Source organism: Daucus carota, chromosome 7 (assembly GCF_001625215.2).
Source record: "Daucus carota subsp. sativus chromosome 7, DH1 v3.0, whole genome shotgun sequence".
NCBI classification, from domain to species: domain Eukaryota; kingdom Viridiplantae; phylum Streptophyta; class Magnoliopsida; order Apiales; family Apiaceae; genus Daucus; species Daucus carota.
The window spans coordinates 40210845-40454637 of record NC_030387.2 but is presented as its reverse complement, the minus strand read 5'-3'; the positions used below and the strand labels follow the sequence as shown (position 1 = coordinate 40454637).

General features: G+C 34.4%; 26 protein-coding genes, 6 long non-coding RNA genes, 1 other non-coding gene and 1 pseudogene across 45 annotated transcripts; 20 read left to right on the top strand and 14 right to left on the bottom strand.

Annotated features, from left to right (window-relative positions):
• Window positions 1-740: 740 nt before the first annotated feature.
• LOC108193129 (uncharacterized) lies at window positions 741-3354 on the top strand. Its single transcript, XM_017359646.2, has 2 exons — window positions 741-1876; window positions 3240-3354. The coding sequence occupies exons 1-2, from the start codon at window positions 876-878 to the stop codon at window positions 3286-3288; spliced, it is 1050 nt and encodes a 349-aa protein (XP_017215135.1). The 5' UTR covers window positions 741-875; the 3' UTR covers window positions 3289-3354.
• Window positions 3355-3372: 18 nt separating this feature from the next.
• On the top strand, window positions 3373-6438 carry LOC108193128 (uncharacterized). Its single transcript, XM_017359645.2, has one exon. The coding sequence runs from the start codon at window positions 3373-3375 to the stop codon at window positions 6298-6300; it is 2928 nt and encodes a 975-aa protein (XP_017215134.1). The 3' UTR covers window positions 6301-6438.
• A 1399-nt stretch (window positions 6439-7837) lies between these two features.
• On the top strand, window positions 7838-11387 carry LOC108196519 (probable galacturonosyltransferase 9). Of its 2 annotated transcripts, none has more exons than XM_017363839.2 (3): window positions 7838-8269; window positions 9408-10634; window positions 10784-11387. In XM_017363839.2, the coding sequence occupies exons 1-3, from the start codon at window positions 8099-8101 to the stop codon at window positions 11057-11059; spliced, it is 1674 nt and encodes a 557-aa protein (XP_017219328.1). In that variant the 5' UTR covers window positions 7838-8098; the 3' UTR covers window positions 11060-11387. The 2 variants fall into 2 exon arrangements, with proteins under 2 accessions (XP_017219328.1, XP_017219327.1); XM_017363838.2 differs by having other exon boundaries at window positions 7841-8269; window positions 9399-10634.
• Window positions 11388-14276: 2889 nt separating this feature from the next.
• LOC108193559 (zinc finger protein CONSTANS-LIKE 2) lies at window positions 14277-16519 on the bottom strand. The gene is made up of 2 exons (XM_017360268.2): window positions 15753-16519; window positions 14277-14801 (listed from the first exon to the last, which is right to left on the bottom strand). The coding sequence occupies exons 1-2, from the start codon at window positions 16431-16433 to the stop codon at window positions 14442-14444; spliced, it is 1041 nt and encodes a 346-aa protein (XP_017215757.1). The 5' UTR covers window positions 16434-16519; the 3' UTR covers window positions 14277-14441.
• A 2224-nt stretch (window positions 16520-18743) lies between these two features.
• On the bottom strand, window positions 18744-22226 carry LOC108196883 (protein NSP-INTERACTING KINASE 1). Of its 2 annotated transcripts, none has more exons than XM_017364362.2 (11): window positions 21892-22226; window positions 21576-21708; window positions 21407-21478; window positions 21176-21319; window positions 21018-21089; window positions 20867-20926; window positions 20666-20763; window positions 20417-20566; window positions 19988-20329; window positions 19501-19880; window positions 18744-19295 (listed from the first exon to the last, which is right to left on the bottom strand). In XM_017364362.2, the coding sequence occupies exons 1-11, from the start codon at window positions 21989-21991 to the stop codon at window positions 18975-18977; spliced, it is 1872 nt and encodes a 623-aa protein (XP_017219851.1). In that variant the 5' UTR covers window positions 21992-22226; the 3' UTR covers window positions 18744-18974. The 2 variants fall into 2 exon arrangements, with proteins under 2 accessions (XP_017219851.1, XP_017219852.1); XM_017364363.2 differs by having other exon boundaries at window positions 20417-20560; window positions 21892-22203.
• A 2995-nt stretch (window positions 22227-25221) lies between these two features.
• On the bottom strand, window positions 25222-26083 carry LOC108195718 (uncharacterized). Its single transcript, XR_001801575.2, has 3 exons — window positions 25954-26083; window positions 25654-25716; window positions 25222-25503 (listed from the first exon to the last, which is right to left on the bottom strand). It is a non-coding gene; the product is annotated as an uncharacterized LOC108195718 (long non-coding RNA).
• A 912-nt stretch (window positions 26084-26995) lies between these two features.
• On the top strand, window positions 26996-32131 carry LOC108196027 (uncharacterized). 3 transcript variants are annotated; one of them, XM_017363084.2, is made up of 9 exons: window positions 26996-27141; window positions 27960-28179; window positions 28471-28666; window positions 29989-30159; window positions 30236-30352; window positions 30899-31096; window positions 31225-31284; window positions 31396-31494; window positions 31578-32131. In XM_017363084.2, exons 2-9 carry the CDS (start codon window positions 28043-28045, stop codon window positions 31653-31655), a joined length of 1056 nt encoding a protein of 351 aa, XP_017218573.1. In that variant the 5' UTR covers window positions 26996-27141; window positions 27960-28042; the 3' UTR covers window positions 31656-32131. The 3 variants fall into 3 exon arrangements, with proteins under 3 accessions (XP_017218573.1, XP_017218576.1, XP_017218574.1); XM_017363085.2 differs by lacking the exon at window positions 26996-27141 and adding an exon at window positions 27576-27882; XM_017363087.2 differs by lacking the exon at window positions 30899-31096.
• A 1708-nt stretch (window positions 32132-33839) lies between these two features.
• LOC108196026 (S-adenosylmethionine decarboxylase proenzyme) lies at window positions 33840-35280 on the top strand. The gene has a single exon (XM_017363083.2). The coding sequence runs from the start codon at window positions 33974-33976 to the stop codon at window positions 35048-35050; it is 1077 nt and encodes a 358-aa protein (XP_017218572.1). The 5' UTR covers window positions 33840-33973; the 3' UTR covers window positions 35051-35280.
• A 563-nt stretch (window positions 35281-35843) lies between these two features.
• LOC108193467 (uncharacterized) lies at window positions 35844-39935 on the bottom strand. Of its 2 annotated transcripts, XM_017360132.2 has the most exons (7): window positions 39776-39935; window positions 39492-39593; window positions 38568-38813; window positions 37703-37843; window positions 37530-37627; window positions 36536-36743; window positions 35844-36104 (listed from the first exon to the last, which is right to left on the bottom strand). In XM_017360132.2, exons 1-7 carry the CDS (start codon window positions 39870-39872, stop codon window positions 36019-36021), a joined length of 978 nt encoding a protein of 325 aa, XP_017215621.1. In that variant the 5' UTR covers window positions 39873-39935; the 3' UTR covers window positions 35844-36018. The 2 variants fall into 2 exon arrangements, with proteins under 2 accessions (XP_017215621.1, XP_063938242.1); XM_064082172.1 differs by lacking the exon at window positions 38568-38813.
• A 745-nt stretch (window positions 39936-40680) lies between these two features.
• LOC108195069 (zinc finger protein CONSTANS-LIKE 2-like) lies at window positions 40681-42120 on the top strand. Its single transcript, XM_017362002.1, has 2 exons — window positions 40681-40875; window positions 41803-42120. The coding sequence occupies exons 1-2, from the start codon at window positions 40681-40683 to the stop codon at window positions 42118-42120; spliced, it is 513 nt and encodes a 170-aa protein (XP_017217491.1).
• A 1468-nt stretch (window positions 42121-43588) lies between these two features.
• LOC108195473 (sugar transport protein 1) lies at window positions 43589-45945 on the bottom strand. The gene is made up of 4 exons (XM_017362436.1): window positions 45779-45945; window positions 45244-45566; window positions 44498-45121; window positions 43589-44343 (listed from the first exon to the last, which is right to left on the bottom strand). The coding sequence occupies exons 1-4, from the start codon at window positions 45909-45911 to the stop codon at window positions 43735-43737; spliced, it is 1689 nt and encodes a 562-aa protein (XP_017217925.1). The 5' UTR covers window positions 45912-45945; the 3' UTR covers window positions 43589-43734.
• Window positions 45946-47431: 1486 nt separating this feature from the next.
• Window positions 47432-52954, top strand: LOC108196670 (probable inactive ATP-dependent zinc metalloprotease FTSHI 3, chloroplastic). Its single transcript, XM_017364068.2, has 5 exons — window positions 47432-47541; window positions 47621-48718; window positions 49622-49945; window positions 50837-51137; window positions 52489-52954. Exons 2-5 carry the CDS (start codon window positions 47681-47683, stop codon window positions 52686-52688), a joined length of 1863 nt encoding a protein of 620 aa, XP_017219557.1. The 5' UTR covers window positions 47432-47541; window positions 47621-47680; the 3' UTR covers window positions 52689-52954.
• Window positions 52955-53452: 498 nt separating this feature from the next.
• LOC108195774 (uncharacterized) lies at window positions 53453-54311 on the bottom strand. The gene is made up of 3 exons (XR_010285954.1): window positions 54095-54311; window positions 53787-53941; window positions 53453-53632 (listed from the first exon to the last, which is right to left on the bottom strand). It is a non-coding gene; the product is annotated as an uncharacterized LOC108195774 (long non-coding RNA).
• Window positions 54312-55270: 959 nt separating this feature from the next.
• LOC108195586 (uncharacterized) lies at window positions 55271-57032 on the bottom strand. The gene is made up of 3 exons (XM_017362564.2): window positions 56877-57032; window positions 56167-56324; window positions 55271-56016 (listed from the first exon to the last, which is right to left on the bottom strand). The coding sequence occupies exons 1-3, from the start codon at window positions 56949-56951 to the stop codon at window positions 55926-55928; spliced, it is 324 nt and encodes a 107-aa protein (XP_017218053.1). The 5' UTR covers window positions 56952-57032; the 3' UTR covers window positions 55271-55925.
• Window positions 57033-64932: 7900 nt separating this feature from the next.
• Window positions 64933-65567, top strand: LOC108195609 (uncharacterized). The gene is made up of 2 exons (XR_010285516.1): window positions 64933-65164; window positions 65261-65567. It is a non-coding gene; the product is annotated as an uncharacterized LOC108195609 (long non-coding RNA).
• A 2150-nt stretch (window positions 65568-67717) lies between these two features.
• On the bottom strand, window positions 67718-69160 carry LOC108195569 (bidirectional sugar transporter N3-like; annotated as a pseudogene).
• A 2514-nt stretch (window positions 69161-71674) lies between these two features.
• LOC108195068 (bidirectional sugar transporter SWEET14) lies at window positions 71675-74301 on the bottom strand. The gene is made up of 7 exons (XM_017362001.1): window positions 74256-74301; window positions 74036-74072; window positions 73706-73916; window positions 73237-73401; window positions 73038-73157; window positions 72637-72833; window positions 71675-71741 (listed from the first exon to the last, which is right to left on the bottom strand). The coding sequence occupies exons 1-7, from the start codon at window positions 74299-74301 to the stop codon at window positions 71675-71677; spliced, it is 843 nt and encodes a 280-aa protein (XP_017217490.1).
• Window positions 74302-88027: 13726 nt separating this feature from the next.
• Window positions 88028-88727, bottom strand: LOC108196901 (uncharacterized). Its single transcript, XR_001801870.1, has 2 exons — window positions 88485-88727; window positions 88028-88328 (listed from the first exon to the last, which is right to left on the bottom strand). It is a non-coding gene; the product is annotated as an uncharacterized LOC108196901 (long non-coding RNA).
• A 521-nt stretch (window positions 88728-89248) lies between these two features.
• On the top strand, window positions 89249-91631 carry LOC108196900 (uncharacterized). The gene is made up of 2 exons (XR_001801868.2): window positions 89249-91157; window positions 91302-91631. It is a non-coding gene; the product is annotated as an uncharacterized LOC108196900 (long non-coding RNA).
• Window positions 91632-103522: 11891 nt separating this feature from the next.
• On the top strand, window positions 103523-107015 carry LOC108193303 (protein trichome birefringence-like 19). The gene is made up of 2 exons (XM_017359906.2): window positions 103523-104153; window positions 105965-107015. Exons 1-2 carry the CDS (start codon window positions 103665-103667, stop codon window positions 106799-106801), a joined length of 1326 nt encoding a protein of 441 aa, XP_017215395.1. The 5' UTR covers window positions 103523-103664; the 3' UTR covers window positions 106802-107015.
• Window positions 107016-108092: 1077 nt separating this feature from the next.
• On the top strand, window positions 108093-108173 carry TRNAL-AAG (transfer RNA leucine (anticodon AAG)). Its single transcript has one exon. It is a non-coding gene; the product is annotated as a tRNA-Leu (tRNA).
• Window positions 108174-109070: 897 nt separating this feature from the next.
• On the top strand, window positions 109071-111423 carry LOC108194013 (glucan endo-1,3-beta-D-glucosidase ARB_01444). The gene has a single exon (XM_017360901.2). The coding sequence runs from the start codon at window positions 109207-109209 to the stop codon at window positions 111250-111252; it is 2046 nt and encodes a 681-aa protein (XP_017216390.1). The 5' UTR covers window positions 109071-109206; the 3' UTR covers window positions 111253-111423.
• A 2167-nt stretch (window positions 111424-113590) lies between these two features.
• Window positions 113591-121481, top strand: LOC108196615 (proline-rich receptor-like protein kinase PERK8). The gene is made up of 9 exons (XM_017363974.2): window positions 113591-113870; window positions 114530-115541; window positions 116308-116715; window positions 117061-117147; window positions 117468-117538; window positions 117658-117734; window positions 119159-119306; window positions 120660-120821; window positions 120922-121481. The coding sequence occupies exons 2-9, from the start codon at window positions 114602-114604 to the stop codon at window positions 121108-121110; spliced, it is 2082 nt and encodes a 693-aa protein (XP_017219463.1). The 5' UTR covers window positions 113591-113870; window positions 114530-114601; the 3' UTR covers window positions 121111-121481.
• A 2088-nt stretch (window positions 121482-123569) lies between these two features.
• Window positions 123570-126207, top strand: LOC108193279 (high mobility group B protein 3-like). 6 transcript variants are annotated; one of them, XM_017359873.2, is made up of 8 exons: window positions 123570-123760; window positions 123846-123914; window positions 124855-124944; window positions 125063-125126; window positions 125200-125244; window positions 125470-125550; window positions 125634-125702; window positions 125798-126207. In XM_017359873.2, the coding sequence occupies exons 2-8, from the start codon at window positions 123868-123870 to the stop codon at window positions 125813-125815; spliced, it is 414 nt and encodes a 137-aa protein (XP_017215362.1). In that variant the 5' UTR covers window positions 123570-123760; window positions 123846-123867; the 3' UTR covers window positions 125816-126207. The 6 variants fall into 6 exon arrangements, with proteins under 6 accessions (XP_017215362.1, XP_017215361.1, XP_017215360.1 ...); XM_017359872.2 differs by having other exon boundaries at window positions 123571-123760; window positions 123849-123914; XM_017359871.2 differs by having other exon boundaries at window positions 123572-123760; window positions 124849-124944.
• Window positions 126208-127736: 1529 nt separating this feature from the next.
• Window positions 127737-131789, top strand: LOC108193278 (26S proteasome non-ATPase regulatory subunit 8 homolog A). Its single transcript, XM_017359868.2, has 6 exons — window positions 127737-127931; window positions 128735-128813; window positions 129843-129945; window positions 130226-130489; window positions 130700-130811; window positions 131388-131789. The coding sequence occupies exons 1-6, from the start codon at window positions 127827-127829 to the stop codon at window positions 131526-131528; spliced, it is 804 nt and encodes a 267-aa protein (XP_017215357.1). The 5' UTR covers window positions 127737-127826; the 3' UTR covers window positions 131529-131789.
• A 430-nt stretch (window positions 131790-132219) lies between these two features.
• Window positions 132220-135276, top strand: LOC108194234 (uncharacterized). 2 transcript variants are annotated; one of them, XR_010285239.1, is made up of 4 exons: window positions 132220-132350; window positions 132453-132593; window positions 134286-134338; window positions 135015-135276. It is a non-coding gene; the product is annotated as an uncharacterized LOC108194234 (long non-coding RNA). The 2 variants fall into 2 exon arrangements; XR_001801362.2 differs by having other exon boundaries at window positions 134286-134458.
• A 37980-nt stretch (window positions 135277-173256) lies between these two features.
• On the top strand, window positions 173257-181856 carry LOC108196025 (uncharacterized). The gene is made up of 9 exons (XM_064081411.1): window positions 173257-173399; window positions 174365-174814; window positions 174994-175072; window positions 175219-175294; window positions 176417-176497; window positions 177934-178070; window positions 179062-179311; window positions 179818-179881; window positions 180897-181856. The coding sequence occupies exons 2-9, from the start codon at window positions 174421-174423 to the stop codon at window positions 181565-181567; spliced, it is 1752 nt and encodes a 583-aa protein (XP_063937481.1). The 5' UTR covers window positions 173257-173399; window positions 174365-174420; the 3' UTR covers window positions 181568-181856.
• Window positions 181857-182628: 772 nt separating this feature from the next.
• LOC108196024 (protein decapping 5) lies at window positions 182629-191027 on the top strand. The gene is made up of 8 exons (XM_017363081.2): window positions 182629-182972; window positions 183704-183804; window positions 186459-186530; window positions 186837-187739; window positions 188628-188693; window positions 189869-190036; window positions 190196-190303; window positions 190574-191027. Exons 1-8 carry the CDS (start codon window positions 182825-182827, stop codon window positions 190814-190816), a joined length of 1809 nt encoding a protein of 602 aa, XP_017218570.1. The 5' UTR covers window positions 182629-182824; the 3' UTR covers window positions 190817-191027.
• Window positions 191028-191845: 818 nt separating this feature from the next.
• LOC108193624 (cyclin-B1-2-like) lies at window positions 191846-194499 on the bottom strand. Its single transcript, XM_017360361.2, has 4 exons — window positions 194309-194499; window positions 194097-194197; window positions 192272-192369; window positions 191846-192117 (listed from the first exon to the last, which is right to left on the bottom strand). The coding sequence occupies exons 1-4, from the start codon at window positions 194432-194434 to the stop codon at window positions 192020-192022; spliced, it is 423 nt and encodes a 140-aa protein (XP_017215850.1). The 5' UTR covers window positions 194435-194499; the 3' UTR covers window positions 191846-192019.
• Window positions 194500-209296: 14797 nt separating this feature from the next.
• On the bottom strand, window positions 209297-210643 carry LOC108195469 (transcription factor CYCLOIDEA). The gene is made up of 2 exons (XM_017362430.2): window positions 209569-210643; window positions 209297-209474 (listed from the first exon to the last, which is right to left on the bottom strand). The coding sequence occupies exons 1-2, from the start codon at window positions 210533-210535 to the stop codon at window positions 209449-209451; spliced, it is 993 nt and encodes a 330-aa protein (XP_017217919.1). The 5' UTR covers window positions 210536-210643; the 3' UTR covers window positions 209297-209448.
• An 11970-nt stretch (window positions 210644-222613) lies between these two features.
• LOC108193847 (UPF0496 protein 1) lies at window positions 222614-224874 on the top strand. Of its 2 annotated transcripts, none has more exons than XM_017360679.2 (2): window positions 222614-223908; window positions 224459-224874. In XM_017360679.2, the coding sequence occupies exon 1, from the start codon at window positions 222774-222776 to the stop codon at window positions 223893-223895; it is 1122 nt and encodes a 373-aa protein (XP_017216168.1). In that variant the 5' UTR covers window positions 222614-222773; the 3' UTR covers window positions 223896-223908; window positions 224459-224874. The 2 variants fall into 2 exon arrangements, with proteins under 2 accessions (XP_017216168.1, XP_017216169.1); XM_017360680.2 differs by lacking the exon at window positions 224459-224874 and adding an exon at window positions 224365-224382.
• Window positions 224875-225425: 551 nt separating this feature from the next.
• LOC108193503 (pentatricopeptide repeat-containing protein At2g01390) lies at window positions 225426-228239 on the top strand. Its single transcript, XM_017360187.2, has 2 exons — window positions 225426-226475; window positions 226846-228239. Exons 1-2 carry the CDS (start codon window positions 225710-225712, stop codon window positions 227841-227843), a joined length of 1764 nt encoding a protein of 587 aa, XP_017215676.1. The 5' UTR covers window positions 225426-225709; the 3' UTR covers window positions 227844-228239.
• Window positions 228240-232591: 4352 nt separating this feature from the next.
• On the bottom strand, window positions 232592-233790 carry LOC108194006 (fatty acid elongase 3-like). Its single transcript, XM_017360887.2, has one exon. It carries the CDS (start codon window positions 233646-233648, stop codon window positions 232764-232766), a length of 885 nt encoding a protein of 294 aa, XP_017216376.1. The 5' UTR covers window positions 233649-233790; the 3' UTR covers window positions 232592-232763.
• Window positions 233791-239120: 5330 nt separating this feature from the next.
• On the bottom strand, window positions 239121-242453 carry LOC108193951 (probable vacuolar amino acid transporter YPQ1). The gene is made up of 12 exons (XM_017360812.2): window positions 242105-242453; window positions 241859-241901; window positions 241690-241716; window positions 241308-241406; window positions 241105-241211; window positions 240773-240950; window positions 240404-240505; window positions 240198-240296; window positions 240052-240072; window positions 239868-239926; window positions 239682-239772; window positions 239121-239405 (listed from the first exon to the last, which is right to left on the bottom strand). The coding sequence occupies exons 1-12, from the start codon at window positions 242374-242376 to the stop codon at window positions 239316-239318; spliced, it is 1188 nt and encodes a 395-aa protein (XP_017216301.1). The 5' UTR covers window positions 242377-242453; the 3' UTR covers window positions 239121-239315.
• Window positions 242454-243793: the final 1340 nt, after the last annotated feature.

The window sequence follows — 243793 nt, the reverse complement described above, 5'->3', positions numbered from 1 at the left end:
ACACCACTTAAACTTAATATATAAAATCTAACATCCAAATTCATCCACGTTATGCTATAAAATAATATAGAATCCAGAACAGAATCCAAAATAGAATCCAGAATAGAATCATGTGTATATGTTTTTTGCACGATTAATTTTACCTAGAATCAAGTTATTTTTAACCCAAATTTATTGTTAAACATGACGAATTCTATTATTATTCATAATAAATAGTTAATCAACTTAAAATTTGAAATTAATTTAAGCTTTAGATGAGATTTTATATTTGATTCTAAAGTGTTCTGTGTCGTTTTTCTTTTAAGAGTGTTCTTTTTTGAGTAATGCCATATATATATATATATATATATATATATATATATATATATATATATATATATATATATACAACTATTCATTTAGTTCAATTTTATAATAAATTGTTAATATTTATCTATAAAATAAATGACATATATATATATATATAATAAAATTATAATAATTAAATATAAATATTAACAAGCTAATAATATTAATGATGATACTAGTTATTTATCGACTTTCGAGATTAAAACTATTCGATTTTAAAATAAATAATATATTTTTATAGTGATAGTTAATTTTAGATGACATGTAACAAATTTTTCAAAACAAAAACATTTATTTTTAATCAATTTTAGACGGAAAAAGATATTTTAAATCTATCCAACAGGTTGGTGGTACAATTTTCATTCATAAACTTCCACTCATACTCCATTGGGACCATTTTGCCAAAAGAAAAGAAAAGAAAAACTCCGTGGGACCATGACAACAAAATCTTGATGAATCAGTCCCTAGAAACAAAATATCAAAACTGATCAATCTCTTTCTTTCTGCGACATTTCATCGAACACATCATGTCATACAGCTCTGGCCCTCTTCAAATTGCACAAGAACCGGATGATCAATACACAATCTCTCTCGATTACAACTACAATCTCCCCAATTATAACGATTCAGATGATGATTCTGATAATTTATCATCAGATATGAATTTTGTCACGAATTTGTTTGAAAATCGGTTGGATTCTGTCCAGAATGAGGCTGAATTTGATCAAGATCCAATTTTTATGGGTGGGGATGAGAATCTTGATTTTAGGGTTTACGGGTCGGGTCCGGATGAGGAGGATGAGCTCGGGATTGAATTGGGGAGGTTGGGGGATGGTTTGAGTGGGCTCAGGGTTGTTGATATTGATTCGGAGTCGGATGTCGAGGAGGTGGAGGAAGTTGAGGGGTTTGATGGTGGGGTCTGTTTGTCAGGTGATCAGGATGGTATTAGGTTTGATGATGATGGTGAGATTGGGTGGGATGAAATGGGTGGTGATAGACAAGGGTTTAGTTCAGAGGTTCGAGTCAATTCGGATGGTTCTTGGGAGGAAGATGATTCGGTTGAAATTGAGGATGAGAATTTTAGGGATTTGGAGTGGGAGATTCTTCTGGCTGCTAATAATTTCAGTGGAGAATTTGAGGTTGGGAATGAGGATGGTGTTTTGTATGTGACGGTTCAAGACGAGTATTTATATGCGCAGACCGAGAGTGCTGTGAAGGGTAGTCCTCCTGCTGCAAAGTCTGTTGTAGAGAATCTTGTGTCGGTTGTTTTGACGAGGGATTATGTGAAGGAGAACAATGTTGTTTGTGCTGTTTGTAAGGATGAGATTGGTGTTGAGGAGAGAGCGACAAGACTTCCTTGTAGTCATCATTACCATGGAGACTGTATTGTTCCTTGGTTGAATTTGCGTAATACATGTCCTGTTTGTCGCTCTGAGTTGCCTACGGATGATGCCGATTATGAGCGGAGAAAGGAAAGAAGGGATGATCTAGGCTGGTTAGATAATTTGAATGATGATTTGAATGTTAGGTATGATCTGTGAACTTATAATTAAATCTCAAATTGCTAAATGTAAATAATGTTTGCATAAACAGAATTTATGGATTTATTGTGATCATTGTTTTTGTCTTGCTGTCTGAGTTCATTACTTGATGAGTGATTTCATGTTCTATTGAATTTACCCATGCTACTTCTTGTCAGAGGGGTAATTTAGATGGAAATAAATCCTACGTCACGCTTTATGAGCAAAAATGCCTTATTGTCACGGTAAATCAAACCAAACAATGCCTGGTGTATCCCGCTTTCAGAGAAGGGTCCAGAGGGGGGAAGATGTGTGCCATATATCTCTACCCCTGTCGAGAGTAGAGAGGCTATGTTTCCATATTTTACAAGTAACAATCATAATAATAATATAGTCATAGAAGAGATTAAGAAAGTGCTAATGCCCAACCAAATACCGAGTATTATCAAATGAAAAACCTAGGACAACTTTACATATCTAATTTGTCATGTACAAAATTCTGGCTCTAGAATCACAGTCATTTCTAGAATTACACAAAGATAGTCAGTTCCGGGCGGATGTAAATGTTCCGCTCGTCATCATCAAGAGTAGGATAAGCAGCCACAGTTGCATCTTGAGCGTTGATGTAGAGTGAGTTGTAGAGCTTCCAAGATAGTAGTTAAGTAGCGCCTAATGCAACCGTCAGGCCTTGAATGGCTTCCATCACAGAGTTTACGATATAGTTCGTCAAGTGAACCAAAGCATCCTCACATCCCAGACCAGAATAAAGTTCTCCTGAAACTTCTCATGCCGATTTTTCAAAATTGGGGTGAACCGTGGAAGCAAATCTTTGATTGGAGGAGTCATTTAGACATACCAATAGCATTCACAACTGCTTCTAGTGCTCCCAGTATTGATCCCAAGACTTAGCTGAAAATAAGAATTTTTGTTGATCTATTTTTTTTATTCATACTAATTATTTGTTATCCTTTAATAATTATTATATTTCTTTTATGTCTTTTGTGAGAGTTTATCATCGAGTTTGGCGTGTTTTTTGTGTATTTTGATGTGGTCCAATGTGCAGGTCTAGATCTATTGGATTTTCAAGGATTTGACTTCCAAAAATGTTAATAAGTTCAATGATCCAGTTTAAAGTTATTTAGAATACATTATTTTAAGAGACTATATTAATTGATAAATATGTACGTAATAATTTTAAGTAATAATAATTATTACTAATGTGTCTACGCGCACATAATAAACACTAAATTTGATGAGATCCATTGATCAAGGAGGAATCGTCCACATGTTATGACAAAAGTAGTTATTTGACATAAAAATAATATTAAAAAGACATTACAGTACTAATTTTACAACGAATCCGAAATCTAGGAGGAAAAGAAGTAAAGGCCTGGGTTATGCAGCACCCACACAAACATAATTACAACATTGAGTATAAGACCTCGGCAGATTAAAAGTCGCAAATTCGCGTAGTTACTACAAGTGTTTGTGTGCTACAACAATCATGAAGGAGGGTTTGAAGAGAATGAACAGGTGGGAGGAGACTCCTACCCCAAAACGACAGAGATCAAGGTGGGACGAGACGCCCGTAGGAGGACTCGAACTCGCGACCCCGGCTCCCGGAGCTATGATTAACTTGCAGAGTCCTGAACAGAGTAACTTGTTTGGGTGGGAGAGAGAGATTCAAGACAGGAATCGCCTGTTGAGTGATGAAGAACTTGACTCAATGTTGCCGAAGAAAGGATACAGGGTGTTAGATGTTCCGGGTTGTTATGTGCCTATCAGGACGCCTGTAAGTAAACTACTTGCTACTCCAACTCCGATGGGAAATCCGTTCTATGCAATCCCGGAAGAGAATAGGGGCCAGCAGTTTGATGTTCCGAAAGAATTGCCGGGTGGTTTGCCATGCATGAAGCCTGAGGATTACCAGTACTTTGGGGCTTTGATGAATGAGGAAGAACGAGAAGATGAGTTGTCTTGTGACGAGAAGAAAGAGCGGAAGATTATGAAATTGTTGCTTAAGGTGAAGAATGGAACACCGGCTCAGCGTAAATCGGGTTTGAGGCAGCTTACTGATGGGGCTCGGGAGTTTGGTGCGGGTCAATTTTTTAGTCAGATACTCCCGCTTCTGATGCAGGCTACGTTGGAAGATCAGGAGAGGCATCTGTTGGTGAAGGTGATTGACAGAGTGTTGTATAAGTTGGATGATTTGGTACGGCCTTATGTGCACCAAATTCTTGTGGTGATTGAGCCTTTGTTAATTGATGAAGACTATTATGCACGTGTTGAGGGGAGAGAAATCATATCTAATCTCAGCAAAGCAGCTGGCCTGGCCACAATGATAGCTGCAATGCGCCCTGATCTTGATAACGTCGATGAGTATGTGAGGAACACGACGGCAAGAGCTTTCAGTGTTGTTGCTTCTGCACTAGGGATACCTGCAATTTTGCCATTCTTGAAAGCTGTGTGTCAGAGTAAGAAGTCATGGCAAGCTCGTCACACGGGTATTAAGATTGTTCAGCAGATTGCTATACTGATAGGCTGTGCTGTTCTGTCTCACCTGAGGTCTCTCGTAGAAATTATCCAACATGGTCTGGATGATGAGGATCGGAAGGTCAGGACTATCACGGCTCTGGCATTAGCAGCTCTCGCGGAGGCTTCTGCTCCGTATGGTATTGAGAGCTTTGACTGTGTTGTGAAGCCGTTATGGAAGGGTATTAGGTCACACCGGGGGAAGGTCTTGACTGCTTTCTTCAAGGCAATTGGTTTCATTATACCACTAATGGATGCGGTGTATGCAAGTTACTATACAAAAGAAGTCATGATTATCTTGATACGTGAGTTTCAGTCACCCGATGAAGAGATGAAGAAGATTGTGTTGAAAGTGGTCAAGCAGTGTGTGAGCACTCAAGGTGTGGAGGCTGATTATATTCGAAGTGAACTATTGCCTGGATTTTTCCACAATTTCTGGGTTCGAAGGATGGCTTTGGAACGTAGAAACTATAAACAGCTCGTGGAGACTACTGTTGAACTAGGAAACAAAGTTGGAGTTGCTGACATTGTTGGAAGAATAATGGAAGGCCTTAAGGATGAGAGTGAACCGTATAGGAGAATGGTTATGGAGACGATCGAGAAGCTCGTAGCTGATTTGGGTGCTTCTGATATTGATGCTCGCTTGGAAGAGCTTCTGATTGATGCTATACTTTATGCATTCCAAAAGCAGACCAGCGATGATGCTAATGTGATGCTTAATGGGTTCGGTGCAGTTGTAAATTCTTTAGGGAAGAGGGTGAAGCCTTACCTTCCCAAGATATGTGGTACAATTAAGTGGTGTCTGAACAACGAGAGTGCACAGGTTAGACAGCAGGCAGCAGATCTCATTACCCGAGTTGCGGTGGTCATGAAACAATGCCAGGCAGAGCAACTGATGGGACATCTTGGGGTTGTTCTGTATGAAAATTTGGGAGAAGAATATCCTCAAGTCTTGGGATCAATAGTAGGAGCACTAAAAGCAGTTGTGAATGCTATTGGTATGTCTAAAATGACTCCTCCAATCAAAGATTTGCTTTCGCGGTTGACCCCAATTCTGAAGAATCGGCATGAGAAGGTTCAGGAGAACTGTATTGATCTTGTTGGTCGAATTGCTGATCGTGGAGCTGAGTTTATTCCTGCAAGGGAGTGGATGAGGATATGCTTTGAGCTGCTTGAGCTGCTTAAAGCCCACAAAAAGGGAATTCGCCGCGCTACAGTCAACACCTTTGGGTACATCGCAAAAGCTATCGGACCACAAGACGTTCTGGCAACCTTGTTGAACAATCTCAAGGTTCAGGAGCGCCAGAATCGCGTGTGCACAACTGTGGCAATTGCTATAGTTGCAGAAACTTGTTCTCCTTTTACGGTTTTACCTGCCTTGATGAATGAGTATCGTGTTCCTGAGCAAAACGTGCAGAATGGTGTTCTGAAATCCCTTTCCTTTCTTTTTGAGTATATCGGTGAAATGGGTAAAGATTACATATATGCTGTCACTCCATTACTCGTAGATGCTCTGATAGACAGAGATCTGGTCCACAGGCAGACCGCGGCATCAGCCATCAAGCACATAGCTTTAGGCGTGGCTGGTCTGGGATGTGAGGATGCTTTGATTCACTTGATGAACTATGTCTGGCCCAACATATTTGAGACTTCACCACACGTCGTAAATGCTGTGATGGAAGCCATTCAAGGCCTGACGGTTGCATTAGGTGCACATATTGTACTTAACTACTATCTTCAGGGGTTGTTTCATCCGTCAAGAAAGGTTAGACAAGTATACTGGAAGCTCTACAACTCACTCTACATTGGCGCTCAAGATGCAATTGTGGCTGCTTATCCTCCTCTTGATGATGAACCGAGGAACATTTACAGCCGCCCGGAATTGACAATGTTTGTGTAATGCCAGATATGACTGTGATTCTAGTTGTTTTTGTCTTTGGAAACTTCTTTTTCTTGTTGCCAAGGAATTTTTTCACGTCATTGAACTTATGTACTAATTGATGGATGGTTTTACTTAATGATTTTAAAGGAAAATTATTGTCTAGCTGTATTAGGACAGATCTATTGCTAATACATTGCACCAAGTATATTTCAGTATGCTCATTTTCTTGAAGAGCTTTTTCATTGTGCTAAATTGGTTGATAGAATTAGAATGCTTATCTGACTTTGTGACAGTCACAACTTTTTATTTTATATTATTTATGAATTATGATCATTATATTATTTATGAATTATGATCATTATAATTAGCATTGGCATAAGGCGTTCTGCTGGTATATTGTGCAAACTTTAGCTATACTATATCATAAGAAAAAGACAAGAAAATATAATGAAAGTAGTGACAAACAGATGAGTAATAAATGGGTAGCCTGTAACCAGATTCTACAAGATTTTAGGCGAAAGCTGTTTGGTAACGGAATTTTGACATCAAATTGCCTTGTAATAGAATTTAACGTATCATCGTAATTTATAAAAATATTTGATTACTTTTATTTTGAAATTTCAACATAAATTATGTTTGATTACTACAACATTTTTTAACATTTAGTAACAAGACAAAAACCAAAAAAGAAATCGCTCACTGATTAATATTTTTGAGAATTTTTATTCAGAAATTTTGATAATAAAGATATTGTTACCTCTAACTAAATAATAATTTGAGTTAAAAATCAAATCGTGTTAGGGTTGGAAATGAACCCGAGTGATCCGATTTCGAGCTCGTTAAAAATAAATATATTTATTTATAAAATGAGCGAATTCAGCTCTAATTTCATAATTTGAATGAATACCGAGTCGGATTTTAGCACTATGATAATCGATCATATTTGTTTAAAATAATCTGACTAATTTAAAATACTCAAATATGTTTGTGGGTGTATATATATACACACATATAAAAGATACTCGAATAAAATTTGTAAATTATCTATATTATTGTGTATAATATACATCATATAAAAAAAATATCTATTTTAATATGATACATCACAGATGACTTCATTTTAGTTATAATAATGAATTATTTAAGTATTTATAATTTTTTTATATATTTTCTATGAGTTCAAATATAAGTATATAGAGCCTAATCGTATACGAAAATTGATATTTAAACTCGAATCAAATCAAAAAAAATTTACATAATTTTAATTCAAATCCGAAATGAATCGCAACAGATAATTAATAATCAGAACCAAATTTATCATATTGTTTTTCGTCCACTCATTTTCATCCCTAAATCGTGCATATATCATCCCATTTTTTTTTACGATATCAACAAAATTACCGCAACTACAATAACAGAAGAACCGGAACGCGTTTGAGCCTTTGACATAAATAAATTACTCACAATAATTGAGGGAAGTCAAGTAACAGTGGGCAAGAAAAAACAAAAAAAAAAAAACAATAAAAAACTATATAAATAAATAAATAAAGAACCCACCGACGCGGGACGGAGCAGAGCAGGCACTCATCTTCTTCTTCCACTCACACTGAGTCGCACACATCTCTGAGATCCATTTTTATTATTTACTATTAATTAATATTTTTATTTTCATTTTTATTGATTTCTCTCTTATAACACACACAATGATATAAGGCAGCTTCCAAGTTTGTGCTGTTTAAATCTGTAAGACTGTAACTAATAGTTATACATACATAATTACATATACACACGGGATCTGTTGAGATCGGTCACCGGAATGGCGGTGGCAGTGCGTGGCGGTCGCGGCGGCGGATCGGCACTCTCCGTTGGGATTAGGAACTTCTTCTCCTACCGGATCTTTGTGTCGGCGATGTTCACGCTTCTCTTTCTCGCTACTCTCTCTGTTTTGTTCTCTTCGCATCCTCCTCCTCTCCCCGCTCACTCCTCCGTACGTCTCTCTCCTCTCTCTTGAACGAATTGTAGTGATTGTGGTTCAATTTCATGTGAATGTCTAGTTTCAATGTGATCATGCTAGTTTTAGTTGTTGGATATTCTCTCTCTCCCTCATCTCTCCCTCCTCTCTCTCTCTCTCTCTCTCTCTCTCTCTCTATATCTCTACTAGAGTGATTGTGCTTAAATTAGATGTAATTTGCTACTATAAGTGTGATCACGGTGATTCTAGTTAGATTCTCTTTGTGTTTTGCATCTACTTTAATGCTGCCTGTAATTATTACTAAATATATGTATGTAATTGATTTTAGTCAGCTTAGAAATGGTAACTTGCAATTTATGAGAAATAAATGCCCCTTTTAATTATTTTCATAATTTTATTGCTTTTTATGATCTTAATCTCACTATAGTTTAGGAAATAACTCAGTTCTACTAGTACAGTAGTACTACGATCTGATTGTGAATGTGAATTATCTGCTGAAACACCCTTACGATGACACTTAATATTCTACTCTTGATTCCTTAACTACCTGTTATCTACTTTATTTTGGGGCTTCTTTGATTAATTTTTGTTTTGGGGTGGGTAACCGGTAATAATGACAGATCAAACAATTGTAAATTCATAATTATAGTTTCATGGGTAGATATAGGGTGTAATATCTCATGCCTATAAGAACTCTTTGTTTCTTTTACTAAAATCTAAAAGAAGGTATTGGCCTCTTTTAGGTAGTAACGCCTATACAAAATAGAACTTTTCGGAGGTTTCCTCGTTGGACTTCAATGTACTTATGCTATTTCGTCTTGGTATATATATGCTTCTGGATCTAAGATGACTAATAACAAAAACTTCTATTATAGTACCCCTAGAAATTATGTGCTGCATGATACCTGATTATAAGAACATGTCAATGACGATAATATGCTTCTTTTATTCTCGAAGACAGAGGTTGAAATGTTACTTAAATGAACTGAAGAAATTCCATTCTTGTTTATAGTTTTCTTTTTCGTTTCTAAAATACCTCTGAGATTGAGATTATTTGTCGATTTAGTTTTCTTTACGAGGTTTAGTATCTGATGCTTTGAATTTGAGTTATATTTGTTGGATGGTTTAATTAACTTCAAAACAGGTTATACAGAGTACTGGAAATGCTTACATGCATAGGACCTTTCTAGCATTGAAGTCTGATCCGTTGAAGACTAGGTTAGATTTAATTCATAGGCAGGCAAATGATCACATGGCACTTGTCAATGCATATGCAGCTTATGCGAGGAAGCTGAAACTTGACATTTCTCGGCAATTAAAATTATTTGATGACCTAGCACAAAATATATCGGATGTGGCTCTAAAGCCAAAATATCGCACGGCGTTGATTGAGTCTGATGCCCCAGTGGATGAGGATTTGTTGAGACAATTTGAAAAGGAAGTAAAGGATAAAGTTAAGATTGCGCGGTTAATGGTTGGGGATGCAAAGGAGTCATATGATAATCAGCTAAAGATTCAGAAATTAAAAGACACAATATTTGCAGTAAATGAGTTGCTTATTAAGGCCAAGAAAAGTGGTGCTTTTGCTAGTTTGATTGCAGCGAAATCAACTCCAAAGAGTCTACATTGTCTTGCAATGCGGCTCATGGGGGAACAGATTGCAAATCCTGAGAAGTTTAGAGATGATGCGCCTAAACCAGAGTTTGAAGACCCCACTTTATACCATTATGCATTATTTTCGGATAATGTGATTGCTGTGTCTGTTGTGGTGAATTCGACAGTAATGAATGCAGTTGAGAAAAGCAAACATGTTTTCCATGTTGTTACTGATAAAATGAATGTTGCGGCAATGAAGGTATGGTTTAAGATGCAGCCGGTGGAAGGTGCACATGTGGAGGTTAAAGCAGTGGAGGAGTATACATTCTTGAATTCTTCTTATGTCCCAGTACTTAAGCAATTGGAGTCTGCAAAGCTGCAGAAGTTCTATTTTGAGAACAGGGCTGAAAACGCGACTAAAGATGTAAACAATTTGAAATTTAAAAATCCCAAGTACTTGTCAATGTTGAATCACCTTCGATTTTACTTGCCCGAGATGTATCCAAAGCTACACCGCATACTGTTTCTCGATGATGATGTTGTGGTTCAGAAAGACTTGACCCCATTGTGGAGAATTGACATGGAAGGAAAGGTGAACGGTGCTGTTGAGACCTGCTTTGGATCATTTCACCGCTACGCTCAGTATTTAAATTTCTCTCACCCGCTCATAAGGGATAAATTCAGTCCCAAGGCCTGTGCATGGGCTTTTGGCATGAATATGTTTGATCTTGATGCTTGGAGGCGTGAAAAATTGACCGAAGAGTACCATTACTGGCAGAATCTGGTAAGATAATCTTTGCTTTGTTGCAACCCCCCCTCCCCCTCTCTTTCGTTTCAGTTACTCTGGTGTTTATACATTTTTTCTAATCTAGGGTGGGCAAAAGGAAGTTTAATATTTGTTAACTAATATAGAACTTCTAACTTTGTCATCAGAATGAGGACAGAACTTTATGGAAATCAGGGACCCTTCCACCTGGTCTGATGACATTTTATTCAACTACAAAGTCATTGGACAAATCATGGCATGTGCTTGGGCTTGGTTATAATCCAAGTATTAGCATGGATGAGATCAATGGTGCTGCTGTGATCCATTTCAACGGAAACATGAAGCCTTGGCTTGACATTGCCATGAACCAATTTAAGAGTCTCTGGTCAAAATATGTTGATAATACTATGGAGTTTGTGCAAATGTGCAATTTTGGCCTCTAGATGAGTAGCTTCAAAGGTGTCATCTACTTCGAGGCTGAAAAGGCATCTAGTAAGAGGTACTATTGTCCACTTGAGTTACTTGGTAGTTTTCAGCACTTGTATCTCGCTATACTGGTATCTTAGAGCGAAGCTCTGTTTGTCATACTTATAATGGTATGCCACGTTTTTGTTGTTCTGTTAGTTGAATGAACCAAGATGGTTGGGTTTTGTACACACTGACATGATTCATTTGTACGAGACATAATGTAACAATGATTTAGCCTGTAAAGAACAAGGATTTACCAATTGGTTCTCCGCTATGTCTGCAGAAATATATTATTTTATACAATGACTTTTGATCTCATTATCGCAACATTGATATATTTTTATATTCTATAACAAATTGGTATCATGGGTAGATTAGATCAATTGTCTTTTTGCAATCAAGTTTGGAAGAGTTTGTGTGTTTTTAAAAGCTCAAGCTGCTGACTACAGTAATGGCAAGTGAAAATTAAACAGCGCTACTGCATTCTTCTCTGGCGCTAATTGCTGCTACTGCATTTTCACTTGCCTTTTTATCCAATATTAGTATTTACATATTCTAAGCTACCTGAAGCCACCAACAGCAATCCACATCTTTTGGCCTTTATAACGGGCCATTCTTAGCTTAGATCCACAATATAATTGTTATAGAACTCTGTTGGGTTGCAAGGACTCACAAACTGGCCAAGGTTCCAACTTGTGTAGGGAAAGCTTTTTTAAGTTTCCCCATTGGTTTTGACCTAGAATCCAGATGCTTCATCTTCCTTTAGGGGGTTTCATTTTTGCCTTAAGTTGCTAAAATGTTATACAGTACTTATACACTCATATATACTTGTACACTTATTTTTAGGTGTGACTTATAATACCATTGCACGAAAATCTTTCAGTCTTCAAACTACTCCCACTATTAGTTATGGCATGTCATTTTCTCTTGAAGTTTAGCTAGTGGAAGACTTGTTAATCAGCTTAGGTGTCGTCTATTTATGACCTTGTTTACTACCTGCTTCTGTTTTTTAGATTCACAGTGCTACTGCTAAATACATGTAGACATACCAACAGTGGCGGAATTATGGGGGAGAAGGGTAGGCTAGATTTGATAGCATTAACAGTAAAAATGGTTTCTATGAAAAACCGAGTAGGACTCCATCTACCTTTCCCAGTAAGTTAGACGTTTGTTGGTTTCTTGGTCGCGACCAGATTAAATAGATAGCAATTGACCACGGTTGAAGTTCCTGTATGGAACATCGGGATATATGAGAAGGATGTGGTAGAGGAACACACACAAGGCGAGTTACCAGTCATTCCTTTGAGGACTGACGGACTTAGTATAGATCTTCGTAGAAAGCTTACATCTAACACTAGTGAGTTAAAACTTTCAATCTTTACAACTCTGCAAATTACATATTCCGGCCAGCACCGAGCCTAGAAAACTATAGTATAACTAAGGAGTAAGGACTACTCTGGGCAGCAAAATTAGAATTAACGCAAAGTATTTCTACCACACTGACAGAGAAGCTAAGACTTCTGGAGTAGGAAAGTCGGAATTTCATCACCCGCCATAATAACAACAATCCTCGGCTCCATTTCCAGCTCCATAACATATCCAGCCGGCTTCGCTAAATTTTCTTCCTCAACATTTTGGGATTGACTATCTGTCATGGCTTTCTTAAATGAACAAGCTAGGATGACGAGAGCCAGCGCGATAAGTGTCAACATAAGAGCTAATCCGCCAAAGAGGTAAGGTAACGGAGAATTCCATTGGTGAACTCCAGCTGCAACTGCAGTGGTTCCGGCAGAAGTAGTGTGCATGGTAGCTCCAAAGTTTGGCCTCATGATGTTTATGTTGTGTATATCGCCTTTGTAGTGTCTTTCTCTTGGTCTGTTAAGTGCCATGATTCAATAAATCTTTGTATTTATAGGGGTTTATAAATTGTTAGAAGTGTTTATTGTGTAGGGCTATGTTATCATACTCTTCATCTTGTCTCGAGTGTCTGGAGGGTATAGATACCCAGACACTTATTCTGGATAGAAACATCTAAAACTTTAAAATATTATCAACTTCGACATGTATTCATATCGAACATTTTTAACCGAGTATGGATAACACAGAGTCGAGACGGTCAGATTACGTGCTTAAAGATCCCAAAATTTTTAAGTTTTTCATATATAAATGCCAAATATGCACAATATATATCAACTAGGACTTCGAAACTGATTTTGACTAGAACCCTCGAATTTCAGCATCGTCCCTTACTGTGCAGGTGTGTCATTAAGTGATTGAATCTGTACTTAAAACAGGATTAGAATGGATTAGCGTAGAGAATAAGATAATTACATGCAAAGCAGGTGTGAGTGGAAGGAGGGGTCATCAATATTAGAAAACAAGGCATTTTAGTTAAATCTTCATCACCAACTCTGGGCCCTTGCTGCAATAATCCACATCTTTTTCGACTAATCTCCGTTATTATATTTTCATATCTTTCACTAAGTGCATCTTTAACATAAAGTATGCTTTGTGGGATTATTATATAGCTAATGTAATTACAGAATATATGCTAATTTGTTGGATTCCTTGTGGGATTTTGTGGATTTGCATCGTACAAATCGTGTTATGTAGATGTTGGAATTTAGTACACATTTGAAAAAAATTAAGATAATTATAATTCGCCTGAATTAATTTATTTATTAGTTCTACCGGCACTTAAAGTACTTTCAATGTATTTAATTCATACCACTGTCATTTTTTATGAATATATTGCATTTTTTTTCTTGTGTTTACATTGTAATGTTGTTAATTATTCTGTGTAGCTTCTCTTATACATTCTGAAAATTCCCTTTGCAATTTTCTCGAAACTTTAAAATTTTCACAAATTTTAAATTTGTGGCCCACGTGGATAGACCGAAGGCGGAAGCCCAATTTCACAAAACTGAATAATAAGAAGAGAGCAGGCCTTAGTTCTAAATACTAAGCCCACCAACTTGATCGATTACTCAGCCCAGACTCCACCAAGATAGATAAATTTTAAAATAAAATAATTTTTCACCCGATGATATTGTATCAAAAATTTAAGATAAAGCTTTTAAACGACTTTTATTTTTTCACTGAAAATATGTTACTAAAATTTTTATGCAGGCACCGGACCCTTCTTTTAATACTTTTTCGACAATATTTGAATTTTCTAGGGACACTGCGGTATATAAAATTAAAAATATAAACATTAAAGCTATAGGGTGCATTTAAACGACATTACAAGCATATAATCACTTGTTAAGAGCAAACTAGTTAGACTGAAGAAGTAGATACTAATTACTAGAACAATTTCAGTGCTCAGAGATTCATCTGCAGAGGCTCCATTCGGATTTAGTAAGACGGAACAATGCCGTATCCAGTTGCAGCTATGAAATTCGAGGAGAACATCTGATCCACCTCAACTTCAGTATCTGTTCTCTTCGCAAACCGGCCTTTGATCCTTGGCCTGGTTTCTGCATAAGCTTTTCTTGATGCATACCTTATGGTCTTGACAAATTTCCGGTTCTTTTTCTTTTCTTTGTATCTGAGGACTCTGGCCTCTCTGTCCATTGGAGACAGTTGAGTTGGCGTCTGAATTGGCGGGGTAGAATATATGTCATTTGTACCTGCAGAGAGTCTTGAATGTGGGATTGAGACGTCGAGCATTGTGGATTCTGGCACAACTCCAACATCCATCGAGGATACAGAAACCTGATATCCAGAAAGTGTTTGGTTATTTTTAGAATAAAATTATCTAGAAGAACAATATTTTAGTTTTAGACTTTTAGTAGACTAATTTTTACGTCGTTGGGAATCAGGGCCATGCAGAGAAATTCAGACTTCACAGGAAATTCCAATTACTGGTCTTTCTGATCCGGACTTTATGCAAGAAATATGTTGATGCTGTAATTTATAATACGCGGTCTAAAGTTTTAAGAAGTCGGTGATTACTGTGTAAATTAGAATCTCTGGCTCGTATAGTGTTTCTATATTTAGTATTTCTCAGGGAGCTTCTGCTAGGCTCAGTAGGTAATTGTGTTTGGACTAGTTTAACAGAAGTTTTTGGTTACTGGCAATCAAAATTGACGCAGGTATATGCAGATAAAGCGAGGAAGAGGATAATGTTCTTAAAATCTAGAGGGAGCAAGTGAAGCTTGTCTATCAAAAAGAAAGAAAACAAATTCAACTATCCAGGATCTAACTTTTGAGTATAAAGACGTGATATAAAGTGATATTTGGTATGTGCTTCCAGTCCCATCATGTCGTTTTCTTATCTCTGCAGAGAGATGAATAGGGCAACTAAACAGATATGTAGATTACTATAGCAAGGTAGAATCAGTGTTTTACTCGAGGTAGTACTAATAAGTCATCCTGCTGCAGGATGCTTATAGTAATTAAAATAAGGCCTATTTCTTATCATTCTAGAGGTTATTTATGTGAAAGGGAAGAAGAAACGCGGAACTTAACATATGACTGATATTTATGCTTAATTACTGGAGTACAGGTTGTTTGAGCGCCTTAAGTGCCTTATATAGCAGTTCTGCCTGGGATTAGGAAGGGTTTATTTAGAGCCAAACTACTTTAGAATTTGAAATTAAGAGCCAAACTACCATGACAAATACGCAAAAGAATGTCATAATGATATGGTAAAGAGAAGCTTACGCTGTGGCTAAGTGAAGGGGGGTAGCCGTAGCCTGTGTTTGATGTTTCGTACTCCAAATCCAGCTGGAAAGTCTGGTTCTGCTTTGGCTGAGGCTGAAACTGGTGAATTTTCACCTGTCCATTCTGAACTGGCACAACGCTATCGCCTGCATAACTCTTCCGCGGAACAAAATAGTTCTGCTGATCATTGTACTGCTCTGACTGGTCTCCATAGCTCTTCTGAGGAACATCATATTGCTGTCCACCAGTGTACTGATTGTCATTGTCCTGACAAGAACTGAAATCGACGAAGTCCAAGTACTCATCAACCGCCTCTCCACCAAAAAACAAGCCATTTGTAAGCTGTTCAGAGTTGTTCTTGCCAGGATTGATCAGCCAAGAAACAGCCTCACTCTCCTCATCATCTGTGTCATCGCCTCCAAGCCCGAGGACTGAGCCTTTAGCAGCCTGGGGACCGTAAACAGAACAAGGTATTGGCGCCACAGGGACACGCTGATGGCGGCTGGCTAATGGATTAGCAGAGTGGATTTCTGCATCACAATTAGCACAGAGCGACGCAGCGTCTGCCTTGCAGATGAAGGCAGCAGGGGCGCGCTCACACGCCTCACAGATCCAGACACGATCATTCTGCAAGGCTGCCTCATTGGCTGCATGGATGCTAATTTGCTCCTCCTTAAACATTTTCGAATTTTTTTGTGTCTGGAATCTGTGGCTGTGGGGAATTGTGGCAAGGGGAGGCCTGGTAGCTGTAGGCAAATGTCAGTGGGGCTAGGAAAATCGATAGGCCGCCACGTGGCGATCGATAGCGGGCGCAGAAAGTAGTTTCCAAGAACTTGTGGTTGGCTAATGTTTAGGACCCATACACAGAGATTTCCAAGTTGGCCTTGCAGCATTCCCTGACGCCGAAGAAACTATTTATTGCAAGCAAGTTGATTATTCAATCGCTAGAGTTCACAATAACTTTCAATTGTGTTGGAAAATGCAGGCAGAAATCCCGTACTAAGAAGTCGTTTTGAGATAATATTAGGCCTTACATGCGGAAAATATGTGCAGAAATCCCATACTAAGAAGTCGTTTTGTCTTTATATTAGACCTTATACGCGGACATGGATTAAGCAGAAATTTGATCAACTTTATCATTTTTTGTTTTCGTTTATTAAATCGTTTTTGCTACAATACAATGATAAGAGTGATTTGTTTTGTTAATTATCTGTTAATCACCTAACCTTAGGTACTGTAACTGATATTATGGGAGTTAATTGTAGGTATTATGGAACTGGATTTCTTAAGCTTACTAATTGGCTTTCTGGGCTGTTGCAGATTACCAGAAGCTTTTGTAAGCATTAACATGAATCACATGAAATGGGTGAGACCACCAGATAAAGTATAGATAACATGAAAATCACAATCAGGTTTATGCTGACAAGCTACACAAGTTAATGAAATTGCATCCGTTCATTATACATGGCTGAGAGTCTGAGACCACCGAGTAACATGACAGAATCGACCCCGAATATAACTCCGAATTTTATGAAATAAGTATATCTCTTTTTGAAGTAAGTTTGTAAAAATATAAGTTATACTTATAAGTCAGTTATACTGTTTTAGTATCTGTAAGCTGAATATCCGTTTGAGTTTCCAATTACTAAAATTTGAACATTTCAATGTTATATTAAAATTGATTCAGTTCATCTTCAATTTCATTATTTCCGGTTGTAATTTGTAAAAGTCGAGAATCTAAACTAATAGTTAACCGAAACCAAAATATTCGGTTTGGAACAGTATGGATCGGCTGATTTGGACCGATTTCGGATAATTATGCTCATGCATAAATTTTAGATTCAAATATTATACTTAAAAAATGCAAATACCAAAAAAAAATACCAGACAACTATAAGATTTTTTCACCAGTATTTTCTTTGACTTCACAACAATTTTTAACAGTACTCCCAAATAAACTCTAATTAAAAATTTACTGAAAATTTATCAGATTTTTTTTGATATATCAAAATTTTTTAATCAAAATATAATTGACAAAAAGAAACTTTAAAAATTAATTAAAGATCTTAAATGAATCCAGATTTTTTAAAACACTTTTTAAGAAAAAAAAAACATGAAATATAGCTGCTTAGCACTGACGTGGCAACCTTGATATCACTCAATTCCAATTGGGCCGGTAGGGCCCAACATATCAGGCGCAGCAAATGAGAATACGACATGTACTCAGGGTAGTAGATCAGGATCCACAGGAACCACAAATTTGGGTTGACTAAGATCCAAGTTCACATGGGCTCGTATATGGCCCAGCTAGAAATGGGGATATGCTTTGCTTTGATGTGCGCCCTGCGGAAATTAATATTGGTCACTGTTTTGTCACTATCACTTTTTGTCATGCTCCCATGCGGCGCCGTCTTGATTGACATTTTACGTCGATGTAATACGAATCAATTCGTATACTTAACTGCTGAGACCGAAAATTATAGGCCATGAAAGTTAAAAATTTGAAGCAAAATTAGAGATTTGAGATATTTTAGAGTTTTGACCATTAAAACAAGCTAATATTAGTGTTCGGTAGTTAGCGGATTGAAATAGAGGTTTGGATCTAAAAAAACTAATTTTAAAAAAGCTATCTTCATGAGTTTTTGGATTAGCGGTTTTGTTTTGTGTCAGAAAAAGCTAATCAATCAGTTATTTATCGAACAATTTTACGAGAAACAACTAATTCAATCCGCTAGTCAAAACATTTAATTCAATCAGCTAGTCAAAACAACTAATTCAATCTGCTAACAGTTAACCGCTAATTCCTAAACAGGACCATAATTTTTTGTAAATGTCGATTATATTTAAATTTCACAAAATATTTATGGCACAAAATCGTTCTTGTTCCTACACTGACAATCAAGATTTTAATTGTTTTTTTGATGAAAATAAAAAAAGTAATTAATCTCGTGACAACGACAAAAAAAATATTAAATGAACCAAACATACTCAAGAAAAAAAACAGCCCGGGTTTAAGAGTTGGGCCGGGACCTATTTTTTATATATGAAGGCCGACTACGGTTGGGTCGAAGCCAGAGTCCAGTTGAAGTTGGGCCTGTACAGATAAAAATATAATTGGCATTTTGGGCTTTTCCCGCCACTTATAACTATTCAACTTTTAACTATAACTTCCTTTCAAAATTCTACACTCTTAACAAACTTGACAAAAACAATAACATGATTTCATCTAGGACCAGACAGTTCAATGGCCTGTACAATCACTAAAGAATCGTTGGTGAGGTCCGAAAATCGCTCCGATGAGGACAATTCTTGAGTTCTGCATTTGGTGGAGTCTATGTTATGGGAGGTTTCCCATTTTTCTACTAGTCCATCACCTTCAAGCATTCTTACCACTTCTGACATTTTTGGCCTGAGGCCTGGCAAGTACTGAGTGCACAAGAATGCCACTTTAACGAGCTCCTCGAGCTCAACGGTGTCATAATTGTTCTTTAAGTCCTTGTCAACTAGAACGTCTAGTTTCTTTTCTTGGTAAATCTTTTTTACCTGCATTGTTTAATAATGTCATATTAAATCAATATTTCTGATTGAAATATGTTCTAAGATATCACCAGGGTGAGCCAGGGTCGAACCCAGGACCTGGGACGACAGAGGATAAACTCCTAACCACTTGAGCTATCCGACCGTGCTCAACATATTTGATTTTTTAGTTGGTAGTGTAGACTATAATTAGAGGATGCTTAGTGCTTACCCAGTCTAATATGGCTCCTTTTTGATTAGCCGCCTTGCCAAATTCTAAAGCTCCATGTCCTGTGATCAGCTCAAGGAGGAGAATCCCGAAACCAAAAACATCTGTCTTCTCTGAGGACTGGCCAGTTGAGAGATATTCAGGTGCTATATGCCCCACAGTTCCCCTTACCGCAGTTGTGACATGGGAATCTTGATGATTCATAAGCTTTGCTAATCCGAAATCTCCTACAACTGCCTCATAGTAGTCATCAAGCAGTATATTGGCTGCTTTAACATCTCTATGAATGATCTTCGGGTCACATTGCTCGTGGAGGTACAATAGTCCCCTTGCAGCTCCTAATGCGATCCTTTTCCTTACATCCCAATTAAGAACTGGTTTTGCTGTCAATTGAACATGAAAATTCACAAAATCAGTACCTAAATTCTGCCTCTTAAAGTATGCTGATTTGAATACTAGACAGACGACATTTTAACAAAGCTACTAGTACCTTTAAGACGTGATGCAACACTTCCATTTGACATGAATGGATATACAAGGAGTTTTTCAGTGGAAGTCATACAAAATCCGTATAGTCCAAGGAGGTTTCTGTGCACAGCTAAACTGATCATCTCAACTTCTGTCTGGAACTGTCTTTCTCCCCCGGCTGTACTGCCATCGTTTAGCCTCTTCACGGCTACAAGAGTACCATCTTGCAGACAGCCTTTGTAAACATGCCCAAAACCCCCTTTTCCCAATATGTTTTTACTACTGAAGTTGTTCGTAGCAATCTGAAGTTCCCTGAAAGAAAACTTCTTGAGATTTCCAAGGCAAGCTTCCTCATGATGCCTCTCTGAAATTTATAAAAGATGCTTCACTTTTAATATTAAGGACTGAATAATCATAGTTAACTAGTAAAAGATTATCAAATTTTACGAACCTTTTTCATCAGAGAAAGTTCTCTGGTTATGCCTTTGTCTCCACCACAGAAGCAGTCCAACTGCAAAGATGAACACCAAGATGCACCCAACACTTGAGCCAATGGCAATGGAAAGTTTGTGGCTTTTGGATCTGTTCGAATATGCTGCAGCTTCGAGGCATCAGAAGGTAAGTGACAGTCACAAGTATTCACAATGGTATGTAAATGGATTTCTTTAGAACATGATACTCTAATAACTTTATTACGTACTTCGTGTCTTATTTAAAGGCATAGACATGGGCATCAGTGTTGTTCCATAGCATTCAGGCTCAGTTCCAGTTGGACATATAAGAGGGTTCCCAAGAATGCTGCAATGCAAACACAAAATTTTGTGTTCATTGATCAAAAACATCTTAAGAGCCTTAAACGCAAAGTTAACAAACTTGCAAAAATGAGATGTATGGCGCTTACTTGAACTTTTTAGACGGAAATCTGGGTACAGGGGCACTCAAGTTGTTGAACGACAAATCTCTGAATCATAAAACCTCAAGTTAGTGACAAAATCAATATCCATTTTGGGTATCAAAAGATATGAAGGACTATCTTAAGTATGAGACTGTACACAACAGTAAGCCGCGTCATATTGGCCAATGATCCTGGAATCTCTCCAGACAGTGTGTTATTGTTGAGCCTCCTAAAGCAATTAAAAAACCAATTACAATCTTCTCAATAAAATAAAAACAATTCTGACTATATTAACAATACCAAATCTGTAATTACATGTATTGCAGACTTTTCAAGTGGCTTAAAGAATAGGGAATTTCTCCACTGAAGTGATTATCAGAAAGATCAAGAGTGTGCAGCTTTCGAAGCCTTCCCAGATCTACTGGAATTACTCCAGATATGTTGTTGTTTTGTAAGAGTCTGCAACAAATTACGCACCAAGATCAATAACATAATTTGAGCATTACTACATATACGAAACACGATCACATTACAGAAATTACTCACATAATCTGGAGATTTGTTAAATTGCCAATGCTCGGGGAAAGAATGCCTGATAATTTTTGGCTAGGAGTTCCACTGAGAGGAAAATACACATTACAGATACTATGAATATCATCAATTTACTACTATGTCTGATAAAACTCGAAAATCGGAGTCCATATGAAGGACTTACAGGCCAATGACCAAGCTTTCAGCAGAACAAGTAACCATAGTCCAGCTACAAGGATCAACAGCATCACCATCCCAATTATCAAGAACACCATGAGGATCCACCAAGAAAGCCTTTATGCCCATCAAAGCTTGCACTGTAGAACTCTTTGTATCAAACACAAATAAAAAAAACAAGAAAAGCAAAAACCCAAATGCAAACTCCATTCTTGAACAACCTTTGTTTTAATAATTAAACACACTCGCACACCCATTTTGTCATTTGACAAGATTCGAACTCTCAAACTCGGAACTTTAGTAAAGAAAGTTCAAATTTTTACCTTCAAAGTTGACACCTTTGGGGGAAAGCAAGCCATTTGAAGCACAACAAAGCCAAAAAAATGTGAGAAACCAGAACACAGCCTCTATCTTCCTCTTCATCTTATTCAGAGAAATGAGTTCTAGCCTATAATCTATAGACACACAGAATCTAAAAGCCTTAAAGCTATAGATACACAGAATCTAAGAGGCCAAAACCTTCTTATCTAGAGTGGTGAGCATGTTTAAAATGAACAGAACTCAAATGATTAACATCATCACAAGCCACTTTTAGCTCATCATAGCAAAAATCCATTTCACTGCAGTCTTTGCCTAGAAAAAGCACTCAACTCAGTCTGTGTAGTAGAAAAAGAAGCAGCATGCACTGTCACTGGGGTCAGTTTTGCGGTTTTGCCAATAAAAATTACTTTCTTGTTAATAAATAAATATAAAATTCTTATAAAAAATGTATTCAAGAAAATTTATTACACGAAACGGTATGTAATTGTTCTAAAAATCAGGTGATTAATCTCCGAACACGTTGAATGATATAATCTTTGATTATTAATCAATTAATCATTCAATTACTCACAAATCAGTCTAATTAATTTTTGACCAATCTTTGTTCCACATGTTCATCGATGAAGTCCAATTCCTACATTTCTGCTATATGCAAAAACTATGCTTATTCGGCATTTTAATATTCATGAGTATTGGTTAGAAAACTGTGCTTTATTTGTTGCTGTCCTGCTGGATCTATTGGGCTATTCAAACTTAGAGAATGGTAATGATGTTTTTATGTTTATGGTTTGTATTAAAGCGACATACATATGGGGTTGGTTTTACCGGGGGCACTAAAGAATCTTAACATTCCCTGAGTTTAGCCATCCATTACAGTCCCAAATTGTGGCTTATAGAGTTATACATGGTTACCTTCTCCTATGACCATATTTGGTGCATGAATTCAAGAATGTTACTAAACAATAGCAAGTCTCTAGATTTTTAATGTTTTATAGTTATCATACATCTTTTTTTTTTCTTTACAAATACGTATATGTTCTAACAAATTATCGGGATGAGCCAGTGCCGAATCCATGACGGGAGTCGGGACGACAGAGAATAAACTCTTAAGCCGAGTCAAAAAATTTACAAATTTCGATATTTTCATTCGTGATTTATTCTTCAAATTCATTACATTCTTTTAATTTTAGTCCCGACTAATCTCGAAAAATTAGAGAAAAATAATTGTTTCAGATTTCATCCGAGTCATAATAAATAGTAATTCCACCGCTGAAAACAAGAGCTGTCTGTCCAAACAAGCAAAAACCAGCTTAGCCATCAGCCATGTGAAGGGGATAATTTGAGCAGATCATATGTATCTATAAAGGCCAAACACACCAGGACCAAATAAGAGGAAAAATTGACACAACATAAGAAAAGATCAAGCTTCTTTAATAGTACAAAATGAACATCATTTTACCTGTGTTAAACTAGAAACAGCTGGTCATACTTGTCGCATAGCATTTTTTTTACCATTAAATCCCAAAACTGAGAAAATGGAATCTGAACTTAGATTCTGTAGTGTGTTACTACTTCTTAGGCTGCGTTCTCTGACCAAGAGCATTCGAGTGACTAATGACGATTTCTTCCTTGTCGACTCATTATTTCTGTACCGTGAGTCTGAACTCTGATACCATGTTAAGTGACCAATTCTCCTAAAACCTCAAACTGTTGAGAGGAAGACATACCAGGATCATATTAATTGTAACAAACGGCATGGCAGAATCAGAATTCTGAAATAAATTAACGTTCCTAGGTAAAACTCAATGCAATCTCGAGCCTCGGATAACAAATGGCCGACCAGGTCCCGAAGGAAAACAACTAGTACAGGTGACACATGTTATGGGGTTCGTCGAAGAGCAGGACAATGCACATCATCCAAAAATAGCTTGGGCCGCATTATTGTCGATTTTTAGATTATGTGATAAAGTATACACACTAGATTTACAGAATGATACCGCTAAATTTGGTCTTCTGGTAAGTAATTATGTGTTATAGGCTTAGCTCGTGTTACATATAATTACGTGTTATGCTTATGCATCCCGGGAAAGGAGCAAGGGAGATATCATTAGACCAGGTGACGAGTTAAGTGCTATATTGCTTTTCATTATCTGCACATATATCTTTTCGATATCAGAATCATCTTTATCCGACTCGTTTACAGATGGGGCTCCATCAGTCCATCTCATGATTCACAGGGTGAGAATCTACTGAGTAACAATGTTGCGAACATGTCCGTGGAATAAGATTATTTGTCATGAGTTGATAAAGCGTCTTTAGGCCAAGTGCTTTAGGTAAAAACTTTATTGCATCTTTTTAAAAACTTATCTCGCAATTAAGTGAAGATAATCCCACTATGTTATCAACTAGGAATCTGACATGATTGGTTACACTTTAATCATTCTCGTCGCCTTGGCGCTCATCTGCAACTTTGATACTGAATGTCGTGACCAGAGACATCAAGACAAACTCCGACTTATCTTATTTTTCAGAAATAGGCTAATCTCCGGAGCTTCAAAAGCCCGAGTTAGTAACTAAACCCGTCATACACAGTGAAAATTACGCGGATCAAACAGTTACCTCTTTCGGTCCCCCTCTGCAGCTTGCTATTTTTTGACAAAAAGAACAAATTTAGAAAACCGAATAGCCCCCGAGGTAATAGCAACTTATCATCATCACAAATTAATTGGCATTTGTCATATTCGAGCACGCCCATCACTTGTTTAACTGTATTGAAGGCTCCTGGTAAAATAATTTCAATTTCATCTTGATATAAATTTATAAAAAAAAATACAAAATAATTAATGCGAGAGAAGACGACAGAGGCCTTAATCTGCGGGCTGGTTCAGTCGCGATCACCGCGTTTTGTTTATTGAAATGTCTCATTCGGTCCATTGAAAGTTAAAACACACCAGAATGCACCAAACCTGCCACCTTCTTCACAAAAGATGCTGCACAAAATTTGGAATTGATACATGGTCCGCACTGCTTAATGGATAGATTGAACAGTGATACTGATGTGTCGTTTTCGATACAGAAAGTGAGGACCCTGATAATTGATCAAGGGGAAAAACATGACACCAGAGGTAAATAATCATCAGTGGCATTAACGGCCATGTGTTTAGGACAGACAGTGCATTTACCGAACAAACTGGAAACAGATTTGAACTGAAGTACGGTCTACAAGTATGTCTCACTCGGAAGTTGAGTGTATTAATGGCGAGATGTACAAAGACTTCGCCAGCAATTAAATTAAAATTTTACTTTTTAAAAATGTTAAGTCAGAAATTCGAAATATATATCTAGACAGCAGATCAAAATTAAAATCAATGGAACAAAATTTTGATTGATATTACAGGAGCAATACTTCGTCACGGTTCAATCTTGTACTTTGTACACATGACTAATCAGAGAGTCGAGTAACCTAGCACGACGAAATAAAATTGCTGTATGGATGTCAGAACGCGGAAGAGTGCATGTAGGCTGTAGATATCTTGCTTTCATTTGTTCGTCTCAGTTGCGCTCTTAGCAGCTTCTGTTGTGCCGTCTGCAGAAGCCTTGGCTTGCTCCACAGCCTGCATATGTGATTTAAGTTCATGTTTTGCAAAATCCGTCAACTACATAAATTTAAATACCAATGCACACACAAGTTCCCAATCCAAAAAACTAGTAGTACATGGTTTCTTAAAAATCAGATGTCGAGGAATACAAAATTGGAAGCGGACCTCAGAGGCTGATTTCTGGGCATGCTGCGACAGAGCTTTGTCCGTCAACTGGTCCCTTTCTTGCTGCAAAATAAACACAAGATCATTTTATTCTGTTTTTTTTCAAAAATACCCGAGTTGCAAATTTTATTTTTAAAAATGCGATGCAATCATATATGCAACCTCAATTGCTTTCAACCAGTATTGCAATCACATATGCAACTTTAATCGTATTTTTAGAAAATAAGTTTAAAAATATGGTAATTTTACAAATTTCGCTAACTAGGCAAATGGTGAGCATTTGACATCAAAACATCATACCATAGCCTGCACCTTGGTCTCTGTCTCCTGCTGGCTCATACTCTGCTGTGCTGAGTTCGAACTCATGATCTTGAAAATCGATTTTTTGAAGAAAATAAAGATTGTTTCAGGTTCTTTTTTTTAGTTGAAATGATCAATGTGAAATATATAGGAGTCCTGTGAACAAAGGATTGACATGACAGATGTCAGCTGTTTCACAAACTGAGGGTTGGTCTAGACCATCATACTAGGAACTAGGAAGTTGTTGAGAATTACAGGGATCAATTCAAAGGTGATTAATACTGTAAAAAGATCTTACTAAACTTAACTTATATTTTAAATTCAACCTCTGAATAATTTGGCATGTTATTTCTAGCCATTATGATGCACCAGTGATAGGTATTGATGAACATGAAGCTGTTTGTCCATAAATATTAGCTATTTGGCGTTAATTTATATTCTTATATGAGTTCTAATATATAGTAATATATAACGTTCAAAAATAGAAAATTATATGATATATAATACTGTTTTTGATGTAATGTATTATATTTATGATATATAATGATATCGATGTGATTAATTGTGTAAAACTAATTTCAAAAAAGAAAATGGAAGCCGCTGAAAATTATCTATCAAGCAGAAATTTTGATCCTAAAATGATATTTAATAACATATGATGATAATTATTAATTATTTTTTCATTTCTGAATTATAACCAATTTTCATAATATTTAGATATAAAGATTCACTAAAAGTTCTGTACATCCATGATCTTGATCCTCTAGTCCATTACAATTTACACGCATGTTATTTTGATTTATTAGACAATAATTTGTGAACATGAAATATTATTTTCAATTATTAATTTGATATTTTTTTATAAAAATATTAATCATAAATTTTTATTTATAAAATATTTAAAAATAAATTTCTAAAGAAGATATACTATATTATATCCACGCATGATAAGACAAAAAAGTAATCGATAATTCGGTGAAATTTTTACAAAATTAATTGAAAACTAAACAGAACTTTTTATAAGACCGGAAAATTTAATAATAACTTTAATAAAAAAAAACGTAAAACCATCAGCCGATAGTAAAAGAGCAGAGTTCCGTTCCGAAATCGATCAGTGACTTGTAAAAAGATCGATGAGATTCAAAACATTTCAACATCTCCATCCACATTTCTCTGAATCAATTCTATGTATGTATATCTCTACTCATTCACTCGTCTCTGAAATTAGGGCTAATTTTATTTAATCAACTCAAGTCTTGTTCATATGATGATGCTGCTAATTCAATGTCTCTAATCACCAAATCATTTAATTTTTTTTAATTACTCTCATTTTGTGTTAATTTGCTTAACTATTGTTTGATTCAATCTGTTGGAGCATAGCGCTTGTCTTATAGCATCTTGCAATCGTTAATCAGCATCGAGCTTTTCGCCCGATTTTTCGTGTTTTGTTCGTTGCGTTGTACTTTCGCTGTCATTGATTCGATTAGATTGCGTGTAACTGCTGTATAACAATTTTATATTGATTTTTTGATGAGTATTTTAATTTGTTAGAGCTGTTTACTATGTGTTTTTAGCTTGGAGGTTCGAGAAAATCGTGTTAGTTAAGGTTTGTGATCGCGTTGTGTGCAGAAATTTGGAGTTTAGTAGCGTGTGTGTATCTAGAAAGTGGTGATTATAATTCGGTTATTTATTTTGGAGATTGTGAGTTTGAGTATAAGTGTTGGCGAATATGCTGCTATGTTTAGAAAATAGAAAGTTGTCGTGTTTTTATTCTTTTGGAGGAGTTGCTGTCATTGATTCGATTTAGATTGCTATTTAACAATGCTATATAGATGGATTTGTGAGTATTATTTTTTGTTAGAGCTGTTAACTATGTGTGTTTAGCTTTTAGGTTGGAGAAAATCGCTTCAGTTCGGTTATGTAATCGTGGTGTGTACAGAAATTTGGATTTTAGTACTTTATGCGTATCTAGCAAGTGGTAATTATGCTTTTGTTGTTTATTTCAGAGATTGTGGTTTAGCTACTATGTTTAGGAAGTTGTTGTGTTTTTATTCTTTTGGAGGAGTTGGATTACGTAAGAAGTAGTGGTATGGAAAAGAAGTTCGTGGATGACGAAGAGTTGACACCAATGCCGCTAGTGAAAGTAGATAGGTTTGGATTTGTGAAGCCGGAAGTTAAGTCTGCTGATGTTATAGGTAAAAGCAGGTCAGCCTTTGAGAATGACAGGTGAGCGTGATTCGGTAATTGACTGAGTGTTATGGTGTGAAATTGTATCCATTTTGATAAATTTGTTATGCAAGCTGATAACGTATATCCTGCTTACGTAGAGTGTTAGATTTTTTTAATATCCAGGTTATAGTCTGAAGTATCCGGCTCTAGTTAACCTACACCCCTCTTTACAAGCTTTCAATGCATATACACGTGCGTGTGCACACCCACCCACCCCAATTGGTTAAGATTTTTAGTAGTGACGTACTTGTGGCTTCTCGGCTCACTAAACCAGAAAGGCATTTTCAGGGAGGAAAGGAGAATTAGAAAATGGCGGAAAATGATTGGAGTGGGAGGCAGTGATTGGAAGCACTATGTAAAAAGAAAACCACATGTTGTCAGACGGCGGATTAGAAAAGGAGTCCCTGATTGTCTGAGAGGACTTGTTTGGCAGTTGATCTCAGGAAGTAGGGACCTTCTGTTAATGAATCCTGGGGTTTATGAGGTGATCATCCCTTTCACATTTGAATTATACTTTTGCTAACGATTATGTTTACTTTATTGTTTAGTTCTTATAGAATGAAAGTAAAAAAAATTAAAATGTTGTGTAGTAAGTTTAAGCAGTGACCGCAGTGTGCTGTCTTTATATATCTAGCATTAGCTTAATGCCTGATATTGTCTTTGAACTGTTAAAAGTTGATGAAACAACTTGCCAAAGATTTGTCATCCTATACTATTTAGACAATTTGTATCCTATCCAGACAGTTGCTACCCTCCATCTTTATAGTGAACAACATTTCGTTCTTCCCACTCATATTGAATGTTTCATGCTCATTCTTATTTCAGCTAATGTTATATTTTTACCTTGTTTTTACATATTTACCAGACTTTTCCTGATAATCATTACTGTAAAGCTAATTTTAATATTCTGCTGTTTATATTAGTTGGAGTTTTTTCATTAATAGGTAACTTCCATAAAGTGAAACTAATGTGTTCAATTTTCATAGATGCCAAACAGACACGAATTTTTGGGCACTTTTTAATTAATGGTAATAACTTTTGAATGGCTTCTTTTTCACACATTTTGGAATTTTGCAGTACAAACTATAAAATTTGGCTTTCAACTATTCTTGACTTTTCTCAGAAAATTCAATTTCGGTTTTCGGAGTATCTACTCCTAGTCTACATAGATTGTATTTCCATATTAACAGTTAAAGGGTTTGTACTTGTTCACATTAAGTCGTGTTTGCCTGTTTAGACAATTACTCAGTATTAAAAGAATAAAAAAAATGCTCTTAAGTAAGCAGGGGGTGAGAGTATTGACCAATAAGTTGTTTACATGTTTAATTTTGTATCTTGATATGCTCGGCCACTTGTGTTTCATTGACTCCTAAAACTTGGACTAGTAGTAGCACAAGAATTGTCAATCCTCTAGCTCTGACATTTAATTTGAATTGATATTTTACTTTTATCATATCACGCATGATAGATACATTTCAGGTCCCTTTACCTTTGAACTTGTGTTTTTGATGGAATCCATATATTTTCTGGCTGTTTGGTTGGTTAAATTAATTAGAGTTGGGTGGACACTTATATATGGTGCTGATAACATTTATCTTTTTTTACATTGCCCTTTGTGCTCACCCGATATCTGCTGGATGCCTAGATACTAAGGTTTTTGATAGTTTTAATGCTTTTTCTGTTTAGAGTTATTTGCTTTATCCTTATTCTTCGTTTTCTATTTACTCCAAGGCGCCCCCCCCCCCCCCCCCCCCCCTCTCTTAGTTTTCCTCTTATACCTCTTTTGTCTCATGTGGTTGGCTGCAGCAACTTGTTCTCTATGAGACTTCAGCTTCAGAATTAGATATAATTCGCGATATTTCTCGCACGTTCCCCTCGCATATTTTTTTCCAACAAAGACATGGTCCTGGGCAGAGGTCCCTTTACAACGTGTTAAAGGCATACTCAGTCTATGACAGAGATGTTGGATATGTGCAGGTTATTTCTTAGATGAGATTTTGTTTTTCTTTTGTAAAAACGTCGGTGTGTACCATCTAAATTCTATTTGTTTTAGGGAATGGGTTTTTTAGCTGGTCTGCTGCTTCTTTATATGTGCGAAGAAGATGCATTTTGGCTAATAGTTGCATTGCTAAAAGGAGCTGTTCATGCCCCTATGGAAGGGTTATATTTGGTAATTCTTTCAGCTCCAGAACACATTGATTTGATGTCACTATATTTTGTAATTTGATCCACAAGTGTGGTAGCTGGTCTCATTTTCTAATAGTTTCGAATCTTTTTATAAAAAAAATGTTCCTTGACTTTGTCCATCAGGTGCAAATTTCAGACTTAAAGTTCACTGATGATATTGAAAATTCATATGCTGCAATATCAATTTGCTTAGCTGCAGTATCTTCTTTAGTATGGATGTTAACCTATGGAGTTTAATTATTTTGCAAGCGAGGGAATGTTACATATATGCTTTGCTTATTAGATAAATGTTCATACAATAATGTGATAGTGATAAGTGATGTTAGGAAGCTATGATGGCAATGCTTATAATTATCTTGAAAAACTCGTAAGAGATGATATTTATATGTTATGGTTGCTTAGTTTTTCCCTCTTCTTTAATAAATATCTTTTCTACAACAAGTCTACTATATATTATTTAATTACAACTGTATTTTCCATTTACATTTCTAAAATACTTTTGTTTTCTGGTTTTCTGGTTTTGGGGTAGCCGGGGTTGCCTCTCGTGCAACAATACCTTTCTCAGTTTGAACAACTAGTACGGGAGCACATGCCAAAGTTAGGAGAACATTTTACTCAAGAAATGATAAACCCTAGTATGTACGCAAGCCAGTGGTTTATCACTGTATTCTCGTATTCTTTCCCATTCCCTTTGGCTCTTCGAATTTGGGATGTTTTTCTTTATGAGGTGAGTAATCTTGTACTTGCTATGCAATCCCACTTCACTGTATACACAATTGTTTAATTAACAGAAAGTGTGAACAAAGATAGATTCCCTAATGGTGGTCAGAAGTCTAACACAGCTTCACTGATCAGGGTGTGCAAATTGTTTTTAAAGTTGGTCTGGCCCTTCTGAAATATTGCCATGATGACCTGGTGAGTATTTAAGATTCTCATTTGCTTCAAAAAAAAAAAGATTCTCGTTTACCTTTAAAGTTAGATAATTTGTAAGGATGTTTTCTGTAATCATTTTATGTCTTTCATCAGTTGAAATTGCCCTTTGAGAAACTCATACATGCTCTGCGCAACTTTCCTGAGGATGTGATGAACCCAGATACTCTACTACCATTGGCCTATTCAATCAAGGTACTATGTTGCGAAAAACAAATATACGGAAGTATAATAGATGGTAATTGTAAATGTTTTAATCTAAAGTTGTTCAAATTTAGGTATCCAAGCGGCTGGAGGAACTGAATCAGGACTATCAAAAGAGAAATGGGAAGCTCGCTGAATCCCATGTGAATTAGGAGGAGCCACTGTGACCACCAGAGCCCCTCATCTTGTGAATATAATATCAAGTGGATGCAAAGCCCGCTGTGAATATACAAACAATGAAAGTTTGGGTGAAGGCGTTGTTGACGCCTGAGGAAAATCTCCACGTAAATCATTCAGTGCCAGTTTCCATTGTGTTTCTACCTTATTGTAATTTTGTATCACCCTGTCAAGTATTAGTTACCACGACCTAGTTCAGCTGTTTGAGCTGTAAAGGTAAGAGATCAAAGATTCAAAGTGGTGATTTTGGTATCTATATAGTCTGTTGGAGATCTTTCCGAGTCTACGAAGCAAGAGTAAGGTCTGCGTATATTCTATCCTTAAAAACGTTCAGTGTTTTACGAGTGATGCATATTTGGTATATGTTGAGTGTGACATTAACGGTGAATGTGCATGAATTTGTGAGTGGAGAATTTCAAATTGTAGTGAGTCTTTCCTTTTGAGTACCAAACTTCTCTTCCTAGATAATCTCACTTGCATTTGGGTTGATAACTTTTTCATATATGTTTGAGATGGTGACGCATATATTTAGTGATGAATTGTTTCGTAGCATCTTCAGTATAGCTTACAAGTTACAAAAATTAAAGTTAATACAAGAATCAGATACTGCCATACAGCTAACTTGATACGGACATATCGACGAAAAAAGTCCTTGGATAAGATAATCTTTTCCTGAATAATTTTGTGGCAATCTTGTATATTAAAAAGTCAGGATACATTATTATCTGTTAAATAATATTGCAACATTCCTGTATATCAAAATCTGAATTACATTTTTTCGCTGAATGGATATTAAATGTCCCGTTTATCTATTAAATGATTGGTATTCACTTCTTCTGTAAACCACACTACCAAGATGACCACAATTAAATTTATAATGTTTTTTAAAGGGAGTAAAATTTCCACGTACTTTCATTTTTCTTTTTCTTTTTGAGCAAAAAATTTTCATTTACTTACAAAATTGCATAAAAATTTAATACTCGCTCACGATATCGAGCATAATACGCTAATTTTTACTAGTACTCTCAAACAGAGCCCAAACAGACCGGACAGTTTGACCCGACAGTTGGACACGGACACGCAAGAAAACACGCGGCGAAACTACAACGAGTTGCAATTCCCAATGCTGTGTATATAATACGCCACCCATCCGTGCATATCTTCCCGTGCTCGCAAACAAAACAACCTTACACACTTGAGAACATCCTCTGCTTTATCACTACTTTTTTAAATAATTAATCCATCTTCTTGGTATGCAGTTTCTTTATCAATCTTTTCTTTTTCCCAATTAATTCTGTTTTTTTTGTTGTTATTAATGTATTTGTGTAATTTGCAGGGTTTGATCTTGTACTAGTTCTTTTTGGAGGAGATTTAGCTTTTTTGTGACAGCCCTTTTGTTGTAAGTTTTCTGTTTCTTTGCATTTAATTTGAGAATGAGTTATGAGCCCTTTTGTTTGTCTAATTTTTATATGTTAATGATAATTAGCTCTTTTTAATGATATTTAAACATGATTTAACATGATCTGAGGTCTAATTCTTACATGGTCAAGCAAATTATTACATATAAGATGCTACTAGGGTTTCAAATTACTAGGGATCATCTTGTTCTAGAGGTTCACAATAAATCTGTTGAAGTTTTGTGGTTGGGAATCTTCTGATTAATCTGAAATTTGTTAAATTGTTTCTCCCGTGGGAATTGAATTCTGTTCATCAGAGTAGTTGGTCAAGTTTTTCATTTTTGTTGCAGAAATTTTGTTTTTTCGGGTACTTTTCGAGTTTACCAGTAGAATCCCCTCCCCATTTCCATATTGGTTGTGACTGTACGAATTAAACGGTTGTGAATTTCGTGTTATCGATCTCTTTGTAGCTACATGAATACATGTTCTAATTTGCTCCCTTGTTTTTAGCAGTTTGTGTTTGAATGATCTAATGGAGTCTAAAGGTGGAAAGAAGAAGTCCAGTAGTACAGTTTTTTACGAAGGTCCCCTAGGTTACAGCATTGAAGACGTTCGACCACACGGAGGAATCAAGAAATTCAAATCAGCTGCATACTCCAACGTGAGCTTCAATTTTGGTTTCCTTTCATTTTTATTAGATATTTTGTAGTTACCTTTCCTAACAAGTTGTACTACTATGTTCAAACATCTTTGCAGTTTGCACGAAAGCCATCCTGAGATTCTCCAAGATCTTCGTAAGACACCATAGGTGGTTCATAACTAGTGGTTCGGTTTTCAGTATTTAACTCGTCTTGGTTTTTCTTGTTCTTTGTATCCTAAGCCTGTAAGAAGGCAAAATGGCCTCCCCACTCTCCGCAATTGGGTTTGAAGGCTATGAAAAGCGGCTTGAAATAGTTTTTTCCGACCCTGGCATCTTTGCCGACCCTCTAGGCAAGGGTCTACGTTCTTTATCGAGAAACCAATTGGATGAAATCCTCGCACCAGCTGAGTGCACTATTGTTGGCTCGTTGTCGAATGAGCTTGTTGATTCCTATGTGCTATCAGAATCCAGTCTCTTTGTGTACCCTTACAAGATTATCATTAAAACCTGCGGGACTACAAAATTGCTTCTTTCTATTCCTCCTATACTGGAGTTGGCAAATGCAATTTCCCTTTCTGTGAGGTCCGTGAAGTACACTCGTGGTAACTTCATATTTCCTGGCGCGCAGACATTTCCACATCGTAGTTTTTTTGAAGAGGTTTCTGTGCTTGACAGCTACTTTTGCAAGCTTGGTTTAGCCAGCAAGGCATACCTAATGGGTAGAGCTGAAACAAAGAAATGGCATGTTTACACAGCTTCCGCTGAACCAGCAAAACACTCCGACACACTCTACACTCTTGAGATGTGCATGACTGGTTTAGACAGAACAAGGGCATCAGTATTCTACAGCACTCAATCAAGCTCTGCAGTTGAAATGACCGAAGAATCTGGTATTAGGAGAATCCTTCCAGATTCCAAGATATGTGATTTTCAGTTCGACCCTTGTGGTTACTCAATGAATGCTATCGAAGGTGATGCAGTTTCTACAATTCATGTTACGCCTGAAGATGGCTTCAGCTATGCTAGCTTCGAAGCCATGGGCTACAACTTCAAAGTTCTGAAACTGAACCACCTGCTCGAGAGGGTGCTGACTTGCTTTGAGCCAACTGAGTTTTCTGTTGCTCTGCGTACTGATGGAGAGGGGCACGACATTGGTATCCACATTACTCCAGATGTTCAGGGATATAGCTGTGAAGAGAAGTCATACCAAGTGCTTGGTAAGAATGAATCAATCATATACCTTAGCTTTACGCAGGTTTCGGGCTGTGCATCTCCGACATCGACTCTACATTGCTGCTGGAGTGAGATCGATAAGGAGGAAGCTGTGAAATAGTCGATTAACTCTACAATGCCGCCGGAGTGAGATTGTTAAGGAGGAAGTTGTGAAATAGGTCTGAATGATGATGCTGGTTTTAAATACTCTGTGTGTGTATAGAAATAAAGGTCTTGCTTATCTTGCTTCAGGCAAGAGTAATGTAAGCTTATGTTTTGTTGTTCTTTGAGTGATTTCTCATGTATGTTATACTGCTGTGTTTTACTATAAATAAATATGTTATGCTGGTACATTATGTGATTCATTGATACTTAATTTTCCATGGTTTGATGAGATATGTTACCACACTCGTTTATCGGGGTTTCAAATTTTGCAAGATGTTATTGAGGGATTTAATTTTGACAAATATTGTTCTATTTTAGTTGTCACATTCCTAATTTTGTTGGTTAAATCGACTAATTTTTTATCAAAGATTATAAGACACTCTTTTATTATTTTAAAAAATCGAAAATTACATCTTAAAGTAGAACAAAAAAAATTTCCAGTGATATATTTTCTAAAAAAAATTCAATTAATACAATATTAATAAATTTCAGTCAATATTTGATCAATTTGACCGGCACAAAACCAAATGTAACAACTAAAATGGGAACAAAACCAAATGTGACAACTAAAATGGGACGGAGGGAGTACAAGACAACGATATCGGAGTGGTTCAAATTTTGAGAAATACAAGATGAATTTGTAGAGGTGGGTGGTTGAAATTTTGAGAAATACAAAATGAATTTGACAAACACAAGATGGGTGTTTGAGTCGACATGGATGGTTGAAATTTGGAGAATCACTAACAAAATGATAAACATTTTTAGATTGTAAATTATAATAGCTTCAAAAGTACAAAAAATTACAGCCAATTGGAGCAATACTAGAGACAAAAAAGGGGTGGAATTGGCAACAAGTTACCGTACCACACCTAAAGAGAACATCATAAACTTGCCCTAAATAACAAAATGTCAGCCTTAGCCAACTTAGTATGGTTTAAACTTCCGTGCCGCTCTCATTTGCTGGATCCGTTTTTTATCCTGCTCGAATTTGCTCTGCAGCATCATAATTTCTGCAAGGGATCCATGTTTCAGCAAAAATTAGCATTTGCAGATCCAGAAAGCCGAAAAAGATCACAGTTTATCATACAATTGAATATGCAATCTATCTTTACATGACTATGCTGGAACTAAAATTGTTTGACAAGGATCCGTAGTTCTAGTGATAGTATATATGAAGCATATCCAATCCAATATGATCAACGTTAACAATATAAGTGACTGTAGTTCAATTCTAATCCTCTTAAATTTGTGAGATAAATATGGAAGAATGCTGCATCCTCAGACTCGAAAGTCTTCATGAACAGTGGGGGACTAAAAATGGCACTGAACATAAAACATAAACATATTCCTCTAACAAAATTTAGCCAAAACATGCTAAATATACAGCAAGCTAGCCTTGTGTACTATGATTGCAAAATATTGATAACAATTATCAACATACCACTTTTTTGAGCCTCCCTTTTCTGGAACCTGTAGAAATCTAGCCCAACTTCTTTATTTTTCTTTTTGGCAATCCTGTCTGTTACTGTAGCATGTGCAGCACCGACCGCAGTGCCACTCTCAGACTCTGTAGTCTTTTTTCTACCTTTTTGATGCACAACAACGGTCCATCCACCTTCTGCTGCAAGAGCTTCTCTTTCTTTTCTTTCCTGTGTATTCAGTAAGAAAAAGTATTTACACAGAAGTTGGCAACAGAATACATGTAATGATTTTCGCACTTGAAAACGAATCAAATTTCCTTGATTAGAGAAGTAATATTTATGATGCAGTCTACTGGAACCGTTGAATTCATTAAATACTGAACTCTCGGTGGGTTTTGTCCCCACTAACTAATTACGACCACTGAACAAACTTGGTTGACGAACATGGTTTATGCGCCGCTAATGTAGCGGCTTGTCGAGCATTTGACAAACTCACACCATCCATTTCCCTGATGGTGGCTGCCTAGAGACAACTAATTGCACAATTGAAAGAAAGACTTGCTTGTAGGAAAATGAACGGTTTTAAACCAAGTAAAGAAGTATAAAGTATACATGTTGAATATGATTGAAAAATCATCACCAATGCTGTCCCTCAATGCTTGAAATTCCCTTGATGCTGTCCTTTTCAATTTGTATATGCAATTGCCTCAATGTTGTCCTCAGATAATAAGTATCTAAAATTCAGATGTTATGCCAGCTTTGGGGAAGTAATAATTGGGTTTCAAAAAGTGAATCCATGCAAGCTCAATGATACGTTTTTAGAAACATTTTACCATTTGAAAATTAATTGACCACGCAAAGCCTAGATCTTTGAAGTATATTCTACTAATCATGTTTCAAAAAGTGAATCCACGCAGCTTAAATGAACACTCAGAGCCTTGAAGTACATTTTAAGTAACTCAGATGGTGGTACTAAAAATCCAACTCATACAGGTAGGAGCAAAAGAAGATTACCTGTTCTAGCTTTGCCTCGTGGGATACTATAAAGTCATCAATCTTGTCTTGCAGTATCTTCACACCTGGTCTACTCTGATGATATTCCATAATCCACTCTGTACCCAAAAGAAAATAGCATCAGATCAACTTCAAAATAAACTAAGTTCTGTCATACTAACTGGAGTTCATACTTTTCATTCCTTGTGAGGAGTCCTCATCCCCTGAAGATATCTCATAAACCTCATCTTGCTTGACTTCATTATCTTCTAGCACATCCTCATCTTGTGATAACAAGCGGACCTTTTTTGCTTTACGTACTTTTTTTGACTTGCCTACAAATCAAAAATTAGTAATATTTCTTAGGAATAATAGAAGTACAAAAGCGTCTATATGGAAAAAATATTGTTTTACAGTAAGAGAAGTTTGTTCCAATATCTGCCTCGTTTGTATCAGTTCTATCAATCTGCCATTGAATTTAGTACTAAGAGCCTCCTTCTTATTTAAACAGGAAGGTGCACACTGAGCAAGAGTTCATGACTGGATACAAAAATATATTACCAACTTAACAACTTGTGTCGGACTATGAACACTAACATCTTCTAACAAAGTAAAATAACATGTGGAGTTCAATTTTAAGGTCGCGTGTGTTTACTCCTTCAAATTCACTTCTTAGAACCATAAAACTTGAGTCCAAAATCTATATGCAGTACAAGTTCAGATTTCATTCATAATATGTGAAAGCTTCATACTGATTAGTGCTATTTAAAAATATGAATACGCTTATTCTCATTCATGAGGCTATGGTGGTAACATGTTCAACTAATTGAGTGAGCATCTGTTCACATAATAATTTAGATCCGCCTAATTTATAAATGTCAATCACCATGTTCAATTGATTGAAAGAGGTCATGGTGTTCAACAATTTAATCAACTTGCCGAAGCTCATAAGTTAATATACTGAACTATCTTAATAAAGCCATATATCTACACACACACATACTCACTCACTCACAAAAAAATGTTGGTGAATGACGTGTCTGGTTATCTAGTAAATACCCTTTTGTAAATTGGAGCCTTCAACTTCATGATCAGATTCATTAACTTTTTCAATCTCAGACTTCTTTGTCTTCTTGCCTTTTCTCTTTAACTTCCTTAATTTGCTCCTTTGCTTTTCTTCGGCTTCAATATCTCCATCAGAGCTATCTTTTATTTCGCTAGAGATAATCTCAGCTTTGTCACTATCTTTAGCCTTTGCCACTTTCCTCTTTTTCTTCCTACGACTTGCTTCATCAATTCTGTTTTCTGAAACCCGTAACCTTACAAAACTCAACACACACACAAACATATACATATATAGAAAGAGAGAAAGAGAGTGTCTTCTAAAACATGTTGCAAAAACTTGTATAGTGTTTTTTATTTAAATTGATACTTAAAATTTCCAAGATGGATTGTGAATTTTTTTTACTCCCATCCAACTTCTATATTTATAATGATAAAAATATTGTTATACAACTCACAATACTTCATTAACACCTGGAATAACAAATTTTCTTCTCTGACTCACAATTACAGAACACTACACATACCTCAATGAGTGAGCTTGATATTACAAAGTAAAAACAGGAACTCCCAAACTCTTGTAAGAATAAGCAAATTAGCATTAGACTACAACTAAGATATTTAATGAACATGGCATGCACAAGCACCATTACATATACACAAAGTGAGAAGAAGGAATGTGAAAATTTGTTTTACTTTCAGCCAACTTTCACGATGATAAATATGATATTGTACAGCTCAAATTACTTCATTAATCCCTAAACTCCTAAAGTAACTATTTTTCTTTTCCTAGTCACAGTTACAAATTACTATATATTGATATTACAAAACCAAAACCTCAACTCCCAAACTCTTTTAAAAACAGCAAACTAGCATAAGATGACAACAATTATAGTACATGAAAAATTGAGATTAATCTACCTTCATCGATGTTACCAGCTTGCTTGACCTCATCATGCTTCCTAATCTTCTTTACAGATTTAACCTTTTCTTCACCATTCTTGACTTCACTACACTTCTTCTCTAAGACCAACAAAGATTCAAACTTCATCAAAAACCCAGATCAAGAAACACACCCGGAAGCAATATCATCACTTAACAACACTAATCCACACGATGAATGAATCACCATTATCAAATTAAGCTATACACAGACATATACAAATATTAGTTGATAATGTATAAAGTTGATTTAGAAAAATTACCAATAGGATTGCGATTCTTGCTCTTTTTCTTGGAATCCGAAGAATTTGATTTGATTTTTTTCAATTTTTTGCTCAGCAGCTCCTTGTTTTCTCCCATTTTTTCAAAGAAAATTAGGGCACGAAATTGTTCGGGTATTAGAAAGCTTTTTATTGGGCCTTATAAAGGCTGGTCCATGATTTAGTGACTGAAGGCCCCAAACCGATATTTATTAAATCAGCACGTTTGGTTTTTCTTTTTTTTTTTTAAGAAAAGAAAATAATTCAATAAATAATAGCCATATGGCATCTACAAGAATAATCGAGTTCAAAAAACATAGAAAAAATTAACATGTTTGTTTTCATGAGACAAATAAACGATGTTGAAATTGACGATGGTTTTTATACTAAGCACTCATCATTTATAAAATATTTTTAACATTATTTATTTTAACTTATATTTTAATAAAATGATTTATAATATAGTTTTTTATTGATTTATTTTAACTTTTTTACTAATAATATCCATAATATCTATTTCGGCCAATCATACAAGTGTATACTTTAATTCAAGTCGAATTAAAATAAAGAGCTTTAAGAGCATACACATTGAAAAAGCACTGCAGAACAGATAAAACTATATCAGCTCTGCAAGGGTTTATATTAAGAGTAAAGTACACATCGTTGGTGGGACTTTATCCATTTTTTCATTTTGATCGTCGGAATTTCAAATTTACAAGGCATGTATTGTGCTTTTGTAATCACCCTTGCACAAAAATAGTATACAAGGCCAAGTTAATTGTTGATCCATTGAAATCAACCCAAGTCTACACTGTAGTCCCTTGTCACTTGTTCTAGGGATCTGAAGAACTTGAATGCTGAAATGCGGATTGGATTTTCCTTGCCATCAACAAAAGGATTTAAGATGAATGCTGATAGGCCAGGGCCAACAATTTTCCTGCAAACAAAGGATTTGCAGCAAGCCAAATCCATTAGCCAACCGCCATCAGCCTGTCCCTGTGGCGCCAATCCCTTGTTGTGTTTACGGTCCCCAGGCTGCTAAAGGCTCAGTCCTCGGGCTTGGAGGCGATGACACAGATGATGATGATGATGATGAGAGTGAGGCTCTTAATAAATCCTTCAAAATCCCAGGCAGAACTGCAATATAAGGCACTTAGGCCGCTCAAACAACCTGTACTCCAGTAATTAAAATTATCAGTCATATGTTAAGTTCCGCGATTCTTTTTCCCTTTCACATAAACAACTAATGATAAGAAATAGGCCTTATTTCATTTACTATAAGCATCCTGCAGGAGGATGACTTATTATTATTATTACATCGAGTAAAATGTTGATTCTACCTTGCTATAGTAATCTACATATCAGTGTAGTGGCCATATTCATCTCTCTGCAGAGATAAGAAAATGACATGATAGGACTGGAAGCACATACCAAATTTCACTTTATATCGCGTCTTTATACTCAAAGTTAGATCCTGGATAGTTGAATTTGTTGTCTCTTCTTTTTGATAGACAAGCTTCACTTTGCTCCCTTTAGCTTTGAAGAACATTATCCTCTTCCTCGCTTTATCTGCATTTAACTGTGTCAATTCCGATTGCTGGTAAAGAAAAGCTTTCATTAAACATTTAAACTTGTCCAAACACAATTACCTGCTTAGTCTAGCAGAAGCTCACTGAAGAATACTTAACATGAAAACACTATACGAGCCAGAGATTCTAATTTACACAGTAATCACGGACTTCTTAAAACTTTAGACCGCGTGTTATCAATTACAGCATTAACAAATTTCTTGCATAAAGTCCGGATTAGAAAGAAGCATAACTGGAATTTCATAGCTTTTAAAGTCTGAATATATCTGCATAAAGTCCGGATTAGAAAGAAGCATAATTGGAATTTCATAGCTCTGAAGTCTGAATTTATCTGCATGGCCCTGATTTCCAACGACATAAAAATCAGTCTACTAAAATTAAAATATTGTTCATCCAGATAATTCTATTCCAAAAATAACTAACACACTTTCTGGATATCAGGTTTCTGTATCCTCGATGGATGTTGGACTTGTGCCAGAATCCACAATGCTCGACGTCTCAATCCCACATTCAAGACTCTCTGCAGGTACAAATGACATATATTCTACCCCGCCAATTCAGACGCCAACTCAACTGTCTCCAATGGACAGAGAGGCCAGAGTCCTCAGATACAAAGAAAAGAAAAAGAAGCGGAAATTTGTCAAGACAATAAGGTATGCATCAAGAAAAGCTTATGCAGAAATCAGGCCGAGGATCAAAGGCCGGTTTGCAAAGAGAACAGATGCTGAAGTTGAAGTGTATCAGATGTTCTCCCTTTAGATTTGACGAACATTATCCTCTTCCTCACTTTATCTGCATATACCTGTGTCAATTCCGATTGCCAGTAAAAAAACTTTTGTTAAAATAGTCTAAAACACAATTACCTGCTTAGTCTAGCAGAAGCTCACTGAGAAATACTAAATATAGAAACACTATACGAGCAAGAGATTCTAATTTACACAGTAATCACAGACTGCTTAAAACTTTAGACCACGTATTATAAGTTACAGCATTAACAGATTTCTTGCATAAAGTCCGGATCAGAAAGAAGCATAACTGGAATTTCATAGCTCTGAAGTCTGAATTTATCTGCATGACCCTGATTCCCAATGAGGTAAAAATTAGTCTACTAAAAGTAAAATATTGCTCATCTAGCCTATGTATGTACCTTACGTCGAATATTGTAGTGTCTGCAGTATTGATAATTACATCCACTTCTCCTGCTGTTAGATTGGCTACATCTTCCTCGACACCTATATTTCTTTCACACACATATTTCCAGCCACATGAACCAACTTGCTAGATATAAATCTTTCAAACACTGTTCACTACAAGAAAACAGTCAGATTTTGTCCCTATGGGCAGGATATTCAAAATATAAATTATAATATGGAGTGAAGGCATTGATCTGAACATAAGTACTTGAGGACTGTCTCCTTCATAACATGCTTACTTAACTCCTTTCTTTCTTCTTCAGACAAGAACTCCAATAGTTTCTCAACTTTGTTACTATCAAACCTGCAATTGAATGGGTGGTGAAATTAAAATATATAATTTTGGTACTGAGAGTTTGTAGGAGGTTGAACAGACAGTTACCTTTCATCGAAGAAGGTTTATGGTTGGTACAGATTAGCCATGTACTTAAAATGTTCCATGGATTTCCTTCGAATAAGTTCCTGTCTGGGAGAAATCTCATCATTGCTGTTAGTGCTCTTCATGTACGACAACAGATCTTCCATAGAGGTGAAAACCTGAATGCTGATATTTTTGGATTGGATTTCCCTCACTATCAAAGCAGGGACTTACACTGAAATGCTGATAGGCCAGGTCCAGCAAATCCCGCATAATCAAAGGACTCACAACAGATGAAGTAATTTGGTACACATGATCATTAGAATTGCTGTCTTCTAGTTTACTTTCTTTGCCACCATGTTTTGCTATGGCAGCTAACGTTGAATTTAGAACGATGGCAGCTAACGTTGAATTTAGAACGATGTCAGCCGATACCTGTACATCAGGGGAAAATGAAGAGACCAGAGGCACTGATGGCCATTTATTCAAAACAGACTTCAGGACAGGAGCTTTCTACAACGGACATGACAATATCATATCCATACTTAAGAGAGCAGACATGAATAAGATGCTCCATAGAATTATCATCATAAACAAGATGCCTTGCTTTCAAAATTTAAGTTGATTACTTAAGAGAGAAGAACAAGATTCAACATTAATCTGATATTAATCTGGGAAGCAATAAGTTTCGATCAAGATACAAATACTAATATCCTTCCGAACCAAAATCCTAACAACATACTATAAAAAGAAAATCCACAAGTTCATCACCAAAACTAAAACTTAAGTACTACAGATATTATTCTAAACCAGGAAGACTAATCAACACAGATCTTTCTCATCTAATTTTTTCACCTTCCTTGTCTCCAACTCGCACTCTCGCTCCTTGGGAGACTCACCACCGTTTAGAGAATCAATTCCATCAATAGAGACCTTGGGAGAATCCTTGCCATTCGTCACTCTTTTCCCATTGCCAGAACCTTTAGCTCTACCACACTCACAATCATGTTTAGTAGACGTTACAAATTTTTTCCAATACGGATGTTTCTTCCAAATCCCAGCCATCTCTTCAATTGGTATCCCCTTTGTCTCAGGAAAAAGCTTGTATATGAAAATGCTCATGACCACAACACAGAAGGCAAACAAGATGAACAGCCCGAACTTCAGATGGCAGAGGGCGTACATAAAGATTTGAGCAATGACAAAAGTGAAGATCATGTTCACAGAGACGTTGATGCTCTGTGCAGCTGAGCGGATTTCAAGTGGGAAGATCTCACTAGGGACTAACCAGCATAGAGGTCCCCATGACCACGCGTAGCCTGCAACATATACACATATCGCGGAAACAAGAAGGATTGCATACCATCTTGGGAGTTCTCCCGGATTTCCACTTATACCAAATCTAACTCCAATGGCTACAGAAACAATAATCTGCAATTCACAAATTAAGATATAAAAAACAAATCATTAGAAATGCATGAAGCTCTTAGTTGTATAAAGAGTAATTAGCACTTTATGTAGCACTTTATGTTTGAGATCAATTTAAAAATATGCACCAAGGAGTGAGAATGTACTCGAGTAGTACCTGACAAATAATCATCTGAATGCCACCCTCGAGGAACCAAAACCTCCGTCCAAATTTATCAACCGAAGCAATGGAAACCACAGTCGCTGCAGCATTAACCCCGCCAGTAATCAACGCAGACATCAGAGAAGCACTCATCCCGAACCCGATTGTTCTAAACAAAACCGGAGCATAAAACATATAAACATTCATCCCAGTCATTTGTTGAAACGCCGGAAGTAAAACTGCAAACGTCAATTGAGGCCGATACTTTCTCCTGAATATATTAGACCACGGATTCTTGATTTTTTTCGCCTCTTCACAAGCCGCTACAAGATCATTAAACTCCTCCTCAATGTTAACATTTCCGCGAAACTTTTGCAGCCTGTTCCTAGCTTCATCATGATTTCCTCGCTCAATAAGGGAATTCGGGGTATCTGGGAGAGACCACGAGCCGATTATGAAAATCAATGCCGGAACACCAGCGCAGCCTAAGCTTAAACGCCAGCCCCATACCAATTTCGCAAAATAATAGTTGGCAATATCAGCAACAAGAATTCCAATAGTAATTGCCATCTGGAAGATCATATTCAGAGCCCCACGGTATTTATATGGAGCCGTTTCTGACAGATAGATCGGTGTAGACTGCACACATCAAAAAAATCCCGAGACAACAGAGAATAAACCATCAGTACAGTAAAATCCCGAGACAACAGAGAATAAACCATCAGTACAGTAAAGTAAAAGCTGGCTTATAAAAATTAAACCTGATTAGCAAACCCAATGCCAAATCCGAGAAGAACACGACCAATTATGAGCATCAATACGTTCTGAGCCGCGGCATTGACAACTGCACCAGCAAGAAAAAGAAAGCCTCCCATAAGCATGGACCTCTTGCGCCCCCATTTTCTGGTGGTCCATGAAGCAACCAAGCAAGCCACAAGTGCAGCAAGGTACAACGACGACGTAAACAATGTCAGAATCTGGCTGTTGAATTTGCAGTACTGATTCGTCGATGTTATGCCCTCTTCTTTCCGGTACACAGATGGAAAAAATTTCTCTAAAAATATCGGCATTGATGTCACTCCACCTGTATAATAAAATAAATCACACGTTAAACACTACAAAGAACTCGCGTAAAATTTCTGTCGAAAATAACTAAAATCAACTGTTATATAATTAAAAACTACAAAAATCAAATTTTTTACATCATACGTAAAACACTACAAAGAACTCACGTAAAACTTATGTCGAAATCAGCTAAAATCAACTATTATATAATTAAAAACTACTAAAACCGACCTGAAATGCCAAGATCATATCCGAAAATTAATCCTCCAGTTCCGGCAATTATACAAGTCCAGAAGACGTTACACGTCATGCCTCCGGGATACTGCTTGCCCGTACCGGGAGCAATGCCACCACCTCCGGCCATTTCAGCTGCTACAATGTTTTTATTCCTTGTGTTTTGTTATATGAAAACTGAGAGATGAACGAAAAGAAAGCTATCAAGTGAGAGAGTGATAAATAGAGTGAGTAGGGCTAATGGATAAGTACTGTATCCAAAAAGATTGTTAAGTCTGTTAAAAAATAAAACATATCTTAGTTAGATTAGCAAGGGAATAGATGATAAGCTTGGAGTTTAGTTATCGGTTTGTTTGGAGAGTTCAGTTCTTTCTAGGGTGGTTAATTAAAAATACTATTTTTTTTTTGAAACTAATTAAAAATACTATTTTATTATACTCCTTATTAATTTATAACTTCTTGTTATTCGTATATAGTCCATGCATGCAACGCATTTTTCACAGTTTAATGTTTCTAAGTACTACTTTAACCTAATGGACACCAGTCTAGAGCGAAAATATTGGTTTCATCTGTTTTTATTAATTCTTTATTTTTTTGACAAAATCTGTTTTTACTACTTGCTTGCAAAATTCATTAAAATCTGTATAAGTTAGGAAGAAAAAAACTATAGAACTGTACAAGACCCACATCAAAAATAAAACACACGGTTCCTAAACTGATTAAATTTTGACCAATAATTCCACACACTATTTAATTAAGAAGAAAATATTATTAAAGTCCATTAAAAAATATTTTTAATAATTAAAATATTTAATTCTATATATCTATATCCAAATATGTTACTTATATGTGAAAATTAAATTCTGTATTTAACTCAAAAAATTTAGAAATTTATTATCTATCATGAGTTATAAATTGTTAATCGGTCATCGGACATATATTTTTACTAATTAAAAGAATAAAAATTACAGAAGTTTTAACAAATTGATATTATTTTATCATTAAAATTAAAACACATACAATTTTGGTCTATTATTATTAAAATCGCAGCATTTAAAATTTTGATGATCATCTAAAATTTGACAAGTTTTATATGTCTTTTCATTTGGTATCTATTTTAACGGATTATTTTAGTAAAATTAAAATATATTTAAACATCCTGTTTTTTTCGAAAAATATATATTTAAACTTTGTAATACAATCTCACACACCTATTTATTTATAAATTTGGGTGTTTATGGATCTCTCTATATCATACTATCATATTTGAACATATATGATTTAGTCTATTTCTTTACAAATATTCGATGAATTTAATAATTTAAAATATCAAAAAAAATATGATTAACCCAAACACTTAATTAAATTATTCAAAAAATCATTAATTTTATTTAACATACATAAATTATTCTAGAATAAATGTGTTTTTATGTATCACGGATACTTGTGATGTACCTATGAGACAAACACTCAACTAACTTCTCAATCAGATTTCACATGGCCATTTTCTCCAACCTAAAAATTTGTAGTATTTTCTAGTTTTCTGTCAGAAAAAATTTTAGGTTGGGCTTGGATAGCAAGATACATTTCGGACGGGCTTAAAACACAAGTAATCATCTTTTGAACATTATACTGGGCCGCGGCCCATAATGTAATTTCAAATCCGCAAACAAACCCACACTGGATTTCTGCAAAAACACTCATGAGGTCTTCTTATCTTTCCCTTCGGACATTACAGCTATCATCTGATTAAACACCAGGTAATAACTTCTGTATATCTACACTAGTTCAATCTATACTTACATACATGTTGTACTAAGTTCTTGTTCTTTGTACTAGGTTCTTGTTATTTTTCAAGTTATCTCAAGTTTCACATGTTAGTTTATGAAAAAGTAAAGAATGGCATGTCTACCCATTGTTTCAAATGATGGGTTCTTGATTTCTCAGCGAAATATTAGGGCTAGCAGTGTAAAAATTGAATCTTGGGGTGGATACAGAGGTGTTTCTTGCTCATTTGCTAATTCTTGTTGTTATTCTGGCTGTTTCCCTATATTGGGATTGTACAATTGCTCGAAAACTAGGCAGAGATTGGTGTTGGATAGTAAGATTAGGTCGGTGTCGAATGAGAAGGAGAATACGAAACCCCATTTGGGAAATAGAGTTAATGGTGGCTTAAAGAAGAAATTTTTGATAAGATTGAGGCCAAGATTGAGGTTGTTGTCGAGGAGATTGAGAATGGGCTCGGTCAAGTGTTTGTTGGATAGAGTGAGTACGTATGTGCGTAAGAATTTGAAAAGAGTGACGATTTCTGCCGCGGTTACTGTTGTGTTAGGGTTGTGCTTTTTGTTTCTTAAGCTGACTGCGGTTCCTTCCCCGAAATTTGTTCCGTATTCGGACTTGGTTATGAGCTTGCAGAGTGGGTCGGTGACGAGAGTTCTGTTTGAGGAGGGATCGCGGAGGATATACTACAATACTGACGTGCAAAGTGGTGAAAATGCTGAACAAGTTGAAGGTGAGTCGGTGTTGAGGACTGCCGAGGATGGTAAATCTGAAAACGGGGTTGAGGGAATTGAGGCGTCAAGGAATAGTATGAGTAAACAGTCAAGTATGTTGAAAAAGTTGGCGAAGGGAAAACCGTCGGCACCACTGTGGCAGTACTCCACTAGAAAGATAGATCATGATGAGAGCTATCTTCTTAGTTTGATGAGAGAAAGTGGAACTTCGTATGCATCAGCTCCTCAATCAGCTCTTGCATCAGTACGGAGTATCATACTCACCATTTTAACTCTTTGGATTCCACTGACACCTTTAATGTGGATCCTTTATCGTCAGCTTTCTGCTAGTAATAGCCCAGCAAAGAAAAAACGACCTAGCAATCAAGTAGTCAGCTTTGAGGACGTCGAGGGAGTTGATGCTGCAAAAGTAGAGCTCATGGAGGTAAGAAGTTACTCATTTAAACTACTCTAAGTCTAAGAGGCATCATCATGCATCCTTTCTTATACTTAATACTTTCTAATGCCCTAAAAAAGCCCAAAATGAACAACACAGAACAAGCATATATGTAATTATATCCGTAGATCCCTGGCCCACCTAACCCCACAGTCGGACGATCATATACTGCGACTTTATATTGGCAAGAAAAAACACGAAATAGCATGCAGATGCCATTTGAATTTGTATTTATTCAAGTACTTTAGTATTTATGAAATTTTGAGTACGAATAATTTCTGAAGAAAAATTACAACTTGTGACACTATTAGTGCGTGAAAAGCATTACCTTTTATGGGAATTAGAAACACAAATATGTCGACAAACTTCAAGTATTTGTGGTATCTAATTAGGCTCAATCTTATTGAATAAGAACTTATTTCACTATTATTTAGTTTAGACACTTCCATTCTATTGCTATTGCAAGTATGAATGTATAGAAATATATCTTACTAAACAAATGTAAGTTCATTATTTTTTCCATCTAAATCTAGTAGTTTTAATAAATTAAAATATAGTATCGCGCACTAACTCCCTATATGCTTGAGGCCTATCAAACATTCTTAATGGCTGATTTTCATGGTTAGTTTATATTGAAATTCCAATTATGTAGGGATGCTTTTTTTTTAAAATTTTAGAGGGAATGCGGTAAGAAATGAGTGATGAATATCATGGTTGGTGAACTGATTGATTGTACTTTTAATATCAAAAGATTATCGGGGCCATCTTTAGTTTAGCCCAATAGATTATATTTTAATGATTTTTGTGCCCGTGTAATTTTTTTGCTTCTTGCAAGCTATGTATGTGCTCTGCAATCTCCCTTGAAAAGGCCCTCATGCATTTTTTTTGTAGATAGTTTTGTGTTTGCAAGGTTCTATTGACTACACCAGACTAGGAGCAAAATTACCTAGAGGAGTGCTTCTAGTGGGTCCTCCGGGAACTGGGAAAACTTTACTAGCCCGTGCTGTGGCAGGAGAAGCTGGAGTGCCATTTTTTACTGTGTCTGCCAGTGAATTCGTCGAAATGTTTGTTGGAAGAGGAGCAGCTCGTATCAGAGACCTTTTTAGTGTTGCAAGGAAGAGTTCACCGTCGATCATTTTCATCGATGAGCTTGATGCTGTTGGGGGCAGGCGTGGAAGAAGTTTCAATGATGAAAGGGACCAAACATTGAACCAGGTAACTGCACATCACAATTACTGTATAAATCTCAAAAGAAATTTTGCTCGATTGTTTCTGTGGTATCATTATATATTAATCGCAAACTATACATATTCTATATCAAACCTGTGAAACTAAACATGTGTGAAGGCATGGGGCTTGCAGGCCCTGCACTGCACCCTCTAAACATGCATGTGACCCATATTAGCTTCAGTTCTTTTTCTTCTTTTTTTGTAAATCTGTTCCAACTTCCAACCTTTTATCATGTTTGACCATCACTTCTCTTCCATATTATAAATTAATGATGGGCGACCTTTTGACACGACCATTAAACCAACAATTGCCTCCGTCAGCTTCCGGACTCCATTGTTTCTAATTGCAGGTGGCAGTACTGTTATGGTCATCATCGGCACTATATCTTCCACAACAACCACCTGTGGAGATATCTCTGTCATCATTCTTCTTCTTTCCCAATTTTTTTCTAGCCCCCCTCCCCATCTCCACTGTAATCTCTGTGGTTCATAGAGCTGCCAATAGTTAATGAAGGTGAAAATGACAGTGTCGGGGAAGATGATATATTGATATGTATATATATGTTGCTGTGTTATAATATATGTCACTGATACACCTGTTGTAAATATTTGTTAAAAGCGAATCATATTACAGTTTGTCAACTCTTCCTCTCAAGTAATATAAACCCTTACTTTCCACTAAAATTGTTCCCCTTCAGAAGGCAAATAGAACAAAACTTTAAAACAACATTATTGTCCTTCTTGCAGGAATGTGCAGAATGACAATTGTATAGCTGATGTTATGATTTTTTTTACGAATTACTCAAAAAACAACCTGTTAATTATATAGTTATTTTGCTGTATTTTCAACCGAATTCTAATCTTTTTTCCTCTATAGCTGCTGACCGAAATGGATGGCTTTGATTCAGAAGTAAATGTGATTGTCATAGCAGCAACTAATAGGCCAGAAGCATTAGATCCCGCTCTTTGCCGTCCTGGACGTTTCTCAAGGAAAGTTTTGGTAGGAGAACCAGATGAAGATGGAAGGCGCAAGATTTTGGCTGTGCATCTAAGAGGAATTCCTCTTGAGGAAGATACTGGCCTTATCTGTGATCTAGTAGCATCAGTTACCCAGGGATTTGTAGGTGCTGATCTAGCAAACATCGTCAATGAAGCTGCTCTTCTAGCTGCTCGCCGAGGTAAGATTAATACACGCGTGTAGTGTATGCATTGAAAGCTGTACACACTTGTGGAAATAGCAATCATGTTTATAGAGATAACAATAATATTCATCACCTTTTTGAAGTATTTGCTATAATAGTGGATTCTCTTTTTAAGAGCCAGTCCAATGCTAGATGCAATACGATCATAGTCATTACTAGGGGAGAGCGGGTGCGGTTTTTGGATAAAACCGCAACTGGAACCGCAGAGCCTCGGTTTTAAGAATCAAAAACCTCAACCGCAACTCATTACTATGATATGGCACCAAAAAGTGTTTTTTGGTGCTAAAATATTGCCCTCAAATGCTAGCTGCATTTTGCAAACAAATAATTCCAAATTAAATAACTTTTTGTACAACCCTCCCTAACTTGTATTTAAAGTGCATTAACCATACTTGTTAGGCGTAAAGGCGATGCTAAATGCTAGTGCACCGCCTAATCGCTTAGGTGGATAATACGTAAAACTATATATATTGGTATTTTTTTTTTATAAATACATTTATATGTTAAACTAAACAGAAAAAGTGTACTTATACTACTTGAATATTGTATACAAATTAGAGAACATGTTTATACTATATGTATATATACGTGGGTGTGTTTGGAAAGTTTAAAAGGAGAAAAGAAGAATAATAGAATAACCTAATAGCATATCTTTGGAATGAGTTCTTTCAGGGAGATGATTCTTTTCCCCTATAGATTGTTGTAGACTGTTTTACTTGTAATCGTGATGTTTACAATGGATCAATATTCCTTATAAGTAATTTACGGCTGGCTATTTTCTGTCGAACGGAAGTAGGTGTAAATTAGGAGAACTAGGCGGACCAAGGCCGTTGCCTTGAAAACTGAGGCGGGTTGGACGCCTGGCCATTTTATGTCTCGTAGGCTATGCCTTTACAACTATGACATCAACTGACATTTCATTTGTGGCATATATGCAACAATTGTTGCAAACTGGGAACCCATTATGCATTTTTATGCATATTTGCATGAATTGCATCAAATAATGCAACTCCTGTGGAGTTGTGTTTTTCTGCATTCGGTTCCAAATTATCGCAATGCAACCAAGTTTGGCATTGCATTGGACTGGCTTTAAGTAGTGTACTCTCTTTTTAAACTTCGACTGATTACTTTTGTCGTTTCACAAAATGGACCCACCAGGAACACCGAACACTTCTTGTTACTTTGCTGCTATCTTGCCTAATTATCAGAAATATGTTTTAACTTTCAAGTATAGGTGTGTAATTAATATCACTTGGTTGAATCATCAAGATTTTTTTTCTAATAGTCAAATATTTTCTTGGTGTTCATCATCTTCTTAAATCCGCAGGTAGTGAATGTGTGGCAAGGGAAGATATAATGGCAGCAATCGAAAGAGCCAAGTTTGGGATAAATGATAAGCAACTGACTCGTAATACAATAAGCAAGGAAATAGGAAAGCTCTTTCCTTGGATGCCATCTTTTATAGGCAAGAATGACACGCAGCGGAATGGAACACAAGGACCCTTGGGTTATCAAACACTGAGCTGAACTGAGGGGTATACTCTTTTGTCTTGGTGATGCTTTTAGACGGACACTAGATGTCGTGATTATGTAATTTTGTAGTAATATATAGATTCCCAGAATTTTGGTTAATTTTTGGCATTCCAGAATCCAGACAATGGTTGGGTGAAATTTAAGAATTAGAATGGAATCACCAAACTTTAAGTATAGGCTGAAACTTTCCAAAGATGATGGTCCAGTTGCAAGTGCTATTCCAGCACCAATACTATTCTAAAAAATTCGTTACTTTACCATGTCTATATTTATAGTAGCTGCTGTAGTTCCATGGATATCAGGATCACTATCGTCGTAACAATATTACATGAACGCTGGCATTCCTGCTGACATAATTGGGCTCTCCGTGTTTATTTAATTTCAGTAGTTCTTTTGGTAAGCAAGTAATTGAGAATCCACTTAAATTCGCCAAATCACCCAGGAAAGTTGTTTCTCCACAGTATGTTCCACATTGACAGGAAAGTTATGTGTTGATCTTTGAATCATGGATCTAGGCATTCCTTGTAATATATTATGATCATTAACATTGCATACTTTTTCACCTCATTGTCGGCTGGGAATGCAGATGACTTAAAAATCATCTTATTGCTGCTAAGTCTTTACAGAAAGTAGAACATTGAGCTGTCTCACTCCATCTCTTAATATTTTTCTCGTTTGCTTTTATCAAGTTTGCCAACACACATTTTTGATCGTTTATATATTTAATTTCGTATTATTATTAAATATAAAATCTTCACTGCATTAAAGTGCTCATGGATACGAGTTCAAATTCAACCATGTTCAATAATATATTAGTTGGCCTGATTCAAACAAATTAGATATATCAAGAAAAGTATTGATTCTTCTTAAATTCTTTCTCGCCTCTTGACACCGACTCGCCACCAACAGTATCGTTTTCCAAGACGCTTGCCCAAAATCTAAAATAAGAAACCGAGAAAACGATTAGAAAATAGATTTTAAACAAAAATCATATAACACACAAAAACACATATGAATGGGACACTAAAACATGCAAACACATATTTACCAACATATTGAAGTGGATAAACTTAGATAGAAGAAGAAAATTACTCGTCTTCATGTGCAATTTTATTTCTGCGTGGGATTATAACTTCTGCGATCAGTAATGTGGAAGCTAAAACAATCCACGAGGCTGCGAGCAATCTCATAGAAAGACTTGTTGATGAAACATGAACGACTCGGACATGGGGATGCGTTCTCAGAACCTAAAATTAAACAAAAAAAACAGTTGCGTAAATTGAAACATTAACACAAATTCCACATACAAAACAACACAAAATAAAAATGATCGAACAAGATTCACAAACACAAATTCCAGCGTATATATCCAAAAAAACACAGATTTGAATTGTAATTACCTCGTAGGCACGACGAATAGCGGGCTCGTGCACATACAAAGATGCTTTACACCACCAGGAACTAATAATTTTTCTCAACATCTATCTCTCTCTATGTTTGTGAATAGATCGTTGATATGTGCAGAATCTCTCTCTATCTTCGACTTTTTATAAGGGTTTGAAAAGGGGATGCGTCTTTTTATTAGGGTTTGAAAAGGATTTATCTTTGAATTTGTGTAATTTTCTGGCTCATTCTTTCGTATTTTGATGTTTGACACGTATATAGGGACGTAAAAAAATATTATCTATATTTAATAAAAAAAATATAATTTTTATATCAAACAAAAGTTTAGATTATAAATTTTTATTTATAACGTTATCAAGTTTGTAACTTTCTTCTTGTAACTTTATCAAGTTTGTCAACACACATTTTTTTGATCGTTTATATATTTAATTTTGTATTATTATTAAATATAAAATCTTCACTGCATTAAAGTGCTCATAGATCCGAGTTCAAATTCAACCATGTACAATAATATTTTAATTGGCCTGATTCTAACAAAAACGTTTAATTCTTTGATGGCAATGCAATATTTTATCCTAATAGAAACGTTAACTTCCAGAATTAAAGTTTTCGTGTAATTTGTGACATCAAACAAATTAGATATCAAGAAAACTATATATTGATTCTTCTTAAATTCTTAATTTGTGAAATTTAGTTCCACATTATACAAATGAGACCAACTTTAGCATTGCATTAGAATTTAGACTTGCTCAAGCCTTTCTTTTCTAACTAGCTAACACCACATATAATCAATACGAGTAACTTTTTTACAATCTGTGACCTACAGTAAAATATTGGCACATCAAGCAAACATGTAGGATGCCCAAAATTTATGTAATCAGATAACTTAATATTTGTAATCACCTCAAAACGAAATTAGCAAACAATCAGCAAGTCCCAGCTCACATGCCTTGAAACAATGTAAATTCTATGTCTCAATGTACACCAGAATGAGTACTTGGACTCACCTCAGCCTGAGTCCGATTTCTAGTCATAGGGTTGCTAATTCAAGTGATCAATGATTAGTTCTTGGAATTCTGAACTTATATATACCTGGAATCCCTCTATGTTACCCATGCGAAAATAAGAACATATTGGAATTTCGCTGCTAATGGATATCCACTGCCAATAAATAAACTCAATTTAAAGACTCGAGGTAACAGTGTTATATGTACCTTATTTGCTCTAGCATCCCGCAGAAAACTTTTTGAACACAGTGATAAATGAACCAAATCCAACAATAAAAATACACCACAAAAGCATAACAATATGCAATTATTGAAACTTTAAAGTTATATAATGAAGAATTTAAAGCAGAGCAAAAAAGAATAATGAATAAAGTAAGTGATAAGAAACTATAAGCCATAACCGAGAACCAAAGTATCTTGCAACCGAGGTTCATACCTTCAGGCTTCATAGTAGCTTTGACTGTATCATCCCCTGCCTCATTATTACATTAACAATGGTAGCTTCAGTTTTGGGGAATTCAACTGCTTATATTCCAAGACACTTTTGATAACTAATTATCTTGTGGTTCATGTCTGCACTTGTTACCTAACCAATTTTCTTGAGGATTTCAACCATGTACAATGTTATTTTAATTGGCCTGATTCTAACAAAAACGTTAAATTCTTTGATGGTACTGCAATATTTCATTTTAACGAAAACATTAACTTCCAAAACTAAAAAATTCATGTACAATTTGTGGCATCAAACAAATTAGATACACACACCCTTATCATAAATTTCTAAACAATGAACAGCGAGCTGCTGAGATAAATTGACAAACTATTGATTCTTCTTAAATTCTTTCTCGCCTCTTGACACCGACTCGCCACCAACAGTATGGTTTTCCAAGGAGCTTAAGCGTTCCCAAAATCTAAAATAAGAAACCAAGAAAATGATTAGAAAATAGATTTTAAACAAGAATCATATAACACACAAAAACACATATGAATGGGACACTAAAACATGCAAACACATATTTACAAACATATGGAAGTGGATAAACTTAGAAGAAGAAAATTACTCGTCGTCTTTATCAACAATATTATTTCCGCATTGGAGTATAGTTGTTGTGACCAGTAATGTGGGGATAGAAACAATCCACCAGACTACTAGCAATCTCCGAGAAATACTTGCTGATGAAACAATCACGGTTCGGGCTTCAGGATAACGTTTAAGAACCTAAAATTAAACAAAAAAAAACAGTTACGTAAATGGAAAAAATTAACCATCAACACCACTATAAAATATTACACATACAAAACAAAACAAACAAGAATGATCGAACAAGATTCACAAACACAAATTCCAATACATACAATCCAATCATACTTGGCAATTTCCAGATTTCAAACAGTAAATCATTATCATAACAAGGAATAGCAAGGAAAATAGTGATAGTAAATCACACAAGACAATGATACTGATACAATCATCATAATCAACCAGGCAAACATGCTAGCGAGTTTGGTAATTTAAAAAGTAGAGATCTTAGGGTTTAAACAATACAGGCTTGTTACAACAAAGCTTAATCATTGAAGATGGATATTATCATACCACGTACACAACCTAGGCCTTATGGACAAATTAAATCCCTCGCTCTTGACACAAACAGCGTATATACAGATATTACACACAACAATAACAAATTGATTAGATCTCAATACACATGTTTATACATATGACAAGATGCATGGATATGTCCACAGAAACACAGATTTGAATTGTAATTACCTCGTGGGCATGACGAAGAGCGGGATTGTACCCAACAAAAGAAGATTTCCAGGAAATAATAATTTCTCTCAACATCTCTCTTTTTATGTTTGTGAACAGATCTATGTTCTCTTTTATGTTTGCGAAGATATGTGCTTATCTCCTTTTATTAGAGCACACAAGTCCAACGGGGAGTTAAAGTGGTTGCTATTGTCATAATATAGCATCCAAGTAAAAAATACAACTTCAATGGGATGCTATATTTTGATGCAAAATAGCAAAATGCTATATTTTGTGCTAAATATAGAACTAAGTATAGATGTTGTTATTGCTATAATATACCACCCAAGGATAAAATGCAACTCCAATTGGATGCTATCGCTATACAGTAGAAACTCTTTGAATTAATACTCGGTAAATTAATAAACTCCCTAAAATAATAAATTTGTCCGGTCCCGACTTGGGCTCAGGTAAAAAATTGAAAAACTCGATAAAATAATAAGATAATAATTTTTCGAGAGATCCCTTTATAAATTTCGGTCCCAAAAAAATCATAAATTAATAATTCATAGAAATTGAAAAAAATATATTACACTCGATTGAAATATATTACATTTACTGTACAATACTTCAAAAGTCATTATTGATTTCCAATATATATGAACACAGTAATTACTAATTTACGTTGTCGTTATTGATTTCCAATATATATGAACACAGTAGTTACTAATTTACATTGATTCCCAGGGTTCGTTGCAATGTCATTTCTAAGAGAAATAGACTAATTTGTCTTTTTGTTTGGTATGCACAATATAATTGGTTAAAAACTCTTTAAATTAATAATTATTAATTTATGGATAAATTAATAATTATTAATTTATGGATAAATTAATAACTCTCTAAATTAATAAATTTCTCCAGTCCCGACATTATTAATTTATAGAGTTTTTACTGTAATATAACACCCAAGTTGAAGGTTAGTTAAATATACATCTAACTGGTTCTATTTTAAATCTACCCATTGGACTATGAATTCTATTTTAATTCCAAAAACCATTTTTTGATTTCAAATTATAATAATAGCTATACACATTTTAGTATCACCGTTAGGACTTCTCTTAGGGCTGTGAGAAGGGAATGCTTGGACTGGATACTCTTTTTACCCGGACCGCACAGTACAGAGGCCCAAAATCTGATCCGATTATTTCAAGCTGTTACTAGTTTACCACTTTACCGGCAATTTTGTTGCACACGGTGATGTTATTTTGTTTAACTATATTTTACTTTGTTTGTTAAATTTTTCAGTTAATTTATTGCAAGAGTAGTTTTTGAATTTTTTTAATTTCCCTTTCTTGTTTATACTCTATTTGAGGATAGGAACAAATGGGCAGTCGTCTTGAATGATGACAAGAGAGTTATTATGGGGCCGTTTGGCTGAGTTTAAAATAAGTGCTTCTTCTTTAAAATAAATAAGTGGAGTAGAAGTTAGAAGCCAGACAAGACTTATAAGTGATTAAAGTGTTTGGCAAATAAGCAGAAGTCCTGAAACAAAAGCCAGCATTCCTAGCTTTTTATAAGTGCTTCTTGACTTATTACACAAACAGTACGAAATAAGTGCTTCTAACTTATAAGCTCAGAAGTCGGCTTAAAAGCCGTAGCCAAACACCACCTATATAAACTAGTATTTAAGCCCGCCCTGCTGGCCTTTGCATGTTCTATTATATTTACTGATAGAATTTTTCTTTTTTTTTTGAAATTCAAAGCACAGTATACTGTCATCTTGTTCACTTATTTTTTTGAGTTCAAAGCACAGCGCAACGTGGTGCCTGTTTGGCTGCCGAATATAAGTACTTCTTTTTTCGAAAAGTCGGCTTCTGTTTTTCTTGACCCGTTTGTGTAAAAAGTTCAGAAGCGTTTAAAAGAAGTTGAGAATGCTAGCTTTTGTTTCAAGAATTCTACTTATTTCCCAAACACTTTAATCACTTATAAGTCTTAACTTCCTTCTAATTTTTACTTTACTTTTTTTTACTTTAAGCAAGAAGCATTTATTCTAATCTCACCCAAACGACCCCGTAGTCTTGTTCACTTAAAATACAAAAATATTATGAAGATGATATGTGGTTAATGAAAGTGTTAAATAAAAGGAATTCATATCCTGTAATCACAACAAAATTACAGAATGTGAACACAGTAGTTTAAGAGAATGGCAAAACACAGTAATGCAATAGTGCTTTGATTTTTCAATTAGAGGTTAAGTCGAACAATGTGGTTACATGTGACAAACAAAATTACGTTTTATATTAATAATAATAACCAATATTTATATATAGTTTTTACGAATTTTATTCATTTAAAATTTTAAATTTATTTTTGTAAAATAAACTATGATATTGAATATTATTAAATATTGAAATTTATAACCTATCAATATTTTGTTTTTAAATTAAATATTCTTTTTTAATTACAGATATAAAATACTTTTCAGAAATAAAAAACTATTCGATATAAAACTACCCAAATATTAATGTTACTGTGAGCAGAGTTTTTATGTATCGTTTGTGTAAAAAATTTATAAGTCAAGTCCGATTTACTTGTTTAATGGCTTTATAATATTAAAAGAAATTTAATGTTTTGTGCGGGCGCTCATGTACAAAAGATCATAACAATATTGATTCTTAAAAATATTCTTAAATTGTTACTTCAGTGAAATCACCAAAAAATAAGTCCTTACAAAGAAGATACAACATCAACATCTTCCCACATTGTATATTTTATTTATAGTCAAACCAAAACAATTATACAGCTAACTGACGTTTCATATTTTGATCAAATAATTTATGTTTTAAAATTTTATAATCAATAATAATTTATATACATTTCATAGTTATTAGATTCTTGAATAAAAGATAATACAGTAATTGAGAAGGCTGCACAGCAAGCCACATAGAAAGGTACGAGTAATTTGAAAATAAACTTCTCATGTAAGCTGCTGCAGTGGGAGTATCTTGTGTGCACGTGTGGTAGGGCCCATAGAACTCGCGCTGGCATCTGTTTAAACCATGAACGTAGACAGTGGCAATTTTGTTAATACAAAGGTAATCAGGGTCAAATAGTTAGGCATGTGTTATACTCCCTCCGTCCCCCTGAGTTGTATACATTGGGGGACGGGGACGCGGCACGGACTTTAATGCTCCTGTAAAGTGTAGTTGTGTAATTTATTTTTAAAATTTTCTTTTTCTGAATTAAAGTTTGGATGTTATATTTTTATTCAGAAAAAAAAAATCTCAAAAATAAGTTATGGAACTATATTTTATAAGAGCATTGAAATGCGTGTCGAGCAGTTGAAAAGAAACGTATACAATTAAATGGGACAGAGGGAGTAACTGTTAGCTAAAAGTGTAAATATAGATGATTATGTAAAAATTTGCTGAACCTGTAAGCTTTTTGCTCCAGTGGTGTTAGTCATAATGGTTAGCTATATTTTAAAATTTGATTATTTTGTTATTTTCAGATTCTAATAATTATATTTTAAAATAATAATTAATTATTGTGAATAAGTTTCATAAATAACTTTCTTATAAATTCAATTTAATAATAATTTTATTTCTTATAATTATTGTCTAAATTTAATCAAATCAAGTTTTTATATAACAGCTACGTATGGTTGGAGTTGAGTTTTTCAAGCGGTTGGCTAAATTTTTTTATTTTTAGCATGTCAACTCATCTTTTAACTAATGATTTTCAATGGTTGGAGCATCTCCAACGGCGTTGACTATAATCGTTGGCTAAATGAGACCTGTAAGACATTATGTAAAATTTGCTGAACCTGTAAGACATTTTTGCTTCAATGGTCTTGGCTATATTGGTTGGCTATAATTTAAAAATAGTATGTTATTAATATTTTAAATTATTAAAATAGAATATATCAGTTCAATATGGTAATAAATGATGTTCAATCGTCGTCCGATTTAACAGACTTCACAAAGAACCCCGAAACGAGGTTACTAACCCCGATTCGAGAATAGTTGACACTAAGCTTGACATCCCAATGATGCCTACTTATATGCATCAACCCGAACACCATATGTCATAGTTCTTCAAGTGAGCTGCTCAATTTCACATACATTATTTCTTTCGAATCTAAGATGTAGAGAACATCGTTATCTTGTTCTAGAGATTGTTACTACTTAAAACAAGATCCAACAAAGTAACACAAACTCGATAGATCCACCACTGATCGTAGCCAGGAGTCGAACTTAGAACTTTAAAGAGACATCAAGAAATTTTCCGCTTGTCTTCGTTAACTTTATAATTCTCAATTGATAACAAGAAAAACGGATAAATTTGATCGATCATAATAAATTCCGCTGTTTTATTATTAATCGATAGAAATCAACTCAGAGTTACGGTTTATTTGTTAGTGATCGAGTTTGATCCACAATTCAAATTATTTCAAAAATAATTATTTTATTTAAATTTGAATCTTGTACGGTGAAACTAGTTAGTGGTAGAGCCATAGCTATATATGCAATAAATTAAATGCTTACAAAATACATGCACAATAATGTGATCCAATTATTTTCGGAGGTTGAGACAACTTTAGCTGTTTGCCTTTTCTTTTTGTATTATCGATCGCAAGCAAGCGCAGTAGACTCAGCTTTTTATCCCCTCTGCGATATATACTCCCTCCGTCTCAATTTATAGGTCCAGTTTGAAAAAAAAATTTGTCCCAAAATACTTGTCCCTCTCTCCTTTCAATACAAATTTATCTACATATTAATTATGATTTTTTTGAAACTCAACATTATTCTCATTTCTCAATGCACTAAATCCCTATATTTATTGTGATTTTTTTGAAACTCAACAATATTCTCACTTATCAATGCACTAATTAATGATATATGAGATAAGATTCCATCCAACCAACTTTTTTCTTAATATGTGTATTTATTTCAAAATGGACCTATAAATTGAGACGGAGGGAGTATCTCATTCCAAATTTCCAATCACTAAAAGTGTAGCTTAGCTTTTCTCGAATAATTATATCAACAAAAACAATTGCTGCTTCTTGTTTCTTCTGATGCACTATACTAATTATATATTATAGTTTGCGTGCGCATATTTAAATGAATAGTGGCATACCCATTACAAACTAGGTTGTTAATGGATAATTATATACAATATAATATTATATTATATAACAAACAATTTACCGATAACATGAAAGCTAAATACTAACTAAAAATCATATATGCTATAATTAATGCGTTATAATGTTGATATTTTAAATGCACTATGTTCTGATCATTTCCTTATACTTTTCTTCTTTAACATCTCATCTAATTGTTTACATTTCAAAACAAGTATACTAAAATTTTACAATATATAAATCAACTTATTCATTATTTTTTTCATTATATTTATGTATATTTAATATCAGTCGATCCTATCACTATTTTCACATTACTTACTTTTTAACTTTTATTTCACATTCAGGCAAGTCAGAATAAATTATTTAACAAAATTATAACCCGATTCTTGATGTCTTAAAATTTTTGAAACATCGAATAATTAATGACATAATAGTGTGGGAGTATTTGGGTCGGACCCAATGCAGATACTATGATCCACTTGTCAGATTAATGTTTCCAAGAATATAATTAGTTTATTACTTATAATGTTTTCGAAAGTGAACGGGGAAATCACCTCATTTAGGATAATGAATTGAATCGGACAAACTTCTATTCACCAGAAAGAACTCTGGCCTTTTACTGTTGCTTTAGCTTTAATTAATTCGTCAACTGGGATAATGGAAAGAGCAGCCTAAATGGTCATTAAACTTCATACTTATTTCCAATATGGTCATTTTACTTAAAAATATTTTACTGTGGTAATTATACTATAAGTAAGTTTCACTCAGCATTATTACGTCAATTGGCTGTCTATAACTAACGGAGAAGAGTCAGTGTGTATGTTAATGTATTAATTATTATACTTAAAACATTTTATATTTCTACATAACTCTTTATATTTATATTCATCTCTGCTGAGATAAGAGAATACAAACCATCACCAAAAACCTCAAAACACAGCTAGGGTTCTTCTTTTTCGTTGGCGAAACGATGGAGAATGGAAGAGAAGCGCATATGGGTATGTATTCTTTCCAAAACTTATTACTATTAACATGTAAGAATGCTATGAATAATGATCAAGTTAACTAAGTTTGATTTGGGGTTATGTGAAAAGCAAGTGTTTCTGTTATTTTTTAGTCTTTGTTCTTATTGTTCCAGAACTTCATTAGATTCATTATGCAAGAACATGTATTCATGTGCCTTGTAACAGAGTTGGGTTGTCTTTTAATTCACAGGGATCACTAATTTTATGATGATTTTATTATGTAATTGGCTAATTGTGCATGTTTTCTGTGATTGTGCCATGTAGCTCATGTTATTTCACATCTGGGCAAGTAATTGTGAAGATATATAATCGAACTTATGACAGTTGAAAGTGTGACATTTTTACAGATGAAGGTCTAAACTCCACTAGTAATTATTAACAGGGATCCAAAATAATTGATGGGTATTTTACTAATTCTTATCATGCACACCCCTCTAGTTCTCTTAAAGCAAGTTAGTTATGTATATGTTTGATTCTAGAATTATAAGAGAGAAGCAAATGCAAAAGAACACTATTATGTACGACGACAATGTGACAGAAAACGCATGATTCATGCACATTGACATTGACAGAAAATTCTGGTATCTCACCATTTCTGTATTGATTAAATTGATGTTGGCTTTGAGCTTCAGACACATGTTCCGAGTTTGAACCAGTTTTTGTGTAAGTTAAAGGGGACATTTTCTTCAGCTTGGATGTCTTCTTGAGATGATAACTGGCTATGTCCTCTTATTAGCTTGAGAAGTTTACCAAAAACATGTTTCTTGCTTGACGAGTAGGATTTGCTGGCAATCATACGACCATGAGGACTGTCATCAGAATCTGTAAGAACAGAAGCTTGACAAGGTGTTGATTGTTCCATATATAAATCTGTATCAGGTGTTCCTCTTCCGGAAAGGTCTTCTTTATTTGCATATTTCAGTATTAGTTGCTTAGCTTTCTCTTCAGATTTCGGGCCTAAAGATTTACTCAGGTCTCTGGCAGCTGTTTTCACCTATGCCAGGCTGATAGTTCCTGAGTTCATGTCTTAAGCAAGCATTTATCCATCGCAGATAAACTAGTTCTTCAACATCATTGCATTGATTTTCGTGGATTTGTTCTATTTCCTTGGTTAAATCTTCGTTGTGTTTCTTTAGTTTGTTATTTTCCTCCCTTAGTGCTTCTGGCTACACAAATAAATATAAGCAGGCTCTAAATTAATTAATATCTTAAGTGGTAATTTGGGTTTAAGTATGGTCTCTGAGGGAAGCAGGAAGAAAGTGAGAGAGTGACTAGTCTAGGAACACAATTGCCAACTGATAATAAACAGAAAGCGAGGTAACGGTGTGACTAACAGTGTGACTAACAGAATGACCAAAGATCATATAAGTATTTAGTTAAGTGACTATTGAAAAAAAAATTACAGTAAAATGACCATATTGGAAATAAGTATGAAGTTTAATGACCATTTAGGCTGCTCTCTCGGGATAATGATTAATCACTAGTATCATCACTTAATTATGGTACTTAATTTATTAGGTAGAGCTTTGATTAATTCATCGAACACAACCTCCTCGCACATAGGGTTAAAAATGGGGCGGGGACTTCATTTTCCATCCCCGCCCCATATATCTTTTTCCTGCTCCATCCCCGCCCCATTCCCCGCTAGGCCTGGCAATTTGACACGTGACACGCTAACACGAAACGAAACGACACGAAATAAATGGTTACGGGTTTTGATTTTCGGTACACGAAACACGAAAGTACACGAACACGAAATTACACGATAAATTTCGTGTCGGATATGGGTTTTCACTTTGGGTACACGAAAATACACGAAAGTACACGAAATATTTTATATATAATTTTTATTTTTTATATATAATATAATATATTATATATACTTAATGTATACATATATCAGTAATTCAGTATTAGTAATTTAGTATATATAGTGTCACGTGGTATGCACATGGTGACTAAGAGTAAGACTAGGGTTTTTGACTTAATCACAATCCACAGCCGCTTCTCTTTACTTTCCACAAACTCTTTCCGCCTCTTTCCTTACGAATCAAAAGCGCCTCTCCCCCGCCTCTCAAAACCTAATTCCCTTCATCGGCTTGCTTAAAATGACTGATAATATCACAGATAAGGTAATTTCAGCCTCTTATTATTACGTTTGCTTTGTTATTTACAAATCTCTGTATCAGATTAGTCATGTTGGATTCGTTATTTGTGTTGATTTGTAGGACTATGAATCACTCGGTGATGATGAAGCAGATATATTAGAGAATGCTACTCCTGAACATCCGGCTACAGAACTACCAACTGAAGGTTCTTCGAAGAAGATCTTAATAGCACCTGGTACAAAGAGAAAGAGATCAAAGGTGTGGAAAACATTTAATCTTGTAATCGGAGCTGATAAGGTATCCAGGGCAGTATGCACGAAGTGTGGTTACATATGTATCTATGATTCAAAGAATGGAACTGGAAATTTGTTGAAGCATCAAAAGGCATGTATATTTCGTGTCTATGGGTATAATTATTTCGGGTCAATTCGTATAACAGGTAATACACGAAAGTACACGAAATTAATTTCGTGTACATTTCGTTTCGTTTCGTGTTTACACGAATTATTTCGTTTCGTGTTCGGTTCGGGTAAATAGGTACACGGAATGATTTCGGGTCGTTTTCGGTTTTAACTAGGAGTACACGAAAACACGAAAGTACACGAAACGAAAGTACACGGAACGACACGATTGCCAGGCCTATTCCCCGCGCGGGGATTTATTTTTAATCCCCATCCCCGTTTCACCGGGGATTTAATATAATTTCGTCCCGCCCCGCCCCGCTGCTATAATATTACACTTTAAATAATTACTTTAAAATTTAGTAATTTTTTATTCATAATTTGATAAAAATATACGAGAGACGTATATTAAAAGCAAAAAACTAAATATAATAGAAATCAAAGAGACATATTATACATTATAAAACTATAGTTATGTGTATTATAAAATAATAATATTAAATATAATAAATATATTATATTAAATATAATAAATATATTATATTAAATATAATAAATATATTATATTAAATATAATTATTTATTTATATTAAATATATGCGGGGCGAGGCGGATAATCCCTGCGGGGATTCAACAAATACCATACTTGCCCCATATTTTGGCGGGACAGAAAATCATTCCCCGTCACTACCCCATTCCCCATATTAGCGGGGCGGATCTGCCTCCATTCGGGGCGGGTTGGGACGGGTTCCCATTTTCCCCGCCCCATTTTTAGCCTAATCGCACCTACAACAGACTGTGTGAGAGTAGGTTTAAGCCCGTAATTTAATAATCTCGAACAAAGGCTCCGCAGTTAACCGAAGAAGAGATTTGGATGAAGCCATGTAGAATTAGATTTGTCCATTACAGTATCTCCTTGACGAGATCACTAATCCACAACATCTTTCTATTAATGGTACACTCACGTCTTTTAATATAAATTAAAAAAAATTATAAGTAATAATTTATATAATTTTATATAATTGTAGGGCAATTTAGTGAATAATCATAGTTTTTTAATGCATGTGGTACTACGCATTCGTCTCTCACCTTTTTATTAGGATCATCATGGTTATGTCACCTTTATAATGCAGAATCTTCTTATCACGTAAAAAAAGATTGATGATGGTTAAGTAAAAACCTAAATAATTAAGTACTTCTTTTCTTTTTTGCGTACGTTTATTTAATTTAGAAAATTGAATATTATACAAATACATGATATTGAAATAACGCACCAAAATACTCAGCGTGATGGGATATCCATATTCATCGTAATCTATGTTCTAAATATCCTGATTTATTAAAAAATACCCAATTGATCTTCAGAATATATTTTATCAACTTAACGGTTGCATTCTATTTTGACTAAAAATCCCCGATAAAGCCTGAAGCGGTAGATCAACCGATTAATTATATACAATTCTCGATTTCTACTTATAAACTTAGTTTATAAATTTATCTATTTTCTTTATACCTAAAAGTTATCTGATCAATATGATTATTAATTATATTTAAGTATTTAACCTATATCATTGCCACTAGTATTACAAATATTGAAGCACAAAATTTTAGCTTCGAATTCGACTCTTGCTACTCCCTCTGTCCCATTTAATTCTATACGTCTTTTTCACTGCTCGACACGCACTTCAATGTTCTTATAAAATATAATTCTATAATTTATTTTTAAAATTTTCTTTTTCTGAATAAAAGTATAATATTCAAACTTTTATTCAGAAAAAAAAAATCTTAAAAATATGTTACGAAACTATACTTTACAGGAGCATTAAAGTCCGTGCCGCGTCCCCGTCCCCCAATGTATATAACTCACGGGGACGGAGGGAGTATATAGAAAAATTATTATCTGCACATACACTCATTTTTAAGTGTGCAAGTTTGCTTAATACACCAAAAATTAACTCCACAAGATTATTAGTGTCAAAAGTATTGAAGCTCGAGATTTAGCAACTGATGAAGTGAATTTCTACGAAGAATTCGAGTACTAAAAGCCAAAAGGCCATAGTTCATAATAATTAATTCAAATTAAGTACAAGATATGGAGGTGATAGATGAGAAACTACAGAGCCATACACACGAGATTAGATATAAATTAACCTACAGATAATCATCACTTAATTAATTAAGCGACTATCGGAGTGGCTTGTTTTTTAGGCACCACGACCTGAATTTCGATCATATCGAGCTCATTCGGGTTCGAGTTCCTATCAACCGGCTTCATCTCCGAACAAACCATCGCGCTCAGCCTCATCACATCATCTGTCTTCGCTTTCAGCTCCGGAGGTTTCTGATCATCGATTATGATCACCGAATCATCCTCGAATAATTCGGGAATTTTCTTCGCTTCGATCGAGTCTTTTTTCGTGTTTCGGTAAACCATGTACAATATCATCTGTAGAATCCCGAATGTAAATCCCAGCACGTTCGGAACCTGTAAAGAAACAACAACAAAAAAAGATTAATTAGAACTAATTAGTCTCTTAATTATACAATTAAGCATTCGATGTGTAAATATATTGTTTCGGGTAAAATTATTTAAATAGCTGCGGAGAATTTAATTTACCACGACGCAGAGGGGGGCGACAAAGACGCATAGAGAAAAGATGAGGCAAATCCAGCCGACAATCACTACACGGTTTGCAGCTCCTTTCGCAACAAACTGAGTTAAGATAACGATGAGGCCGAATCCTACTACGTTCATCGAGACGAGGAGTTTCAAGGTCTGCATCTGCATGATGGTTTTGATTAGTAATTGACAAGACTGGTTATTATTGAACTTACTCTGGCTTTTCGAGGGGCGTAAATGAGGAATATGCAGATGTAGATGGTCTGAAAGACGCAGCCAACTGAGTTGATGGTGATGAGAAGGAGAGTGTTGGATTTGAGCAATGCGTAGTAGATCCGGAGCATGGCGCTGAATAGTGCAACCACATAGGGGACTGACTTGAAGCCTTCAGTTGATTTCTTCTTGTAAACTTTGTAGAATGTTGGTCTGCATGGAGAGAGGATTATAGTAAGGTGATTGAGAATGATTAGTTTCATTAAAGAAGAAAAGGTGATGAGTAAATACTTAAAGTTTGGCACTTACATTGGTGCAAGAAACACTCCAAAGGAGACGACGTTACCTAAAGCAGAAAGTTCACAAAATTATTCAGACAAATCAACATAACATATACGTGCATGTATGTGACAGAGAGAGAGAGAGAGAGAGAGAGAAGGGGAGGGAGAGAGAGAGAGGGAGAGGGGGGGAGAGACAGAGAGAGAGAAAGGGATAGAGAGAGGGAGGGAGAGAGAGAGTATGTGACCGACAGGGAGGGGAGAGGGAGAGGGGGGAGGGGGAGAGAGAGAGAGAGAGGGAGAGAGGAGAGGGGGGAGGGAGGGGGAGCTAGAGAGTGGCATGCAGTTGCCATGCAGTGTATGAATCTATCTAGGGTTGGGAGCAAGTATACCTAGAAGACCAAACACAAGAGTCCAATGAGCAGATAAAAGAGCCATCTTCTCAGCAAACAACCTTACTACTATCTCTCAGATTACAGAGTATTAAAAGTGGTAGCTAATTCCTTCTGATCAGTATCTTAGACTAAACTTGTACATGTATCAGAGGCTTCAGTGAAGGGTTTATATAGGGAAGAATCTGAGCTAAAAGAGTGGAACATATTAAAATAAAAATTATTTACAATATTAAAGGATAAAGATTAATGAGTGTAGTGGAGGATTCATGATCCAGGATATTTCCAACAATTATTCTTTACAGTTGTAGGAAACTATGCACTAGCTAGCTTCATAGCTACTCAGCTATAACTTGAGATATTTCACCACAATCTCAAACCTTTCGATATTAATTATTTTTTCTAGATACTTTCTCGCCCCATTTAATTTTATACGTTTTTTTTATTCTTCAACATGTATTTCAATACTTTTATATATAAATTATATTTCTGTGACTCATTTTTAATATATCTTTTTTTGAATAAAAATTTTTATTCAAAAAAAAAAATCTTAAAAATAAATTACACAAATATACTTTAAAGGAGTATTAAAATGGTGACGCGTCCCGTCATCCAATATATACTCTGTAGTGGGACGGGGGAGTAATTATCTTCTTTTCTAAAACATTTGTCTTGATTTGACAATATCTCTATAATATAAATGTATATGATTACTTATTATTATTAGTTATTAATTGTAAAATTACAGTTATTATTGTTATTACATCAAGAAATTAATTATGAGTAATAAATAAATGTTAGTAGGGGGTATAATTCCTGGGAATGTAGGCTTTGCTTCCGCATGCTCTCCATGCAGCCCAGTTTAGAAAGTTTACTACTCAATGAAGCACAACTACAGCTGGTCAAGCCCATCTTTTTTCTATTTCGGGTTCCACCGAAACCATGATGGACCCACAAGCTCTTTCTGATGTGTCACCCACCGATCCAATTGGCTTAACGTTTACAGCTCGACATTTTCATTTTCAGTTTATAATGAAAGATTCACCTGTATACCAGTTCCGTGATCATCTAAAAGAGCATGACAATAACAGTTATATGAGGGAACAAGATACTATTTTATTGCTCCTTCAAGTCTTGAATACAAAACTCTGAAAATAACGAAATAGACAACTAGCATTATATAGGGGTGGAGAGACTGTTACTACTACTACTACCCTGTCCAGACTCTAACAAACTAATAAGAGAGATATTGCACTACTCTTGTTGATCATGGAGACAGTACTGAGAGAGCTGATGGAGAGGACCACTGAGAGGAGGTGGAGAGACTGTTACTGATGCAGGTGGTCCCAAGAGATGAGTAAGGACAGACAGAGGTACGATTTATTGAACAGAAATAACATACAGGTGGCTCATTGGACAAATGCAACAAATGCAAGGTGGCAATGAGCTTAATGGTAGACATGTGCCTCAATATCTATCTATACATGAAAATATACGTTGCCCAATTATGTACGACATAAAAATTTGTTGATTCACTCTCTCTGGGGTAATGATTCATAAGTTCAAGTTTTTGTGACGGTGCAACTTCGTGTGATGTATTTTCATATTTATGTATTGTCTGGATTCGAAATCAATATCATTTCTAATTATATATTTTTTTATTGAACGATTTCATATTTATCGTCACATACAGTGTTCTAAAAGTCGGCGATTAATCGGGATTAATCGCCGATTAATCGCTGTTCGGTCGGCCACCGTCTCGATTAAGCGTTAATCGGTGAAAAAATCATTTTTTTAGGAAATCGGCCAAAATCGGGATTAATCGGTCAAAAGTCGGGATTAATCGGAAAAAGTCGGTCAAAAATCGGTGAATATAAAAAAATTAAAATAAAAAGAATTTTTTTTTAAAACTTTAAATTTAATTACGATTAATGATCCGATTAATCACTCCGATTAATCTCCGATTATCCGATTAATCGCTGGACGGTGCCTTCACCGACTAAGTCCGATTCCCGCTTTTTACAACACTGGTCACATATGATTGTGGATATGTAGAGCGTATTTGTTTTGATTTTAATCCCAAATTAATTATAATTGTTTCTTATTTTAAACTGAAAAATATCTGGTTATATAATAAGTCTAAAACCGATTTAAAATCAGAAATAAGTCAGCAACCGACTTAAATTCATAAATTAGTTCAAGTTATTTTTTAAATTACTCGTAAATTACTTTTATTTTTATTATCACATCTGTCCAATTTTATATGACCTCATTTCCTTTTTAGGACATTCCAAAAAGAATGAACCTATCATACTTACGATTTTTGAACATTACTTTTCACTATTACACCACTACTTCTCTATTTTATACTTTTTTTTTATTAAACAAGCACTATTATACCCACTATTTTCCTGCACTATCACAAATCTATTATTAAAATAATGTGCTTATTTACAGACGGCTGCACTGCAATACGGAAATGGGATTAGAAATAAAAAACTGGTAATTAGTTACAATTGGAGGAAGGGAAGCAAAGTAATTTGGTCAAAGCGTGGAATGGGAGACCTAATTATTCGTGATTAACTTTGTAGTACAGGCAATTAAGAAATAATCTGACGGTGGATATTTACTCAAGGCCTGGTGCACAGGATTTTTGTTGATTTACATACGTTCGTTTTGTCAACAGTTAAAGTCACCCTCTGATATCAACGGTGGCTGAGCAACCAAATAAAATAGTTGCATGCAACCAAAGTTAAATTGACTAAATTTTGATCAAAGATTATAAATCACTCACTTATTATTTAAAAAAAATGAAAATTACATCTTAAAGTAGATTAAAAGTAATTTCACATATTTTTTTTATTTTGTCAATTGATAAAATATTAATAAATTTCAGTCAAACTTTAGTCAAATTGACCAGTATAAAACCAAATTTAACAACTAAAATGGGACGGAGGGAGTAGTATTATACTCTCTTGGTATTTTTTTAATTGTCACATCTTTATTTTTGTTGGTCAAATTGACTAATTTTTGACTAAAGATTATAAGTCACGCTTTCATTATTTTGAAAAACTGAAAAATACATCTTAAAGTAGATTAAAAGTTATTTCCGGTGATATTTTTATTTTTTTATTTTTTCACTTAATAAAATATTAATAAATTTCAGTCAAATTTTGGTCAATTTGACCGATACAAACCCAAAAGTGATAACTAATGGAACGTAGGGAGTAATAGAGTAGTCTACAATGATTTCCCCTGTATCTTTGGAAAACAACCTGTTTGTCCTGGTCTGGATCCCGAATTTTAAATCATTTTTAATTTTAAGATGAAAAATATATATTTGTATAATAAATAAAAATGGATCTAAAATTGAAAATAAATCAGAATACAAATAGTGAAGATACAAGATAGTGAAGATACACTACGCAATACAGATCCATAAGTAGGTACGATTAAACTACGTACGATCCACCAAATTTTTCAAACATTCATCACTTGATCAAGCAAGAGGAATGAGTTGTTTTTTAGGCACCACGACTTGAATTTCAATCACATCAAGCTCATTCTCGTTCGAATTCATCTCCGAACAAACATTGCGCTCAGCCTCATCACATCATCAATCTTTGCTTTCAACTCTGGAAGATTCTTGTCATCGATTATAATCACCGGATCATCTTGAGCTAACTCGGGAAGGTTTTCGGGTTCGATTGCATTTTTCTTGGTGTTTTTGTAGACCATGTACAACACCATTTGAAGAATCCCGAATGTAAATCCCAGCACGTTTGGAAGCTAATAGTAACACAATAAGAAAGTAGATTAATCAGTAATTAGTCTCAATTTAATGCAATTAATCTTTAGAATTTAATATGATCATGTTAAGCCTTTTTTCCAACATCTTGATTTTGAAAGAATCGGTCACTTAACGTTATGGTATTAGAGCTTAGGCTCGCGGGAGACTCGAACATTAGTTTCGATGCGGTATCATGTACTTACAGCAATGTTGTAGTCTTTGAGTAGGAGGCCATAAAAGAACCACATAACAGCACTTAAAGTGAGAAACAAGGATAAAAGGAATGGCATGTACTCCACGCTTTTTGTTCTCATAACTTGTCTCTGTACATTTCATGCGTAAATGAATTAGTTTGGCTACATTCATCAAAGAAAATAGCTTGAGAATTAATGGATTATTTACCACAATGCAGAGGGGGGCAACGAATACGCATACAGAAAAGATGAGGCAAATCCAACCGACGATTGCTACACGGTCTGCTGCTCCTTTCGCAGCAAACTGAGCTAAGATAACGATGAGGCCGAATCCGACTACGTTCGTTGAAACTAGAAGTTCAAGGGTCTGGATCTGCATGAGCATTTTAAAGTGATACGTTACATTCAAATTTTAATCAGGTTCTAAACTTTCCGATGAATCCTTTACAAGTTGTGTGCCTGATTCGAATTTTTTAAATTCGATTAATCACTATAAATTCTTCTTAAATGAAATATAGTATAGTATATTAAACTAATATATTAAATATCATTATAATATAATATATCCGATTTTTGATCCGATTAAACACTGATCATCCGATTAATCTGAATCAGCAACTCCACGCAATATTAATACTGATTCCGATTTTTACAACCATCCTTTTAATTGAACTAACCCTGGCTTTTGGAGGAGCGTAAATGAGAAAGATAGAGATGTAGATAGTCTGAAGGACACAGCCAGCTGAGTTGATGGTGATGAGAAGGAGAGTGTTGGATTTGAGCAATGCGTAGTAGATCCATAGCATGGCACTGAATAGTGCAACCACATAGGGAACTGACTGGAACCCTTCAGTTGCTTTCTTCTTGTCAACTTTATGGAATGTTGGTCTGCATGCAGTAGAATTTTAATAAGGTAGTGACTATTAAGAACTCCATATAAAATAAATTAATTTTCGCTGAAAGAAAAAAAAGACATGAATTGATATATATAATTAAAGATGACTTACATTGGTGCAAGAAACACCGCAAAGGAGACGACGTTACCTAATGCAACAGTTAAAAAAATGAGAACAACCATATCATATATATGACACAGTGCATGCAGAGATGAGGGGGAGGGAGAGGGAGGGAGGGAGGGAGAGAGAGAGAGAGAGAGAGAGAGAGAGAGAGAGAGAGAGAGTTGCATGCATCAAATGTACATGGAAGTAGGGTTCAGAGAAAGTATACCTAGAACACCAAATACAAGAGTCCAATGAGCGGATAAAAGAGCCATCTTTCTCTGCAAACAATCTCACTAGCTATCTCTGTGAGTACAAAGAATTGAAAGTGCTAGCTATATCGTTTGCTGTATCTCTTAGTGAACTAGCACATATATTGGAGGGTTGAGTGAAGGGTTTATATAGAGGAGGAATCGGAGCTCTCTCTCTGATTGCAAAGAATCGAAAGTGCTAGCTAGCATATTTTATCATATGATATCAAGAGTCAGCTGGTTAAACCCTTCTCATATTCTATCATAATAATATAGACTCAGGTGAATTCATTCTGGATAATGAGTATCCGACAAATCAACGTTTTTTTCTTTTGACCGAAAATGATGACATCGTATGACAATATATTTGTTTCATGACTGGGAACAACAACAACATACAAAGATCGTTTCTCGACTAGAAATGATGATAACTTATTAACATCGAATTAGAGCAAGTCCAACAGCTGCCTCAAATGATGTCCTAAGTCATTATTTAAGGCATTTGATCAAAAATATTGCTCCAACAGTGTCCTAGTGATACCTTATATCACTAGGACAAGCTCTTCAAGCCCTATTAATAGGGCACCTCTCTCCTTGCCCTATCCAATATTTTAATATAAAATCTTCTACCCACTCTCTTTCTCTCTCTACTTTATATTGTGTTTAGTGATGAAAGAGAATCTTTAATAATAAAATATTAAACATATATTAAAAATAAGGCACATTGTTGGAGTTGAACTTAGATAAACATGTCCTAAATCACTAAAACATCATATTTTATATTACATTTGAGGCTCCAACAAGGACACTGTTGGACTTGCTCTTACTCTTGATACTTGCGGTGACGAGTCGCGTCACCGTCATCGTCCCCAATGTATACTATTAACTGGGACGGAGAGAATACAAACTAATACAATCAATTAAAATAATAAAGGTTCAAGTGTCGTTGAGATTGGTCTAGATGGAGCTTTGACAAGACCTTATATGCTCAGGATGGAGCTTATGAGATTATGGCTTCTTAGGATTTTCTGGAGCATGTCAGGACACCAAACTCTGGTGAACCCATGATGGATTAAATGGGGGCGGGGTGAGCCTAGATGGGTAATGTTATACAGGAACGAGTGATGTATCCTCTATTGTATATTATTTAATGGGTTAATTATCTACTTGGTCACTGAAGTGGCCTTAATGTATCAAATTGGTCACTGAACTCAAAACGGTATCAAGATAGTCACTGAAGTGGCCAGAAATATCAAACAAGTACCTTAAAATATAAGTTCAAGCAGTAAAAATATTATTTATAAAGTTTTACACATTATTTTTGAATGTTACCAAAACCAGGTAAAAGGTTATGACTTCTAATATTTATGATAATATATTTAGATTTTATTAAGTTTATTTATTATTTATTTTTAATTAAAACAAAGAAAACAACTATATAATAAAATATAAATAATAAATAAACTTGATAAAATATAAAGATATTAATTTAAATACTAGAAGTCATAACCTTTTAGTTGGTTGTGGTAACATTTAAAAATAATGTGTAAAACTTTATGAATAATATTTTTACTACTTGAACTCATATTTGAAGGTACTTGTTTGATAATTCTGGCCACTTCAGTGACCATCTTGATACCGTTTTGAGTTCAGTGACCAACTTGATACATTAAGCCCACTTCAGTGACCAACTTGATAATTAACCCATTATTTAATTGCATAGATTTTACAATCACATCATTAAAAATATTTGGAAAAATTATAAACATAACTATAAAATTATATATGTTTTTCTGAGTCACAAGAGATTTATATTCAATGTATCTCTATTGTATATTATTTAAGTGCATAGATTATCTGGGGGGCATGTAATATTTATGTTGATTTGCCGTGTCATTAGCTATCTTTGTTTGTTTGACGATGTCGTTGATGTCTAAATTATGGTACGTAAGTTGCATGGATGAATAAATTATGGAACGTAAGTTGCATGATGGGGAATAAATTATGGGTACTTTAGTTACATCAGGTACTTCAGCAGCCAAAGTTCTCTCAAAGTTCAAAGCTTCGCAACTACCTGAAAAATTTGCAACACGTAGCACACCGCATCAATTGTGATGTCATTATGTACACATTTTTTATACACAATTTTGTACGCTTAGTCCTACTTTTTTTTTTTTTTTTATATTTTGTAAAATTAAGCATGCGCATTAAACTATTGAAATGAATTATAATTCACTTATGTGCCACCATCTCTAAATTTAACTTAATGTGCAAAATTACCGTCCAATCTTGTATCATACTATCAGGTTACCATCGAAAATCTCAGACTCGGTAAATCACTTTAATTTTTGGATCTCTATACTTTGAACCATGGCCTCTTGACTTTTGCAGAATAAAATTTAAGGTGGCTAAACCAGAAAAAGTATCTTTCGTTGTTTGTTGAAGAAGCGGTTAGTTTATTTTAATTTGTGACTGCTTGAAAAACTGTTAACTTATTAAATATTTTTTTTGACATAAACTAATTTTCATAGAAAATTGTTTGTTGAACTTACAAGAGCGTTCTTTGTGGTGAAGGATAAGCATATATTAACCGGAAATTGTATCAGATAGTTGAAATATTTTTGGTTTAGTTACTTGAATTATATATTTTGCTTCAATGCTAGAAGTAGATATTTAAAATTTTAATATTATAATAATCTGGTTTTCCTTAGTATTATAATAATTTGGTGTTATCCAAAAACTTGGACTCAGGTAAATTATTTTTTTCCTGGGTCTTTTATATAAAAAGCCATGGCTTCTTGACTTTTTGACTTTTTCAGTAATGAATTTAAGGTGGCTAAACGAAAAACAATTACTTGATTGTTTGTTTAAGAAGCACCTTGTGTGGTAATTAAAGCTTGAGGGTAAATTGTGTCTTTGATTCAGTTAATTAAATCATATATCTAATTCAACTTCTTAAAGAAATTTCTTATGTTTGTTAACTGAATAAATATATTAATATTTTAAATTAAATATTTTCCCTCGGTCTCAATTATTTAGTTTAGAATCAATTTAATTAAATATTACGTGGATTGATTAAATCTTGGAAATGTCCCCATTCCAGGCCTAGATGTTAGCAGTATTAATAGCAATTTGGTTAAAAGGCTATATTGTGTGCAACATCAACTTGTAAAAAGAACAGAAGGTGGTGCAGAATCTGTGTATAGCTACAGGTGCACATGTACATAAAATTTGTACATAATGATGTGGCAAGTGATGTGGTGAGTTTTAATTGGGGTGGTTGGTGTAAATGCAGGAGGGTCATCCAATTAAAACCCGCCACATATCATTATGTACATGTTTTTTTACATAATTATGTGCACCAAGTATTTTCCATTCTAGAATATTCTGATATGTATGGAGCTAGACTAGGAGTATATATATATTAGGTGTGAGATTATGTAAATACTCCCTCCGTTTCTTTTTTCTTTTCTTGTTTGTGATGTCGGTACTGTTCATAACATGAGACAAATTACTAATTTACATCTAATCTATAAAACTAAATATAGTCATGAGTGATCTTGTTAGATTCGTATTCACGAGCACTTTAATACGGTGAAATTTTAATATTTAATGCTACTACGAAATGAAAGATATTAATGATTAAAAATGTGTGTTGGCAAACGTGAAAAGTACAAACAGGAAAAGTATTTAGAGACGGAGGGAGTACAACTTTCATTTTCTGTAACAAACTGAGCCATGGCCCATGAGCATTTTAGTGCTATCTTTCTATACAGTACAAGTTTCTTTCTCTCTCTAGACAGTTAGTAATATTTTGACACTAGACCCCAGTCATCTGACAGTCTTCTGTGATACCTATATATACCCCTCCCTCTCTCCCTCCCCCTCTCACTCTCCTTCTCTCTCTCTCCCTCTCCCCCTCCCCCTCTCTCTCTCTCTCTCCCTCTCCCTCCCTCCCTCTCTGACTCTGCCTCCCCCTCCCTCCTCTCTCCCTCCCTCTCTCTCTAAAATTCAAAGAAAAGAAAATGTTCAAGAGTTTTACGCTTCATTTCATACTCAAAGCAGAGCGCTGTGTAGGTCGCACACCGGCGCACCCAGTGTGGTGGCCGGTGGCTGCGCGATTCAAGTCGCCGCGTTTCTTTGCCGGAAAACCGGTTGCCGGAAAACCGGCGGGCCCCCGCGTCTCTGCCGAACACATTCAACGCCCGCCCTTTACCACGACGATTTACGTAAAGCAGGTTGAAATCGTTTCTTTTTTAACAAGAACGTCAGTTCTTGATAACTTTTTTCTTACAACATTATTTCTTGCGCTTGCAGTCTAAGCCGGTTGCTGCATTGGCAGTGGGTGGATCAATCGCGAGCCTGGTATGTATGTTTTACGAACATAAAAAGAAGGTGGAGGCCGAAGAACAAGCAGCGGCAGAAAGATACTACGACAAAAGACATCAATATAGAGTCGAAAAGGGTTTGCACAGATTGGAAGAAGAGCTGAAATCATTGAAGAGAGACTTTGAGGATCTGGCCAACAAGGTAAATAAGAAGAAATAGTTGGTTGTTAATTAGAATAAAGAGACATTTGCATAGTAGCAGCTGGTAGGGAGTTTGTGCACATGAGGTTGATTTGTTACTTAGTTTTTTGGTGTTAATCTGTTCTTTTAAGCTTGCAACAAATTCAAGATTCTTGGCCTACATTTAGATAAATCATATGTTCTTGAAACGGTACAAGCCAGGTGGCATGCATTAGGACTATGTGGTGGATGAAGCTTGATTTGTTTTTTTGTTTTTTTGGTCTGCGGCTCTGCTTTTTTACGACATACAACTGATAACTTTCACTGTCTCGATCAGACTCGTATATTTCTCATTTTTTTTGCGGGATATTAAGGCTTCGATATATTCACAGTTTCAAATGCTCAATGTCATGGCTATTTGTAACTTTTGCTTCTGTTGGAGCCAAGATTCTGCCGGATGCCGAAGCCTGAGAGTGACCTGAAATAGAGAAGAATGCGAGGGATTATCCCCCCGATTCACCTCCGGCGTGAGAATAAGTTAGTGGCTCTAGGAAGGGGTTTTGTAGAACTGCAAGCGAGTATGTAAAAGTGTATAAAGTTGTGAATGAATTACTCTTGCTTTACCAGTCCTTTATATAGTAGTAGGAGGAGCGCTGCTATGTAACGTCCCCGCCCGATGCGGGAGGGAAATGATGGTGAGTAATGGAGGCGGGATTCTCTCGCTCGACCGTTGCAGTCGTAACGTTGGAGTTCAAATGGTGGGCTGGACCTGCTTTGGGCCGTAGTGAATTGGGCCGAAAGGCTTATACCCCAACATGTCCCCAGGCTTCGGTCGGGTTTCAGACGTGGCCGGAGCCTAAGCTTGTTTTGACCGACCGATCGAATCGAGGTGTTAGGCTGGGAGATCGACATATGCTTCGGTATGATTTCAAACGTTTAATCTTGTAGACGTGTGGTGCCGCTTGAGCGTTTCTTGGGCTGGATGACGCCTCCTCGAGATGTGCGTTGAATCTGGGCCGTGCATTCCAAAGGGTGCATTAAATGAGGCGCGCCTTTTCATAATTTGCTTATAAATACAAATCATTACTCGGTTTCTTTTCATATTTCCAACATCTCCTCATTTTCTTTGCAACTCCCGCTCTCTCTACTCTCCAGCAACCGGCGACGGTCCCAGTTCCGGCTTATTTCCACCGTTTTCTTCCCGTTCTTTCTCCAACGAGTAAGTTCTTCTTCCGTTCTCGTCGATTTCTCTTATTGTCTTTGTAGAATGTCGTTAAATATCATGGTTTCTTTGTATTGTATTTTCCGGCGAGTAGTTTTCTTTTGCTGTTTGTCTACATTGTGCTGGTTGTCGTAGATTAGAACTGTATTTGCCGGCGGTTCCCAGTTTTTCAACTTAGGTCTTGCCGCCGCTTCCCCCTCCGTTTTGTTGCTCTTATTTGTACTTTAACTTCTGTCGAGTCTTGAATGTTGGTTGATTCGTTGCTTGGGTTGGCTCTCTAGGGTTAGGTTTAGTTAAGTCACGTTGGCCCGACCCGATTCGGCCCTCTGTACTCGGGCTTACTTCTTTTTCTTCTTTTTCTTTCTTTCCGAGTACAAGGCTTATGTTTGCCTTCTCTCGTTTGCAGGCAAATGGATCGGTCGGGCGACATAGTCGGGACATCGTACTCGGCCGCGGATCACTTTAGCGATGTGCTGAAGTTTCCTATGGCCAACTTTCCTTCCTTACTGACCGAAGCGGATCTGAAGTCATTTCGGATAAAGTACCAGATACATCGGTCATGGGACATTTACCCGGCCGTAGAGAGCGATTGCATCTACCAAACGCCTGAGTCGGAAGATGGACACAGGTGTGTAGGCATCTCCGAAAACGCCTTCAAGTGCGGCTTTCGGCTCCCGATGCTTCCCCTGCTGAAGAAACTTCTGAAGCAGACGGGGATCGCCTTAGGCCAATTGGACCCGAACGGATTTACGTACATAAATGTATTCCAGCATCGGTGTCTGATGGCTGGCGTGTCTCCTCGGCCAGCTCTCTTCTGGAATCATCATGATTTCAAGAAAAACGCCAAGAGCAATGGCTTTTATACCATCGGCCGTAAGACCGGCAGACCGAATTGGTGCGAAACCAACTCGAGCAACAAGGGTACCCATGAACGGTGGTTCTACTTGGGGGGTCACTCGATCCACAAGTTCTCTGTGTGGAGGGAAGTAGATCCTTCTATCATCACCACTCCCCCTTTGTCCGGTAAGGACCTGGAGGACTTTGAGAAATTGAACAAAGTCCAGGACCCGAACCGTATTCTGCTGTCGACCAGTCGGGAGAAGGAGTGGCTCTTTACTCTTTGGGGTAGTGACGGTAGTCCTTCTATTTCTTCTATGCTTTTCCCTTGATAGTTGATTACTTGATTTATACCTGTTTATTGTTTTAATAATGTCTTTCTTGTGCAGTGTCTTCCCGAACCGAAGCCCTGAAGAGGAAGACGGCGAAGGCCATGGCGGCCAAGAAAGAGGCCGAGGCAAAGGCCCGGGGCGAAACAACAGTTGGTGCCATAGTCCAGGCGGATGTGGCTAAGGAGAAGTCTCCAGAGGTTGGTCGGGCGGATGGGACGACCGAGAAATCCTCCGAGGTCGTGGAGGTTCCGGCCCCCGAGGCTCCCAGGATGAGAAATAGGCCGGACGGTTCGTCTGAGGTTCGGCCTTATGTTCCTGAATGGTCGGTCTTGTCGACCGATTCGATAGCGATCCTGGCTCCCGACCGGATCAAGGACGTTTCTGGAGATTTCTGCAGGTCCCAAATTCTTCCGGCCGATAGGGGAACTTACGAGTCGGCCACGGCGCTGCAAGCTTGTGAGCAGCTCATGTGCTTCCTTTCGTTGGTAAGTATATTGTTATTCTCTGCCCCTTTATTTTATAGGCTTCGGACGTGATTTTAACTTGTCTAGTTTTGTGCAGGCTTCTCCCTGGGCGGCGGCGGTGACTGACAAAGTCCAGGACATGCAGAAGCAGATGGCCGGGGTCAACGCCCTCACTATCAGGGCCAATCTTGCTGAAGACACCCTGGCGGCTTTAAAGACCGAGCTGGACGCCGCCCACCAGGACGTAAAAGACCTTCGGGAATCGGAAGGTCGACTGAAGGGTCAGGTCGATACTCTGACAAGAAGGGTCCAGCGTCGGAACTTGGCCCTGAAGGCTGCTCGTCGAAGGGAGAAGAAGACGAAGAAGATTCTGGAGAAGACCGAGGATCGGTTCCTCGAGATCGGGTACGACGAGGCGGTTCGTCGGGCTCATAAGGAAGGCCTGGATCATAAGCTTCTTCTGGATGAAGGTGCTTCGGATCCGGTCGGCCGTGATGATCCGGACGAGCCTCTGGTCGTTTCTTCTGATCCCGAGACTGATTACTCGGAGTAGTTTTCGGTAGTTTGCTTGCCTTCGGGCTTTCATTTGTAAAAACGTTCTGCCTTCGGGCTTGTACAAATATTTCGCCTTCAGGCTTTTAATTAATTTTGCCTTCGGGCCTGCTTTCAATGCTTGGTTTATCTCCATACATGTATCTTTTTCCGATGTATGTCTTCGATAATGTTTAGATAATGCCGATGTATGTCTTTGACTTAAATCGTCTCCATACATGTTTTTATGTACGTCTCTGACCGAAGAGTCTCGATACATGTTTATTTTAAATGTTATGTATGTCTTCGACCGAAGAGTCTCGATACATGTTCGATATATTTTTTTTTATATGTATGTCTTTGACCGTTCAGTCTCAATACAATTCTAGCAATTTTACGTCTGACCGATAAATTTCGATACGCGCTAATTTAATTCAGCACTATGCCTCGATCCCCCAATATTTGGAGATTGTTATTATCTTTAAGTTACGTATTCAATCGGCCCCATTGTAGATAAAAACAATCGTGCAAATATTAAGTAAAATGTAGGCCAACTCCTTCGGTCCCGTAACTTTGATCAGGTTGCCCCGAGTTACGGGATCGGTCGGAGTGCCAAACAAGTTGAAATTAATCAACAAAAAAAAAATTTGAAGTAGGAGTTTTTATTCATTGCAAGGGAAACAATTACATAATTGTAAGGAAGTACTGAAAGTAAAATGTTCGGGCGGGAAGCCTTACTGATAATATTTCCGGAGCTGGGAAGCATGCCAAGTGTTCTTAATGGGGCTTCCATCCGGAGTGGCAAGTTTGTAAGTTCCCGGCCGAACTATCTCAACAACCGTGTATGGGCCTTCCCAGTTTGGCATAAGTTTTCCTTGCTTCGTCGGCATGGAAGTAGCCAAGTCTCGGAGAACCATGTCCCCAATTCTGAAAGAACGCTTCCGGATACCCGAATCATAGTATTGAGATGCTTGCTGTAGGTATCGAGCATTCCTCTGATGGGCAGCCTCTCTCTCTTCTTCCAGGAGATCCAAGTTGCCTCGGAGGCCAAAGTCATTGGTGTCGGGGTTGAAGACCTGAATTCGGTAAGACTCGAGGCCAACCTCGACCGGAACAAGCGAATCGGTCCCATAGGCTAGCCGGAACGGAGTTTCTCCTGTCGAAGAGCGAGGAGTGGTTCGGTATGCCCACAGGACCCAAGGGAGCTCTTCGGCCCATAATCCCTTGGCTTCTCCAAGGCGCTTCTTGATTCCGTGAAAGATGATCTTGTTAGCTGCCTCGATCGCCCCGTTTCCTTGGGGATGACCGACCGAGCTGAACCTCTGTTGAATGCCGAAGCTGGCCAGGAATTCCTTGAACTTCTTCCCCACGAACTGGGTGCCGTTGTCCGATACACACACCATCGGTATTCCAAACCTCACAATTATCTGCTCCAGGAAGAATTTCTTGGCAGCCTGTGCGGTGATAGCTGAAAGCGGTCGGGCTTCGACCCACTTTGTCATGTAGTCGATGGCTACGATACAGTATTTGGCTTGTCGAGTGCTGGTCGGCAGAATTCCTACTATGTCGATGGCCCACATGGAGAACGGTATCGGGCTGAGGACCGAAGTCATTTCTTCGGGGGGTTGTTTCGGAACATTGCTGTGAACTTGACCTGTTTTTCCACAGTATAAGGGGATTTACCGAGCAACAAGGGCAAGTGGATCGTACCTTCGATCGGGACCGGCTGGTTGCCGAACCCATAGAGGGGTGCCTCATGGCAGGTATCGATCTGCTTGCCTTCGAGGTTCATCTTCTGGTAGGTGTTGTAGTAGAGGACGTTAACAGAACTTCCCCCATCAACCAGGACCTTCCAGATCTTATTTTGACCGATCACGGGATTAATGACTAACGGATCCTCGTGCGGCAGCATAACATCCTCATAATCTTCTTGTGAGAACATTATAGGATACGACTGTTTGGTGGAGTTGATGCTGTAGAGGTTGTAGACCTGTCGGGCGTACTTCTTCTTAGCTGTCTTGCTACTTCGGTCCAGAATTGTTCCCCCGAAAATCGTTCGGACCTCCCCTCTGTACCTCTCACCTTCTTCGGGCGCCTTCCCTTTATCTTCTTTGGGACCCAATCGATCCCTCAGATCCTTGACATACTGGTTCAAATCACCAGCCTTGACCATCCTTTCTATCAGCTTCTTCAAGTGGTAGCATTCATCGGTATTATGCCCATTGTCCCGATGATAGTCGCAATACTTATCTGAGTTTTTCTTGTAATCTGGGATCTTCATCTTTGGTGGCCGAACGAATCCCGGTTTCCCCTTAATCTCGTTCAGAATCTTGGAGACCGATGTATTCAAAGGAGTGAACACAGTGCTGTCTCTATCTCTCCTTCGTTCGGCCCCCCTATCCATCTTTTCGTCCCTTTCATCTCTTCGGCCTCGGTAGCTATCATTTCTTTTTCCCTTGCCGTCCGAGCGGGAACTATACCGATCATCTTTCCGGTCGTTCTTGTGTCCCCCAATGGACTCCATCTTCCTTCTGATGCTTTCTCCCCGTAAATAGATGTCATTCAGTGACTTGGGGGGTATATCGTACAAAGATGATCGGAGTTTCTTTCCCTTCACCGGGTCCAGTCCAGCCGTCAGGAATCCTGCAGCCTTCACCTTATCCAGATTAGTGACCATTCCGGCCTCTTCCTTGAACCTGGCCAAGTAGTCGCCCAACTCCTCATTAGGTCTCTGTCGGCAATGGATAAGGGCTTCGGTATCCTTCTCTCTTCGGCACAAGTGGGAGTAGTGCCTCAAGAACTTGCGTTTCAACTGGTCATAAGAACTGACCGACCTTGGTCGTAGGGATCGGTACCACATCGTAGCAGATCCCTTCAGGTAGGTCTTGAACATCTTGCATAGCATGATGTCGCAATGCCCCATTCCAGTCATCAGGGACTCGTACTTGTCACAGTGATCGATCGGGTCGCCCTTCCCGTTGAATTCATTCATTTTCGGGAACTGTCTCCCCGGGGGCGGCCGATATTGCTCGATCTCCTCGACTATCACTGGCTCATGGGTCAACGTCTTGTCCCCAAACATGGCCTTCTCCATTCGGCGGAGTCGGTCCCTGACGTGGGGGCCTTCCTCCCCTTCGGTATCCGAAGGTGTGACATGCCTGTGACGAGGCCCTCGGGAGTGTGACTCGGAGTCCGAAGACCCGTCTTGGTCCTCCCGATTCCTCTTCTTATTTCCTTCGCCTTCTGGCGCTCGACCTCCTTCGGCCTCTAAGGCCTCTCGGAGGGCTCTCTCCTGGAGCTCGATTTCTTCCCTTTGTAGCTGGAGGGCCTTCAGCCGGAGTTCATCGGCTTCCCTCTTCTTGGCTAGCCGGGCAGCTTCTTGTTCTTTGGTCTTGGAAGATTGGGCTTTGGCAGCCTGTTCTTCTCGCCATTTCAACAGCATCTGCTGTTGTTCCTCGGGGGTGGGCAGCAGCCCTTCGGGACTGCTGCCAAAGTCAAAACCGGGGTTTGGGTTGGAAGTGTTTCCAGTGGTTTGTTCGGTTGTGTTTGTCATGGTGTTGATTTGTGAGAAATTCTACTTGCAGTTCCCACAGACGGCGCCAATGTTGGAGCCAAGATTCTGCCGGATGCCGAAGCCTGAGAGTGACCTGAAATAGAGAAGAATGCGAGGGATTATCCCCCCGATTCACCTCCGGCGTGAGAATAAGTTAGTGGCTCTAGGAAGGGGTTTTGTAGAACTGCAAGCGAGTATGTAAAAGTGTATAAAGTTGTGAATGAATTACTCTTGCTTTACCAGTCCTTTATATAGTAGTAGGAGGAGCGCTGCTATGTAACGTCCCCGCCCGATGCGGGAGGGAAATGATGGTGAGTAATGGAGGCGGGATTCTCTCGCTCGACCGTTGCAGTCGTAACGTTGGAGTTCAAATGGTGGGCTGGACCTGCTTTGGGCCGTAGTGAATTGGGCCGAAAGGCTTATACCCCAACAGCTTCTTTCTTGTTCATGCTATTTAATGAGAAAGAATATCTATTTTATATTATTAGTATTTTGGTCTGTAATAATCTGTTTTTGACTCTCTGAGACGCTCTGGTATTATGTTTAGTACTGTAGGGACATCTGTGATCTTTTGCATAAGGTTGTTACTTTGGCAGGCCACCAGCAGTACTTCTGTGTTAAAATAGATGTATGGAGGATGATAATCATAACAGATATTGAATCTTAAATCTTTCTCATTACTATTTGTAACTGTTCCGATTTTTATTTCGATATATTCAAACAAGACCGAATTGGCATGGTTTGATTGTTAGGAATGTAGGCTTTGCCTTCGCATGCTTAGTAAAGCCCAAGTACAGCTGGTGAAACAACGTGGGTATTATAGTGGAAAATTATAGTGGACTAGCGTTTTAACTGTATAAAATTTATCAAAAGAAAACAAGACGGGGTACACAAACACGGGCCAGCGAAAGGTGGTGTTTTTGTAAGTGGGTGATTGTTGCTTGCTCGGCCCAGCTAAATTCGGTATATTTTTTCTTTCCTTAAGTTGAGGCGATGAATGGAGAAAGTAGAATAGAAGATAAAAAGTACCGAATGCGATTCTCTATTTGCACGTGTTTTGAAATTTCTATAAAATATAATTAAATAATATTTTTTTTAATTTTTGATAAAATTTAAACATCTTATTTTTATTTAGAAAACAATTTAAAAAAATTATGAAATTATATTTATATAAATCTTAAAAACCGTACCAAAAAATAAATACAGGATTAAACGGGACGGAGAAAGTAGTTGTTAAGAAATTAATTTTCAATTTTTAAATAAATCACTTTTAAGTTTTTATCATTAATAAACAAGATTTAGCCATGGCCCTGTACAGTTAATGGGCCCCTGATACCCAGTCTGCCGAAATTAGTGGATTCTATTTTAACCCTTCATCCATTATAATCCAACGGCTGATACTGTTCAATTTATAAACTGAAAATTCTTTTCCATTATTTTGTATCTTTAAATTGGCAGTTACACACGACACATGAAGTTAATCTGTCAGTTCATCTCTATGTTTATCCATTCATCTTTATGTCTATCATCTTTATTTAATCAATTTTTTGTGATTTAATTTTGTATTGCTGCCTTTTTCAATTATCTTGCACGGCTTCTTTTTTCTTTTTTTTTTTGGTTCATCAACCGTATAACTTCTATATATGATTAATTGAGAAGAAGAGTAAGATGAATAGTAAATATTATTCGTCATATCACACATTTACAGAACATTAGTGAAAATAACATGATTGATAAATATTAAATTGATGTGTAAATTCAGAAGAAACAGACTAATCATATGATTACAAAACATCGTTCATCTCATGTGGAAGGTAAAAAAATTGACCAATAAGAAAGAATGGACATATAACGAGACACATGAAGGGGACAGAGGATCCGTACTCGTATAAAATATACTTAGAAAGATCCTACTCCCTCTTTATTTTAATATTTTTCTCATTTGTCTTTGTCACGTTTATTAACACACATTTTTTATCGTTTATATATTTAATTATTAAAGTACTCATGAATACTAGTTCAAATTCAACCATGTACAATGATACTCCCTCCGTCCCATTTTAGTTGTCACATTTCTTTTTTTGTTGGTCAAATTGACTAATTTTTGACCAAAGATTACAAGTCACTCTTTCATTATTTTTAAAAAAATAAAAATTACATCTTAAAGTAGATTAAAAATAATTTCTGGTAACACATTTTCTTTATTTTTTCAATTGATAAAATATTAATAAATTTCAGTCAAACTTTGGTCAATTTGACCGGCACAAAACCAAATGTGACAACTAAAATGGGAAGGGAGGGAGTATTTTAATCAGGCTGTTCCATCAAAAACATTAAATTCCTTGATGGTACTGCAATATTTCATTCTAACGAAAACATTAACTTCCAAAACTAAAAAATTATGTACAATTTGTGGCATCAAACAAATTATGGCATCAAACAAATTAGATACACACACCCTTATCATAAATTTCTAAACAATGAACAGCGAGCTGCTGAGATAAATTGACAAACTATTGATTCTTCTTAAATTCTTTCTCGCCTCCTGACACCGACTCCCCACCAATAGTATCGTTATCGTTTTCCAAGACGCTTGCCCAAAATCTAAAATAAGAAACCGAGAAAACGATTAGAAAAGAGATTTTAAACAAGAATCATATAACACACAAAAACACATATGAATGGGACACTATAAATGTAGATGCTGCAATAAAGGAGGGACAAGACTCGTATGCAGTAGGTATGGTTCTCAGAGACAACCTCGGACAATTTCTAGAGGAAGGGTAATGAAGTTTGCTGGCACTGTACATGTAATGGAAGCAGAAATGGTCGGGATTACAGAGGCTCTATCGTGGTTAAAGCACCTCCCTGTGACTGAAGTGATAATAGAAAGTGACTCGAAGCTTTGTGTTAATGCTTTGAGCAGCGACAACATCAATCTGCTTGAACTTGGCAACCTGGTATATCAGTGCAAGTCTATGATTAGTAATAGAGGTGGGGTATTGGTAAAGTTTGTTAGGAAGCAAGCAAACAGGGTGGCACATATCACTACGCCATATATGGCCTACCGCAATGGTGTGAACACGAGTGTTGCAAAATTATGTTGCTTTAGTGGCACTAACCTATAACTACCGCAACGATAACCATTCATGTCCATTTGATGTTGCAATAGCCAAATATATGTGTTGCGTAGAATTATTAGTAAAATAATTATTTGTAATATGATAATAAAATTTATATAAAATAACTTTCAAAACTTAATATAATTTTAATTATTAAATAATAAAATGTATATATTAAACAGGAAAAGACTAAATTTTGGAATACAATAATATTTTTATATCATCTCTTAAGATGATTAACTACAATACAAATAATAAATTTGAAACTAACTAATTATGAATACAATAATTTTACTGTAACTGATTATATCTTTAAAATTTTAATAATCATATCATTAATAAAATATTTTGATAAAAATAAAAAGTATTGTTTGAAATTTTTTGTAGAAGCGGTAATATTAGCCGCTCAATATTTTTGGAGACCTTGACTCCAAGTTTGATTGACACAGCTTTCTCCATTTCATTCTCTCTTCCTCTCTCTTTCGCTATATCTCTCTCCGTTATCTCTCTCTGTCTATCTAAATAGGATAGGATTTCAGTAGATGTTAGCTAGATTTTCGGATCGATCTGATGGAGAGCTTCAACACTCGATTGAGGATTCAATCGAAATTAGGGTTTTTGAGTTTGAATTAGGGATTTTTTATTTCTTAGTAGGTGTCTCACTTAGAGTAGTTTTATGTCTCTATTTCAGGGTTAATTTGGGTGCTTCTTGGTCTCTCCCCCCTTTCTCATTTGTTAACTTAAGAACATGTGTGGATGTGTTATATGTGTACTTGTCTGTGTATTTTCAGGAGCCTGTGTTAAATCAAAGTCATAAAAGGCTTGGATCTCTGTTCTGAGGTAACGAGCTTGTGTTATAGAATTTGAGCTATTTAATTTATAATTTCCATATTCAGTTTTGTAATGCTATGTGTTTTTTAGATTTAAATGGTTTACTGTTGAACTTCTCATTGTTGATAATTACTGTTAAAAGTATATTGTATATTATATAATGGATTCAAGTAGTAGCTATCCTGACTCCGGCCGGGAAATTAAGTAGTAGCTATCCTGATTCAAGCACTTGCCCTTTTATAAAGAATTTTATTTTCACACTTTTACATGCCAGGATGCTGTGATTTTATGTTTCTTGTTAGAATCTTGGAGATTTTACTACGATTTGGCCTTTCTTCTTTGGTTACTGGATGTTTTTTAAAACATGTGGAAACAAGACCAAGTCTCCTGGTCTTGATGCTCAGTCTGCACTTTGTGCACTTTCTCGTTCAAGAATGAAAATAGGTCGCACAAGTAATTTCTTCTTTGATCCTAAAAATGGTCACAGTAGACAAGAATTTGGTGCTAGAGAATTTTATAAATATTTATTGTTGTATATGCCATTAGGTGATGCTATGAAATGGTTGTAGCTCTGTTACCTGTTAGTTTTAGTTCACATTTCTAATTTGGTTATTGTTACATTCTGTATCTTTTCCGCAAACCAGTAGACTTTGTTTATTAATTTTTTTGGTTCTCATAGGCAAGAGCTTAAAATCTTTGCTACTAAAAGGTATAAGGCTAACTTCTACTGCTATTTTCTTTAAGATTAATTATAATTCAAAGATACATTCTTTTTGAACATATAAAACATATAGAACAATTAATAATTAATACTATTTTCTTGTCATGTTGTTGGTATAATTCTGATGGATGATTTTGAAATGAATGTGAGCATTCTACACTAAAGAATATCTAGTTTGCATTGTGTTAGCTTTCTTTACTACATCAGTTTGCTGCAAGTCTAGTTTGCTGCAGTTTAGTTATGCTAGTATCCGTCAATGTGCCGGAGAAAGTCCAGCTTCATGTGGCCATGTTGGCCTTGCAGTTTAGTTATGCTGGTATCCATGTCCTCTTCTTACACTCTCGTTTGTTACCCAGTTCTTTCTCCTGGCTGTCGTCGGGTAATAAGACTACATAACCCTCCACACACATGTAAATATACAAGTAATTATCTTTCTGATAATTGAATGAATTGATGAGCATTAGTTACTAACTGAATTATGTGACAGAATAACCGCAAATGAACAGATTTGATATGGTTCAGGAACTTGTTTACCAACGATGGCTTGATTTGAGAATCAGGAATCTCTGACTCGGGTAAAACAGAATCGTAACAAGTTAAGCTTTGAATCTTACGAAGCATAAGCATTTTTTCAGTTGAAAGTGATGAAATGACTGATACAACTGGTACAAGTTACTCCAGCAGCCAGACAAGTACTTGGAAAATGTATAATATAGCTCAGAAATTAAAGAACTGGGGCCGTATAAAAAAACTATCCAGGTAAGTTATTTATATATCTGTGTTGCTTACATTTAATTGATATGCCAAGACCAAAGTACCTGGGCTTTTTAAAATATTTGTTCTAAGTATATTGATTGTGATATTAATTAAGTATTTACCTATTGCTTTTGTTTCTCCATCCAGCAAGATATACAAATTTTGTTTGATGTTGTGGTCCATCCTGTTAATGAAGATTATGTGCAAATGGCTCAAGAATTTCACCAGGCTTGAGTTTCTTGCTAGAGGAACAGATGACTCCTATTGTCACAGCCTTGGAATCACATATCATGCACTTCATTTATGTATGGAGAAGGGTGTATTTTAGAGAAAAGCTAGAGGGCACAGGCTAATTGTTGTTACGTTTAGTTGGTTTTGAATTGTTAGGTAATTTGATTTGGTTGGATTTGTTATGAAATTTGTAAGAAAGAATAGTTTATTGGGATGTTTAATTTATAAAGAGTATATTTTCAATTCCTTTTAGAATAATGTTGCAAACATGGGACTAGCAAACAGGTGTCCAAACATGGGACTAACACGTGGGATCCATGTGGACCTAAAAAGTGGGACCCACAAATGGGTCCCGCTTTTTTTTTGAAATAAGGAGGTCTAATGTAACATAAAATATTTGTTGCTATAAGGTAGTCAGATGTTGCAATAGCGGTTTATTGTGACAGAAAAGCTCGTGTTGTAGTAGGTAACCATAATGCTGCAATAGAAGCCTAGGGCAACATCGAAAAAAGCAACTTAAATTTTATGTTGCAATAGCCCATTTTCGGGCTATGGCAACATATTTTGGGGTTATTGCATCATTTTTTTGATGTTGTTGAAAGCCATATATGGCGTAGTGTATGTTGGCCAAAATTCCTTGTACGCTTAATAGCTTCTTGGATTTCACGTCTCCTCCATCATCTTTGTTGGAGACACTAATGTCAGATTTATTGATGAATTAATGAAGAACTTCTTTTACTCAAAAAAAAAAACATGCAAACACATATTTACAAACATATTGAAGTGGATAAACTTAGATAGAAGAAGAAAATTACTCGTCTTCGTGTGCAATATTATTTCTGCGTGGGATTATAACTTCTGCAATCAGTAATGTGGAACTAAAAACAATCTACGAGGCTGCGCGCAATCTCTGAAAAAGACTTGTTGATGAAACATTAACGACTCGGGCTTGGGGATGCGTTCTAACTTCTAAGAACCTAAAATTAAACAAAAAAACAGTTACGTAAATTGAAAAACTTTGAAAAAGAAAAAATTAATAAAATATTACACATACAAAACAACACAAAATAAGAATGATCGAACAAGATTCACAAACACAAATTCCAGCGTATATATAGATATTAAAGGAATGCGTCTTTTTATTAGGGTTTGAAAAGGATTTGTCCTGAATTTGTGTAATTTTATGGCTCCTTTCTTTCTTATTTTAATAGATGTTTGAATTTTTGACACGTATATGGAGATGTAAAAAAAAATATTATCTGCACTTAATAAAAAAATACAATTCTTATATCAAATAAAAATATAGATTATAAATTGTTATTTGATATAAATTTTGTTAAGAATAATTAAGTTTAAATCTGATTTTTTTAACACTTTAAAATACGTGTAATAAAATTAAAAGCAATTAAAATGAGACAAAGGGAGTATTTCTTGTGCATACTTACTGTGCTTTTGGTATTGTTCAACAAAGCAGCTCTTTCTTCTTGTAACTTTAAAAATATATAATAAAAATATTATAGCCAAAATTTTTATTTAAAATATTAATTCAATTGTATTCAACATGTGCTCATATCCGACTCGAAAATATGATACATGTCTCATTTATCTCAACATCTAATTCAATTCGCTAATCCCAAACAGAGCCACCCGACTATAAATTATCATCTATCTCAGAATTTGTAATTAATTAAGAAAAAAAAAGGAGGTAACATGTGGTACAACTTCTGTGAATTATTGCTACTAATCTATCTGACATTCATCTATTTATGACATACCAGAACATATGATCATCAAGCACTCAATTGCAGGAATATCGAAATCTATCTACAATCTTCCGAAAAATCGAAAAACTCCACCTCTGTCTCAGACCAGTGAAGAACACATACAGAGACTGATTTCAGGTACTGCACGGGGGAGAATCAGCAACTTTGAGAGTGTTCTGAATGAGTTTTCGAGCTTTTCTGCTCTGAATTTCGACGCGCATGCTGTCACTCTTTTCGATCTTGTCATAATCCGAGACCCCTGTCTTCTTCTTGAGACCCTTGAGCACTTTCTTCTTCAGGCTCCCAATAAGATTTTCCAGTCCCATTAGTATGCAACCTGTTGGTTTTTGGTGAACAACAACTATGACCTCGAAAGCTAACAAGTAAATAATGGAATCATTAAATAGAAAGAATTGAGCAATGACCTCGTAGCAGAGGGGTGTGAAAAGGCCGTGATTTATTAATATTTTAATCATCTCACGTCTTTATCTTCAAAAATAAGAAGTTATTGTTGAAATATAAGTATAATATCCATAAAAAACCTCCTCTAACAGTTTAAAGTTTTAGAGATAATAGTTCTCTTGAAATATAAGTATAAAATCCATAAAAAATCTCTTCTAAAACCTTAAGAGGAGCCCTTTATAAATTTTATACTTATATTTCAACAGTTACCCGGAAAATATACGTTAACAATTGTTTATTAGAAATGAGTAGTCTTATTCAATTTAGTTACTATGCGATCCATATCAGCTGAAGTCATTAATGTAAGTTAAAATGTACATCGATTACGTTGACAAACAAAAATCCATCATTGACTTTTTTTTCCCGTTTTAAAGTACTGTAGCATCACGTATTCATGGTTGACAAACACCGATTTTTGTTTAACCATTACTTAGATGTGCTTTGTTTAGTCAACTTGGCCTATTTATATTTTTTTTACAAATTATACTAATTATGTTTTAATATTTTTCAGAATGAATCAGAGTCTGTATATTCGAATACTACAGAAATAAACCCGTCACTTAGGCTATGTAATTGCACTTAATCAACTTGCCTAGTTTTAATCACATGTATTACCAATAAACTTTGAATATATTTTGCATATAAATCATTAACGAGTCAAAAATAATTTTTTTATTATTGATAATTCATTTATGACAAATGTCTGACAGGATTTTCATCCGTGTATATTATTATTAATTTGTTGTTGGAATTGTAAAATTTTCGGTTGAATGCATTGGTCGAATTCTTAAACACAGGTTAAACACGCCGGATCAAGGAAGAAATCGACTTGAATTCAAATATGTATCGAAATAATAATTTTATTTGTCGACTTAAACATAAACATGTCAAAGGCGAAATTAATTCCTCCAGAGGAAAACTCACGCCTTTATCAGGTCAAAGGTTAATTTTTGTATAGATCAGTTTGCATAGTGTTGTGTGCCATCTTAAAGATTATCAGCTCCTCGAGAAAACATCCATGGAATTTGTGAACTTTTAAAGGATTGCTGCAACAAGGATTTGTCGTACACAGGATCCACTGTTATTAAGAAACAACAATCAATCAAAATGAGTTAAACTTGTGGAATTTAGGGCTTAACATGTATTTATAAGTACACACTAGAAAAATCGATGCGTGAATATGACTGACAACATCTCTGCTCTCTCTATCAAACTCGAATTATCATTAACAATGATTTCCATTCTCTCGACGAAACTCGTATATTTCTAGCTCGTTACAAAATTCACCAGAAGAAAATAAGACGGGTGTCCGTAAACATGGGCCTGCGAAAGGTGGTGTTTTTAAAGTGGGTGCTTGTTGCTTGCCCGGCCCAACTAAATTCGGAATATATTTTTCTCTTATGAGGGCTAGGGATGAGCGTGGTTCGGTTTGGTGCGGTTTGAGGTTCAAACCGCACCGTAACCATATTAATTCGGTTTCTAAAATCAAAAACCAAAACCAAACCAAATAATATTGGTGCGGTTCGGTTTTCTTAATTCGGTTTCGGTTTGAAATGGTGCGGTTTCGGTTTTAAAACCAAATAATAAAAGATGTTGGCAAATTAATATTTTTGTTGGAAAAAATCTTTTTTTACATCCCAAAAGAAACCTGTCCCAGACTATGACACTGTGTCCTATGCTAGCAAATTAATCTACCAGAAGTTCAGAAGTATATACCATGTGGCCAGTACAATCCATTTGCGGCTGTTATTCCTACTCAAGGAATTCTGGTAATCTTCTGCAGCCTGTAATAGAAGATACATCAGACCAAACTCAGATCTTTTAGTTAAACAAGGTGGCAAGCAAAAAACATATTACAGTAGTAAAGGAAAAGAAGCAAAGAACATTCTAACCAAAAAAAATAAATCTAACCTTCACTGTACAATCCAGAATTCCTCATTCCCTCACAATGATCTCTATAAATGCTGGAATTATTTGGAAAATGAGATTATAAAATATAGAATTCATGGCTAATGTATGATTACGTACATTCTACATACCTCTCCTGTCCAGATCAAAATTTACAGGTCTGAAGGCTTGGAGATGCGGTAGAATTCCTGGTAGCATTTGCTGGAATTCAAGATTCTATCCAGAACCTGCAGAATACAAGGAAGGCCAACCTATAAACTAAAAATAAAAAAAGCATCAGAATAGTCCCCAGCCTGTTAAATAGAATCTTGAATATAAGCCAAGACAGGACAGTCAAGCACAATGGCACCTTCCACCCTTTTTTTCTTCTTTTTCTTGTTATTGTTAGTATCACCCTCGACCTCATCTTTATTATTTTTAAAGAAAGCTTCATAGTTGTAGTCCTCAATATACATTCTTTCAAAAGCACTTTCATAGATAGTGGCAACCTCTAACATCATATAAGTGGAATTCCATCTAGTGTCAACATCAAGACACACCATTTTTTCACACTTAATTTTCTCCTTTTCAACACAAACAAGAAACTTTACTAGCCTTGCCGGGGAGGATCTAACATATCTTACCGCATTCCTAATTCTACGGGTTAATTATCAAGTTGGTCACTGAAGTGGGCTTAATGTATCAAGTTGGTCACTGAACTCAAAACGGTATCAAGATGGTCACTGAAGTGGCCAGAATTATCAAACAAGTACCTTCAAATATGAGTTCAAGTAGTAAAAATATTATTCATAAAGTTTTACACATTATTTTTAAATGTTACCACAACCAACTAAAAGGTTATGACTTCTAGTATTTAAATTAATATCTTTATATTTTATCAAGTTTATTTATTATTTATATTTTATTATATAGTTGTTTTCTTTGTTTTAATTAAAAATAAATAATAAATAAACTTAATAAAATCTAAATATATTATCATAAATATTAGAAGTCATAACCTTTTACCTGGTTTTGGTAACATTCAAAAATAATGTGTAAAACTTTATAAATAATATTTTTACTGCTTGAACTTATATTTTAAGGTACTTGTTTGATATTTCTGGCCACTTCAGTGACTATCTTGATACCGTTTTGAGTTCAGTGACCAATTTGATACATTAAGGCCACTTCAGTGACCAAGTAGATAATTAACCCCTAATTCTACTAATTGAATCATCTTGTTCTTTTAGTCCATCCTTGACAATCAAATTTAAGATGTGTGCACAACACCTCATATGCATGTATTTATTGTCTAAGATTGCATCACGCCCTCGAAGAAACTTTTTTAAGTGATTGAGAGCTAGGTCATTAGAAGTGGCATTATCAACGGTAATTGTGAAAACACACGATATTTCCCATTTCTTCAACAATGCTTCCACTAATTTTCCTATTGCAACCCCTTTATGACTTCCGATTGGACAAAAATTAATTATTCTTTTACAAAGTTTCCAATCATCATTAATCCAATGTGCCGTGAGACACATAAAATTAATATTTTGAACGGATGTCCAAGTATCCGTGGTGAAAGACAACCTTTGAGATCTCATACACTCTTTTAGTTTCAAAGCCTCTTCTTTATAGATATTAATGCAATCTCTAGCAACCGTCCATCTAGATGGCATTTTAAACAATGGTTGTGCTTCATTCATTAATTCAATAAACCCCTCATGTTGCACAATACTAAAGGACATGTTATCTTTAATGCACATCAATGAAACTTTCTTTCTCAATCTTTCTTGATTAAAAGTGTGAGCTTCGATTTTATGACTCATACCAACCTTCTCCCTCTCCTCCTTAGATAATTTTGAAAAGTTCAAAATTCTTTGATTTTTATCTAAACCAACACGTAAAGGAGATCGAGGACAACTATGCTTTAAATGACCCATCATGGAAGACGTACCATTTGCTTGTGCGTTACAAGAGACTATAGTTTTGCAATACTTGCATTTTGCCTTCTCCCCACCCGCTACCTTAGTGGGCATTTCATCAAAGTGCTCCCATGCTTGTGAAGTTCTTTTTTTCCGCTTTCTTCCATCTTTATCATCCTCTTTATCATCCTCTAGGTTCAGTGGATTCTGAAAATTATCAATATTCAACAATTGAATCTCAACATAACACAAGAAAAGAAATATAAATACATAAATGATACAACTATATAAGATTGTAAGTATATACCTCTTTTGTAGCTTCTAAGCTTTCTTCGTTTCTGACTTTTAAAGTGTCTCCAGCGTGCTCCATTGTATAGGTTTAGTTTGCACAGAAAGAGCAGCACCAGCTCGAGCAGTCGAGAGAGAATAGAATACCTAATTGGCTAATTAAGTAGAAAGCAGTAGTCGACTAGTATATGTTTTAGACTCTGCGAGTGCGTATGTAATACTGCAATAGACCGACTCCAAGTCTCAAAGCCCAAAGACAGTGGACTGCTGACAAGTTAATGGGCTGGGTTACAAATAAACTTTGGCCATGTAGAAAAAATTTATAATACAATTTATAAATTAAATTAAGATATTATTATTATATATATAATTTAATATATAAATATATAATTAATTTTATTCGGTTCGGTTCGGTTTCTATTCGGTTTTAAAAAATTGAAAACCAAACCATAACCATATTATTGGTTCGGTTTTTATTCGGTTTGGTTATTAAATGGTTCGGTTTTTTATGGTGCGGTTTTGTTCGGTTTTTTATGGTTTCGGTTTCGGTTTTTGGTTCGGTTTTGCTCATCCCTAATGAGGGCAAATGGAGAAACTAGAAGATAAGCTAATTGGATCGTTAACCTTTTTGAGGGTGGTTTCGGGATTTCGGCATGTATTTAAATATTTTTATAGTATAACTTCATTATTTGTTTTAAATTTTTATTCATATGAAAAAAATTTAAAATATAAACTTTTATAGAAAAAAATCAAAAATAAGATATAAATCTTAATTCTATGTATGTCATACAAGGTGTGTCAAGCAATGTGAAAAAGTATACACAAAAGAAAATAACGAAATTAATTATTAAAAAGGTTCCTAACACATGCTTTTAGAGCCGTCGGATCTATATTTTAGGGGTTTAGATTAAAACTTCATTTTCTTAAGTATCCTCTATAATTTTCAGCGGATGGGGAAAGTCCATATCCGCGGAAAAAGAAAGTTTCTGTCCGCGGAAAATTATAACGAATACTTAAAAAAAAAGTTTTCCAACTCTTGAAATACATATCTAATGGTAATGGAGTTATGTGTTACATAAGACAACAATCGGTTGTCGTGGATCAAAACCCTATTAAAAATAAATTACTTTTAAACCTTTTTATTGATACACAAGATTTAGCCATGGCCCTGTAAAGTTAATGGGCCCCCATTTCCCAGCCTGCCGAAATGCGGTACCAGTGGACTCGTTCGATCTGATCCGAAACTGAATTATACAAGACGCAAATTATAATGGATTTTGCATGTGATTAAGCATGTGCCTCGTCTTATTTTCTGAGATTTATCGCTATTTTATTACAAAAATATGTGTATTTTTTATTATAATTAGGAAACAACGGGGATTAAATATAATCAGGATTTGTTTGTTGTCGGTGAGAGTAGGACTCATGTCCATTTTTAATAATTTATAATTAAGATTCTTGAACCACTTTCCTCCTTACATTATTATCCATTAATCAATCAATATACTTATATAAAGGAGAAGCGTGGGGCGTGTAGGTGGCGCATCTCAGATCGCTCCGTTCTATTTTTCTAATTTTCTGGAATTTTCGGATGAAAAATATCAAAAATTAGAACTACCTTTTTTAGTTTTGGGTATATTAGAAGCAAGTTTCAGAATCTGATTTTGTTTTAGATTATTTATGGAATATAATAGCTTGAAAGTTTTAATCTGATTTTGTTTCAGATTATTTAATTATGGGAAAGACAAATTATTTATGGAATATAGTAGCTTGAAAATTTTAATCTGATTAATCTGATTTTGTTTTAGATTATTTATGGAATATAATAGCTTGAAAGTTTTAATCTGATTTTTTTCAGATTATTTAATTATGGGAAAGACAAATTATTTATGGAATATAGTAGCTTTTTTTTTTTTGAGAAATGGAATATAGTAGCTTGAAAATTTTAATCTGATTTTGTTCAGATTATTTAATTATGGGAAAGAGTAGCAAACAAATCTCTCTGCACCTATAAATACCCGTATAGAACGTAGGATTTTGGATCATCTAAACACAACCTCCTCTCACAATACCACAAGTTCTCTTACTCGAATTTTAAAAGAGAAGCGATAGGCGTGCAGGTGGCGCCTCTCATATTGCTCCGTTCTATTTTTCGAATTTTAAAAGAGAAGCGATAGGCGTGCGGGTGGCGCCTCTCACAACGCTCCGTTCTATTTTTCTAATTTTCTGAAATTTTTGGATGAAAAATATCAAAAATTAGAACTCTCTTTCTCTTGCTCGATTTATAACTCGGAGGTACAGTTCTTCTGCAACGATAACTGAAGGTTGTTTATACAATATTAAAAAAACAAAGGTTGTTGCAAGCAAAGGTAGTTATAGATCGTTATATTGGAGTCGACAAATCCAAACATGAGAAAAGAATATAGTCTTGACATGATATTGATGGTTGATATCAACAAGATAAACTATTAGTGATGTATGTTTGTTGGTTATTCTTTTATAATATTTGTTTTGTTCATTAGACATGTTTGTTGTTGTTAATTTTTATATGATTTACTTTGCATACAGGAAAAAATTATTCGTGCATTATCTGTTTGCTCCGTTCAAATAACTTTTAAGAGGGTAGTTATAGACGACTATCTCAAAGATTTAAGTTAGATGTTTTTGTGCACAATCAATCCAAAAAAATTGGAGGAAGGTGACAATGCAAGAACATGATTACTTTTTTTAAAAAATAAATAAATTAAGATTCGTCATGCTTTAAATTGTTAATTAATTGTATAAATTTATTTTCATTTTTTCACCTTGAATTATAATCCAATTTTGCAATTTTATATATTAGTATTGGTATTACAACTAGATTTTTATAATATAAATATATTTCATCCTACAAATATTAACTTTGAAATATTAATATACTTTTTATAGACAACCACACAATTATTTTATTCTACAAATATTAATATTAAATTATTAATATAATTTTTATAGACCGCCGCAACGCGCGGTTTCTCAACTAGTTCGAATAAAGTAAGGATATCACTAATCAGTGATTTAAGCATCATTACAGGTTGCCGGTAATCTACTAAGATTTCGATGCTACACCAACCCCCCACGTATAAAGAAAATAATCTATACATGGTATTGAAACGGAAACATAATTTGTAACATATTTGTATAAAATCTCTTTTTTCTAATAAATAAGAATATGTATATCATTTCAAATTTTGAATTGTCTCCCGAGACAAAATAGAATAAACCCATTACTTGACTAACCAATCGTGTTCAAATTTTGAATCTCAAATGATATAATATATGAAATTATTTCATATTCTTGATTTCATACTGGTATTTGAATGTTTGAGTTCAAACGAAATTTAAATCCAAATTTCTTTATATCCAAATATACTATTTTAAATTGAATCTATGTCCAATATATTATTACGATAGTCCTCCGACAAGTTTAGATACAACGCAATGTCCTACCAACCAGAGCTACTTTGCTTTGCTTTTTCCGAAGGCTTTTCGTTGCTTTGTAAAATAGTCGATAATCGAATCGAACTTTTGAAGGAGCAAATATTCCCAGTAGTTCGTTGTCCGGACGACCCGTGGGTTACAAAAAACAAATTATTGTGCATATAGTAATGTCAAATGTGCGCTTGGACTTGTCTTCTATAAATAAAATCTTAGAGCATCCCCAACGCACGTCGCCTGTTAGTTTTAAAATCTATGTGTCAGCACATAAACCTAATATGTAAAAAAAACATCAGAGGCCCGTTAGCAATATTTTTAGATGCCGAGAATTAAGCACGCTACATTTGCTGAACCAAAGTTTGTCATCTATATCATATCCACGTCATTTTCTTTTAAAATTTAACTCAAAAAAAATTTAAACTTGCTCCAACCTATATGTCTATATTATATTATATTAGGGAATTATGCCCGCGCTTCGCGAGCTCCCTTTAAAATAATTAATAATTCATAAAATTGTTGTATTATGGATTTATTTTGTAAAACTGGAAGCATATGGGAATTTATACTAATACTGAAAATAATTACATCAACAAATGACGACCACGATAAAACATCAGTAGAGTCCATGGGTAAGACGGAGTATAAGGCAATATATTTGCTTGATACTAAATTGCTTTTTGACAAAAATATTCTCTTACGTGAACACAGCAGAGCAATACATATCAAATAGCCTCTCTGATAATTTTCTTGACAAACACAAAGACGTGGCTCCAGTTCTTAACAGCTATGATCAAACAATTATTTTAAACGTCTTTACTATTTTTTCTTGTAAAACTTCTCAATCAAATCTGCTGCATCTTGAACTGTGGCAATGGTCTGAGCACTTTCTTCTTCCACGCTGATCCCAAACTATTTTAAGTGCTGAAAATTTATATATGTATTATAATATTATAATTCTATTATATATATTTGTATAACTTTTTAATTTTATAATTTAATCTAATGTATTGTTAAGTGTAAAAATATTTATAACAGATAAATAATATAATAAAAATAATATAATAAAACTAATATAATAACTTATATAGTTATTTAACGTTAATTATGAATTTTTAACAAAGAAAATTAGTAAATGTTTTACATGATACAAGTAATTTTTGTTAATTAGTTTTTTTAAGTTTTTATTATTATAATAGTATCAGTATATATGTTTTTATTAGTTATATTTTTTATTTTCATCTGTATTAAATAAAAAATTAATTAACTTCTTATTTTAATTCTTTCAAACCCGTTTTATCAAAAGATAATTAGCTTAAAATCTTTAGCACTAACTTTTATTCTTACCCTTCTAAATTTTATTTTATTTTTATTTAAAGCATATAACATTCTACCTAAATCATTTTTATAATATTTAAATTGAAATATTTAAGGTATTATTATTATTATTGCAAGTATAGATGTATTATTTATTTTTTTTACAAATAATATTGTTATGTGAAAATGTTACTTTATTTTCAATCAAATTTTTTAAAATTATAATATAATAATATAAAAATGTTAAATATTATAATTGATCATTATCTATTAAAGATATTATTATTTTTTCAATAACATAGAATAAAAACTAAATAAATTATTTTATTGTATATTTATAATTAATATTTAAAATAATATTTTGAATATAACTAATGGTTTTAGCTAATACCCATTGGAGCAAAATTCTTTACAAGCTCAAATTTTTTTTAGCTGATGATGTTTTTAGCTATCTTTAGCGTTGGAGATGCTTTTACGAATCTCATTATTCGCAGGAGTAGTTAAATTTTCTAAACACACCCCTCGAATGACACGATAAAATGGTCATCTATAATTTATTTGACTGAATATAGATAAAGAAGGTTTCGTAGACGAAAAAACTTAACCGTAAAATATCAAATGATACTAAAAACCATAACAGTCTTATAATACCGTGCTAAATAAAAGATGAAGCGAATAAAAACTGCATCACCACTTAAAATATTTTGGGATACCAACGGTTAAGATAAAATTGAAGTTCTGAATATTCACCATGTGAATTGATTAAATTTAATATAAAAAATATATCTGAACAAGATAGCGTGACAGATGATTAATTTTAGTTGGATGGTTAATACGCATATATGAAATTTCACCGTATTAAAATGAGTCGAATAGAAACATTTTAACCACTAGTGCGCGAGTCCACAAATTATAATAATTATTTGTAATTTTCGAAATACTTCGAAAACAACTTATCTAGAAAATAAGATTCGGGGACAGTGAAGTGTGATACACGAACAAGAAAAATAGACTCTGTGCACCGCAACATAACACAACCTAACGTGCGACGTCTCTTTCCAGTTACACAAATCTCTCCAATATATAAATCTCTCTCGCTCCCCATCTCTCCCAATCTCTCCCACTCCAAAATGTCTAGTACCTCCCCCAGCTAAGAACCCACAATGAAGTCCCATGCAATTCACACAAATCACTACAACAAAATCCCCAAAATCATCCCCTTCCTCGGCATAGCCCTCCTCCTCTTCACCATAATCCCGTTCTACTACCCTTTCCAGAAGCCCTCCGTCGTGAAATCCACGTCGCCTGAAACGCCAACCCTTGTCACCGTAATTGACCATTCCGACGTGAACTTGGTCGAGATAAATGAGCACGAAGATTGTGATTTGTTTAGCGGAGAATGGGTGCGAGACCCGGATGCGCCGTACTACACGAATAAGACGTGTTGGGCCATTCATGAGCATCAGAATTGCGTGAAATATGGCAGGCCTGATTTGGATTTCATGAAGTGGAGGTGGAAGCCTGATGGGTGCGAGCTTCCGGGTTTTAATCCGTATCAGTTTCTTGAGCTTGTGAGAGATAAGTCATTGGCGTTTGTGGGTGATTCTATTGGGAGGAATCAGATGCAATCCATGATCTGCATGTTGTCTCGGGTATGTTTTCGTTATACAAACACGTTTTAGCGTCAGAACACTGTCAAAACACATCACAAAGCGTTTTTTGTTAAACAAACATGTTTTAGCGTCAGAACACGTACCTTTTCTAGTTAAAGTGCAGTGTTTATACTATTCACTAGTCTAGTTTGCAATTTGTTTGATTTCAGAAAGGGGACAATAGGGGTGCATGAATATTTAAATTTAAGTAATTTTACAAAATCGTTATGGGTTGAGAAAGTGGGCATGAAATTGAAGACTTAAGGGGGGAATTAGGTAGTTTTTGATAATGACCTTGGTTGCGATTTTCCATGTTAATTATTAAGAATGTGGGAAATCGAAGTACACATATTTCAGTGCTAATTTGCGAACAATTGCACGTGAATTCTGGATGCGTGAATAGTTGGCTAATCTTGAAAATGAGGCTCTCTCTAAAATATTCGTGGTATGATGTAGTAGTAGCAATCTGACAGTCACAGTTCTGAGCCTTTTAGATCTAAGCCACTTCACAGCACAAAATCTGAGCAAAGAGTGAGAGTCCCATTGAGCTGCAGAAACTGAAATATAGCTTGATTAATTTTTCTACGGAAAACTTTTTAAAACTAAACCCCGGGTGCAAATCTCCATATTAAACCCGAAATCAGGTTGATCGAGTCCTTGCACACTGATAGGTCGGCCAGAGAAATGTTTGGCTCCATTATTATTTGACAATATGTGATAAACATGAAATGGTGAGGTGTTTGGGACTTATATGTACACATCTGAGTGGGTTGGAACTTGGAACTTGGGTCATATAATTGTAAAATTGATGTGAGGTCCTTCATTATTTTAGTGACTTTTGTCTTCTTACTTCTGGTATTTTATTTATTTCTTTTTCAACCCCTTCTGCTGAAAGCAATTGCCAGTTGTTAGCTTTTATGCTTTACAATTAGGCTAATAGTGGGGCTTAGTTCTTTGGTACCCGGATTCAGTTGGAGCTCAAAGTGTTCGACATGGGTCCGTGTCCAAGCGTTGTCTCGGCAATTTTTTTAAAACTTAACATGTATTAATTTGGCCTAAAAGAAATGCCCAAGTTTGAATTCATGTTACTTTAACGGGTAATGAGAATTCTGATATTTTTAGATAACAATTTTTCATAGTTGGCATATCCAGATTGGGCCAATTGAGTTTATATATTTTCTGAATAAAAATTTACTCTTTTTTTTCTATTAAGAAAAAAGAAGGAAAGAGGCCCCTTGAAAACATTCAGGTACAGGATGCAATAGCTCTGGAAAGATGTATTTCTGTAATATATATACTTTTGTATTAACTTGATGACAAAGGACAGGGAATCCAAGCCCTGGCAAATCTGGCTCCTTACTCTATGCCAAAAAAACAACTGTCTCTTCTTACAATTTTGTTGTTAACAGAGTACTAGTGAGACCATACATGTCTTTGTCATTTTTGGGTAAATATGTGACTGATGGATCATGTCCCTGGACAACAAATTGTAGTCATTTTTGAATATATTTGCAGCATAAAATTGCCTAGGTTTTTTGTTATCTGCTTGAGCATGCATTTAGGTTACTCAGACTCCGGGAGAATTTGTCCAGTATGGATACATGGTTAAGTACCAGACTTGTCAACATTTTGAAACATAGACATGTTTTTGGTTTAAAATAAGTATCCATGTCTGAGTGTCAGAGGAAAAATGAAGAGTCCGAGTAACATGTCATTTACTTAAAAAGGATTGACGTTACTAGATGAATCTTCATAGATTAATTTCTGTGAAATTAACACACCAAGACTCTTACTTCCTTTTCGTTTATCAGGTGGAATTTCCAGTGGAAAATTCATACACGTCAGATCAAAATTTTATACGATGGAAATATATGAGCTACAATTTTACATTATCTATGTACTGGACGCCTTTTTTGGTCAGAGCAGAAGAAGCAGACCCTAATGGCCCAACTAAGACAGGCCTCTTCAACCTTTACCTTGATGAATTTGATTTGAAATGGACGTCCCAGATTGAGGATTTCGACTACGTGATCATCAATGCAGGCCACTGGTTTAGTCGTCCTGGTTTTTACTACGAAAAGGGTCAGATAGTTGGTTGCAGATTCTGTCAGGTGGAGAATATTACCGATTATCCGATGACATTCGGATACAGAAAAGCATTCAGAACTGCTTTTAGAGCTATTAATAGTTTAAAGAATTTTAAGGGTGTGGCATATTTGAAGACATATTCACCAATGCATTTTGAAAATGGTAATTGGAACGATGGTGGAGATTGTGTACGAACAAAGCCGTTGAAAAGCAATGAGGCGAAGCTGGAAGGGATAAATTTAGAATTGTACATGACACAAATAGAGGAATTCAAGATCGCTGAACAAGAAGCAAGGAGAAGAGGCAAGCGATTCAGATTAATGGACTTGACGCCAGCAATGTTGTTAAGACCAGATGGTCATCCGAGTAGATACGGTCACTGGCCAAATGAAAACGTGACACTGTATAATGACTGTGTACATTGGTGTTTACCAGGACCTATCGATACTTGGAGCGATTTCCTGCTTCAGATGATTAAGACAGAAGGTCGTAGATCATACGAGCAGAGATTACAGTTGAAACACAAGAAAGCTGGATCAAGTAAATTCATGTTCCATTGATGATTCTATTTACAGGTAGAATGTAGGCCGAAAGAAAAAGAACGATTATTCCACTGTTTTTGATCACGATTCTTTCTTCTTGTCATTCATTGATTTGTAGAGCCTTTTAAATCAAATTTTATTTGTGATGAATGTATCATTATTTCCTGTAAGGTCTGCAGTTGTTCTGAGCATTGTATATATTCATTATATATCAAGTAACTATGTTATTCTACATTGGATTTGTTAGGACTTGTATCTTCTATGTCAGGCTGGCTTATATCAGGACGATCGTTATGACGGAATTGAGCAGGCTAACCTTAATCACAACTATGATTTGACCTTGAGAAAAATTGGCTTGAGAAAAATTGGCGTTGATCTGACCTTGAGAAATATTGGCGTTGATCCTTTTTGTAAGACCTCACTTAACTTTTTTAGTTTCAACTTTTTCGAAATTCTAATTCTGTCGTCACATCCCGACCAGAAAAATTGTGTACGTGAGAGCTTTTTGTGGTTATTATAACAATATTTCCTTTATAACAAGTTAGTATAAAGTGAAAAAGAATAAAGTTACTCTCTTCGTCCCACAACACATGTCATTTTGATTTTTTTTTTTCACGTAATTTGAGATGCAAATAAAACATATGTCTATATATTATTTTTCAAATTTTCTTTTATGAATAAAAATATGGATGCTATACTTTTATTCAGAAAAAAAATTAAAAAATAATGTATAGAAGTATGTTTTATTTTTTGATAAAAAAAAGTATATTTTATTTGCACATCAAATTACGTGCAAAAGTCAAAGCGACATGTATTTTGGGACGGAGGGAGCACTAAACATTTTCCCCTTGGCTTCATCCTTGTACTATTGTAGGCTCACCAACATTTTCCTCTTAGCTTCATCCTTGCACAATTATAGGTTCTTGTTTTGTACAGGGCTGGGTGAAAAGTTGATGGTCCTGCACTTTACTTTTACTCTTGTTAACTTTATTGTATAATGCTGGCCCGGGTTCAATAGAAACGTGATTATAATCGAGGGAAAATATCAAGTAAATCGCTCTTTTCATCTAAATATATCAAATTGATCATTATTTTCTAAATTAACTCAAATCAATCATTTTTTTTGTTATTTTGTACATATTGTTAGAGTCAATTTTCTTTTTTAGTTAATTATTACATTAAATGTTAAAAAGAGTGTCTAGTACTATGTAGTCTTTGGTATATGTAGATCCCACCATCAAATTTTCAAAAGTATTTCACGAGGTTGATCTCCAGTTCAGTAATATAAAAATGAGAAATTTGCCACCAAGTCGAGATGGCCGAGTTGGTCTAAGGCGCCAGATTAAGGTTCTGGTCCGAAAGGGCGTGGGTTCAAATCCCACTCTCGACATCCTTATTTTTTTTGGAATTCAATTTGAACAGCTGGTCTTTGCATATTTTCATCAACAAATCAAACAAGCACAGCTTCTATTTAGTGAACTATTTTATTGATCGAATGATAATTTTCTTGCTTCTTTTACCGATATCGAGGATTCAACGCCAAAAAAACAAATGTGAATATATATCATCTAAAAAATATAAAACATCGTAATTTAACAGGTTAAAATAATAACGTAACCATTTTCATCACTACTTGCTTGCTCAGAACTCTTGTACAAATGTAATCGAGTCGCATTCGAGAATTAGATGGCATCGAGTATGAGTTGACTTTTGACCAAATTCAATTGTGCATAGTGTTTTTCGAATTTCTTTCGCTGTCACAGCATGCTCCTCTCCGATATGTCAACTTTTAAATTGTCAATGCTTTGCCTCCACACGAAACCACCTGCTCAGGCCTCAGCAGCCCCGAACTGAAAGAATTCTGTTTTCTCATGCAATGTTCAACCCCTTTTCTTTCATGCTCTCCTCATCAACTTTTTCCTATCCACCGTTTATCAAAAGTATCGGACCGACAAGACGTTTGTTACGACATATCAAACAACAGTAACCGATTAACACCTCATCGGTTTAATATGATTCGACATAAAAACGCTATTCACATTAACAATTTATTAATTGTTATTTTTATGTAATGTTCTAAAGATTTCCCGGTTAATCTCTTATTAAATTTTTAAAAATATTTTATCAATTACACACCCAGTTCGATAAAAAAAATTAATCTATTAAAAAATATTCAAATTGTAAACTGATTAGTTCCGAATTCTTATTTCTAACTATGTTCCTACTAAACAAAGATCATCTGACCAAAGTTCATATGTTTACACGTTTACCCTATAGCCATCAACAAACCAACCAAGAAAACAGATCAAGATTAGTAAAAAAAGTCAACTTTAACACCTCACTTAACAAACCAGTAAGAACCTCAACTCCACTATAAAACCCCCACACTGACCAAACCCTCCTCTCCACCACCACAAACCACCATGTCTCTGCCGCTAAACCACCACATTGCACCACCATTTGTCTTCCCCAGTGTCAACTCCACAGTCCTCCCTGAGCCCTCAACTTTTTTCTCACATCACCTCACTAAAAGCCCATTACCCACAAACTCATTTTTTCAAAACTTTGTGCTAAAAAATGGTGACCAACATGAATACATTCACCCATACATAATCAAATCTTCACTTTCTTCACTTTCTATTTGCTACCCTTCTTTGTTTTTGAGCACATCTTTCTTTTACCAAGTTTTCATCTTGGACCTCACATTTTCAATTTTGAACAATTCGAACCCAAATTCAACTCATGTGGTGTCTTCTTACGATGATTTGAGTGTTACTTTGGATCTTCCTTCAAGTAAGCTGAGATTCTATCTTGTTAGAGGTAGCCCTTTTGTTACTTGTGAAGTTCTTGATAAAGTTGAGATTTTGATTAGTACTATTCATGCAATTCTTGATTTTTATGCTAATAGTGAGAAAACTAAGTATACTATTAAGCTTAATAATAATCAGACTTGGGTTTTGTATGCTTCGTCGTCGATTAAGTTAAGGCATGATGGTTCTAGGATTACTTCTAGTGCATTTTCGGGTATTATTCGTGTTGCTGTTGTGACTAATACTGAGAATGAGGTGGTTCTTGATCGGTTTAGTTCTTGTTATCCGGTGTCTGGTAGGAGCTCGTTTAAGAAGCCTTTTTCGATGAGGTATAAATGGGAGAAAAGAGGGTGGGGGGATTTGTTAATGCTGGCTCATCCTCTCCATATTAAGCTTCTTAAGAAGAGTAGGAAGGTTACTGTTTTGGAGAATTTTAAGTATAAAAGTATTGATGGGGATCTTGTTGGAGTTGTTGGTGATTTCTGGGTGTTGAAGACGGAGCCAGTGTCTGTGACTTGGCATTCAATTAAAGGTGTTAAAGAGGATTCGTATTGTGAAATACGTAATGCACTTAAAAAAGATGTTGAAGTCCTTGATACGAAAACAATGGGAACAAATTCTTCGTACTTTTATGGAAAATTGGTGGCGAGGGCAGCAAGATTTGCTTTGATAGCTGAAGAGGTGTGTTATCCGGATGTAATTCCAGCAATTAAGAAATTCTTGAAGGATGCAATTGAACCATGGTTAGATGGGACTTTTGGGGGCAATGGTTTCTTATATGATGAGAAATGGGGTGGAATTGTGACTAAACAAGGATCAACTGATACTGGTGGGGATTTTGGGTTTGGAATATATAATGATCACCATTTTCATCTCGGGTACTATCTTTATGGAATTGCAGTGCTTGCAAAAATTGATCCTGCTTGGGGAAGGAAATATAAGCCACAGGCTTATACGCTAATGGAGGACTTTATGAATTTCAGGAAGAAAAAGAATTCGAAGTATACTCGTCTGAGATGTTTTGACTTGTGGAAGTTGCATTCTTGGGCTTCAGGATTGACTGAATTTGCAGATGGAAGAAATCAGGAGAGCACGAGTGAGGCAGTGAATGCTTACTATGCAGCTGCTTTAATGGGGTTGGCATATGGAGATGCCCATCTTGTCGCTACTGGCTCAACAATTTTAGCAATGGAGATTCAGGCAGCACAAACTTGGTGGCATGTGAGGCAGGGAGATGAGTTGTATCCTGAAGAGTATACAAAGGAGAACAGGATACTCGGTATTTTATGGGCTAACAAGAGGGACAGCGGGCTGTGGTTTGCTCCACCTGAATGGAAAGAGTGCAGGCTGGGAATTCAACTCCTACCATTACTACCTGTTAGTGAGGTGTTATTTTCTGATGTCAAGTTTGCGAAGGAACTTGTAGAATGGACATTACCAGCTTTAGCTAGAGAAGATGTTGGAGAGGGGTGGAAGGGGTTTTTGTATGCTTTGGAAGGGATATATGACAAACATGGTGCCTTAAAAAATATTAAGAAGTTGACTGGCTATGACGATGGTAACTCCCTTACGAACCTCTTGTGGTGGATTTACAGTAGAGGTGATGGAGAAGAGGGGTCTCATGGAAGTTTTTGCTCGTATAATCACATTTGTCACTAACCAAATTATTGATCATCTTGGTGATACTAAGCAGACTTAGTAAGATGATCGACGCCTTTCATTCTATTTGTATCATGATTGCTATTTTTTTCGGTTTAATGTTTTTTTTGTATGTTTTGGGCAATTTATTACATGATTTAAACATATTAATGTTTTTTTTTGTTTTTATCATTCTTACTAGCATGTTGGTCTGGTATATTTATTTGCTTAGTCTCCTAGACAACATATGCGTATTGAATTTAAATTACACTAGGGAAGATGAACTGGAAAGGCCAATGCACTAAATGTTCAAGCTTAGTTTATTTATATGCCACAGCACCTGAACACATGAGAGCATCTCCAAGAGCCTCCTTGTTGGCTCCTAAATATAATATAAAAAATGTGGCTCTTAGCATTTTAGGACAAAGTTAAGAGTGTAAACTCCAACAATACTCTCTACATCTCTTCTCTATTTCATATTTTATTCATATATTGGGCTCCACTATAACAAAAGAGATGGAAAGATGGAAATGAATTGGAAGGAATGATTTTTTTATTGTGAAAAAATAAGTTAGGAGCAATGTAGTAGCTCTTAACTTTGAGGAGAGAGGAGAGAGAAACAAGAGGCTCTTAGTGATTTAAGAGCCACTTAAGAGTCTCTTGGAGCAACATTTTTCCTCTCCCTCCTCAAATCTCAAGTTAGGAGCCTAAATGAAGAGGCTCTTGGAGATGCTCTGAGTGGTGAAACGTGCACGAAAGAATTAATTCTTATCAATATTGCTTGAAAATACTGAATTCTGATGCATATTGCTCAAATGGTTGGTTTTGGATCTTCCAGATATCAGTTTGTTAATCACCTGCTTCTTTTTGCCGTTTAGTATATGGAAAAGTTAGCGTTGGGAAAATTTCTATAAGTTCCATGTGTCGTCTTGTGATGATCAAATATTTCTAGCTTGCGTACGTACTTTACTGCAGCATCCCTGATATTGTTATTGATTCTTATATGCTCTGATCAGTGCAACAGAGCAAGAAACCCGGGACAATATATCACTACTATCTGTGGATGCTTCGATTTTTATGTATATGCAGGATAGAATGCTTGTCGCCTTTCATCTTCGATCTGTTTTTGCACACAGAGTTGGTTAGAGTGAAGGTTTCAGAGGGAAGTCTTGGCAAGCAAATGATGTTTCTTCATTGGTTCAGCTAACTCAAAACAGCATTGAGAAACCAAGTTTGTTGAGTTAGCTGAGAAAGCAGAAATGTTCTCTTTGCACCTTAATTATCAAACAAGTTAACAAGGACCGTCTAAAAAGAAATAAGCCTTAGGCTTATGCACCATACAAATTGGCATCAATTCCGAGAATTGATCTTCTATGACCCACTAAATGGGATATTGGATGTGTGTCTAAAAATTTTCGATTTATTAAATTTTTTTAATTAACTCTTAAAAATAGTTTGCCGATTTACGGATTACATTTCGTTTTGACATAAAAATTTCTCATTTGTCAAAAAAATCTCCGATAAGTTCTGAATCGACAACTCAATCACGCAGTTACGATTTCCTATTTATACATTTATGTGTAGGGGAAAAAAATGTGAACTTAGTACAGTATAAACAACTCAAGCATGTGGGTCTAACTAAAATTAACAACTTAATCTTTCACTAATCATCATATAATTAATCATCTATCTCACTAAGCTCACACATGCTGAACACACACATGCTCATTGCCCAATAATGCCAGATTTTGTGGTAGTTACATGCAATGTTTCAAATCTTAAATTGAGCGGTACAATAAAATGGTGGTTAAATAATTAATATATTGAAAGAGATCTGTGAAATTAATTAAAAAGTACAGTACTAAAATCGTTTGAAGAACTGGGCCAGAGCATATACTCTGGAAAACTACATGGCCTTCATGATCGTATGCTTTTAATGCTCTGACTTTTTTCTCACAACGTTCACATTGTATTTCTTCTTAAAAAATCTTTAATCATTAGTTCATCACCGTTGCATCATCCCATTTATTTATTCTATTTAATATTTTTAAATAAAAAACGAACTTAAAAAAAGATTTTTACTAGAAATTGCTTTATATTTATGTGTTTGATATTTTTTATATATTATAATTTATTATATATACAAATTACTCAAATAATAATTAATATTATAAATTATTTTTTAAATTAACTCTTAAAATTATTCATATATTTTTCTCAAAAATATTTAGTAAAAAAACACATAACTTTTTGATAATTTCAATATTACATTTGTGTCACTTATGACATTTACATCATTTATCAAAGTAATTAAACAAATTTATTGATACAAAAACAAATTGCCTTCTCCTTTGTCAAGGCCACACTCTTCCCTCTCAGCTTTAGCTTTGACTTTGTTTCCTTCTTTGCTTCAATTCTCTCTCTCTCTCTCTCTCTCTCTCTCTCTCACACACACACACACAGTCAAGTCCAAGTAAAATACCTTCCCAAGTTGAGCCCACGTTTCTTTGCACATTCTCAGGGCAAAACTTTACCATTATACTTCTCACAACCACCTGCCACAGACACAACATTCTCCACTTTTAAAGATTCTTCACATAAAGAGAGGCTTACTCTATAGACACAACTCTCATCTGCAGGTAAAAGCTAATCTTTCCTTTTTCTTTATCAAGAACTTGATTTGTTTGTATATGTATTAAAAACTCTACTTTTACTACAATTTTTAATTGCAAAGACCTTGACTTTATCTGTTTTCTTGATGATTCTTGAATTTAGTGATCTGGGTTTTGCTTAATTAGGCTTTTTCTGTGGTGGGGTCTGCTTGATTAGGCTTTAAAGAGTTGTTACCGTTGGGGGCTTTTTATGCGATTCTTCGATAATTTGGTCTAGACATATTTGTGTACATTTTTGCTGAATATTGATGTGAATGTTGGACAGTAAAGTTTGACTATAGATGATGCATATAAAATGGAATTTTAGTCTAGGGAGTCGATGCGGAACATAAAATTTTGAATGTAGGTCAAGAAAGATTAATTTATAGGTGTTTTACGGTACAGATGATGCAACTGTAATGGAGTTCTAGTTGAAGGAGTAGGTGCAAAACATAAAATTCTGCTTAATTAGACTTTTCCTTTGATGAGGTCTGCTTAATTAGGCTTTAAAGACTTATAGAAGTTGGGGGCTTTTTTATGGGATTTTCTCAATAATCTGGTCTAGCCACACTTGTGTACATTTCTGCTGAGAATCTTGATGTGAATGTAGGTCAAAAAGATTGATTTATAAGTGTTTAATTGTATAGATGATGCGACTATAGTGGAGTTCGAGTCTAGGGAGTAGATGCACAAAATTAAGTTCTGAAAAGAGGAAAGTGATGGCATCGGCATCACCTTCCCCAGATTCTACTCCTGCTGCAATTCCTCCAGCTGTTTCTCCCCCTTCCAATGCTTCGGTGACCTCACCTCCTCCCTCCTTCACTCAGACCGAACAAACATCTGATACTCCAGCTCCGACTGGCTCTTTAACTCAACCAAACTCTACCAGCCCACCACCTCAATCTACTCCTGCCCCTCCAGTTTCCACTTCCCCTCCTCCGTCAAATCCCATAGCCACACCACCTCCCTCTTCACCTCCACCATTGCCCCCAACGTCTTCCCCACCACCCAAGCCGGCTTCACCTCCACCTCTCCTTCCTGCAGCCCCTCCTGCTTCTACAGTTACCCCCACTCCTCCGAGTTCTTCCCCACCACCACCATCGGGCACTCCTCCACCCCAAGAATCCCCAGCCCCACCTGCATCAAATCCACCACCTCCTTTACCTGTTACTCCTGCACCACCTCCAGCAGAAATCAAATCGCCGCCTTCTGCGGATCCTCCACCCGCACCACTTACAGAACCTCCAGCAAACTCTCCTCCACCACCTTCACCAGTCACACCATCTAATTCTCCGCCAGCTCCTACCACCCCTTCAGAATCATCTCCTCCACCTGTACCCTTGTCATTGCCGCCTCCTGGTCCCCCAAGCAATTCATCCATAAATGGAAGTTCCCCTTCTTCCCCATTACCCACATTCCCTACCGAGAAACCAACTGCAAGATCTGGGAATCCAGGTTCAGATACGACAGCAACTTCGGGATCCGGAGATGGAGGGATGAAGACCGGAGGGGCTGTGGCAATTGGAATCATTGTTGGTTTTGTGGCACTAAGTTTACTTGTGATGGCAGTCTGGTTCACACGAAGAAAAAAGAGAAGGATATCAGATTCAATCGGTGGGTATGTAATGCCATCACCATTTGCTTCATCTCAAAACTCAGGTGATTCTTTGACTGAATTTCGTGGATGATTTACTTTTTATTTTTAGTTTCATGTTGATGCAACATGTCTCCTTAATCACGCGCAACATGTTATGTATCAAATTCAAATGTTATGCTTTACATGTTTAAAAAGCTGTCCTCCACATAAATCTTTCATCTTGTGAGATCTGTTTTGAGAAAGAATCATAGAAAATATATTCCTCTTTGATTAAAAATGATTTAAAGATCTCACTTGGCGTGTTGTTTAAAATTTTAATATTGGAAGGTCGTATTACAGATTAGCATGCAACCATTAGAATTATGAGTGTGGTTGAGCGTTACTGCCGAAGGTTATCTAGACACAATAATTTTATAGTTCATGTCTTCTTCAAGTATCAACATTCAATCTTATGTCCGTCCACATCATTTCTTCAGGTCCTAATTTTCATAAATCATACTAACAAAATATATATTTATTTGTGTTGTATAATTTTGTGTTTTTGAAAGTTTGAGGTCAGGAATTTTAGTCTGGGGTAGCTAATGTTGTATATTGGCTCTGGCAGTTGGCTTTTGATGTGAACTTATTTTGTTTCAAGCTCAAATGATATTCAAAGTCGTGTTCATTTTTGCGAAAAATTCGAGTCAGATAAAGGACTGATAGTTCATTTGAAACCTACTGCTTATAATCTGATATGTGTGTGTGTGTTAAGCTAATCAATCAAATGATTTCATCCTGTAACCTGTTATATATTATACAAAAGTGATTTAATATGTATATACTCTTCAGATACATCCTTCTTAAGGCCCCAACAGTCGATTCACCGAGCTGGAAGTGCTTCAGGGAACAATTTCATGTATTCACCTGATCAGGGTGGTGTTGGCAATTCAAGGCAATATTTCACGTATGAAGAATTATCTGATGCTACATATGGTTTCTCAAATAGCAATTTATTGGGTGAAGGTGGCTTTGGTTGTGTTTATAAGGGATGCCTGCCAGATGGAAGAGTGGTTGCTGTCAAGCAGTTGAAGATTGGTGGTGGACAAGGGGAACGGGAGTTCAGAGCTGAAGTTGAGATTATCGGCAGGGTGCATCATCGTCATTTGGTCTCGCTTGTAGGTTATTGTATATCGGAGCATCAAAGACTGCTTGTCTATGACTATGTGGCCAATAACACCCTTCATTACCATCTCCATGGTAAGACATTCAAGTATTTTATGAGATTTTGGATCCGGTACTTTGACTGTATAACACAATGTTCCTTCTAATCATGTGGCTTGATTACTGCTATTGTTCTTGGTAGAATCGTGTCATTAGGTCATTAACACATAAGTTTAAACAAATCTTAAATAACGATAATATCAAATTGTGGTGCACTCCATGGAGAGATTAACAAATTTTGGGTTCTCTATTATGTAAATAACATCCGTAGGCGATTAGTTGAGAAACTACAGAGTTCTTGCACACTAAATTGACATGTAAGTTAGAAGTGTGACTACCAACAGAGACGGGGAACCAACCTGAAATTTCTTGATTTTGCAGATGAAGGTAGACAGGTCATGGATTGGGCGACCAGAGTTAAGGTCGCTGCTGGTGCAGCTCGTGGACTTGCTTACCTTCATGAAGATTGTGAGTTTCTTTTTCTATTGCACTTTTCACTTCCCTAAGAATCTTTTTCAGTCCAATTTCATCATAGTTTCCGGATTGAATAGCGATTGTTTTTGTGCCCTCTGGAATGGAATTTCCGGATTGAATAGCGATTGTTTTTGTGCCCTCTGGAATGGAATGTTATAAACATGTAAAGTACAAGTTCAAGAATTCTGTAAGCCGGAAATGGGAATATCTGTGCTAAAATTATTTGGTGGTTTGAGGCCTCGATAACAATTGATATTCTTAAACTTTTTGTTGTTTAGCAGTGGCTCTAATCATCCCCCTTTCTTTGTTTTTAGGTCATCCTCGGATTATTCACAGGGATATCAAATCTTCGAATATCCTCTTGGATTTCAATTTTGATGCACAGGTATGATAAAAATTTTGCCATAGGGGAATGACTAAAATGCCATGGATCTCACAGTATCAATTGATTCATTATTATAACTTCTATCACTATGCATTTACTTCCATTGAATTTACTGACAGGTTGCTGATTTTGGGCTTGCAAAGCTAGCGTTGGATGCCAATACACATGTGACCACTCGTGTGATGGGAACTTTTGGGTAAATGTTCATTTTGCCATATAGTAGAAATGAGTTTGATAGAAAAATAAGACAAACACTTGCCATCACACAATATTTGATAAATTAATTTCAAACACCCATTTCACTTGATTAAGTTATTCTATGCTAGTTCGGAAACTAAAGATAGAGATAGATGTTCTAAACAGTGACTTTCAATATTATCTAGGGACATTGATATCCACTATATTAAAAGATTTTTTTTTTTAGTAGTTAGTTGCAAATTAGAAGCTTAGAATTAGATTATTGGTAACAAATGGAATTATTAATTAACACCATGAGTTGACTTGGGCAGCTGCAGTTTAGATCGCATTGTATCATTCTTCTGTTACTTCTGTCTTTTTTTGATCTCAAGATGTCTTTAGAGTAAAGGAATGTTGACATGGGTCAGATTGGATGTCATAAATTTTAAATTTTATTATTAATTTGAATTATGAGCATTAAAGTCAATTTTGTTGGGTTTAATTTGTTGGGAGTTGTATTACCAAAAATATGTATTGAATATGATTCTAGAGATGTATGTTCTCCGGTGCACATAGAAACATTAAAATTGTTGTGGTGTTCTTGGATATTGGTAGGGATGGAGAAAGTTTATTGGGATCAAATATGATTCTTTTCCAGTTATCTTAGATTTTTAACCCTATTTTTATTGTGTTCTGAACTAAACCCAATATGATTAGCCTAACATATCTATTTAGACCGGCTACGGGTGTCGGACACAGGTGCGGAGTTAAGTATTTGATCCTCAATTTTTAAAGCAATTAGGATTTTTGGATATGGATCTGAAATTGGGCAGTTGTGCGGGGACTCTGTATATAAGCTTAGCATGAGGAAAAATCTTAAAATTCTTAATTCATTTTACAATTTAAAGCATTGTGTCTACATTTAACAATTTAAAGCGTTGTGTCTGCCAATAAAACATGGAGTCGCGATTATATGCCATATCCATGGCATAGAATTTAAATTAAAAAAAAAACATAGGAATAGTCATCAGTGGACCTTAATCTCTACAAACAAGTTGTTAGGCTTTCAATATCATTTTGAGCTGAGATGGTTACATGATAAGGTGTCCGGCTTCACAATGAAGGATCCCACTCAAATCTTATACTCAGACCCATGTCATGTCTGGTTTACACGGGTATGAGGACAAAATCAAATATTCTGGGTAACAGTGAGCGTATGTCTCTATAATAAGTTAGTATTGTTAGGTTTATCACTCAAAATCTGATTATTGAGTATGGTTGGGTTATATGCTGTCTGTACTAAGGCCTAGGGGGTACTTAAATTGATGCTGTAGTGACACCCTTGTTTTTTCTTGATTTATTTAACTGTTCAATCATCAGGGTTAAATCCTGCGCTTTTTTATTTACAATTTATCTGATGAGTCTTGGCCGGTTGTTTGTCAGGTACATGGCTCCCGAGTATGCATCAAGTGGCAAGCTGACTGAGAAATCTGATGTTTTCTCATTTGGAGTAGTTCTTTTAGAGCTCATCACTGGGCGTAAACCTGTGGATGGATCTCAGCCACTGGGTGACGAGAGCCTTGTTGAATGGGTATGTTTCACCTCATGAATGATGAACCTCATTATATAAAAGGGTAAAAGGAAATTTGTTGTTCAACATGTTTTCGGGGTTAAGTTGCAACAAACTTTAACTTCATTGGCCTTGGAACAGAATGCTACCAGGCTCAACATTATAATTCCTTTGTTTCCCAATAAAATAAGAAAAGCTGCATATATAGAAGAAATGAAGAATGACTAGGATATGGTAAAGGATACAAAATTCATGTCAACTATGTGTTTACTCCAGTATTGTCAAAATCCATAGATTTTCTTGAGTAAGATATGTTTTTTATTACTCATTCTCGTCATGAGAGATAAAATAATATTTTTAGGCACTTATGATTTTTTTTTCTTGCCACAGCTATTATCTTTTTAGTTATTGGGGGAAGGGGATCCAGGTATTAGTTCTTACATGCAAAGAGTAAACTAGTATGTTTGTAGAAAATCGTGTGTTAGTTCTTTTGGGCTTTTGCCTTTATCATGCCTTTGGTTAGGGATAGTTATAAGTTTAGGATTTTGGGGCGGGGGTGGGGAGGAATCAAATTTTAGACCCCTTATAGCACTGGGAGCACCTATGTCGCCGTTCAGACACTACTTTATATCAGTTTTCTTACATGCAAAAACTGCATTAGTATATAGAAACCCATGAGTTTTTATATTTTTGTGCTTGCCTTACTCATGCCTTTGGTTTGGCTGTAAAAGCAAAAGCCCGCTCTGTAAAAACTGTTAGTTCTCCAATGCACTCAAATTTCAACTACTGTTGATTGTATTGCAATTTAAGATTGGTCACAGTGACATAAATTACAAACAATTTAAATTCAGTTCAATATTGATTCAACACACCTCCATGCTGATCTTAGCTTCCAAGTACTATCCCCTGTCCCTCTGCTATGAAATGCATAGCAAAAGAAAAGTTGTAGAAAATTTGTTCCTTTACAAGACCATAGTTACATATTTTTGTTTTGTTTTTCGATACTCTGATAGGTGCAAACTTTTATTTTTGTCATAATCGTTATGCTTAGTTTCGCCGTCAAATATTTATTTGCCAATTGTCTCATGATCTTGATACTTCAGAGCTATAGAGGAGAGACAAACAGTTCCTAACAAAAATAAAGAGCAAAATAAACACCATCACCCGGTGATCTTAGTTCTTTCAGAACAGTTAAGTTTGACCGCTAAACAGATGATGAGAGAAACTATTGTTGTTGCATTTTGATATGTATGCTATGTAGTAGTGCATTTGGACCTTCGTTTCTTTATACAATCTTCCTTGGTGTGATTCCTACACTGATATGCTTAATGTGAGAATATAAGCAAGTAATTGCGTGCGAAACATTTCCTGCAGGCTCGCCCTTTACTAACACAAGCCCTGGACAAGCAAGACTTTGCAGAGATAGTAGATCCGAGGCTTGAGAAGAATTACGTTGAACATGAGGTTTTCCGGATGATTGAAGCAGCAGCAGCTTGTGTTCGTCACTTAGCTACAAAGAGGCCACGGATGAGCCAGGTATATATTAATCATCTAAACTTGGACTCTCTTCCAACACAATCTTCTTCAGCTATGACATACCTTAACAATGTCTTCCTGTACATTTCCACATTCTTAGGTAGTGAGAGCTCTAGATTCTATGCTTGAGTTCTCAGATCTAACCAATGGAGTAAAACCTGGACAAAGTGAAATTTATGACTCCAGACAACAATCTGCAGAGATCAGATTGTTTCAGCGGATGGCATTTGGAAGTCAAGACTATAGTTCTGAAATCTTCAATCAGTCGCAGAGCAGCTGGAAGAGCTAGCGGGACAACCATAGGTCTAAAATCTTGAAACGTACGTACAGAGAGCAGTTTGAGTAGTAAACCACACAACCACGATTATACAACATATCGGCAAAGCCATGAATCAGTCTAACCTTCTTAGCCATTAGCATGGTCTTTAAGCCAGGTCAGTTTGAGGATAAACTTGCCTAGTTAGTTCTAGTGTTGCTTCCTTTTTGGTTTTATACTTTTTGGCCTTCAGTTTGGATTGAGGCCTTTGTAATTATCTTCCAATGCAATGATATTAAATCCAGATTATTTTAAAATTCGGTTAGAAGCAATATTCTACTTTGTGAATATTTTTGTACTATAAGGTAAAATTTCTGATAAATTGATACTCAGATTGGTTGACATTCTCGCAATGATGATACAATTTGTGGCTAATGACTATCTTTAACCTCAGACTATCTTAATACCTCTATTAATTGGCAAAAATCTCTGTTGGTGGGCATAAATTTGTGAAAATTTTGCTGCAATAATTCTTTGCCTATTAAGAGACTTAACTGATGAAATCTAAAGATAGAAAATATATCCACATGTTCCCCCAAGAATAAAGAAGTTATTTTGAAGTGTATAATTGTTTATAATCCTTGTAAACATAATGCATGCTTTGATCTTCTTTAATTAATTTTTATACAGTATATTATTAAATGTTGTCTCTTTTTCTAATTTTGGAATTTTTCTTTTTCTTAATGATAACGAGTGTTCAAAGGTCTATGTTAATATTTATTTGATATCCAAGAAAGGGTTGAACAGAAAAACATAGGTCATAGAAATTGAATTTATATTTATATCTATTTATTTATTTATTTATTTATTTATTTATGCAAGTAAATATTTAATAAATATTTTAGGATGGTGACTATTAATATATATATATATATATATATGATAACTAAATAATTTTAAATTAATTATAAAAATATTTAATTACAACCGTTGGTTTAGGTTATGCTTGACATTGCTATTGTAGAGAGCAATAACGGGTTTCAAAAACTTTGATAATTAAAAATAGCTTTTTTTTATATGGCAAAAAAAACAGCTTTTTTGAACAGTCATATTTTTACACTATTTTTCAATATTTGTGGAAATTTGTCGTAATTTCGTTATCAAACTTCACTGGAAATATTATTTTAATATTATAATTCAAAATATACGAATTATATATTTTTATATAATAAGCGTAAGGGATATAATTTGGTCGGATGGTCCTCTGGTCCAAAAACTTATCATCCGTTGGATCTTATATTGAACAAATAAGCACCGTTAGATTGGAATAAAATTAAATTCTGTTCTAAGAAGGCAACTGATATCTACTCGCATGTTTATAATTCCTTTTCTGAATCCAAAACAAATTCTGTCTTTCACATGTATATGATTTTTTTTAATCCTAAATAAATATTTCCCACCAGTTTTATTCGTAGAATCATATAAATCTCACCGTCACAATTTTTTTATAATAATATTTTAAAATTAATAAGCCGGATTTATGTGAGGAACAAATACAAAAACTTTTTCTTAATCCAAAATAGATTCTACCTTCTTATTGCATATTTATGATTCCTTTTCTTAATTCAAAACAAATTATGTTTATCAATTTTAATTTAGAACCATATAATTTTTTGAAAAATATTTAAATCACATTATAATAATTTTAATATAAAATACATTTATTAATATAATCTAATAGGAGTTGGCATAACGTATTCCACTCAAAATATATTAAAATTTGATAGATAGAATTTAATACTTTGGCATGATACATACGAGAAAAGGAATTGCTTGATTAAAATAATTTATTTGAAACCATTAATGGCTGTGGTGCTGTATTTATCAAAGTTCTAACTTACAAACAAATCATAATTTCGAATTTTATTTTATTGAAAATTTTAATTTATTATTTATAAATTAAATTTTTCCACACCATTTAAAATATATTTAAAAAGTTTATAAATAATTAAAAAGCCTCCTGTGCCTTGCACGGGCTATAAGCTGGTATAAAAAAATCATCTTATTGAATTTCTACAAGATCACTTCTTTTGCAAGCATATTTTAGAGTAACACATTAATTTCTAATGGTACTCTCACACAGAACAAAATGTGGTCCATGTGGATATACTTTGTGCCAACTCAATTAGATTTTTCTATCTATTCGATAATCCGGTTTTTGACTTTTTCGATTTCGAACTCCATAATCGAGAACTCGCCTACAACAGTGTTATAAAAAACGAGAATCGGACTTAATCGGTGAAATCACGGAACATGGATTAATCGGTGATTAATTGAATTGATCGGGGATTAATCGGATTAATCAGTGATTAATCGGAGATTTAATCAGTTCGGCGAGCTACGGAACAGAGATTAATCGGTGACTAATTTTGATTAATCACCGCGCAAGTTATAACCCAGGCCCGAAAACCAAAACTTGGCAGCCCAACAAACCAGAAAAATTAAGCGGCACAGATACTTTTTAAATCCCGCCTAAATCCTTCACATCCCTCGCGTTGGCGAACATATATCACACTTTGCTCCTCGCTTTGTATCATTAGCACTGCTGCTTCTTTCATTCCATATTCCATTTTCTCATCTCTCTCACTATCATCACTTCTGCTTCTTCAACCTCGCTTAACCTGTACGTATTGGTATATACGTCCGTACATATTTCAGCGTTGATTTACTTACATATTTGTGTTAATTACGCTCTTGTTTGTGATCAGCAGGTTTGAATCAACGATCAGAATGAAAGGACTCAAGAAAATCATCGAAACTTCAACTGCTGATAGTCGGTTAGTATCTTGAATTCTTGATCTCACCGTATTTTTACGTTTTGACATGAATACAATCCATGTAATCGATAATTTGTTCTATCATCTCTTTGTTTGCACTGATTTGTATAGTTTTATGTATATTCGGTTTGATCTCTGGCGCGATTTGTGTATTTCTCTGCATAATGTTTGATCTCTTCGCTGATTGCGCGTCTCTCACCGTATTTCTACGTTTCGATATGAATATGAATATCATTATTGTAATCTATTAGTTGTTCTGTCATAACTTTGTTTACAGTGATGATGTATTAGTTTTATCTATAGTCTGTTCTGATCTGTTCGTTGCATGATTTGCGTATATAATGTTTGATCTATGTGGTGATTGCGTATTTTTACGTTTCAGTGTGAATATCATTCGTGTAATTTATAAGTTGTTTCATTCTCTCTCTGTTTATACTGATTATGTAGAGGTCTATCTATATTCTTTTTTATCTCTGTGGTGATTTGTTTAAATTTGTGTATGATGTTTGATCCTCTTTGCATAAGAGTTTACCTCGCTTTGTTACGTTGATAAGGATATATGTTACTGTTTGATCTGTGTTTGTAACAGTGACAGTCTTCAGCTTGATCTGTACTCAGTTTGATCTATACGGTGATTTGTGTATTTCTGTGTATAGATAGTATTTGATTCTCTCTGATGTATCTTTCGGTATAAGCTTTCATCTCGGTTTGTAAGGTTGATAAGAATACTTCTGTGTACTGTTTAATCTGTGTTTGTAATAGTGATAGGCTTCAATTTTATCTGTACTCAGTTTGATCTATGTGGTGATTTGCGTAGTTTTCTGTATAATATTTTGATCCTCTGTAATTTGCATATCTATGTCCAGATGCTTTCATGTTGTATTGTTACCTTGATACGGATATCTATGTACTGTTTGATCTGTGTTGGTAATAGTGACAGGCTTGCTGTGAAGCGAAAGACTAAGAAGGATAAGGTAGCCAAGGATCCTAACAAGCCTAAGAGGCCGGCAACTGCTTTCTTCATTTTCATGTACGTGATTTAGCAGCATTGCTATCCAGCTTTCTGTTTATTGTTTTTTTTTTTTGCTAAATATCTGTTTATTGTTCTTTTGATGTGTATGATTCAAGTCAACTTGTGCTTGCTGCAGGGAGACCTTTCGAGCTGAGTTTAGGGAAAATAATCCTGGAAATGCAAATCAGTCTTTTGGTACAGTAAGTAACTGGTTTCTATTGTTGTAACTCTGACAGTTATGTTTATATTTAATACTAATTAAATTTCAGACAGGTTGCTAAAGCTGGGGGTGAGAAATGGAAGTCAATGTCACAGGCTGTATGTATTTCCGTGTTTGTTTCTTAGTTAATGTATATATGTCGATTGATTAAACAGATGTCACAGGCCTTATGTATTTCTGTTTTTGTTTCTTAGTTAATGTCTACAATTATTGATTGCATTGGTCTGATTTGTTTATCTAATTCAATTGTGTGTTCATTTCATGTTTAACAGCAAGCATTAGTGTGTGTTAACACTTAACATGGTATTTTTATTTCTATGTAGGAGAAAGCTTCGTATGTAGCTAAGGCGGAGCAGAGGAAGAAGGAATATGAAAAGAAAATGCAAACCTATGAAAGGGAACAGGTGTCTACTTCTTAATTGTTTTTATTCATATATGGCGTATCTGCTTTTGTTGTGTTGAAAACATGACACTGGACTGAATCTAGGCTGGGTCTAATGATGAGGGATCGGGTAACTCCAAGTCCGAGGTTTATGATGCAGTTAAGGGTAAAGATGTGTGCACAAATACATGTTTACTTTTTTGTTTACATTACATGGTATTGCTGTTGATCTACTGATTTATTAACACTCTGCACATTACTGTTTGTAGGATGAAGATGATGCTTGAGGAATGTGTTGTTGAAGGAGGACTTGCTTTACTTTCTGATAATAGAGTACCCTGTAGATATATGATGTTGCTGCTAGTACACCTCGCAATTTCTCCTGCAATCTCCCTGTTTCCCCTTATATTGTAGTAGAAATCAGAGACTTAATATGCACAGGAATGGGGATGTAAGTATTTGTTTGCCTCATGTTTTTACATAATGCTAATGAAGTAATTCTAGTAAATGAATTTCTTTTAGAAACAGTTGTTACTTGTTACCATTACCAGAATATTTTGTGGATTTATTTACTGCTGCTACTAGGTTTAGTGTTATTAGCTGCAAGTTTAATGTAAGGGTTTTGGCCGTGGTCTTGCAACATTCTTCTGCATGTTAGTTGTTCCTGTAGTTTTGTAAATTTTAGTCTAAGCTTTAAATTTGGTGAATTAAGTAGAATGGAATTTGCAGGCTTTGCAACTCTGCATCCGGCCAGTAATTGCAACCAAAGATTTCATACACTTTGTACTCTGCCTTCCGTTTATCACTACACTACTTATCCTCAAATGTTAGCTTTGTTCTCTTGAAAAAGTCTGTGCATTTTAAAAATGTGTATATTATAAAAATACCTGGTATTCTGATACTTGTGTCATTGCATTTCGTGTGCTTCCTGTCTTATGGCGGTCTCTTTAACATATTGCAAATTTTCTTAGATGTAACTTCAGTCACTCCCCACTTTACAAATTACAGATATTCCGGTACTCTTGGTGTGCAGTTACGTTTTTGTATAACCAAGCACGGTATATATACGGTATATATTGTTAAGCTCTACATGTAAGTGCTTATAGGCACTTTGTTCCTAAAACTAGAATAGTAATCATCAATTGCTGCACTCTCAGAGGCCAGAGCAGAAACACTCATGTGGCATCTAGCTCAAGCCTCAGAGTAGTCGTTCTTAGTTGTGGTTTGTATGGTACAAATGCTGGTAACTAGTTTTTGTAGCTGAAGAACTTATATGATGTATTCTACTATACCAAAATGTTTCAAGAATTTGTTGATTTCTGAGCAGAACTTTCCTTGTTATAATTTCGGTTGCATGTTGTCTCCAAATAGAGTGTTACAGTGGTCACAGTAAAACAAGTCTTTCATAAAATTCCTTTTATTTTGCTGTCTACCTGTATTTTTTCCCTATATTGTGTTCAAACTGTTTTAAAATCTCAAGAGTTACATGTTATGACCTTATAAATGTTATGACCTTTATAAGGTGATGCCTTAGAGCAGGATATTTATTCACAAGTTTTCGTAGTTTAATCATATACGATGGAATTTTTAAAATTTTGATATTTATAAACTATGTTAGTAACTTATTAGAGGCTAAGAAATAACGATAAATTATGCATGAACAAGATATTCAACAAAAAGAAGGAAAATGATCAAATCGAGGAATTCCTACGGATTGGATCAAAAGAATTCTTGAATGAAGTATTCAATTCTACAGAAGAATCGGAATTAATAAATAAATCTTTGTGTACTCTATTTCTCATTTTTGCGAAAAAAGAATATTTTTTTTTCCCTATTGAACGATCATAAAATATGGATCTGGATCTTCTACATCAAAAATTGGAGAGTTACTGACAACAATCTAAATGTATTAAATTGGTTATTATAGTGAATATATCCAATAGCAATTTCGAATATGAAATTTAAGGGATCATGTAAAAAGAATACTCCAGTGTATGAAATTTCGATTATTCTGTATTTCACAATTCGCTAACTGTTTAAATCTTTTCATTAATTTTTACTTCTTGTTTTCACTAAATCCGATTGATATTTTTTATAACACTCATAATTCCTAACATGTAAAATCTCAGCAGATAAATAATATTATCAGAATGATAAATGAATAAAAGTTTGGATTCCTAAAATATTTATTGTTTATTTTAACAAGTCTTCGGGGTTGGTCAAAACGGTTATAGTGTAGTTGCGGGGCTCTAGTCTCTACAAATCGACATTGCGGAGAGGAGAGAGAGACGAGAGCAGATGGATCCAAAGCTATCAGAAGTATCGCAATTGTGTGAGCTATTCAAAGCCGCCTTGGTCCGTAACGACTTCGATAAATGCGCAACTCTCCTTTCTCAACTCAAGGTCTGTTGTTATGCACGCCCTAATTTATTCATTCATTTTAATCAATCTAGGGTTTTATGTGCCTATATTACATGTTATTATGCTAATAATGTGAATTGCATTTATATGTTGGGGGTCTGTGTATCTAGTGGAATGGGTTGTGTAATTGTGCTGATTATAGTTTAGCCTATCGTTAACTGCATTTATGTGTGTGGTGTTGCTTGCTAGTGTGGTGTGTTATATGCTGAGAGCAGTGTGGGAAAGAGATGAGTGGGAGAGGGTGAAGGAGAGGGAGAGAGAGAGACAGATGAGTGGGAGAGAGAGACAGAGAGAGATGAGTGGAAGAGAGAGACAGAGAGAGAGACAGAGAGAGGTGAGTGGGAGAGAGGGAGAGAGCGTGGGAGGGAGAGGGTGGGAGAGCGGGAGAGAGAGAATCATGTATAACAATTGTTAGAGCTGATTGGAGGATATGGTTTTCCGTTACATAATCTTTTTGTTTTTGTGTATTGATTGGTGGTTATTACTTTTAATGCATATCCGAGGTAGATTTATAATATGCTTTTTGTGACGGGTGAAAACAAGGGCAAATGAATTACGCCTCTAGCTGAATATATATATATATTTTTGAGATTCTTAAATATGGTCGTATAAAGATATTGAAGCTGATAAGATTAAATTTACTCAGGGTCTAAAAGGAATTTACCTATCCATTAATGGACTCCTCTGATCTTATTATCTTATTTTGTTACCTGATCTTTTTTTTTTTTATTATTTTCTGAGTCTTGAGGTTACCTTATATAGTGTGTTATATATGTATATTTCAGGTTTTGCTGACGGCATTCCGAAGTCTTCCTCCATTATTCGAAGCAACACCTAGTGCAATACATGAGTTGACTGTAGCAAGTAATGTTTCTAACTACTCTTTATAAAAGTATAACCTATGAATAACCACCTTGTAATAATTAAAATTTATGTTCGCAACTCTATATGTGTAAAAATACTTTCTTTTAGGAATAAAGTCCTTATGGCCTATAAAAATATTTTTCCTGGTCCCAAAAATATTATTGTATAGGCGTTCTATTGTACATTGTTTTATCCCCTTCCCCCCTAAATATAAATGTTTGTGTGTGTGTGTGTGTGTGTGTGTGTGTGTGTGTGTAAAACTTCATAGTACTAGTGTTGGTAAACATCAATTCTAGTGGTTAAAAAATTATACGAGAGGAAATATTCATTGTTAACTTGGTTCACATTTTTGCATCTCTTCCTCTTTAGTTGCTTACAGTTCTCGTTGCACATATAAGTTGTGTTCATTGTTTAAGTTTGCAAATAAAGTTAACCTATCTATAGAGCTTATACTATCCGTTGTTTGTTTTTGAGGGGCGAGGTATGTAACAATTTTAAGTGTACTAGTTAGTATATTCAGTATGATTATGGTTTTCTCGAGTTCCTGTTCGCCTTCAGAAGTGTGGCAATAGGTTGCAGTATGAAGTATGAGCTCAGTGGTGTATTGTATGAACATAATGCTTATATATGCTTGACCATTGACCAAGCTGTGCAATGTGCATATGATTTGTCTAACAATTGTATCAGAAGTTCAGAATGCTTCTTCGAGTTTCTATTTTTACGAATCTATATTATTTTGATGAAAATCAAAGATAGCTAAATATACAGCATTACTAACATCATTAATTGATAGGTAATCTATATGGGAAAAAACAGGTATGGTTGTTTTAACAAATTAGCTTTACAGTCATTAATTTGTTGGAGTGAATTTTTTATTTTATTTTTCTCTAAGCAATATGGGTATGAGTGTATGGAGTATTGTTGACAGTTGTGGGCTAATAAGAACATCTAATTGGCAACCTCTTTATATTCTTGTTAATCAAAATAATATATTCTATCTAGCTAAGGTTTGTATCTTAAATCTTTCAGGGGACATATATGAGCATGCAGTCATATTGAGTGTTAAGACTGAAGATCAGGATGCTTTTGAGAGGGACTTCTTTCAGCTGAAGCCTTATTACACAGATGCAGGGTAGGTATTCCTGTTAATTTCAAATATATATTTCCTCCTTGCAGAAAATGTCACTCAAAATGATTGTTGTAAATAGAATAGATGTTGGACCAGTGGTTTAAAATTACAAAATTATAACATCGCCACTTGTGCGGTGCACTGATCGAAGGCTGATATATTTGGTTGACCAGGCTACTTAAATGTTTCTTTCACTATTTTACCGTAATTGTCAAGGCTTCTTTTATCAATCAGTAGGTTAAACTCAATTGTTATGCATTGTCTCATTTTTCTGATGAACCAGGGACCGCCTTCCACAATCTCAGCAGGAGTTTCCCATTTTGGGTCTCAATCTTCTGAGACTCCTTGTGCAGAACAGAATTGCTGAATTCCACACTGAATTGGAGTTACTTTCAGCAAGTGCACTGGAGAATCCTTGCATCAATCATGCTGTTGAGTTGGAGCAATCCTTCATGGAAGGTGCTTACAACCGGGTATTGACTGCTAGGCAGAAGGTTCCTCATGAAACATATGTTTACTTCATGGATCTTCTAGCAAAAACAGTCAGGTAATTTGTTTGACCTGCATGTAGACTTATTTTCCTCAAATATGCTAATAACCGCGATAATGCTTGCTTTCAAGTTTGAACAAGGATATTTGCATCATAATTGAAGGCCTCAAAAAGTGTCAACAGAACTAAGCATCAGTCATCCATTGTTATATCACCTCGTCAAACTTTAGTTTTTAAACACTGAAAAGTATGGATGGTCATTTACAGGGACGAAATAGCTGGATGCAGCGAAAAGGCATATGACTCTCTTTCTATTAATGACGCACGTCAAATGCTTATGTTCTCTTCAGATCAAGAACTGTCTGGATATATTAATGAGGTATCTTTATTGTTTTGGATAGTTTTTTTAAGTATATGGGAGCACGAGGTGACGTACAAAGTCTACACCTCTTCGAGCAGCTTTGTGTCATTTTGTTGCCTTAAATGCCAGAACACTTTGTCAGCTCTGCATTAGTAGCATAACAAAGGGACATCTTGAATTCTTGATGACTAGGGTCTAGGGCCTCTAGGCTTATTTATAAGATCTTCTTTTGCATCAAAACTAACAGACTTTTGTCTGCCATAGCTCCGGTGGCTCTCACCCTCCATATTCCTTATTGTGGTGTGTGCTGGTTGGGTTAGCTGCCTTCAGAAATTTGCCTTCAAGTATTTCATATCCTGCATTTCAAATTAAGTTGACATTCGGGGATATCGGGAAGGTTTCTTTTTCCGATACTCTTCTGTGTAGGCTTCTGTTCTGTAAATAGGAATGCCTGTGGCTAGGAAACAAGACAGCCTTTATGAACTTTATAACATGTACAATTCATTGAGTCTTTCTAGTGAAAAGAGCTGTGGGGGAGTTGGGGCAGTGTTTTTGTTAGTTTGATATTGTCCTAAAATGTACTCGTTTCTGCAGGAGCACCCTGAATGGGAGATAAAGAACGGACATGTGATTTTCCAGAAGGCGAAGGAATCTGCCCCATGCAAGGAGATACCATCTCTACAACTCATAACTCAGACACTCAGTTACGCCAGGGAGTTGGAACGCATTGTTTGAGGAAGCACTAGCATATGTTGTCCGCAATGCTGCCTGCTATTTTCCATTGATTTCCTGTTTTACGCTAAAATTGTTATCTTTGTTATTCTTTTTGCTAGAAGCGCCTGTGCTTAGTTTGTTGATTCAGTTGAAGAATGACATCCTTATTTTCATTCAGCATAATGAAAGCCAAAAAAGTCGTGAAAGTTGCCTTTGGTAATCCTGTTGCTCGAAAACACTGTATCAGTTTCTGTTTATAAAATATTTTGTTTTAAGCGCAAATTTTTATAGGCCGCCGCTTCCTAATGTTCAACTCACACTAATAATAATGACACGCTTGTATGCACATTAATCAAGAAAAAAATTTGGGAACAAAAATTGGGATACGTAATATTCAAAATTAATAGAACGAATGTAATTTTGAAATTCTTTCAATACTAAAAAAATTTGTTTTGAAACTTACTCTTTTAATATATTCAAAATTAAAAGAATTAAAATCTTTTATATTTTAAAAATTTCATAAAATCATAAAAATAAAATTGAGCTATATCAGGGACGCAAACTAATTAACTAAACGCATTCGGCTTCTCATTTACTCTACAAGTGTGTATAGCTTCTCATTTACTCTACAAGTGTGTATATATATTTTGTCGATGGATGATTCTTGAATGGGCCTATGGACAAAGTATATATATATTTGGGCCTCAAAACTTTACATATTCTAATCCTAACCCCTTTATGGCTGCGCTATAAATATCCAGATTCATATTATATCACGGAGGTAGAAACGAGAGAGGAGAGAAGAAAATGGCGTTTCCAAGACCCTTCAAGCGACTGAACCAGGTAATACATTTCCGACCTTGTAATTTAGGTTATTATAAAACAGATATGCATTATTGTTATTGTTTTGAGACAATACTTTAACTGAAGTAGTTGTGTTTTTAGTTTTTCCGGGAACATAGGACACTGGATCGAACGTTGAGCATAGGGTATTATGTCGCAATTGGCTCGGCATTTTGGATTGGTGCTGGGCCCGACAAGACAGAGGATGTCGAAACTCGTTCCAGACCCTGACTACTAAATCCGGTGATGTGTTATTAATCCTATGTGTTCGAGCCCTAGAATCATTTTCTACTTGTTTATTTTATGTACTAGTTTAATATGTTATGAATTCTGTTGTGTTGGAGCTTTATTCAACTAAAATGTATCTTTAATTTCGTAACCCTGGCTAATTTCATCGGTACTTGTTTGTTATTGGTTAAGTAGACTTTATTGACCTAATAGTCTCGGAGATTTGTTGAGAGATAATGTGAAATCAGATACCTATAGAGGCACACAAAATTTCAGATTCACGCGAAATGTTTTAGAACTATTTATTGATCACTTGAATTAGCAACCCTGTGACTAGGAATCGGACCCCAGGCTGAGGTGAGTCGAAGTACTAATTATGGTTTACATGGAGACATAGAATTTACATTGTTTTAAGGCATGTGAGCTGGGACTTGCTGATTGTTTGCTGATTTCGTTTTGAGGTGATTACAAAATATTGAGTTATTTGATTACTTCAATTTTAGGCATCTTACATGTTCACTTGATGTGCCAATATTTTTCATACTACTTGTCAGGTCACAGATTGTACAAAAGTTATTTATCATGTGGGGTGTTAGCTAGTTAGAAAAGAAAGGCTTGAGCAAGTCTAATGCAATGATATAGTTGGTCTCATTTGTATAATTTGGAACTAAATGTCAAATAACTCAACTCCAAAGGGGTTCCATTTTAGATGCAAACATGAATAAATGCATACTTGGTTCTGATTTTGAAACCAAAGATACATATATGCATCTAGCCACATCATCAAATAATCATACATGGAATGTGTATTGTGTGCTTTAATGGAATTCAGGAGAAAGAGAGAGACGATAGATTATTTAATTTGAAATCATTTGTTTGCAAAAGGCAACTAGCATTGAAGTTGAAGTTCTATTATAGCAATGGCTACAGCCATTTTATATCTAGCATTGGAATTGCTCTTCTAACCAATAAAGCTAAAAAAACTATAACAGAAAAGGTCTAATTTTAGGGCTAATCTATATCCAGTAATGCTAAAAGCTTGATTACAAGAGTGAGTGCTTGACAACTGACGTCTGACAATGAGTTCGAAAGCTCTTTGAAAGAGACGAAGCGCGGAGGAATCTAGTGTTGACTAAAATGTCCCTTTAATGTGCCAATTTTGCTATAAATGTAACCCTAAACCAATTTCAGAACTCATAACTTATGAGTTATGACGTATACATATTAATTTTTCTGTATCAGGCTATCAGCTTAAATTGAGTATAATAATATCACTCTCAGAACAACATTATTGTTCACGTGGGACGATTGGTACTAAAACCAAAACATAACATTACCTTAAAGGTAGTATCTTGATAAACAATTTCCAAATCATAAGATAATTTTTCTGTAGGTGGTTTATATGATATTTGATCTTACGGTTTGGTAATTAATTTAATAAATCTGAGATTGATAGCATTGGTTGGCAACTCTTTGATATGATAAATTTTTCCTGATGTTGATGTTACAGGAACGGTTGCAACCTGCAGGGCACAAATAAATAGACGCTAAGAATCTTATTATCTGCCAGCTACTGTTGGTTTCTTTAAATGATAATAGTAGATGATTTGGCTCATAGGCCGTAGCCCGTAGCTAATTAATTAACTAATGAAAATCGGATGCTTTGAAACCTTTAGGAATCTAACAAATGTTTTCATTTTTATGCAGATGTACTTCAGGTTCCACGTCTTCTTAAAGCTAAAAAGTCTTCTCCCATGGAGGTGACCGTACACTAACTATTGCATAATGATATTTATCAACATAGATCAATACTATGTATATGGATGCCAGGCTAGCCTTTTATCAAACTTGTGGTCCAATAGTCCTGAATTACTTTTTAGGTAATCAGGAAGTTCACTAGTAATTACTTATGAAAATTACCTATCCATCTTCTTCATTCGGTTACTTGTACATAAATTTTTTTATTTTTTTTTTATCTTTTAGGTTTTGAAAATGCTTGCTTTATTCGGTGTGAATTTAGTGGTGAAGCTAAGAGGTTTAGTTCTTAGAGGGCATCTTATAAATATAAAGCTCTTGAATAGACTATGCAATACAAATGTCATATGAAGCATTAATATAATAATTTGTAATATCTATTACATATTTTAGTAAATTAGACAACGAAGATAATTGTATAAAAAATGCTAACCTTTCTCATAATAAATAATATAAAAACCTATGTAAATTGTATAAAGATTAGTATGTTAGTTATTAGTTATCGCCTGTCGGAGAAGTTTTGAATATAATCTTGTACGGTAATTTAAGCAATGATTGCTGTATTGATGGTGGGGACAGTTTTCTACTTTCATTTCTCGAACTCAAAATAAATCTCCTGTTGTAATATACTTGCAGTATAACTCTTAAGTTGCTCATTGCTTCCGTATAATTATGGTTTAGGGACAGCAAGACAAACCTCTCAGTGATTACCGGAGTCAAGTATGCAGCTCTAATGCTTGTGGGAATTTGTAATTATTTATCTGTACAACAACCAGTAGTTAGAGTTAAAAGAACAGTTTTTTTTTTTATCGAGAAATAGTAGATAGGATGTACTCTGCAATACCTAATGCCTTGGTTTAGCTAAACATTTTCTTTATTAATGGTTGCTATTTCAAACATTTGCAAACTTTTGTAGCAGAAAGGGACTACACTTTTATGGTAACATGCAATGTGTGCTTTCAAAGGGAAACTTCAACATTTTTCTGGTTCTTCTCCTTTGTCAACTTCGCATACTATGATGAAATGGTAATTTTATCAATCATGCCAAACCAACAAGTACACTTTATTTTTTATTTTAAACACAAAAGAACATAATCAATGACCATTAGTGGTGGAAGTAAAAATAATATTATCCTCAAAAAAGAAACATCAGAAGCTACGACTCAAGTGTATGTGTTTCAAATTTATTTACTCTAGTAAAAACCAATTTTTTTGTATCAAAATAGATATTAATTAAAGATCAATCTCAATCATAATCTTTTAAAATTGACTTATATTCACGAACTAAATGCAACAAAGACGTGATGCGTGAGCGAGTGTGTTTAACTAACATAAACAAGGTGTTTTTTTTTTTAAACAAAACAAGGTGTTTTTTTAATATAAATATTCAAGTTTTAACTTATTTTTTTGCAAAAAAACTATCATGTTCTAAAAATATCTGCAAAATTATGTTTTGCAACCATGCTTTCAACTTGAATTTGAAAATATTACGATATCGTTGTAAACGCGGCATATAAACTAGTTATAGTTATAGTTGAAACATAATGAAATAGTATTTTACAAATTTTTTCAGAAGTTTGATAAAATCGTAAACAATTTTTGAAAAAGAATGTACTTTCAGTAAATTTTAGAACTCAAATTAATTAGAATTAGGATCTGTTTGGGAATGCTGTAAAAAATTGCTGTGCTGTCAGAAAAAGTGCTGGTAAAATAAGTGCTGTTGTAGAAATCAGATAACTGTTTGATAATTTTTTGATATTTACTTATTTTGAGTTATAATATAAAAAAATAATGTTTTTGGTGAGGTTTTATAATGAAATCTATAACAGCCTTTTGCAAAAGTTGAAAAGCAGGTTTTTCCAAAAGCATGGTAGGACATGCTTTTTCTAACAGCAGCTTTTCAGCTAAAAGCTGCTGTTCGGAAAAGCTGCTTTTCAATTTACCAAATAATTTTTCACCTGCTTTTCAACAAAAAACTGCTATTGCTGTGCACAACAGCAACCCAAAAAGGATCTTAATTAGAATCCAATAATTACTCAGATTTTGGGCCTCTGGCCTGTGTGGTCCGGGCGAAAAGAGTATCCATGCCATGCATGCCCTTTCCAAACCCTAACAAAAAGTCGAAGACAGAGAGAGATAAGCACATTATATGATAGCTCTATTCAGAAACATAAAAAGAGAAGAGAGATGTTGAGGGAGATGATTAATTCCTGGAAATCATCTATGGATAGGTACAGGCCCGCTCTTCGTCGTGCCAACGAGGTAATTACATATATCCATCTTGTAATATGTATAAACATGTGGATAGAGATCTAATCAATTTGTTATTGTTGTGTGTAAATCTATATATACGCTCCAGTTTTATGTCAAGAGCGAGAACTTCGATTTGTTCATAAGGGCTGCGTTTGCTGCGACTCTTGTCATGTCTGCTTGGAGGAACCATAAAACTATCCAGGCTCAAAATCGTCATTAGACACTGGATCGAACGTTGAGCATCGGGTATTATGTGGCAATTGTTGTCGAGTATTTTCAAGAGTATCGTTCGCAGGGAAGGACTGATATCAACACTAATTCCAAGTCTTTTATCTCTTGTAATTCAGATGTGTGGAGAAGAATTTGGTGGGTTTTATATATCAACTAATTAATATAATAAATCAATGAATATAATAAATATGAGAAAAAACAACCCAAGAATTAGAGTTCTTCAATGGCTATCATGAATGTCTAATTTGTGTCTCTTGTTTGCTAAAAACAATCCTTCTAATATTTATAAAATCCTCTCCCAAGGTAGATTATAATGCCTACAATTATCTATTAAAAGCCACTCCCATGGTCAATCAAAGAACACTTGTAAACTATTAAGAACCAAGGATTTTAAGTCTCACAATTCTCATATCAATCTCCCGATCTAATACTCAAATTGTGTCCATCATATCATGTACTAGAATTATAACTCCTCTCACGATTCGTTATAACTCCTAGAGATTCAATTAAAAGTTAGCTACTCTTTTAATTGTATAAAGCGCTCAATGACAGATTAACAAATCAAGAGAAAACACAATCCAACTAAACAAACATAATAAGCCAAAGAATACTACCTAACTCTTGGATCAAAGGATTAGCTACTCATGAATAGATGAAACAAATATATATTTATACCACAAACCATGAGAGTAAGAATATAAGTATGAAGAATACAACTTGACGAAAGTGCTTGACGTCCGGATGAATCCCTTCACTCCTTCTTCCAAAATCTCTCACAAGTGTTTCTCTCCCTTTCCTCTCTACCAAGGCTATCTCTATATTATTCTATATGATACAAGTTAGTTGTCTCTAATCTCTATCAAAACCCTAATATGTATAAGAGTTTTCTTAATTTACAAGAAAATAAAATAATATCCTAAAACTAGTTGGATTCTGATGCTGAAATTCGTAGGCTTCTGTTCAGGCCTGATTCTGGACTGATACAGTTGGATTTTGACATCTGGACCACCTTAAACTTGTAGAGAATTTCAATATCTTCGCGTGGGCTGTTGAATCGCCCAATTCTGACGTCCAGAACTCAAGTTACGGCCCAAACAAAATTTGCTTCGCTGGCTATCCATAAAGTCCGAATTTCCATCTGATTAAGCTCAAATAAGCTTGATTTAATCCAACTTTAGGAATATTTATTTTCCTGAAATTAAACACTTAAAATCAATTAATAACATCCCGATTATTTACAAAATACTAAAATTATGGGAATAAAATCATATAAAAACATATATAAATATATGCTCTATCAAATATCCCCACACTTAGTATTTTGCACGTCCTCGGGCAAATAAAATAAATAAAACTAACACCTAATAGATATATATACCACTTTCGTAGGTGATCACGGTTGCATTTGGCATATGCAACAAGCCCTTTAAACCCCTAGGCAGCCCTAGTGGACGAGTAAGGTCTCGTGAGGGCCTATAGTGAATGTACCCACAAAATTCATCTAGCTCATGTAATAATAATATAGATGACCACAAGAACACAAGCATGGAGTGAAACTACATGAATGCAACTAATAAATGTAAATGTATTGATCCCAATAATAATAGTATATTCCAAGTTAGTGATAACCATCAGAATATGCAACAAGTTTAGACACATCAAGCTCACACCGCAATAAAACCACTTAGTGAACACAAGTACAGAGTGTGCGTGTGTGCCTAGCTTAACAACATGCTCTTCTTTGAATCGAGAACAGAGACACACAAGTTTCAACATGACTAGTCATGCGAGTTAATAGCTCCCAAGCTGAATACTAGAATAAATCTTAAACACTTCGTTACTTAGAACTAGCTATCATTCAAGATTACAAGGGATTTCTACGTCTTCTTTTTATTGCTATAATACTATATATAATTCTTTTCTTTTTTTTTTCACATGTTCGGTCTAAGATTGGGACGCTTCTCATGGTAAGTAAGTTACGACCATCAAAAGACTTCACAAGCTCAATTTTCTCTTCTTCTTTTTTCAAGTCAAGTAATTCTCCAGTAATCAAGGATAATGAAAAGTCACCAAGAAATTATATTTCTAGTACAATTGCACTTAATACCAGTACAAGTACATGGGTCGTCCCTTTCATTTTCAACACCCATTGATCTCAAAGGAGTACTTGATATTTTATATCTTTTTTTTCTTTTTCTCTTTTTTTTGAAGAAAACATTTACACCCCACAATCACCTCAAACTCAAGCATTTACGTACTAAGCTCAAAAGGGAATTGTCAAAATTCTAATCATCAACAAGCGGCTACCCCTCAAGAAGCAAGTATATCTAAGTCTCAATTCGATATTTAAGAGCATAATAAGCTTGTGTGAATAAAGAAGCTCTGCACTAGTGACACTACGCATGTAACATCGCTAATATGTGATCATAGCAAGAATTAATCAAAAACAAGCTACACATAGTATCATCATAGGTTACTAACTTGGACTATTATATAGGATCATATGATGTTATGATATGCAATGAAACATGTTATGCAACTATATGAACTAATGTAAGCAATGTATGAGTATTTATCCTAGCATGATATGATCATCTAACTATTTTACAAGGCTATAATTATTTTTGATTTTTAAATTTTATGGTTTTTTTGTCTTTTTTTTTTAATATTATAACATACTATTGAGAACACATCCCCACACTTAAATGAGTCAATGTCCTCAATGACACACTAATACTCCTCCTATAAATAATAGAAAAGTAAGAATACTCCCCTATGCATACGCATGAAGTGCCGTTTGAGAAATAAGCGAAGTGTGTTGCCTTTAAGTCGATGCACCGCGGGCACCTTAACCATGCCCCTGGTGCAAATCATTCTGCCCGGACTTCATAAACTGACCTTCTGGACCTTAAAATCCGATCTCCACCGTTCAGAATTTAGATATTAGTGTAAGGAAGATGCTGTCCAAAATTCAGGACGATCCGACCGTTGAAACTCCGGGAAACGCAAAAATAAGGCAGCTGATGCAATCAGAAAAATTGCGGCGAATTTTTGATTTTCAACACCTGAAACAGCCACTTAAAACAAACACATCAAGGTAACTTGTGGGAGTAAAAAAAATCAAAATCTATCTAATATTATAATCATGGGTTGCCTCCCAAGAAGCGCTTGTTTATTGTCATTAGCTCGACTTATTCACATACAAGTAACAAAACTAATGAGGTGAAAAAGCAAATAAGTGCACATATCTACGAATCAATAATATGATTATGATGTGCAAATATATCATTGAACCACAAACATATAGGAAAATTTGTATGGACCACACTTGCTCAAGAGACCTCGAGAAATCAAAGTAGCTAGAAAAGTCGTCAGAATAATCATCATAAGTATGACTCATAAACTCCACCCAAATTGGATCCTTATATTCTAAAGCAAAATCATCAATTATCACATTCTTCTCAAGTATAATTGGACACTCATCAATTTTTATCTCATCTACCAATTCGTTGAGCACAACATTATCTTCTAAATTTGGTAGATTTTCAGCTACATCCAATTTATCACTTTCAAGCAAGGGACAATTGTCATCTAAACAAGTAGATTCATCAGACACTAAATTTTCCTCAGTTGCTAAATAAGTATCATGACAAAGTGGGAAATCGACACAAGGAGGAATCCTAAAACAACCATCATGCATCACAAGTTGAACGTCCATAATAAACGTATTTCTTTTAGCATTCTCCTCGTACCAACTTATCGAATCTTGACATATTATATCAGTCTTATTAGCAACCTCAAATTTTGGTTGATCAATATGTGCAAAAAGTCCCATAGACATTAAAGAAGAACTGTACTGAATTGAGCTTTTATCAACATCATAACACGGGTAAGGATCATAACTGTAATATCCGGGAATTTCGCGACTTGTATTTCGAATATTATATGCAAATGTGCCATTTTATGTGAAATTAGAAAATAAATAAATATTATATTATATTCCAGTTGGATGAGGTGGTATATGATTTATGAATTTGAGTCAACGGTCAAGGAACCGAAAAGTGATAATTTACGAGGATTTAAACGAGAAATGAGTGGGTTATTAACTTTATGGGAAATATATGGGTACATGATCTTGTGACCCGTATGTGTTGATACGGTTATGTGGATAAGTGAATTTATGACCGATAAAGGATATCGGATTTTACGCAAATGACGGAAATTGAAAAGTGTAAATAAATATAATTTGATACATTAATTAAATGAAAGTATGAGATTTGATTGTGGGATGTATGATTACGTGCTATATGACTTGTACGTGTTGGAATATGTGATTGATGTGGCTTTAGATAATTTTAAATATTTTATCATGTGAAACTATGAGTATATGAGCTTACATATTTTTGTAAAATATTTGAGATGTGATAAAATCATGTAATTTGCTTTATTATCTCTAGAATATCCCTAGAGACTTTTTAAAAATGATCGTTGAATCTATTTCAGTGATTTACTATTTTAAAATGATTTATTTAGTCATTATTTCAATTATTGTGCATTATCTTGTAAAATTCATATAAAATAATCTATGCGCTCAAAAATTATTTTTAAAATATGGGGAGAGAGGTAATTTCATATTCTATATTTTAAAAATATAGTTCGAGTTCTTCAGAGCAATTTCATAGCAGTTTTATAATTTACAAGCTCACTTTCAGGATTTTCAGCATATATTAATGTAAAGTTAAAATCAGTTTTTAATGCAGAATGACCATTATACCCCCTGCGTTTTTCTCCCTTAAATCAGACCCCCACCCCCCCATTCTCTTCTTCTGGGTCGCGAGCAAAACTCTCCAAACCCTATCTCTTTTGTTTCTCTTCTCACTAGATATAAACTCTTGCTCTCTCTTGGAGGTGAGACTTGAATTGAGTTTCTTTTCGTCTCCATCTTCTTGATACTTGCTCGTATGTATGTATAGTTGTATGTATGGTCTGATTTTTTGAAGAACCCACTTTGTGGCGGGTTTGATTTCTGAAAATATGCTTCGTTTTTGATGAAGTTAGCATGGGGCTTTGGCTTAAACGATGGTTAATTGGTGAAACCCGTGATTGGAGACCCGATTCGGGCACCTCCGGGTTTTGCCGCCGCCGGTGATGAGCTCCGGTGAGCCGGCGGGGACGATGATGCTACTTTGAGTCCAAAAAATATTCATATTATCTTGTTTAAATGTGAAATCTGAGTTGCATGTTGGATTTTTGAAAAGGGTTTAATTAGTTTGGCTATGTGTTGTTGATGTTTGACTAAATGTTTTGTGTTCATATGATGAGTATATTATGTTATTATGTGTTTATATTTTTCCGGAATAAAGTGGAGTGGCTGCTACTGTAAATCAGTTCGTTCAGGGCTTATATGAACTCTGATTTTAAAATAAATGACATATTTGAATTCCTTGTGAAAAATTAGCTGGAATAGGCTCTTGAATCATGTTAATCGGATTAAAAATGAATGAGTTATAGGCGGTCAAAGTTTGGCTATGGCAGTTGACTTCGAGGAGAGAGAAATTCTGGTTGATGTGGTGAAGAAGATGATGACGTGGCGAGCTGTCATTGGCTAGAATATTGAAATCAGTATTTAATTTATTTGAAGGGCTATATGAATGAGTCTGGAAAAGTGTTTAATATGAAAATTTAAGTAAATGAACTTCCGGATTTATTGGAATAATTAGATTTTTGGTTTGAGTTATAAAATTTTAACTTTGGTATTAGTTAAATGGTGAAAGATGAGACAATAAAGTTGTTGGTTGGTTTTAAATGAGGTATATATATATATATATATGTATATTCTTTGTAATAGAAGTTTTACTTGATTATGCTGTTGTTTTGGGTTGGTGTCGGCTTGAGTCCGACTGGAAGTTGATAAAACAAAGGAGGTGCTGCCAGAATTTTTATATATAATAATAATAATAATTTTTAGAGGCGCACCTATGTATTTTATTAACTTACCTGCTTATAATATATTATGTGACAAATGTTATTATGTGTTACGTGTTACAGTTATATGTGATTATGTCATGTGTATTTGTATGAAGTTTATATACGAGTAAATGATACGTGAATCGATGGGGTAGGTTAGTTTAGACGTCCTAAGTGAATGTTGAGTATTGAAAGGGATACTAAAGTTAGCATTATTACGCGTGTAGATTCGAAAGACGAGGTCGCGAAGCTTAAGAAAGGAAAGACTCCATTAGGTGACAGTTAGAGGATTACTTTATCAAGTGGAAAACGAGTTGAGGCAAGTAACTTTCCTCTCTCTCTTAAGCAACTTATTGATAAATGATGATAAGTACTGTCACCTCTGAACTACCCTTTGAATTATGAAAGCCTGATTTCCTTTCTCATTGAATATATTGTCTCACTTTTGAACGCGAGCTCTTTCATGAAGATCATGTTTCTGTATCCAGTATATTCTTATCCCGAATATCTACCTTTTGATTGAATAATATTTCCTTTCCATATGCTTGACCTCCACAAGAATATGGATCTTGTTTCTATATTTGAAATTAAGAATGATTTTAAACTTGCAAGTGATTGCAAGTGTCCAAATGATTTGGAAAGTTGGTAAGTTTTTTTTTAAAACGAAAGATATTTTTAAAGAAGAAAGTTTTCCAATTTAATGGTTTTCCACGGAATTCTATTGATTGGAGGCGTAAGTGGCCGAGTAACGCCGGTCCAGCTATTTGATTATGAAGACCAGTGAGGGCTGGCACATTATGAAGACCAGTGAGGGCTGGCATTTGAAAGGCCAAATAAGTTGCCTTTCGGGTACCCTATTCACGTCCAGAGGGACTGTAAAGTCCGGTATGGGGATTGTACGTGGCTGATCACCCGTGCAATCCAGAGCGTTATACACTCCAATCGAGTAAAATGTTTTATGAAAAGAATTGTCCAGGTGTTGGACTGTTTTGAAAATGATATATTTTTGTGATGGAAAATAAAGTTTTGATGAAAGGATTGATTTGAAGGAAAATGTTATGAAAAGGGTAATTTTACTAAAGTTTTGAAAAGAGGAATGTTTTATGAATTATTCATTTACAAAAATAGTTTTTATGTAATGATCCTGAACTTTGAATCTCTATTATGACCTTTGTAACTTTAGTCTATAATCGAAAACTCTCCATCTTATTTTGTTGAATAGTTTAATTTATTTGTTCATTATAGTTACTTGCTGAGCTTTTGTAGCTCATTCTGTTGTTTATCTAACCCTGACAGCTAAGCAAGAGGAAGATGGCCAGTCCTAGGTGCTCAGTTCGTTAGACTGTCTACATCCCCCTCTCTGTTTCATTAGATTACTTTACCAGCTCAGGTAGAGGACGCTTTGGATAGTCAGTGGGGAGTAAGTATGTTAGTATGGACCGTTGTAAACAGTACCTTTGAGATGTTTTATATAATTCCAAGTCGGAATTATGGTTGATGCTATTTATTAAGGGTTTGTAATAAGTTTATAACTTATTATTTTGGTTAGTAGTTGTAACTTGTTTCATACCATCACCTGTTAAAGATCCTTGTGGTGTAAAGGGGTTGAGTATTTATATTGCTAAATCCAGGATGTGCATGTTAAAGTTGATTTGTGACTCCTCAATCTAGACCCCGGATTGGGAGGGCGTCACAGTTGGTATCAGAGCTACAGGTTTTGGTCCCTGAAACAAGTTATAATAGGCAGGCCTTAGGAGAACCACATAAGTTAATTGTGCGTTCCCAACCCATATAGGGTTCAGTTGAGATTATTGGATATAGTCTTAACGAGTTAAGTTTATAAGAGTAGAATAGCGTGTCTGAGTTAGAGTCGAAGACGTTTAGATGAGCGTCATTGACTTGTGATGCCAAGGCTAGGCTTATAAGGTGTATAAGTTGGCCAGGTGGATGGAATATGTGACTTGTAGTTGTTGTATCTCTATACCAGTAGGATTGGAGTTACTTGAGTTGGTGCCGAGTCATCAAGATGACCCATATTATCCTAGATTTGTTTTGCTGGTTGTAGTAGTTGGTTTGCAGCTGGTGACACTTATGGAAAATTTCTCAGTTTTTCCCCTTATTTGATCATGTAGCCACATTATTGTGTTGTCTTTCATTTCAAACTTGTTTTTGTAACCCTGATTATCGTTATAACTACCTATGCATTTCTTTTCATAACATTGTTGCACCATACTGTTCCTTTCACATCAGTTTCAGATAATACCTATGCTTAATACCTATGTTTCAGAATAATACCCTGAACTCTTACCTTATGATCTCTATGATATGGCAAGCAACTTATGTGGTAATAGAGCTGCATGTGCTAAAAGTTTAAAATGTTGGAATTATATATATAAGGTGGATAAGAAGAGATTGTTTTATGATATATTGCCATGTTAGCATGTTGCCTAATAGTAGGTTGCTTGTCTATTCATCAGAAAAATGTCAACCACACCAACAAACCCAGATGAGGGTAATCAGAATCAAGGTCGGGATCAAGAAGACCCTACCATGACTCAAATTCTCCGTCTTCTTCAGCTGCAAACCGCTGCTTTGAACCAGCAGCCCCAAGCTCCTCGAGTCGGAAGCTTTAAAGCTTTCCAATCCCTCCACCCACCTGAATTTAGGGGAACTACAGATCCAATTAAAGCGAAGTCTTGGATAAAGGAAATGGAAAAAGCTTTTGCTTTGACGGAGGTTGGTGAAAATAAGAAAACGGAATATGCAAGTTTTTATTTGAAAGATGAGGCAAATTTCTGGTGGGAGTCCACCAAGACCTTAGAAGGAAATGGTATTATTACATGGGAAAGGTTTACGGAGTTATTTTTGGAAAAGTATCTACCTCAATACTTACAAGATCAATTGGAAGTCAAGTTCTTAGAATTGAAGCAGGAAGGTATGACTGTAGCAGAATATGAGGCAAAGTTTTCAGAGTTGGCAAGGTTTGTGCCAGAGTATGTGAATACTGAACACAAAAAGGCGAAACGGTTTCAACAAGGACTTAAGTCATGGATACGTAGTCGAGTGGCCATTTTTGAACTCCAAACATATGCTGCAGTGGTTCAGAAGGCTATGATTGTGGAAGGTGAAAGTGAGATGTCAAAAAGAGAGAATGATAGTAAGAAAAGAAAATTTGAAGGTTCTGAAGAAAGTCAAGGGCAAGCAAGTGGAAAGTCTAAAGGTAAATTCAAGAAAGGTTCTGACAACCAAACCAATAAAGGATTTCAGGGATCCAAGCCCGGAAATGTCGGACAGAGTAACCGTTTCTCCGGTCAGAATCAGCAACAGAAAGGTAATAGACCTCCGGCCCCAGAATGTAAGACTTGTGGGAGGAAGCATTCTGGAATCTGTAACAAGCCTAACATCACATGCTTCAAATGTAACAAGAAGGGTCATTATTCTTCAGAATGTACTAGTACTTCGGGCAAGAAGGGCGTGACATGTTTTAAGTGTGGCAAGTTGGGCCATATGGCAAGAGATTGCAAGGAGCCTGTTCAACAAGCAAATGTTCTGAGGATAGCTGGATCACCAACACCGACACCTCCAGTACAACCAAGAGCCAGAACTTTTAATATGACGATGAAAGATGCTGTTCAGGACTCAGATGTGGTTGCAGGTATGCTTATTGTGAATTCTTTAGATGCAAAAGTATTAATTGATTCTGGAGCTACTAAGTCTTTTATATCAAAGAACTTTGTGGATAAATTGAATTGTGCTACTCAACCGTTAGAACCCAACTTAGTTATAGAAGTGGCTAATCAGGATAAAGTATCGGTTGATAGTATTTGTCCTAGTTGTGACATAGAGATAGAAGGTTGTCATTTCTTCGCGAACTTGATACCATTCAAGTTAGGAGAATTTGATATTATTCTAGGAATGGATTGGCTAGCAGACCATGATGCTCAAATTGAGTGCAAGAATAAGAAAGTGAGATTAAAGTCCAAGGATAATAAAGAAGTCGTCTTTCGGGGGCGAAAGCTAGAGAAAAAGTTTTTGACGATGATTCAAGCAAAAAGATTATTAAGGCAAGGATGTGAGGCCTATCTAGCTCATGTAGTCGATGTTAGTAGGGAACCACCCAAGATAAAGGAAATTCCAATTGTTAATGAATTTTCCGATGTTTTCCCGGACGAGTTACCTGGATTGCCACCAGACCGAGAGATAGAATTCACGATTGATTTGGCACCCGGAACTGAACCTGTATCGAAAGCTCCTTATCGAATGGCACCTGTAGAAATGAAAGAGTTAGCTATGCAATTACAGGAATTATTAGATAAAGGATTTATTCGACCAAGCCTATCACCATGGGGAGCGCCGGTTTTGTTTGTCAAGAAAAAGGATGGAAGCATGAGGTTGTGTATCGACTATCGTGAACTTAATAAGTTAACCATTAAGAATAAATACCCATTACCACGTATCGATGATCTGTTTGATCAATTAAAGGGAGCGACATGTTTCTCTAAGATTGATTTGAGATCCGGTTATCACCAGTTGAAGATCAAAGCGGAAGATATACCTAAAACGGCATTTCGTACGAGGTATGGACATTACGAGTTCTTAGTGATGTCTTTTGGGCTGACAAATGCACCTGCCGCATTCATGGACTTGATGAACAGAGTTTTTAAGAAATATTTGGACAAGTTCGTAATCGTGTTTATTGACGATATTTTGATTTATTCTAAAACGGAAGCAGAACATGCCGAACATTTGAGGATGGTCCTTGGAATATTAAGGAAAGAGAAGTTGTATGCCAAATTCTCTAAATGTGAGTTTTGGCTAAAGAAAGTTCAGTTTCTTGGTCACGTAGTGAGCAGTGAAGGCATCAAAGTGGACCCTGAAAAGATCGAAGCAATAATGAATTGGGAAAGGCCAAAGACACCCACAGAAGTTAGGAGTTTTCTAGGATTAGCTGGATATTATCGGAGATTTGTACAGGACTTTTCAAAGATTGCGGTTCCATTGACAAAGTTGACCAGAAAGAACGAGAAGTTTGTATGGACAGACAAGTGTGAAGAGAGTTTTCAAGAACTAAAGAAGAGGTTGGTATCAGCACCAGTGTTGGTTTTACCAGATGAAAAAGGGGATTTTGTGATCTATAGTGATGCTTCTCGTAGAGGGCTAGGATGCGTTTTAATGCAACATGGAAAAGTGATTGCTTATGCTTCTCGGCAATTGAAGCCTCACGAGCAGAAATATCCAACTCATGACTTGGAGTTAGCAGCAATTGTTTTTGCACTTAAGATTTGGAGACATTATTTATACGGAGAAAAGTGTGAAATCTATACGGACCACAAGAGCTTAAAGTACATCTTTACTCAAAAGGAATTGAATATGAGACAAAGACGATGGTTGGAGCTGATAAAAGATTATGATTGTACAATAAACTACCATCCTGGAAAAGCAAATGTGGTGGCAGATGCTTTGAGCCGAAAGGAGAGACTGAATATGTTAATGTCATCGAAAGAGTTAGTAAAAGAATTTGAAAAGTTGGAACTTGAGGTTCGAATGCCGAAGTCACAAGACAATGTGATGTATACAATGACCTTTCAACCCGAGTTGCTAGAGAAGATTCGACGATGTCAAGAGCAAGTGATGCTTCAAGAGAAGGATAAGTTGTCTGGTGAAGAGATAAATAGTCAAAAGGATGATGAAGGCATATTGAGATTTTCTTCTCGTATTTGGATTCCTGATGTCACAGAATTGAAGCATGAAATTTTACATGAAGCTCACAATTCAAGATATTCAATCCATCCCGGAAGTACCAAAATGTATAGGGATTTAAAAGAAAACTTTTGGTGGCCAAACATGAAGAAAGAGATCGCAGAATGGGTAAGCAAATGTTACACGTGTCAGAGAGTAAAAGCAGAACATCAAAGACCCAGTGGACTGCTTCAACCACTGGATATCCCTGAATGGAAGTGGGAACACCTCGCTATGGATTTTGTAGTAGGACTACCAAGAACCCGAGCTAACCATGACGCTATCTGGGTGATTATCGATCGTTTGACCAAATCAGCACATTTTCTACCTATCAGTGAAAGATTTTCATTAGATAAGTTGATTAAGTTATATTTGGATGAGATTGTTATGCGACACGGAGTACCGGTGTCTATTGTGTCGGACAGAGATCCCCGATTCAATTCGAGATTTTGGCGACAATTTCAGGAGCATTTGGGAACCAAGCTGAATATGAGTACCGCTTATCATCCACAGACGGACGGGCAAAGCGAAAGAACTATTCAAACAATTGAAGATATGTTAAGAGTTTGTGCATTGGATTTTAAAGGAAACTGGGACGATCATTTGCCTTTGGTGGAATTCTCTTACAACAACAGTTACCACGCGAGTATCGGTATGCCGCCATATGAGGCTTTGTATGGAAGAAAGTGTAGATCTCCTTTATATTGGGATGAAGTTGGTGAGCGTAAGCTTTCAAGTCCAGAGTTGATTCAACAGACCAAAGAAAAAGTGGAATTGATTCGGAAAAGATTGGTTGCTGCACAAGATAGACAGAAAAAGTATGCTGATCAGAATCGAAGAGATATGGAATTCGAGCCTGGAGAGAAAGTATTGCTAAAAGTATCACCATGGAAAGGACTATCCAGATTTGGAAAGAAAGGGAAGCTAAGTCCAAGATATATCGGACCTTTTGAGATATTAAAGAAAGTTGGAAGGGTTGCTTACGAGTTGGCTCTACCGCCGCAGATGCAACATATTCATAATGTCTTTCACATATCTATGCTTAGAAAGTACAATGCAGATGCAAGTCATGTGATAGAATATGAGCCCCTAGAGATTCAACCAGACCTATCTTATGTAGAGCAGCCGGTAGAAATTCTAGATCGAAAAGAGAAGGCGCTTAGAAATAAGATAGTGCCGTTAGTAAAGGTTTTGTGGAGGAATCCTAGAGTTGAGGAAGCAACTTGGGAGCTTGAAAGCGAAATGCTTAACAAGTATCCTCATTTATTTACTTAGGTATGATTCTGGGGACAGAATCCCTTTAAGGGGGGAAGGATGTAATATCCGGGAATTTCGCGACTTGTATTTCGAATATTATATGCAAATGTGCCATTTTATGTGAAATTAGAAAATAAATAAATATTATATTATATTCCAGTTGGATGAGGTGGTATATGATTTATGAATTTGAGTCAACGGTCAAGGAACCGAAAAGTGATAATTTACGAGGATTTAAACGAGAAATGAGTGGGTTATTAACTTTATGGGAAATATATGGGTACATGATCTTGTGACCCGTATGTGTTGATACGGTTATGTGGATAAGTGAATTTATGACCGATAAAGGATATCGGATTTTACGCAAATGACGGAAATTGAAAAGTGTAAATAAATATAATTTGATACATTAATTAAATGAAAGTATGAGATTTGATTGTGGGATGTATGATTACGTGCTATATGACTTGTACGTGTTGGAATATGTGATTGATGTGGCTTTAGATAATTTTAAATATTTTATCATGTGAAACTATGAGTATATGAGCTTACATATTTTTGTAAAATATTTGAGATGTGATAAAATCATGTAATTTGCTTTATTATCTCTAGAATATCCCTAGAGACTTTTTAAAAATGATCGTTGAATCTATTTCAGTGATTTACTATTTTAAAATGATTTATTTAGTCATTATTTCAATTATTGTGCATTATCTTGTAAAATTCATATAAAATAATCTATGCGCTCAAAAATTATTTTTAAAATATGGGGAGAGAGGTAATTTCATATTCTATATTTTAAAAATATAGTTCGAGTTCTTCAGAGCAATTTCATAGCAGTTTTATAATTTACAAGCTCACTTTCAGGATTTTCAGCATATATTAATGTAAAGTTAAAATCAGTTTTTAATGCAGAATGACCATTATACCCCCTGCGTTTTTCTCCCTTAAATCAGACCCCCACCCCCCCATTCTCTTCTTCTGGGTCGCGAGCAAAACTCTCCAAACCCTATCTCTTTTGTTTCTCTTCTCACTAGATATAAACTCTTGCTCTCTCTTGGAGGTGAGACTTGAATTGAGTTTCTTTTCGTCTCCATCTTCTTGATACTTGCTCGTATGTATGTATAGTTGTATGTATGGTCTGATTTTTTGAAGAACCCACTTTGTGGCGGGTTTGATTTCTGAAAATATGCTTCGTTTTTGATGAAGTTAGCATGGGGCTTTGGCTTAAACGATGGTTAATTGGTGAAACCCGTGATTGGAGACCCGATTCGGGCACCTCCGGGTTTTGCCGCCGCCGGTGATGAGCTCCGGTGAGCCGGCGGGGACGATGATGCTACTTTGAGTCCAAAAAATATTCATATTATCTTGTTTAAATGTGAAATCTGAGTTGCATGTTGGATTTTTGAAAAGGGTTTAATTAGTTTGGCTATGTGTTGTTGATGTTTGACTAAATGTTTTGTGTTCATATGATGAGTATATTATGTTATTATGTGTTTATATTTTTCCGGAATAAAGTGGAGTGGCTGCTACTGTAAATCAGTTCGTTCAGGGCTTATATGAACTCTGATTTTAAAATAAATGACATATTTGAATTCCTTGTGAAAAATTAGCTGGAATAGGCTCTTGAATCATGTTAATCGGATTAAAAATGAATGAGTTATAGGCGGTCAAAGTTTGGCTATGGCAGTTGACTTCGAGGAGAGAGAAATTCTGGTTGATGTGGTGAAGAAGATGATGACGTGGCGAGCTGTCATTGGCTAGAATATTGAAATCAGTATTTAATTTATTTGAAGGGCTATATGAATGAGTCTGGAAAAGTGTTTAATATGAAAATTTAAGTAAATGAACTTCCGGATTTATTGGAATAATTAGATTTTTGGTTTGAGTTATAAAATTTTAACTTTGGTATTAGTTAAATGGTGAAAGATGAGACAATAAAGTTGTTGGTTGGTTTTAAATGAGGTATATATATATATATATATATGTATATTCTTTGTAATAGAAGTTTTACTTGATTATGCTGTTGTTTTGGGTTGGTGTCGGCTTGAGTCCGACTGGAAGTTGATAAAACAAAGGAGGTGCTGCCAGAATTTTTATATATAATAATAATAATAATTTTTAGAGGCGCACCTATGTATTTTATTAACTTACCTGCTTATAATATATTATGTGACAAATGTTATTATGTGTTACGTGTTACAGTTATATGTGATTATGTCATGTGTATTTGTATGAAGTTTATATACGAGTAAATGATACGTGAATCGATGGGGTAGGTTAGTTTAGACGTCCTAAGTGAATGTTGAGTATTGAAAGGGATACTAAAGTTAGCATTATTACGCGTGTAGATTCGAAAGACGAGGTCGCGAAGCTTAAGAAAGGAAAGACTCCATTAGGTGACAGTTAGAGGATTACTTTATCAAGTGGAAAACGAGTTGAGGCAAGTAACTTTCCTCTCTCTCTTAAGCAACTTATTGATAAATGATGATAAGTACTGTCACCTCTGAACTACCCTTTGAATTATGAAAGCCTGATTTCCTTTCTCATTGAATATATTGTCTCACTTTTGAACGCGAGCTCTTTCATGAAGATCATGTTTCTGTATCCAGTATATTCTTATCCCGAATATCTACCTTTTGATTGAATAATATTTCCTTTCCATATGCTTGACCTCCACAAGAATATGGATCTTGTTTCTATATTTGAAATTAAGAATGATTTTAAACTTGCAAGTGATTGCAAGTGTCCAAATGATTTGGAAAGTTGGTAAGTTTTTTTTTAAAACGAAAGATATTTTTAAAGAAGAAAGTTTTCCAATTTAATGGTTTTCCACGGAATTCTATTGATTGGAGGCGTAAGTGGCCGAGTAACGCCGGTCCAGCTATTTGATTATGAAGACCAGTGAGGGCTGGCACATTATGAAGACCAGTGAGGGCTGGCATTTGAAAGGCCAAATAAGTTGCCTTTCGGGTACCCTATTCACGTCCAGAGGGACTGTAAAGTCCGGTATGGGGATTGTACGTGGCTGATCACCCGTGCAATCCAGAGCGTTATACACTCCAATCGAGTAAAATGTTTTATGAAAAGAATTGTCCAGGTGTTGGACTGTTTTGAAAATGATATATTTTTGTGATGGAAAATAAAGTTTTGATGAAAGGATTGATTTGAAGGAAAATGTTATGAAAAGGGTAATTTTACTAAAGTTTTGAAAAGAGGAATGTTTTATGAATTATTCATTTACAAAAATAGTTTTTATGTAATGATCCTGAACTTTGAATCTCTATTATGACCTTTGTAACTTTAGTCTATAATCGAAAACTCTCCATCTTATTTTGTTGAATAGTTTAATTTATTTGTTCATTATAGTTACTTGCTGAGCTTTTGTAGCTCATTCTGTTGTTTATCTAACCCTGACAGCTAAGCAAGAGGAAGATGGCCAGTCCTAGGTGCTCAGTTCGTTAGACTGTCTACATCCCCCTCTCTGTTTCATTAGATTACTTTACCAGCTCAGGTAGAGGACGCTTTGGATAGTCAGTGGGGAGTAAGTATGTTAGTATGGACCGTTGTAAACAGTACCTTTGAGATGTTTTATATAATTCCAAGTCGGAATTATGGTTGATGCTATTTATTAAGGGTTTGTAATAAGTTTATAACTTATTATTTTGGTTAGTAGTTGTAACTTGTTTCATACCATCACCTGTTAAAGATCCTTGTGGTGTAAAGGGGTTGAGTATTTATATTGCTAAATCCAGGATGTGCATGTTAAAGTTGATTTGTGACTCCTCAATCTAGACCCCGGATTGGGAGGGCGTCACAATAACACAGATTTTCAGATGCATATGAAAAATTAGTGTTAGGTGGGTATGGAGGATAAGATGAGTTCCAACAATCAAACGAATTCACCTGATCCGCATTAAAATTCTGAAAAGAGTTATAATTTTGATATCGTTCTTGATCATTGTAGAAATTCTGAGCATTATTCCAACCAAAATTGTAATCCATGTCGTCTCTTTAGCTCACAACTTTTTTGGTGTCAACCTCAAAGAACCTGTAGACACACCAAAAACAACAAAAGAAGGAAAAATAATAATATACAACAATAAAATCTAAACCACAAGAAACAATTAACCTAAAATCAGTATTGCTGCCTTCCCCGGCAGCGGCGCCAATTTGTTGTCGAGTATTTTCAAGAGTATCGTTCGCAGGGAAGGACTGATATCAACACTAATTCCAAGTCTTTTATCTCTTGTAATTCAGATGTGTGGAGAAGAATTTGGTGGGTTTTATATATCAACTAATTAATATAATAAATCAATGAATATAATAAATATGAGAAAAAACAACCCAAGAATTAGAGTTCTTCAATGGCTATCATGAATGTCTAATTTGTGTCTCTTGTTTGCTAAAAACAATCCTTCTAATATTTATAAAATCCTCTCCCAAGGTAGATTATAATGCCTACAATTATCTATTAAAAGCCACTCCCATGGTCAATCAAAGAACACTTGTAAACTATTAAGAACCAAGGATTTTAAGTCTCACAATTCTCATATCAATCTCCCGATCTAATACTCAAATTGTGTCCATCATATCATGTACTAGAATTATAACTCCTCTCACGATTCGTTATAACTCCTAGAGATTCAATTAAAAGTTAGCTACTCTTTTAATTGTATAAAGCGCTCAATGACAGATTAACAAATCAAGAGAAAACACAATCCAACTAAACAAACATAATAAGCCAAAGAATACTACCTAACTCTTGGATCAAAGGATTAGCTACTCATGAATAGATGAAACAAATATATATTTATACCACAAATCATGAGAGTAAGAATATAAGTATGAAGAATACAACTTGACGAAAGTGCTTGACGTCCGGATGAATCCCTTCACTCCTTCTTCCAAAATCTCTCACAAGTGTTTCTCTCCCTTTCCTCTCTACCAAGGCTATCTCTATATTATTCTATATGATACAAGTTAGTTGTCTCTAATCTCTATCAAAACCCTAATATGTATAAGAGTTTTCTTAATTTACAAGAAAATAAAATAATATCCTAAAACTAGTTGGATTCTGATGCTGAAATTCGTAGGCTTCTGTTCAGGCCTGATTCTGGACTGATACAGTTGGATTTTGACATCTGGACCACCTTAAACTTGTAGAGAATTTCAATATCTTCGCGTGGGCTGTTGAATCGCCCAATTCTGACGTCCAGAACTCAAGTTACGGCCCAAACAAAATTTGCTTCGCTGGCTATCCATAAAGTCCGAATTTCCATCTGATTAAGCTCAAATAAGCTTGATTTAATCCAACTTTAGGAATATTTATTTTCCTGAAATTAAACACTTAAAATCAATTAATAACATCCCGATTATTTACAAAATACTAAAATTATGAGAATAAAATCATATAAAAACATATATAAATATATGCTCTATCAGCAATTGGCTCCGAATTATGAACTCTGTTGTGTCGAAGCTTTATTCAACTAAAATGTATCTTTAGTTTCATAACCCTGGCTAATATCATCGGAACTTGAAGTAGACTTTATTGACCTAATAGTTTCGGGTATATATAGCTCTAAACAGGAGGCACACAAAATTTTAGATTCGCACGAAACGTTTTAGAACTATTCATTGATCACTTGAATTAGCAACCCTATGAGTAGAAATCTGACCCCAGGCTGAGGTGAGTCCAAGTACTCATTCTGGGTTTACGTTGAGACATAGAAGTTACATTGTTTTAAGGCATGATTGTTTGCTGATTTCGTGTTAAATGTTGTTAAACTGTGTTTTTGTTTGTGGGTTTGGTTTTTACTGCTTGTTTAGCTGTTAAAGATTGAATTTTGATCCAGACACGTGAAAAGATTTAATTTTGATAACTGGGTTGCTGGAATTAAGCTCTTAATCATTCGGGTGTGTGTGATTGAACTTGAATTTGAGCTTCTTTAGTCAGAGATTGGTTGATTTTGTGTATATGTGTGAGGGTTTGATGCTGTATGTCGGAAAACACAATGATTTCTGGTGAATTTTAGTGTAATGTGGGCGGTTGAGTTATCCTGAAAATTGGGTTTTAAGGATAAACTTGTTTTCTGCGTGATTACTGAAAGAAATGTCTTAATTGTTCAGTTGTATGTACGTTTAGTTGAATCTGAGCATCTTTGATTTTGTGTGATCCTGAAAATGGGGTTTTATTGGCCTAGCTTGTTTTTTTTACTTGTTAATTATCATCATGTTTTGTGAACCCTTTCCAATGAGTAATGTGTTTCTGTTATCGATTCCGCCTTATTTAATCTTAATAGACATTGTTTCTCGTTGAATGGATATACCGAACTAGGTTGCTTCTTTCTGTTGTACATTATGTGAATACACGAGGAGTGTTGATGAAGAAATGAAAATGAGTACTGCATTTTCCTTTTGAGAACCTTTGGGATTTTGGGTCCACGACCCATGCGGTAGTTTTTCATTTTCCTCCGAGTTTGGATTCTCTCCACTGGAATAAATATCTGGTTAATTAATGGTTCTTAATTGCATTCGTTTTGGTGATTACAAAATATCGAGTTGCTGTATTTGATTACTTAAATTTTAGGCATCCTGCATGTTCACTTGATGTGCCAAAATTTTACATACCACTTTTCAGGTCACAGACTGTACAAAAGTTATAAATGTGGTGTAGGCTTGAGCAATTCTAATGCAATGCTGTTTCATTTGTATAATTTGGAATTAAATATCAAAAAATTCAACTCCAAAGTGTTCAATATTTAGATGATAAATACATACTACTTGGTTATGATTTTGTTACTGGTTGGCCTGGGTTCCATTTTGTTTGTTAACTCAGGCTTGTGTCGTCTGGGACAAGTTTCATTCTATTTATCATCGCAGACTTGTGTATTTTAGGAGAGGTTCCATTTTATTTGTTACGTCCAAATTTGCAGAGCCTTTCAGTACCACTCAATCGTATACGATTTTTTTAATTACTTGAAATACATTTTAAAATTCTTATAAAATATCTTTTAATAACGTATAATATAAAATATTAAAATTAAGGTTGTTTTTCAAAACTTTATGAATTAAACTTTAAAATTCAAATTATATTATATTTTCTTTTCGTTTTTATGTTTTTAAACTAATAAAATCATAAAAAAATATTCATAAATTTAAATACTTTTAATTGAAATTGAATTTCTTAATTGGTATCTTAAATAAAGTTGCAAATATTTGTTTCGCGTTAAACATATTTTATTCCCTATATTAGATTGTTGAGGCAAGGGAACAACTCCATTAATTCTGACCTTTTTGTCACTATTACATAATACATTTGGTTTCATTATTTGAGCTTTCGGACCGGCAATTGGGACTAAGAGTAAAGCCAAGAGATATCATATATCATGTTTTAAATTATAATTTAGAAAATTTAATAAAAAAAATTGATCCAACATGGCGTGGAAGAAAGAAAAATAGTTTGGCCCATGATGTTAAAAATGTAAAATGGACTGGTTGTGATAGCATGCCACAAAAAAGGTTTTTTTTCGGTTGAGTGCAAATTGGCTACATGCTATAATTTTTCTACGTCTAATGATTTTTGTGGAACCTGACCGTGTACCTGCATCACTATGTGTTTCCGTCAAATTTAACGAATGTTGGTATTTTGTGTAGTCAAGTGAATTGGTCCATACTGCCACTTCACCCCGTTGGTAATTTAGTCTTTAATTTTCTTCTTTTTTGTTGTTGATGATGTTAATTTATGTGGTAAAAATTATAATAATAATTATCTTCTCATTTGTTTAGACCCGGCAGGACGCGGGAGATATTTGCTAGTTATTCAGCTGTCAGTTTTGCTGCCGCAATATGTTATTTTAGAGAGAAATTTTGAGATAGAAATAAAGCTGATATCAGTTTTGAGATCCAACAAACCAATCTTGAGGTGAAGGCACTAAAACAAGTTAATCTTGAGGTGAAGGCACTAAAACAACAAGTTCATAAGGTTGTTGTAATATTTGATGCCGCTCACCTTCCCTGGCTACGGCTGTTCCACCTTCCACTGACTGCGGCGCCTGATGTGCTCAAAATAAGATTTTTAAATCAATCATAAGCGCATGATCCCGTTTTAATAATATAAAATTCGTTCTAAGGATTACATTTATTTTCGCGAAAACTTAATTTCTAACTTAATCAAATTAGACCAATTGATTTCGAAGAGATGTATATATTAATTTACTATAAATAAAATAAAGATGATAATTAAAATTTTAGCAAAAAAATCGAATTACCTAAAATAACAGTTAATTACCCGAACGGTCAAGACAATAACTATAATAAAATATAATTTGCGGCAGTGAAACAAAAACGTAACAGAAAACGAAAAAAAAGAAAAAAAAACAAATCAATATGTACACGCGGCGACTACAATAGCGAGTGATTAAAAACTTGATAATCAGTAATAAAGTGAACGCTGATACATTGTAAAAAACAGTCGACGTTAGAGTCATGCCGGAATTTATGGAGGTCGCCGGAATAGCTTAAATCTCGCCGGAAAATTGATTTGAACGGAAAATATAACCATTCCAAATATTTCTAATCAAACCCCACTAACCTCTAAACAAGATTTGACATCTAATTTCTACACTAAATAGCCTCTAAACTATCTATTTTGTGACCAAAATAAGACTCAAATCAAACCATATCAACTCCAAATAACACCAAATTTCAAATCTAACCTAAACATAATATTTCCAACATAAACCCACCAACCTCGATTCAAAATCATAAACTAAAATTTTCACCAAAAAGCTCCTAAAAATACCAAAACCAAGAACAAGAACAATACCAAATCATACCAAACTAACTTCAAATCAAACAAAACTTCAAAACTAGCTTATCTACCATGTATCTAACAAAACTCCATCAAACTACAAACCAAAATCAAAAACAAAAATACTAAACCATTAAACCCTCTAGCAATATTGAGAATTAAAAGGGCTCAATCTAAATACCAAAAATATAAGCTTAAAACAACTAATAAAGGCTATTTCAACCCAAAAGTGGTTGGCATAAATGCCACTTTATCCACTTGTTGAAGGTAAAGTTAGTCATAGCCATAAATTTCAACAAAGCAAGGATGCAAGAGATGAAGAAACTAAACTTGATTACAAGTTGAAAGAGAAAGCTATTCTAGATGAGAAGATGATAAAGGAGGCTACTAACAGCTAGGTAAAAACTAGGGTAAATTAAGTTGGTGGCTAATGAGAGAAAAAAGATGTTTATATAGGCCTAAATTAGGGTTTTAGGGGTAGAAGAGTCTTTGTGTCTTGATTTTCTTTTCTTTTCTTCTTCTTCTTCTTTTTCTTTTCTTTTTCTTCCTTTTTTTTCCCTTCTTAGCACCTTTTTGTTCTTTTTCTCTTGAATTCTCGATTTCTCTAAAAATTCCTGAAAACAAAACAATTAACTAATAAAATATGAAAACAAGAAATAAATAGGTAGTTAATATGTGCAAAATAATGGACCTATCAGCGCCTCCCGCCTTCACCTCATGTTGTTGTGCTTTCCCAAACTACACCTCCTTCTTCTTTACTTTTTTATGTTATATATCTATCTATACTATTATATACTTATATATAATAAGCGTAAGGGAGATAATTTGGTCGCATGGTCCTATTGTCCAAAAACTTATCATCCGTTGGATTGTATGTTGAACAAATAAGCACCGTTAGATTAGAACAAAATTAAATTATGTTCTATAAGGAAACTGATATCTACTTAGCATGTTTATAATTCCTTTTCCGAATCCAAAACAAATTCTGTCTTTCATGTGTTTTTGGTTTTTTTAATCCAAAATAAATATTTCTTACAAATTTTAATTATAGAATCGTATAAATCACACCGTCAAAAAATTATTTTTATCCATCGGATCGTATATTGAACAAATAAGCATCGTTAGGTTAGAACAAAATTAAATTCTGTTTCATAAGACAACTGATATCTACTTGCATGTTTATAATTTCTTTTCTGAATCCAAAACAAATTCTGTATTTCACGTGTTCATGATTTTTTTAATCCAAAATAAATATTTTCTACCAATTTTATCTGTAGAATCATATAAATCGCACCGTCACAAAATTATTTTTATCTAATATATTTCAAAATTAATAAGCCCGATTTATGTGAGGAACGAATACAAAAACTTTTTTTTAATCCAAAGCAAATTCTACCATCTTATTTCATGTTTATGATTCATCTTCTTAATTCAAAACAAATCGTGTTTATCAATTTTAATCTCGAACCACAAAAATTTTTAGAAAAATATTTAAATCACATTATAATAATTTTAATATAAAATACATTTATAAATATAATCTAAATGGAGTTGGCGTCACATATTCTACTTAAAATAATTTAAAATTTGATAGAAAGAATTTAATACGTTGGCATGATACATACAATTCTAATTTATTATTTATAAATTAAATTTTTCACACCATTTAAAATATATTTAAAAAGTTTATAAATAATTAAAAAGCTCCCGTGCCTTGCACGGGCTATAAGCTATACTATTAAAGCCGAAACATTAAAAGTTTGGTCGGTCGATACTTGGGCCAAAATACGGGCCTATATATATAACCAATTATTCTGAACCTATCTATATAATCAATTATTTTTTTTAATTTGGGCCAAAATACGGGTCTATCTATATAATCAATTAATAATCCTTTTAAAACTGAAACATTAAAAGTTTGGTAGGTCAGTACTTGGGCCAAAATACGGGTCTATCTATATAACCAATTATTTTGGGCCTATCAATATAACCAATTATTCTTTTTAATTTGGGCCAAAGTACGTGCCTATCTATATAACCGATTAATCCTTTCAATTAAAATATATTACCTTTTTTATATTTTTGACTAAAAAACTCAATCTTCTAAAAAAACATTGAGAAATATGGTAATTAATTTTTTAACTAAAATATATTATCTTTTTATAAATTTTCTAACTAAAAAATTAATCTTTTACAATTAATACGAACATGGGCGACATATTTATACGTAAAGATGTGTGCGGAAAGTCTAAACGTCAAATTATATACTCATATATAATAAGTGTAACGGAGATAATTTGGTCGCATGGTCTTATGGTCCAAAAACTTATCATTCGTTGGATTGTATATTGAACAAATAAGCACCGTTAGATTGGAACAAAATTAAATTCTGTTCTATAAGGAAACTGACATCTACTTGAATGTTCATAATTCCTTTTCTGAATCAAACAAAACAAATTCTATGTTTCATGTGTTTTTGATTTTTTTAATCCAAAATAAATAATTCCTACAAATTTTAATTATAGAATCGTATAAATCACACTGTCAAAAAATTATTTTTATCCATCGGATCGTATATTGAACAAATAAGTACCGTTAGATTAGAACAAATTTAACTTCTGTTCCATAAGACAACAGATATCTACTCGCATGTTTATAATTCCTATTCTTCTGTATTTCACGTGTTTATAATTTTTTTAATCCAAAATAAATATTTTCTACCAATTTTATTTGTAGAATCATATAAATCGCACCGTCACAAAATTATTTTTATCTAATATATTTTAAAATTAATAAGCCCGATTTATGTGAAGAACGAATACAAAAACTTTTTCTTAATCCAAAACAAATTCTACCATCTTATTGCATGTTTATGATTCATCTTCTTAATTCAAAACAAATTCTACCATCTTATTGCATGTTTATGATTCATCTTCTTAATTCAAAACAAATTGTGTTTATCAATTTTAATCTCGAACCATAAAATTTTTTAGAAAAATATTTAAATCACATTATAATAATTCTAATATAAAATACATTTATAAATATAATCTAATAGGAGTTGGCGTCACATATTCTACTTAAAATAATTTAAAATTTGATAGAAAGAATTTAATACTTTGACATGATACATATAATTTTAATTTATTATTATAAATTAAATTTTTTCACACCATTTAAAATATATTTAAAAAGTTTATAAATAATTAAAAAGCTCCCGTGCCTTGCACGGGCTATAAGCTAGTATTATTAAAGCCGAAACATTAAAAGTTTGGTCGGTCGGTACTTGGGCCAAAGTACAGGCCTATCAATATAACCAATTATTTTTTCTATTAAAACCGAAACATTAAAAGTTTGGCGGTTGATACTTGGGCCAAAGTACGGGCCTATCAATATAACCAATTTTTTTATACTATATTATTAAAGCCGAAACATTAAAAGTTTGATCGTTCGGTACTTGGGCCAAAGTACGGGCCTATTGATAGTTTGATATAACCAATTATTTTTTTAATTGAAATATATTTTTTATATTTTTAACTAAAAAAAACTCAATCTTTTAAAATAACATTGAAAAACATGGTAATTACCTTTTTAACTAAATATATTATCTTTTTAAAAATTTTCTAACTAAAAAATTAATCTTTTACAATTAATACGGACACAGGCGACATATTTATAAAAAAAATAATATTATTATATTGGTCGGGCGGTCTATACTTGGGCCGAAGTACGGGCCTATCTATATAACCAATTATTATTTTAACTAAAATATATTATCTTTTATATATTTTGAGCTACAAAACTCAATATTTTAAAATAACATCGAGTAAATTACCTTTTTAACCAAAACGCATTATCTTTTTTGGATTTTCTAACTAAAAAAACCGAGATTTTACAATTAACACGGGCGACATATATATAAAAATATAATAATATTATATATAATTATTACTCCCTCTGTCCCATTTTATATGACCCTTATTCCTTTTTGTGACGTCCCAAAAAGACTGAACCTATCATACTTACTATTTTTGAACACTACTTTACACTATTACACTCACTACTTTCTTCAACTATCTCCATTATATAATAATATAAACACTATTACACCCACTACTTTCCTCCACTATCTCAAATCTATTATTAAATATAGATAGGTCCCACCACTTTATACACTTTTCAACTAAACTTACTACATTTTTCTTAATCTCCGTGAAAGTCAAAACAGCTCATTCATTGTGGGACGGAGGGAGTAATATATAACATGTGATTTATTCAACAAAAATACATTAATAACATTATTTTTAAATACTCTCATGATCTCGCATTAAAAAAAATATTACAAATCTATGATATATTATAGTATATTATTACACTATTAAAGCCGAAATATAAAAAGTTCAGTTGGTTGATCGGTTAGTTGATTTGGTGAACCAGTTGGTATTCGACCCATGGATCTCATGAATTTATAACATGTTATAGTATTTCTTTTTATTATGTATTAAACCAAAACATTAAATTTAGGTTGTATGGGGTCGGTATTTCATTTCATGCGTCTCTTTAACTTATAATATATTATATACCATATTAATTATTAATAACGAAATATTAAAAAGTTGATTGGTTAGTTTATATCTGAGTTTATGGGTCTTCTTAAATTATAACATGTAAATAACTATATTTTAACATTATTATAAAATATATATGTTCGACCTAACTTTTGATTAGCTATTTGACGGACTTAACTATAAAGAATTTATCCAACCGTAAAATAAAATATTTATTCAAACACATTATCCTATCATAATTTCATTTTGAAAATAAAATTAGTTAGATTTAAAATATATACGAGAAAATAACAAATATGTTAACCGCCCGTGCATTGCACGGGTTATAAGCTAGTGTTATGTGTATATGAATTATTAATAAAAAAAAACCTCAATTACAACTCCAGTTCAATTGAATCTATAGGGTTGACCCTTTTAAAATTTTGTTCTTAATTTTATATATTCTCAAATGATGCATATATTTAAATTGATCTTCATAAATTTTGTGAAATTAGTGTTGCACTAATTTTTTAAGTGAAAAAGAAGTATAATAACTAGCTTTGTACTAGTTTTTTTGAGTAAAAATAAATATTAGATTTTGAGGGGAAAAAAATCAAACTATTAGTATTATGAATAATGTTGTGCAACGGTAAAAAATAATATAATCTGGAAAAAAAATTTGTGTTATCATTTTGATATTGAACATTCTGGTCAAGGTGGACATCAGTTGTGAATTTATAAGTAAATATAAATTATAATCATTTATATTTACCCTTATGTATTTAAAAATTATAAATAAATATAAATAACCATTATTTAATTTTAGGTTTTAATTTTCTTCACCCCTCCGGTAATTTTAGGCTTTAATTTTTTTCTTTGTTGTTATTGACTTTAATTTATGTGATAGAAATTATAATAATATTTATCTTTTTATTTATTTAGATCCGACAGCAGCTGATTGTCATGCATTCAGTAGCTGGTATCAGTTTCGCTGCTGTCATATGCTACTTTGGAGAGAAGGTTTTAGGCAGAAACAAACCGGATGTGAGTTTTGAGATCCAGTAAACAAAGTTGGAGGTCTAGGCACTCAAACAACAAGTTGATAGGCTTGTTGTTATGTTTGATGCCGCTCCACCATCCCGAGCTGCTGCCAAGTAGTTATACTTCTTAATTACTTAGAGCTGGTGCCATTATTGTGGCCTACCTTGTTAGCGTATAATACTAGGGTCTAGATTTCTTATTGACAGCTTTTGAGATTTGTAAATAAGGAAAAGAAATTAGCTAAGAAGTAAAAAAAAATGCAAATTGATTTTGGTGCAATAGTATCAGCTTAGAGGCTCTAGGCGTGATTTGAATGGTATGCATGTAATCTTGAATACATTTGATTTAAATTTGAATACTTGGAAGGCGAGTAAAAGAAAATAATGAATAGCTGGAATCTGAGATGTTGGACCAGGTTTTTAACAGGCACTTTTGCAATTTAGAAGAAAGAAGGGGTCAATCAATTTAGAAGAAAGAGGGGGTCAATTGTTTGGATAGGAGAAGTACTGTACAAAACAACCTTAACAAACTATAATAGAGATGGATTGAAGTAGTTGTGTTTTAGTTTTTCGGGGAACATAAGACACTGCTATTTCATAGATTATTCACTTTTTAACAATTTTTTATCTCATATTTTTTTTTAACAATGTCCCTTTATCTGAGAGAAGCTGGCCACTGGACCAGTCTCCAAGCCTTCTTCACTCCATACTAAGGTACACATCTCTGTATTACTCACATCTGTCTTAGTTACACACTTTACTCTCATGTATTTTATTATTTTATATTTTTGATTTGTATGTATTTGTGTTATAATATATATATATATGTGTGTGTTTTCTAACTAATTTTATAAGAAACCATTTATCACTGCCAATGTGTTTCCTTTTCCTTTATTTAGCATTGTACATTATAAAAGTTAATTGTTTACAAGCCAAATACAAACACTGTCATAAGATTTTGACAAAATATTTTAATTCAACTGAAGGTCTCTTTATCTTCTATTATAAGGGACCACTCTTAAAAAATGAGCTCCTTTATTTAAGTAACCACTCATTCAAACTAGAGATATGTTATTAGCGGTTTCTTCGCCAATATTTGTACCAGCATTGTGTAAGTTTAATTCATTTCATATTTAGATTTTGAATAATAATAAATTCATATATTTGGGTCATCATAGATAGTGTGTTAGAATAATTAGGGGTTTTATATCAAACTGATCACCCGTTACATCAAAATATCTCAGTTGACCCACATATCTCATCGACGACTCATTTAAGCCACTATAAACTAAATATATATCATTTTACCCACATCACCATTCATACCTTTTTACTTAATCATTTATCAAAAATTAACCGTTCAATCGGTCGGTACTTGGGCCAAAGTACAGGCCTATCAATATAACCAATTATTTTTTCTATTAAAGCCGAAACATTAAAAGTTTGGCGGTTGATACTTGGGCCAAAGTACGGGCCTATCAATATAACCAATTTTTTTATACTATATTATTAAAGCCGAAACATTAAAAGTTTGATCGTTCGGTACTTGGGCCAAAGTACGGGCCTATTGATAGTTTGATATAACCAATTATTTTTTTAATTGAAATATATTTTTTATATTTTTAACTAAAAAAAACTCAATCTTTTAAAATAACATTGAAAAACATGGTAATTACCTTTTTAACTAAATATATTATCTTTTTAAAAATTTTCTAACTAAAAAATTAATCTTTTACAATTAATACGGACACAAGCGACATATTTATAAAAAAAATAATATTATTATATTGGTCGGGCGGTCTATACTTGGGCCGAAGTACGGGCCTATCTATATAACCAATTATTATTTTAACTAAAATATATTATCTTTTATATATTTTGAGCTACAAAACTCAATCTTTTAAAATAACATCGAGTAAATTACTTTTTTAACCAAAACGCATTATCTTTTTTGGATTTTCTAACTAAAAAAACCGAGATTTTACAATTAACACGGGCGACATATATATAAAAATATAATAATATTATATATAATTATTACTCCCTCTGTCCCATTTTATATGACCCTTATTCCTTTTTGTGACGTCCCAAAAAGACTGAACCTATCATACTTACTATTTTTGAACACTACTTTACACTATTACACCCACTACTTTCTTCAACTATCTCCATTATATAATAATATAAACACTATTACACCCACTACTTTCCTCCACTATCTCAAATCTATTATTAAATATAGATAGGTCCCACCACTTTATACACTTTTCAACTAAACTTAATTACTACATTTTTCTTAATCTCCGTGAAAGTCAAACCAGCTCATTCATTGTGGGACGGAGGGAGTAATATATAACATGTGATTTATTCAACAAAAATACATTAATAACATTATTTTTAAATACTCTCATGATCTCGCATTAAAAAAAATATTACAAATCTATGATATATTATAGTATATTATTACACTATTAAAGCCGAAATATAAAAAGTTCAGTTGGTTGATCGGTTAGTTGATTTGGTGAACCAGTTGGTATTCGACCCATTGATCTCATGAATTTATAACATGTTATAGTATTTCTTTTTATTATGTATTAAACCAAAACATTAAATTTAGGTTGTATGATGGGTCGGTATTTCATTTCATGCGTCTCTTTAACTTATAATATATTATATACCATATTAATTATTAATAACGAAATATTAAAAAGTTGATTGGTTAGTTTATATCTGAGTTTATAGGTCTTCTTAAATTATAACATGTAAATAACTATATTTTAACATTATTATAAAATATATATGTTCGACCTAACTTTTGATTAGCTATTTGACGGACTTAACTATAAAGAATTTATCCAACCGTAAAATAAAATATTTATTCAAACACATTATCCTATCATAATTTCATTTTGAAAATAAAATTAGTTAGATTTAAAATATATACGAGAAAATAACAAATATGTTAACCGCCCGTGCATTGCACGGGTTATAAGCTAGTGTTATATGTATATGAATTATTAATAAAAAAACTCAATTACAACTCCAGTTCAATTGAATCTATGGGGTTGACCCTTTTAAAATTTTGTTCTTAATTTTATATATTCTCAAATGATGCATATATTTAAATTGATCTTCATAAATTTTGTGAAATTAGTGTTGCACTAATTTTTTAAGTGAAAAAGAAGTATAATAACTAGCTTTGTACTAGTTTTTCTGAGTAAAAATAAATATTAGATTTTGAGGGGAAAAAATCAAACTATTAGTATTATGAATAATGTTGTGCAACGGTAAAAAATGATATAATCTGGAAAAAAAATTTGTGTTATCATTTTGATATTGAACATTCTGGTCAAGGTGGACATCAGTTGTGAATTTATAAGTAAATATAAATTATAATCATTTATATTTACCCTTATGTATTTAAAAATTATAAATAAATATAAATAACCATTATTTAATTTTAGGTTTTAATTTTCTTCACCCCTCCGGTAATTTCAGTCTTTAATTTTCTTCTCTGTTGTTGTTGACGTTAATTTATGTGATAGAAATTATAATAATATTTATCTCCTTATTTGTTTAGACCCGACAGCAAGTGATTGTCAGTTGTGCAGCAGCTGGTGTCAGTTTCGTTGCTGCCATATGCTACTTTGGAGAGATTGTTGTAGGCAGAAACAAACCGGATGTGAGTTTCGAGATCCAGCAAACAAAGCTCGAGGTCCAGGCACTCAAACAACAAGTGGACAGGCTTGTTGTTATGTTTGATGCTTCTCCACCCGCTTCACCTTCCTTTACAGCCATTACTCCAGCTTCTCCTGCTGCCGCTCCACCTTCTGCAGCCACTGCTGCACCTCCTTCTTAGTATTTTCTTAGTATTTTCAATACACACTCTCCAAACTATTTGGTTAAAAGTTAGATTTACTTTTTGTGCTAAATTTCTTAAAATTTCACCACCATTTCTCACACTCAATATTTTTTGTGGAAACAATTTGAGAAGAAAGGGATAAAATGATTGTGGTACCGTTATAGTATGTTCCCATAAATTATAATACCCAAGCAATATTTGAATTTGTAGATTTTCTTCTCATTTTTTTACCTAAATATTATTTGATAATTTTGTGCATAATACATGTGTTTATAATAACCTATAGTTGATCAATTCAGCAAACACATACCTTTTTTTTTGCTAAATTAGGAATAGGGTTGCAACAGATACCTTTAAAATGCAGAAGACATAAGATGTTTCTAATACAGAATTGGAACAGACACACCGAGCAATCTATATACATCCACATGAGAACTCAATGCATTGTTAAGATCCAGTTGGACTTACAGATTACTGGACTCAGTAAATGCACAAATACATATAGATATATATACATCAGACTAGCATGCTAAAGGAAAGAAAACAGAAGTAGAAGTTAATCAAGGACTGTTATTCCTTTTTTAAAATAATAATCGGGGTAAGTTTGAAACGAACGCAGCACCTGGGACACACATACACCCCCAAAATTTAGAGGAAAAAGAATTAGTACCAGCAACAGCGTATACTGCACATAATGTATAAAACTTGAGAGGTTGATCCTGTGAACACAAAAGATATGTTGTTTAGATTCACCAGACATAAATAAAATCATCTATTCAGCTATGACTACCAACATGTCGTCACCTTTAGCAATAATGATTGATGGACATTTCGATTGCAAATTGCCAAATTTCTTTGTTTCTTTTTTGCTTTCACAATTATCGATAAGTTGAGAATATTCATAAATGTAATTTTTGTATGAACTCCATTGCTTATAATACATACGCATATATAGCTCATAATTGATCACATGAGACACATATACCTCTAATATGGAGACACAATATACAGTTTGTAAACCAAAAGTAAAACATAATGTACTGAAATTTAGAGCCTATGTTAGCTGGAAATTCTTAGTTGACCTAATTGACAAAACCTAAAAGAGGTGGCCTAAACAAATAATTTCAACACTATATTATATAAGGAATCCGCAATATTTTTTATGTGCTATAATATTATATAAGGAGAATAATATTGGGTCATCAATATCTAAGCAACAGGAGGTTCATTGTCTCATTTTGTCAAGATATATTCTCCTACCATGTTGGGGAACTTAATTGGCGCATCTAAAATTGTGACCCTAGGTGTGTTAACTTCTTTTCTAACTTTTCCGATAAAAAACAAAAAAGAAGTTAGTAGGAGGAGAAGTTAGTGAACTTCTGGGCTTTTAAGCCCAGAAGCCCACTTCCTTTTTTCTATTGATCGTTTGGCAATTGATCCCAACCACTTAAAAAAAAATAGAAGAAGCACGGAAAAAAAGCTACTGAACATGACTTTTTCTCGTTGCTCAGCTTATCTTGCTTCATCCGCTGCTTGCCTTTGATTTCTTTTGTTTATTTTTTATTCCTCTGCTCATGTTATCTCCTTCCAGATGCGATTGAATATATGATTTTTTTATTTAAACTTTTGTCTTCAATTTTATAAAATACTCAAATATATTTATATCAAAATGAGAGACAAAGCAAACCATAAATCATTTTTATATGATATAAATATTAATCTAATATAATATTTTCATCAATTTTTATCAATTTATTTCGTAAATATCAAATAATTATATTACAAAATTATAAAATTATACCAACTTATAAGTTAAGTTATCCAAATACTTAAAAAAATTATAAAACTTATAAGTCACGGTATCCAAACACTTATAATAACTTATAAGTCCAAACCAACTTCTCACTTTTAATCCACTTCTTTACTTTAAGCAATAAGTCACTTTTTTTAAACTCAGCCAAACGGCCCCTTGCCCCTTAGTTCGAAACTGACTCATACTCTGCTCGAGCTCGGTTAAATCAACTTTGAACAAAATTTATATATATTACAAGTAAAGTAATAAGTAATTACTAATCACTTAAATATTTTTATTAGGAACTTCTTCTCGATGACCACTAGGGGTGAAGTAAAAATAAAATAGAATTATATATATCCTCAAAAAGAAATATCAGAAGCTACAACTCAAGTGCATGTGTTTCAAGTTTACTTGCTCTGGTAAAAACAATTTTTGCATCAAAATTAAGAAATATGTATAAAACAGTGGTAAAAAAAATTGAAAAGTGGATAAAGTAATGGGACTCATTGATTATTAATGTATAAAAGGAGATAGTGGAATATAATTAATGTGAAGAGGGAAGAAAAGTGTGGAAGCACGGGGATCCATCCAACTATTTTTGACAAGTTTTAAAATGTAAGAAATTAGTAAAGACATTCAAAAAAGATAATTGAAAATTTTGAATTACAAATATCGAAAATAAAAGTTACCTTTTTAGTTTCGATATACTGAAAGAAACTTACAAAAACAACCTTTTTCGGTCTCGAAATTCTTGGAAGGACATTTCAAATTTTTAAATATATTAGAAGAAAGTTTCAAAATTTCGAATATATTGGAAAAAAAATTAAAAACTAACAATTTCGGTTTTGAAATTATTGGAAGGATGTTTTAAATTATCAATATTAAAAATTTTCCATGGTAAAAAGTTTCCAAATGAGAGGGGATATCTATTAGATGTAAGTTTTAAATCGGGAAAAAGAAATATTAAAACATACTTTATGGTGAAAAAATGCAAAAAATATATATTTAAATTAATTTATAATAATATTTGATATCTATTAAATAACTCCAATATATTTTCCTAATTTGTCTTTAATATTTGAATTTTAAATATCTAACATAAAAAATGCCTTTATAGATTAAAAAAATTAATTTAATTACAAATAGTATTAATTTGTCACAACCATATAACTATCCAGGCTCAAAACGTTATTACACTATTATTGTCACAACCTAGGTTGTGTACGTGATATGATTGGATTGTATGTATTATAATTTGTGTTTGTGTTCCTAATTTTATTGCGCCTTTTGTATCATCCCGTCACTTATTAATTTTGAAGTATTAATTGAGTAGGATTATGATTGAAGGTTTTATAGGATAATATGCACACAAGGCTGAGGTGAGTCGAAGTACTAATTCTACTGGGTTTACATTGAGACATGGAATGTGCAATTGTGCATTGCTTTAAGGCATGTGAGCTGGGACTTGCTGATTGTTTGTTAATTTCGCTTTGAGGTGATTACAAAAATTTGAGTTATTTGATTATTTAGATTTTAGGCATCCTACATGTTCACTTGATGTACCAAAATTTTACATACTACTTGTCAGGTCACAGATTGTACAAAAGTTATTTATCATATGTGGTGTCAGCTAGTTAGAAATGAAAGGCTTGAGCAAGTCTATATGCAATGTTGTCTCATTTATATAATTTGGAAAGAAAAACTACTCTCCAAAGGGGTTTCATATTTAGACGATAAGTACATACTTGATTCTGATTTTGTTATATGATTGGTCTAGGTTCCATTTTATTTGTTAACTCAGGCTTGTGTCGTCTGAGAGAGGTTTCATTCTATTTACTCCCTCCATCTCAAATTAGATGAGCTCGTTGACTTCGGGCACACATTTTAAAGTTCATTAACCGCATAACTACATTACTTGTTTTTGAAATTTTATTTTTACAAATAAAAATTTAAATATAAAATTTTCATTTACAAAAGAAAATTTTGAAAAATAAATTTTGAAACTATACGGTCAATGCATCTAAAATTAGGTGCACAAAGTCAACTAGTTCATCTAATTTGGAATGCAGAGAGTATCGGTTTCATTCTATTTGTCAGCGCAGACTTGTGTGTTCTAGGATAGGTCTCATTTTATTTGTTGCCCCCAAATTTGGGTATCAGTGGCTTATGTGAGCCCTTCCGTATCATTCAATGGTACACTGTTTTTTTAATTACTTGAAATACATATATTTTATAACGTATTTTACAAAATATTAAATTTAAGGTTGTTTTCCAAAATTTTTTGATATGGTATAGTTTTCGCACCAAACATGGGTGAAGATGGTCTCAATTGAATCATATATGGGAATATAAAGTAGCCTCCACCTCACATTTCTAACCGTTTAAATCATACAAATCAATATTATTGACTAAATGAATATAAATTCTCAATATTAATACATACATTTTTATAACTCCTTTTTAATAATTATATGTATTTTTTTTTTCTTATCCATTATATATTGATTAAGTCATTTTATTTTATTTGAAAAATTACAGTAAATACACCATCTTCCATCTGATTTTTTTCCAAATATTATCTCATGACATTCACTTTTTATAGAATCTATGAGTGTTCTCAATGAACATCATTTTTATTTCCTTTAATAAATTCATAAATTTTATTTTCCCAACTCCAGTTATAATTTTTTTTTTAACGTAGGAACCCGCAGCCGCTACCCTTCGGGTTCGCACTGGGTAAACCCACGAGCTCACGCAATAGCCTGCAAACTACGTGAACCAAGGTAAACCGCACTTAAGCGACAGACTCTGATCCAAGAGGCATAATCACAAATTTTGCTTCCTTCGGGAGTCGAACCTGTGACCAAGAGGAAATTCTATTAATAATAATATACAAATTATTTAACTCAATTGACTTTTTTATTCTAAAATTTTAAATCTGTATTTTCATATAAAGACTTCAGACTTCTACCAATTATGTTCAGAGATAAAATATAAGTTCAACTTCAAATTACTTTCAAAATAAAAAATAATATAAATAAATTCAAAAAATATACATTTAATTATTAAAAAGTAAAAATTCTTAATGTAAAATACCTCCCCCCCCTACAAAATGTATTACCTCTTATTTAATTATAAATTATAAGTATATAAATAACCATTATTTAATATTTACTCTTATTACTATTACTATTACTATTAAATATTCTTTCATAATTACTACCCTCTTATTTTTCAAGTAAACCTGCAAAAAAGATGAAAAAAACAAAGCAATAAACTGATAAAATAATTTTCATCATTATTATTCTTCAATCGTACGGCCAGCGTTTAACATAATAATAACCTCAAGCAGATCCTGATCGTACATTCTCCCAGAAAACAAATATAATTGACCTTTATTTTTTCTTTCGCTAAATCAAATATAATTGACTTGTATATTCTACTGCACCTTCTTCACTCAAATCTCCTAGATCTATTTATCTCAATTTCCAACCCCACTCTTCGTATCTATAATCTATCTTGTATCTCTATACCCCTTTGTGTTTCACAGCTCTCACCAGGTAAAAACCCTAATTTTATCTTTCCATCTAATTCACTTTTAACTGGTTTTTCATTGTGGGTTTGGTTTTTACTGATTGTTTAGCTGTCAAAGATTGAATTTTGATCCAGATACGTGAAAAGATTGAATTTTGATAACTGGGTTGCTGGAATTAAGCTCTTAATCATTCGGGTGTGTGTGATTGAAGTTGAATTTGATCTTCTTTAGTCAGTGATTGGTTGATTTTGTGTATATGTGTGAGGGTTTGATGCTGTATGTTGGAAAACACAATGATTTTTGGTGAATTTTAGTGTAATGTGGGCGGTTGAGTTATCCCGGAAATTGGGTTTTAAGGTTAAGCTTGTTTTTTGCTTGATTACTGAAAGAAATGTCTTAATTATTCAGTTGTATGTACGTTTAGTTGAATCTGAGCATCTTTGTTTAGCACTTTTTTTGATTATGTGTGATACTGGAAATGGGGTTTTATTGGCCTAGCTTGTTTTTTTACTTGTTAATTATTATCATGTTTTGTGGACCCTTTTCAATGAGTAATGTGTTTCTGTTATCGATTCCGCCTTATTTAATCTTAATAGATATTGTTTCTCGTTGAATGGATATACCGAACTAAGTTGCTTCTTTATGCTGTACATTATGTGAATACATGAGGAGTGTTGATGCAGAAATGAAAATGAGTAGTGCATTTTTGAGAACCTTTGGGATTTTGGGTTCTAAACCCATGCAGTAGTTTTTCATTTTCCTCCGAGTTTGGATTTTCTCCACTGGAATAACTAGCAGATTAAACGTTCTTAATTGGATCTGTTTTCTGTAGTTTCATTGGAAACTATTCCTTTTATACTCATAAGCTGATTGGTTGGCCGCTTAAAATATACCGAATGTGTATGTGTGTGTGTCTATATATATATATATATATATATATGTATGTATGTGTATGTTATTCTTAACTGACATTTGGTTTACTCGATGCAGAATCGGGGCTGAGATTAACTTATGAATCATTAAAGAGGAACTTGTTAGATATAAACATGGATAGTGAGGATCTAATACAACTTCCAGATTCGTGTAAATCTGGTATTGAAAGTGAGAGTAATGAGTTATCATTTGCTGATTGTGAGTCTGGTGCAGCAGCTTATCTACCAAGTAACTTCGAGGCCCACAAAGATCAGATGAACGAGAATTCTATGCAGAATGGGGATGATGTTGGTGATAAAGCTAAGGACAGTGAAATGATTGCCAGTACTGCCGCCGTTCAAGTTAGCTTTCAGTTGGCTGAAAAAGTTGATATTCAAGAGAAAGTACATTCCATAAGCTCCATTGTGCATGTTGAGAATGGTTGTCAAACAGTTGAAGATCAGAGTCCCCAGGCCAATCTTAAGAAAGAGGAAAGCTCTATCAGAAATCAAGATAATGATAACAACTGTATCCTGTTTATCTTGTTCAACTCAAATATTTTGAGAAGTGGTTTTCTTTCCACGATCATTTAGATTCTTGTGCAACTTAGCAAGTAATTATTTGTTTTACTTTCTATTAAACAAATAAGCAAGGTAGCATGTGTAATACTTTCATGATATGCATTCCATAACTTTACCTGCCAGCAGTAATTGGCGTTAAGAGACCTAGAGAGGCTGTTGATGAACAACCACCCTCAATCCATGTCTTGTATAACTCTCTGCCAAGGTACGGTCATGTCTTACCAATTTGTTATATATAAAAGAAACTGGGGAGCGTTAGATACTTTTATTCGCTCATCACTTTAAATGCATACATGAAGAAATGGAAATAACCCTGGACTGATTTTATGTACACTAACAATGACTTTTCAGAGATAGTAAACAAAAGCTTGATAAGTTATTGCAGCAGTGGTCAGAATGGCATGCTCGACATTATCCTTCATCTATAGTGAGTCAGATTGATCTCTATGATCTCTCATTTTGTATTTGAACTTTTAAATTACCCCCCCATACTCCATTTCCTGTATCTTCTTTTCTTGTTATATCAGTCAATGTACTACAATAGTTGTATATTCAATGTACTATTACAGTTGTACATATATTCGAAATGAAATGCCGTCTCATAAACTTGCTGTATCAGGGGACATTCTATTTTTGCTTGTTCCTCAACGAAATATTATTCTTATTTGTGTATGACATTTAAAAGTTCAGAGACAATTGGATTTCTATGGAAACCGTATGGCATGTTAAAGTCATAAAATCTCATATGCGAATCCTTAATGATGAAAGTTTGTTTTCAAATTTATGTTCTGCTTTAGGTGGATGGTAGTGGTGTGGGTGTATAAAAATTGTTTGAATGTAATATCAACGGGTTTTTAGGAAATAATAAGTATCTAATAGCAATAAGATCCTCCACTGCTTGATGCTTTATTCTAAATTTGTATCTGTATTATTTGACGTGTCCTATTAATACGCAATTACGAAATGCATACAATTGAGGATTTACAGCAGTTCATGTAATATGATTTTGTGTGAAGAAGAATGGAATTCCGTATCAAGCTATAAAGGCACCTGCCATGCCTCCAAGGTCTACTTAGTATAGGCATTTAGAATAATTTATAAATTTAGTTTGATTTTTTAAGTCATAATAATATTAGTATAAGATTATATAAATGATTTCAAACCAATATATAAATATATACTATATATTATTTATAACGGTTTAATTGTAAATTTGTAATTTTGCAAGTTTATGAATGAGAACCGATACATAGCTAATGCTTAGGCGACGCCTGAATGCCTATGGACACCACACAATACACACACACACACACACACACACACACACACACACACACACTCTATAATCAATCACCTTTCCGCCTACCTATAAATATGTCACCTTTCCGCCTAGGTGAGCCTTGACAACTATTATGGAATGTTGAAAGAATGTAGTGACCTTATTCGGTTTTGTTTTAGAACTTCCATCTTCATTATCTTTTATCCTGTTGTAGTGTAGTCTTCTTAGATCTATTCGTTCCTTGACTCGTACAAAATCTGTTCTGTTCAGGAATCAGCTGAAGATTCGGAATCTGGTGAAACAACATATTTTCCTGCGCTCCATGTTGGACTGGACAAGTCTTCTTCTGTGGTATGCCTTGATGTCTCCTTTCACTAATATGGCATGGGTTTACATATCAACTTTTAAAGAGGTTCATGTCAGAACTATTAACTGTCTATCCCATCAGTTGATCAATCCATGGATTCATATATATACCATATGAACTACAAGTTCAAGGATTTATCTCTTGCCCTTTATGAGTGGTATTTATTGCTGTAGAAGTAATTAGGAAAAGGTTACCTCTGATATTGTAATTATCATTACATGCACTAAAGTATGTTTCAAAAGTCTTGCTATACATATATATATTGGTAGAAATTAATGATATTAATTTTTAGACAAATGTATGGTTATACTGGGACGTTGAAAGTCTCTTCCATCTACATTACTCTTCCCTTGACATTTGTGGCACACTACTTAAGTAGTCTATACTAATAGACTAGTATACAACGTTAGAATTTCCTTTAGTAGTGTTAGAGTCATTGAGGGGTTGGCAGTTTAATTTGAGGGGACAGGTGCTAAGGGTCTTGTGGATGCAAGGTGTGCTTGCCTTGTTGAAATAAAGCAAGAGTCTCATTAAATTGAAGCTCAAGTAGTAAAGTGTAATCAAAGGACACTTTCAAATAAATGTCGATGCCAAGTATTGTTGTTTACTTGTCTAATAATTGTTTTTGCAGACTAACAATTATAGTAGAATATTTCCATATAATTTTCAGTTTGTGTAGGTCAAACACTGTTTTCTTCTATAAAACTATAGTGACTTATACAAGAATTTTGTAATTTTTCATTAACCCCATGACTTCTGGCCTCCTTAAATGTCAGGCTAACTACAAGAATATAACACACCGGAAAGTAAGTTACTTCTAACAAATAAAACTACTCAGGATATAAATCATTAATACTTTTATGCATAAATACTTATAAGACTGTACAAATCTCGCAATGATATATTTTAACATTAACGGTGCAAAATGAGTTAATGTATGTTGACATGTATATATATGTTCCAAATTAATGTTTTTTCTACTATTATATATGTAATATAAGTATATACATTGACATGGCACCATATAATGTATATGTTATCTTATGCAACCATGTATATACTATAAAATTCAGAACTCGATAAAGAGCATACAAAAAAAGAATATAAAAGTAAGATCATAACATATTTTCTGCCTATTTTACTCTATTTTCCCCTACCAATTTAAGCGTTAATTAGTTAAATAATAATTGTCATCACTTTTGTTCTTTGGGATCTCCAAAAGTTTAGGGATCTAGAAAGTGCTTGATTCTTGGTGAATTTCATGTGCACAGAAATTAATGTCCGAGTGAATTGTTTCGTTTTTGCAATAATTTTCTAGTGTTTTTTTCATGTAGAGGACTGATTAAATTATTGTTTGTCATGTTAAGATCTTTGTCGCTGCACGTTATTAGAAAAGCTAACTCATCAAAACTCTATGTAGTCTTTCTGGATGGACAATCAGACAAGGGGTCCACAGAGCAAGGATGTTGTTATGTTGGATCATGATTCGGTTCCTCTTTATGATCGAGGATTCGCAATGGGTCTGACTCCTACTGATGGTTCTGGTAATGCGGAAAGGTAATTACTTCTGATCTTTCTGCAATAACTCTTTCTAATGTAACAATTAACTGCAATTTTGGGATCTCTTTTTTGTGTTAGTTTTTTTTTCTTTTTTCTTAAGATAAAATTCAGTTGAAGCGGGGTATTTTAAAGAATCTTACTATCCTTCTGTATTTATAATTGTGACAACACAGTGTAGAGATATTCTTATCCGATAAGATTAAGATGTTGCGCATATATTGTGGTCACTCTGTTAGACCTTGTGTGGATTGTACTGATGAAATGTAGCTATCCTACTTATCTGTAATTTTAACACCAGAGTATAGAGATAACCTTACCCGATATGATTAAGATGTTGGGCATATATGTGTTATGATCACTCTATTAGGCCTTTTTGTAGATTGTACTGATGAAATCTAAGATATGTTACTGTCATAACCACCTATTGGGTCAGCAGTAGGCGCCCGTATTTCCCCAAATTTTGGATATAAAATGCTGTACTTGGTTCTGATTTAGCCATTTAGGTCCAGAAGACACCCTTAACTATTCTTAGGAGATATATTTATCTGTGCCAGTACACATAGTATATATCAATTGGCGATGCGGCAACTTCTATAGTGTTTGCTGCCTCTTGATTTTCTGTTGTGCAGTCCAAGCCTTTTTGCCATCACAAAATCTTACTATGTTTTTGTATTATTTTTTTTACATTATAAACCCGAACATGAATGGCATGTTCTTGCTCTCTTTTGGCTTCTGACTTTCAGAGATGTGCCTTGGAGTGACTTGCTATTCTCTGCTTTGTAAAATGTGTGTGCATTAACCTTGTACCGGGATACTTGTAGTTGCAGATAGGTCTTTTCTGAAGTGGTCACCCTTTGTGTATCACTTGTAAACATCTCTTATACCTAATAAATGGTTCTTTCCTGGTCTAGTGGTGTATGCAACTTCCTTCTTTTTCAATTAACTACTTGACATGTGATATTTTTGTTCTATGACTTTGACTATGTAGAGGTCTGGAAATATTCAATGCTTCTCGCTGTTTCAATTGTGGTTCCTACAACCATTCGTTAAAGGAATGTCCAAAGCCTCGTGATAATGTAGCTGTCAATAATGCTCGTAAAGAACTAAAAAGTAAGCGTAATCAGAGTGCCGGTTCCCGTAACCCAACTCGATATTACCAAAGCTCTCCTGGGGGTAAATATGACGGTTTAAGGCCTGGCGTCCTTGATGTAGAAACTCGGAAATTACTGGGCCTTGGGGTGAGAAATTATGCTTTTTTATTTTGGAAAACTTTTCTGAAGTTGACTAATTGTATAATTGTGATTTTGTTGATTCATGCATTTCCAGGAGCAAAGTGTAGGGTATAATTATCTAAATTATACATATATCTATGTTAAGTAGCTATGTTGAAGTTATCGGGAATATCTTGCAGTTTTTGAGTCCATACTTCTAATATTTTGCTCATTTTTCATTGAATTTAGGAAGTTTTGGTTATCAGACTTGCTTGGGCTAGTTACCACAACATAGAAAAATTTGAATTTTAAGTTGTGAGCTTGTTCCATACTAAATCTTCTTAAACCTTCACTTGATCTGCCTGTTAGGCTTTTACCGTCAATATTAATATTCTCTTTAATAGTTTTTCTCCTTCCTCTTTACCTAGATTAGACCTCTTACTCCATTGTAGTATTGTACCTAAATGGATTGGTGATATGAATACTTTTTTTTTCAGTAGTAAAAATTAATATTTATTGTGATTTTCTGTCAGGAACTTGATCCACCGCCTTGGCTTAACAGAATGAGAGAAATAGGGTATCCACCAGGATATCTAGGTAAATATGTCATTTTATCTGAATTAAGATTCTTAAGCTCAATGTAGCTCACAATGTTCATTGTTTTTAAATGTTGGAGTATATATATTAAAGCTGTCTAATCAATATGTAATGTACACCGGTATCCTGAAGTTTGAGTGCTCTTTGTTGTATCAAAATTCAGTATGCCTTGCTAAAATTGACTCGGGAGATGTGACAAAAAAAAAAGAGAGAAAGAAATTGACTCGGGAGATTTTGCTTAATTATAACTATAGTAGTTATGCATATATAAGCAGTTGTGCCAAGGTCATGCTATCAGCCTATAACCAGCTTCTTTATATAATAATTTTTAGTTGTTTGTGATAATCATTGAAATCTTCATCCCTTGATGTTCTGAACACTGAATTATATATTAAAATGTTATAAAGAAGTCTGGCAAATACTTATAGCCGTAAGAGTTTGCAGTGGACAGTAATTAATATAATTAAGGCCTGGATATCCTCTAAATGAATGATTTCCTAGATTTTTCTTATTTATTTTTATTATACTAATCTTCCATTCATACTAGCTATGTGAAGAAATATAATACATATGTAGTTCCTACAGATAGATAGTAAATGGTAATCCATGGAGTAAGCCACACAGAAGTATAGGTAAATGTTTCATTTGCCAGGATAATACTTGTGATGTTGACTTTATTGGTTATAAACTGATATTTAGCTGAAATTGGCGAAGTTTACGTGGGAATGCTACTATACTGGAATTTCATTATATCGGAGGATTATAGTCTGTAGTAAAATTCTTTGCAGATGAAACTAATACCACAAATGCTTTTGCAGTTTACATTAATTTGAAGTATGAAGTATCTCACATAAAGTTGGTTAATGAGATTAATCTATGCACTCTGCATCCGGTCTTTGATTAAAATTTATGTTTATTCTTTGGCACTGCAATGTTGATAGCCCTATGTGTAAATATTATTATTTTTGGCTTAATTGAACATTGATCTTTGAAACTTTTACCGCTTCAATCTTAGATCCAGAAGAAAAGGATCAACCTTCAGGAATCACTATATTTGCCGAGGAGGAGGAAAGCAAGGATGATACTGAGGATGGAGAAATTCTGGATACAGACTCTCAGGAGCTGCCTAAGAAAAAGAGTGTCGAGTTTCCTGGAATTAATGGCCCAATACCAGGAAATGCAGATGAAAAACATTGGACAGCTGTGCATCAAACTCCTGATATATCCAGAGAGCGACCACATCGCAGATTTAATCATTCATCAGAATCTTCTGGCAAGTATTCTCAAGAGCAAAGGTGGGCCAGAGATCTCCGAGATGATGGACCTCCTGGTGTTGACCCAGTAACCAACCCCTCACTATCTAGTTATCCCCCTAGGTACAGTGCTTATGACTCTGCTTACAGTTCCTATAGTCCAAGAGGTAACCTTTCTAGACCTAGAAGCCCTAGCTCTGACAGGTCGCTGTCTGAAAGAAGTAGAAGGAGCCCTTTGATACATGAATCTTCCAAGTACAATTCACATGGTATTTCAGCAGAATCACCTACATATAGGATGTCGTCACAACAGAAATACAGCTCAGCCAGTTTGGATGACGAGGATAATGGCCGTTGGAATGACTATACACCAGAAACTTCATCTCACCGGAAGGATAAGCGTGATCATCAATCCCACCATAACAGGAGGTGAACCTTATTCTGCTGCTTTGGAGTAGGTTGTGCAATAGCAAGATTAGACGACTTAAAACAGTTGTATGAAATTGGATAGGGCATAACGCCCTTTTGTTTAGCATAAGGTGGAAATGACGTAAACTGAGCATAATGCCCTGTTGTTTAGCATAAGGGGGAAATGACGTAAACTATCTGTTTTGCAGTTATGTTGTACAATTCTCCCTATATTGCTGCGATTATTCCTTGATTTAGGATTATATACTACAAGATTTTTCAAATTTTATATGGATGGGATTTGATTTGGACTTTGGATGGGTAACATGTTTAAGCTTGCCATGCAAAATTTTTGGTTCGATCTTTGCTTATTTGTTTATATCTCGTTTCAACTTTTAGGACTGTACATGCTGGGCGGTTAGGACTGTTTAGTACCAAAGTGCGTGTCTCTTTGCAATTGCTTCCAACACATATCAGATAAACTTGTAGCGAGTCAGAACCAAAGATAAAGAAACTCGGACTTTATCTCGAGAGTCGAGCATGATTGGATAGCGTAAGTGATAAAAGTTAAAATTGAGGCACATGAACAAGCTTCGATGTACATGTTTATTTTTCTGTGCATTTTATAAAATAGTTCGAACTCATAAGTACACAGGCTACGAATTGTGGAATTAGAATTAGGGCAAAGTTTCAATGAAGTCATTATATATGTGCAGCAATATCTTCCGCATACATATTAATTGAATAAATATATATCACGTAGTAGATTATGTATATAAAATATTATAAAAAAAAGTAAGTAATATACAAGGAATATGTTGCAATTTGCGAGAGTCTTTCATAATATTTTATATACGATACTTGTATATAAACTAAAAAACACTAAATAATATTGTAAGAAAATTTCTAATTAATATATAAATACACTGAATTATACGATTTCAGGACAATTATATATATAGCCTCTGTATATATAATAAGTTAATAATGGATAAAATAATTAGAATTCAAAAATTGTCTTTGTAGAAAGTGAAGGGAGGAGGTGTCAGGTGTGTTATTATTAATTCTTTTGACGAAGGTGTCAGGTGTGTTATTGTTGTGTGTATATAATCACAAGAGACAGAGAGAGAGAGAGCGAGCAGTTTCTTCTTTAAAGCGTACATCTGTCCTTATTTTCAGAAACTAAACCAACAACAACAAACATAACATAACAAAGAAGCTAAAGGAGAGAGAGATTAAACGAGAGAGACGAGAGAGAGATTAAACGAGAGAGACGAGAGACATGGCTATGGAAGCTTCGAGATCTACGAATCCATCGGCGGATTCATATGTAGGAAGCCTCATCAGCTTGATTTCTAAAGCTGAGATTCGTTACGAAGGCATTCTTTTCAATATTAACACTCAGGAATCATCCATCGCCTTGCGCAATGGTATATATACACATCTCTCTCCCTCTCTCTCCCTCTCTCTATTTGTATATGCGTTTCTCATATATTCTTGCACTTGTTGTGAGATTTTTAATTGAGTGTGAGATAGTAATTGTGTATATGTTTGTGTATTTGTATGTATATGTGTAATATGTGGTGGAAATGCGGCTTTTGTGGCGTCTCTGTTTGTGATTATGACATGTATATGTGTGAATTGTAATCATACATATCATGTATTCAACCTGCATTCTCCACTGTTATCTAGGAATTTGAGATTAGAGCCACGACTATAAGATGTTATATCCTGATTAGTTATTCGAAGTTTATGTGAATACATTGTTAAATAATGTTACAGTTGTCGTTAAAGCTTCTGAGGCTGAACTTAAAAACTGTAATATGATGATTAATAAAAGTAGCTGAAATTGCCTTGTTCTAGTGTATGCTGTATTGCTTTTGTTATCTTCAATTCACCACCTGTTTGAGCCGTCTATGAAATCAGTATATGGTGATCACACATTAGCTTACTATTTGCTCAAAGCATCGTGTTTGGCACATTATTACTGCTCCTTTTTTGACTTGAGAAGATGTCAGACTGAGAAAATTTCGGTTGATATTTTTAATTGTGCATACACACCCATACCCACACACACAAACATGTTTGTGTATTTTTTTATTGTCTAGTTTATCTCGAGATGGATTCATTTTACTTTGCTTTTATTCTTTCAATTCTGCAGTTAGATCCTTTGGTAGTGAGGGACGTAAGAAGGATGGTCCACAATTGCCTCCGAGTGACAAAGTTTATGAGTACATTTTGTTTCGTGGGAGTGACATAAAGGTATTACCCGGTATGATTAAATATTTACTCACAGTTTTTGTGCTCTCTACTCTATCTACATTTAATTTTGGTTAAGGATTAAGGCCAAAGCTCATTGTTGTTTAGGTAATTGGACATAACATATACATTATTGTTTCATGAATTTTCGACGTAGCAATTATTCTATAACATATTTTAAACCCCGACCTGCTTACTGCTTAGGCTTGGCTAGTGCTAATTCTTAAAATATAGAGTTGCTTACAGATGTTAGGAAAGCATGAAGAGGACATGATTTGCCAACTGGAGACATCATGTCTGAAAAATTAATCAAGCACTCAAGTTTAACTCTTGTTCAGACTTCAGCCTTCTTCGTGGGGAATCATCTTACCCTAGCACTGTGATTCAAGCTCCTAAACTAAGCCAAAATTACCTTGCTAAAATATTAAAACACATCAATCTGAAGCAGAAAGTGGGCTTTTAAATTTTTTTTCATAAACCAATGAGTGCCATTTTATAACATATTATTTTTAAATGCTTAAGCTTTCAATTTTGCCTCACAGCATTAAGCGTACACCGGTAACAATCTATCTAGCATCATGTGCTTCATATTAAACTCGATTTCTCAGGCAGCTTCAAGACCTCTGTATATAAACTTGTGTTAAAAGAATATTATCTTCGAGTCGATACAATACTGTGTAGACATAAAAGGAGCTATTAAAGAGGACACTGCAACCTAGTGTGCTGTAATTATATGTTAAGTTATCCTTCCTTTTATAGAAGATTGTGTTGTTATGTGGATTGGAGTGTCTGGAATCTTGATCTACATGGAGCTCTCTGGGGGTGGTTATTGTTTCTTAGGAGATACCACTTTAGTTTCTAGTTCTACATTTTTATCACAAAGTCTATATTTGCCATCATGTTATACTTCTTTGTACTCATTAGCACATCAAGAATTTCAATTGTAGAATCAAAAGGCTGCAAAAGTAAACATATCTTTACATAATTTCATTTTTAAATCCATATATTGTTAATTGTTTAATTGTAGTGTACATGGCATATTTAACATTACTCTAATTGTCTATATGGAGGAAAAGTTTGATTAAAGATTGTAGTCATAGCTCATTGTTTTATGTTAATTGATAATAACATTTTCATTACTGTTTTACGAAGTTCTCATGAAGCAATTTTTTTTTTAAAAAACATATATCTTGAACCCCGGGCTTTCTTTTGCTTGGTTTGTTTTAATTCCTGAGGTATAGAATCCAAGCTTGTAGATGTTATCCAATCTTGAAGAGGATGAGATTGCTTAGTTGACTCATTTGCCAACTGGAGACATCATGTCGGAAAAATTTGTCAAGTTAAACTCTGGTTCTGGACCTTCAGTATTCTTATTGGGAGAATTATCTTAGCCTAGCACTAGATTCAAGGTCCTAATTCCCAACTCCTAAACTTGTACCCAAACCTACTTATCTGACATATTTTAAACTTTCAATCTGGAGCAAAAAGTTGGCTTCTAAGTGTTTTTTAGAATTACCCAATCAAGAGTGGTATTTATAACATTGAATTTTAAACGCTTGAGCTGTTATATTTGCCTCCCAGCATATAATAGGTTCTGCCTGCACTAATAGCAATCCCATCTAGCATCATGTGCTTCATATATATTTAGTTTCTTAGGAAGCTTCAAGACCTCTGTATATAAACATGTGTCAAACAAATGTTATACTTGAGCAGTTACATTACTGATTACAAATAGAAAGAACTTATTCACGAGGACTGCAAACTAGTGTAGAGTAAATATATGTTTGGTTATCCTTCTGGAGTTTATGGAAGATTCAGTTGTTAGTTGTATGTCAGGATCTATATGGGTTAAACTCTGGTTCTGGACTTTCAGTACCTTTATCAGGAGAATTATCTTAGCCTAGCACTATGATTCAAGGTCCTAAGTCATAACTCCTAAACTTGTACCCAAACCTACTTATCTGAAATATTTTATACTTTCAATCTGAAGAGCAAAAAGTTGGCTTCTAAGTGTTTTTTTAGAATAACCCAATCAAGAGTGGTATTTATAACATTGAATTTTAAACGCTTGAGCTGTTATATTTGCCTCCCAGCATATAATAGGTAATGCCTGCACTAATAGCAATCCCATCTAGCATCATGTGCTTCATATATATTCAGTTTCTTAGGAAGCTTCAAGACCTCTGTATATAAACATGTGTCAAACAAATGTTATACTTGAGCAGTTACATTACTGATTACAAACTTATTCATGAGGACTGGAATCCAGTGTAGAGTAAATATATGTTTGGTCATCCTTCAGGAGTTTATGGCAGATTCAGTTTTTAGTTGTATGTCTGGATCTATATGGAGTCTTCTTGGGGTAATTGATTCTTTGGAGATATCACTCATAGTTTATAGTTCTACATTTTCGTTGCATAGTCTGCATTTAGCATCATGATTATATTTCTTTATCCTCATTTGCACATTTAGGATTTCTATTGTATAATCAAATAGTTGCAAAAGTGTTATATGTTTACATAATCTTGTCTTAAATCAATTATACTAAATCGTGATGTACTTGGCATATGTAATGTTACTCTTCATTTTATATACAGCTCATTGTATAATATTTAAATTGTGAATGACTTTTGAATACAAAATTGCATCATTTACAGGATTTACATGTCAAATCTGCGCCACCTGTTCAGACTCCAGCATCTATATACAACGACCCTGCCATTATTCAGGTCACCATATATTTCTTAGTCTTTAACATGAATGGTCATTTTACAAGTGCAAGAATGCTGGTGTCAGGACTGAATTTTTATGTACTTTTACTAGCAGCGAATTATAGTGTAGTCAAATAGAGTAAATACGTATTTTTTCTGGTAGTATACGTAGTCTATCAGATTGTAATTCAGCTTGAATTTCGATTTCATTGATTTTGAGATTATTGATACTTCATTGTTTGGAATTTGATTTTCGGATCATATTTGGTGGTACATTGCCGGTCATATTGCTCTGCTCTAACGGTTATTTGTTTACATATCCAGTCCCAAATTCCACAACAAGCAGCAGCATCTACCAGCTTGCCTTATTCTGATATTACGTCCCGACAAGATTTTAATTCCCACACTTCTCAGCTGGGACTCCCTAAGTCATCACCACATAGCAGTGCATCCATATATCAGCCAGGTGGAAGTTTAGGGTCATGGGGTTCATTGTATCCTTTTCCCGCCACAAATAGCACCTTGTCTGCACCAAAATATGTACAAGAAACTTATGGGGCTGCAGATGGGCTTCAAACCCAGCAGCAGTCTTTACTCCAACCACAATCGAGATTATTGACGCCCCCTTCTATGCATCAAACAATGCCATATCCTGCCATGAGTGCATCTCTACCTAGCAGTTCTAACACTGTACCTGCTCCACCATCGTTAGATATCCCATCTCCTTTGCTGCCATCTTTTAGCCCTATTGCTCCGAATTTACATTCACCTTTGCTTTCTTCTCACTCTTCTGCATTACCTGCAGACTCAACAATTTTAAAGCCTAATAAAGGTCATATGCTAGGTCTTCATTCTGCTGATACGAGTACAAATAGTCTGCAGTTGGTAACTCCACCGACCACTATATTGGATGAGAGTGACTTGACTGCTGGCGCTGTCCAACCTAAATCTGTGGAACCAAGAATCGCATTTAGTAATGTCTTGGAATCTGAGAAGCATGTTTATGATGCATCCGGTTCTCTCTTTAATAGGGGCTTAGCCCCACCTTTGGTAACACCAAATCAGTTTTTGCAGCCTGGAACGGCTGTAATGTCTTCTTCCCTGTCTTCACAGTCTATTCAGAAAGATGTTGAGATGGTTCAGGTATCATCAACTGTACCACTACAACAAACGGTTCCGGGAGCTCAGGCACCACTACTACCTCTACCTACATCAGCTGATTACAAGGTAAAGTGCTCTCATTATCTCATGCAGCAATAATTTATTGAACATTTTCTTTATATGCGAAGTTTTCGTAATTTTAAATCATGTAAGTTGGCCTTTGAACTGCCACTTTCAATTGATACAGGTTTAGTCTCCATCTCTATTGAGGTATCGAAATTCTAACTAGTAACCACAAATCTTTCTTTGATTGGCTACCTATATCCTTATGCTTTTCTTCAAGGCTGCTGGCATATGACCATATGATAAACTATTCTGGTGCATTAGATTCATTATGCAATCTTAACATACGCTATTAAAAGGAACCAGTGTTTATCTTTGCTCTGTGCACTTGAGACTGTTCTATAATAATCCTTCCTAAATCGTTACCATACAAAAATATTTCAATAGAATTAGTCAATGCAATTATCAAGAGTTGTTAATATATGTGCATGTAATGAAAATCGTGTGAATTAAACTTGCTTCTTCCCCTTTTAACTAAAGGCCTGCATGATTACAAGACAAGAAGTGATGGTAAGTGAGGGTGCATTAACACTCATCAGTAAGAAATCAAGTATATCTATAATTCTTTTGTTTTAAGACTAGTAAAATCTACTATCTTAAGATATACACATTTCATTACTCGTCCAATTTGACAAAAATCTTTTCAAGTTTAGTTGCATTGACCCTTAAAGTCCAGTATATATTTCCATTTTCCCACCCTTTATGTCATTTAACTGTGGCCAACAGCTAGGAAAGCATACCCCTAGGTGCAGTCCTAAGCTAATCCCTTCCTGCCTTCTCTGTTTAAAGGAGTTAGAATTGTATATTTGGGTATTAAGCAAATACTTCATGCTTCTTAATTATCTAGGCTTCTTGAATTCTTGTTAAATCTATTTTCTCAAAAATTTCTAGGTACATGGAGATCCTTTACACAGTCGTCAGAATATCAGAGGAAGGGGAAGAGGCCGAGGACACTGGGTAAAATTCTTTGCTTTTTTGTATCTTACTCCTACCATTTTGCTGTTACTGGTTTTTGAGTATATAATTTTATATTGATAATTTAAGTGTCAGTTAGGTTAGGGGTGGGTGACGGCCCTGGGAGTCACTATTTTTAGTGAAATGGCCCTGAAAGTCACGATTCAAAATAATGGCCCTGACTGGCACTTCAAAACGGCACTTAAACTGACGTTTTCAGCAAAACGCCACTTCGGTTGGCGTTTCATTGGGCTGGGCCTTTAAAACGTGAATGAAGATAACGTTTCATCTCTGAAACGTGAGTTAAAGCCACGTTAGTTTTACTCAAAACGTGGGTTCATCCCACGTTGAGAGTGTTAAATTTTTATTTTTTTAATTTGGTTTAATTTCAATAATAAATAAATCATTCTAAAACCCAAATATGAACCCTAAAACATTAAAAACTATTAATCTATATTTTTAAAATTAATCTTTTTAATTTAATATACAGTACGAATTAATCATTCTGCAAGCCAAACCTAAACCCTAAATGTTAACGATTGTAAATTTATTTATTCCGCCGGCGTCTCGGCTTCAGGGCCTTCGGCCCTTCAGCCTCGCATTAATTAGGGTTTAGGCTCGAGAACCCAAACCTAAACCCTAAATGTTAACGATTGTAAATTTATTTATTCCGCCGGCGTCTCGGCTTCAGGGCTTTCGGCCCTTCAGCCTCGCATTAATTAGGGTTTAGGCTCGAGGGAGTAGGGCCTACCGGCCCTACACCCTCAATCCTAAACCCTAACGTCCGGCCAATTAATTACAGTACGAATTAATCATTCTGCAACCCAAACCTAAACCCTAAATGTTAATTTTATAATTCAAAACGCAACTTTAAATTGTGTTTTGGGTGTAAAACGCAACTTTAACATGGATCATTAAAATTATTTTTTTAAAAAAAAAATCAAAAGTTAGTCCAACGCAAGTTGAACTTGCGTTTTGATGGTTGTTTAGCAACGTCACACGAACTGACGTCTTCAAGTGACTGGCTGGGGCCTTTTGTTGGAGTTGTGCCATTTGAGTCATTTCAACTCTAAATCTTGACATTGGGGGCCTTTTCTCTTAGGGGTAGGGGAACTTTTAACATTTTCACTTTCTAACCAAGATTTTTACGATTAACAGTCCTTAAAATCACCTTTCAGGCAACACATAATGTCACTAATTTCACAGAGGATTTTGATTTTGTTTCAATGAATGAAAAGTTCAATAAGGATGAGGTATGGGGTCAACTTGGTAAGAAAAATGCAACTCTAGAGGATGGACATTCTCGAGACGAAGATAATGTTGGGAAAACAACTTCTGACCCCAAGGTATTATGTAGCTCCCATGTTTTTCTTATGTCAAACTCCCACATAACTTGAGAAAGTAGACGCCACTGCTTTACTCAATCATCAAACTGTGCTAGGAAAGAATGTTTTCTTCTTTTTTTCCCTCCACATATATCGACTAATCTCGTTGATGGTTGTCAGCCTGTTTATGTTAAGGATGACTTTTTCGATTCACTGTCTTCCAATACTATTGGTGGATCACACAGAGGGAGGTCTATTTTCTCTGAAGAAAAGAAATTAAATACAGAGGTACAGCTCCAATTAACATTGACCATTATTATACCTATTCCATGGATTGATTTGTCCTGAACTCAACTCATTTGCTCATGGAGTTTTGCTTTTTTTTCCAATAGTTTAGAAGAAGGGATTTTTTTCTCTTAAAATCTTTTATTCAAACCACTGAGAAAGGAAATGAAAAATGACAACTGCTAATGGGGAATTTCTTCACCCAAATTTATTGTTCAACTTTTGTACTTCAGAAATTTAAGCTGGCTGTCTACCATTAATTTTCTTTTGCAGACATTTGGTAATTCTGCAAGGCATCGAGTTGGCCATGGTGGCCGTGGATATGGTCGCAGTGGCTATGGTTTTGATCGCGGAGGTCATGGTTTTGATCGTCGTGGTCGTGGTTTGGGTCGAGATGGCTATGGCTATAATCGTGGTGGAGGATATGGTCATGGTGGACAATCGCGTGACGGTCGTAACAGTGGAAGGAGTTATGGCTATAATGAGAGGGGTGGTTGGGGACATCATGCCACCTAGTTGCAATCGTTTTCTTCCTATATTAATTTAGAGTAACCTTAATGCTATTTGGTTCTTAGCTACAAAATAAGTGGGGGTTGGTTCAAGACCCTGGAAAGCTGCCTTCATCTGGGTTCCCCTTTATATTATGTTCTTTGTGTTTTTGGATCACATTCTCTATGTTAAATGTACTCGGTTTGGAGAATAATAAGACTTGCAAATTAAAGGGTTAGCTCAAGTGGGCGAATAGCATGGTTTATAATTAAGAACGTACTCCCCAAAAGTATGTGCTTCTCAAGTTGTGTTGGTGAACTGTGAACTTATTGAGTGATACTGCTCTGGCTACAGTGATGCACTGCAGTTTTTTAGAATTAACATAATTAACGTTATATTCTGAAAAAAATAAGATCTCCCTGATGACCTGGATTATATGTAAACTGGTACTACTAATCAAATTCTAAAAATGTATAATGTATGTAGGAGATTGAGTCGGCTGTTTGAACTTTGAATGACTGTTTGAGAAAGAATTGTTTGTATTTTAATAAGGCAACAATACTGCTGAAAGTATAATAACAGAGGATTCATCCGAGCAAATCTGTAATTTGGTTCAATTCTCTTCTATTCTCTTCGCTTCTATTATATAATGTTATAGTCCTCGTTTAAATAACTAAATTGCAAATTTGACTAGATTATTTCTCTCCTATTATATAACTGTTATAGTTCGCCATTCAGCATAACATTTAACCATCTGTTTCTCTTCTATTATATAACTGTTATAGTTCGCCCTTCAGCATAACATCTAACCCAGACACCAACTTGAGAGTGTCAAAAGAGTTTAATCTAAACTGGGAACCTCTCCACGGTTGCCTTTCAGTTGCAATATTAATGTTGATCAGAGTGCCTAAAAATAATTATCAGCTTTAATCTACCTCCAAATGTTATCCAAGTCTGTACCTGTTATACACTCATATGGCAATCATCCAAAAGTAACATTAAATTGGCAATTATCGACACTCATGGAGCAATCAATTTTTACCAGCCAAATAACTCTTAAAAGCAAGAAAACAACATCACTTTTAATAATCTGTTAAGCTTGATGTTTTTGCAGCAGAATCCTGTTTAATAATGAGAACTTCAAGAGATCCTATTACAGCACGAGTGAAGTTACAAATCAAACACCAGAGCGCCTATGAAACCAATATGAAAGTTTTTAACATAAACACATCACATGAAACTAGGGCAGACGGGCCCCTTAGAGAGACCAAGCCGAACTTCCTGTCCATGATGCATGTCAACAGGACGAGTCTCCGAGTCACGTGGATCTACAGAAAGCATATAAAAGAAAGTTATGACAGGCCCATCAGTATTATCCAGCTATACTTGCTAGACAAGAATGGTCTGCCAGAGCATTGAGCATAACCATGAATACATTCTTAAAATTGTTAGGAAGAAAATATAATATGAAAGCAACAATACCATTGAGGTAATCTTCAACGCCAAAGTTCTCCAGAGCTCCCGTCAAAGATTCTAAACCCAGCATGGACGATGGTATTGCCCCTGGGGGCCTCTGAAACCTGCAAAATTCAATACCCAGTGTCAATGCGTCATCATTCTAGTTCAACCAATACAAAATCAAAGAATTAGGTTCAAATTCCACTCTCCCCCCTTCTCCAAATAGGCCGAAGTATAGAAAATTAGCTCCGGTTTAAAGCATTAAGCCTCGAGGCTGGAAGCATGTAGTTTGATACCCAACAACATCCAGAATTTAGAACCTCTTACAGTGATTGAATTTATAATTAAAAAATCAGACAATATTACAAGCAAAAAGAATGAAATTACTTTGCATAAAAAGAAAGGTGAAATTATAGAAAAGGAGGCGTGATTGAGGATTAATGTGTAGCATAGATTAGGGAGGCGTGATTGAGGATTAATGTGTAGCATAGATTAGGGAGGCGTGATTGAGGATTAATGTGTAGCATAGATTAGCAAGGCCCCACCCCACCAAGACCCATGGCAATACATTGTTACATTCAAATCCCCACTCCCCTAGAAACTACGTAAACTAGCTTCTAATTAAAAGTTAACAATTGTCCTGAAAGATGGAACAGAAAGAATACAATATCAAGCAGATCATATTACTCACAAAAATAGTATTTCATACAACTTAAAATTAGTTACAGGTACAATTATAACACTTTGGGAGCTACAATTTCTTTATAGAGTTTATTATTTTATCGAGAGTAAATATACACCGTCCCAGTTATGTTGGGACCCAAAAATATATTACTTGAGCGAGATTACTACTTTATCGAGGGTCAACTGTATATGTTTTTAGGTAAGGTATGGGTGGGAGATCTCTAGCAATGCTTTTGACCTTCAATCAATTCCAACAAAAGGAATCCTTGATAGGATAGCCTAGAATCAAGCATATTGTATTATTGGAATATACTTACAAGTTCAAATGACAAATGATTGGTGTGGACGGGGTAGACCTATTTAGTTGAGAAAACTAAGCATTGCCCCAAGAAACCTACAATGGAGATTTGTAAGTGTCTATTTAATATTTTGTTGCCAAATAATTTTCAGTCAATTCCATATTGAACCAAGTATAAGGTCACTATATCCCTCAACAGCTCTAAATCTATTAACAGGCGGAGAAACTGGAGCAAAGACAAATATTAAACTGATATGGTTGAGCCTCAAGTTAATATGTGTTATTTCGATTCCATACTAGACGTTACTAGTGGCACAATAGTAAGCACCTCACAACAACAATCATTAACAAGTTTTAATGATATTTATAGTTGAAAACAATGGTTGAACCAAGAAAAACTAGAACTTGTTAATCCATTCACAGAAGAAACTTACACATCAGGCAATGGAGAAACTTCAGGAGAAAACTAACATTTTCAACAGATTAGACCAAAACAACCCTGACACCGTATTACCCAAACCAATATCCAAACCGTCCAATATCTGGGCCTAATGGCAGCATCCGTTAAAATTTCTTTGCAGATTTATAAAAAACATTTTCTTTACAAACATCATTTGGAATTGATATCCGCTTTATATCGAGATAAAATGGATAACGTAAACTTCATTTCCCTTAGCTAAAAAACTACTCTACGCACCTATACATTACTTAACAAAGCCAATAAAACCCCTAAAATAAGAAGCCCTAATTTAAACAAACAAACAAACAAACTCTACTTAATAATTTTCAGCAGAAACAAGTTGTAGCCAACACAATCCTCAATACACCCCCCTAAGTATTTAACAAAAGAAAGAATCTTTTTCGAACCTCGAAAGAACCTGTCGATCCAGCTCCATCTTGAGTGGGAAAGCTGCTCCGTAAGTATTAGCCAGTATTTTCCTCTTCATCTCCTCTTCTCTAATTTTTGCCTGATTCAATTAGGCATACACATATGAGAAATATACATAAAGCCAGAGAGAGAATGAGAGAGAGAGAGAGAGAGAGAGAGAGAGGGGGAGAGATTGAGAGAGAGAACTAACAGAATGATAAGAAGATTCGAGAGGATGAGATCCGACGATGTCGCTTTTGACACCTTGAAGACCAAAACGAAGCTGATCGTTCTTCAGCTCTCCGATTCCTTGCTCTATTATCTTTGTATCCTCCATTGCTTCTCTCTCTCTGATTTCTCTCTCTCTCTCTCTCTCTCTCTCTCAATCTGTATGTATAGACTGGTATAATCAAACTTTGAGAACACGAAACTGGGAAGTCTTGGGCCTTTACTTTTGCACTTAAAAAGGCTACAGCCCATCACTGAAACATTCTAATTTTATCATGGGCCTATTTGGGCCCGTCACATCCAAACTATCAATTAATCGAGGCCGAACTTTTCACTACAGATTGACCCGGTTTAGATGACGGTTTCTTTAGGAGCCCAAGTTCTTGCACTGTTAATTTTAGGGGTTTTTTCATATGTACTCATATTCAAAAGTTTTTTTTACAAAAATACTCTTATTTTTTAAAACAAATTACAAAAATACTATCTTTCAAAAAAAAATTGCAAAAATACGATGGTTGCATCTGCAATCATATTTGCAACTCCTAGCAACTTTGTATGTAACCACAAATGCAATTTTGAAAAAATCTGTTAAAAATATAATTAATTGCAAAATAAGTTGCTCGTGGTTGCACCCCCTGCGAGGCCAATATTAATATAACAAAAACAACCACAAAATCAACTCAAAATAATCATTATCCCTAATTTTTACATACATGTATAACCTCTTCTTTATCACTCAGCCTCCACCCACCCATCACTGCTCACCATCGTTACCAAGCTGCACCCACACAATACTTCTCACCTCTGCATAGATCGATTTTTTTGAAATCAATCTTGCTCACCATCGTTACCAAGCTGCACCCACACAATACTTCTCACCTCTCCATAGATCGATTTTTTTGAAATCAGTCTTGTTGGTGTTACCGCCACTCTTTACCTCGAATCCAACACAACTGCTCTAATATGATGTTTTTGAATCTAGAAACGTGATTTGCATCGTGATCGAGAGAAATAAGTATCGGCATCGTGTCGATGAGAGAAAGAAAGTGCGAGGAGAGTGGAGAGAAAACCGGTCTTGATGAAAAAGAAAGAAAAATGTGTAAGAGAGAAGATGCAGATGTCAGATGTGCAAGATCGACCGAGCATCGTATGTATGCAAACTTCCAGTTTAAGTTAAAGAAGAAAACGTATTTTTGCAATTTTTTTAGGTAGGCAGTAGTTCTGCAAATATTTTAATAAAAAGTGGTACTGTTGCCAATTTCCCTTAATTTTATTTAAAAAATTGTCCCTTCCGGTTATTTCGGTGGTAAATTGTAACCACTAGTTTTTATATATTTTTTTAAGCAAATGTAAATTTGTTACCAAAATACTAGATATTAACGTAAAGTCCATGTCCATGTGACAAATTTGTACAAATTCTAAGAAATTCGAGTACATGTCCATATTTACGAGTACTTTAATATAAACGTCAAACCCATGTTCATGCGACTAAATATAAGCATGAGTGATCTTGTTGGATTCATATTTACGAGTACTTTAATACGATGAAGTTTTTATATTTAATACTAATACGAAATTAAAAATATTAATGATCAAAAGTGTGTGTTGGCAAACGTGACAAAACCAAACAGAAAAAGTATTTAGGAACAGAGGGAGTACTAGACAAGAGTAACCAAGATGACAAGGCAAATCCATTCTATAGTAATTTAGGGTCCAATTTTTGAAAAATCATCGATCAATATATTTACACAAAAGGAGCGGCGTAATTAAGTGTCAACGTGTCTCTCAAATAATTTCAATCTATTTTTTTTAAATTTTCAAATATCAAGAATAAGAATGATCTTTTTTACTTCGAATATGTGGGAGAAAGTTTCTACTAATTAAATTCAAAAAATTATACTGAAAAAAGCAGTATCATCATTTTTCAGTTTCAGAATTATTTGAATGATGTTTCGAATACTTAAAAAGTGTATGGCACGTACTTTACAATATCACAAATTACCGGACCATTAGATTTGGGACGAAAATTGCTTAAAAACTCAGGATAGGTAATAGCTAATAAGAGTAGATGCAGAGGAAGTGTATACGAGTGTACAAAATCTACACTACAATAGAATAAATAAGATAGTGAGAATGTACCATGCATATCTTTTTAGTGGATCTTTACATTGCTTCTGCATGGCCTTACGAAGACCGATATGTAAAGCATGGTTGAAGACTCTTGAAACCTTGAAGGTTGAAAGTTGGAACCAAGCTCTTCATCTATGTGTTTGTTCTTCAATGTAATTTGACAATATAAGAGCATCTCCAACGGTACTCCTAAATCATTTCTTAAAAAATAATATAAAATATGGCTCCTAGTAAGTTAATACATCGGAAAACGTTAGAACTCCAATCCTACTCTTTATAGTTAGAGCATCTCCAACGGTACTCCTAAATCATTCCCTAAACAATAATATAAAATGTGGCTCCTAGTAAGTTAATACACCGGAAAACGTGAGAACTCCAATGCTACTCTTTATATTTGGCTCCTTATTCACATTTTATATTTATTTTATATAAATGAGAGGAAAAAGTTAACTAAAAGAGAGAGAAAATTGAAGGAAAAATAATATAATATTGAGTTAGGAGCTACTAGATGCTCTTTAAAAGAAAGGAGAGAGAGTAGGCTCCTAAATTTTTAAAGAGCATCTAGGAGCCCATTGGAGCACTAAATTTTGATTTGCTCCTAAATTTTAGACTTAGGAGCTTGTTTAGAGAGCCCCTTGGAGTTGCTCTTAGCTCCTAACTCACATTTTATATTTATTTTATATAAATGGGAGAAAAAAGTTAACTAAAAGAGAGAGAAAATTGGAATGAAAATAATATTATATTGACTTAAGAGCTACTAGATGCTCTTTAAAAGAAAGGAGAGAGAGTAGGCTCCTAAATTTTTAAAGAGTATCTAGGAGCCCATTGGAGAACTAAATTTTGATTTGCTCCTAAATTTTAGACTTAGGAGCTTGTTTAGAGAGCCCCTTGGAGTTGCTCTAAGGCTTATAAAGTACTAGAATGGCAAAACAGGACGCTGATATAAGAGGTTATATTGGTGCCAGGCGTTGTTCTCGAACTCAAATTTTTTTTTCCGCTCGTTTCATTTTCATTCCTTTGTATAAATCTTTTACATTTAATTATTTTGATTTATTCATTATATTCTTCTTTTCATAATTGTATTAACAATTTTGTGTCGAACTAATATAATTCAATAAATGTATTCATACTCAAGAAGTTTGATTTATAAATTTATAAAAAAAATTGTAAAAAATTCGGTGGCCCTGGAGTAGTTGATTAACTAAAGTTTCTGCAAAAGGAGATTCTTCATTTGATTTTGTTTCGTCCTAGGCTGCTCCCTAGTCCCAACTCTGTGTTAAATTAGTACTATGTCGTCCCTCTCATTTTTTTACGTTATTTTTTATCTTTTAAAAAATAATTATGAAACTATATTTTATAAGAGCCTCAAAATCGTGAACGTAAACTACCTGAAGGGATCGAGGGAGTACTATATACTCTTTTTCTAACAATAATAAATACGTAGTACTTTAATTTATATGTTCCAAAAATTTCCGGATTCGATAGATTAATTTTTGATTAATATCCCCGCGAGATGTTTTAGTTATTTAAATTTTAAATTTGATTAATCAATATAAATTTTTAAATGAAATATCAAACAGTAAATTAAATTAATTCAAATATTATTATAACATTATAAAAAAAATATATTCGATTCAATTAATTTTCTAATTAATCTTTATCATCTGATTGATCTCTAATTTACATTTTCATTGATTAATTCTAATTCATCGTGATTCTCAATTTTATGATCATGATAGTATGCGTTATATATAGTTGTGGAAAAGAAACTAGTATACATTATACTCACTAAAAAGGACCACGTACGAGTTAGTATTTATCAGTTATTAAAAAAACCTAAGAGTCTATTGAGTTTAAAATTGTAACTTATGGTTTAAAGTAATTTATGTAATAATTTGAGAGTTTAAAATATGTGCGTGTGAGCATTTTTGACTTATTAATAAATTATGAGTTATTAAAAATATAATAATATAAATAAAACTGATTTATAGATAACTTATGACTCATGGTTAATTTTTATCAAACAAAAAATTATATATTAATTAGTCACTGAAAAAATATGTCAAACTAACCTCTGATTTTAAATTAGTTTCCGACTTATTTTTGATTTTATTGAAAAAGTTCTTAAAAATAATAAGTTATATAATCATTTTTACAAAAATATTAAAATATGTGTCGTATCATCGTATTCAATATATATAGCTCGCAACTCAGGGACGAGCGAGTACAATTTTAAACTCTTAAACAAGAGAGTAATTTTAGAAAATAAAAACTAATTTTGGAAATAATTTCACATCTACAAAAATACTCTTTCATAATATATATATATATTTAACATTTAATATTTTTTATTATAAAAGTAAATGACATATTGAAAGAAAAGAATATATAAATCTACGTTTTCCCAGAAATTAAAATAAGATAAGTATTCAAATTGGACATTATTTCAAACCTAAGAGAGTCCAGAAGAACATAAAGCTACGTACTAACAAAATTTAGTGAAAATCAAGACAAGGGTCGAATAAGACAATAAATACTACAAATCGACAAGGTGATGTAAGAAATATTTATATTATTGTAAAGAATTTACATATATTCCTATAAATATTCCTTCTCATAAAATGGTCTATAGGAAACTCAAGAGTTGGATAACTTACCCGATTAATTCTGATGGACAATTAATCAAGTGGTAAATAAATAAGGTGAGATGGATGGTCCTCTCTCTGTCTATATATATATCCACCTTTTCCATCAAAAGTGTTGGACTTAAGAATAGTGTAAGGGTAACACATAATAGATGTATATAGAAAAGAGAGAGATACTCATACATCTCCATTGAAGCTATTGAAGCACTAACATACAAGACCTTGTTGCATTCAAACAATCATCACCATGTCGTCGGGTATGTATTCTACTTATCTGTGATGATCATACAGTTCAAGATCCGTGGATTCCTGTTACTGTTCCTGTTAGCGTTCTTTTACACTGTTCCTGATTATAACATATAGTGTTATTAGGACGTGGTTCTTTTATTGATTCTTACATGATTCCTTTTAATTATCTTACATGTGGCATCAGAGCCAACGGTTACAGAACGTATGATTATTCCATCATTATAAGTAGCATCCATACATGATTGTTATGAAATCTGGAATTATAATCATCATCAATTGATATTCATCTGATTATTATGTGTTTAGTATATATTGCTATATATGATATATGATGTGTTTGCCTGGAGATATTATGTTGACTCCAAATTATGTTATAATCTTACATGGTGATATTTGGCTATTATGTTTTGTCAAATTTTATGGGTTATATATTTTGAGTACTACCCACAGGAGTACTTGGAATATTAAACTAATGAATAAATTTAAGTACTGCCCACAGGAGTATTTAAATTTAATCTTATGGAAGGATTTAAGTACTACCCACAGGAGTATTTAAATCTTGATCTTATGGAAGGTTTTGAGAACTACCCACAGGAGTGCTCAAAATCCTTGAACTGAAAGATTTATTTTATGTGTTACCTTAAGATTTGATTCTTGTATCTCTTTGCAGTCAACACAACTTCGGCTCTTAATTCTTACGCTACATCTATTGTTAAGCTCAATGGAACCAACTACTCAGAATGGAAAGAGCAAGTTGAGTTCTCATTGGGAGTTCTTGAATTGGACATGGCTCTCCTAAGAGATAAACCAAGTCCACTTACTGAATCAAGTACTCCTGAAGAGAAAAAGTTCCATGATGATTGGGAAAGATCCAATAGATTGAGCATGATGTTTATGCGGATGGTGATTGACACTAACATTAAGTCATCACTTCCTACCACTGATAATGCTAAGGAATACTTAAAGAATATTGAGGAAAGGTTCAAGACAGCAGATAAATCCCTTGCGGGAAAGCTGATGACGGATCTTGTAACCATGAAGTTTGATGGTTCTCGCACCATGAATGCTCATGTCATTGAAATGATCAACCTTGCTGCCAAACTTAAGAATTTGGGATTGGCAATGGATGATGCTTTCCTTGTCCAATTTATTCTGACTAGTTTGCCTCCGGAATATGAACCATTCAAGATTCATTACAACACTATCACGGAAAAGTGGAGTTTGAATGAATTGACTAATAAATTGGTTCAGGAGGAATCTAGGCAAGGATCACAAGGTATTAAGGCAGCTCATTTCACTCAAGGAACTGCTAAGCAGGCTGGGAAAAAGAATAGTAAAAGAACACCAATTAAGTCTGATGAGTCTGATCAACCATTAAAGAAGAAAAGGAAGGATAATGTATGCAAATTCTGTAAGAAGCCTGGACATTTCCAGGTGGATTGCAATAAACGTAAGGCTTGGTTCGAAAAGAAAGGTAACCCAATGGGTTTTGTAAGTTATTTCGAATCAAAGCTAACTGATGTTCCTTCCTCTACTTGGTGGATAGACACCGGTGCTAATGTTCATGTTTCGAATTCCATGCAGGGATTCAGTACGATCCAAATTACAAATCCAAGTGATCAGGATTTTATTTTTATGGGAAATAAAGACAAAGCTCCGGTGAAAGCTATTGGAACTTATCGTCTTAATTTAAGTAGTGATTATGTATTGGACTTGTTCCAAGCACTTTATGTACCGTCTATTTCCCGTAATCTTATTTCTGTAAGTGCACTTGATAAGGCTGGATACTCTTTTGAGTTTGGCAATGGAAATTTCAGCTTGTTTAAAGATTCCAGTTGTATTGGTTCTGGAATTTTGATTGATGGTTTTTACAAGCTAGAACTTAAGAATCCAAATGCTGAAATAAATTTTACCCTGCATGATAAAGAAACAAAGCCCAAGCCATCTAAAGATGACACGTACTTCGTGTGGCATAAAAAGCTGGGACATATATCCAGTGAAAGAATCAAACGATTAATTAAGGATGGTATTCTTCCACAAATGGATTTTAATGATGTTCCAGCATGTGTTGATTGTATTAAGGGAAAAACAACAAAGAACACAAAGAAAGGAGCCACAAGAAGTACCAAGCATCTTGAAATTGTACATACAGATATTTGCGGACCTTTTGATGTTCCGACTTTTGGAGGAGAAAAGTATTTCATCACATTTATCGACGATTATTCACGCTATTGTTATGTCTTTCTATTACATGAAAAATCTCAATCGGTGGATGCTGTACAAGTGTTCATCGCTGAGGCAGAAAGACAAACAAAGGAAAAAGTGAAAATCATTAGGTCGGATAGAGGTGGTGAATTCTATGGACGGTATGATGAAACAGGGCAATACCCTGGACCTTTTGCTAAATTTCTCCAAAAGCTTGGTATTATAGCTCAGTACACAACGCCTGGTTCTCCATGGCAGAATGGTGTAGCTGAAAGAAGGAATCGTACGTATATGGAGATGGTTAGATCCATGATGAGTCACGCTAATTTGCCAATGTTCTTGTGGATGGAAGCCTTACGTACAGCCGTTTATATCTTAAATAGGGTTCCAAGCAAAGCAGTTCCAAAAACACCTTTTGAACTGTGGAAAGGATGGAAACCTAGTTTAAGACATCTCCAAATTTGGGGTTGTCCGGCTGAGGCTAGAATATACAATTCACAAGAAAAGAAGTTGGATTTTAGAACAGTGAGTGGATACTTTATAGGATATCCAGAAAATACAAAGGGATATCGAATTTACTGTCCTAACCATAGTACGAGAATAGTTGAAACTGGTAATGCCAAGTTCTATGAGAATAATGAGACCAGTGGGAGCATAAAGCAGAATGATGTGATCATTCAAGAAGTAAGGGTACCAGTTCTGCTACCTATTATTTCGAAAGATGTTGGGAATACCTCTAGGAATGAACAAGAGAACACTGAGGAAATCCCAATGAATGATCAGCCCCCTGATGAGGTTCTCACAAATGAAAATAATAATGAAGATTCATCAGAAATAACATTAAGGAGATCTCAGAGACAAAAGAGATCAGCTATTTCTGATGATTTCTTGCTTTATCTCATAGAAGCTGATGAAAATAAGGATCCAGTTTCTTATGCTCAAGCCATTAAAGGCCCTGATTCTGACAAATGGGTTGATGCAATGAAGGATGAATTAAAATCTATGAGTGATAATCAAGTCTGGGAAATCGTTCAACTCCCGCCGGGTCGTAAAGCAATTGGTTGTAGATGGGTATACAAAACCAAACGTGATTCTAAAGGCGATGTTGAACGATATAAAGCTCGACTTGTGATTAAAGGTTTTAATCAGAAAGAAGGCATCGATTATTTCGAGACTTTTTCTCCAGTTTCCAGAAAAGATTCTTTTAGAATCATCATGGCATTAGTAGCTCATTATGATCTCGAGTTGCATCAAATGGATGTCAAAACGGCGTTCTTGAATGGAGACTTGGAAGAAGAAATATATATGTGTCAACCCGAAGGCTTCATAATTGAAGGGCAAGAGCATATGGTCTGTAAACTTAGGAAATCAATATATGGACTAAGGCAAGCTTCCAGAGATTGGTATTTAAAATTTCATGAAACCATTACAAGTTTCGGTTTCACTGAAAATGTTGTTGATACCTGCATATATCTTAAATTCAGTGGGAGCAAATTCATATTTTTGATTCTGTATGTTGATGACATATTATTGGCTTGTAGTGACCTTGGTTTGTTGCGAGAAACTAAAGATTATCTCTCAAAGAACTTTGAAATGAAAGATATGGGGGACGCTTCCTATGTTCTGGGCATAGAAATTTTTCGTGATAGAACACAAGGAATTTTGGGCTTGTCCCAAAAGGCCTATATCGATAAAGTTCTTAAGAGATTTAACATGGATTCTTGTTCCGCTAGTCCTGTTCCATTGCATAAAGGAGACAAACTTGTTCTTAAGCAATGTCCGAGGACACCTATGGAACGAGAAGAAATGCAGAAATATCCTTATGCATCTCTCGTGGGGAGCCTGATGTATGCACAGGTCTGTACCAGGCCTGACATTAGCCATGCTGTTGGCGTGTTAGGAAGGTTTCAGAGTGACCCAGGGATCGCTCATTGGAAAGCTGCAAAGAAAGTTCTGAGATACCTAAAGGGAACCAAAAATCACATGCTTACGTTCAGAAAATCAAATCATCCACAGATGATTGGTTATGCTGATTCGGATTTTGCTGGATGTCCTGATACTAGGCTCTGCACTCTTGGATATACATATCTTTTATGTGGAGGTGCCGTTTCATGGAAAAGTCAAAAATCTGAAATGATTTTCGGTTCCACCATGATGGCTGAATATGTGGCCTGTTATGAAGCTTCCATTCAAGGAACATGGCTGCGCAATTTTGTGTCACAGTTTGGAGACTTAAATTTTATCTCCAAACCATTATCGATTTGTTGTGACAATCAAGCTGCGACGTTCTTTTCTAAGCATGACAGGATTACTGATGGTTCCAAACACATGGACCTAAAATACCTGTTGTTAAAGCAAGATGTTAAACAAAAGAAAATTGTCATTGAGTCCATATGCACTGACTTGCAAGTGGCAGACATACTTACAAAAGGACTGCCAATTAAGACCTTTGAAAGGCATGCTGAAAGTTTAGGTCTCCTGGACAGTTCCTAAATTACTGTTATGTCGCTTGTTTTTATGTATATGTGAAAGACAATTACTGAGCTCCTAATGTATATAACATCTGAAGTTTTCTGTTTCTTCATCATAAAGGTGTACACACTTATGTTTAAGATGAATGAAACATTAGGTGACCATTAAGCCATTCTCATTATGACCTGGTTGTGAAAATTGCAGATGTGGTAGTACATGGAAGTAAGCGTGTTGTACAATAACATGTGCACGCCATGACTCATGCATCTGTTAATCTATCAACTAGGGACTTGAAGAATAACTAATGTCTTTGTGCACATTCATGACATATTTCCTATACGACCAAGTGGGAGACTGTAAGAAATATTTATATTATTGTAAAGAATTTACATATATTCCTATAAATATTCCTTCTCATAAAATGGTCTATAGGAAACTCAAGAGTTGGATAACTTACCCGATTAATTCTGATGGACAATTAATCAAGTGGTAAATAAATAAGGTGAGATGGATGGTCCTCTCTCTGTCTATATATATATCCACCTTTTCCATCAAAAGTGTTGGACTTAAGAATAGTGTAAGGGTAACACATAATAGATGTATATAGAAAAGAGAGAGATACTCATACATCTCCATTGAAGCTATTGAAGCACTAACATACAAGACCTTGTTGCATTCAAACAATCATCACCATGTCGTCGGGTATGTATTCTACTTATCTGTGATGATCATACAGTTCAAGATCCGTGGATTCCTGTTACTGTTCCTGTTAGCGTTCTTTTACACTGTTCCTGATTATAACATATAGTGTTATTAGGACGTGGTTCTTTTATTGATTCTTACATGATTCCTTTTAATTATCTTACAGGTGACTCAGTTCACCTTTGTTCCTTCGACTTTATCAGGACTCAGTAAGTAATTTGCTCTTTTATCAGTCAAAGTAGTGATATGAATTATAAGTTGAAGTACTCGTACCTTCAAGTTGTAATTCAAGTCTGTGTGCGCATGCTCAACTGCTTACGTGTGTTTACAACCGGACAAACAGGTTTTTCAAATTACAATCATCAGTTTTTCCATTCTAGTTATAATTAATGTGTTTTGTAATGATTTTTTAAGTGTTATTTATGTTTTCTTACTCGATGTCCACTCTCTCAAGTGTTTGCAGAACAATATGCGATGATCTGGTAGGGTTTTTTCAGTTTTACGGGAGAATCAACAGATGATTTGTCAATACTGGTACGTTTTCGTCTCCTGAATTTTATCTGAGCTAATCTTGTGTGTGTTTTACTGTGTGTTAAGATCTTGATAAGTAATATATGAACACCTAGCCTCCAGATTTTAGAAGAATTGTTAACGTAATCGTGTGGAAAGAAGCTTGTGTGTTAATAGTGCAGCTTGTTTGCATATAGATTTCACAGTATCTACACACTTGAATTTGATAAGAAGGATGAAATGCTAATCTCGTGTTTCGCTCTGGATTAAAGAAGTTATCTTAAGCCCATGTAGTCTTGGCAAATTTTACATTTCAAATTTAAGGATTTATTTTTTCTAAAAGATATTTTTATAAAATTTTTGGATATAAATGTTAAACATGTGTTTGATATTCGTTATTTGACATTTCAGAAAAAGATAGAATTTTGTATATTTTCTTCAGAAATAACCTTTTATTTCTTAAAAATAAGCTTAAGTTTGTATGTACGTATAAAACTACTTCTTTTTTTTTTTTATCTATTTCAAAAGTGAATAACCCTTTAAAATCCTTAGTAAAAGTAGATAAATATAACATAAACACAAATCAAATAAGATTAGCTCTCTAAATGTTTTAATAAAAATAGATGAAATATATAATCATAAACACGGATCACACAGAATGCGCGTAAAACTCCATCTAACGAATAATTTTTTTTCTAAAAATTAAGTAAATTTCGTGATGTTAACCATATTCGTTGGAATTCTAAAGAATGTATTGAAATTCCACATAATGTCTTATAATAACAATAATATAGTTTATTTAATGTCTTATAATAACAATAATATAGTATATTTTAAATATAGTTCGTAAGTATAGTCAATCCAATTACAAAATTCATAACAAATTTTATAAATTTATTATATTAATCATTTTAAATTTTCAATATCCTCAATCCCTTTCAGGGGTCGTTTGGTTCATGGAGTGGTATGGGATTGGAATGAGGAATCGGGTTAAGATGGTATGGGGATGAGGTATCATTCTTGATATCATGTATTTGGTTGAGTGATGGAATGAATAATATATTGAATTTAAATATTTTTAAATTATTATTTTTTATTGATGAAAAATAATTTTATAATTTTATTTTATCCAATTTTGAGTTGTTGATTTAATTTTGTGTCAAGCATTTGATGTAATTGTATATAAAATAAAAATAATTTTGATTCCTCATACCCATGTTCCATACCCACCTCCCCCTAAGGTATCAAAAACCCATATCTTGGGGGTTTGAGGTATGGGTTTGGACGAATAAATTTTCCAACCAAACATCAAGTAGGTTTGGAATGAACCAAACTCATACCTGATACCTGAAATAGCTGAACCAAACGACCCCTCATTTCTTTACATATAAGTTTGGGTAGAGGAATTATAGATAATATTAGAAAGGTACATGAGTAATGTAGAGAAGAGGGTAAATGATTCAATTAATATTTTATCGATAGAAATTGAATTAAATATCACCCAGTTTATTTCGTTAACTAATCAAACTCGACTTTAACTGAAACACAAACTCGGTTGGAGTCTGCATGTTTACTATCATAATTAACAAGTTTGACAAGTTTGCTGGACAGTCCTTATTAGTACCATTTTTCTATCGAAGCAGGAGTACTTATTACCAATTTTCCATCAAAAAGGCAGGTAAAAGAGTACGTTTCCGGTAGTTGAATTAAAATTATTATTTTTAAAATAATAATTTAAAAATATGGATTCTTTTTTCCCAAAATATGCTCACAATTATCCTACTATCAACACATAGCTAAAGAAACATGGCCATCATCTATAAATCTCGTATCTAGCTAGAAATATCTAGTGACCTACTTCATGTCCACTGCAGATCATTTACAATTATAGCAAACTTTTTGTGTCATAATTGCATAAAGCTGTTTATAAACTAGAACAACAGTAACAATAGCTAATTTGGTGTCCGAATCGGAAATTGAAATATCTCGGTTCAGAGAAAGGAGTATACAATGCAAGGAAAGGAGTATTACAAGTCTGATTCTCTGAACTATAAGTTTGGAACAGTAGAAAGTATACGAGAAGATCATAATCACTGTACAAGAGAGCTATATATACTACCAGACTATATATACTCCCTCCGTCCCATTTAATTCTATACGTTTCTTTTTAACTGCTCGACACGCATTTCAATGCTCTTATAAAATATAGTTCCGTAACTTATTTTCGAGATTTTCTTTTTCTGTATAAAAATATAACATCCAAACTTTAATTCAGAAAAGAAAAATTTTAAAAATAGATTGCACAACTATGCTTTGCAGGAGCATTAAAGTCCGTGCCGCGTCCCCGTCCCCCAATGTATACTACTCAGGGGGACGGAGGGAGTATTCTCCTAGCTAAAAAGATACATTCTAGCTAGCAATACATAAAACAAATACTATGGCTAGCTGACAAAAATATTTATATATAAAAAGCATGCATTGCTTTCATCAATCATCATAGACGCAGATTCTAACTTCTAAGTTTTAACACACATGGTAGTTCTTATATACAAATCTGAATTTGGCAATAATTTGATCTCTTACTTCATCTCTAATTCCTTTCACTTATATCTAAATCAAGTTTCTACAATTTTAGGGTTCTTCAGATCGAGCATGTTCTTTTAGTTTACCTGAGGTTGGGTTGTTTAGACTCAGTTGTTTCCCGGAAAATAAGTTGATTTTGTCCGGAGAGAAAATGTTTATTTTTCTCTCTAGCTAAGGGGAAGTCCATCCCGGACATTCATATATAATACCTATTGAAATAGTTTTCTCATTTTAAATAATATATAGTTAATCATCTCAAAGCCAAACAACTAAATGAAATTCAAGTTAACTTACTTTGCTCAACTCTAGAAACCTTCCGTGTGAAGAAAACGAAGACTTAATCGACTCATTAATTAAAATTGTCATTTGAGAACAACAAGATGATGAACACCTACTCAGTATATCCGGCTCAGAATAGGGTCCAGACCCGACAATTGATGTATCACACAAGAATTTGAACTCATGATCTCTCATGAGACTATAATCATCGCCACACACACATCATAATTATCCTATATATAAATATTTTGCTACATTTGTTGTTTCTAAAAATTATCATTATTGATCCCATGGATTAATCCTGGATCGGATGGATGGTAAGCCAGACCCTCATTGGATAATAATTAGTAGCTAGTCGATTGTTTTTACTCTTTTCAAAGTCTCTGCGGCCTGATATATATGTAAAACATATGTGCTCTTGAGTTTCTTTGTTTCAGTATTCAGAACATTTTTATCCATTTTAGTAGAACTTAATCTTATAACTTGTTTCATTAATAGCCGACAATAATCAATTAAATGCTAAAAATTCCATTGAGCTTGCCTGACACTTTGAACTTTGAAAGCTAACCAAGTAACTAAATCTTAAAATTATGAAAGCTTCAATACTGAGGAAGTTTAATTTGCTACCAGCACAAGGTCAATATGTTGAATGTGTGAAGTTCATAAACATGGCTGAAGCAGCTGCAGCATCTGCTTTCAAAAGTCGAAAAATCTTAAAATTTTGAACTATAAATTCTCATGATGCTTTTGCTTTAACCCAAGGTTTGAACTTCAGGGTTGGAAATTATTTTGAATTGTTTTAACTTATATATTAGCCTAATAAGAATATAGATCTGCATTGACACTTACGGTTACAGACTTACAGGTATTTACCAATAACACTCACTAGAGCAACTGGTTATCTATAAGCTACAATCCTGCAAATTAAGAACCCTATATATATAGTTCTCCGGCCTAAATCTTCCCCCTCATTCTCACCCTGCCTAGTTGAAATTAATGGTGAATCATTAAAATTAAGAGTATGATATGTGGCCGCGAATTGGACATTAAATTATATAGCATGTCTCTGAACTGTTCAGAAACCCCTAATTAATCTTATTTAAACCACTAAGTATCGCCTAAGTATGGGATGCGATCATGTGAACAAATTAGTCAGAGATTTCTGATCAAACCAATTTCAGAGAATACGATCCTGATTTGTAAAATAAGTACAATGATCCCAATTAATTAGGCTTGAAAATATTTATAGAAGGAAGACAACACAGGAAAGTATAGATATAATTAAAACTCACACATTGCTCTGGTAATGCTTGTTCATAAAAATTTATTCCTGATATATGCAGTGCCTTCAGTCGTATACGGAACCCCCATAGCCTGCCATATGTTACAACCAGAATACAATTATTTGATTGTATTTGAACATCAATAGAAATAAAAATTTAATAATTCAGAACTGAAATGTATATACCTGCAGTTGGTGGACTCTCCTGCGAAAAATTGTTACTTATTTCCCAATTCTCAGTAATGGTGATCGACGACGATGGCACTAGTCTTGAGCTCGTAACGTTCAGCTGCTGATTATAAGTTGTCAAGTTCTCAACTGCATTCACCTTTTTTGTTGTTAAAATTGATGCTGCTATTGAATGACTCATCTCACTACTTCTACTAAATTGATTCCAAGAGTTTGGGGTGATACACCCAAAATCGGAACCTAATTTCTGCACTTCAAGGAGCTTTCTAACCGCCAATTTTGCTTTTGTTCTTTCTCTTGCTCTTTCCCTTGCCCTGGCCCTCAACTCCTTCGCAAAATAACTAGAATGCTGTTGTTCCACGGAGATCCCCAAGTCTTTGGCAACACTCCGGGTACTACTAATACTCACCGATGAATTTCTTTTCAAGATTTCTCCAATTTCAGCAGCTTCAATATCTTTTTCCACTTCATTTGCAGCAACATTGCAGTGGCTTTGCTTGATCTTGGCTATCTCTTCTATAGCCGACTTGGATTGAGTGAGGAGCCAATCAATAGTCTGGCTTGCTTTATCAAAACCTAGATTGTCCTGAAGATCAAAGAACTGGCGTGCAATTTGGATGGACAATCTCACTCTCCGGTCTCTCGAGCCTTGAGCCGTGACAATCTTTCTGTGCCTGTGTTTGTTAATCACAACATCAGGCTTCTTCCAGCGAGGACGCAGTAAGCTTATCAACAAAGGATCACATACAAGGGGAACATACTCCTCCGAAGCCACATTGTTCTTATGATCAAAATCACCCGAAAGCCGAAAATCAGCAGCATTTCCAGTAGCTCCACTAGGGAAGCTGAAGTGATCCTCTCTCCCGGGATCTTGTTCAACAAAATCATCATCCTCCAGGTTACCGAAAAACGAAGAAGGAATCTGAAATGTGGCTTCATTGTTGGTAATGCCGGAGGATTGCATTGTAACCCTAAGTCTCTCTGAGTATAAAAAACCATTAACAAGCCTAGCTAGTTAATTAGCTTGAAATTGTGAATTTGGGAAAAATGAATTGGCTGCACTTATAGACAAAAACAACAGTCCCTCTGTCCTAAATGATAGTATGAGCCATTTTGACTAGCACGGTTTTTAAAAAATAAATGTTTGACTTAATTTTAACCAGCAGTGAGTAATAAACGAGGATAGTTCAATGAATATGTGGTTGTAATAATTTCAAACAAATGTCATAGATGGAAGGATCATTCTTTTGAAACATCCGGAAAAAAAAAGTGGTTCATATAAAACGGGGGAGAAAAAAATCAGAATCAATCACTTTCTAATAAAAAGGCAAACAAAGGGGAGAGGGAGGGAGGAGACACCACCATGTTACTTTTAAGGGACACGCAGAAGGAAATGAAAGGTGATCTTAATCAAATGTTGCCTCTTTTAATAGTATCTAGGGCACACAGTTTAGGTCTACTTATCTAGTGCAAAGCAAGTGGGTGGTTGATTACATAGAACTAGGTTAAATTTTATATGTAGATTCAGTTTAACTTTTCGTTCATGATTAATACTCCCTGTCTGCATCATTTACTGTATTTGCTTTTTCTCGTTTTTTGTGTATGCTTTTTCTAGCTAAATTTTACGTGGGAGTACTATTCTTTTTTTTATTTGCTCTTGGTTTGTTGGTTCCAGCTTAGTGCAATGCTGTCTCGATCGAGTCAACCCGAATCAATAGTACTACTCCCTCAGTCGCGTAATATTTTTGTCGTTTGCTATTTTCACGTTTGCCAACGTATATTTTTGACCGTTACTATCTTTAATTTCGTATTAATATTAAATAATATAATTTTACTGTATTAAAGTAGTATTAGTAATTTATCTCATACTGTGAACAGTGATGACATATTAAACGGGAAAAATAAAAAAGAACGAGGGAGTATCGATATGCTAAACTTATTTCCTGAATTCTTCTGTCTAGTAAATAAATATTAGTTCGAAATTTAGTTAGTTGAATCCAAGTGACCAGAATAACAGATGATAAATACATCAATTTAATTCGTTTCAATATCATCAAAAATGATGACTCTTGCTCATTGTTAACATCTCATCCAACACTCCATCAATATGTGTTATTTAAATAAAAATTAATTATTATTATGTGTCCACTGAAAAAGACCTTTAATAGTAAAACAAAAATCCTTGGATTCTCAACTTATTAAAAAAGAATAAGGAATTTAAGATATGTTTACAAAAATATAATCATTTCATCGATCATCCAGAGAAAGTCATCTAATATACATCTCAGCTCCGAATTTCCAATATATAAGACTACAAATTTCAGGTAATTAGGCTTATGATGAAGGATTATTAGCAAATTATAGGAAGACGCAATGATGAACGAGTAGATTTGGGCAGAGTTGTTGCCATATCGTTACAATTTTGTGAATAAAGCCGATGAATACGTGTGTCACGAGTCACGACAACAGAAGCTAACTGCTAAGATAGGGAAAATTGAAAAAGGAATGCAAAGCATTATTAATACATGAGCCGTACAACCCTACCAACCTGCAAAAAATATTTTCTTATCATGATTTAGGCCCAAGGAGCAAAGACAAACTTATTTTGCCTGTTTCTCCTGAGCATATATATATTATATACTACTTGTAAAATTAATTATTTGTGTTCATAGAGTCTATTCATGCAAGCTTTCTCTATTTTGTTTTACTATATCATGTATGTGCGAAGAAGTTGATAAAACTTATCTATTTCGAATTTTCGTTACCTGGCTTTGAAAAGGAGAGCAAGCTTGGAAATTTGGCAAATGACACACAAAAAAAATGGATATATATTTTAATTTTCCATATATGAAACACGACAGAGAGAGTATACATTAACAAATTTGTATAGAATTACATGCAAGCATAAATAAAACATTCATATTTAGTAAAATTATATTAAAACATATATTTTAAAGTTATTTTTGATCAAAGTTATATTAATATTTTTATATAGAATGTATACGAAAAGTACACAAAAAATATATGAAACATTTCGGACTGAATATATGCATATATATATATATATAAGGGGGCTTACTCCACTAGAAACTAAATTAGTCTAGAAACTAGAAACTAGTATCTGATCAATTTTTTATCACTATTTTTAACTGCAAAAATCACTCGTTTGTATAGCACAAATCACTATTTTCTATACAAAAAATCTCAGAAATATAGATATATAAAATATACATATATACAACATATATCATCATCATCTTCACTCATGCCATATTGATGAACCTCCGGGCATCATTATCAAAATCAACCCATTCCACTGCTACCGCAGTCACCTATACTCACGATTGATTTACCACCGCTTGTCACCATAACTTGTCATTACTAATGATTATTTATCATCACCACACACCTCATCTCATCATTGTTTTACCATCACAGACCTCGTACAACTATAATTGATCATCAATAATCGATAGCCAATAGCAAACATAAGTAAATTTTCTCAATTATATATCAACAATAAAAATTGCTAATTTAACTGCATAAAATAATGATAAATAGCGTATAAACGAGTGATATTAGTAGTTATAAACAATGATCATGAGAGTGGTTTCTAGTTTCTAGAATAACATTAGTTTCTATTTGATCACTTGCCTATATATGTATATATACAATCGGAGAATATTTGTAAAAATAATATATATGAGTTAATATATATGAGTTAGGTTTTATCTGGTCCTTATTTGAACCGGAGTATGAAATCTATCTATATAATTATTTATAACCATATTATAATATATGCTTTTCTTGTCAGGAGTACATGCTTTTAATCAGATTTGATCAAAAAGGCATGTAATTTCATGGTGAATAATCGTAAATGTATAAATCAAATGATGTGAAATGCATCGTACAAATGATTAATTTCACTACTATTATCAAACAATAATACAGCAGAAAACAACTTGCAAAACATGGACACATTACTGGCATGATTTGGAATTTTATGCTACTTTCTCACTAACACCAGCAAAAATTCAGGTCGAAAATTGATTTGCTGCCGACAAATAACGTACCTATTTTGTCGATGTGACTTTTTCTAAGGAAGACGAATATCGGAATGTAATTTCGAGATACAAAAAAGAGCTACAAACAAATAATCATGTTCATATATGTTGACCTGGACCTGCACCTTTAAATCTAGGATAGTGCTATATATATCGAATTCGAGATATATAAGATTTGTTAAAAAGTATTTGGTGCAAGTAATTTGAGATATTTTAGTTGGTTAGATTAGTGTATACAAAGAGTTCCATATATTTTGATTTATAATATAATTTTTTTTAAAAAACAATTTTTAAAATAAAAGTTACTGTTCAAAAGCTGCTTTTAGATCATCAAAAAGTTTCTCTATCTGTTTTTAGCGGAAAACTGATGTCGTACTCTAGCTGGCAAACGAATTTGATACATCTGGCTTCTTTAAATATTCCTAATTTAAATTATTAAATTCATTTGACATGTTTGTTTAGACTTTAGAGTTTATTGTTCTAAATATGAGGAAATTAAAAACTGGATTAAGTTTTAAATAAAATGCATGTTTTATTCTGCATCAAATTACGTTTGATTTTTTAAAATTTTGTTGGTAATAAAACGATGATGATTAAATTTTGATGTCCAGCGAACAAGCCCATAGACATGGAGCCCTGATTTGAAATTCAGCAAAGAAGATTGCATGTTTACTCTTGCCAAGATCATTACAATAAGGGCTCCGTCGGCCCATATATCAAACATTAAATTGGACTTACACCGAAAAGCCCATATTTTTTATAGTGTTTTTCGGTCTTATAAATTATTAATATGGTATTTTATTTTATAGTCTATTTAGGGTACATATTCACAGGATACGGGTGAGAGACTTACGAATGTCGGGCAATAATATCAATATTTTGGTTTGTAAATTTAATTCTATATATAATATATAATAACATCATCTACTGGAAAAGAGATAATTTGTAAATAAGTTTTCATTTCACGAATTTTTTTTGCGAAATGTAACTACTAGTATTATGATCGGCTACATTTTTAGACGATTTATATTGAGTAATTGAGATATAACATGAGGAAGACAAAAATAAAGTCAATTAAAATAATTCATGATCAAAATCTTTGAACACGTAGAGGTCACTGATAGTCTAGCATACAAATATGATGGATTATATTTTAATAACAATTTTGTTTTACCAAATAATAATAACAGAATTTTAGTATTCAACAAAAAAACGTAAATATAGACCACTACTACACTAATGAAAAAATGGCAAGAAAATAAATAATCCATCAAGTAGAACAATTTTAACAATGCCACCATGCTATAAGAAATGTGAAGCGAACTTAATCAATAATCAATTGATAAATTAAATATTAATTAATTGAATAATAAAATTTTAATCAATTTATTAAAATGATTAATTAAAATCAATCACCAATTTTTCGAACATTCATTTTTTTCTTTTTACTATATTATTTTTCGCGCATTCTAACCTGGAATTGGTATTTATTTACTCCCTCCGTCCCAGTCATTTGTATACAAATGGCTGGAACACGGAGACCAAGAAACTGGGTAAGAAATGAGTAAAGTTGGATGAAAAGTGGGTATAGTGGTGGGACCCATTTATATTTAATAATAAATTTGAGATAGTGGAGGAAAGTAGTGGGTGTAATAGTGTTTATATTTGGGTTTGGCTAGTGTGTGCCCATGGGCACATGCTAAGCACTAACATTTATAAAATTGGAGAGTTTTGATTGGTGTGTTTGTTGCAACTACAGGGGGGTCCACCATTATTAAAGAAGCTAAGCCAACAGAAACCATCCAAATTCATAAATTTTGGTGCTTAGTGTGTGCCCATGGGCACACCATAGAAAAACCGTTTATATTATTATAGAATGGAGATAGTGGAAGAAAGTAGTTGGTGTAATGATGTTTTATATTATAAAAATTTACTATTTTTGGAATGTATATAATTGATGGGACGTCTCAAAAAGAAACTGTATACAATTCATTGGGACGGAGGGAGTAATGAAATAGGCCAAAATAAACGCTGTTGGATTTGACTAGCTATTTGTAAAGAGGCAGTTCTTGCACGTGGAATAAGTTGTCAGTGACCACATATCTGAAAGGAAGACAATATAGGCAAGATATATGAATTTCAATTATTACAAACCAACAAAACTGAATTGAATAATATCTTTTCTTTAATCATATTCATAGTGATGTATACTCCTCCATTCAAGTATAAAGCCTTTAAATTTATTTAGCCATATTATATACATCCATAATTAATCAAATTGTCTATTATATAATTAGTGAACTGAACATGGATAATAATAAATAATTGAAAAAAAAAGGTTTAAATTGTAATGGAAGATGGAGAATATTTGTTATTATGTCACTTCAACGGTTTATTTATATGAAACATTTTCTGTTTTTTGTATATATTTTATTTTTCATATTTACTTGTTACATAAAATTTGATGTTAAATAATACATTCTTTATGAAATTAAAAGAATAAACGAGACTTCTGTGGCCAAAAAAAAAAAAAGAATAAACGAGACAAAAGAACAGACAAAAAGATAAATTACAAAACTTTATATACTTGTCCTTTAATAACGTACATTATGTCGTCACCATACTACGATCTAAACTTATTCCATAGTATTAGATTATAGAGTTGTTGAATGTTGAGTGAGCCCTGTTGTGGTTATGCAACACACTGATTTAATGACTGATTTAATCATGTCATTATTAAATTAATACAAAACTAATTATTATTCATTGTATGTTTGTGTTTGCTCAGGTACCTGCAGGTCAAGTGATAACTCAACTGTTTGTCAAATCACACAAACTGAAAACTTTCCAAATTAAGCAAAACTGCATGCATCTTCCAAGCTGATTAGACTGTTAATATTCTAATGCACAGTAGTTACTAGTCAGTACCGATATTATCCGTCATTCGGTAACAAGAAATCGAGAGTTCAAGTATCAGTGGAGTTGCGGAATGAGTATAGAGGGACGAGAAATGAAAGAAAAAGAAGGGAGTAACTAAAAAAGGACAGCACTGGGATTAAAATTAGCTTACTCCATAATAATATAAATCTGATCTACAAAAGTTTTTTCCGGTATGTACAAATTTACAGAGGAATGAGCAATGGCTTAGTCATGCCAGCAAAGTAACATAACTACACAGGTTCTGATAATGTAGATCCTTCCTCTTTGTTGCTTCATAAACCTTCCTAAACCTTTGGTCTTCGCCGCGCCTCCGGTGTTCTTAGCCATGACTGAGCTTGGAGCTGCTTCCTGTGAACTGTGAAGTACAGTAGGAGTATGTAAATGTAGGGTCTGTGTGCTTGAGAGAGTGATTATTCAGAAGGGTGTTTAGATTATAATGCAAAAGGCCTGTGGCTTGTAGCTTATTTATAGTAGTGACAAGCATGTGGAAGTGAATCCAAAAGCTATTTTATTGTAGGATCTAAACTTTTTTATGGTGAGGTAGTATTGGATTGTCACAATTGAAAATGGAGGTTCCAGGATCAGAAAAATTACCTCTCATTTGATTAGTTGTTAGAATATGATATAATCCTAATAGACATTTCTCATGATTTTTTCCCGAAATTTTCGGAGAATGATCATTTAAAATGGTATCAGAGACCATCCTCCTAACATCGGGAGATTTTCAGAGAATTGATCATTTATATGGTATCAGAAACCCTCCTCCTAACGTCTCGAGATTTTCGGAGAATTGATATGATATCAAAGACTCTCCTCCAGATATATCTAGATTTTTGAAAAATTAATCATTTAATATGATATCAGAGCTTAGGCTCCTGTCGATAAGAAATAATTCAACACTCAGTGTCATCATTCACACTAGTCTATGAATGGTGACTGTATCTTTCTTGCTCCCAGTAACCATAGCTGGCATCACCCTCCCTGCCACTTTCATTCTTTGCACCAAGCGAGTTGCACGTGCCATCATCCATCCAAGAACTGGTCGGCCATATCTTTGGAGAGAATCTTATTTCATATAAAGAGAAGGAAACATGCGAAAGGCTTGCTTGTTATTGAATGAGAGAGCATTATTTTTAAAATATCTCTCCAGCTGTTTTATTATCTTAATGAAATTATTTTATGTTTGTGTGCTAAGATGTTTCCTTGTCATTCAACAAACCTATGTGATGTGTTGGGTTTATAACATACTTTCTGGTTATGTGAGACCATTCATGTTTATGTATGCAGTTACATCAATTATCCTAGTTTATATACGTTGGTCACTTTTATTTCAATTATATCGAAATTTTTATTCCCCTTCTCACTTCACTCAATCCGCTGAGACACAAATTTCATATTTGAGATAATATTATCTGAAAGTTAAAATTTTGAGGGGAAATCTCCTGTATTTATGAGATGTAGTTAGTAGATTTTAAATCTCAATTTGGATTTAATCAACTAATTTTGAGAAAACAATCTACTTTTGGGAATTGTATAAGTAATTTCGATAAGAAGTCGGTGATCGATATAAAAACAGTATTTTTGATTAATTTAGGATTGTAAACAAATGGAGTTTGTGAATAAAATTTGAGTTCTATTATGTTAGTTTTCTGAAAGAATACAAATATTAAACATGAAAAAAAAATCACTAAGTAAACGAACTCGAACCGAATTTTTATTTGAGCAAGTCATGATTATTTCAATAATATAATATAATTTTTATCTGACAAAATAAATTAAGATGGTCCCGAATTTAGTTCATGGATTGGTCAAATGTATGTCTACTTTACAGCAATGTTGTATTTATATGGTTAGTCAAACTTCAGTGTCTGCCATACTTGGAAAAAAACACTATGCAACTATTCATCGAGCTTTTATACAGGAAATATTGCAGTACTTTGCGATCATGCTCAATGTATAATAGTTTATTTAAAAACCTGAGAGTTTCTTTGAATAAATTTACTAAAATAAATACTGATGTCGACTAGACTCATTCCTATTTCTAAAGAAAAATTTATTCTTTCAAGAAATATATATTTAATCAAATGCTGTCAAAGTGCAAGGAAACGCCGAAGTGAGTTTGTAATAAATTATTTATATTAACATGGGAGCTCCAAACCCAAGATACTGCACTTAATATGAATGTTACCTTGTATACAAACAATTCTCTAATAAACAAAGATTAGCCAATGTTTTGTCTGGTCCTTCTCCCCTTAAGAGCATCTCCAATAAACTCTTTATTTGAGATCTTAAATTAAAAAATAAAGAATCATGTCAAATTTTGAGCTCCAATAGACTCTTAGAGGCTCTTTAAAAGCCTAAGAGGCTCTTCTCTCTTCTCCATTGTAGGAGCCATTAGATAGCTCTTAACTAATATTTTATTATAAGTTTGTTCCACTTACTCTCTTTCTTTCCACTTTCTTTTGTCTTTTTATGAGTTCAATGTATTTTTAATAATATAAAAATAAATAAAGAGTGGATACAAAGAACATTGTTGGAGTACATGTACACTAAATTGCTAAGAGCTAATAATTTATATTATATTTAAGAGTGATTCTAAGAGGTTATTGGAGATGCTCTAAGGGGTTTAATTTGTCTAATTTACCTTACGAGCTCAGACAGAGTGCGTGGAAGTGTTTGATTCATGATTAATGAGTCGCTTAAAATTCGAACCTCTGAGCACATGTGTTAAGAACATCCATGTAGAGAGAACAGAGAAGTGAAGTAGAGAGTTGGTCCACAGGCTATAGAACCATTATCTAGTGTGGGCTTCTGGGGTCCGAGCTGTTGGCTAGATATTTGTGGTGATAGACTAATACTTGTCAATTGAATGGCTTAGGAGGTCCCTTCTCTTCTTCTTGCTATCGTGAAATCAAATCAAACATGCTTGTTATGTCCCCTAAAAGTAGTCTTGCATTCTAGATTTATACATGGCACAAGGGGAAATCCAATAGTGTAAAGGTCCAAATTTGGATCAATTTCGATCTAAATTCTTTTAACAATGACTTAAATTTTGGTCCAAATTTAAGCCGGGGAACAAATTTTTTTATTCTTACTTAGATATTTGTGTGGTTTATAGTTTAATCTTATGTTTCAACTGTTACAACAAGAAATGCAACTAATTTCAACTTGTGATCTCATTTACAATTTTGACAATTTTTTGATGAATATTTTACACAACTAAATTTTATTAGAATACCGAAGTTCGTTACCTATCAATATTTAACTAGTCACTCTGTGATATTTTATTTTAAGATTTTTGTCTCGAAACGATAAACAATCCCCTCAAACATGATCACAAACAAATTTATTATCACTCCAAATTTTTAATATTATAATTTTATATCAATACGAATTGTATCGCTCTGTAATCACCAATTTTACAATATCTTTCTGTCGCGGATAAACAACTACTCAAATACGATTACAAACAATCAATAAAAAAATAGTCAAACTTATTAAAATTTATATAAACACGAACTTTTTTTCCTAATACAAATAAAGTCTACGCACATCTCAAACCAAACTGCATTTGTCTTGCATGATTTTCTATAACATTATTTTTCCATGTTATCCTCTCAAATTTTATTACTACAAGCCATGTCACCCCAATTTTCAAATGCAGAACGCAATCTGAGGTCTCGGGCTTCGGTTCCTCTCAAATTGTCTGGGAGAATCAAAAGCAGGGTGATACTTCCTCGTTCTTTCGCCTACATAAACAGATCTTCTTGGATAAGAGCTACTGCTGATAGTATCTTTGTTGTTTTATTGTTTAATATTTTTGTAAATACAGTGAATTTAGATTAACTTAGGACAATTAATTAATCAGACATCATAAGTACGGCTAAGACTTCCAATGATGAAATCAGATTTCCTGATTCTTACTTAGATTGTAGTCCAAAGATCTTTTGTGTTTTTGGATTTGGTTCATCCCCTCAGCTTATGTTCTTATGAATCAACACCAAAATATATTATATTTTTATACATGTTATATAGCGTTCATTTTTCGTTTGTATTTTATTGGTGAATTCACAGATTATAGTAGTTAACGGAAGAATTTGGTAATAACAAGATTCGACAGTTGTTGAAATAATCGAAATATGAAAATAAAAATTTTGAATTACTGACACTATTCTTGGAAATTGGACCACATAATTTATTAGTTTCTGCGGATAATCTCGATAAAAATATAAAAAGTTTGGGAGATTAGGACCGTTCGGTAAGCTTTTTTTAAGTGCTTTTGCTTAAAATAAAAAAATGGAGTAGAAGTTAAAAGCAAATTAAGATTTATAAGTGATTAAAATGTTTGGAAAATAAGCAGAAATCCTGAAACAAAAGCTAGCATTCTTAACTTTTTAGAAATATTTCACAACTTTTTACACAAACGGTACAAATTCTTCTAACTTATAAACCAGAAACCCGATTTTAAACTGGAAACAAACACCCCTATAAATTAGCTTAGCTGCTCGCGGAGAAATTTAACTATCCAGCAACGACAATGTTCTTGATGCAGGCTTTAGCCCATAGACTTTAAAGTTCTGGACCTACAACTATATAAGAAATGGGTTTTCAAGACTCACTTTATTTGGATCGCTCACTGAATAAGCAGTGAAGTTTTACTCAATAAAGGCCCATTATTTGTGGGCAACTTTATAAGTTCAATGAGCAGATAAATAACCCAAGAAGCTTGGCAAGACTTCGGAGCGGAAATTTCTTGACCCACTGTTTATGTCGCATCTCATAAATAAAAATGATAATGGACGCATATATGCGATTAAATTTTTGTGACATCTGTTATATTAGTTCAAATTTCAAAAAAATAATATAGTTACGTGTAATTATTATTAAAATATAATAATATATTTATTTCAAATCTACGACCCGACATCATAACGAATCTTCACTAAATTAATGTCCAGCCAATTATAATCAATTTTTTTATTTAATAATACTATTAAAATGCTTCACAAATCATTGAGTTGAAAGTAAATATAATTTTGTAGTTTATTAGATTATTTTTAAATAAGTTAAAAGGAATATATCCTCCTTGGATCCTCTGCTTCATATAATTTGAGAAAATGTCAAGTGTACCACAATTTTCACAGAGTAATGTTTAAAATATCAAAGGTAGGAGAATTGGCTTAGTTTCAGTGTTAACATCGGATAATCCATCATTTTGATTTTTGCAAGAAAATGATATATTTTGTTGGTTTAGGTCTAAACATCTCAAAAAAAAATGTTATATAATTTAACGTTTTAGTATGAAATATTATATGAAATAGTGTTTAGAGTTTCAAAATGCTAAACAACTTGGATCTAACGTTAAGAAGTGGAAGATGGATGAATGTTTGCACTATCTAGCGTATTGGATTATAAAGTGATATTCGATACCTAAAGTGATATTCGATACCTTTCTCTGTAATGATAGAGTCCGGAAAATGACATTCGAGACCCTTCTCTGTAATGATAATGACAGGGTCCTGAAAAAAATAGATTGAATCTAACACCTATTTTTATTTTTATCAACTTTAATGATCTATTTAATTTTAATTTAATCAAGACAATAATTGACTAATCGAAAAATATATGATCCCCACGGTCAATTTAACTTGAGAGGCAAACAAATAAGCAAATAATAATGAGAATAAAGTCAATGTTTCTTAAGAAACAAAAAGAAGGAAAGAAAATAATGAAGTCAATCAACTAAAAATTTCCACATTCGTCCAAAAAAATAATAAAAAATCCACATCACAGTCGGAAGCCAAGATAGCCTCAAGATTTACATTGTAAATTGTAATGACCAACCTACCCATCACTAAATCAATGTCTAATAGGACCATCAAGGGTATTTTGGTCACATAATCTAGATTAACCAAGTGTATATTCTCCTTTTGACCCTTCTTAAATAAAAAGAATATTTCTTTGACACTTTGATGATTTCATCTACTTTGTTGACTAATCAAAAACAGGAAATTTCATAGAAAATGAATTAAATATCACACACACCACTCATCCTTTTCACACATTCCAATTTTACCCCTCAACTCCATCTTCCCAAATCAACCACTTTCCAATTCTCATCTTCACTTTCCATTTCTCAAACTCAAAAACCTCATCACTTCTCGCAATTCCAACACCAACCCACCTCTAAAGATCCCAATGGGTTGTTATCTAAGCACCCAATCTTCAGTCAACGCTCCATCACTCTCTGAGTCAACGCACTCATCTCTCCCTGATCTGTCTTCCTATGAGGCCGCCTGTAGAGTTGACCCGGAGCTCCGGTCATTTGACTCATCCGTGCACCGCCGCACCACAGGATTACTCACCAGTCTCGCCGCCGGCGTTGAGGTCCGGTCAGTCTCACTCGACTCGTTAAAAGATGTTACGGAAAGTTTGCTTGAAATGGACCAAGATGTTGTTAAAGTAATTTTAGAATGTAAAAAAGATATATGGAAAAATGAAGAATTGTTTAATTTAGTTGATGAGTATTTTAAAAATAGTGTTGAAACTTTGAATTTTTGTAATGCGGTTAGTGGGTGTTTGAAGCGTGCTAGGGATAGTCAGTTTAATTTGAATGTCGCGTTGCGTAAGTTTGAGGAGGAGAAGAGGAATGGGGGGAGGAATTTTGAAGGTACATTGCGTGAATTCGAGAAGTTGAAGGGGAATGGGGAGAATTTTGGGGGTGAATTTGTTGTGTTGTTTCAGTCGATTTATAAGAAACAGATGGTGATGTTGAGTAAGTTGCAAACAGAGAAGTTGAGACTTGATAGGAAGTTGAAGTCGATGAAGAAGTGGAGGAAGTTGTCGAATGTGTTGTTTGTGGTGACTTTTACAACGATTTTGATTTGTTCTGTGGTGGCGGCTGCGGTTGCTGCTCCCCCCGTTTTGACAGCGTTGGCAGCTGCGGCTGCAGTGCCATTTGGGTCGATGGGGAAATGGGTGAATTCGGTATGGAAGAAGTATGAGAGCGAAGTGAAAGAAAAGCAGGAGTTTATTGGTGCAATGGAGTTTGGGACTTTTATTGTGATCAAGGATTTGGATAATATTCGAGTGCTAGTCGATAAATTGGAGACTAAAATGGAGTCATTGTTGTATAATGCTGATTTTGCTCTCAAGGATAGCGAGGCTGTGGAATTGGCTATAGATGAAATCAAGAAAGAGGTGGGTGGGTTTACGCAAACAATTGAGGATCTGAGCCACTACGCTGATAAGTGTAGCCGAGATGTTGGGAGGGCGAGGACCATGATTTTGCACAAGATGATTAAATACCCAAGTGCCTAAATGTATCACTTTGGTATGTCATATTTTTTTCTTTAGTTGCTATAATCATGCTTATGATTGTAGATTATACGATGTATGATGTAAAGAGGATGATAACTTTGTACCTTAATTGTACCATTCAATGAAAATAACTATAGAGAATTTTCATATTGGTAAACCAGGTTTTATACTGTTCTAAGAAACAAAGGCCTTCACTTTGGTAATGTTTAATAAATTACAAGTTTTTTGTAATGTAAATGACTGGAAGCCTAATGTTTGTCTGCAAAGATTCATTGAGGACTAAGATCAGGCTCAGAGGGCTATGCCCCAGTGAGCTACCATCCTACTTTTCATTCTAGTTTTGAGTCGTATGTTTACGGTTTATGCATTAGGCATATGGCATGGGTTCTTGGAAAAAAGGTATACTTTCCCTAGGTGAACAAGTTTAGAAGGTCCTGAATTGAATGGCTAAACTATGTATATGTTCCAGTGATATCGTAGGTGCTGAGGTCAGAGCGGTAGAGCACTTCTATTTTCGGTTTGATTTTCTGATTTTTAGTTACAATCCACAATCTATGTTCAAGGCAAATGCCATGGAGCTGCGGAATCTTGAACTAATGATATACAGAAGGGCTGAGGAACAAAACAGTGGTTGAGATGCATCGAAATCAAATATGCTGTGCATATGTATGCTAAGATTCAGTTCGTAAAGTTTCAGATTGATGCCGTAAATGCACTCCAGAGGTCATTAGTAAGGTAAGAAAATGAAATGCAGACATGAATCTGAAATTTAGATATCTGACAAATGACAAGGTGACACTGATGACAGTCAGAGTGCCAGTCTATTGAGAGAGCATATGATGAAGAATGTGGACTATGAGCCCAGTGACTTGTGCTTGTTTATAATGCTTGGGGTAGCTCCAGCCTCCAACCAAACACTGATTCACCATGTGACTCCCTCTCTTGTTTTCATTTCTTTACAATATTTTTACATTGTTCGACACAATAAGTGTGGATTTTAAATTGTCAGGTTGATCAGTTTTATATTATAATTAAATTGACTTGTAAATTGTTAAAAATGTATTAACAAAAATAAATTTGATAGGTATTCAATTTTAATGTTTTTAATAATTAACTTATGATCTATTAAAAATAAATTTGATAGGTTATTTAATTGACCGATGATTGACTTTTATTGAAAATATCATAAAATAAAACAAATTATTCAAAAAACTAGACTTACGATTTTAATCAGTTTTTGACTTATATTTAATTTTAAATCAATTTCTGACTTATTATAAATATCAATATTTTTCAGTTCAGAGTTAAAAATGATTTTACCTGAAATATAAACTAGCAATAAAATGAATGTGTTTTCCGACAAAAAATAGAATGCAGATAATTCGAGTGATAAAAAATTCCAAAAAAAACAGTAAAGATTTCGTCGTTTAATGATAGACAACAGAGGAATCGGTTTATTGGGCTTGGGCCGAATCAAAAGGGCTCCACCACTATCTATCCATTGCAATCCTGAGTTCCTGACCCGATTCAAGAACCAAGCCCATTACAGCTTCTAAAATTGGGGCAAAAACAGGGTAGTTTGAAAGAACTTGAGCCACTGAATAATCTTTATACTTAAAGGTATGGTTTTGATCTCAAGTACAAGTGATTATTGTATGTTTTGTTCATTACTAGTCAAGTTCGTATTTTTAAAGTTCTTGAATTCTTGGGTTTTTGATTTGATAATTACATGTTGCAAATGATTAGTTGAACTCTATATTGTGCTGTCAAATTTGTTGGGTAGGTTAAAATTAGAGAAATTTTGATGTTTATCTATGTTTACTAAGCATGCCAGTTTTCGAATTTTTCGACCTGTGTTCGCTGTGTGTGGTAATTGGGATTTGGGGTATGGAAGGGGCAAAAATGCATTTAAGAGAATACATTGCCTTCAAGAAGTTAAAAGAAGCAGACCCTTTAAGAAATTTTACAAACCTGCTAAGAAAAACCGAAACTTTGATAAAAAAGAGGATGTCGAGCCAAAGGTTTACACGAAAGATGTGTTGAGGAAGGTATCGAACCTGTTGAGGTATTCTACCTGGGAGTGTGCTCAAGAGGAGCTTGAGAATCTGTCGGTCCGATGGGATTCTTACATTATTAATCAAGTTCTTAAATCCCACCCGCCGATGGAGAAGGCTTGGTTGTTTTTTAATTGGGCCTCTAAGCTACGAGGTTTTAAGCATGATCACTTTACCTATACTACTATGCTGGATATTTTTGGAGAAGCGAAGAGAATTTCGTCGATGAACCTTGTGTTTCAGCAGATGCAAGAGAAAGGAATTAGAATTGATACTGTTACCTATACATCGCTGATACATTGGCTGTCTAATGATGGGGATCTTGATGGATCAGTGAAGATGTGGAATGAGATGAGATCTAAGGGGTGTCATCCAACAGTTGTTTCATATACTGCTTATATGAAGGTCTTGTTTAATCACAATAGAGTGAAGGATGCTACAGAGGTGTACAAGGAAATGATTCGAGATGGTTGCACTCCGAATTGTTACACATACACGGTTTTGATGGAGCATCTGGCTATATCTGGTAAGTACGAACTTTACCCATATATAAACTGGTAGTTAATATATTTTCATTATTCATAAATTTTTATACCATGGAATCCTCTAATTCATGGCTCTGCAGACTTTGACGAACCTGTATTTAAAAGTAAAGCTCTTGTTCGGTTGCTAGACAATTTTTGTTGTTTAAGTATAGTATGTGCAGCTGGAAGGTTTTTCACTGAAGTTCTGCAAAACATCTTTCTCATTTGCAATTCTCTTATCACCCTAATCCACAACAATTTACAAATTATTGCTGTATTTAATAAGCTTTCTTTATCTTTTTTACTTTCCACTTTTCTTTTAGGGATTTAAAGGTTTAATGGGATTAATTTATGTTCACAACTATTTACCAGGTAAATTTAATGAAGCTATGGAGATATTTAGCAAAATGCAAGAAGCTGGGGTACAACCTGATAAAGCTGCATGCAATATCTTGGTTGAGAAATGTTGCAGTGCAGGGGAAACAAGGACTCTTGCTAAAATTCTTAAATATATGAAAGAAAACTCTCTTGTTCTTCGTAAGACTGTGTATATAGAAGCTCAAAAATTGCTACGAAATGTTGGTGAGAGTGATGTTCTACTTCGACAAGTTCATCCTCATTTTTCTGCTGAATGCCCTCATGAGGATTCGATGCATAATATAGATAATACAACTACTGAAACCAATTCCGTCGAAGAGGCACTTATTTCGGATATGTTAACTAAGAAAAAGTTTGTAGTTGTTGATTATTTGCTCTCCGAGATGATGGATAGGAACTTTCATCTGCACTCGGAAATTATCTCTATGATCATGGAGGTATACAGTACTCACTGCAGGTTGGGTGGTGCTTTATTGGCCTTCAAGCATAGTGTGAAAACAGGTGTTTTGTTGAAGAAAACTGTGTATCTTTCATTAATAGGTTTATTAATCAGAACAAACTCATTTCCAGAAGTTGTGGAGATTGTTGATGAAATTCATAAGGCTGAATATTCCCTCGGAACACATCTTACTGCGCTCTTAATCTATAGGCTTGGATGTGTTGGAAAGCCTGTTCTGGCAGCAAAGATATTTGACTTGTTGCCTGATGATCAGAAGAATACTGCTGCTTACACTGCCTTAATTAGCGCCTACTTCTCATGCGGGGATTCGGGCAAAGGCTTACGAACTTATGAAATCATGAGAACAAAAGGGATTCCAAGTGCTTTAGGAACGTACAATGTTCTATTATCTGGTCTTGACAGATGTGGCAAAGTTCCTGAGTTAGAAACGTACCGAAAGGAAAAGAAGAGCCTCCAAGCTGCTACAAACTTTCAACATCAACTTCCTGAAGAAGAAATGATATGCAATCTTCTTTTTGCCAGGATATGCTAATTAGAGAATTATATATTCCGCAACTTAAGTGATGCATGCTGGATCATATGACAGGTCATCGGGGACAAGTTTCATTTTCATTTGCGGATAAGAGCCCACCTGAATGACCAAGAAGAAAAATGTGATTAAAGAAAGAGTAGCAGAAGTCCATTATTGACAGGAAAGCAGAGGCCATGCATGGTTGTCAGACAACTCTGTTGAATGAGATTTTCTCATTTCTGCACCTGATTTCTTGTAAGAAATTGGTCGTTAGTATCGACTTAAATCACTTATTTTTAAATAAGTTGAACTAATGTTGTAGATGCAATTGGGTTCATCTCTGCCCGTCCTGATCAGGACCAGCCTACTATTGATATCCATTGGTATAACAAGATGGGTCCAATATCATATACATTAGTCGTGGAGTTTAAAAGTATCAAACGAGTCTTATTATAAATGTGACGCAACAGGCAACATAGTAGTGAGTGTAAATTTATCATTAGAAAGCTGAAATTTTGTACATCAGTTTAGTAATTGACAGGTATGTTCTTGATTCAAACTTTCAAACTAACTAGTGATTAAATTGAATCACTTTTGTAGTGAGTAATGGAATGATTTATTTGAAATATTTGGATACATCGAGGACTTGATACTTAATCCTAATCAGAAATGGATGGGTTGTGAATTGAATATTCAACCTGACGGATGAGATCATAATTATGATACTTAATCCTAATTAGAAATGGATGGGTCGTATACATGCCCGTCTGTGAATTGAATATCCAGTCCAATCCGGACGAGATCATAATTAGTCGATCTAAATCTGATCCATCAACATACTTATTTCGATAAATAATACTTATTCTGATAAATTATCGATCAACATACTTATTCCCATAAATAATCAGAAAGTTGGTTAATCTTTATAAAAGGTTCGTTAATCATTAGTATTAATTTATGCTTTATTAGTCCATATCCAGAAATACAGAAATGTGATAAATGTAGAAAGTGTGAAACATTTCATACCCAATTACCTTTTAAATTGTCTTCCTTGGACCAATAACAATTTTTTATATGGTCTTCATTCTTCCCAATCCTACTCTTATTATTTAAGTTTATCCATTAATAATTGTATATACCCCTAGAATTGATGGATACATTGTTTTAAAACTTCTAGAAAAATAGGACTACTTTATATTATTTATTAACAAGAACATTATAAATAACATTCTGTATATTGAAATATAAGTTGTTTGACTTTTTGACGTTTATTTTTAAGATGTTTGACTGTATAATTATAATTATTCCGTACTACGTATATTAAAAATTTTCCTTCTATGGATAAAAAATACGATTAATATATAATTCAGAAAATTTTTATAAAATAATATTTTAATTATACGCTCAAAAAATTTAGAAGGATGTGCTAAGAATTTAAACAATCTATATTTCGAAAAGTATAAATAATTATGAAAACGTCGAGGATTAGGATCTCATCGACATGCTTAGATAGTTGAACTCTAGCATGTGATTCAGTTATATCTCAATATTTGAAGCACACAAAATCACGGATCTTGCATCTTTTTACGCGTGGTTATTCGAAAAAGTGTTCATAACGATGAAGTTCCAACAGTATTTAGGTGTTGGGAGAATACAAGTTAAAAGCTTTAAACTGGCACCGAATTTATTTAATAAAGGTCATTTTCTGTAACTAGTGTAATTTAATTTTAAGAGTTGGATTGATAGTGACAATCAACCTGCTTCAACGGTATTCTTAATACTACTGTTCTGTGTATAATACATTTTGGTTGCAGTGCAAAGTACTCGTCTTGCAAACGTCAAAGAATATTAGTGTCAAATTCGATATTCAAATAAAAAATATATAACTTAGATCAAAATTTATAAAATAATTAAAATATTACGTACTTATATTGCACACCTTAACAAGTTAGTATGATATAATTATTTATGGTACATTTTGATTTCGGTGTATGATATTTAATTTATGAGTTATTCTGATTATTAAGGGACTGGATTTATGTTCAGATTTATTTTTGAAACTAATCATCCTGCAAATTTAAATCAACATATACATAAATCAAATCAAATGGCGAAAAAACCAATCTTGAATGGAGCCTGTCAATTTTAGCAGCATTTTATATTTTATATTCTAAGAGCATCTCCAACCATAAGAAACCCTTAGCTAAAAGTCCAGGTGATTTTCTAAAATTAAAAACTTTAGCCAATGCCCACAAAAAACAACACTCCAACGATAGCAAATCATTGTCTATAATTATAGTTATCCCCTGTGGATAACTATATTTGTCGAACCACTACAGATCTGTAGTGAATTCCACATCATTTTCCGCAATTTATTTTCCTCCTTGTTGATTACATATAAACTGATATATTTTATTTATAACAATCTAAATATTAATAACATACTATTTTTAAATTATAACAAAACCAATATAGCCAATACCATTGAAGCAGAATGTCTTGCAGGTTCAGCAAATTTTACATAATGTATTACAGGTCCAATTTAGCCAACGATTGTAACCAACACCATTCGAGATCCTCTAAGAGCAACTCCAATAACAATATTATCTTAACAGCTTTCTTAAAAATAAAATTATTATCTAATATCATTTAAAATATTATAATATAAGACCACTCAAACAATTTTGATTGTTGTTCTCTATTATTATTATATAATAATAAATCTAACTTCAAGAGAGAGAAAAGTACCGTAAAAATAGAGGAAAATGAATATTTGATTCATAAAAATAATTAAGGAATAAGACATTAAAAGTGGATATTCATTTTTTAGAAAAGCACTAGTCTATTGTTGAACGATTTTTTAACAGAGTTTTTAAATTTTAATTTAGAAATTGAGATAGCCAAGTCATTGGCATTGCCCTAACCAAAACAATTTTGCAGGATGGAAATATAGGAGTGGGGGAGGCAAATCACAGATGTATATTAACAAAGGAGCATTGAATTTTCGATGGTGATTGTTACAAATGTAGCCAACAGCCAACACAATTATTGTATCTTAAAAATAAAAACGCAGTCTTACAAAATGCCAAGTTTGGGGTTTCAGCTTTAGAGCATCTCCAACCATTGAGAGCCCGGTGAATTGACATACCTAAAATAAAAAAATTTAGCCAACTGATCGAAAAACTCAACTCCAACCATGCTCACCTGTTGTCTATAAATTGAGCCAACCTCCTATGGATGGCTAAATTTGTCAAACCTCTACAGGTCTGTAAGAAATCTGTAGGAAGATTGCACATCATTTATTACCATATTGAACTGATATATTCTATTTTAACAATCTAAAATATTAATAACATACTCTTCTTAAATTATAGCCAATTAATATAGCCAATACCATTGAAGCAAAATGTCTTACAAGTTCAGCAAATTTTACATAATGTCTTACAGGTTCAATTTAGCCAACGATTATAACCAACGCCGTTGGAGATGCTTTTACAGCACCTATTTTTTACTATACACTCCGGTGAGTTATTCCTCGATTTAACTGCTACTCAAAACGCATAAGTGGATGTGGAGCAACGGACCCGATATTTTGGACAAATATGTCAATAAATTTATCTGAGTGATCAATCATAAATTGTAAAATATTTCTCAAGATTACGGATACAAAGTATTGTAAAATATTTTTAGGAACATTCCGAAATGACGAACATGATTCAGAATACATAATTAAAAATATTTTTCCATTTTAAAAATAACAAAATACTTATAATTATAAAATTAAAAAAATCTCGCTTTCCTAGATCTCGGGAATTGCCATATATGTTTTTCTATCCTAGTTTAGCATGAAAATCTAGGATCACATGAAGAAATCTTTATTGCCAATCAAAAAGAAACAAGCCGCGCGTCACCTAAATGTCATCCATTTACCATTATTTGATTAAAATGCATTCAATTGAAACCTTAGTCAAAAACAAATACTCGTATACTACTACGTGTTCTTAACTAACCCAGAAAATATTCAGAACATCTCCAAAGAAGATATGTATAATGGTCGTTATATTGAACTGACTAAATTGATCAGGTAATTGTTTTTGCTAAAAATACATGTATATGCTCCAATGTGATTATCTATAAATACGGTTATGTAAAATTATATCTAAAGACTCACTTGGCTCGATAAATATAATCAAACAAATATGATTGATTATATTTTTTGTTAAGAAGATGGAGAATTATATAATCTTTAGATAATTTCTATGATTATAGTATAAATGCAAGCTAGATGTCACATTGAAATTTTAACCAAGAATTTTTAGGATGCTCTTAGAACTTTCAAGAATATTAATTCGAAAAAATATTAACACACTCTGTCCACAGTGCGTGCATGCTCTAAACGTACCTGTACTTTAGAATTAAGTTACAAAGTCAAAATCATTTTGTTCTAATATTAAAAATTCACGGAATACAAGTTAGCTCGGATAAGTTATAGAGTTTCTAATTTCAGCAGCTAATACGTATTTTCAAAAGCCCTTATACTATTATTATTAAAACCGAAAACGTCAAATTTTCCTCCACAATTCACCCACAACAAGGTCCACACCACCAGCTTAAGGCCGCCAACAAATTAGTTTTGACTCAACTCAAAGACTCTAATCTACCTTTACAATAAAAACTCCCGGAACTAGAATTTCCCTTCTTCACAGCTCCGGACATTTCATAAACCCGATCAGATAAGATGTGCACAGACATTACCTCTACGAGTCATCTGAGATCTAAAATTATCGTATCCCTTTCTCAACTTTCGTCATAATTATACAGTTCGTATTGTGTTGATATGACCAAAATTCACAAAATCTATAAATCTAACGGGGCTAATCTATTTATTTTTCCCCAAATAATTTTTGTTACAAATATAACTTACAAAAAAAACAAAAAAAATCAGATCGTTTTATCTTTACCCTTGACCAATTCCTCACCGTTTTGGCCAACGCAACCATCAGCCACAGCAACATTGACTTTAATCCTCTGCTTCGTTTTCACATAGAAGCTCAAAAACATAACCAGAATCGCCGCGTTCAACACCGAGTTCAGAATCCACGCTCCGATCCCGTTACATCCGCCCTTCGTGACGTGCATTACAAGCACGCCGACGTGGCAGATGAGATTACAAGTTAACAACATAATCTGACAATTCATAACAAATGGGAAGCAAGCTCCGGGGAGACCGATTGCGGTCCAGAACCGGTAGCCGTAGACGATGGCGTAGGTTGAAGTGGTCATTAGGATAGCGAGTACTTGAAATGATTGGGAGAATTCGAGCCAGAGGAATGACATGAGGATGAGGATTGACGAGTTGAAGAGCGAGAAGAAGGAGAGCTTGCGGCGGCGGAAGATGAGGAAGATTGTGCGGAACGTGTGTAGGAAGCGGGAGAGGTAGAACAAGTAGGACCAGAAGAAGACCCGACCCGAGGGGCGGGTCCCGAGGGGGAAGCAGAAGAGCCATTGGAGCGGCGTGATCTTCGAGCGCCGCCACGACCACCGCGTGTCGCGAATCTCGGCGGCGGCGGAGAAGAGGGTTCCGGCGAATATGACCACGGAGATTACCGACATCAGGAGGCTGTGGAAAGCCGGTAATGGCCCGAGTGGAACGGGTCGGGTCTGACGGATGAGAAGAAGAAAGAGATGGAGGAACACGGAGAGGAGGATGTAACAAGAAATTGAGGTGAACAGAAATGACCACGTGGCGCCCCATGATTGGGTGGGACTCCACCGGAAATTAATGATCAACGGATGCTCCGTCAAATAATATAAAATCTTGAGCATCGGAATTTATTTTTTTTCCGGCCTATAGACACAAAAAATGTAAGTATTGTGGGGGTAGAGGGGGGTTTAAGATGAAGAATGGGGGGTGTTAGAGGCGAAAGATTAAATTAGGGAGAGGGTGTGAAGGATTTGTGGACATGGAGATATTGGTTGGTGTTATATAAACGTGCATGCCTTTTGTTATATATTTTGTTGGGGTATTAAAATATAGGTTTTGGTTAATTTACCAAATTTAATGTTTTGGGTTAATTACTAATTTATCATTCATGTTGTTTCTTGACTCTGAAGACTTGCGTTCAATTGGGTTTTACTTGATTTTGTGGAATAAGGATTTAACATGGTGTGTTTTTGTTAGTGGAGGCTTGAATTTTGAATTCTTTTTGGTGTGACATAATTAGTTAAGTGCATTGTTCTAAAATTCGTTAATTATCGTGATTAATCATTGATTAATTTTTAATCTGTTAAATTAGTTAAATTTTATATTATTCAATTAATCTTTGTCCTCTCTCAGATCAATTTAATTAATCCATATAACATGTATTCGTCGATTAAGACCGATTTCTACTTTTAAAACACCGGTTTTCAATTACATGTTTCATTACACGAAAATGTTAGATTTTCCAAAACATTTTATAGAAAAATTTCAGATTTAATTTTTCGCAAATTTGGGATATTTTCATTATGTGATTAAAATATATATTTCTCGTCAATTTTTTCTTACGAGAAGCACATAAATTTAATTATTGAGTAAACTTTATTGAAATTATGTGAAAAAAGCAAATATTTTATGTAATATATTAGAGAAAGTATTTGATGAATCCATATATGAATATATTAAATAGGTAATATTTCGTGAATCAGATCGAACTCTTGCTGAATAGAACAACGTATAAGTTGAGGTTGAGTTTCTAAATTGGATGTAAATTGTAATTTGACTACAGTATGTTTACTTGCATAAAATGTGAAGAGTCATCATCGATTAGGTCATTTCAATTCATTACTTAATAGGAAAAGTCAATTCTCTGGAAACTTTTATAATGGAATAGTCTTTTTGAACCAAACGGAAGGAAAGACGAGTCACAAGTCATAGTCCTCCCAAAGCGCAGATGCGGTATGTGTCAATAAAATTGCATTGTGTCTTTGGTTATGGAGAAGTTACAAATCATCCAAGGACATAGCTTGTGATAAGAAATTTGAAATTTTTAAATAAAGATTATAAACAAGATTAATATGTAACTTAAAATATAAGAAACATTTATTATTAATTAGAAATCGTATTTTAAAATTTTCATAAACATTACTCCCTTCGTCTATTTTTAGTTGTAACATTTCTATTTTTGTTTGTCAAATTAACTAATTTTTTACCAAAGATTATAAGTCACTCTTTCATTAATTTAAATAACTGAAAATTATATCTTAAAGTAGATCAAAAGTTCTTTCGGGTGATATATTTTTTTAATTTTATCAATGATAAAATATTAATAAATTTTGATCAACTTTGATCAATTTAACCGACACAAAAAATCAAATGTGACAACTAAAAAAGACGGAGAGAGCACATAAAATATATGACGGGTACACTACATAAACATCAGAATACAGAGGACCGTTCTTTCAAAACGGTTGAAACTAATACCGACCTGGAAACCTGCAATTCACTGCCGATAGTGAGATGCGCTTCTTTGAAAGAAAATAAAATATCTACCGATATAAATGCATGAATAAGATGCTGGTAGGTAGCTTCATTTAAGTTGGCATCTACCACCACTTTTTTTTTTTTCACAGGCATCTACCACTACTTGCATAATCATGAATATTGCGGATCCTGATGTAAATCATCGGTAATTTTTATTTTTTATTCTAGATAGAAATACAATGTCATATGACAATTATACACCCATTACAATTTTTATAATTTCATAATTTTCTTGTTATTAAATTAACGGATTTTCTGTATGCTCGTAGACATATATTAATAATTATTTTATAATTATGTATATTTTTTTTTGACAGAATTATGAATAAATTTTGATTGACTACAACCATATTAATAATTGATGGCTCTTTATGTGCACAAATATTCAGCTGTGACACAGCTATGCTCGCCTACAAATTTACGAATACGCTTTAGAGATGGATGCGGACAAGTTCTCGTTTTTACATGAAAAAAGCTGCAAGTGCGGTGTTCTAACTTTGAAGATTATATTCACTCCTTTATTTTATGTGCCCATGTGCTTCACGGGGTCTCGATTCTCCTACTCATGTTAAATATTTCGATTTAACAGTAGCCAAAATGCTACTGTGTATTTTAATTTAAAATTAACGAGATGCTGGATTTCGACACTACCGTTTTTACCCTCCACGGTATATGTTGTCCGGATTTCTGAATTCGAACTCTCAAACTTTAGATAAAAAAATTAGATGACAGATGGAGAAAATATTTCTCCCTCTGTCCCCTCATTTTCTTACGTTAATTTTCGGCACGTTTTTCTACATTCATTTAAAATATAGTTTTATAATATATTTTTTCTAAATAAAATTTTGATATATAAATTTTTATTCGAAAAAAAATTCAAAAAAAGTTATACAACTATACTTTATAGAAGCATCAAAATGCATGCAAGCAATGAACGTAAACAACCACGAGTGACGGAAGGAGTAACATTTATATTTGTTTTGATCTCAAAGTCTTTCTAGAGAAAAAGACAAGTGAAAAGATAATCAATATCATCTAAGTAAAATATTTTAAAAATTCAACCGATTTTACATAATATATCATAATTTCAATTTAGCTCACACTTATAATCAATATCATTAAAAATGCTCTGATAAAATAAGATTGCGTCTGAACAATAAATTGCATGTTTCACTTCTTATTAGCAATAGAACTAAAGTCATTGGAATCTCTTGCACATACCTTTTAGTTAATCATTTATTAATTATTATCATCCTTAAAATTTGGGAGCCATCCATAAATATTGTAAATAACTATGTTTCACATATTTTAGCCCTTGAAACAAATCAAGAACCGTCAATAAAATAACCTAAATATTTCATTATTTGATTTATTAAAATTGGAACTAGTGACCGAAACTCTATAAATTTCATTTCACTTACCTTCGTACTCAAAAATCTGAGGACCAGCAGGGCGTTTATTCACGCTTCAATGTGATGAAGTTAAAAAGTTGCCCGTAGGCATCTTTCACTCCCCATATGTCTGTATCTGCTCTGAATACAAAACTGACATGACAAAGAGATCAGTTTTCACTATATGTATACCGGTAAGATCTGCATTGCTGCATTCAATGCCCCTTGGTTGCATTCAGTTCCGCCACAAGTGTCATTCTGTTATTGTTTAGACGATGGAGATAATCCTGACAAGTGATTGTTGTCAACATGCCTAGATCGGGTATCTATAGGGCAGTTAGAGTGATGGCTCCTGCATGCACATAAAAATTTGGTTGATGTCTTTCCGTTACAAAAAATAGCACATAGATTGCTACAACAATTACAATTACTTGTCAGGACCCGATCCTTTAAACAAAGCTGTATTTCCGGAAATTCTTTGGATTTACGTGGACAAATGTTATTGGCATCAGGTTGTAAATGACACGCTCAGTCGCTGTCTGTCACTTAAGATTGAGAGGCCAGCTACCAAAAGGAAGTCTCCTGTTGCAACAATTTCAGAGGACTTAGAGCTCAATTGCATGGTATTTTAAACTGCCCTGCATTTCAGGAATTCTCCAGATTCATGCTCAGTCGCTATCTGTCACTGAAGATTGGGAGGACAGCTACCAAATTAACCGAGAATCCGACCTCAAAAGTCAAAATAACTGGTGTTCATACTCTTTTCCAAAATAAACTGGCCATGATTTATGCAGGCAACAAGCAAATTGATGATTCATGGTGGCTAAAAGCAAGAGTAATGTTACCTAGTCCAAATCTTGTCTCAGATGACGTGCCAAATTATTTTATATATTCCCTCCGTCTCAATTTATAGGTTCCTTTGGAAAAAATGCGCATATTAAGAAAATAGTAGTTAGTTAGATATAATTTTATCTCATGTATCATTAATTAGTACTCCCTCTGGCTCCTTTTACTTGTCCTTTTGAAAAAATAACGCATCTTAAGAAAATGTTAGTTGGATATCTTGTTTTCATACATATCCCTAATAATAAATGTAATGAATTAGATAGAGTTGTGTATATATATATGTTAGTCAAACATCGGAAGTTGTTACTTTTTGAAAAAACATACAAAAAATTGCTTTGAAAAGAGAAGTGGACAAGTAATTTGGGACAAATTTTTTTTCCAAAGTGGACATGTAAAAGGGGACGGAGGGAGTACATTGATAAGGGAGAATATAGTTGAGTTTCAAAAAAATTAGAATAAATATAGAGATTTAGTGCATTGAGAGAAATGAGAATAATGTTGAGTTTCAAAACAGTCATAATATAGAGATAAATTTGTATTGAAAGAAGGGAGGAGCAAGTATATTGGGACAAGTTTTTTTCCCAAAAAGGACTTATAAAATGAGACGGAGGAAGTATCATATTAATATATTATTAGTTTTAGTATGTGACGGAATAGTTATCTACGGATAGATGGTCTAACGTTTCTAACTAATTTGATTTAAGTGAATAAAGAGTTGAATTCACTCGACTACGACCAAATTTTTACATATTTAAATTTAATAATATATATAGATTGTATAGATATGTTGAATATCAAGAAAGTTGATATCAAGAAAAGAGTACAAGAAACATGTTTTCCATCATAAATCTTGCATATTTCATCACTATAGTAGTTTCACAAGTTAAATTTAAAAGTTTGAAAGTAAAATTTATGACCTTTTCCGGATAATTCTTACTTTTAATTTTAATTTACAGTTAAATATGAATTATTTGCTAGCGTTTGACATACAAAATTAGTATATACTTGTTGTATCAATACTTATTTGAAGAAAGCTCAAATTTTGTTGATACAAATGGGCCGAAAATCACATGAGCCTCTTACTTGGGCCTAAACTTGATATTCCTGGGTGGTCTAGTTGGTCCAGAATAATCCTGTCAGGGCTTAAGATTCATTTTTCCTTTTTAAAACCGACTTGGTACAAAGGTCCGGAAGATGTTAAAACATGAGCTGTCTGGGGATTTTTAATGGAGTATTATTGTTATTTAATTCGAAGCCTTTAAATACAGTATTAATTAATTTGATCTAGTATCATGCCCACAAATTTAAGATACCAGTATTTTATTTGGATTTTCCGGCGTTTATTAATATATGACTTCGGACACACACTAGAAATATGTTAAGTCAGATAAAAAAGGAAGAACTTAGAGGCAAATGATCTAAAGCTTGAGATGCTATGGGATCCAGAAAGTGTCTGGGTGAAAAAAACTTGTACGATTTTGCAATGCGACTATTGTACTATTTTCAAATTATAGCTTCGCTCGACTCGACTCAGCTCGATTACAGATTCATCTACATTATTAATTGATACGAAATATAGGCTTGCAAAAAGTTCTATATAGTCATGATACTACACCATACTCTAACTAGTTTAAAGCTGCTACACCAGACAAACTAATTTATTCATGCGATTTCTCATCTCTGTAGCCTTCATCAGCAAGCAATGAAGAGCCAGGAACATTCTGCATCATTGTTTCATGGGCTCTCCGAATAGTCATCATCCTGTCCTCCCCCACCAGCAGTCCGCTTCCCGAGGTATCTGTAGTAGATGTACTGTAATATTATCTGTGGTAATCTATGTTAAGAACACAACTTGTCATATGCATCATGTCTGAGGCATAAGGTGAATGCAGTTATTTCGAAGTTGAGACAAAACATCAAAAAGACGAAAAACAGTGATAGAAATTTATTCGGGTAATAAAGGCCTGCAAGTAGTAAGAGCAGCAGATGTGTCATAGAGAATGAATGTTTGTCAGAAATATCTGTTGTGTGTGGGTGGGGAATATGAATGCATAAAGTTTCGAAGTATAAGTAAAATTTATAAGAATTAGAGGAGGATACAAACAAGTCGAGTCCAACGCAGACTACTGCATCTAACAACCATGGCATATTGGCCTTTATTTTATCCCATTCCGTGCTTCGTATGAGAATGCTGAAATCATTGACAGGCAAAATAATAGTAAGTGCAACTGAAAGTGAAGCAAGGATTCTGAAAAGAGAATGAAGATTTATATATAAGAAATGCACCTTCCCACATAAGTGACATTGGCAATGAGTGCAAAGATAAACATGAGAGGATTCAGTCCCTACATGTCAGGTGTAAAGAAGATTAATTTGAAAGATTTAAATCGTCATCATTGATTATATTCAGATCAGCTACAAATCGGTTTTGATGTATATTATATTTCATATTCGTGGGTTAAGTATTTACCTCAACGCTTCCTCGTTTAATCTGAAAAATAAATCCAATATATAAATGTCAGGAAAGGCAATGTAGAAGTAGTTATAGAAGTACAATTGCTCGAATGAAGAAAGTTGCGTATTCAGCTGTGAACTGTGGATTGTCTAGGCACTCACATTTAAGTAAATTTGAGGGATTCGGCCACCCATGTATACAGCAGCCATCATCCAACCTAAGCACTGGCCAACCACAAATTTTTCTGTATCTGCATTCCCCTGCTCAGATGATTTGTCAAACGATATACATTAATCATTATCATTCAAAGGCAATTCATTGAAAAAAGTATGCCTACTCTGGAAATAAATGTTGATTGTCGTCTTACTTGTAAGAGTTTCCTCCCACTAAATGCTACGGAAGCTTGGAGTAGAGCTTTGGTGCTTCTTGGCAGGTTGAGTGAAGTAGCTAGAAATGCACCATAACCAGCCTGGTAATACATGATACGTCGTATTACTTATGAAATATATATAAGTGTGCACTAATAGGTATATGCATCGATAATCATCCTCATACACAGTTACACACACAGTATGTTTGCAAATCCGCTTCGAATATATCAATGCTATATCTATTAAATGCTACATTTCTTAACCTGGCATTAAACGTCTGAATAGAAAAAAAACGTTTCTTAATCATATTACAAGGCACATACATAATAAGTCCAATTAGTTGTAACTAGTATGTAATAACTCACAGAACGGGGGATTGGCTTTGGTTGGGTTTTGGATTTCTTGTTCGTCATTACAGCAGCATCCACCTCATCATCAGAAGATGAGTCCCCGTCAAGTGTCAATGCTGAAGGACCACTTCTTGCAGTCCATAGATAAGACCGATTAGGTGGTGTAGCACTGCCCGCCAAAGATCGTGCTGATCTGCAAATTCATTATCCAGAGTCTCTATTAATATATGAAAATCATAGAGATAGGAACTTTAGTACAAAAATAAACAAATATTTTCAAGACTAACAAGTAAAAAACAATCAGCATTCCTCACACTATTTAAAAAGAATCTAAAATTCCCACATACGTGAAATAGAAGTTACTGTTGATTTTGCCTTCATCAGTAGTTGGAATTGCAGAATCATCGTCATCATTTTCCTTTGCTGGTTTTAGAGGTTTCTTCACATCTTCAATCTGTCAAACATATAAAATTTATGATCAGACAAGTAAAAACAACACGATAAAGACCATTCTGATCGAAATGCTAGAAGAGGGGAGAGAAATTTGCACCGGTTGATTAGCATCCACTTTTTTGCTTTTCCACCAACTATAAACATGATCATAGTACAGGCACTGCAGCACTAATATCACTGTACTTGTCGTATAGAGCTGTTCAATCAACAAAATTATCGCAATAATAAACCGAACATGCACTTTCATCAAAATTTAAAACGAGCCGAATTGAACGAACCCGTTTGGCTAATTTTTTCTGTACCGTGATCAAATTTTGTCGTTAGAAGTAAATTTTAGCTATTTTTCGAACATAAGCAACTCTTAAACCTGACCAAAATGCTAATTAACCCTCTATTTAATCTGATTAAATCAATTTTTTGCTTCAAATATTACTAAAGTAAATTGCAATAACAAATGTGGAAACAAGTGGGATTCATACCAGGGCAGTGTAGTACTGGGTTGGGAGCTGCATCATTAATAAAAAAAAGTGTGATCAGAATGATTAATCAGTGATATCTTTATTTAATATACATGGGAACATATATATGTAAATACATGTGTGACAAAAAAGGGAAGGAAATTATGTAACTATAGTGAATCATACTCACCGTCACAGGTTCAAGAAGACACCCGATCAGATTAAAGATATCACTGCACCATAAAGATTTCAAGAATTTTAATAACATAAAAATCAAGAAAATTTATTTACTCGCCACGTGTGTATGGGAGAGAGGGGGGGAGGGAGAGAGAGAGAGAGAGTCAGAGAGGGAGAGAGAGGGAGAGAGAGTCAGAGAGAGAGAGAGGAGAAAGGGAGAGGGAGGGAGGGAGGGAGAGAGAGAGAGAGAGAGAGTTACCCAAGAACCCAAGTGAGGAGGAACAAAAGGGAGACACCACGGCTGGATTTAGACCGAAAGTTGGTGATAATCTGAGGGATTTCAGCAACTCCCCAGCTGATTAAACTCAACATACCAGAAGCAAACGAAAGCTTGTCTCTAGTGTCACACAAACAATCTTTAAAATATTTATCAACCCATCCAACACAAGGCCTTCTCTCCTTCACACAATACGAAGTCGAGGACGCCACATCAGAGTTCTTTAACACTACAGATAACAATGGATTCTTCATCTCTCTCTCTCTCTCTCTTTCTCTCTGAATGTTTTTTGTTGCAAAATATTAAACTGAATATGCAAGTACTTTGGTACCAGAGTCTTTTAAATAAGGAATTAAAGCATATCCCCTATAGGCTATAATATACTACATGTGAAATGCCGACATTTTACATCACTTCTTTTACTATTGTTTTAACCACGGTAAAAAGAACAGTGTAAATATATGCCCCAGTGCTCTCTAGTCTCTAGCTCTGTTAATAGAACCAAATGTAGTTTCTTGTTGTGATTGTTATGATAACACAGAAGACAAAATAAGGAGGTCACTCGAAGTTATCTTTGAAATTACAGTTCTGCCACTCATCACAAGTACCATGCATATTGTTCACATTATATGCCTTGTGCACTGTTGTTTTTATCTGATACTATGCTTTATTTGTTAGTACTTGGAGGTTGTTGATTTTCTTGTGAATAAGAGCATCTCATATATTAATATTTTATCTCTTCTCTCATCCATCTTACTATTGGCAACTTTCGTTAAAAATCTACTCTAATAATTGGCAACTTTAAAAATTGTTAATGTGGTCCCATTCATAAATGATAACAATATGAAAAATACAAAAATGAGTAGAAATGTATTCACTTTTGAGGAAATGTATGTGGTTTTACTATATGAGGAAGTTGCCAATTTTTGGCAACTTTGGTTGGCAACTTGTTGGCAACCATACAACTACAATAGGTAGGCAACCAAGATTGTCATGCCATGTAGGAGTTGGCAACCTCTTGGCAACCTTTATTGGAGATGCTCTAAGGAGCATGAGATCAATGAACAATGTATCATACTACGGCCAAGTTCATGCTATCAAGGGACAGATTTTCATTTTCATATATATTTTCTTTGTGATTTGAGGGGCACTATCTGGTGTACTTGAATGCATGTACATGTGATCATGTTGTGTCAGGGTTATATGAAATGTAAGGGACGATATGAACTTGGTTACAAAAGTGATCCAGGTTCATGATCGATATGAACGTGTTAGAAAATCTGATGTCACTTTTAAAACGAGACTAGATTTTATAATTTACTATTTAATCAAAGAAGTGTTATATACATGTTAGATATGATAGAAAAATATTGATGTCGATATAATTTTGACGAGGATAAATTTTATGTGAGACAGTTTAATCATGAATGTTAGTTTGCAGTACTAATTAGATACTTATCTTTTATAATATCTAGGGTTACACAAAGCGACTCATACAATATAATTGATCACTAAATCATCTTATAATATAAGAATTGAATTTGAATATAGGTATGATATCATTTTTTTTATATAGATGTATGAATTCTCTTAATCGATAATAGGTTCCCATTAATTTTGATTATTAAGATGTGGATCTAGTTATTATTTTTTGAATTCGTGTGAATTTTT

What these genes read in the sequence shown, in the direction of transcription:
- LOC108193129 (XM_017359646.2), top strand. Translation starts at nt 876, where the DNA reads ATGTCATACAGCTCTGGCCCTCTTCAAATTGCACAAGAACCGGATGAT. An exon ending in AATGATGATTTGAATGTTAG is followed by an intron (nt 1,877 to 3,239) that starts GTATGATCTGTG and finishes TCCGAAATCTAG; the next exon opens with GAGGAAAAGAAGTAAAGGCC.
- LOC108193128 (XM_017359645.2), top strand. Translation starts at nt 3,373, where the DNA reads ATGAAGGAGGGTTTGAAGAGAATGAACAGGTGGGAGGAGACTCCTACC.
- LOC108196519 (XM_017363838.2), top strand. Translation starts at nt 8,099, where the DNA reads ATGGCGGTGGCAGTGCGTGGCGGTCGCGGCGGCGGATCGGCACTCTCC. An exon ending in CTCTCCCCGCTCACTCCTCC is followed by an intron (nt 8,270 to 9,398) that starts GTACGTCTCTCT and finishes ACTTCAAAACAG; the next exon opens with GTTATACAGAGTACTGGAAA. An exon ending in ACCATTACTGGCAGAATCTG is followed by an intron (nt 10,635 to 10,783) that starts GTAAGATAATCT and finishes CTTTGTCATCAG; the next exon opens with AATGAGGACAGAACTTTATG.
- LOC108193559 (XM_017360268.2), bottom strand. Translation starts at nt 16,433, where the DNA reads ATGTTTAAGGAGGAGCAAATTAGCATCCATGCAGCCAATGAGGCAGCC. An exon ending in CCCCTTCACTTAGCCACAGC is followed by an intron (nt 14,802 to 15,752) that starts GTAAGCTTCTCT and finishes TCTGGATATCAG; the next exon opens with GTTTCTGTATCCTCGATGGA.
- LOC108196883 (XM_017364362.2), bottom strand. Translation starts at nt 21,991, where the DNA reads ATGAAGAGGAAGATAGAGGCTGTGTTCTGGTTTCTCACATTTTTTTGG. An exon ending in AACTTTCTCTGATGAAAAAG is followed by an intron (nt 20,330 to 20,416) that starts GTTCGTAAAATT and finishes TATAAATTTCAG; the next exon opens with AGAGGCATCATGAGGAAGCT. An exon ending in TGTTGCATCACGTCTTAAAG is followed by an intron (nt 19,881 to 19,987) that starts GTACTAGTAGCT and finishes TTCAATTGACAG; the next exon opens with CAAAACCAGTTCTTAATTGG.
- LOC108196027 (XM_017363084.2), top strand. Translation starts at nt 28,043, where the DNA reads ATGGAAAAGAAGTTCGTGGATGACGAAGAGTTGACACCAATGCCGCTA. An exon ending in CTATGGAAGGGTTATATTTG is followed by an intron (nt 30,353 to 30,898) that starts GTAATTCTTTCA and finishes GTTTTGGGGTAG; the next exon opens with CCGGGGTTGCCTCTCGTGCA. An exon ending in CATTGGCCTATTCAATCAAG is followed by an intron (nt 31,495 to 31,577) that starts GTACTATGTTGC and finishes GTTCAAATTTAG; the next exon opens with GTATCCAAGCGGCTGGAGGA.
- LOC108196026 (XM_017363083.2), top strand. Translation starts at nt 33,974, where the DNA reads ATGGCCTCCCCACTCTCCGCAATTGGGTTTGAAGGCTATGAAAAGCGG.
- LOC108193467 (XM_017360132.2), bottom strand. Translation starts at nt 39,872, where the DNA reads ATGGGAGAAAACAAGGAGCTGCTGAGCAAAAAATTGAAAAAAATCAAA. An exon ending in AGGCTCCAATTTACAAAAGG is followed by an intron (nt 37,844 to 38,567) that starts GTATTTACTAGA and finishes TTTGATTTGTAG; the next exon opens with GCAAGTCAAAAAAAGTACGT. An exon ending in ACGAGGCAAAGCTAGAACAG is followed by an intron (nt 36,744 to 37,529) that starts GTAATCTTCTTT and finishes CTGAATACACAG; the next exon opens with GAAAGAAAAGAAAGAGAAGC.
- LOC108195069 (XM_017362002.1), top strand. Translation starts at nt 40,681, where the DNA reads ATGCTGATAGGCCAGGGCCAACAATTTTCCTGCAAACAAAGGATTTGC. An exon ending in ATGATGATGATGAGAGTGAG is followed by an intron (nt 40,876 to 41,802) that starts GCTCTTAATAAA and finishes TCTGGATATCAG; the next exon opens with GTTTCTGTATCCTCGATGGA.
- LOC108195473 (XM_017362436.1), bottom strand. Translation starts at nt 45,911, where the DNA reads ATGGCCGGAGGTGGTGGCATTGCTCCCGGTACGGGCAAGCAGTATCCC. An exon ending in ATATGATCTTGGCATTTCAG is followed by an intron (nt 45,567 to 45,778) that starts GTCGGTTTTAGT and finishes TTTATTATACAG; the next exon opens with GTGGAGTGACATCAATGCCG. An exon ending in GCATTGGGTTTGCTAATCAG is followed by an intron (nt 45,122 to 45,243) that starts GTTTAATTTTTA and finishes TGATGTGTGCAG; the next exon opens with TCTACACCGATCTATCTGTC.
- LOC108196670 (XM_017364068.2), top strand. Translation starts at nt 47,681, where the DNA reads ATGGCATGTCTACCCATTGTTTCAAATGATGGGTTCTTGATTTCTCAG. An exon ending in CAAAAGTAGAGCTCATGGAG is followed by an intron (nt 48,719 to 49,621) that starts GTAAGAAGTTAC and finishes TTTTTTTTGTAG; the next exon opens with ATAGTTTTGTGTTTGCAAGG. An exon ending in GGGACCAAACATTGAACCAG is followed by an intron (nt 49,946 to 50,836) that starts GTAACTGCACAT and finishes TTTCCTCTATAG; the next exon opens with CTGCTGACCGAAATGGATGG.
- LOC108195586 (XM_017362564.2), bottom strand. Translation starts at nt 56,951, where the DNA reads ATGTTGAGAGAAATTATTATTTCCTGGAAATCTTCTTTTGTTGGGTAC. An exon ending in CTCTTCGTCATGCCCACGAG is followed by an intron (nt 56,325 to 56,876) that starts GTAATTACAATT and finishes GTTTAATTTTAG; the next exon opens with GTTCTTAAACGTTATCCTGA. An exon ending in ATTGTTGATAAAGACGACGA is followed by an intron (nt 56,017 to 56,166) that starts GTAATTTTCTTC and finishes TTCTTATTTTAG; the next exon opens with ATTTTGGGAACGCTTAAGCT.
- LOC108195068 (XM_017362001.1), bottom strand. Translation starts at nt 74,301, where the DNA reads ATGGCTCTTTTATCCGCTCATTGGACTCTTGTATTTGGTGTTCTAG. An exon ending in TTGCCCCCCTCTGCATTGTG is followed by an intron (nt 73,158 to 73,236) that starts GTAAATAATCCA and finishes TGAAATGTACAG; the next exon opens with AGACAAGTTATGAGAACAAA. An exon ending in TCAAAGACTACAACATTGCT is followed by an intron (nt 72,834 to 73,037) that starts GTAAGTACATGA and finishes TGTTACTATTAG; the next exon opens with CTTCCAAACGTGCTGGGATT.
- LOC108193303 (XM_017359906.2), top strand. Translation starts at nt 103,665, where the DNA reads ATGAAGTCCCATGCAATTCACACAAATCACTACAACAAAATCCCCAAA. An exon ending in TGATCTGCATGTTGTCTCGG is followed by an intron (nt 104,154 to 105,964) that starts GTATGTTTTCGT and finishes TTCGTTTATCAG; the next exon opens with GTGGAATTTCCAGTGGAAAA.
- LOC108194013 (XM_017360901.2), top strand. Translation starts at nt 109,207, where the DNA reads ATGTCTCTGCCGCTAAACCACCACATTGCACCACCATTTGTCTTCCCC.
- LOC108196615 (XM_017363974.2), top strand. Translation starts at nt 114,602, where the DNA reads ATGGCATCGGCATCACCTTCCCCAGATTCTACTCCTGCTGCAATTCCT. An exon ending in CCTTCATTACCATCTCCATG is followed by an intron (nt 116,716 to 117,060) that starts GTAAGACATTCA and finishes TTGATTTTGCAG; the next exon opens with ATGAAGGTAGACAGGTCATG. An exon ending in TGCTTACCTTCATGAAGATT is followed by an intron (nt 117,148 to 117,467) that starts GTGAGTTTCTTT and finishes CTTTGTTTTTAG; the next exon opens with GTCATCCTCGGATTATTCAC.
- LOC108193279 (XM_017359871.2), top strand. Translation starts at nt 123,868, where the DNA reads ATGAAAGGACTCAAGAAAATCATCGAAACTTCAACTGCTGATAGTCG. An exon ending in ACTGCTTTCTTCATTTTCAT is followed by an intron (nt 124,945 to 125,062) that starts GTACGTGATTTA and finishes TGCTTGCTGCAG; the next exon opens with GGAGACCTTTCGAGCTGAGT. An exon ending in GGAAGTCAATGTCACAGGCT is followed by an intron (nt 125,245 to 125,469) that starts GTATGTATTTCC and finishes ATTTCTATGTAG; the next exon opens with GAGAAAGCTTCGTATGTAGC.
- LOC108193278 (XM_017359868.2), top strand. Translation starts at nt 127,827, where the DNA reads ATGGATCCAAAGCTATCAGAAGTATCGCAATTGTGTGAGCTATTCAAA. An exon ending in CTCTCCTTTCTCAACTCAAG is followed by an intron (nt 127,932 to 128,734) that starts GTCTGTTGTTAT and finishes TGTATATTTCAG; the next exon opens with GTTTTGCTGACGGCATTCCG. An exon ending in TGTCTGGATATATTAATGAG is followed by an intron (nt 130,812 to 131,387) that starts GTATCTTTATTG and finishes TCGTTTCTGCAG; the next exon opens with GAGCACCCTGAATGGGAGAT.
- LOC108196025 (XM_064081411.1), top strand. Translation starts at nt 174,421, where the DNA reads ATGGATAGTGAGGATCTAATACAACTTCCAGATTCGTGTAAATCTGGT. An exon ending in GACATTATCCTTCATCTATA is followed by an intron (nt 175,295 to 176,416) that starts GTGAGTCAGATT and finishes TGTTCTGTTCAG; the next exon opens with GAATCAGCTGAAGATTCGGA. An exon ending in TGGACAAGTCTTCTTCTGTG is followed by an intron (nt 176,498 to 177,933) that starts GTATGCCTTGAT and finishes AACTCTATGTAG; the next exon opens with TCTTTCTGGATGGACAATCA.
- LOC108196024 (XM_017363081.2), top strand. Translation starts at nt 182,825, where the DNA reads ATGGCTATGGAAGCTTCGAGATCTACGAATCCATCGGCGGATTCATAT. An exon ending in CTACATCAGCTGATTACAAG is followed by an intron (nt 187,740 to 188,627) that starts GTAAAGTGCTCT and finishes AAAAATTTCTAG; the next exon opens with GTACATGGAGATCCTTTACA. An exon ending in AAACAACTTCTGACCCCAAG is followed by an intron (nt 190,037 to 190,195) that starts GTATTATGTAGC and finishes GATGGTTGTCAG; the next exon opens with CCTGTTTATGTTAAGGATGA.
- LOC108193624 (XM_017360361.2), bottom strand. Translation starts at nt 194,434, where the DNA reads ATGGAGGATACAAAGATAATAGAGCAAGGAATCGGAGAGCTGAAGAAC. An exon ending in TCGAATCTTCTTATCATTCT is followed by an intron (nt 194,198 to 194,308) that starts GTTAGTTCTCTC and finishes TAATTGAATCAG; the next exon opens with GCAAAAATTAGAGAAGAGGA. An exon ending in CGTTGAAGATTACCTCAATG is followed by an intron (nt 192,118 to 192,271) that starts GTATTGTTGCTT and finishes TGCTTTCTGTAG; the next exon opens with ATCCACGTGACTCGGAGACT.
- LOC108195469 (XM_017362430.2), bottom strand. Translation starts at nt 210,535, where the DNA reads ATGCAATCCTCCGGCATTACCAACAATGAAGCCACATTTCAGATTCCT. An exon ending in GGAGAGTCCACCAACTGCAG is followed by an intron (nt 209,475 to 209,568) that starts GTATATACATTT and finishes AACATATGGCAG; the next exon opens with GCTATGGGGGTTCCGTATAC.
- LOC108193847 (XM_017360679.2), top strand. Translation starts at nt 222,774, where the DNA reads ATGGGTTGTTATCTAAGCACCCAATCTTCAGTCAACGCTCCATCACTC.
- LOC108193503 (XM_017360187.2), top strand. Translation starts at nt 225,710, where the DNA reads ATGTTTACTAAGCATGCCAGTTTTCGAATTTTTCGACCTGTGTTCGCT. An exon ending in GGAGCATCTGGCTATATCTG is followed by an intron (nt 226,476 to 226,845) that starts GTAAGTACGAAC and finishes ACTATTTACCAG; the next exon opens with GTAAATTTAATGAAGCTATG.
- LOC108194006 (XM_017360887.2), bottom strand. Translation starts at nt 233,648, where the DNA reads ATGCTCAAGATTTTATATTATTTGACGGAGCATCCGTTGATCATTAAT.
- LOC108193951 (XM_017360812.2), bottom strand. Translation starts at nt 242,376, where the DNA reads ATGAAGAATCCATTGTTATCTGTAGTGTTAAAGAACTCTGATGTGGCG. An exon ending in CTCCTCACTTGGGTTCTTGG is followed by an intron (nt 241,902 to 242,104) that starts GTAACTCTCTCT and finishes TTTATGGTGCAG; the next exon opens with TGATATCTTTAATCTGATCG. An exon ending in AATGTCACTTATGTGGGAAG is followed by an intron (nt 239,773 to 239,867) that starts GTGCATTTCTTA and finishes CAATGATTTCAG; the next exon opens with CATTCTCATACGAAGCACGG.